This window comes from Notamacropus eugenii, chromosome 3 (genome assembly GCF_028372415.1).
Source record: "Notamacropus eugenii isolate mMacEug1 chromosome 3, mMacEug1.pri_v2, whole genome shotgun sequence".
NCBI classification, from domain to species: Eukaryota; Metazoa; Chordata; class Mammalia; order Diprotodontia; family Macropodidae; genus Notamacropus; species Notamacropus eugenii.
In genome coordinates this window covers 46,717,117-46,952,051 of record NC_092874.1, presented here as the reverse complement: position 1 = coordinate 46,952,051, position 234,935 = coordinate 46,717,117, and the positions used below count along the sequence as shown (strand labels likewise).

The 234,935-nt window shown below is 39.6% G+C and overlaps 4 protein-coding genes and 1 long non-coding RNA gene across 13 annotated transcripts; 3 read left to right on the top strand and 2 right to left on the bottom strand.

Moving 5' to 3' along the window:
- The first annotated feature begins 3,315 nt into the window (after positions 1-3,315).
- Positions 3,316-15,255, top strand: TMPPE (transmembrane protein with metallophosphoesterase domain). 2 transcript variants are annotated; one of them, XM_072651478.1, is made up of 2 exons: positions 3,316-3,447; positions 7,180-15,255. In XM_072651478.1, exon 2 carries the CDS (start codon positions 7,271-7,273, stop codon positions 8,606-8,608), a length of 1,338 nt encoding a protein of 445 aa, XP_072507579.1. In that variant the 5' UTR covers positions 3,316-3,447; positions 7,180-7,270; the 3' UTR covers positions 8,609-15,255. The 2 variants fall into 2 exon arrangements, with proteins under 2 accessions (XP_072507579.1, XP_072507578.1); XM_072651477.1 differs by lacking the exon at positions 3,316-3,447 and adding an exon at positions 3,614-3,703.
- On the top strand, positions 3,316-77,945 carry GLB1 (galactosidase beta 1). Of its 4 annotated transcripts, none has more exons than XR_011976630.1 (16): positions 3,316-3,447; positions 20,161-20,324; positions 24,186-24,336; positions 25,411-25,471; positions 28,650-28,744; positions 35,488-35,668; positions 39,248-39,306; positions 39,925-40,046; positions 40,614-40,654; positions 44,010-44,122; positions 52,666-52,740; positions 55,346-55,435; positions 61,960-62,070; positions 62,194-62,325; positions 63,751-63,947; positions 67,289-67,396. XR_011976630.1 is itself a non-coding variant. In XM_072651474.1 (16 exons), exons 1-16 carry the CDS (start codon positions 3,376-3,378, stop codon positions 77,484-77,486), a joined length of 1,914 nt encoding a protein of 637 aa, XP_072507575.1. In that variant the 5' UTR covers positions 3,316-3,375; the 3' UTR covers positions 77,487-77,945. The 4 variants fall into 4 exon arrangements, 3 of the variants coding, with proteins under 3 accessions (XP_072507575.1, XP_072507577.1, XP_072507576.1); XM_072651474.1 differs by lacking the exon at positions 63,751-63,947 and adding an exon at positions 77,268-77,945 and having other exon boundaries at positions 67,289-67,516; XM_072651475.1 differs by lacking the exons at positions 3,316-3,447; positions 63,751-63,947 and adding exons at positions 3,591-3,703; positions 77,268-77,945 and having other exon boundaries at positions 67,289-67,516.
- Positions 77,946-81,087: 3,142 nt separating this feature from the next.
- Positions 81,088-119,289, top strand: LOC140532702 (uncharacterized). 4 transcript variants are annotated; one of them, XR_011976632.1, is made up of 4 exons: positions 81,088-81,540; positions 84,474-108,518; positions 108,619-108,785; positions 114,102-119,289. It is a non-coding gene; the product is annotated as an uncharacterized lncRNA (long non-coding RNA). The 4 variants fall into 4 exon arrangements; XR_011976633.1 differs by lacking the exon at positions 81,088-81,540 and having other exon boundaries at positions 81,553-84,673; positions 108,367-108,518; XR_011976634.1 differs by lacking the exon at positions 81,088-81,540 and having other exon boundaries at positions 81,553-108,518; positions 114,102-114,461; positions 115,244-119,289.
- On the bottom strand, positions 112,195-120,919 carry CCR4 (C-C motif chemokine receptor 4). Its single transcript, XM_072651480.1, has 2 exons — positions 120,840-120,919; positions 112,195-115,009 (listed from the first exon to the last, which is right to left on the bottom strand). Exon 2 carries the CDS (start codon positions 114,987-114,989, stop codon positions 113,937-113,939), a length of 1,053 nt encoding a protein of 350 aa, XP_072507581.1. The 5' UTR covers positions 114,990-115,009; positions 120,840-120,919; the 3' UTR covers positions 112,195-113,936.
- Positions 120,920-170,449: 49,530 nt separating this feature from the next.
- Positions 170,450-187,524, bottom strand: CX3CR1 (C-X3-C motif chemokine receptor 1). 2 transcript variants are annotated; one of them, XM_072651473.1, is made up of 3 exons: positions 183,592-187,524; positions 182,125-182,334; positions 170,450-176,046 (listed from the first exon to the last, which is right to left on the bottom strand). In XM_072651473.1, exons 2-3 carry the CDS (start codon positions 182,139-182,141, stop codon positions 174,963-174,965), a joined length of 1,101 nt encoding a protein of 366 aa, XP_072507574.1. In that variant the 5' UTR covers positions 182,142-182,334; positions 183,592-187,524; the 3' UTR covers positions 170,450-174,962. The 2 variants fall into 2 exon arrangements, with proteins under 2 accessions (XP_072507574.1, XP_072507573.1); XM_072651472.1 differs by lacking the exon at positions 182,125-182,334 and having other exon boundaries at positions 183,592-187,523.
- Between the last annotated feature and the right edge of the window lie 47,411 nt (positions 187,525-234,935).

The window sequence follows — 234,935 nt, the reverse complement described above, 5'->3', positions numbered from 1 at the left end:
GAGATAAAGAAGCATGACTTAGGCAATTTTACAACATGTTGGGGGTGATACAAAATAAAATCAGTTACAGAATGGAATCTGAGTCAATTATATTTTCTCAGTACAAAAAAGCGGACGTTTATCATCTTTGGCCTTGTGACCACAATCTCATTGAGGAGACATACCTGAAAAAAGACAAATGGACAGATAATGACAACTCAAAATTATAAGCAATGATAACAGCATTTCAAGCATTTTTTGAGCTAGCATTTTAATGCGTAGCACTTTAAGCCTAAGAAAGAGCTTTTGGAAATGTCTTATATTGTCATCACAACGACCTTGGGAGATAGGTGTTATTATTATCCTCATTTTACAGATGAGGAAACTGAGGCAAGGGGTTATGTAAAGGGTCACAAAGCTAATAAATATGTGTCTGAGGCTGGATTTGAATTCAGGTCTTCCTGAGTCCAAATTTCTAGCACTTTATCCACTTTGCCACTTAGCTTCCTCAATGAGAAGGGAATGTGGTACAAGTTAATTGAGGTCTAATGCTCTTTCTGTCTATTGTACCATCTAATTGCTCAAGTGCAAGTGTCGGGATAAATAGGGTATGTATAATAGGGGAATGTAAAGATTTGAGATTAATGCCCAGAGATATAGAAAGATACTACTATAGAATGATACTCTCAACAGAAATTTCAGTTCAGCTACTTCTGTCCTGTATGACTTCATGACGACATCTGGGGTTTTCTTGACAAAGATACTGGAGTGATTTGCCATTTCCTTTTCCAGTTCCTTTTACAGATGAGGAAACTGAGGCCAACAGGGTTAAGTGACTTGTCCAGGGTCACACAACTAGTGTCTAAAGCCTGATTGAACTCAAGATGAGTTTGGCATTCTATTCACTGTGTCACCTACTTGCCCTTCTTAATAGAAATAGGGAGGTTCAAAGTATGGCTAAGTCTGAGAAGGGAGAAAAGGGGGTACATAATGATTGTGGTTTTAGAGATGTTGAGTTTGAGAGGTCTATGGAGTATTTGGTTTGATATGTCCAATAGTCAGCATGGGATGTGGACTGTAGCTTAGGAAAGACACAGACAAAAATAAAAGTCCCTGTCCTTAACTGATTTAAAAGGTAAATAACATGTATACAATGTCAATATATGGAAAATATCTAGAAAATCCAAGTAATTTCAGGGAGGGAGCACTTAGCCTGGGGGAGTGAGGGAGGGTAGAGTTTCAAGAAATGTCCTATGTAAGAAGTATAGAATGATTTAAGCACTGGAGCTGGTAAATACTTTACTGTGAGGTTCATCACACAAGCAACACATCTTAGTGTTCAGGGCCCTGAACTTGACATCCAGGGTTCAAATCTCGCTTCAGATATGTCTGGACTGTTTGGCCCTGGTGAAGTCACTTGTCTGTATTTACAAAATAAGGGAGTTGGACTTAATGGCCTCTGAAATCTCTTCCTGCTCAAAATCTGAGATTGTAGTTGCCAAAAACTGGAAGTCAAGGGGATGCCCATCAAATGGGGAATGGCTGAATAAATTATGGTATATGAATGTAATGGAGTACTATTGCACCATAAGAAATGATGAACAAGAAGACTTCAGAGGGGCCTGGAAGGACTTATATGATCTGATGCTGAGTGAAAGGAGCAGAACCAGGAGAACTTTGTGCACAGCAACAACCACAGTGTGCGAGAGTTTTTTCTGGTAGACATGGAATTTCGTAATAATGCAAGAACTTATTAAAAAAAAAATCCCAGTGGTGGATTTCTAAGGCAAAATGCCTTCCACACTCAGAGAAAGAAATATGGAAGTCACTTGCAGAAGGTAGCAGATCATGTTTGTGTGTATGAGTGTTTTTGTGTATCATGCTTTGATTTGTTATATGATTTCTTCCATTTATTTTAGTTCGACTACATAACATGACTATAGTGAAAATGTACTCAATAGGAAAGTATATGTAGAACCTATACAGAATTGTATGTGGTCGTGGGGGGGAGGGGGTAGTGGGGGGTAGGTGTGGGGGAATAAAATCTTAATTTTATGGCAGCGATTGTAAACCATTAAAAAAAATAATAATAATAACAAAAAGGAATATAATAAAAAAAATCTGAGATTGCATTAAGGAGATTGGCTGTTGAGCTTTTCATAAAAAAAAAGAGGCTTCACACAGATGCCTTACAGTAAAAGCAAGTTACCAGCTAGATAAAGTTATTTACTTGGCCAATCTGTCCAATACCGGCTTCCTCTTTAACAATTTTGGAACTACTGACTTTCCAAGCTACTAAATCAAGTTAAATCCCAGTTCTGGGATTCTTAACTTGGAATCTGTGAACTTTGAAAAAAAATTTTTTTTTATAACTTTTTCAGCTGTGTCAGACTCTTCATGAACCCACTTGGGGTTTTCTTAAGCAGAAATACTGGAGTGGTTTGTCATTTCCTTCTTAGTTCATTTTACAGATGAGAAAACTGAGGCAGACTGGGTTAAGTGACTCATTCAGGGTCACATAGCTAGTGAGTGGCTGAGTCTGCATCTGAACTGAAGTGTTTTTCATCCCAGCCCCAGTCTCGATCCACTGCGCTACCTAGGTGCCATATTTTGATGACTATTTCAATATAATTTGTTTCCTTTCAGGTCCTATGTATTTTACGCATTTAAAAAACATTCTTCTGAGAAGGTTCCATTAGACAAGGGGTCCATAATACAAAAAGGGTGAAGAACTGTGCTCTAGCTCAATTTCTCCCTCCACCTGCCCCATTTTACACACAATGCAAAATCCACACTGAAAAGATGGGCTGAAAGCTTCTGGAGAGAGTCGCTAATGCAGATGTTTTAGAGAAGGCAGACCAGAAATTTCAAATGCTGTAGTAACCCAGCAGTTTATGCGTACTAGGAAAAAGAAACTAGTTTAATTAGAGGAAGAGAAACCCAGGGATCAGTCAGTTAGGTTACATTGATTAAGGGCTAAAGACCCGGATCCAGCGGATAAGAAGCCAAGCCCGGAGATTCTCTTCTTTTGACAATTCTAGGATTTAACCTTAGGGCCGAAGGGCGGGCTCCGAGTCCCCAGGTCTTATCTAAAGGTGGGAGATTCTTGATAAACAAAGTCCGAAAGCCCCCCGGAAGGCAGAGTCGGCTTTGCAGGTCCCGGCCCTTTTCTTAGGGGAAGCTCGAGTTTAACCAAAACCCCAATCCCCGCCCCCAGCCCCCTCTGGCTGTCAGCCCCGAGGCCGGTTGGGCCGGGCCGATGATGCAAGCTCCGATAGCCCAGGCTGGGGGTATGTAAGCCGTGGCTGACAGGCCACGGGGCTACAGAAGGAGGAGGTGGAGACAGTGCCAGGAGAGGCGGGCACCGCCGGGCCAGGACTGCGCAGGGCGGCGATCATGCCTCACCGGGCGCTTCGGGGCTTCCTGCTCCTGCAGCTGCTGCTGACGGTCGCCGAGCTCCGGGTGCAGGTAGTGTGCCCGGAGGGGAGGGGGCCGGCCGGCCGATCGCCACCTCTCCTCCTCCGGGTCTCCTTCCGGGCCCCCAAGCCAGCAGTGTCGCGGCGCTCGTGCGTGGTTGGGCAGGACGCCGTGTTCTCCTGCCTGGGCGGGGGGGGCTGGGTGGTACGGGTTGTGTGGGTGCTCGGTCTCGCTGATGCTGGAGCCGGCTGCGGAGGCTGGCTCACATCTGCTGGCGGCTTCTGGACGCAGGGTGCCGGCCTCCCAGGTGAGCTGCAAGCCGGGGGCTAGGACAGGCTTCTCACTAGGAAGGCAGGCGGTCCCGGACTTCCTTCTGACCGTCCGCAGGGAGGAGGCTGTTGTTTGTCCTCCTCTCTGTCCTGCGCCAAGGGCAGCAGTCGGGGTGGGGGTGGGGAGATCGCCCAGGCTCTGGAGGTTCCTGGGCAGAGCTTCTGCCCTCTCCTCGCATTTCTTCCTTTCCCGGGGGTTCGGGTGCCCTATCCAGCCTGGAGTTGGTCCTGATCCTGTGCATATTCGCCAAGCTCCGGGCTGGCTTCTTCCCCTGCCTGGGAGAGATCGAGTCAGTTTCTGGTGGGCACCGGGCTCCCCGCTCCCAGTAAAAGGGAAAAGGAAGTGGGGGGTCCTTCCAGCATCTTAGCATTCAGAGTCGTTGCGGAGGTAGGTGGCAGGAGCTGGTGGGGGAAAGCCCTTTCTTCTAGGCTCCTGGAGTCAGTGCGTCCCAGGACGTTAGGGGGCCATCTGGGCCAACCCCTCCCTTTACAGATGGGGAAACAGGCTAGAAGCTCAGCGACTTGCCCAGGAAGTAGCCTATTTCCACCCAGGGATCGCTTTGGTTTGCTTGGGTCTCCTAGTGAGCATTTTCCCATCTTTGTCCCAGAAGTTCTCAGAGAAGTGCTTAAAAGTACTTTAATACCCACCTCCAGCTGGCCGGCTCAGTTCTTCCAACTTGTCAGCAGGCTTGCCTTGGTTTGAGCAGGAGTTTTTAGCTGGGTGACCAGATGTGGGCCAAACTCACCATCGTACACAGTCAGAGGATGCTACCATAGGGTATGAGATGCATTTCTGCTATAAAAGAAGTCAGAAGCACGAGAGGTGGGAGGTGAGGGCATACAAGTCACCTTGAAAGCACAGGCTTGTTAAACACAGTAGGGGAAGAAGCCTTGGTCACTGAGTCATCAGATGGGAGGTGAGATGCATTATTGCTTGTGGATGACTGACCTTGGCCTCCAGGAGGGTGGTTGGAGAGGAAAGCATCACTCACCCACCTTTTGGTTGGAGAATGAGTGGGTGAATCAAAACTCCCACAGCCTTTGCTTACTGTGTTTTCTGGTGGGAGAATGTGAAGGAACTCCTTAGCCTGCAAGCAATAGGACATCTTGTTTTTTATAAAGTGGAATTGAGCTGAATAAAATTTCACTCTTTGATGATAATTATTCAGGACAGCTTGCTTACCCAATTTAAAATGTTTTGTAAAAAGTACAGAACTTTGAAAGCAGAGTCAGCAGCAGTATTGTTAGGTTTTTTTTAAAAAAAAAATTTTCTTTTGTTAAATATTTCCCACTTACATGTAAAAATTTTTTAACATTCTTTTTTTATTAGAATTTTGAATTCCAATTTCTCTTCATACTCAGGTTCCTCCCCCACCTATTGAGAAAGCAGTCAATATGATACTGGTTGTACAGTCAGCAGCAGCAGTATTGTTAAGAGATTTTATTTTAAATGAAAAAAATCTGGAAGATAGCATTCAAGAATTATCTTCTGAGTTAGGGCATTCTCAATTTGTCCCTGGATAGATTTTTAGAGAGTATCCGTGTACTTGGATAAGGAAAAAAACATGTTTATTTTCTCTAACTTCTAGCAGAAATTTAACAATTCTTTTAATGATTTAAAAACATTATTCTGAGAAGGGGTCCATAGGCTTCACCAGAATGCCAAAAGGGGTCCATGACCTTGGACCAAGGGAAAGGTAATTTAAAAGCTGCATATTTGCCCAAATGAAATCAAGTGAGGTAATAGATACAAAAGCATGTGCCTGGCTTTATAAATTTACATGTATGTGTACATTTATTTATAAAAGCACATGCCTGGCACTGGAAATTTACATAAATATTTATAAAACACATGTAAATTTACATAAATACATGTACATTTATTAATAAATGCATGTTGCTGACACTGTAACTGAATGTGTATACATAGATGTCTTTGCGTATCTATTTGGTGTATGAATATGCTTATTCCCATGCCCCCATGTAGCCTCTAGCTCCTTGAAAATTCCCTGTCTGGCAGGTCAAGATCCTCCCAGGAGCTCTTAAATTCCAAGGTACCAGACCAGTAATAAGTTCCAAGGTACAAGATGGGTTTGCTATCAGCAAAGTAAAGTAAAGGTCATGTGAGTGCAGGTCATGTGAATGCTGAGAGCTGGCTTCTAACTCATGATTGTTCCTCTTTTAATCCTTTTTTTCTAGACTTTAAGATACTAAAACTAGTCTGCTACAAAACTGCCCCCTCCCCCCTTTAATGTATAATTTCCTATGATTTCAGCAAAGGAAAATTTGGGAACTGGTGTTCTAATTCTGTCTTTGGGAACACTCTAGCTTACTTTAGGGAGATCATAGGAATATAGATGAAGAGTTGGAGGGAACCTCAGAACCCATCTAATCCAAAAAAGTATTTTACAGATAAGAAAACTGAGGCATAGTCAATAAGCATTTATTAAGCACCTGCTCTGTGCCAGCAGAGAATATGTGAATTGCCCAAGGTCAGACGGGTGAGAAGGTCTGAGAACTTAAGCCAACTAGGCCATCCCTCTCAGTTTTAAAGATAAGAACCTGAGACCCAGAGGAGTTAACTGGCTTGCTGAGTGAAAGTCATAAAGCTAGTGTCTGAGATGGGATTTGAAGCCAGGTCTTCCCGATTCCAAGCCCAGCATTCTGTCCACTATACCAAATAACTGGTGACAGATTCTAGGTTTGGACTTGGGCACTCTGACTCCAAATCCGTGGCTTTTCCCCTGCACATAAGGCAAAAACATGGGTTCAAACCATTTGAAACTCTCCTTAGGCCACACTTAGTAGCTTGAGGTGCAAACAGATCATAGGAGGCAAGTGTAGAAGTCTATTTCATTTGTCACCTTTTAAGGAATTACTCCACTTTGAATTTTATTCAGTAATATTAATAGAAGGTTTTTTTTAAAGGTTTACAAATCACTCCATCACCTTGTCTTTTTTTTCCTTTCAATAACCCTGTGAGGAAGGGTCTACTGTCATCCCCATTTTGAGGAGACTGAACTGAGAGAATTTAAGGGATTTGTCCAGGGTTACATAGGCAGTAAATACCTGAGGTAGGATTTGAACCCAGGTCAATATTCTCTCTACCTCTCAGACTACTCCTGCCTCTCTCTACCAGCTATGTCTTCTAAAAGTCTTTGAGCCTACTTCTGTGTAGAAAGTGCTGCAGTACTTGGAGAGAGTCTCATCCTGAAAAATTTCATTCTGGTAGGCATCTGAGTGTCTCTCACATTCACACTGTAACTTGGACTAGCCTCTCTAGTATTTTTGGTGTGTATTTATTTTTCAATCATGAAGTCCTAACAATTGTCTGCTGCCTCTCTTTGTGGAGTTCAGGATAGGGGAGGGTAGGATTTGGGCAGATTTCCTATCATGTAGGGGAAAGGGAATACTTGGATGTTGAAAAATAGCTGACGCAGGTTCCTGGTTGCAGGCAGACCCGACCTGGACACAATCTTCCCAGCTGGCCTGCTGCCTAAAGGACCTCCTACCATTTGGACATCTCTCCCTGGGGACCAGAAACTATGATTGTCCTCAGACAGCTGTCCCTGGAAGCAAAGGCCGCCTTGGCTGCGGCTGGAGTCTTCTTCTCCATGATGGTTTCCCGGACCTACCTATCGGGGAACCTGGAGATTGGGGCCCGACGCTGGCTGTTCAGGCTACAGCTGGCCCTGTTTGCCAATGCGCTCATGCTGATCGGCTCCTTGTACATTTGGAGGAGCACGGTCACTTCCCTGTACCGCTCTCCTGCTGTTGAGTGGGGGTGCTTTTGGCCCTGGAAGGTGGTTATCTTGGTCTTCCTGGGCTTGGCCCACTCCAGCTTTTTCACCATGCTCTTTCTTGTGGCTGAGGAGCCCTACCCTTTCTCCATGGCAGCCTACTCTAGCCTTGGTGCTTATATCATTATGATTTTCTTCCTCTTTATCCTGGGCTGCATGGAGCAGGGGTACCAGCTCTTGGCCTGGAGGGGGGGCAGGGTCAGTGGAAGCCTTGACAAGGCCAGGAAGTCCATCCTGAAGCCAGTCCTGGCCGTGGCTGTGACTGCCGTGCTCAGTGTGGTTGGTCTCCTCAATGCTGCCCAGCCTCCAGCAGTAAAGACTGTGGAGGTGCCCATTCACCAGTTACCTCCGTCAATGAACAACCTGAAGGTTGTGCTCCTGTCAGACATCCACCTAGGCCCCACAGTCGGCAGGACCAAGATGGAGCTGTTTGTGCAGATGGTGGAGGCTCTCAAGCCAGACATCACAGTGATTGTGGGGGACCTGTCTGACTCTGAGGCCTCTGTCCTCAGGATGGCCGTGGAGCCCTTAGGCCAACTCTATTCTCGCCTTGGCACCTACTTCGTCACAGGGAATCATGAGTACTACACGTCCGATGTCAACAATTGGTTTGAGCTCCTCAAGTCTCTGAAAGTCCAGCCCCTCCACAATGAGAACGTGAAAATCACTGCCTCTGGGACCACATCAGGGAAGAGTGAAGAGGCCTGGATCTGCTTGGCTGGAGTGGATGACATTGAGGCAGATGTCCTGCATTACTCTGGCCATGGCATGGACCTGAGCAAGGCTTTGGATGGCTGTAGTCCTGACCGTGTCACCATCTTATTGGCTCACCAGCCCCTAGCGGCCAAGTGGGCCCTGCAGGCCCGCCCAGACATCAACCTGATCCTTTCTGGTCATACCCATGGTGGTCAGATCTTCCCCCTGAATGTGGGAGCTTACTTGCTGAACCCCTTTTTTGTTGGGCTGTACAAAGTGGGGCAGAGTACCTTTGTGTATGTTAGTCCAGGGACAGCCTATTATGGAATACCAATGAGACTGGGAAGCCGGGCAGAAATTACAGAGATCATTCTTCGCTCTTCCTGAACACACCCCTTTCCCTCATCTTCTGCCCCCCCCCCACATTGTTTCCCCATCCCTAATTCAGAGTATTTTGTCTGCCTTAACCTGTACTGATCTACCCTTTATAGCCTTGGAAATAGACTGTGGGCTACTAGCCCAGGTCGAGTTGAAATTTATAATGGAATGATGTAAAGAAATCAGATTTCTTATTTTTCTGCATAAGTGGGGAGGAGCACACTAGTTAAATATTTATGGGGGAAAGTCATCTTTTCCTATTTATTTGCAAGGCAATATAAATATAATTTATATTGAAATTTGTTAAATTTGTAGATACTGTTTGTTAGGGGCAAGGAACTGTTTGGAACAGACACACTGTAGTGCTTTATGGAGATCTCTAGATGATAGGGAATATTGAATATACAGCAATATTTTTTTTTCCTCTTAGGACTGTGCTTTCAGGATTTAGCTCAAGTAGGTTTCCAGGGATTCTTTGATTCAGAACCTTCTTTAGGAAGAGTTAATGGGAAGGCCAAAGAGGAAATAAATGGTCTGTCTTTCCAGTTCCATCCATCTTTCTATCAGCTGCTCTGAAAATGGAATTAATACAAAGATAGAAAAAAATCTTGGTTTCCTTGTTTTTCTATTAAAATCTTGACGGGTATCAAATCCTGCCATACAGACCTAGACCTGAAAGTCCTCCAAGGTACTTGATTGAAGCAATTAACCACCAGCCACTTGTCCTAGAGAGACGTAATTGACCTTTATCCTTTTCAGCTTTGGAAGAAAAAAATTCATATAACCTTGACTATTGCGATTGAAGTCTGTTAATAATAATATTATTACATTTGTATAGCACTTAAAAATTATGTAGTGGTTTGGCATACCCTTTATGGTAGGTTGGGTGAATGGTAATTCATTTAAAAATGGTACCTACCTTTCAAGATTAGTTGTTATGAGGATAAAACTCTTTGCAAACCTTAAAGCACTATACAGAGCCTAGTTTTTATTATTTTGCAGAAGAAAAGACTGAGGCTCAGAGGGGTTCAGATGACCCACTCAGGGTCACCTTGCTGGAAAATAAGAGGCAGAACTCAGGTAGATTCACTGATAGTGCTCTACGTTCTTTCCACAAACCCAAGTTGCTTTGGGAGAGCTGACTGATTCCTATGCAGTATTTGATTTTTGATTTACCAGAGCAGGGATTAAAACTTCCTTTCTTGGGACACCCTTTAAAGTTACTAGCAAATTGCTTTATTTTATCACAGGTTAAATATTCGTTGGTTCCATGGCCCAAGAATGGGAGGTAGCAGGACATCTAGTTTCTCAGGGGAATGGCAAGGGGAGGAAAGTGATAGGTTTTTGCCTTCCCTCCATCCTCAGTTTACCAATAATTACTAAGTCAAAACTTGAATATCGTTGTTAGCCACTAAGCAAAGACTCAGAAGGATTCCTAGAATCCTAGACTTGCAAATGGAAGAGACCTTAGATACCACTCAGTTCAGTTCCTTCGTTTTACAGATGAGGAAACAGGTCCAGGGAAGTTAATCATCTGAAGTGAAATTTGAACCCAGGACCTTGGACTCCAGAATCAGTGTCACACTTCTGTTCTGGGTATGACGAATTCTCCCCAAACTCCTGAAAGGTTCTCTGCCCACCCCCCTTAGCCTGTCATACCCAGTGTGTTCTCCAAATTACCTGACCCACCTTAAAAGGGTAGCAACTCTGTACCTTCCATTTGTGGGACCTTTTCCTTCAGAAATGCCCTGAGCTTGGAAGAGTCCTCTGCCAGTGATCCGGTGATTCCTACAGAGGGCATCTTCATCAATGCCTACGCATTTAGGGAACAGCAGCACTAGGTGGGCTTTGGCCCTGTATGCCTGGATGTTTGATGATCACAGATGTGCTGAGCTTGAGGCACGGGGCCACTGGGCATCTTAGTAGCAATGGAGGACAGAAAAGAGTTAGATATAGTGGGTTGAATAGACTGAGGATTTTCACCTACTCATTTGCTTCAAGAGAACTGGCCTCTTGACAGAGACCATAGGAATTTACCACTACTTGAATGTGCTTCTGAACAGAAACCCAAAGATACTTTAAAAAACCCTGTGACCTGGGATCATTCTCTGAATATCTAGGATTAGACCTCAGGGGTACATAAAGGGATTTTGGGCAGCTAATACTGGGGAGAATGTTCTTATTATGCAAGACTCTCCATGTGCTGAACAATGCTACTTATAGGTATAAAATACTTTCTGAGTTTGTTTTACTGTATGTGGTTTGATTTTTTAATATCTTTGTTGGCTGTTGCTGTCATCAAGCCTAAATCTGAAAAGCTTATTTTCTTAACAGATTTTGAGCTGAAAGGACCCTGGGAGGATATCTGGACCAACTCTTTTATTTTCAAGATGAGGACATTTAAGCTTGCCCATAGCCACCCAGATAGTTAAGTGAGAGTCTGGATTCAAACAGATTAGTTTGGAATAGAGAGAAGAGACTACTCAACTCCAGGTAGATACCACCCACAGCCTCCTAGTAATACAGTGGCAGACTGGGAACCCAGATGTTGGGTGCTCTTTGTGCATCTGTTTCTTCCTCAGATGTTACTTTTTAAAGTTGTTATAAGGGTCCTAATGGCTCTAAAATACTATGACTGGATGCTTTTCACTCCGCTGGTATAATGTACCTGACATATAGTAGCCACTTACTAAATGCTGGTTAGTTAATGGGGTGAAGACTCTTTGTGAAGAGTCAGACAGGTCTGAATAACAGTATGATTAATCGATGGGCAGTTAGGTGTTGAAATGGATAGAGCTTCTGGTCTGGAGTCAAGAAGACCCAAGTTCAAATCCAGCCTCAGAAGCTAGCTATATGTGACCCTGTGCATGTCACTTTACCCTGTTGCCTCAATTTTCTCATTTGTAAATGAGCTGCAGAAGGAAATAACAAACCACTCCAGTGTCTTTGCCAAGAAGTCCCCAAATGGGGTCACGAAGAATCAGACATGACTGAAAATGACTGAACGAAAATAACAAATTCATATGGGTTGTCATTCTTTGAAAATGTCTAGAATGATAGAATACTTGTGCTTGGCACTAAAAATGATTACATGCAGGGTAAATAATGCCATCATGTCCTTGCAGAACTTACTGTTTTAAATGGAGGTTGGATGTACATAATAAACATAAGTGATTTCAGCTATAAGTAAATATATCCATGTGAGTTTTCTTAAAGTGATGAAGATATTATTTCTCCTTCCATAGAATTCTAGTCTTAAAAAGGTCCTTTTGGGATGAACTTGTCCAGAATCTTCCACTTAACAAATGAGGAAATGAAGAGCTAAAGAGATAAAATGAGTAGTGATCACGTTGGCACCATGAAGTGTTCTTTTTCATAGACTACCCTTCATATGTTCTTTTCCAAGCATCAGTACCTTGCTCAGTCTCCTAGCAGTGCCCAGTTAATTATGCATGTCTAAACAGATTCTAGCTCCTTACATGCTCTTGAATCATAGACTTTTACACATGGGACAGACCATCCAAAGGCATCTTTTAGTCCAGTCCGTAATAGATCACGCTTCTTTACAACATATAGGACAAGAGGTCACCCTGGTTCCAATGGTCAGCCCAACATTTCTGCCCACTACTTCCTCTAAAAGAAATTTAAAAAAAATTTCTCCCTCTGTCCAGTTCCTCTTCCACCTATTGAGAAAACAAACAATATGATACCCATGATATGTGTGAAGTCATGCAAGACATTTCCATAGTGCTCACCACTTCCAAGAGCTCATTCATTCCACTCTTGCCATCTCTGGCCTCTACAAGATCACAGAAAATCAGAATTGTGAGGGCCATGTAGTCCAATCCATACTTGAAGGAGAATACCAATACATGAAAGAAATCTCACCTGACGAGTGCTTATGAGGCATTCCCTTGGAGATCTCTGGGGAGGAGAAACTCATCATCTGCCTAAGTGGCCTTTTTCAATGCTGGACAGCTCTCAGTCACACATCTCACCTAAATTAGATTTTTTTTACAACTTCCCATCATTGTTTACTGGTTCTACCTTCTGGGGCCACGCAGAAGAGGCCCTACCCCTTCAGATAACTGAAGATAATCTTCCATTTGAATACATCCAGCTGTGAATGCTCCTCCACCATTGCTGGACCTCCCTAGCCTTCCTCGTTTCATCAGAGCTAGCTTTTGTCCTATCTCCTGAGAGGAGTTGACCCATTTTTGATGTAGCTGCTTTCTGATTCTGCTGCTTCCTTGTACTCATTTTATAAGTTCCTCTAAAAATAGCATTTACCTTTTATTTTGCTCTACAGTTCTAGATTTCATCAGTTTATCACTTCTGTAGTCATTCCTATATATGTTGAAATGGGTTGTAGATGTTCATCTCAAGGGCGCCTCAGAAGACTCCCTGTGGTAGTCAGCTGAACCAGTTCTTCCTTTGTTCTGATCCTCTTAGTAACTGTCCATTCTCAGGTTCATGCCTTTGTGAAAAAAAGGCATAATGGGAGTTAGGGGGCACTCTTTGTTAGGTCTGATGGCTGTGATGGATCTGGATCTCCTTTTTTTCTTTGGTGAGTATGAGCTGGTTTCAAAGGGGCCACACTTGAGGACCTAGAGGGCCTCAAGGCCACAGGTTTTTCCCCTGCCCTGGTTTAACTGATCCTCTCCAAAGTCCCTTCCAGATCTAGATTGCTATAACTTTACCATTTGGGATTTTCTATTAAGCCACCATCTTTCTTCCTCCATAATTTTTTCCCTTTTCCTTTCTCCTTGGTTATGAGAACCAGCATGCTTCACACACTGTTTCGGAGATGACCCAGAAGTCATTGTGTCCCATAAGCCATTTTCTCCGTTAGTTCCCCTTACCTTGTACCTAGCAGATTCAGTCTGATGGAGCCTTCATTCTGACTATTGAACAGCTCATAAGAACTTGCTTTAGTAGTCATGCAGAAATGCCTCCTACCTTTCTCCTTGATCTGTGATCCAGGTAATCCTGGCACAGCCTCATTCCCTTCTGGGTCTCTGAAGTATCTGAGTTTAATTATGCCACCCTGCCTCCACCTCTCTGCCCCTGAAATTCTATTCGTCCATCTGTGCGTGACCAACTCAGATCTTGCCGTCTGTAACAAGCCTTCTTACCCACAAGTCAACGACTTCTTTCTCCTTGGTGTTCTTCTAACTTCCCCTCCCCTCTTTTTTCCTCTTAGTAGGTCCCTTAGTATAGTGTGTTGCATATAGTAGGTGCTTAATGTTTATTGACTGACATTTCATATTTTATTTTTTGGTGAACTGTTTCATCTTCTTGACTAGAAGCCTCTTGAGATCAAGGGCCATGTTTTAATCATCTTTGCATTCCCTTCAGTACTTCCCTTGGGCGCTTTTCTATATATTCCCGACGCATCTCCAAATCTTTGCTATGACGCATTAGCCTGGTAGCTAACTGCTGTTGAAGAGACTAAGGAAACCAAGTATGGAAATGAGAGATGGAGAACCAAATGGAAAAGTTCACAATCAACATGTTGGCCAGCAGGTGGCAATGTTTTGTAGTAAATGGAACTCTAGGCTTGCGAGTCTGAGGACCTGGCTTTGAATTCCACCCCCATTACTGGCTGCTTTGTGATTCCTCGTCTGTGAAATGGGAATAGCTAAAGATAATAGATTATCTCCTAGGACTATTATGAGGATTCAGGGAGATGATGGCATGCAATACCCTTTGCCACCCTCAAAAAATGCTACATATAAATGTTAACTATTATTAGGTGAGAAATTTTTGACCATACCAACCCATCAAATCTAGCTCTTTTTTGTTAGAGTAGTAGCCCAAGGTCTCTTATCAATCATCAACAAGCATTTGGTGAGTGCCTACTGTGTACTAGGTACTGTGTGTGCTAGGGGAGAGGGAAGGTCACAAAGAAAAAAAAAGATCCTGCCCCTACCCTCAAGGGGCTCCATTCTAAAGGCTATTCTGAAACCTTATAGCTGAGCAGGTTACTTACATGAGAGACTTACTGAAATCCCAAGGTCACAGGGAAGGCTTATAACCAGTACATAATTATGGAATTTGAGAATGGCATGGCATAGATTCCTCAGTTCCTCACCATAGATCTCATGGCATGAAGCCAGAGTTGCTGCTATTAACTTTTCTCACGTGCTCTAAAAAATTGCATAGTGATTGTATTGCATTGTAAATAGTTTCAGTTCCTTTCGTCCAAACCTGAATGTGCACAAAGTATAACAAGAGCTAGGTTTAGTATTGAGGGTACAAAAAAAAAAAAACCCAAAGGGAATCTTCACAGATCCCCATTATGTGAATTGAATGTTATGTGCAGTGGTTAGCGAAAAAATTCTCAGTAGCCAATGAAATGTTTCAGCTGGAGAGATAACTTTGAAAAAGACAAGAGCAGTTAAGAAGCACTTATTTTATTATGTCTATTCACTGTGAGTTTCCCATCTTTTCTGTTCCATTAAGCAATATTTGCATATATCCATGTGAGAGATGGTGATGGAGGCCATGGTATGTATGTATTTTGCTTTGCACTGAATTATTTTTGTAACTAGTGAGTTTTTCTACAGTCACATAAGTTGTAAACACTAGTATCTCAACAAAATCCATATACTGCATTCTGATGATGAAATAAAAATGTCACACTTGAATTATCATTTCAGTGCTTGTGCCAGTTAATTTATTAGGTAACTATTTGGGCAAGGGAAAACAATCTCATCATCTCCTTATCTAAACCCCTACCCCCTGTCCCTGACTTATCTCTGTTCTCTACACCATATTTTTTTTTACCAGTAACCCAGACTTGGAGCATGATAGTCATTTTTGAATGTCTCTTTTCCCTCTCTCCCATTACTGGTGGAAACTCAGGGGATGTGGTATAGTCAATACTAAACTATCCTTAGAGCTAGAAGACCTGGCTTCAAACTGTGTCTCAGATGCTATAGGACCTTAATCCTTGTAAACCTCAATTTCTTTATCCGTGATATGGGTGTGATAGCTCCTGTCTTACAAGGTTATCATGTAAACGATTTTGTGAATTGTACTTATATAAATGTGAACTATTGTATCTTTCTTTTGAGATGTATCGTTCTTTTGAGATGTTTTATATCTATCCCTCTCCCTTCCTATTTTCACCACCCTAGTCCAAGACTTTATTTTTTCTGCCTTGATTATTTTAATTACTTCATTAATCTCTTATTTCCACCCTCTGTTCACCAGATGATCAATCTTCCAAAGGCCCAGCTTTTATCATTTCTTATTCAAAAATGAATGGCTTCCCTTCATTAAGGGATAGATTCCTTTACCTGGTATTCAGAGTCTTTCCCCTGCCCCCAAACTAGCAGGACTCTCCATTCCAGTCTTTGTAGTGGGAACTCTGCTCCCTCTCCCTTCCACCTGGGAACCTCTACTCATTTCTCAAACATACTTCATTCATCTTCCCACCTGGAATTCAGTCCTTTGGGCCCTTCCAAATATTGTTCCTCTTTAGGTCCTATGCTGAAGATAATGGACGATTTTGGTAAATCTTTGTGGCTACAAAGTGCTTGATAGCTATCAGCTCAGTTGATTCTTGCAGGTAGCTGCTACAAGCATTATCCTGAGTTGTATACTTAGAGGCCACCTCCTCCAGGGAGTCCTCATAACTCTGGGCACATTTGCTAAGCCTCACCATCCTCATTTGTCAAATGTTATTATCTACTTCTAATTTGTTATCTCAAATGATGAATGTTATATCAGATTGTTAGATTAGATGGAGCCTTTTCAAAATTTGGTGAAGCCTACGAACTCCTTAGAATAATTGTATTAAATACCTAAAATATGTAGGAATATACATGAAACCAAAGATATTGAAATAGTAGTTATAAAAATATTTTGAAAAACAAGTTCATGGCTTCCTGTTTAAGAAGTGAGGTCAGATCTGGCCTCAGACACTTAGTAGCAGTGTGACCCATTTGACCCTGATCCCCTCAAAAAGAAATCGTTGATCTAGCCCAATCTCTTTATTTTATAGATAGGGAAACTGAGGCCCCGAGAAAGAAAATAGCCTGCCCAGGGTCATGTAGCTAGTAAATGGCAGAAATAGAGCTTGAACTCAGGCTTTCTGACTCATGAAATCTTTCTGATACTGCCAGTCCAAGCAATATTACTTGCTCTGTGGACTAAGTATTCATTCAGTATTTAGCAATATGTAATTTTATATGTGAAGGTTCTTTCTTCCCATTTAGAGTATCAATATCCTGAGGCCAGAGGTCACATCTTATACTATACTTTCTTGTATTTCCCTCAATAGTGTTTCTATCTCTTTGTCTCTTCCAGATTTCCAACCCCATCCATTTTTCTACTATATCAATGCTTCTTCTGGGAGAAGCACTGTATTAGTGGTGATTAGTTCTCATTTTAGCATCTCTCTCTCTCCTCCTCTCTCTGATTTTCTCTTTCTCTTTTCCTCTCTCTTCCCTATTCTCTCTTTTCCTACCCCCCCCCCCCCCCATCTCAATTGAGCACATTTAGCTTTAGTTGACTTCCTTCCTTGCCAACCAAACTTTGCTCCTCGGAGACATCCTACCTCACCCAACAACCCCTGTAGGATGTCCTAGGAATTCTAAACATCTAGAAGTGATGTTTAAATTAAGATTTAGGGAATGTAAGAAGTGGCTTTGCTCTCTCTGGGGCAGCTTTATGAGGTCTTTCAGAGTTTCCATGAGCAAAGCTGGGCTCATCAGGTTTGTGATTTCAAGGAACAGAGACAAACCCTGAGACTTACTTGCTTTGAATTTATCAGAAGCCCACCAAGGACAGTCATTCAGGAAGGACACAGGAAGACCTCTCTATTCCACCATATTGTGCCCCCATGATTTGTCTGACTCCGGGAAATAAAGCCACCTCCATCCAGACCCAGTAAGACCTCCAGGTAGCCTGGGGCTATTAGGGCAATGAGGTGGCTCTATAAGGAGGTAGAAAAAGGAACTAGCACCTTCTCTGAATACGCCAATCTGACCTTAAGCAAGCCCCAGTAGTTGTAACCCTTTGATTAAACTCATGAGTAGGTCAAATAAGGGATGAGTAGGAATCCTTTGGAGTTGGGGGCTGTGCTTAGGGGAATTTATTGATTCCTCTGGCGTTTTGGTCTTCATGTTCCCCTGCTTTCCCCTCCCAAAGGCAGATGCCCAATCTAACCAGCTCTCATTAAAAGCTAAAGGAAAAAAATGCTTATAATTATGAATTACATTGATACTTCACATTATAATGAGTTTGAAGCCAGAGCATTTTCTGGCTGAATTATGCTTATTAAAAGCCCCATAATACCTGTGTGACCTTGGACAAGTCACTCAAGCTTTATTTGAGACATCAGATGTGAGTATAATTTGTAAGTGATTTAATTGACACCCAGTCTTATGCAGCTGATACACATGCTCTGGATGTGACCAGAGGCCTGGAGAAATAAGGCCTTTTTTGAGGGGTCTGTGGAAGACCTGAAAGCATCCCAGGGATACTCCCAAATGGTAGAAGCTTCTTTTTTTAATAGCAAGAGCAGTTGAGAGAAATCATCACTGCTTTTTGACAAAGAACCTGGTGATTTCTGACTCCTTCTCTTGGTCTAATTGGCCATTCTTGGCACAAACACTGATGCGGAGACATCATCTAGTTTGTTTTTTGTGGGATATGACAGCCAAGAAAGTTGATCTGATCCAGAGTGAAGAGGTATATTTGATCCTGTTGAATTTAATATAGTTTAAATAATAAATAAATTTAACATTAAATTTAATATACCCAGTAGTTCAGTTTAATATACAAGCCTCTTTTTCTTTTTGTTGTATGGAAGTGTTGAGGTCTCTTGATATCTGAGTTCGTGATTTAAAAAGGGAGGAAATACCTAGAGAAATGTAGTTTCCAAGAATAGAAAGGTGATAATTTTCCTGAACTTTTCCTGGTGTTCTGTTTTGGGGGCTGTAATTTAGGAAGAACATGAACTGGCTTCTAGAATGGGGTTGCCAGCACGGTAAAGGGTCTCATTTTCCTGCCATATAAAAATTGAATAGAAAAACTGGACAGAAGACTGGGCAGAGGGGGACATTGTGGTAGTCTTCAATTGTCTGAAAGGCTAGGATGGCAAAAGGGGGGTCAGATCTGTTCATTTTGGCCTCAGACAGCAAAACCTAGAAACACTGGAGGGGAAATTACTGAGAGGCTTAAGGAAAGGGCAATTAAATTCCTAAGGTTCAGAGATAGCCAGCAGTGGAAGGGGCTGCTGCAGGATGACGTCTGGCCTTCTCCTGCCTTCTGAGGTCTTTGGAACAAGGGCTGGCTGACATTGGTTGGGAAGGTCACAGAGAGGATTCTCTTGTTCAGTTATGGATTAACCTAGAATTGAGAGGTTCATAACTTCCGATCCATGAACTTTTAAAAAGGAAAGAGATTTTGAGTATTTCACTAAATGAGTTTCTTATGTATTTTATGTTGTGCATTTTAAAATCATGAAGCTGATTATTGAAGGAGTCCAGAACTGAAAAAAATTTTTTTTAGAATACTTAAGGGCTCTTAATTTCTAGGTTTTTGTGATTCCTCTTTTCTCCACTAGAGGACAGTGGCGGTACCTTGGCTGTGTGTACTCTGGTTTTAGGGAAGTTAACATGATCCATCTCACTTTTCATCTTCTTCATTTTCTCTTTGGGCTATGAATATGACCCTGAAAGCTACTGAGCAAAGGTCTCACAGTGACAGGTGTATTGCCTGTGGTTTCTCTTCACATAGGTCATAGGAGCTGGAAGTGACTTTAGGAGGCCACCAGGTCCATTTTCTTCATTTTAGAGATGAAGAAAGAGAAGATTTGAGTCCATATCCTGCTCCTCCCTACCTGTAGACAGATTACTTAACCTCTGTGGGCCTCTGTTCCCCACCTGCAAAATGAAGGGGTTATATAGTAACAGATCCTACAGGTAGCACCTTGACTTAGAACACCATAGATTAACATTGTGTTCTGTTGTATTTTTATTTGTTTTGTTAAGCATTGCTCAGTTACCTTTTAATCTGGTTCCTTTCATTTGGTATCTGAGGTCCTTTCCAGCAATACATTTCTGGTCCTATGTCCTACTGTCCCTTATACAGCTGGTTAAGTGCGGGAGAGGGGATTTGAACTCATATCACCCTGACTCCAGATCTGGTACTTGATCATAGGGTGCTCTGTGTGCTGCTCATCTGCAGATATAATCTGAATTTCATGAACCCTCTTACCCTATACCACAAAGGATGAGATACCTTTTTTCACCCTTTGGCCTCATTGGACTATCTTTAGTTTTGTGTTGATGGGGTCTCTAGCTTGGGAAAAGGCTATTAGGAAAAAAAAAACATTTATCATTTAGCTAATTAAGCTTGTGGCAGATCACAGATAAATTTGATATTTTTAGATAAAGGTCCCTATATGTTCTTATTCCAAGCTCTCAATAGCTTCTACCAACTCCAGAAGGTGAGCATCAGCAGTCAGGTTCTGATTCTGATGGAATTGTGTCTTAGAATGACTGAATGTGCCAATTCACACACGTTTGTTTTGTTGTTTTATACAGGCTAGCAGAACATTTGAGATAGACTATGAGGGGAACCGGTTCCTCAAGGATGGCAAGCCATTCCGCTACATCTCTGGGAGCATCCATTACTCCCGCATACCTCGTTTCTACTGGAAAGATCGTCTTCTCAAGATGAAGATGGCAGGGCTCAATGCCATTGAAACGTGAGTCCCCTAGTACTTCCGGGAATGAAGGTTGGCCTTGAGATTCCATGGAAGTAAGCAATCCCAAAGTTACCGCATCAGTGCTTGAAAAAAAGAGTTGATTTGTCAAGAGAACGGCTTAGAAATGCAAGTAGGGATAGGGTTTTTTTGAGGGGGTATGTTTTGTTTTTTATTAACTACCTCTCCTTATCTCAATCAAACTTTAGTTACTAGATCTAGATAATATTGTCATGGCTATTATTATCTAAATATATCTAGACCTGTGATTTCATCAGTGTTGGGAACGTCCAGAGTGTAAACTCTATTCACCAGTGTATTTTTTTGCAACTCATCCTAGAAGTTGCCCACGTTCATGGTTAAGTGACTTGCCCATGGTCACACACAAGGGGAAAAGGAAGTTACAGGTCTTCCTGACTCCAAGGCTGGTTTTGGAATGTAAGCTTCTGTTTTTGTGAACATCGACAATAGTAGTTTGTTATTATTATTGTCTAGACCTGATGTGTGTCTGCCACTCTGGTTTCTCCAGGCTATTGGGAGAAGTTGCTCTTGAGGGTGAGGAAAGCACTCAGGTGATTCCCACCTCTCATTTGCCCTTATCTCCTTTCCTTCCTGTTGGTCTATAACTAACCAGGTCATCACCTCTGAGAAGACTCCAGTGGAGTTGCTGTAGATATCTCCTTCATCCCTGTTAATTATTTCTCCTCTTAGAATAGTGCGTAATAGGTCAGGAAGTGCAGCTGAAGCACCTACCCTGGCATTAGCAGTGCTGATTATCAGCATTGATGACTTTTAAAGGAAAGGCATGAAAAAAACCCAGAAGCTGGTGCTTAACTGATAATTCAATGGAGAAAGCCTTACATTTGATGAATCACCTACCTCCATGACCCTTGTACAGAGACAAGAGTGACCTCACTGTCCAAAGCCATAGGATGCTAAGTGGTTTTAGGCATTTCTTGACCAGTCATCCTTTAAAATACATGTGCTTGATACATAAATTCAGCAAAAACAGTCCTATGATGTGTACAGAAATCCTAGTGTTCTCATCCCCATATTAATAGATAGAGAAGCTATAAAAAAAAAAAGATTTATCACCTAGTCTGTTGTACAAAGCTCTTAAAAGAGATGTGATTTTAATAGTTCAATTCAATATACATTTATTTGGCACCTATGATATGCCAGGCCCTGTGCTAAGCCCTGAGAATACAGATACTAGCAGAGAGGTAGTCCCTCCCCTCAAGAATTTTCCATTCTAAGGAGAGAAGGTAATACATAAAAGGAGCTGAAAAGGTGGAGGAAGAGAAAGGTACCTGGCATGTGGGCTGGATGAAAGTTTGAGTCAGAATGAGGTAAGACAATTCCAAAGAAGCCATGATGAAAAATGCTGTCTACCTCCAGAGAGAGAACTGATGAACTCTGAGTGCAGATGGAAATGTATATATTTTTTCATTTTCTTTATTTCTCTTAGAGGAAGTTTTTGCGTGTTTTCTTTTGTGACATTGCTAATATGGAAATATGTTTTGCATGACTTCACATGTATAATCAGTATCACGTTGCTTCTCAAGGGGTAGATGAAGGATGATGAGAGAATTTGAAACTCAATTTTAAAAAATGAATGTTAAAAAAATTTTAAATGTAAATTTAATGTTTAAATGTATCCTTCCAGCATGTTCTGAGTCAGCTTATCTCTTCCCACTTCCTTCCCCCTCCACCAAAGATTTTCTTCTAAGAAAATGGTTCATCCTAATTGCTTCAAACAAAGACAAAGATTTCAGGCCTCTTTTCCTCTTCAAATTCAGAATCAAGGAGCAAAAAAATGTCCTCAGGAATTATGAAGGCAGCTGTGTGGTGCAGTAGAGAGAAAACTAGATGTGGAGCTTGAAAGACATGAGTTCAAATCCTGTCACAGACACTGTGATCTTCAGCAAGTCACTTAACCACCCCAAGTCTCAGTTTCTTTATCCATCAAATGGTTGCTATACGAGCACAACGATCATGAGGACTGAATGAAATAAGGCTTACAAACCTTAAAGTGCTGTGTAAAGACTTAACTATTATTGCTACTACCAGTAATGATAATTTCGATCTTTTTCAATCTGACTCTTCATGACCCTCTTTGGGGTTTTCTTGGCAGAGATGGTTTGCCATTTCCTTCTCCAGCTCATTTTTACAGATGAGGAAACTGAGGCAGACAGGGTTAAGTAACTTGCTCAGTCATGCAGCTAGTAAGTGTCCGAGGCTAGATTTTAACTAATAACAATAATAACAAATTATTCTCATAGTTAACACATTAACTTACACCTATGTGGAACCTTGAAAGACATTTTATTAAGGAGATTTGTTCTGTGAAGTTTGGATTCAGTCAAAAGGTCACACTTGAGGAACTAGAGGGCCACATGTGGCCTTTAGGCCACAGATCTCCCACCTTTGTGTTAAATATTTGTCCTAAAAATACCAAAATTCTTGACATTGAAAAAAAGAAAAAACCCAAAGGGGTCCTTAGTTTCTTCATTTATGTAGTAAATTGTACTTCATATTGTCTAAAGACACTTTCAGTTCTAAATCCTGTAATCCAGTGGAATGCATCTGAATTTGCAATATTCTTAGATCCTCAGCTGTAGGCAAATGCCGCAGGCACTTGTAATTTTAAAGGATTGACACTAGATGGCAGAATTTTATGTGTATGGTTAATTTCTGCAAAGACCCATCGAGTTTCATTGCTGTGGATGCTGTGAAAATAATCTTTGAAACCTTTCTTAGAGTAAATAATTGATTAAGATTGAGCGCACTTCAGATGCTTCATCTGGGTTTGCAGGCTTGTAGGCATTTATGTACTCTATTTAAGAAGCCATTTAGACATTTCAGAAGCAAGCATAAAAATAATATTATAATAATAGCTAGTATTTGTGCACCGTGTGTTTTACAAACATTGCCTAGCTTCATAGCAACCCTTAGCCCTGGAAGGTAGGGGTCATCATTATCCCCATTTTACAGATGAGGAAATTGAGGCAGACAGCAGCTGAAGGACTTGCCCAGGGTTACACAGCTAACAAGTATCTGAGGAAGATTTAAACTCAGGTCTTCTTAACTGCAGGTTCAGCACTCTACCCACTGTCCCACTTAGATTTCTTCCAGTTCTGAATGAACAATATATCTCTAGCAGGGTTTCCACTTCTAGAGCAAATTAACAACTTTTAAAAAAAAATAACTTTTAAAAAAAAAACTTTCCCTCAAACTATTTTTAAAAGAGAAATTAATAATTTTATTTTTTCTTATACTTAATATTTTTCCCAATTACACCTAAAGAAAGTTTGCAACATTCATTGTTGTAAGATTTTGAGTTCTAGATTTTTCGCCCTCCTTTCCCTCCCCAAGACAGCAATTTGATGTAGGTTACACATGTACAATCATGTTAAACATATTTCCACATTAGTCATGCTGTGAAAGAAGTATCGGAACAAAAGGGAAAAACCATGAGAAAAAAAACCAGCAAAAAGTGAAAATAACATGCTTTAATCTGCATTCAGACTCCATGGTTCTTTTTCTGTATGTGGATAGCATTTTCCATCATGAGTCTTTTGGAATTGTCTTAGTAAAATAGCTTTCTTTATAAAAGCTGAAGGATTCCAATATGGAGCAAGATTTAAAAGAAAAACAAACATCTACATATCACTTTCAGGATTTGTTTTCCTTTTAGGAAGTTTTAGGCTTCTCTTCTTGAAAATGATACTTTTCTAACTAATCTCCATTCTTTTTTTTTTAATTTAGTAATGCTTAAGAAAAATTGGTGTGAAAAGGTGGTCATTCCACTTTCCTTATTGATTTTTTCAAGTACTTTAGAAGAAAATGTTCTTGTCTTGACAGATATGTGCCCTGGAACTTCCATCAGCCGCTTCCTGAACTCTATAAGTTCTCTGGTGAACAGGATTTGGAGTATTTCCTACAGCTTGCTCATGAGATTGGACTATTAGTTATATTGAGGCCAGGACCTTACATCTGTGCGGAGTGGGACATGGTGAGTGATTCCTGCAGGTGGTTTCTGTCCTTGGGTGCTAAATTACATATTTAGTTGTGGTTTTCTTTTGCAATATGGATAATATGGAAATATCTTTCACATGACTACACATGTATAATCTGCATCAAATTGTTTGCCTTCCCAGGAGTTGGGGGAGAAGCAGGGGGGAGGAAGAGATTTGGAATTCACATTTTAAAAAAAGAACGTCAAAAAATTTTACATGGTATTGGGAAGTCTTTAACAAAATAAATAAGAATATATTAAATGAATGACATGTTTAATCCTACCTGGCAGAAGTTAAGTTTCCTGTCAGTAAATGGATGGATGTCTGTGTTGAGGATAGAATGAGGAAAGGAAACTGGGCAAAGTGAATTGATTTCTTATTATACTTCCTTTCATTTAAATTGTTGGCAAACATAAGAAATGGCCCCTTCTTTCTAACAGTTTAGGTCATTAAAGCTTCCTAGCGATTCTGGGAGGCTAGGTATTATTACAGGTATGATTGAGGGCCAGAGAATGTTAAGTGACTTGCCCAGGGTCACACAACCAACTTGTGTCAGAACAGGAATTTGCAACCCAGATCTTGCCTCTCCTAAGCTCAGGACACTGTCCACTTCACCATGCTGCCTCTGAATAAACAGACTAAAAATGACTTTAGAAAAGTGTATACTCATAAGAGTTTATCTCACTGCAAAAAGTTTTACTCTAAGTAAGTCTATTATTTTAATTTCACAAAATGGGTATTAAAATGGTTCTTCTCCAAGACACAATGATTAAATAGTGTTCATGAAAAGAATGAGAAGGGGAAACGGAATTCTGACTTATCTTGGCCCTGGAAAACAGCTCATGAAAAATAACTTTCTCTTCCCCTCTTGTCAGAGGGGTGGAGGTTTCACATTTTTGCTTGTTTTTGACTTAGCTGTTTATCTTTGTTTCTAGGGAAACATCAGTTCTTGGGGTTGTTAGGGGTAGGATAGGAGGGGTCATATCCATAAATGACTGATTTTAAAAACAAAAACCATCAATGCATCTTTTAAAAAAAAAATAATTCTCTTTTTTACCCTTCCACCCTAGGGTGGCTTACCTGCTTGGCTGTTAGAGAAAAAATCAATTGTTCTCCGTTCTTCTGATTCTGGTGAGTTGCTACCATTTGATAAACACAGGTTTGTTGATAGCCTCCCCCCCCCCAAAGTAATTTCAGTTGTTTTGCAGAGCAAGGTAGCATGAATCTTTTTAGAAACTTGGTAAATTTCAAAAGTTAGTTAACATTCAGGCTCTAAATTCTGTCTAGGTAATAGCCTCTTCACATTTTTATGTGTTGTGTCCATGGGTAATTTGGTGAAGCCTACGGACCCCTTCTCGGAGTAATGTGTCTGAATGCATAAAATAAAAACACAAGATTACAAGGAAGCCAACAGTACTGAAACACAGTTAACAAGCACTCGCAAAACAGTCTTTATAGACCCCAGTTTAAGAAACCCAACTGTAGCTAAATTGTAGAGTAAGTTTCACCAAAGACGATAATATCTACAGTATTTAGCCACATGCTGAGGAGGAAACTTCCTCTGCATTGGTAGAGGGCACCTGTGGTACTCAAGAGTCCAGGACCACACAGTCAGTATCTCTCATTCATGAGATGTGAACCCTTGGCTTCCTGACCTCAAGGCTGGGCCCACTTTCTCTCTACTACAGATTCCAGGACCTTGTTTATCTAGAAGTTACATTTACTCCTATCATGGAGTTAATAGAATCGATTCTCTGTCCCTCTCCCTCTTAATTTCCCTCTCCTTCTTCCTCTCCTTACCCCTTCCCTGCCCTTCTCTCTCTCTTCTGGCCTTTTTCTCTCTCTTCCTTTGTCCTTTGTTTCTGTCATTCATTTTCTCTCTCCTCTGTCCTTTCCCTGTCTCTCTGTCTCTTCCTCTGTCCATTCTCTGTTTTTCTGCCCTTTCTCTCTTTCTCTCTCTCTCTCTCCCTGCCTCCCTCTTTCCCCCTGTACTTTTTCTCTGTTTCTGTCTCTGTGTCTGTCTCTGGCCTTTCTCTCTCTCCCTTTTCTCTCTGTACTCCTCATTCTCTCCCTCCCTCTGTCCTTTCCATTTTTCTGTGTGTGAATGTCCGTCTATCTGTCTCTGACTCTCCTCCCTCCACAAATGCCTACTTCATTAAGAGGGAGTGCCTTTCCTAGGCATTGGCAAGATCAGGCTACTGAAGTCAATAGTGGAAACTTACCCAGTGTTGATTTCTGTGGTGGTAATAGTATCTCTTTTGAAAACTCTCAGAGTAATACTTGAGCCCATGATGTCTTCCTTCCGTCCCACTGGTGATGGTTAAATTGGTGTGCCAGATAACCAATGATCAATCCTCAGGAGTCATTTAGTTGCTTTTTCATTCTCATAATATCAATTGTGATTTTGGTATATTATTAGGGATGAGACCTAACATTTATGTGTCAGTACAAAGCCCTTTTATATGTTATCCCATTTGATCTCTGCAGCCACTTTGGGACACAGGATGCTATTCATATGCTCATTTTATAGATGAGGAAACTGAGAATGAGTACGTTTCAGTGACTTGCCCAGAGTCAATGTCGGAAATGAGATTTGAACTCGGGCTTTCCTGACTCCAAGTCCAACATTCCATTCATTGTGCCACCTAGTTACCTTTCTCTCTCTATTGTATACACACACACAATATATTTTATACACACATACATATACACACACACACACACATATATATAGACATACAAACACACATATGCAGGGGTGTGCTGGAGCCAGCTCATATTGGCTTATGAAAGCTGATTGTTAAATTTTTAGTGTGAACATTTACCTTTTAAGCTTCAGAAATCATCAAATACTATGAATCTGGGCTTGATTTATTGTTTTCTCCAGACTCAAGAAAGTGATGGAGAAAATGTTAATAAAGCAGATTGAACAAAAAAATATGCCCTGCCTACCTTTTTTTCCCCCTTGGAGAGTTGATTGTTATATCTACTAGTGCATTGCTGCTATATGTACATCTGCACATAGGTGGTGGATGGGGAGAGAAAGAGAGAGAATACTGATTGGACCTTAATGCGGATGGAGAGAGAGAAGCTGGGCAAGGGAGAGGGCTTACCATTTACCTACTTCATAGGATAAAGTTATGTTTTTTGTTGAATGGCATTGCTATTTTTGGGGATATGATTTGCTCGTATATTAAACATCTCCCAAATAACCAAGTCCTGTTGTAACATCTTTGCAGTTATCCTAGGTTCCTTTTTTAAAAACTCTTTTCTTGATTTTTCTTTCATATTCTCACTTCCCAGTAGTAACCCTCCAACCCCAGCCCACATGAGACCTTCTCCTCTACCTCTATAACAAAGAAGGATCATAAAACAAAGTATTGCAATTTGACCATGAGCCCTCTAAGCCTGTACCAAAGGGTACAGGTTCTGGCAGATGTTACCCAGATGTGGAAAGGCTTGGGAGTAGGGGCCACATGATGGACTATGTGTCTGTTTAGTTCATCACCAGATTGGCCACAGGGTGATCAATTTCATTTAAAAGATCTTGTGTTATGAATTTAATACTTGAATACTTTAATCGTGAATACTTATGAACATTTCAGGATGCAGAGAATGGAAAAGAAGATAATGTATGAAATGAAATTGTGGTTTTTGTAAAAAAAATAAAATGGTTGTAACAAAACTGCTCTGCATGTTTGTGTCTGCTTTCTGAACTTACTGCTTTTTTCTGTATTTGTTAATATCTCATAGTTGATCTTTCTTCCCTTCCTCTCCTCCTCTTCTCCACTCTCCTCCCCTCCTCACTCCGTCCTTTCTTTTTTTTTCTCATCACAAACACTACTCATCACCTCTCAATCAAAACAGATCAATACCTCGGCTGGTCCTGAAAATCTCTTAAGTTCTTCTACTGCAGAAGGGGTGATGAATTTTTCAGCCATAGCAACTCTGGATGAGTCTAAATTATAGAGGATTCCAGTTTTTTTTTGTGGAACAGCTAAGTAGTGCCATAGTTCATAAGAGTACTGGCCCTAGAGTCAGGAAGAATCATCTTCCTAAGTTCAAATCTGGCCTCAGACCCTTTCTAGCTGTGTGACCCTGGGCAAGTCACTTCACCCTGTTTTCCTCAGTTTGCTCATCTGTAAAATGAGCTGGAGAAAGAAATGGCAAAGCACTCCAGTATCTTTGCCAAGAACCCCAAATAGAGTCATAAAGAATTAAACACAACTAAACATTTTTTTTTTTTTGTGATCAGATTTTGGAAACACAAGCGATGAGCCATATGTATCTTGTTCCTTCTGTCTCTTAGATTACCTCGCAGCAGTGGAAAAGTGGTTGGGAGTTCTTCTACCTAAGATATGGCCTTACCTCTATCAAAATGGCGGGCCAATTATAACAGTCCAGGTAAGGAATCGGGGCTTCTAGCACCACCCCAACCTCAAAATGTTTTCTTTCAAGAATCTCCGAGTTGATATGATTATGCTTTCAGAACAAAATACTATCTTGCATCATCATTTTTTCCATTTTAGCTTTTTTTGTTATTAAATATTTCTTTCATTGTATTTCTTTATCATTTAGAAAAATATCATGGCATAGTGGCTAGAGAGTCCTGAACTTGTAGTAAGGAAAGTCTGGGTTCAAATTCTTTCTTTGATGCTTATTAATGGAAGGATCCTTCTCTGAGCCTCCATTTCCCCATCTGTCAATGGGTCTAATAGTATAGTGTCTACCTATCAGGGTTGTTGTGAAACTCCAATGGGACAGTGTATGTAAAGCACCATAATAATTATTATTGCTCTCTGAAAGCAAAATTCCCTTGTCTTCTATTTTCTGTAAAATTCTTGCTTCCTGTGAGAGGGTATTTGATGAATGGTATTAGTGGTAGTGACGGATCAGGCACCACTCTGTCAAAAAAACTCCCAGCCTGTATTTCGGACTGAAATCCTTTAACATTGCTGTGGGCCAGGTCATGCTTTGGTGAACATTGTTGTTGCCCCATCAGCCTAAAGGACCTAGTTTAGATGGTTAATTAAATTAAATTTTAATTTAATTTATTAAAAAAACAAGTTGAGGGACTTTTGGGGTGCTTTTCCTTAGAATCTTCTCCCTGGTCTTCCCTTCGATGTCTCTTATCCCCTCTTACTTTCTCTCAGTGTTGCGTTTTCTTTATCTGTCCTTTATCTTTAGCCCCTGTTTCTCCCTAAATCACTTTCAGTTTCTCCCCACAGCTTCCCCACCACATTGTTATTGAAACCCTAAGAGATAATAAGTCATTATGAGCTCTATAGATTCTGGTAGAGGTTTTTGGCCTCTCCTTGAAATTTCCTCCAGTGTTTATTCATCTGCAACAGATTTAGGGCGATAGGTAGAGCTCCCTCATCAGAGGAGGCTGGAGGCTATCAGATTTGACGAAGGAGATTTGAGGGGAGGATTAAGGGGATGTTCCTGATGTACAGGATGGTAGCAGATGACTGATTCCTATCTTAGACTTTCAGAAGTCTGACAGCCCATTCAGATTAGGAGACTGAGAAGGACCACACTGTCTTCACCTTGAAAGTTCAGGGCTTAAGTTGTCTTCGAGTACAAAATCCTTGTGATCAGCTTGGTGATTATAGGACCGTCTTTCATGGCAGAGCTCAGTCAGAATTGAGTCAGATCAGAAAAAGTCAGCCTGATAGGACATGGTAAACATTTAGCCCACTGACTCTGTGGTTGTCTTGTCAATTATACAGGAAGCAATTATGATTAAGCTAAATTTACTGAAATTTCACCTCTTTGGAGTTCTAATCATCATCATCATCATTGTTATTATTTTGGAAAATCCACTGACATCTTGCTAGTCAGTCAATATTGACTAGTCAGTCAAGTCAATAAACATTTATTAAAGGTCTACTTTGTATCAGTCACTGTGCTAAATTCTGGGGATACAAAAAAAGACAAAAGACAGTTCTTGCCCACAGGGACCTCCCAGTCTGATGGAGGAGAGAAGAAGCAAATATATGTACTAGCAAATTTATCTAAGATAAGATATTTTAAAATGAGAAGGAACTAGAATTAAGGGAGGAAGGCTTCTAGTAGAAGATAGGAGTTTAATTGGGACTAAAAGGAAGGCAGGGAGGTCAGTAGGTGGAGATGAAGAGAGGGGAGCATTCCAGGAATGGGGGACAGTCAGATAAAAATGCCCGGAGTTAAGAGCATCTCAATAGCTAGAAAGCCAGTGTTACTGGAACAGAATACAAGGTAATTGGAAAGGTGGTGGTGGATGGAGTAGGTTATGAAGGGTTTTGAATGCTAAAGGATTTTGTATTTGAACCTGAAGATGATAGGAAACCACTGGGATTTATTGAATCAGGGTTGGGGTGTGTGACATGATTGTATCTACAATCTAGGAAAATCACTTTGGCAGCTGAATGATGGATTGGAGTGGAGAAAGACTTGAGGCAGGCAGACACCCCCAGACTATTGCAATAGTCTAAGTTTGAGGAGATGAGGTCCTGCGCTAGAGTGGAAGCAGTGTCAGAGGAGAGAAGGGGGCATATTTGGGAGATTTTTGCAAAGGTAAAATTGACAGACCTTGCTGATATATTGGATGTGGTGAGAAAGGTCAGATAAATAGAGGATGGATGACACCTAGATTCTATTCTAGTTTCTTGAGGGATTGAGAGAATGAGATTGCCTTCAACAGTAATAGAGAAGAAAGGAGGAAGATTTATGGGAAAAGATAATCAGTTCTATTTTGCATATGTTGATTTTAAGATATCTGCTGGGCACCTAGTTTGAGATACCTGAAAGACAGCTGGAAATGTGATATGGAAGGTTAGCAGAAAGGTTAGGACAGGATAGATAAATTGAAGAATCTTCAGCATAGGGATGGTAATTAAATCCATGGTTGTTGATGAGATCATCCAATGAAATAATTTAGAAGGAGAAGAGAAGAACTCTGGGGCATACCTATAATTAGGGGTGGACAGTGTTGTCTGGATAAGGACTGAGCAAAGGAAACTGAGAAGAAGTGATCTGATAAGTAGGAGAACAAAGAGAGTGGTGTCCTGAAAGTCTAGGAGAGAAGAAAGTATTAAGGAAGAGAGAGTGAAGTATCAAGGAAGAGAGTGAATAGGCTGCAGAGAAGTCAAGGAGCATGAAGACTGAGATAAGACCATTGGATCTGGTACCTAAGCAACTTTGGAGAGAGCAGTTTCCTTGGATTGATGAGGTCAGAAACTGGATTGTTAGGGGTTAAGAGAGTATTTAAAATAGAGATGTCAATTGGAAGATTGTCCAATAAGAGATGTAAGACAATGGTAGCAAGGATGCAAGAATCAAGTGAGAATCTTTTCAGGGTGGAGATATGGGTATGTTTGTAGGCAGTGGGAAGTGATCCAGTAGAGAAGGAGGGATTGTAAATAAGTGACAGAATGGGAATGATGAAGGGGACATTGTTGGAGAAGATAGGATGGAATGATGTTGAGCAGATAGAGGACGTACTTAGCCTTGGTAAGGAGTAAGGCTACCTCATCATGTGAGACAGGGGTGAAGGAGGAAGTGGTAGAAGGCACTTGAGTGACAGGAAATGAGGAAGAAGGGAGAAGAGGGAGTTCACAGCTAATGGCCTCATTTTTTAGGGGGGGGTAAACTATGAGTCAGGGTTCTCAGCTGAGAGAGTGGAGGTGGGGAGAGGCATGGGTGATTTGAGGAGGGGTGAGAAGGTTTGGAAGAGCCACTGTGGAGAGTGGGATGGTGAGTGGATAAGGGAAGTATAGGATTGCCTAATAGCAGTGAGAGCCCTGTTGAGGTTGTATAAGATAAATTTGTAGAAGACCCAGTCAGAAAAGTTGCATGATTTTCTCCATCTTCATTCAGCAACACAATTAGGCTACTACTCCTACCTACCTCATGGTGAGTCAGTTGGCAGTTAGTCATACCAGTCCTTCCATACACCAGTGTCTCTGAAAACTCTAAGTTGTGTCCATAATAAGACTTCTAAGTTTATACTTTATTTAGATGTTGGCAAAGTGTTTGGCATCTTTCAGGCTCTTCTCATAAACAAGATGGAGAAGTATGGGCTAGTCAATAAATAGTTTGGTCAGGTGAAGTAGGAGCCAGGGGAGGGGCTAGATCCAAAGATTCATCATGAGTGATTCAATGGTCCCTTAGGAGGAAGTGTACAGTGGAGTATCCCAGAAGTCTATACTTGGCCCTGTAATGTGTGACATTTTAATTAGTGTCTTAGAAAGAGGTATAGACTGTGATTATTAAAATTGCTGATGACACAGAGCTGGGAGGAATAGATGGATGATGCTGGATGATGGGATCAGAATCCAAAAAAGATGCTAATGGGCTAGAACAATGGGACAAATCTAATAAATTATCATTGAATTAAAAAAAAATTCCTACATACAAGATGGGGGAGATATGTCCCAGGAGTAGTTCTTTTGCAGACGATCCAGGTGGGTGTTAGTGAACTGCAGGCTTAATATCAATTAACAGAATAATACAGCAGTCAAGGCTGATTTGATATTTTGTTAATTTTAAAATCAATAAAAATTTATTTTCTCCTCCTCCCTATTAAAAAAAATGAAACATTTACAACAAATGTTAATAGTCAGGTAAAACAAAGTCCTCTATTGATCATATTAAAAATTTTTATCATATTCTTCACCCTAATTTTTCCATCAATCAGTAAATAGCATAATTCACCGTCAGTCCTCTGGAATCATGCATAATTGGTCATCAGCAAAGAAATGGTGGCTAACCCTAACCCATGATATACTATAGCAAGAAGGGGAATCCTCCCTCTGGAGTCCCACTAATACTCCAGAAAAAATTTTTTAATGGGAGGAGGTTTTCCTAAGTGGATAGGTCTTTTCTTTTTAAGAAAAAACAAAATATTCCACACTTACCCACTCGTCAGATTAGGAAGAGATGATATAAAAATCTTTTAGTAGATTATAACAAATAATTTTGAAAAACATACTTTGGGCCTCTCCTTTGGCTAGTTAAAGGGTGATGGCCATGAGTTGGGGAAGGCTAGAAAAAAAAAGTGGGGGTGAAAAGCAATGAACGATACCATTAGGGAGGCAGGAAGACAGAGTTAAGTTAAGACTTAAGTCACAGTGTGTGACATGGAGTCACACACACACACACACACACACACACACACACACACACAGTAAAAGCAGCATATCAAGACCCTCCCAGAGACAATGATTTGATGAAGTGAAAAACCCAAGTTATAATTATAGGATTCTATCATAAATAATTCCAACACTGCATGCTTTCACAACTGTAAACAGAAAAAAGGGTTACCATCTCTTAAAACCTGGTATCTTTGGGTCAGATGAAATGATCTATCTTGGAGGTCCTTCACTTCTTCACAATCTCAAGAAATGGAAGGAACCCAACTCATCTAACCCATAGCAGAGCAAGAATTCCCTCCACAACCTAATGGACCTGACCAGAGGTCATTCAGTCTTTGTCCCACGGCTTTCCATGAAAATGAAGCCATATTTCCCCCTGGAAGTCCATTCCACTGTTGAGTAACTCTGAAGAGTTAAGAAATTTTTCCTAACATCAAAACTAAAACAGCCTCTTGGCAACTTCTCCTCGCTGTTTCTATTTCTACCTTCTGGGGCCAAATAAAATAATTCTAACTCCAATCAATAAGCATTTATTAGGTGCTAACTGTGCTACGGGCTGAGAATGCCAAAAGAAGTTTCCTGTCCTCAAGGAACTGATGTTTTAATGGGGGAAGATAATATATATAAATGGAACCTAAAAGTGGGAGGTTCATTCCTCTTTCCATTACAAGTCTTCAAACATTTGAAGACAGCCATCAGTTTAAACATCCCTAGTAACTTCAATCCATCCTTACACAGCTTGAGCATGAGGGTCCTTCTCTATCCCGACTGCTTTTTTTTGGATATTCTCTAGCTAAATGATATTCTTTCAAAAATATGGATCTAAGAACTAACCCTAACACTGCAGAAGCAGTCTAACCAGGGCAGACTATGGCAGGACTGTCAATTCCCAGGGTTTTTGTTTTATCAATGGACAACCTCTTTGGGCATCTGGTGAAGCTTATAGATCCCTTTCTAGAATTATGTTTTTAAATGCGTAGAATAAAATACATACAATTCCAAAGGAAACCAATTATTTTAAAATAGCTTTCAAGAGATTTTTTTCAAAATTCATGGCCCTCAGATTTTAAGAAATCCCCTCTTTAGAGACATCAATGATAAGTGAGTTCCTAGATTAGGAACAGGGATAGTCAAACAAGTGTTACTGTGGACTGTAAGAAAAGGCACTAACCTAATGCCATCCTGGCTTTGTAAGCCTCAGATATCTTCTTTTCTTAGTTCAGAAGTTACGTTTGAGAAAGTCCCATAACTTTTTGAAAAGTTATTTCATGTGGCAGTTTTTGTATTCTTAGAAGCATTGAAATAAGAAAATATGAAAGTATTTGCCCAAGGGTTCATTTCCCTAAGAAACTGATCGTTTATGAAAGTTTTGGGACTTAAGATGCAAGAAAAGAGAAGGTAATTTTTAAAAAATCGGTATTTAGTTGAACTTCAGGATTTGAGGAACTTAGACACAAATGGAATAGATTAATATGGCAGTGCATCCATGTCTTGTGCAGCCATGATCTATTTCCCATCCAAAGCCCCATCAGCCTGCCATTCTTCTAGGTAAGGGATTTCCAACTGTTCTTGGTCCCCATGCCCCTTGGCTTTCAGCAAAACCTCTCTATACCCTATATCTTATATGAAAGGAAATAAATTCTAAAGGTTACTATGCATATATATGCACATAAGAAATTAAATAGACATTACTTTTTCATTAGAAAAAACTTTTCAGATAAATACATTATTTTTAAAAGCATCAAGTTACTAAATGTTCATTTTTTCACAAACACTGCTAGTTTTAGAATGTTTCAGTAGGTTAATGTGGTTATTTGCCTGATTTATTTCCCATACTCTTGGGGTAGGGTATTTGCATATTCCACGCCTGAGTTCCCTTAATATTTCTGGATATCGATGGAAGCAGGTCATCCACTGTTTACCCCTCACAGTGTGGCTTGGAATGCCTGGGTCAACATGTTGAATTTCCAGAGAGTCATGATGGTTTTTCTCTTTGTGTGTAATTCATAGGTTGAGAACGAATATGGAAGCTACTTTTCTTGTGACTATAACTACCTTCGTTTTCTTCTAAACCTCTTCCGCCAACACCTTGGGAAAGACGTAATTCTCTTTACCACGGATGGGGCTGTCAAAGACTTCTTAAAGTGTGGGGCTCTACAGGGTCTCTATGCAACGGTAGACTTTGGAGTAGGTGAGTGGCCATGTTAACAAGCAGGACAGTCTGGGCCAGAGCTGCTGGGGTGTTTTGACTTTCCCCCAGGTCATGCACCATATGGACCATTACTTCATCTTTGGCACAGCGAAACATCTTTTCAAGAAAGAGCTAATAGAAAAATAAACAATCCCTTATCCTTCTACAGTGTTTTAGGATTTACAAAATGCTTTCAAAAAGTCACCTTAGTTAAAAATGACAATAACTGGAGTGCTGGGTCTAGGGTCAGGAAGACCTGAGTTCAAATCTGGCCTCAGACACTTACTAGCTGTGTGACTTTGGACAGGTCACTTAACTTTAACCCTGTTTGCCTCAGTTTCCTCATCTGTAAAATGAGCTGGAGAAGGAAATGGCAAAGCATTCCAATATCTTTGCCAAGAAAACCCCAAATGGGGTCATCAGGAGCCAGAAACAACTGAAAAATGACTGAACAACAGAGCTAGCATTTGTATGGTGCCTTTTAACATACCAGGCACGATATTAAATGCTGTGCAGATTCTTACCATCTCAAATGATTCTCAGAACAAACCCTGGAAGTACAGGTTATCATTATTGTACTTTTACAATTGAGGAAACTAAGGCAAATGGGCTCAGGTATCTTGCCCACAGTCACACAGCTAGTAAGTATCTGAGACCAGATTTAAATTCGGTCTCCACGCCCAGTGCTCTATCCACTCTACCACTTAGCTGAACTCACAGGCTTTCTGTGTGACCCTGGGCAAGTTACACCACCTGTGCCTACCTTAAGTTTCCTCAACTGTAAAATGATGACGATGATAACACCTTTCTCCCAGGGTTGTTGTGAGGATCAAATGAGATAACCAGTTTCTGTACATCTGGAATAAGATAATAGATCAAGTGAGATTACATATGTAAAGGGCTTTGCAAACTTAAAAGCTATGTAAGTGTTACCTATTATTCTTAGTACTCCCTTGATTTCCCGCTCTTCTTCCCATATTAGGGTCCTCAGGGCATCTGTCACCTTTTCCCCAGCCATTCTGGGGCTGTGGTCTGAATTTTTTACATTATGTGTTAATCAGCAAGCAGGCTGGAGACAAAAGCCAAAAATAAAAACAGCTGTGCCTTCAAGGAATTGATTTTTTTTTAATCAGAAACAGCATGAATACATAAAAGTAGATGTGATATGTATATATATATCAGGTAAAAGTAAGGCAGTTTCATGGGAGCTAGCAAGAGCAGCCAGCGGAGGAGGGATTGGGCTCAGCCTTTTCTAGAAGGGGGAGTTTAATTAAACAAGCTTTGAAGGAAGCCATGGATGCTGAAACTGACAAAAGCAGGAAGTTACCAGACTCCTCGATTTGACCTTAGTCATCAGATTGTCAGCTCTTTGACTTGACAGACGTCATCTTGCACTTCCTCTGTCTTCTGCCACAACATCTGGTCCTTATTTGAAAAACATTCTGTTGAGTGACCAATGAATGCTCTATTGGCCATGGACACTCCTGAAAGCAAAGTTCTATTGGTGGACCATGAACCCATAGGAGAATTTATAGGGCAGAGTTACTGGCTGTTAGTGACATGGTCTTAATTTAATTCTAAGTCATGTTACCAAAAATATACATCCATACACACATGCATACATATAATACATACACCCAGGAATGTATTTTGCTGTCTCAAAAAAGATTATCCTGATATTATCCCCCAAAGTATCCTGATATTTCACATGGAAAGCCTTTTGTATACATTTGCTTTTTTGAGCTTTTCTATGAATTTGATCTTTAAGCATTATTTTATTACAAAAAACACGTAGGAAGATAATTGATTTAGGTCATGAATCCCCACAGGTAGTCAGTTGCATAGGAAGTGGTGATGCTCATTTCCTCTCTTGCTGGAGGAGACACCTCTTTCCCCCCACAAGGAAAGGGCAAGTTCTTTTTTTCTGGGAGGGATGATTGCTCACTCTTGTCAAAAGTAGACAAGTTAAAAGTAGATACTTTTAGGCATCCTTCTTTACAGAATCAAAGAACTTCTCAGGGGAAGCAGAAGTGGATTTGAGGGTATGGCATAGTCACTTACAAAATATGCTGGAAGCAGAAGTTGACTCCCAGACACGTGGAAGATTGGAGATTGTAGGATCATTGATTTTTCAGCTGGAAGGGGTCTTAGAGATAGATCTTTCCACCTTCCCTTTCTTTACCCTTTTCCAAGTCATTTACTCTCTGTAGGTTCTGTATTCCTCATCTGCAAAATGAAGGGGCTGGATGTAGGGGCCTCTAAGGTGCCTGCCACCTCTAAAATTATAGATAATCCCCTAGTTCTGGCTCCAGGATTAGAACTTAACCCCTGCTTTCAACACTCCTACAGTCTGATTGGGTGGGCAAGACAGATGAGCATGAAAAATTCATAGTAGGATAGGGACCAGATCACTGATGTCATAGATACAGGGAGGTCTCCAGTGGAGAAACATCTTCTCTCTACCAGTACAGGTGGGTACTTTCTCTCTGACTAAGAGTCTTAGAATTGCCTCAGACCACTGAAGACTTGTGACTTGCCCAGGGTCACAAAATTAGTATGGATCAAAAGCAGCTCTTGAACTCGGATCTTTTCAGGTCCTTGGTCAGTTATCTACCCACAATGCTATACTTTTATATGATAATAATAATAATGATAGCTAAACATTTATATAGCAACTTCAAGCTTGCAAAGCACTATGTGTATGCATATATATGTATATTTTTATATTGTATGTGTATAATATTAACAGAAAGTAACATATTACATATATCATACAATATTTTATACACAGACACATAAGTGTGTATATACACATATACATAGCTGTAGTACATAGATATATTATCTAGCAATATATTATAAATAATATTGGTATAATGCAATGTAAGTTAATAAAAATATCAATATCAATATAAAATTATATAAAGTCATTTGGTACTCATGCCAACTCTGCGAAGTAGGTTCTGTTATTACCTCCATTTTGAGGTGAAGAAATTGAGAAAAGGTAAGTGACTTGCCCAGGATCACACATCTGATATCTGAGGAAGGTTTTGAACTTGGGTCTTGGATGGCAAAACCCATGAGCTATGCCACCTAGTTGCTTATATTAAGATTCAGGTAGATTATAGGTATCATAGGAGTCAAGGTGAAGTCACTTTCAACTCTTCCAGGAAGAGAAGAAATAAATACAAAGGAATTGCTATCAAAGTCCAAAATAAAGGGGGACTGCTTCTGCCTTGGGAAAAGTTTCATGGATGAACTATATGATTTCAATTTAATACAATTCTTTAAACATTAATTAAGTACCTACTGTACCTTGAAGGACAGATTGGCTATTTGAATAGACTTAGGGCATTCTGGCGGGGTGCTCAGGATGACCCTCAGTGTCCTAATTCTTTCAACATTCTCTTTTTTTCTAATTTCCCATAAATGCCCATGGTCTCTCTCTCTCTCTCTCTCTCTCTCTCTCTCTCTCTCTCTCTCTCTCTCTCTCTCTCTCTCTCTCTCTCTCTCTCTCTCTCTCTCTCCCCCCCCCCCTTCCCTCTCCCTCCTTAATCTGCTTGACCTTTCTACACACAGGTACCAACATTACAGAAGCCTTTATGTCCCAGAGAATGGCTGAGCCCAAAGGACCCTTGGTAAGGTTTGTTTGTTTCATGTCAATGCAGGGTGGCCCTGAATGGAAATGACTGTTGTAGGGTTAATAAAACATGTAGGACAAAGAATCTCAGAATTTCAACCTTTGAGGTTGTGCAGTCCAACCCATACATTCCTACTTAAAAATCTACTTGACATCTTCCCTGACTCTAGCCCTCACAAAAACTCCATAAAGCCTAATCCCTTGTGTCTCTAACATTCTTTCCTCCAACAGATCTGTTTTTTTAATTAATATCTTTATTTTTATAACATCTTAATTTCCAAACCCCTCTTCCATGCAGAGAGCCATCCCTAATAACAAAGAATTAAAAAGAAAAAGCATTTCAGCCAAACTATCCCACAGTTAAGTAAAATCTGATAATATTTGCAATGTTCTACATTCATAGTCTCTCACCTGCAAAGAGGAGAGAGTTTTGAGGCTTTCTTTAACTTTCTGTAACACCATGAGAAAATGCTATAGTAGTGTCATTCTGCAACTTTTTGCAAGGGGTACTAGGGTACTTAAAGGGTATAATATGCTACCATTCTGTAGTAGTAAATGTTACAAGTGAAGTTCTCCCTTGTTTATTTGAGACCCCTTTACCTTCTTCCTTTTGTAGGTCAATTCAGAATTCTACACTGGATGGTTAGACCACTGGGGTGAAGCCCACCAGACAGTCCACACTGAAGATCTTGTTTCCTCTCTCGTTGACATACTTTCCTGTGGTGCTAATGTGAACATGTAAGTAAACTTGGAGAAAGAATTTTTGCTTTCATTTTTTTTTTCAAGGAATACAGTTAACACTAAATTGATTTTTCATGGCTGCAAATTATCTCTAGCTCTTGTTATATTGTATTACTGATTAGAATGTGGCCCAGTTTAGGCCTTGTTCTTAATATGATATCTCTTTGAAAGGCAAAAAATACAGACAATATAAATAAATGAGAAAGAGTGTGCCTTAGTAGACAAGACTGGAAGCCCTGGGATAAAGTCCTACTAATGTGATATGTATTGGCAGTGACTGGCACATACAATAAACACTTGGTGAATTATATATTTCTTCAGTTAGGGCTATCTGATTTTTTCTGCTCAAATTTCTTAGGTTCTGAATTAAAGCAGTACTTGAAATATTTAATTTTGTTGATTACTGTTGAATCTTTTTGTTAATAGGGGGGGCAGTTGATTTTTGTCACTTTATCTTTTGCCCTTCAACTTTGACAAAATCAAAGTCAACAAAGAATCTCTCCTGAATTACTAAGCTCTCCTTTTCATCCAGCAGATCTCTGACAGTTCTCTTTTTCATTTTAGGTACATGTTTATAGGTGGGACCAATTTTGGCTTCTGGAATGGTAAGAGTTCATTTTTATCTATGAGATTTTCATCTTTAATTTTCTTTTAAAATCTTAAGTGTTGCAACAAATTATATTTACATTCTATAAATCGAGTTTCTTTTGTTGTTTTTTAATATAATTTGCCACTGTCTTTGTTTCTCCTAACTTGATTGCTTTTTCCAAAGATACCTGGTACTTTTTTATGGTTTTTTGTGGGGAGGAGGTCACCCCTCCTCTGCCCCACCCTTTCTTTCCCTTTTATTCAGGTATGGCTTCATTAATGAAGAGTTCCTTTTGATAAAATGGGGCTCAGCCTCGTAGGTCCCAGATTCGTGCCAGCCCGTTCTAAATGGCTTCAGGGCTAGTGAGGTTACTTCTGTGGTTTTTCTTATTTGTTTTGTTTTATTTCATTATGAGAGTAGAAGTATGAATCACCAACTTACTGGTTGGGTAAGGAAAGGGAGACGTTGTAAAGCTTAAATAATCCTGCACATAGACCTCTAGTAGCATGAGCATTTTAGTGTTGTTTACAGATTTGATTTATCTGTGTGCACCTTATGGTTGAAAAGGTGAACAGTGAATAGAGTGCTGGACCTAAAGCCAGGAAGACCTGAGTTTGAATCCTGACTCAGACACTTATGACCAAGGGCTGTACAAATAACTACTCTCAGCCTCAGTTTCCTCATCTGTAAAATGAACTGGGAATTATACTAGTACCTAACTTTTTTTTTTTTTTAAAAGTGAAGTATTTATTTTTGGTGGGGTTGGGAAGAAGAAAAAAGAATCTATGTAAAAATTTTACCACAACTTATTCACTCTGTGTTGTGGAGGGGAAAAGGGAGTACATTCCAGGCATGGGAGACAGCCAGTGCAAATGCATAAAGTGGAGATGAAGTGCCATGTGAGAACAGCAAGAATGTTCAGTTATGTTGACAGTAGTTTCAGGGTGACAGTTGCCTTTGATCACCACGTCCCAGTTATTAGCCCTTTCCCATTACATAGCCTGTCCTGAACCAAAGAGGTCAATGAGGACTACATTTCCCTTTTCCTTTTCTTTCAATAGCAGGGAGACTGAAATCTGCCACCGTTTTCTTTTTTTAATAATACTTTATTTTTTCCTCAATTACATGTAACAAGCAATTTTTAGCATTCTTTTTAAAGTTTTGAGTTGCAAATTCTATCCCTTCTTCCTCCCCTCCCCCTTCTCTTAGATGGTAAGCAGTCTGATCTAGGTTATATGTGTATCTGCCACCATTTTCTTGGCAGTTTGGTGGCTTTGGGTTGTAATTTGCATGGATGGAGCAAGTCTTTTGCACTAATGAAGATCATAAATCCATGGAAAGCTTCCAGAATGGGGTAATACGAAGGAGTGAGAGAGGGTCCAGGTATTTCAGTGGTCCTGTAGTCTTTTGTTTATTTGTGATACTCTTTTTAATTTCTTAATTCTGCCCTGCATTGCTTAGATCATTCCTTGTAACAAATAAGCACAATCAAGTAGAAATAAATTAATACATGATGCAGTGAATAGAATGCCAAGCCTAGAATGAGGAAGACTCACCTTTGTGAGTTCAAATCCAGCCTCTAGCTGTGTGACTTCAGGCAAGTCACTTAACCCTGTTTACCTCAGTTTCCTCATCTGTAAAATGAGCTGAACAAGGAAACAGCAAACTACTCCACTATCTTTATCAAGAAAACCCCAAATGGGGTCACAAAGAATTGGAAACAACTGAAAACATCTGATAATACAGGCCTTGTCTCCTGAGTGTTGGAATGGCCAACTGTCAGTCCTCTGAAGTCATTAATTCTTTTGTCTTCAAGTTGTTTCATGTCCTCATGTTGCTTATTATACTATGTTTTACTGAAACTTTAACTCCCTACTCTCCGAGCACCTATCTGTACACACAAGGTGCATAATAAATGTTGTCCAGTTGAGTTGTATTGGTGAATCATAAAGTAATGGGTATAGAGAGGCTTTATTTTTAGCCTCTACTTCCCATACTCAGAAGCATTTTAAAGTGTTAATGAATGAATAAATGCAACATTTTTTTATTAACTTCCAGGCACTGGGCTTGAAGTCTATGGTCCAGAATAAAAACTCTAAAAAAGGCTAATTTCCCTCTTTTGCATCTTCATTTTAAACCCCATTCAGGTGACAGAAATGTTATAACCCTTAAATTTTTAATTCAGTGTTTAGCCTCATTTAGGTTACCTAAAAAGACAAAAATTCTAGGGAAATTGTAGTTGTCCCCTTTTTGTGGGGGATAGGGAAAGTCACCTACAGTATGTATTTAGGGATACTTTTCCTTAGGGATTAGAATTATTAGGAGGACAGTGTCTCCAGGCCATAGACCTTTCAAGATGAAAGAATTCTCAGAGATTGTCCAGTCTAACCTCTTATCCCATCAAGAAGAAATACTCAAAACACCATTTCTAAATGGCAGCCATTCAGCCCATGGTTGAATAATATATGGTGATGGAAAGCTCATGAGTTTGCAGGGCAGCCAATTCTAGGTCTGGAGAGCTCTAATCATTGGAAAATTGCCCCTTTATATTAAGAAGAAATCTGCCTTCCTGTAACTTTTAACCCTTTTGTTCTAATTGTTGTCTCTGGAGTGACATAGAACATGTCTAATCCCTCATCCACCTCATTTGATACACATTCATGTCTTCTCATCAGACTTGTCATCTTCCAATTTAATGGTGGCACCTAGGTATGAACATGATACTCCAAATGCGTTCTATCCAGAATAAAGTAAAATGTGACTGGTTTTCCAATTTGTTACCTTTTTAAAAAAATGACATTAGTTTTTTTTAGTAGCTCTTTCAAGAACTTGACTTTTTTTCTTTTACATGAACTGTTCTATAGCTGCATCTCCTGTGTTCTATTGGTTTTTTGAGTCTAAAAGCATAGGACTTTACATTCGTATCTGCCCATTTTCACCTTTTCCCTACCCTTTAAAACCTTCCATTCTGATATGGGGCAGAGTAGGATGTTATATGCAGTTACTTTCTTATATTTCTCCTCTGGGGTCAAGCTTGGTCCTTACAGTTTTGGAGCCTTTAGTTTCAGTTATTTGGTTCTCTTTCTTTCCATTTATGTTGTCATTTTGGATTTCTTTTTCATGGTTCTGCCTGCTTCACTCTGTATCGGTTCGTATCGGTCTTTCCAGAGAAGAACCATCAATTCTACTTCCACTTTCAGCTAGACAGTTCTTTAAATGCTTAAAGACAGTACTCCTGGTTCCTCCAAGGCCCTTCATCTAGTAGGTGTTCAAGAATACTTGCTTGACTTAACTGTGTGCTAAAGTGATTATGTCTCATTGAACCTCTTATTGTTTACGTTATTAAAAATTTTTATACTTTTACCTCTTAGGAGCCAATATGCCTTTTTCACCTCAACCTACTAGTTATGACTACGATGCCCCATTGAGTGAAGCGGGAGACCTCACAGAGAAATATTTTTCTCTGAGGGAAGCTATTGGGAAGGTAAGTATTTTTATGTAAAGATTCAGGCCTTAAGGGTCTGCAGTAGGATGAAAGACTCATAGGATTTAGAGTCAGAAGGAGTGCTCCTAATAATAAAGATCGTGTTGAGTAAGTGAAGTGCTTTGCAAGTACTGTCTTACTGGATCCTCATGACAATGCTGGCAGGTAGGTGATAATCTCATTTTGCAAATGAGGAAACTGAGGCCTTCCTGACTATAGGTCCATCCACTCTGTCACCTAGTTGTCTTTAAAATGACTAGATGATTTTTGTGATCACTACCTATTCTAAGATCAAAACTTTTGCACATATGACTTGGTTCAGGGCTAGCAGAAATAATATTTTCCATTGATGTTCAAAACCAAGTCATCCTTGAGATTTACTCTGCATTCCTGGCCTTGGACAGATGCTAGCAGTTTACAGCTGTCCCGGCACTGATGTCTACCTCTGACAGTGTGACCTGAGCCTCTCAGGTGGGGTTTCCTGTCTCTGCTGTGGTTTTTACAAATCCGCAGTCTTTCTGCTCAGTCACTTGAGTTTGTTTTTTTTTTATTTTTTTTCTCAATTACCTGGAAACAAATTTTTAACATTTGTTTTTTAAAAAATTGAGTTCCAAATTCTCTCCCTCCTTCCTTCCCTTCCCTTCTCCTTCAGGAGGCAAACAATTTGGTACAGATTATGCATGTGTAGTCATGCAAAACATTTGCATATTACCAATGTTGAAAAAGGAAACACAGGTCAAAAAAACCCCCAAGAATAATAAAGAAATTTTAAGAAAGCATGTTTTAAACTGCATTCGGACTCTTTATCTCTGGAGGTGGAGAGCATTTTTCATCAAAAGTACCCACTTGAGTTTTGAAACAAACTTGTGGAACAAAGACTTTTAACTTGTAGATAGAGAATGCATGTGCGTGTTTTTAAAAGAAAATTGTCATGTGCAACCTTTACATTTTTTTCATCTTTTTCACTTAATTAATTTCATTTTACATTCTCGTCTGTGCTCCTCTGGAGGCCAGATATTCAGTCACTTTTTCTAAAAGTTATACAGCCTTGGACCCCCAATATTACTGTATTAATCAGTGATCCTTCTATTACCAGGATGGGGTCTATAAACTTGTTTTGAAAAATATTTTAATGACTGTATTACAATAGAATTGGTTTTATTTGCAACCCTGTTATATTGTTTTATGCGTTTTAAAACTTTCTTTTTTTTTTTTTGGCAAGGCAATCAGGGTCAAGTGACTTGCCCAGGGTCACACAGCTAGTAAGTGTCAAGTGTCTGAGGTCAGAATTGAACTCAGGTCCTCCTGACTTGAGGGTCATTCTAAGAAAGGTGTCTGGAGGCTTTACCCAATTGCTGAAAGGGGGTACACAAAAATTGAAAAAGCCATCTATCTTCCATGGACAAATATTAATAGTATTTAGGCTTTACAGTCAGATGTTCCATGGAAGATGGGACAGTTCAGATTTGGGATCTGCTGTCCTATGTAGAACATGGCCTGAATTTCTTTCCTGTCCTGCCATTTTTTAGGGGGAGTGGGATGCTGCTGGGGGTGTTTATCTCTTTCCAGAGATTCTGGTTCTTAAGTCACATGCAGGGAAGTCCTTCTCCACACCTGTCTTTGCTGTCCTGCATAGTTCCTTGGGTTCCTGTGGTCCAGGGTTCTGGTCATCACCCTTCCCCACCTTCTCTTACCACTTCAGAATCTGATAAGGTAGAGAGCCTCTCTCTCTTGTTTTTACTGAACCGCATGGGCTCTACTCTTTGCAAAGGTGAGGAAGGGGTAGGGTTAATGGTCTGCAGCTTCAAAAGCAGCTCCTTCTGGAAAGACAGAGCAAATGGGCACCCATAATAGTGAAGAACCCAATCAGGGATTCCCGTGAGTTCACAAGTTCTTTTAAAATGCAGCTGATTGGCCCAGTAGATAGAGCATCATACTTGGAAACAGAAGGGACCTGAGTTTGAATCCTGCCTTAATTCCTAGATTTGTGACTGGGCAAAAAAATCACTTTCCTGTAAAATGGGTATAATGATATTACCTATCTCCCAGGATCAAATGTGTTAACATGTAAAGCCCTTTGTTAACTTTGGAACTTAATGTCAATGCTAGTTGTTAATAGAGAGCATGAGGTAGGATAATGGATAGAATCTGGAAGACTTGAGTTCAAACGTGACCTCTGATACTGTACCAGCTGTGTGACCCTGGACAAGTCACTTAACTTCTGTTTGCCTACAGAAGAGGAAATTCTGTAAAATGGGGATGATAATAACACCTACGCCACATGGTTGTTGTGAGGATCAAATGTAAATCTCTGGCATGTAGTACATACTATGTAAACATTAGCTATAGTTCTTATTATTTGCGGGTAAAGGTAGCAATTGGGCAAAGTGAGTTGCCCAGGGTCACACCCTTAGTATGTGTCTGAGACCAGATTTGAACTGTTATTATTATTAAAATGAAAATAGCTTTAGGTAGAGAAGGTCTCCTTCACATACCCAAATTAAAAATAGAATAGAATCGGACAATCTAATCTTTTTATCAAAGCAGTCAGATTTAGCCTTTCAATCATAGATTAGACCTGGAAGAAATCTCAGAAGTCATTTAGTCCAGGAGGCCCCAAAGAAATGAATTAACTTACCCTAAATTACACAGAGAGTAAGCATCAGGTGTAAGACTGGAACACAGGGCCTCTGTCTCCCAAGCCAGTGCTTCTTTCCCTGGACCCCACTGCCCCGCCTCCAACCCTTAACATTGAAGCAGAGAAATATCTAATTTACTGTCCTCCTCTTATCAGTTATTAGTTTTTCTCTTTCCAGCCCACTCTGAAACTATTAGCTTGGAGTCAGAGACCGCCATCTTTCTTGCTAGTTTGTTTTCAGCCTCTGCATCTACTCAGCATCAAAATCTGCCTCTGTTGCTTTCTAACCTTTCTGATTAGCTATCTAAATTCTTAGTGTCTCTGGCCTCTTTCTCCATAAATGGTAAAAGAGAAAAAGGAAGAAACCTCTCCAGGGAGTCAGTCAGCATTGTTGAAATGTCTCCGTTCTCACCCCTGAGCTGGAGGAGTCTCTTTTTGGGGGTGGGGGTTGTCCCCTCTATCACTTTCCAGCAAAAGCAGCTCAACGGGGCAAAATAATTTGAATAAAGTACTTATTTATGCCTCTTAATTTATGTTAGTTACAGAGTTTCCGGAGTTATTTTGTTTTCAAGGGTTTCTGACCCTTGTGGAGAACATAGTATCCTAGAAAGGGATTTGACCTAATTTACAGAGGCCCCATTGATAAATTATTTGAGGGTGTGAGAATTGTTAATTCATTGACTCAGAAGGTCTAGAATTGGAAACATATTAGAGATGCTCTCCTCCCTACTCCCTGATAGGTGGAGAGCCTGAGACCAATTCAGGACCTCACCGCTCTTTGGGTTGACTTGCCTTCTTTCTAGTACTGTGGACTTTTAGAGTAGCCTAGTGTTTTTTTACTGTGTGTTTATTTATCTGTTCCATTCTTTGGAGATCAATGATCTCTTAATCCTCCTTTGACTGAGGAGAAAAGAAGAAAATTCAAAATCGAGTCATTTGGCCTTTCTTTCTTTCATCCATTATTTTTACCATCTCTATCCCTGGGGAGCAGTCCTATCTCCTCTTTGATCGTTCTCTTTTCCCCTCATTCTGACTCGAAACAAAGAAGTCTGTCATTCCTCCTCTGAATCTTTCTATCTTGACTTGCTTAGGAGCCAGAGCCCAGAACTGAAAATGGTACCCAGTACATTAATACTTAATAAATATTTGTTGATTGGTTGCTCTAACCAGGGCAGAATACGGTGGGTGTGTCATTTCCCTTGTTCTACATATTGTGTGTATATTAACGAAAGGTTAAGATTCTGGCCAACTGCATGACAATGGGTAAGTTACATGGTCTCTGTTTGCCTCAGTTTCCTCCTCTGTAAAGTGGGGATAATAATAGCACCTACTTCTCATTGTGAGGGACAAATGAGATAAAAACTGTGAAGCACTTAGCACATAATACATAAATCTTAGCTATTTTTAACTGTTCTTATTAGATTGTAGCCCAGATTGGCTGTGACGCACCTTGACCGGGTGACCCTGGGCAAGTGACTTAATCTCTTAGTCTCCACCCTCTCCCTCACCCTGTGCCTCCCTACCTACGTACCAATGAAACCACTAGTCCCAACCCAGAGGATGTCATAAGTATTTGGGGCTTTCAGATCACAATTATGGTGACTTAGACTGAGCTTGCTGTCCACTAAAGCCCACACCCCAAGACCTTTTCTTTTCATTTCACTTTTTTTTTTGGTTAAGTGACTTGCCCAGGGTCACCACATCTAGATCTGAAGTTAGACTTGAATTCAGGTCCTCCCGATTCCAGCTGCTACATAATCACTGTCCTTCAATTTGCAATAAGTTGTTTTTCCTGCATTTGAAAATAAATTCTGACAGTGAGGCAGAACTTTGGGAGACAGTAAGTGATTCTGTCTTCTGAGTCCTTAGCACTCCCTTTCTTCATATTCCATGTGGCCCAAAGTTTATTTCTGGTTTGGGGCAAGAATTAATTCAGTTTGATTCAACCTGCGCTTATTAAATAGCTACTATATACGAGGGTTGTTGTGAGAATCGAGTGAGTTAACAAATAAAAGGTACTTTGCAAGCCTTAAAACACTTGTTAATTTTATTAATATAATTTTTATCAATATAATCTAAATTATTATTAATTTTCCTTGGGAGAACACAAGATTTACACAGATAAACAGAAGCTATTTTTAGGAAACAAACTGATTTAGCCAGTAGAGGCAGGGAGAGGGTTTTGGGGAAATCACTGAGGAGGTGACATCTTAGCTGAGCCTGGAAGATAAGGTAGCATTGAGCAGTGGTTAGAGGGCTGGGTTCAAGTTCTTCCTCAGACATTCACTAGTTGTGTGTGCCTTTGAGCAAGTCACTCTATATCTCAATTTCTTTCTCCATAAAATGAGGGGATTAGTGTTGCTGGCCTCTAATGGCCTTTCAGGGTAGGAGAGGGAAACATTCCCAGGCTTGGGACAACTTGTGCAAATACATGGAAGTGGGAGATTGAATCATCAAAAGGCCAGTCTGGCTCCAATTTACCTGGAAGGAAGAGAGAGGTAAATGTTAAGGCTTAAAAAAAGTTAGGTTTGTGAAGTGCCTTCAATTCCACATTAGTCTCTTTTAATTCCATCAGGTGATTCCTTTTAAACCCCTCCCTCATCCCTTGCTAATTCCCTTCTCAGCTGAAATCCTGGGCTTTCTTAATACTTTGCTGAGTCATTTTAGTCGTGACTGTTGCGTCTGTCACGTCTGACTCTTGGCATGATGCCATTTGGGATTTTCTTAATGTTTTTATGTTATTATGTTATTATGAAGACTTTCTTGGTACTTTCCTATGATGGTGATACTACTGATACATTGGCCACATGGAAGAGTACCAGGGAAGGAGAATTTTAAGTATCTGGAGGAGTTGGCTGGTGCCTCTCATTTTCCCAGTCTAAAATGAGGTTAAAAAAAAAAAATTCCTGCCATCTTCCGCAGAAGCATTAGGACAGTAAAAACGCAAGTACTTTGAGGTCTTGTCTTTTAGGCAAATAGAATTTGATAACGCATTAACAGTCATATATGAAGTGTCTACAGCTTCTTCTCACCCACATCAACAGTAAATTAATTGGGGTGATCAGGAGGGCTGCCCAGAATGGAGTCCAGGAGAATTCAGACAGGCTTATGTCACTTATCAATTTTCTGTCTGTGAGAGAGATGTCAGTACCTCATGACTCGACAGGTTACTGGTACTGAAAAGTGATAGATAACTCCTGGTAGCCTAATTTGCTTGAAAATTTCAAGGTGCCACCTAGCTAGTAGCATCTGAGTTTCCTAAAGAATCCTCTTTGGTGTGGGTTAAAATCTGACTAGACATGGTTAACACTTCACTAGAGGTTCAGACTTACTCTGCATACTTCAAGAATGTTGTAAGAAACAACTTTTTTTTTTGTCAGTTTTCATTTTAATTGTAGGTAACTTTTTATTTGGGGGGTGGGTGGGTGGGTTCTCTGCAGAACTGTCTTAATTCACAAGGAATTTGGTGATGGTTATCTGCTCCTACATTTCACCAAGTTTCTGAAGACTCACTTTTGTGATTTTTCATCTTGGTTTTTGGAGTTCTGACAGTTATGAGGGACCTGAATTTCGGGTCACCTGTGTGCCACCAAACAATAGGGAATATAATTAAAAGGGCCCTATGTGCATTTAGATCTGCAAGAAACCTTACAGTATGTCTAATTCAACCCTATCATTTTATAATTGAGAGAACTCCAGGTCAGAGGGGGGGAATTGATTTAACCAAGGCCAAATAGGTAGTAAGTAGAACTCAAAACTAAGTCTGCTGCTCTTACCATTGAACCTGTCCTGTCCTCTCCCATCATTTCTGCTTGAGTAGAATGTAAACCCTCTTATTGTATGACAGTGAAGGAACGTAATACTTTACCAATGAGGAGCAGCCTGGCATAGGAGTTGATAGAGGGCTGGCATGTACTACCTTGGTTAGAGATTGTTTATTCTCCTTCTTATACCCTGCAATCTGGCCAAATCGGTCTCTTTGCCATGGCCACTGTTGAGCTTGGAAACAGGAAGATTCCAGCTCCTATCTCAGACACTTAATAGATTTTTTTTTGGGCCCTGGGCAAGTCATTTTAACCTATTAGGCTCAATTTTCTCATCTATAAAATGGAGAGAATCATAGCACTTCCCTGTGTAGTGATAATTGGATCAAATGAGATAAAATGAAAAATGCTTTGTAAACTTTGAGGTACTATATATACAGGCTATCTTTATCATCCTCATCTTGTCTCCTTCTCTTTGGCTACCTTCTCTCTTCCCCCTTCCAAAATGTACTTCCTCCTCACTTCCAGATTCCAGCAAACTTGCCTTGTAATTATTTTGCAAAAGATGTCTCAGAAACCTTAAAACTTGTTAAACTGCTTTAAAGTTTTAAATTTTGCTTAAATTGCATAAAAGTGCACTAAGACTTTTGAGACACTGTATCTACTTTGTATATACTTATGTATACATGTCTCTATAGAATGTAAGTTTTTTGAGGACAGGGCTTATTTCATTTTTACCTTTTTTAAAGTTCATTGTCTAGTACAGGGCCTGACACCTAGTAAGTACTTAATAAACGCTTATTGATTAACTAGGGGTGACTAGCACTAGTGACCCTGGGCACGTCACTTAATTTCCCAGTCCCCTAAGTTACTCTAAGACTCTCAGTCATAGATGACTTTCAGATTTGCATTGCTACAAGGTAGTTTCCACATAAGGAATTGCATATAAGGATAAAATCATAGCAGTGGATCACAGAGAGATTGAAATTTTGCTGATATGCAGCAATGTTTGTGTCCCATGGTATTAAAGTGTGCCCAGGAAGACGGAAGTACAGAAGTGACATAAAATGAGCTGGTTGAACTACATGATCTTTGGGGTATTTCCCAGCCCTAAATAGCATCCTTTGAGCCTTTGATGCTTTCTAAAAGTTTGTTTTTTTATCCATCTACTGGCCAGTGAATGAGCTAGAAGAGACCCTCACAGATCATTGAGTCAAATGCTGTCGTTCTTCAGCATTGGTGAAACTGATCTTTTCACTAGGTCATGAAGGTCATAAGTGACAGAACTAGGATGTTAGTAGCACTGAAGTGAATCAAGATCCACTTTCACTTCTGGCTCATCACATAATAATCCCTAGTTCAGACTAGGCTGAGATAATCAAAGCCATCATTGGTGCTGCTAAGCATCCTTCTTTCAAACTTTATATTTTCTCTGTCTGGTGATGGGAATGTTGGGGAAGGTGAGCAGGGAAATGAAGTCATTGTGCAGCCTCAGCTTTGGATCAGGTTCAGCTTTGAGGAGAAGAGAATTCAAATCTTTCACCACTGTATTTCTTCCATCTGCACCCTCAAACACTGAATTTAAGAGTCCCAGAATGGTAGAACTGGAAGGGACTTTTAAGACCATCTAGTACAAGCATGAGGAGCTTGCAGTTTAAAGGCCACATATGGCCCTCTAGATACTCAAGTGTGATCCTTTGACTGAATCCAAACTTCCCAGAACAAATTCCTTTAAAAGAATTTGTTCTGTAATACTTGGACTCAGCCCAAAGGTCCCACTTGAGGACCTAGAGGGCTCCATGTGTGACCTCGAGGCTGCAGGTTCCTCACCTCAATCTAATCTAACCTCTCCATTAAATATTTGAAGATCTGATAGCTTCCCCTTCTTCTTTTCTCTTGCTTTTGTGGTACCCATTTCTCCCACCATATTTCTGCTGTTTTGCTTAAAATTGTTATTAAAAAGAGGTTTGCACAGCATCTGGAACTCTGTAGAGGAAATGAGCTAGAAATAAACTTGTTTTCTACCTTCTCTTAGAGGAGTGTTTCATTTTAGTGTGTTTTCTAAAAAACACCACTGTCACTATATTTATCGTGCTGCTGCTGGGGTTTTAACGAGTTTTTTTTTCCCTTCCTGTTCATAGTTTGAAAAACTACCAGAAGGACCTATTCCTCCTTCAACCCCCAAGTTTGCCTATGGAAAAGTTGCTATGAAGCAGGTAAAAAAAAAAGCACACTGAATTTGGGCATGGTGGATAATAGCAAAAGTGTGCAAGAGTATCTCATTTAACTTGATAGGATCGATTTCTTCTAGGAGGATAATTAGTTGTATCTAAGTTTGGTTTCTGTAAAAATAGAAAAAATTAGGGGATATTTTCAAGGAGAAAGTGAGGGTGTGTGATGTAGATACTAGGAGGATGAACAAATGTTGGGAAGGTTGAAGGAGGGGGAATATTTGAGAGTGTTTCAAAATATGTCTGAGACCATCTTATTGGCAGAAGGCATTTAGCAGGTTGGTGTAGTGGAGGGACCATTGATCTTGGAGTCAGGAAGATCTGGGTTCAGGTCTTACCTCTGATGCTACTGGCTGCATGACTCTGGACAAATCACTCTCTGGGTCCTAGACAACTCTCTAAAACTATGTTACAGAGCAATAGTCCATCATATTGGTAGAGGGGGAGTTCCCTACATTTATTTGTAGGGACTGAATTTTTAAAAAATCTGAAGACACCCCTATAGTCTCTAGTATTATAAATAGTATGGTATAGGATGAAATCCTTCTTTTTACCTTACTTTTTTCAATGTTTTTTAGAGAGAAATGCTCTTTTCAGCTTTAAATTGTGTTGTTGCTCCATCTTTAAAATCATGTCCTTCTTATTTTGGATTAATCTTAATCTTTGGATGAAGATGAAGAATATGGAGAAAGACATCTAATATGAATCACAAATAATGGCCATGTCCGTTTTGAAATTTGTGTAGACAAAAAGCAATACCTGGATGACCTGTGAAACTAAGACTAGGGTCATTTCTATATCTACTGTGCCATGACTGCTCTTCATGGAAGAGCTCCCAAATTGATTAAGTCTGTAGGCTCTGTCAACCAGGACTAGGGAGATGAGGGAATAGTCCCTTGATACTCTGCCCTGACCACATATGGAGTATGATATTCCGTTCTGGGCTGCTCATTTTAGTAAGGACATTGATAAACAAAAGTGGATTCAACAGAGAAGATGGTAGATGAGAATCAAAGTGACAGCAGCTGATCTTGGTGGTGCATCTTTAGGTTTACAACTTTACATGCACGATCTCCTTTGAGCCTCACCTCGCGATAACCCAATGAGGCAAGAGATAGTATCCTCATTTTACAAACTGTGCTTTAGGGAGGTTCAGTTCCTTGTCCAGGAGTCACTTAGCTAGGAAGGAGTCACAGGAGCCCAAGTGTTTCAATATGTCCCCATCTTAAGGCTCCAAAAATGTCAAACCAAAGCCAAACTTTTCAAGCTTGTATGTTTGTTTTGCAAAATTTGAGAGCATTCCACCATCTTAAAATTGCACCATAACATATGCATGTATATGTGTGCGTGTGTGTAGTTTTAATATATATAGTATATGTATACACACACACATGTGCATGCATATTTTTACGTTAAATAACATGCCCAGTAGAATTGCATCATGTTTCCATTCATGACTCCTCGTGATTTTTAAGTATGCAGCTTGAGGTATGCTTCACTTTTTCCGTCCCTGGCTTGCATCAGATATAGGTGCTCAACATACTACAAGGAGTGTGGTTTCTGTGACTGATAAGAATCTTTTAAAAAAATTAATCTTAAATCAGTTCTGAAGGGGCTTCTCCATTTAGTTGTTTTGTGTAATTGTTAGCTTGGGAAAGGTTTTGTTTCCCTTCTTCCAGATATTTCTATTTCTATCGAGGGCATCACCCTTCTTCTAGACATTCATGTTTGAATGTTCAAGTCTCAACTCCTAACCCCATCTCACTTCACATACCTACTCAGCTGAGAAATCTCCTTTATTGCTCCATACCATCTCTGAACTCTGCCCCCATCTCTCCACTCACACAGCCACCTTCCCATGACACTCCCCATCAACTTCAGCCTGGATGCTTCAATAGCTGTTTTTCTGTTTTCCCAACTTCAAGACTCTCCCCACTCCAAACCATCCTCCATACAGATGTCAAAGTGAATTTTCTAAAGTGCAAGTCTAACTGTAAACTTCAGTGGCTCCTATAACTCATAGGATCAAATGTAAATTACCTTATCTTGTCTTTAAATCTCTCTACTCCCTGGCCCCAGCCTGCCTTGCCAGCCTTCATGAGCTCGTTGGCCTAGCCCAACTGGACTTCTAACTATCCCTCCCACATAACAGTCCACATCTGGTCTTGCCCTCTCTCCCCTTCACCTCTGCCTTTTTAGAGTCCCTAATTTCCCTCAACATTGGACCTAAATGTCAGCTTCTTGAAGCTTTTCCTAACCACCCCCTAGCTGCAAGAGCATTTCTCCCCAAATCACCTTGTATGTGTTAGAAGGCACTCTCTCCTCCCCTGCCTCCTAGAAACCTTCTCTTCCTTTACAATCCAGCCTTAGCTACACTTTCTACATGAAGCTTGTGATGGTCCTCAAACTACCTATGTTTTCTCTCCCAAACTTTGTTGTTGGTTGAATCATTTCAGTTGTGTCCGATTCCTTATGACCCTATTTGGAGTTTTCTTGACAAAGATACTGGAGTGCTTTACTGTTTCCTTCTCCAGTTCATTTAATACATGGGCATTGACTGGGCATCTCTTTCTGATTTTTTTTCCCCCAGGTAAATGCAGTGTCAGAGATTCTTGATGTTTTGTGCCCTGCTGGACCAATAAATAGCACTTACCCCTTGACATTTGTTGACGTGAAACAGGTACGTTTTCCGACACATAGAATTACTGATTAATAATACTTCAATGTATTACCATTTTGCAGAGATGTATTTCTGCATTGCTTTGTTTTTCCCATCTGAATTTGGCTGAAGTGGGGAGCCAGGGATTTAAAAAAAAGACTGTAAAATAATCATATGGATTTTATTTTCAGAATAATTTTTTATTTTTATCTTTTGTTCTTACATTGCCTAAAGTTCTCTCTATATCCATTCCCCTTCTCCCAGAGCCATCCTTTGTAACAATTTCTTTTTAAGAAAAAGAGGAAAAAGACAAAAAGCATCAGTAAAAATTGGAATCATGACTTTTTTATAGGATTTCATTTTTGGTTCACATACTGCAGAATGCGTTAGATTTTTTTTTTCCTTTGCTTATTGCAATCAGTCTCTACTGGCATCTTCTTTGGCTGGTGTCTCATTGTGATGTGTTGGTGCCCTTGGGTTCTCAAAGGCTATGCCTAACAGAATTCAGACTGGAAATGCTTTCCTATAGTGGCCTGGGGATAGGCTATGTATATGTTTTCCACAGACCAGATTGGCCAAGAGGCTCGTTCCCAAATCAGTGGCTCTCAGGTGATGATCTTTGGCCACAACTTCTCTTCCTCTTCACCCCAGTTCTTGCCATCATCTTTAATGACTTTGCTCTTCCCGTGAAGGACACTTTCTTATATTCTGACTTCTCAAGTCATTGATCTTATCAACTCCCATGACTTACATCTCCCTCCTATCACCAGCCATTGTGAAGGAGTGGTGATATATTAGAGCTCACCATCTCCTCCTTTCTTCAAGACACTGAACTTAGAGGTTCCCCTCCATTACTGTAGTCTTCTGGCCTTCTACCATTCCCAGCTCTACCCTACTCTTTTTCCTTATCATTTCCTCCAGTACTCTGATGCCTCCATGTTCTAGTCTATCATCCCATTCTGATTTCACTGCCCTCCCTTCATATGTTTGATCCTATAATTAGCCATCTTTACCATGCATCAAATCCCTTGCCCCCTTGGTCCTTATACTGTCATTTGCTTACTCCAAAGCCAATGAATACTGCTGGAGGAAGTCAGGAATCTTTGCTGACTAGATCCACTGTGAATTCATGCTAACTCAGCTCAAGTAGGTATGGCAGTCCTTCACTTATATCTCTTGGTACAATGGGAAAAGTGGCAGATTTAGAGCCACAAGAGTTGGGTTCACATTCCACCTTTGCTACTACCTGTGTGATCTTGGGCAAATGGGCCTTAGTGGGCTTATCTGTAAAATGAAGGGATTGGGCTCTATCTCTAAATCCATCATCATATGATTCCATCACACTTTTCACAATGGCAGCTCCAAGCCCCCAACTCCACCCATTATGCGGTTCTCTCTCCTTATTTGAAGCCTCTCAACCTTTTTCTCATTTTATTCATATTCCCTTCTCTTCTGGTGCCTTTCTTCCTTTCCAGATCCCCCCTCCCACTTGTCCTCTTCATTCCATCCATTCTTGCCTCTCTAGCAACTTCCCCCATTGCTTGCTCTTTTTCTCATTTTCATTCTCTCTGTGTAATGACTTCTCCATGGGTGCTTAATTAAAAAAAATTTAGATGCAAAGAAACAAAACAAAATTTCCCTTGACCCTCCTACTCCCTCCTGGTATCATTTCTGATCCCCTTCATTGGGAAGATTCTAGGTAGAGTAGTCTAGACTTGCTTCCTCCACTTTCTCACTTCCCCTTCTCAACCCCAGGAGTCTGGCCCATCGCTCTTGTGAAACCCCCTTCTCACCTTCCATTGGCCATTGGCCTTTTCTTCAGGCTGCATCCCCTGTCACTCCCTGTACCATTTCATTTTGTCTACCCCTGCTTCCTTCATTCTAGTCTCTCATTCTTTGTCTTCCATGTTCTGCCTGTTCTCTTGATTCTCCTGTTTGGTTTTGTTTGGGTATTCCTTAAGACTTGATCCTTGGCTTTCTTTTATTACATTCATTTCCCAGGTCAATCTCATCTATTCCCACAGTTTCAGCTATCTCCTATAGGTGCATGATTCCTAAAAAGTATACACAGTTCCAGTCTTTCTCCCTGATTTTGTTCCATGGTTTTCCTTTTCTTGCCAGACATCTCTGTGCTAGATGTATTAATTCCCTAAACTTGATATGTCTAAGATCAATCTCATTATCATTCTCTTAAACCTTTTTCTGCTTTTAACTTTCCTATCCTCCTCCTGAACTTCTTTTTATGGATACTGGGTCTCCCTATCTTACCTAGGTTGAAAGTACAATGTAGGCACAATCCAGTGATGGACTCTGTGTAAGACATCTTCTGCGACACTAGAAATAACTATAAGTGAACCTGTTTCTCTTCTTTTTATGTCAGTCAAATAATCAACAATCATTTATTAAGTGGTTACTATATTGAAGATACTGTGCTAGCTTTTTTTCTGGGTTGAGGCTGGAAGTACAGCAGCTACTCACAGACCCATCCCAGTAGTGATTGGCATCACATCTTCGATCTGTTCCGTATCTCATCTGGGCCCATTTGCCCCCTCCTTAGGCAAATGATGGCTTCCTGTTCCTTGGGGATTCAGCATATTGGTATCAGACTTAGTGAGGACACCTGATTGGCTTTAGTTAGTCTGCAGCTCAGAACTTCAAACTCAAGTGATCTACCTGCCTCCCCAGTAACAGGGATTTTAATAGCACTGTGTCATCTCATTCCTCTCAAAAACCCTGAGAGGTCAGTGCTGTTAATGTCCTCTTTTTACAGTTGAGGAAATTGAGGCAAATAGAGGTTAAGTGACTAGTCCCAGGGTCAAAGATCCAATTTAAACTCAAGTCTTCCTGACTTCTGAACCACCTGGCTGCCCCTATAAATACTTTACTCTGGAGCACTGGGGAAAAGTGATTGTTACACACCTGGGTTTTTCTACATGAGACAAGGCAATGAGGATGGTGGAAATTCTCTTTTTTTGCCTTCTTCCAGGAAGAGAATGAACTCTAGTAACAATAGTAAGGCCTTGGGTGTAGGTTCAGTGCTGTTGACCATGGTTGACATGGTCATTTTCCTTATCATTTTCTCCATGATTGACTTTATTTCCATGAAGACTTTGGAATAGGGAAGGTGGGCACCCTCCCTGTTGTCACTGTGTTCTAAGCCTGAGTAGCATTCTAGACCTGGATCTGCTATTTCTTGGTGGTGTGACTTAACCTCCCTGTCTGTTTCCCCATTGGTAAAAATACTTGCCCTCCTTTGTTTGATGCCCTTGTGAGGGTCAGGTGAGGTGATATGCCTGAACATACTTGGAAAAATAGAAAATAGCTTCTCATGTGAGGTACACACCATGCCAAGCCTTGGTCTTTTCCCATAAAACTGTGATACTTTTAAAATGATTAGACAAAAAAGGAAGCTCCCATGGGATGGTTTTAAGGAGACTCCACATCTATGACTTACCTAGACCCTTGTTGTTTCTGAGACCTTCTACAGGCTGAAAAGTACCTTTGATCTCAGCAGGACCCATATAGCCAAAAAGGCCAGTTCCAAGTGGACACAAAAACACAAAACTATAGGGTAGGAGGAAGTGTCTTGGTGTGGTAAAAAAGAACATTTGATCTGAAGTCAGCAGATTTGGATATAAGTTCTTATTCCCTGGATGAACCTGGGCAAATTTCTTTACCTCTCTGGGCCTCAGGTTCCACTTTTGTTCTAAATCTTTGATATTTCTTCTTTCTTATTTCCTCTGGTATCTAGCCCCGTGCCTTAAATGTAGTAGCTACATACATATATGTGTGTGTGTGTGTGTGTGCATGTGTATGCACACACACACACGCATATATACCTATAAGCACAGATACATGTGTATATATACACAAATATTATTTGTAGGATTGAGTTAAATAAGAAATGAAAAAAATTAAAAGCAGTGCTTAGCACAGTCAGTTCCTGTGCCACTTGCCGCAGACGCTGAAGGGACTTCCCCTCTCTGCCTTGGGACTTGGTTATGGCTTTGCAGGTTCTGAGGCACCTTCCTGTCTTGTGCCAGAAGTACCTCTAGACGTTGCTCTCCCTCAGTGGGGTCTGAGGATTGATGTCTCATTTTGATGAGGCTTGACATCTCATTTTGATGTCTTGTGAATATGACGAGAATTTCCTAGGGCAACGGGGGTTCTTCACCTTGGGCCCATGAAGCTCTTGTTTTGGGGGTTTTTGGAAGACTAATTATTTTTAACATTGTTTTGATTTTTAAAACATTATTTTGAGAAGAGATTCATAGATCTCACCAGACTGTCCTAGGAATCCATGCCACAAAAACAGTTAAGAACCTCTGATCTACAAGGAAATGTTTATTTGTTTTAGGAGTATTTAGGGGTCTGGGGCAGTTCATTTGGTGGTTTGTTTTCTGCCCTTTTCTGTTGAACCAGATCATGTGTAAATGCTTTTTTATATGAATATAAAATGTCCTGAAAATGCAATTTTAAACTATTAGAGTTAGCTTTCAAGGGAGAAGACTTGTTTCTTCTTTTCCTTCTTCGCTTTCTTCTTCCTTTCCCCTTCTCTCTTCTTCCCTTTTCCTACCCTTCCCTCCTTCCTTTCTTCTTTCTTCTTCCTTTTCCTCCTTCACTTCCTCCTCTCATGGTTCTGCTTTCCAGTTCATTCCTGTGTCCTCTCTTTCCATCCCATTTCCCATGCATGGAATGCTCTCCTCAGTCTCATAGAATCCCTTGCTTCCTAATTTATTATTATGAGCTTGACAAACTTCTACTAACATGCACTTTTTCTTAAGCTAAGAAAAAGAAAAACAGAATTACATGTGACATGAATCTCAGTTTTATGTACTACTAATTTAACTTGATAGTTTCACCACTGCCTACTTAACTGTGTACCTTCTTTGGAACATCCGTCTGATCTTTTCTGTATATTTTTAAAGGATATTTCTCTTTAAAAAGAATATTTCATTGCCCTGTTTTTCTTCCCTTTTGGAAGTAATGCTATCACTGCCTCCTTGTCCCTTTCAATCCATAATTCTTCTGCCCTATAAGAAAAAATCTCCTTAACAAAATATCCTTTCATCCGCCATGTCCAGAAGTATATGTCTAATATTGAACTCGAGTCAATCTTCTATCTCTACCATAAAACAAAGCAGATTCTTTCTTCAGCCATGTCCAGAAGTGATTGCCTCTCTGCCTGGAGATGAGTAACCAAATTCATTATTGGCCCTCTGGAGTCAGAGTTGTTCTTTGCATTCATTGGAGTTCTTAGTCTTTCACAGTTTTTCTTTGAAATGTTTTTGTTTACAGGGTTCTCTTGGTTCCTGTCTAGATTTTCATGAAAACATCCCTTTGATCATTTTTTAGGGCATGATAATATTCCATTCCTTTCATATACCATCATTTGACTAGTTTGTCCTTGATTGATGGGCATCCCCTTGGTTTCTCAGCTCTCTGCTGTAATAAGATGGCATGCTATGAATAGTTTGTTTACATAGGATCTCTTGGGGGCATCAGCTTAGTAGTGGTTTTGCTGGGTCAGAAGGATGCACAGTTTACTGACTTCTTGCACATAATTTCAGATTGCTTTCCTGCTATGCCATTATTGTACCTGTCATATCATATCCTTTATAGCAATGATCATTTTCCTTTTTTGGCATCTTTGCCAATCTGATGGGTATGACGTAGAACCTCAGTTATTTTTATTTGGATTTCTCTCATTCTTAGTGAGGGGCAGCTGGGTGGCCTGGAGTCAGGAAGATTCATCTTCCTGAGTTCAAATCAGGCCTCTGATACTGACTAGCTATGTGACCTGGGCAAGTCACTTCACCCGGTTTGCCTCATTTTCCTCATCTGTAAAATAAACTGGAGAAGGAAATGGCACATCACTCCAGGATCTTTGCCAAAAAAGTCCTACTGAAAAATAGTAATATTCTTAGTGATTTGGGGCATTTTTTCAGGAGTGTCAATAGCTTGGTTTTTTTTTTTTTTTGAGAATTGCTTGTTCATATGTGAGGTTGGCTTCAGGGCATCATTATCCTATGACCATTTGTCAACTGGAAATTGGTTCGTGTTCTTTTACAACAATCTAGTTCAATTTCCACCCAAGCTGTCTATCAGAACTTCTGCTATGCAGAGAATAGCCCTTTTTCTTCTCTCTTGTGTTTTTATTCCTAAACTTGCCATTTAAAGAACCTTTCATATTAAACAGGTAAACAACTGTATTCCAGATTTAGGTTGAATTGCAATGAAATATAAGTGAGACCCCAAAGCAAAAATAAAGATTTTGGTTAAACTGTTCGTCTCCCCATGACGACTGGAAATACCGCAATTTGATTTACTCATATATACCTGTCTGTGGACATGTTACATCCACTGGTAGAATGTAATCCCTTGAGAACACGAACTAACTACTCTATCTGTAAATTCAGTGCCTAGCTTATAATTAGTGCTCAGTAAATGCTTATTGACTGGTCACTTTTACAACACATATAACTCAATCTTCCCTTAAAATTAACTACAGCCTTTATTGATATTTTCCCCCCTTTTTTCTCCAGTATTTTGGCTTCGTGCTATACAGAACAACACTTCCTAAAAACTGCAGTGAACCTGTGCGTCTTTTTTCCCTCGATGGAGTCCATGACCGTGCCTATGTTTCTGTCAATGGGGTAAGAATTGACTTCTCATGAGCATGGCTTTTCCCTGTTGAGATTTATTGTTAGATTTGTTCTTTCTCAGTGGTTCCTGGTCTTTGTGGCTGAGTTCTTTCTTCTTTGATATTGAATTTGTAGATTTCTCAAGGTATTTTGGAGAGAAACAAGGTGTTCTCTATAAATATAACTGGGGAAGCTGGTGACATCCTGGATGTGCTTGTAGAAAACCTGGGTAGAATCAACTATGGAAGTGGCATCAACGACTTTAAGGTAATCTGAAAGTTGAGTTGGCTCAGTCATTGGAGGAACATAGTTGGTCATTCAAGGCATTCAGGGAACAACCATTCAGTCATCTCCGCATAGTTCCTGGTTCATATTAGGTGCTTAGTGTTTGTTGATTGACTGAATGACTATCTACAATGGGTCTTTTGTTACCCAACTCTTGTGATGGTGTCTTTGCCTGTAGAGTCTAGTATATGACAGTCAAAATCACAAAAGTCCTACAGACCTATCTACACAGTGTTAATATTCCAGGAGGTTCAAGGCTACAAGGAATCATCACTAAGATGTACTTGATAGGCAGGGACAGAGTTTTCTGGGTTGCCATGGTCAAAAGATTCATTACCTGGCAACCAGCTGTCTAGTAATGAGCCTCCTGTCTTTAGTGAGGCCGATTCTTAATGCTGGTCAGGTACTAACTGGAAACCTATGCCTCTTGGGAGAGCCATTCACAGCTGTCATAGCCTTCCCATGTGGCTGGGTCACATCTACACCAGGATGAGGATAGTAATGGGGACAGATGAGGATAAAGAGAAGACCCTGCAGATGTGTGATTTCAGTAGCATAGGAAATCATTAGAAGAGCATGTATCCTCTACTAATGTAGGTTAGTGCCTTCTCTGCAGTTTAAATCCATAGCTCAAGATCATACAGCCAATATGTGTCGGAATCCAGACTCAAACAGAAGAACCTTTTATCCATTAAGCCAAATGAATGACAAAATGGCTCCATAGACTAATATCTAACTATAATGCAATTCCTTAGGTTCTGAAAATATTTGGAAAGTGTTTTATTTAAACATAGCATTGTTTCCTTTTTAAAATTAAGAATAATATTTTCAGTGAACAAAAGTCTATTTTTTTCTCCTCACCTTCACTTTTCTTTGAAAAAAGAAAGAGAAAAGCCAAAACTCTTATGGGAAATATAGACTGTAAAAATAGCAAACATTAGCCAGGATGAAAAAAATGTGTCATTCTGCTTCCCCAGTCAGTCAACATGGCATTGTTTCCTGATTTCAGTCTAGTAAAGTGAATGTTATAGTAACTGATAGTGATATAATGGAGAAATTTTTTTTTTTTTGCTGAGATGATCATTTATTTAGAGATATAACTGTGAAAAGGCTAGTACCAGCCCCTCATTTCAATGATAAGGAAGTTGAGACCTTGAGAGGTTAAGTGACTTTCTCAATATAATGTATCAGAGGTGCGATTATCCAGGTCTTCTCTGGTTTCATGTGCATGGCTCTGTCCCCAAACCATGCTGGCCACCTTTAAGCTATAATGAATCCTTAGAGGCAGAGTTCAGAGGCATAATTAAATCCACCTCAACAGAAGTCTTAGCAGTATTCTCAGATTTATGGAATGGGCCAGAAGACAGTAGATTTATTACTTCAAGCCTGACCTCTCTCATTTTACAGAGGAGGGACCTGAAGCCCAGAGAAGGTGCCCAAAGACCTGAAGACACTAAGTGGCAAAGCTGGGATTTTGAACTCCCAGGTGCTGACTCCAAATCAGCTGTCTACATAAGACTCAAAGATTCTCTTGCATATGAGGGTTAGGCTTGCAAAATCATCTAAATGTGGGAGAGTTCCATTTTAGAACTGAAACGAGCCAGGTAAGCTAGCTTGGAGCTGAGCTTGGATTTTGCTGTAACCAAGATGACTCTCCATTTTCTCAAAGCCTGAATGACCAGATAAGCCATAATTTGGGAATAACTTCCCTTATTTCTGAGTCTCAACACCAGAAATGGGCTCTACTGGATTTCGTCCCAGTCTGAAATCCCATCCTTTTGCCCATTCCAGTTTTTGACAAAACATGATGGTCCATGCTCTACTGGATTTTGTCTCAATCTGAATTCCCCTGTCTTTATGGCCACCCAAGCTTTTGACAAAACATGGTGGTCCATATCTAGTAACTTGAGAAACTTGAAAAACTTGAGAAAAACTAACCTCAGGACATTTGATTGGTTCTCTAATGACTGGAGTTGAGGGTCATGAGGTTGGCAGAACATCCTGGCCATCCTAAGATTGCTGAGCATTAAAGAAAGAACCTGCCTTCTAAATCAGATAAACACTCCCCTTCTTTGCAGGGTTGACTTGGGAATCCTCTATTTTTGCCATCTTTAATATGTTTTGTTTCTGAAATTTTTATTTTGCCCTTGAGATGATGCACAAATTGACCACTGAGTACAGAATGCCCAATTTGTTATGGAATTAAATAGTAGGGGGGAAGGAAGGGAAGGGAGGAAGCCGGTCCGTTGTGGTTGTGCCTATACCAACTCACATTCAACCTGAAAAACATGGCTTTCCTGAACTGCTTAACAAAGTACCCTTTTCTGTTGCTCCATGAGGCACCTCTGTGTAGTGCTTAAAATGCTAGCATGTAACCAAGAAGGCTTGGGTTCAAATCCTGCCTAAGATGTTTTCTAACTGTGTGATTGTAGGCAGGTCATTCACCTTCTTTGAGATCTCATCATTTGTAAGATGAAGATGATCATAGCATCTGTCTCATACAGTGGTTTTGGGAATCAAATGAGAGGATGCATGTCAAATGCTTTGTGAACCTTTAATTATTAAAAATAATAAAACTCTTTACAAAGCTTAGTGAGCTCTGTAAAGGTGTGGGTTCCAACAGTCTGGTGAGCTGTACTCCTGGAGATGAGGCATTGTTTCATGCGTTGTATTTGTATCTCTCTCACTCTTGCCATGGGACCTGGCACATAGTAGGTGCTTGTTGAATGACAGACCACTGCTATTAACTTTAAAATACCATAGAAGTATGAGCTTGTTTTTATTACTATTTTTATCAATATAGTATATTCAGCGCACAAGGCATTTTGGGTTGGGGAAGATGAATAAGATAGTCCCTTCCCTTGAGTTTATAGATAAGACCAAAAAAGTAATTATTATTTCAAGCAGAATATGCTAGGTGCCTCATGGTGGTGAACAGAGAATTCTAAGGAGGGAGAGGTCAGAAAAAGAAGAACCAGAGCTTTTATTTTGTGTTTGTGTGTGCATGTGTGTGTGCTTGTGTGTGTGTGTGTGTGTGTGTTTTGGGGGGAGATGCATAAAACATGTATGCAGATGTGGGAGGTGAACACAAATAACTAGGGGGAATCAATCAACAAGCATTTATTAAGCATCCGGAGATCCCTATATATCCAGTCCCAGAAAGCAAGTAAGCTGGGCACCTAGGTGGTACAGTGGCTAGAGCTCAGGGTCTGAACTCGAGAAGATCTGAATTCAAATCCTGCCTCAGACACTTGTGTGATCTTGAGCAAGTCACTTAACCCTGTTTACCTCAGTTTCCTTATCTGTAAAATGAGCTGGAGAGGAAAATGGCAAACCACTTTAGTATCTCTGCTAAGAAACTAAGGGAACCTAGGGATTCCTAATTCCTAAGGGACTAAGAGGTGGAGGTGAGGAAAGGAAGAATCCCAGGGAGGGGGTGATATAGTCCAGTTTGGCTGGAACATAAGAGTTAGGCTAGTGTTCCCCAGGCTGGAATTCAGCCATCATGGTGAAAGAACATCACATAGCCTGTCACATTTCTTGTTTCTCAACCACTTCAACCTTCTTCATATTCTTTTGCATTGCACTATTACACAGCAATTCTTTGCACAGCGCACTGAAATGTTAGCTGCCTTTTTGGGGAGGGAAGAGGGGGAGGGGTCCCTGTTGGCAGTGCTTACCTCTGACCCTTTGAGAAGCGTAATCCAACTTCTTTGCAAGGATTCCTACCCTGCCATTAGGATGCCAAGGAAAAGGGGAAAGAGCACTTTGGAAGCGAAATCTCCTTCCAAAAAGACATTCCTCAAACGCTGTGCTCTACCTCCTACCTCCCTATTTTTACACTGGCTATGCCCCATGCCCTGGAATGCTCTCTCTTCTGACCCGGAATTCCCTGATTTCCCTTCAGGACTTAAATACCTAAGTTCTCTTTTCTGAACTACAGGGGACCACATCTCTTCCTTCCCAAACTCCCCTTTATTAATTTCATATATATTCATATTTGTATATGTTTTATTTCAGTTTCTATTATAATATTTAAATATAGCATATTTATGATATACTCATATTCAGAAGTATATATTATACTTAATAGAATTATATGTTTTGTTCATATGTATTTTTATTTATACATTTATTCATTGTGTATTCATTTTTGTGTGTATTTTGTTTCTATTATATTTGGAAATATAATATATTTGTATTTGTGCTGTTATTTATCATATATGACATTGTATGATATAATCTAGATAATATCCTTGTGTGTGTAAATAATTATATATTTTGTATCTGTTTTCATTTTTGTATATATTTTATCTTGTATGTATTTATATGTGTATCTGGGTGTGAACACAGACACATGTTTCCTCCATCAGAACAAAAAATTCATGAGGGTATAGACTATTTGCCTTTAGCACAGTGCCTAGTACGTTAAGGAGACACTTCACACGATGCCTGTTGGCTGACTGATGTCACATATTCCAAAACCAAACAGATGTTATGTTGAACAATCTTATTCATTCATTGATTGGCATATTTATTGAATGACTCCTGCAAGGAAGGAATGTAGTTGGCTCTAGATTCCTTAGGGGATAGAGAGTAGACCTATGAGGTCATTGGTCTGGTAGGCTTCTAGAGGAGGAGACTCCCACTCCCCACCATTATAGTTCAGTAGTCTCTGCACTGTATGGTTCTAGAAAAGTTCCCAGAAGACTGAGGTTAAGAGATTTAAAAGTCCAACAGCCAGTGTGCATCAAAAGTAAGACTTAAACTCAGGTCTTCCTGGCTTCAAGGTTGACTCTAGCCATTGCATCACACAGAGATTCCAATTTATCTCACAGGGCATTTTGCATATGGATTCAATTACGTGACTTTGAGACTTTGACTTGTCCCTTCTTATGCATCTGGTTTTTATTTTGCTTATTTTTCTTTCTCATTTTTGCTTTAGGGTCTTATTTCCAATTTAACCCTTGGGTCAGTTATACTGAAAAACTGGTTGATATTCCCGCTGGATATGGAGGAGACAGTGCAGCAGTATCTGAGCAGCAATGAGATATTCAATAGTGATCCTTCCAACTTGCCTCTCCCATCTTTTTATGTTGGTCGTTTTTCTATTCCTGCTGGAATTCCCGACTTGCCTCAGGACACCTATATCCAATTTCCCAATTGGACCAAGGTATGATCAACTTGGGGCTTGGGTGCTTTCTGTTTAAACAAAAGTCTCTGTCTATGTTAGTATTGGTTTAAAACAGATTTCTTTTAAATTAAATTTTATTTTCAGATCTGCATTGTTTTCCCTCCTATTTCCACTGAAATCCCTTGTTCCAAACATATATAGTCAAGCAAAACAAATCCCTTCTTTGGCCATGTCACATCCTTCTCTCATCCCCCATCATCCCCTCTCCCTCTAAAAAAAAATGTGTCTCAGTCTGTGCTCAGAGTCTATCACCTCTGTATTGGGAGGTAGATAATAGGTTTCACCCATAGTCCTCTGGCATTGTGGTTGGTCATTATGTTGCATTCTAAATCTTCTCAAAGTTGTTACTGTATTTCAGAATTTCAAATTTGTTTTTGAAATTTTGAACAAGATTGTTCAAATTTGTTCAAAATTCAAAATTTTAGAAGTTGTTATTGCATACATTGTTACTTCTGGCTGTGCTCACTTCACTCCACATCAGTTCATGCAAGTTTTCCTTTGTTTCTATAAAACTATTCTCTTTGTCATTCATTTCTTATAGCACAGTGCTATTCCATAACGATATAGATCGTAATTGATGAGTATCTCCTCAGAATCTCCAGTTCTTGGTCACCATAGACTGAGCTGCTATAAATATTTTTGTGCATATGGATCCTTTTCCTCATTCTCTGATCTCTTTAGGGTATAGACCTAGCAGCATTGTTGCTGGGTCAAAGGGTATGCACCTTTTAGTGACTTTTGGGCATAGTTCCAAATTGCTCTTCCAAATAGCTAGATCAATTCCCAGTTCTATCAACAGTGAATAAATATGTCTGTTTTCCCACAGCCTCTCCAGCACTAGTTACTTTTTCTGATCAGCTTTGCTGATCTCAGAGTTATTTTGAATATTATTTCTCTAGTTATTAGTGGTTTAGTGCATTTTTTCCCATATGGCTAGTGGTAGCTTGGATTTGTTCCTCCGAAAACTGCCTCTTTATATCCTTTGACCATCTGTCAACTGAGGAAGGTCTCATTCATATAAATTTAAGCCAGTTCCCTAGATATCTATCTTAGAGATGAGACCTTTATCAGAGAAACTTGATATGAAATTTTTTTCTCATTTGCCTTCATTTTTTCTAATTTTAATGATGTTTGGTTTTATTTGTACAGAAACTTTTCAATTTTATGTAATCAAAATTATCCATTTTACCCTCTGTGACCCTCCTTATCTCATTTGGTCATGATCTCTTCCTCTATCTATGGATCTGACAGATAAGTTCTTCATTGATCCTCTACTTTGTTTATAATGATATGCTTGATATCTAAGTCATGTACTCATTTGGAGTTTGTCTGAGATATGTTGGTGTCTGTTTGTCTGCGTGTATATCTATCTATCTATCTGTCTGTCTGTCTGTCTATATCTGTCTATCTGCCTATCTCTTCCTCTCTCCATCCACCCTTCCATCCATCCATCTACCTACCTGCCTATTTGTCTATTGGTCTATATCTCATTTCTGTCAGACTTTTTTCTAATTGTCCCAGACTTATGTTGAATAGTGAGTTCTTGTCCCAGTAATGGAGATTTCTTGTGTTTGCCAAACACTGACTTCTAGGCTTATTTGTTTCTGTATATTTTGTGTCTAATCTTTCCCACTGATCAGCCTATTTTTGTAACTAGGACTGAATTGTTTTAATGATTACTGAAAAGCCAGAATTTTTAACCTGATGTCCACAGTTAGATTCTGAGGGGATCCTTGAACTTAGATGGGAAAAAAAAGTCTTAATTTTTACTAAACTCATACTGAAATTTAGCACTTCCTTCAAATACGAATTTCTTTTTCTTTCTTTCTTTTTTTTTTAGAGAACATTATTCTGAGAAGAGATCCATAGATTTTACTAAATTGCTAATATGTAGCACAGTGCTTAGGTCACATAGTTAGAAATGCTTGTTGATTTGACTTTTGACCACCAGGATACAAAAAGAACCCCTGAATTAAAGAAGAAGAAATTATTTGATTGAAATATGAAATGAGAAAAGAATATGATAAAGATGTTTAATGGGAGCAGACTTTGCCTTTATCCTATGAGTATTAAGACTTAATAGTTAAGCATTTTTGAATTTGCAAAACCAAGAGGTTAGACCAAATGACCTCTGAAATCTGTTTTATTTATAAAATTCTATAACTCTGAGATGTGTCATCCTGTGGTGCATATATTTGTCAATTTATCCTCCAGACAGTAGTCAGATGAACCCAATCCTTTATTTTGGTCCATCCCTATACCACCCCACCACTCCCATCTTTGGCAGCCACTATGGTTCTATAAAAATTACTTTGATTTAATGAATGAAATAACTGATAAGGATTAGCAGTGAGATAAAAAATGAAGGCTAAGAATTACATGCATGATTAAGCTGGAAAAAAACCCCTTGTTTAGGATTAGGATTGATTAGGATTTAGGAGTTCTTGCTACTAAAATGTTTTTGGATTCACTATTTTGAAGTTGCCAGTTCTTTAGTCTTTCCTAAGATGCCCAACGGCACCATTAGTTCCCCATTAGCCTTTCTGTGCCTCTAACACTTGTGTTCGCCCTCAGTTTTCCATCACCTTGGCTGGCATTTTTGTAGGTTTAGGGCTGGAAGCGACCTCAGAGGTCCTGGAATCCAGTCTCCTTATTTCACAGATGAGAAAGTAGAGCCCTAAGTGGCTGATATAACAGCCCAAGATCCCACAGAGCGGTATTTAATGCCAGAACCCAGCCTTGAACCCAGGCCCTTTGGCTCCAGATGCAGCACTCATTCTCCAGCAGTCTCTCAGTCTAGATACTTTTTATCTGGAATGTCTATTCAACCTCCCCATTTTTGGTGAGGCAGGTGATGATCTCTGAAAGGAAGTTTGGCCAGGAAGGAGATTAAAAAAAAGTGTTACTAGCTTCTGCCCACACAATTGGTGCTTTTCCAGCTTATCTTTACAATCAGCATCTCAGATCGGGGAGATCAAGCTTGGCTTAGCAGGTGGAGGCCTTGGGAGCCCTTTTTTTGTGGGTTCTCATGCCTGGTAAAGAAATACTATCATCATAGGATGATACTTTGACTTCACTTAGGCCATATGAAGTTCACCTGTGAGCAGAACAGTGTGCAAGGCCTTGATGTAAATAGAGACCAGCCCCGAGGCCGCCATAGGATTTCCATTCTAGGAATTCCATTCCATTCCATTCCATTCCATTCCATTCCATTCCATTCCATTCCATTCTGTGTGTGGATGGTACATAGGAATTTGTGTTTTATGTGTATGAAGGAGTAGTATGTATATAAATATGAGAAATAAATATATTTGTGTGCATCTATGCACACACACAATTTACGTTTACAATAGCTCTGTAAATCTGCATACATATGGATGAATATCCACATATGTTTTGACTATGTATGTTGATATACATGTCTAGACACATAAAGTATGCAACCAAGGTATATCAATGCACACATACATATATACACATGCATGTATGTTCTTTGTGCATGTGTGCATGCATAGGCGTGAATATCTATATTTGTTTTAGATATGTGTGTGTGTACATTTAGGTTTCTGTACATGCATGTGCATGTAAAATAAACATGCTTGCATGTATGCTGTAGATGTACATAATACGTAGGTGTACACTATGTCTTTGTGTGTTGTGCATGCGTGGGTTTGTTTGCACACAGCAAGGTGTATTTAGATGGCTATACATGAGTATATATAAATATAGAAGTATACACAATATATACCCCAACCACATGGCTATTCATACATATATCCACATGTGTATATATATGTATATATATGCATACTGTATGAATACCCACATGCATTTACAGGGATATAAATAAAAAGTCTTATAGTTGGATTCAAGATGAAATTGAATAAGGATAAATGAGAAATCTTAGAGTTGGTCTCAGAAAAAATCAGCTTCTTGAGTGACACATGAGGGAGATGTGGTTAGATTTGGTGGGTTTAGTGGATTTCAAATTGAATATGAATCAATAGTGTGATTTAAAAAAAAAAAATCAGACCTGTGATTTTCATTGGTTTAAATCATTCCTGCTGAGGAAAGTACCTCTATTTTAAAATTTTTTTCAATTAACCAGTGTGTATTTTTCTCTTCCACCTCTTACTGAGAGAGAGAGAACTCTCAGTAAATATTGCTCAATCAGACAAAGCAAATCCCCCTGACTGTCCAAAAGTGTGTGTCTCATTCCGTATCTTGAGTCATCACCATGCTGGCTGGAGCATCCTTCATCTTTGAGCCTTTTAATTCCTACTTTGTTGCTGCACCAGAATTCTCCCTGAAACTCCTGGTAACAGTTTGCAGATTGGCACCCACTCTGCAGTTTATAATTGTTAGGTGACTTTTCCAGGATCGCAGGTCAGTACGTTTCAAAGATGGGACTTAGATTGAGGTCACCCTGACTCCAAGACCAGCTCTCTTTGCCCCATATCATGGGTGCCACTAATACAGCATGTCCCAAAAGTCTTAGGGTGGTTTTAAGCACTGAGACTTTGGGGAGAGCTTGTATGGTAGCCATTAAAACCAATGCAGTCTCCATGGATAGATATAGTGTCTGGGCCTAGAAAGGTGGCAATTTTTAATTTTGCCAAACTCCACACCCCACTTAGCATTCTTTTGGGATGAGGTTTACAATTCTGAGCATTGTATTTCAGGAAGGATTATTAATAGGAGTGTCCAAAGGAGGAATCTAAGATACTAAAGGACCTTGAGATCCATACCATGGGAGGGTCAGATGGAAAAACTAAGTATGTTTAGTCTGAAAGAGAGAAGCATTAGGGGAGGTGGTTCGGGTATTTAAAGGACTATGGCTTGGAAGAGGGATTTCTTCCAGGTACCAGGCAGGAGGAGAACTGGGAGGAGACCTGAGCGTAGAAATTAATTGCAGAGGCACATTCAGCTCAATGTCAGGAATACTTTTCAACATTTAGAGCAGAAGGGTGTCACTTCTGTAGGTATTGGGTACCTCTTCCTCATGAGAGCTCTTGAGACCTCTCATGGGCTCTGAGAGCCCTTGTCAGATGTGATGTTGAGGAATTCTTGTTTGGTTATGGGTGGGATTAGCTGGACTCTGAAGTCCCTTCCAAATGTCAGATTATGTGAGTTAGCAGACTTAAAAAAATATTCATCTTGTCAGCCTAGAAGCAGGTCAGATATTTCCTGGAATAAACATTCATTTGAACTGCTGAATGGTGGCTGAAGTTTATCACACCTGTTGGATAAAAAAAAAAATTATACAAATACAAGGTGTCCCAAAAGTCTTAGTGCAGGCATACGCTTTTGGGAGGGCACCCTGTATTGGAATGCCTCCTTGGGGGAAGAATCATTCAGAAAAAAATAAGAACTGCCAGTACCCTTAGATATATCACAGGCTGCCAAAGTGAGAAGGGACTTGAGAAATCATCTCATCCAATCCATTTTACCAATGAAAGAACTGAGGCACCCAGGGGTGGAGAACCTGCAATCTCAAGGCCACATGTGGCCCTCGAGGTCCTCAAGTGAGGCCCTTTGACTGAATCTAGACCTCACAAAATGATAATAAATCCTTAATAAATAAAAAATACTTAATAAAAGAATTTTTTTCTGTAAGACTTCGACTCAGTCAAAAGGCTACACTTGAGGACCTAGAGAGCCTTGAGAACCTATGAGGCCTTGAGGCCTCAGGTTCCCCACCCTTTGTTTGGCCTCAGTTCCTGACTGTAGACACAGTGCCTGGAACACAGTAAGTTCTTTATAAATGCTTTTTGAATGACTCTATGACATCTAGAGGGAAAGTGGCTGACCCAAGGTGACAGGCAAATTAGAACCCTGAGTCATGACTTGGGTATCTTACTTCTAAACCAGGGACCTGGAATGCCTGTGAATTTGTTTTTAAAATATATGTGTGTCTATGTATATATGTGTCTATACATATATATGTATATATATATATATATATATATATATATATATATACATGTACATACATATATATGTATATATAGTGTGCATGTCTCTGTTACACATGTATATATGCATATATTTTGGATAAGTGTGTTGGTTTCTTTTGTAATCCTAATCAGGGTCAGTGGACCCTTTGGATTCGTGGGTAGATTTCAGGAGATCCATGAACTAAGGTGAGAAAAAATTCCATCTTGATTTCAATATAATTAGTTTCCTTTGTAATCTTATGTATTTTATATCATGCATTCAAACACATTATTCTGAGAAGGGTTCATCAGACTGCCGGAGGGCATGTCTCCATGTATGTCTACACAGGATCTGTGGAGAGAGGCTGTTCACATCCTGACCCTCAGTTCTCATCCTGAGGCATGTCCTTCAGCTCTGAAGCTTATATGATCACAAGAGAGTACTGCTGAAAATGGAAGAGATGGGATGCCAGGCATAGACCCTTCCTTTAGCCAGCCCTGCCTATAATGATGTTGAAAACAAACTAAAAAAAAAAAAAGAAATTCCTATTTGAAGGAAATGCTAAATTTCAGTTTGAGTTTAGTAAAAATTAAGATATATTTGTTTTTCCATCTAAGTTCAAGGATCCCCTCCGAATCTAACTATGGACATCCGGTTAAGAGTCCTGGCTTTTGTAACCCAGAGAAGATGCCCCTCATTCTGGTCTCTGAGTCTCCCTTCACAGAGGTCTTTTCCTCTTGACTGAAAAAGTGGGGTGACTGTTCTTTCTCCCTTACACCTCCACCCCTACTACTGCAAAAACAAGCCACCAGAAGATGTTTTAAAGCGATAAAAGCAATCAGTATGCACACCTTTTCAGCATGGATCAAGATAGCATGCCCTCCTGCAGAAGCGAGACAAATACTTCTCAGAATCCTCAAACTGTGAAACTAAAAACCTTTTTTTTTTTCTAAATGACTGAGACCCAACAGCCAGTTTCTAATCACCAGTTTCTCAGCCCCCATTGGCATGTAAATGATATGATCATTGACTTTCCTAGGACAGGTAACCATGGTGATATTTGGTGTTTTGAGAGATGCATACCTCCCCTCCTCCCCCCCACCCCCTAGTTCCTTGCCCAGGATGCAGATGGAAACCCTTCTACACCTTCTGCTCCTGGGAGAAAAAATTCAGAATCTGGACTTTGGAGAAAACTGGGTTTGAGACCAGCCTCTGACACTAGCTACCCAATAAACTTGTATTAAGAGATTACTATGTGTAAGTTACTGGGTCTATGAACTACAGTTATATAGAGAGAGTGAGGAGCAGCTCAGGGTACTTCTAATTCTGGAGAATGCTGTGTGTAAACAGTTATGGATGCAATAATCTGAGGAATTAGAGTGCTGCTGACCAGGGGGATCAGGAAGGGCATGGTGTGGTACCTGAGTCGAGTGATGAAGGATGCCAGAGATCTAAGTAATAGAGCGGAGCAAGGAGAGCTTTTCAGGCATGGGGACAGAGATGGGAACTGGGAGAACCAAGTTGAGGAAATACCATGGTGGTCAATGGAATGCATGTTGTGTGAAGAAACAAATCTTTTAGGGGAAGTTGGAGCCAGATTGCGAAGGGCTATAATAGGGTCAGTTTGTGTTTTATTCTGGTGGCATTAGGAAGTCACTGAAGGGTTTGTTCAGGGGAGTGCCAACCAAGATGATACTTGAGCTTTAGAAAGATCATTTTATTAGCTATGCTGAGGAAATATTGGAAAGAGAGATCGGAAACCAGGAGTCTTGAGACACTTGTACAAGTCTTGGTGAGAGGTGATGAAATTCTGAGTTCAGCTATTTGGCTCTGGATGGAAAGGAGGAGGATGGGAATGGAAAATGTTCCTTTGGAGGTAATGGAATCAACAATTTTAGGAACTGATTGAATGTAGGGGGAAGGAAAGAGATTGAGAAGGATTGAGATTGCAAACGTAGGTAACTGGAAGTATGGTGGTGCCCTTAACAGACATAGGACAACATGGCAGAGAGATGTTATGGGGGAATATAAGGAATTCTGTTTTGGACATGTTTAGTCTGAGATGCCAATAAGACATCCATTTGGAGGGGTCAAACAGCTGGTTCCACAGGATTCAGGAAAGAGCCCAGGGCTGGATATATAGACGTGGGATTTATCAGCATGGAGCTGATTATTGAACCCAGGGCAGCTGATTGATGAATAGGGGTACTTACTTACCCTTTGTTGAGTCATGGACCCCTTTGGCAATTTGGTGAAGCCTGTGGACCCCTTTTCTGAGTTATGTTTTTAAATGCATAAAATACCTAGAATTACAAAGGAAACAAACTATATTGAAATAGTTATTAAAATATTATAAAAATCAAGTTCATGGAACCCAGGATAAGAATACCTGCCCTACAGAAAGGGTATATAGGGAGAAGAGAAAGTATAGGGAGATGCCTATGGCTGGAAGACAGGACAGCAAAGGAAACTGAAAATCGAATGCATTAACAAAGTGTTAATTTGCCTTCCCAGATCTTAAGAATCTGAATAAATGCTATCCTCATCATTATTTTTAAAGACCAATCACATTAGAGGATAGTTGGGAATAGGCATTATTTCACACCAGCAGGAAGGAGTAGTGTTAAATTCTTCCAGTGAGGGGTGAGAAAGGCCATTGGATGTAATCATAACAGTACAGTAGTTGGTATTTATAAAGTGCCTACTGTTTGCTAGGCACTCTGCTAAGTGCTTTGCATATTGTATCCTGTTTGATTCTCACAACTATTGTGGGAGGCAGGTGCTGGTTATTACCTGACACTCCCCCCCTCCCCCCACCCTGTTTTATAGATGAGGAAGCTGAGGCAAATGGTAATTATTAAGTGACTTGCTCAGGGTTACACAGCTAGTAATGTCTGAGGCTGAATTTGAGGTCTTCCTGGGTCTGTCGCTCTATCTACTGTGCCACCTAGTTGCCCAATTTTATCCTTAAAATTTATCATTTCAAATGTCATTGGTAACCCTGGAGAGGGCAGCTTTAGTTGAGTGATAAGGTCAGAAGCCAAAGGATTGAGATTAAGTGGAAGGAGAGAATGTGGAAGCAATGATCATAGATGAATTCTTTCTAGAAGTTTGTGGGCAAGTCACTTAACCTTACCCAGCCTCTGTTTTCCTCATCTGTAAAATGGGGATTATAATACTTCTCAGCCTTACCTCACAGGGCTATCTTGTTGCTTAAATGAGATAATTTATAAATGTATGGCCTGCTAGCTGTTTTAAGTAGAGAGAACAGGAAGTGAAAATGTCTTCTCAATCAGAAAGTTTAACTCAGTCTTCCTAGGAGGCAAGATTCTCTGGTCTCTTTGGGAATAGAAAAGCCAGGGGAATCATCTAAGTCCCTAGAAGACAGTCCCCATTTATAAGCATTTGGATGGTTTAGAGTTAGTCCCCCTGTCTGTGCCTCGTATTGACACCTGGTGGCTCCTGAGGTTAGCCATGAACCATCTTTGTTTCTCTGAAGTTGAGGTAATTTCAGGGTAACTTTTCAAATACATTCACTTCTTTTTCGGTGGTATAGCTCATGCGCTTTTGCCATCAGCAGGATGCCTTGCTCACAGCCTTATCCCCAGCCTGGCTGTGCAGCTGGAGTTCTTCATGTGGGCATGTCACACCCTAGTTGAAGTCATGTCTTTGGGTGTGCAGAGATGGCTGTGATGACTGGGTTGAGAGACCCTTATCACCAGCAGCTTCTCCTCTTCAAAAGCTGTTTACCTTCTTGTGTGGACTTTGACAATGTCTGTTTTCTCTCCTGCAGGGACAGGTATGGATCAATGGCTTTAACCTTGGCCGCTACTGGCCAGCTCGTGGCCCCCAGGTCACTCTGTATGTTCCAAGACACATCCTGGTCACATCTGTCCCAAACAACATCACTGTGCTGGAACTGGAGAATTCTCCATGTAGTTACGGGGGGAAATGTTTCGTGGAGATGGTGGACAAACCTGTGCTTGATGGACCCCTGCCAAAGACGTCCTAGAAGGTGGTCAGTTCATTGTGAAGACCAGATTGTCCATGATGCCTTCAGAAGGATCATCCTCTTGGATTCTTGACTTTATAGAAGAACGTGATGAATCTGGCCTAAGATCTAATTTTACCCTGGCTGATTGGAAAATTGTATGTGTGGTTTTGCATGCATGTATATTCATTGTTAGGGTTGGTTTTACTTGTTGCCTTGTAAATTAAAATCATAAGCTCCCTGTGGGAAAGAACCAAAACTGCCCAACAATAAAATGAACCCTGTAGTGCCTGTTGCCTCTACAAGGTCTTGCACCCTGTGGGCGCCCTATGAATGTTTAATATCTCTGATCATGGTAGTAGGACAATAAAGCACACACCCAGAGTGTTTTATTTGACCGGAAGTATTTTTTTGATTAATTTACATTGGAAATTTATAGGGAAAAATTGTGTTCCCTGAATAAAATTTATACGAATTTGAGCAATGTGTTTTTGAATTGTTTTCCTTTAATAGTTTAGGGTCTTTGTTTCTCTGTCTTCTATTTGAAGATTCACTTATTTGTTCCTGTGATTTCTTGAACCATCTAGGTAGTGCAGAGGACAGAGTCCCAAAGACTGAGTTTAAATTCTGCCTCGGACACATGTAACCCTGGGCAAGTCCTTTAACTGCTCTCTGCCTCAGTTTCCCTACCTGTAAAAGTGGGGACAATAACAGCACCTACCTTACCAGGGTTGGTTTGGGACTCCATTGAGGTAAGTTATGTTAACCACTTCACAAAGGCATTTACAAAATGATGGTGGCACGTAGATTGCTCAGTGGATAGAACACTGCATCTTGAGTCAGAGAGTCCTGAGTTCAAATCCAGCCTGAGAGAAATTACTAGTTTTGTGACCCTGGACACATAACTATGTCACTTAACTTATGTCTGCCTCAGTTTTCATTTCTGTAAAATGGGGATAATAAAAGCACCTACTGCCTAAGTTTGTTTTAAGGATTAAATAATATTTTTAAAGCATCCTGTAAACCTTAAAACCTATAATTATTGATGATAATAAAACCTTTTATAAAAACCTTTAAGACCTTAATTATTGATTTAAAAAATCCAGCATTTATGCAAACATGTAAAGAAAATCTTGTTTATAGGTTAAGGTATTCCATAAGCCTGCATAATCTTATTTCAATTGTACTTTATTTTGACATTCATTTTTAAAAATTTTGAGTTTCCAATTCTCTCCTTGCTTCCAGCCCCTCCCCCACCCCTTGAGAAGGAAAGCAGCATGATATTAATTATACATGGGAAGTCTTGCAAAATATATTTCCATATTAACCATGATGTCAAAAATTATGTAAATGCTAGACAATATTATCAATAATCATAATATTTTTTAAATTTAAATTTATTTAAGTTTTCAACATTCATTTCCACAAAATCTTGGGTTGCAAATTTTCTCCCCATTTCTCCCCTCCCCCAACCCACAATGCCAAGCATTCTAATTACCCCTATCACCAATCTGTCCTCCCTTCTAACATCCCTCCCTTCCCTTATCCCCATCTTCTCTTTTGTCCTGAAGGGCAAGATAAATTTCTATACCCCATTACCTGTATTTCTTATTTCCTAGTTGCAAGAAAACTACTCAACAGTTGTTCCTAGAACTTTGAGTTCTGACTTCTCTTCATCCCCCACTCCCCACCCATTTCCTTTGGGAAGGCAAGCAATTCAATATAGGCCATATCTGTGTAGTTTTGCAAATGACTTCCATAATAGTCAAGTTGTGTAAGACTATGTTTCTCTCCATCCTATCCTGCCCCCCATTTCTTCTGCTCTCTCTTTTGACCCTGTCCCTCCCCAAGAGTGTTGACTTCTAATTGCTCCCTCCTCCCATTACCCTCCCTTCCATAATCCCCCCCACCCTGCTTATCCCCTTCTCCCCCACTTTCCTGTATTGTAAGATAGGTTTTCATACCAAAAATGAGTGTGCATTTTATTCCTTCCTTTAGTCGAATGTGATGAGAGTAAGCTTCATGTTTTTCTCTCACCTCCCCTCTTTTTCCCTCCACTGAAGAGTCTTTTGCTTGCCTCTTTTATGAGAGATAATTTGCCCCATTCCATTTCTCCCTTTCTCCTCCCAATATATTTCTCTCTCACCACTTATTTTCATTTTTTTAAGATATGGTCCTATCCTATTCAATTCAATCTGTGCTCTCTGTCTCTCTGTCTCTGTCTCTGTCTCTCTCTCTCTCTCTCTGTGTAATTCCACCCACTACCCAGATACTGAGAAGTTTCAAGAGTTACAAATATTGTCTTTCCATGTAGGAATGTAAACAGTTCAACTTTAGTAAGTCCCTTATGACTTTTCTTTGCTGTTTACCTTTTCATGCTTCTCTTCATTCTTGTGTTTGAAAGTCAAATTTTCTTTTCAGCTCTGGTCTTTTCATCAAGAATGCTTGAAAGTCCTCTACTTCATTGAAAGACCATTTTTTCCCCTGAAGTATTATACTCAGTTTTGCTGGGTAGGTGATTCTTGGTTTTAGTCCTAGTTCCTTTGACTTCTGGAATATCCTATTCCATGCCCTTCAATCCCTTAATGTAGAAGCTGCTAGATCTTGTGTTATCCTGATTGTATTTCCCCAATACTTGAATTCTTTCTTTCTAGCTGCTTGCAATATTTTCTCCTTGATCAGGAACTCTGGAATTTGGCCACAATGTTCCTTGGAGTTTCTCTTTTTGGATCTCTTTCAGGTGGTGATCAGTGGATTCCTTGAATACTTATTTTGCCCTCTGGTTCTAGAATCTCAGGGCAGTTTTCCTTGATAATTTCATGAAAGATGATGTCTAGGCTCTTTTTTTGATCATGGCTTTCAGGTAGTCCCATAATTTTTAAATTGTCTCTCCTGGATCTATTTTCCAGGTCAGTTGTTTTTCCAATGAGATATTTCACATTATCTTCCATTTTTTCATTCTTTTGGTTTTGTCTTGTGATTTCTTGGTTTCTCCTAAAGTCATTAGCCTCCATCTGTTCCATTCTAATTTTGAAAGAACTATTTTCTTCAGTGAGCTTTTGAACCTCCTTTTCCATTTGGCTAATTCTGCTTTTGAAAGCATTCTTCTCCTCATTGGCTTTTTGAACCTCTTTTGCCAATTAAGTTAGCCTATTTTTCAAGGTGTTATTTTCTTCAGTATTTTTTTGGGTCTCCTTTAGCAAGGTGTTGACCTGCTTTTCATGCTTTTCTTACATCTCTCTCATTTCTCTTCCCAGTTTTTCCTCCACCTCTCTTACTTGATTTTCAAAATCCTTTTTGAACTCTTCCATGGCCTGAGCCCATTGGATGGGCTGGGATACAGAAGCCTTGATTTCTATGTCTTTCCCTGATGGTAAGCATTGTTCTTCCTTATCTGAAAGGAAGGGAAGAAATATCTGTTCACCAAGAAAATAACCTTCTATGGTCTTATTTTTTTCCCCTTTTCTGGGCATTTTCCCAGCCAGTGACTTGACTTCCGTGTGCCCTCTCCACACCCACTTCACCTCCAGATCCGCCCAGCCAGCGTTTGGGGTGTGAGATTCAAATGCTGCTTCCCAGCCTTGGGGCTTTGGTGGGGGTGGGGCTGCTATTCAGTGTGAGATTAAGTTCAGGTGCTTAGATGGGGGGCAGGGCCACCACAGAGGGCTCAGTTCCCTCAGGGGGTTTATGTGGAGACCTTCAACTATGGATCCAAGCTCCTGCCTGCTTTGGGAGCCCCAGTCTGCTGCCGCCTCTGCTGCTGCCTCCCGAGGGTGCCTGAGTTATGGAGACACCCCGCTCCCCTCTTGGGGAGCCAAAAAGACACTCTCACTGACCTTTGGGGCCTGTGGGTGGAGGGACCCGTGGCCAGCTGGAGATCCCATCCCTGAAGCCTGCTTGGATCTGCTCCTCTAGGTGCGGCATGGCCAAGGCAGGGATGGGCTCTGCTCCGGGTCCAGTGCTCGAGGGACCTTTTGCATTGGTTTTTCAGGTCTCTCTGGAACTGAAATCTCCCCTGCTCCGTTGTTCTGTGGCTTCTGCTGCTCCAGAATTTGTTGGGAGTTCTTCTTTACAGGTAATTTATGGGCTGTGGGTTTGGAGCTAGCATATGTGTATCTTTCTACTCCACCATCTCTTGATGCAGCTTAGTAAGATGATCATTGTGAGTTGCTAGAAAAATTCATAGGGGCAGTTAGGTGGTGCCATAGTGCACAAAGCACTGGGTCTAGAATTAGGAGGATTCATCTTCCTGAGTTCAAATCTGGCCTCAGACATTTACTAGTTACGTGACACTGGGCAAGTCACTTAACCCTATTTGCCTCAGTTTCCTCATCTGTAAAGTGAGCTGGAGAAGAAAATGGCAGACTGCTTCAGTATCTCTGCCAAGAAAACCCCAAAGGGAGTCAACAAAGAGTTGGATACAACTGAAGACCAACAAAACTAATTCTTCCGAGTTCAACCCGATGATGACAGACCTGTAGAGAGACAAAGCATTTATTAATGACAACTGTGTCCCATGACTGGTCCTCTGATGACAGGCATCATGTCCATTACCACGTCTACATGTCTTCTCTTGGTAGGATATTCCGGACTTCTACAATGCAGACCAGGACTTTGATAACCCAGGGTTACCTTTATATCACAGAGAGGTGTTAATATAGGACCTGTGTTAGGAAGACATTTATAGGCAGGAATTTGTCTTAATAGGAATTAGGATGGTGAGAAGACCAAGGGCTATAAGAGGCTCACTTGTAGGAACTGTAGATTGTTGTCAGAAAGAAGAGTGAGGCTTAGAGAGGAGGTGATGGTGTCTTGAAACATCTTGTGGACGAGGGTTTAGATGTGTTCTGTTTTGCTCCTAGAGGACAGAACCATCAGCAGTGGGTAGCAGAAGGAGATTTGGACTTGATAGGAAGATTTCTGAGTAATCAAAGCTGTCTAGAAATAGAATGTGAAACCTTGGAAAGTAGGGAGCCACCATCATTAGGGGACTTCCATGGGAATTCTGAATGACCGCTTTGTCAAGGTGTTATGGGGAGATTCTTGCTCAGGTACAGACTGGATTAGCTGGGGACCAGCTAATTCAGATTCTCTGAAGGGGCTTAAATGCTATTCAGATCATTTAATGCCAGGCTAGGTGGAGTACCTTGGCTTTGCAAGGAGGTATTTTCATGAGTGTCTGAGACAACTTTTGCCTGCCAGTTTACTACATTTGATTTAATGAACCACATGCTTTCCCCTCTTTTAGCAGATGGGTGTTTCATGTGTTAATTATGTGATGGAGGTTTTCTGTAGTTCTGTGGAATGATGTGTAGCTATGTGCACAAAATGAAAAATATAAAATTAAAAACCCTAGCTTTGGGGCAGCTAGGTGGCTCAGTGGATGGAGCATGAGCATTGGAGTCAGGAGGACCTGAGTTCAAATCTGGCCTCAGACACCTTCCACTTAGTAGCTGTGTGACCCTGGGCAAATCACTTAATCCTAATTGCCTTGGGGGGGGATCCCTAGCTTCAGTAGCAATGCTTATGTGTAAAGGTTTGTCCAGCTCCAACATTGTCTTCTATCTCTGAAGTTTGTGGTCTTGGTGTATCAAGCTATTGCCTATCGAAAACCTCAGTATTTGATCAGTTACTGTACAATCAATGAGCATTTATTATACACTTATTGTATGACAGGCAAAGAAACACAAGAAGAAAATCTTCTTTATAGCTTAAGGTATTGCATAAACAGAATAGTCTTCACTTCTTCTGTCTCTTGCTGCCAAACTCTTCTATGCTTATAAAATCACCTCTTTGTAGTTATATTAAGAAAAGAAGCCACCTTATAAGTTTTCTCTAAAGCAGCATAATCTTATGTAAATTGAAACTTTCTCAAAGATCTAGTGTATTAGTGATTTCTTCAGGACAAAACTCAAAGAAATTGTAACTACCTTGCCACTGTGATTCACTGCTGTTGACATGTTACTTATTTGTGTACTTAACAAGGGACAGAGTGGATGAGAAATACTCTGTCTGAAACCCAAGTTTCACATTGACTTGATTTCTCATAGTCTTCCCACAGTTATGTAGGTATTAACGAGCAGAGCTTGGATTAGAACCCAGGCCCTCTAGCTCCAAATTCACATTCATTCCACTGTATCCATCCTTAACAATGACCCTAATAGCATCACTGACAAATTAATTGTCTAAAATAGATAATGGAAGATAGAGGAAGCAGTTTCATGAAGGTGGTGGTAGGAATTATGCAAGACCCCATTTGTTACTTTCTAAGAAAAGGCAACCCACAGCAACCTCTAACTAGGAAGTTAGCCATGTGAATAGAGAGAAAGGGTTGGAGAAGAGAAATATGAAAGTAAAAGCTGTGAAACTTGGCCGCTAAATACATAGGATAGGGAGAGAGAAGAGTACAGGACAATCCCACGGTTTTGAATCTAGGGGACTTGAAGAATGGTGGCACGCTCAACAGAAAGAGGCAAGTTGGGAGAAGAGGTATGTGTGGAGGTTAGAGGAAGGAGGGAAGATAATAAAGTCAGTTTTGGACATGTTGAGTTTGAGGTATATATGGGGTATCTCTTTGGAGATGTCCAAAAATAGCTGGTGATACAAGACTGGAAGCTGGGAAAGATCAGGGCCTAGATACATAAAATCATAGATTTAAAGCTAGAAGAAACCCTAGGACCCAGTTAGCCTAACCACCCACCAACTGGATGGCCCTCTAGCATTCTTGACCATTTAGTGTAGAACTATCCATTTACATCATAGTAATTGTGGAATATTGTTTTTTGGTTCTACTAATTTCTCTCTGCATCAATTCACACAAATCTTCCCATAGTCCCCTCCACTGAATCTCTTGCATTCATCAGTTCTTACTACACAATAATATTCCACTATATCTTGTATATCACAGGTGATTCATCCATTCCTCTCATAGATTGACACCTACTTTTGTTTCCAGTTCTTTGCTACCAAAAATTGCTGCTATGACTCTTCTGTTGTCATGTTTTTAAGGTAAATTCATTTTGGAAGGAAGACCCTTGAACACAATCCTATGGAAAGAGACTCTGAAATCCCCTAGACCACTACTCAGAAAGTCACCATGTTGGGAGAAACAGGGTAGGACCACGTGGAGAAAGGAACCCACCCGAGAGCAAGAGTTGGGTGTCTTGTTGTCCAGTAACTTTCTACTTGCACTCATTATTTTTTGCCAGGTAGGTGCTAAAGTCAATGGTTTCCATGCTGTTGCAAGAGTGGATGTGCTACTAGCCTTCCTATGAGTTTCAATGGCTATTGCAAAACCCTAGTTCCTCCTGGTGGTTCTGCTTTTCCAAGCCATTGATGTGACTCAGGTTAAAGGATAAATGCATAGGAATAAAATTTGTTCTAAAGAGTTGTTTTTGTTCTCCCCAGCAGTAACTCAAGAAGGGAGTGGTATTCTGTATTATGTTAAGCCCATGGGAACCAAAAAAATTATAAATTCTAAATTTCAGGAATGCAGAATGAAGTAGAATATTTTCTCTTGTGTTTTGTTTTGTTTGGATTTTTCTCATGGTTTCTCATTTTAATTCTTCTATGCAACATGACTAATGTAAAAATGTGATTAATAAGAATGTATATGTAGAACCCATATAAGATTGCATACCATCTTGGGGAGGGAAGAAGGAGGGAGGAGGAGAAAATCTAAGACTTATGGAAGTGATTGTAGAAAACTGAAAACAAATACATTAATAAAAAAATTCTAAATTTCAGGAAGTCACTTTTGAGAAAAGTGATTACTGCAATAAAGATTCTATTGTTCCTGTCATACAGTCTTCCTTCCTCCATCCTTAAAAAGGATGATTCCCTTTGTTTTGCTCTTAGTAGAAATCCTGTATGTGCAGAATCATCCTCAATCTTAGTTTGGGCATTTGCCTTCAGGAGAGGGGCTGATATTCACCTTCGGGGCATCAATTTGGAGACAGTTGTGTGTTACCTTCTTTGGCTCTTCCTTTATGAGCTCTTTCCCTTTTGAAAAGAAAAACAGTCATTCTGAAAGCCCCCTTTTTTAGTCAGTATGGGGGCCTTTTCAGGTTTGTGGTACAAGAGACTGTCAGTATGAATATTCAGTAAGCACATAAACTGAGAGGAAAGCTGTTGGTTTCCAGACAATGAATGAAAACTTTGATTTTAAAATAATTCTTGGTTGAAAGCTGAGGCCCTACCTTCCCATGCCCATGATGCTTTCCCCCCTATACTGGCCTTTGCCATAATAACCTGTAGTCTTTCAAGACTTCATTGTTACTTGGATAGTATGGTGACAGGGGTTACTCATAGTTATCAGAAAATAGACCAAAAAAAGTCCAAAGACAGATTCCTGGCAATCTCTCAAACACTGAATGAAGAAGCACTTTTGAGAACTGCAAACACATAGTTTCCACATTTCACCAAGGAACTAGGGCTTTGTTTCTTGGGAGTTCTCTTCCTGAAGAGTTGAGTTGTCCCATCTTCTAAAGTTGTTATCCATGTCTTTTCCAAACCAGTATGTTGATGCCAAACAGGTGTGGCAAATAAAATTAATAAAGGTAAACTGAGGTAAAGAGTCCTGAATAAGATCAGTTTATTAACAGCGACTCCTATAACTGTTAACAAAGTGGGTCAACTGGCAACCTCAGTAAAGCTGATGACCCCAATGAGAAAGGCACCTACTTTTGAGAAGGTGGAACCCTTTTTATTGACACACAACAAAGAATGGATCTTGGTAGGTGTGAAGAAAAAGGGATAAGTTGTTAGGGTTGAGGCAAGAACATTGTGATTGGCTATACTAAGAAAGGTGGACTGGCATCTCCCCTCTCTGACAATTAAGGAATGTTCATTGTTTTATGGAGCCCATCTTCATGTTGTAATCTTTGCTAGGGGATCAAAACTACCAGACTCCTTTGTCTCCTTGGAGGAGATAAAAACTACCCTAATTACACCTTGCATTTTAACATTTACAAAGACAAGTGACAAATCTTTTCAGGATGGTTAACTTGTGGGGTTTAAAGATAACAAACACAGGTCCTGGAAGTGTCTCAAAGATTACTGTATGAAAGAAAATAACTATTCTTTTAATTATAATTTTAAACTAGCTCAGAGGGAAAGCTAAATTCCTGAGCTCAACTCAGGGACATGGAAGGGTAACTTTAGGCAGATGCAGATTCACTTTGCAAGATAAATTCAATACAATATAGAATCAGAGTAGTATTAACCTAATTTTCTTCACAGGGGAGGATACTTGTCTGGCAGCTCACAGGGTTAGGAAGCAGCAGGAGGCTCAGATTGGTACTCATACACCCTTACTTCCCTGTGGCATGTGATGTTGCCCCACTCTTAAGCTCAGAAAGCACTTGCCTAAGGAGGGGAGTAGAGAGAAGCTTGTGAGACCCCTGGAGTGTGGTGGGGCAGAGGACAAAAACTCTACGAAGTAGAGGTTCTCACAAGTGCTTCTTTGAACAATGTTTGACAGATTGCTAGGAATTTACCTTTGAACTTTTTGTTTTGGTCTATTTTCTGATAACGACAAAGTAGCCCCACCCATGATACCACTCAAATAACAATAAAGGCTTTCAAGATTGTTTTGGCAAATGCCAATACATGGGAAAAATATCATGGGTATGGGAAGGTAGGGCGTCAGTGTTTAAACAAGAATTTAAAATCAAGATATGAGTCCATATCCTCAGTCCATGGGCTTTTGTGAACTTAATTTGAAAAATATTTTGAGACCTAACTTTTAATATAATGGTCTTATTCATATCCATTCTTATCTATGTTATCCATTTATCCTATATCCATATTATCCATTATCCTTATATTATCCATTTAACAGCTTTACTTTAAGCTTCACCAGACCATCAGAGGGCTCCAAGGCATAAAAAAGATTAAGTACCTGTGTCCTACTCTCAGAAACAATAACATAACCATAGATTGCAGTCACATAACCTTTTGATGATGATCACAAAGCTCTTTGCAGACATTATTTCATTTTATCCTTACAGTTGTCCCTAATAGTGGGTAGTGTTGGCAGTATTATTCCCATTTTACCAATGAGGAAATGGAGAATGAAAGAGGTTGTAATTTGCCCAAGATGGTGGACAGCCAATAAGTTTTAGTACTAAGAATTGACAGTAAATCTTCTAACTTGAAGTACAGTGTTCTTAACTCTAATGAACAGGGATATAGATAATCAGTTGGTCCTATCCATCAAGGCCAAAAGTCCTAGAATTCAAATGCACCAGTCATCTCCTCCAGATCCTTTAATTCTCTTCTCCTTGTACTTTTCCATGAGGCTAGTTTCTCAGTAGCATCACCATCATAGGAGGAAAGATGCCAGTTATGCAGTAGTCATAAAAGGAGAAGCCCATGAGGTGGTGGGAAGAGTAATAGGTTGCAATATGGAGATTTTGATTTGAATCCCAATGATGGCACTTGTCAACTGGATGACTTAAACTCTCATGACCTCAGTTTCCTTATCTCAAAAATAGGGATAATAATGATGGTGACAAAACTAGATAGGGATGTTGAGAGGAAAGTACTTTGTAAATGTTAAAATGTAAGACAAATGTGACCTGTTATTCTTCTTGGGATCAGATATTTACAGCCAAATGAGGCCAAAGAGCTTAACAAATTTGTCCAAAGTAGTAAGAAAATTCAGAAAATTCGGCAGGATTTTGCCTGCAGTGTGATTCCTCCACTAATGTCCTGCTCGCATCCTACTGATGTGATGTTATGGACACAACCCTGGGTTCTCAAATTCTATTCCAGTCCAATCACAAGTACCAGTAGGTTCTGTCAAGCCTTCAAGCATGGCCCTGGTGATGGATTGTGCCTATTTATCTGAAGACTTTGATATGAAGTTTACAATAACATCATTGGCAGACGTGAATTTCCTGGCTATGGCAATTCATGATGATCCTTCCCTAGAGGCTTATATGGTCTGGTGAACAGAGTCCTACAACCAGGAAGACCTGTATTCAAAGTGCTGATATTAGTTATGTGACCGTGTATAAGTCCCCTAACCTCTCCAAACCTCAGTTTCCTTGACTGTAAAATGGGAATAAGCAAGTTCTGCCTCTTGAAAGGAGACTTTCCTGCTCCCTCCCCTCCTGCCTCAGCCACTACAAATGCTTGCTTTCTAAGGCCACCTTCCATGTTTTCTACACAATTATCTTGTCCATACCAATTTGTGAATGTATTTTCTACCCTATTAGAACATAAACTCCCTGAGGAGAGGGGCTGTTTTTGCTTTCTCTTTGTATCCTCAGTTTTTAACACAGTGGTTGACATATAGTGAACCCTAAATAAATGTTTCTCTTTTGATTGGTAGCTCCCACCTCAGAGGGTTATTGTGAGACCTAAAGGAAATAAGAGCTTTGCAAGCTTTAAAGTACTATACAAAGGTCTTTTCTTCTTCTTCTTGAAAGAAGTATCCAAATGAAGTCATGTGTTCTTGAAGTATTGAGCACTGGTACTAAGTTCATTATAAGTGTCCTATGTATCATTATTGTGTTCATCCTTCATTGCCGAAGAAGACCATACCATTAAAGAAATGATGACATGACTTGCACTTCACTTTGTTTTGAGTGAGGGAGGTCTGTGCAGGTCACCAGCCTCACTTCTCCTCCAGAGCCATCTGAATCCAGTGATCCGATATCCATCAGAATGACTGGAGATGACCCAGAGTGCACTGGGAGATCTTGGCCCCTTTAGGCCAAGGTCTATTTAGGTACTCACTCAGGGTGAGGTAACACCCATTCGTTGAATTGGCCTGTTTAAGAAGCAGCCAGGGGATGGCTACTAGAGCTAGTCACAATTTGAAGGAGGGAAGTGTAACAAGGGTAGTCTAGTCATTATTTGTCTGTTTGAAGGAGAAAGGATTCGTGGTTGATGAAGGAGTATATAGTATGCTATAGTGGAAGAAGCCCTCAACTGGATACAGTGATGCCAGCAGAATGTTGGTATAAAAGTTTAACCTTTGTTTCTGGAGAAAGTTGGAGTCATTGAAAGAGCTAAGCAGTTTCTTGGAAGCAAACCATCCCACTCTCCTCCTGGTCAGTTCTGGGATCAGCTCCTCCATACACGCTCTTCATGCATAGACCAACTCTATAGGTTATCCATCCAAATTCATGTCATAAGGTGGGATATATATTTATATCTATCTATCTATCTATCTATCTATCTATCTATCTATCTATCTATCTATCTATCTATCTATATCTACACATATATTCTTCATCTTTTGGTCTTTATTGTGTGGATGGTCAGGCCAAAGTCTTTGACTAGTTAGTGATCTCTTCTAGAAGGTTCTGAAATCTTCCTGGGCTTAATGCAGTCATACAATGTCTTCTGAAAACAGAAACATCTGGAAGATTTCACCATCCACAAAACATTCTTTTTCAGTTTGCCTTCTGCTTGCAATCTTCTCCATCACAGTGACTTTATTGAGCATATGTCTCCTTGTTTTATTCACTATCAGATGTTTCTGATAAAAGAGTTGTTGAACCAGATTGTTTCTACTTTTATGGCTTTTAAGGAATAATTTTGCTGTATTGATGTGAATAGGCTGCAACATATAACCAACAAGAAATATTTAAGAAAAACAGGAGTAAAACATGTCACCAGAGAAATGTATGATAAAGAGAGAAAATGGGCTGATCACATGGTGAGGGCACCATGAATGATAGATGGCTAGCTAGAGTATTCTACTGGTATTCTCGTGATGTCAGGAGGAAGGAAGCAAGGCATCCAGAAGGTTGGGTGGACCCACGTTGGTGGATTTATGGGAAGACTTGGATGATAGCTGAACATCAAGGACAAGCATGGGTAGATTGCAATCTGCGTCCTTGAAGGCAACACACAAGTACCCAAGACCACCTATAACATTCCAAGATTTTATAGTGATTAGTGAAACTTCCTGCTGTTACTCAGCGCCCACCCATCAACTTTTATTTGGTTGAATTTGTACCCAGATCTTCTGTGTAAGCTGGCTCAGTGTCACACCTCAAACTCCAGTGTCTTTGCTACTATCCAGTGAAAGCTATAGATTTGCATAATTGGCCCGTATGGTCTTCCCAGTTTAGTTCAAATCAACACTTCCTCAGGCTGTGATGCATGAGCCTTGTAGAGTGAGGCTTGTAATAGAGATCTCTGAAATAATCTGTTTGTTTGTGATGTGATAACAAGTAGACCAACATTTTTGTTAATCATCTATCACATGCTGGGCACTGTACCAGGCACCAAGGAAATAAAAGACAAAAGTGAAACTGTCCCTGCCCTCAAAGAGCTTACATTTTACAGGTGGGAAACAATATGGTTGTTTCAAATGTTTGAGAAGCACTCTTATACTTCTCAAGGAGCTCTGGGACTCAGTGATTTAGTCCAATGGTTATCAGTAATGCACTGGAATTGAACTGGTCTTTCTCTCTCAGGTCATCTGCCTCTTTGTGTATTGGGCCTTGCCCATGGCTTGTGTCTGATGTGGGTTCTTTGACAAATGGTGAATTCCCAAGGAAGTACCTTGGAAAGTTCTGTGAATGACTAGACTATCTGAAAACAACAAGTGGGAGGAAATTATATGAAACAGACTTAGAGCAGTTATGACTACCTCTCTTAGGTGGGGTCTCTACAGGGTAGGACAAGCTGTCTAGGGGACATTAGGGAAGAGAAGAACATTGAGTTCTTATGAAGTCATTACTTAAATGATTTTCAGCATTGGAAATGCCCCTTGATGCTGATAAGGACAGTATTATTTTCTCTGTGGTTAATTAGAATTTTTAAAAAAATCCTGCTGCCCTTTCTGATTTCAGAGAACTGAATACTCTAAGAGATGCTTAGTGCTAGCATAGTTTTATCTTTGATGATTCAGAAGGAAGGTTTGGGGTCATCACCATGAGTATCAGTTACTATTTCATAGCAATGTGTATTAACTGAAACCCAGTGAACTTGACCTTCTAATAACTGTATTTTCCCCCCAAACTAGCTCATCTTAAAGACTGATGTTTTTCTAAAAACATCTTCAAATTATGTCTTATGATGAATTTGGGATCATTATAAATTCATTGTAACCTCCTACATGTTTAAATCTATAGCAGTGAGTCACTAAGAATTACTCTTCTGTTCTGAGGGACTTCAGGTCCTGTATTATTCAATGATGTCTGTTGCAGTGATATTTCATTTATGATGTTCTATTTATCCAGCAGAATCAGGAATACAGAGAAAAGGAGACTCGGGAACATTTTTGAAAGGCCCTTATATGGAGGAGATGGTCAGTTCATTCCATCTGAACCTAGAGGCAGAACTATGAGAAATGGGTAGAAGTCATAGAGGCACTTAGGCTGCATGTTGGGAAAGATCTTCCTAGTAAGAACCAAATTTATACAGAAGTAAAATGGACTGTCTTGAGAGATGAGAGGTTACATACTTCCTTGAAGGTCTTCAGGTAGAAGCTGGATGACAGTTTGTTGCCTCTTTTTAGTGGGAATTGCTTTGGTGTCTGGGTTGGACTAAAAATTCCAGGGGTCAGTAAATGTTGGCCTGTGGGCCAAATTTGACTCTCCGCTTGTTTTCATAGTGTTCATGAGTTAAGAGTTTTTTGTTTCTTATTTGCATTTTTAAAATATAGTTTTATTGTTTTTTGTTTTGTTTTCAAAAATATTTGATTTTCTCCAATTACATGTAATGATCATTTTAACATTCATTTTTTAAAAAAATTTGAATTTCAAATTCTCTCCTTCCCTCCCCTCTCCCCACATTGAGAAGGCAAATAATCTGAGGTTATACATGTGCAGTCATGCAAAAGACATTTCCATATTAGTCATTTATTGTTTTTAAAAAGCAAAAACCATTCTTACTTCACCAGCTGGATGTGGTGACCTGGGCCATAGTTTGCTGACCATTGGACTAAATGGCTGCTCAAGTCCCTTTCAATTCAAAATTCTGTGATTTTGTGATTCTTTGAATTATTTTCCTGGGAAGATATATGGCAGCAGATCATGAGATGCCAAAATAATTCATCACTAATTTAAAAAAAGTTATTAAGTATGGATTATGTACCAGCACTGTTCTAGCCACTGTGGATACAAAGATACAGATGAAACATTTCCTGTCTTCAAGGGGCTTACATTCCTTTGAGGGAAATAACATAAATAAATAATATAATTTACATATAAGAAAATACTTCGGGGGTGGGATAGTAGGTCATTGGTTTCATTGAAATAGAGATTTCCAAGTGAGGAGAGGATTTACCAATACATACTGGCACCTGATATGCCTAGAGCAGGGGTGAGGCATCTGCAGCTTCAAGGTCACAAATTTTGATTCAGTCAAAGGGCCACATTTCAGGACCTAGAGGGCCACATGTGACCTCAAGGCCACAGGTTCCCTATGCCTGTCCTAGAGAATTACCTGTATATCTCAAATAAATAGGTGATTTTTTTAGATGAGGAGGGAGCCATCAGAGCAGGAGGAGAGACAGGAAAGGTGTTGTGGAGTGACATTTAAGCTGGATTTTATAGGAAGCCAGGGATCAAAGAAAGAAGAAGAGGTGGGGTGGGAGTAGAATGTTCAAGTATCAAAACTGAGGGATGGTAAATGGATTATCCAAGTGCTACGTTGGCACCCTTGAAAAAAGAACCAAGTAAGGTCCCCAGTACTTTGTGGGATCCTCTGTGGAGAATTTCAGAAGAACCTTGATGGAATTGCATACAACAAGAAGTTGCAGAAGTGAATTGATCTACACCCCTTATCTGTCAGGAAGAGAATGCCCTCCAGAATGAGGTCAGGTCTGTATAAACTAAGGTAAATTTCAAGGAATAAACTATACCACCTAAGTGAAATTTCTAGATTACTGACTCATGCCTCTTTAAATGTCAATACTTCTATGGGCAAGTAAGTTTATCAATGAGAGTACTTCATCCCAAGCAGAACACAACCCATCCATGCCTTCTCAAGCCATGTCATGCTTGTGTGCATCTTTGTAGATAGAATGCTGAACCTGGATTTAGGAAGATCATAGTTCAAATCCAGCCTCAGAAACTTCCTGACTGGGTAAGCCATTTAACCTCTTTGTGCCTTAGTCTATTTATCAGTAAAGCAGGGATAATAATACTCCTTGTGTCCCAGGATTGTTGTAAGGATAAAATGAAATATTATTTTTAAAGTGCTTTGTGAGCCTTCAAGTGTTATATAAAGTTAGCTATTATTATTACTTATATTTTCATAAGTACTCTGTAGAAGATCTGTCCCATACCCTAGAAGCATTCCTCTGATTTTTTTTTAAAAAAACACTTCATTGATTCTCATTTAACACTCAAACATTCAGTCACTTTTTCAGTTGTGTCTTTCTTTGTGACCCCATTTGAATTTTTTTAAAATATACTAAAATGATTTGCCATTTCTTTCCCCATCTCATTTTACAGATGAGGAAACTGAGACAAACAGGGTTAAGTGTCTTGCCCAGGGTCACACAGCTGGAAAGTGTCTGAGGCCAGATTTGAACTCAAGTAGATGCATCTTCCTGACTTCAGGTCCAGTAGTCTATCCATTATGCCACCTAGCTGTCATTCTTCATTTTCATAATGTAATTTACTCCCTGTCTCTTCTACTCACATGATATCCTTAAGGATGCAATTTGTTACTGCAAGTCATCACTGCTAACAGTAATAGAACTACAAAACCTTTTCCATTGCGTTTTAGTTAATTTTATTTTATTTTGAGGTTTCAGTGTTTAGTATTTTGTAGACACATGACATCTTTAGAAGAACATTGGTATTAAAAAGATGTGATTTTTGGCAGCAAGTAGTTTGAGATTATTGACTGAGCCAAACAATTTTTAAAGAGTGACTGAACTCATTGTCATTCTTTTTATTTCTTGGACCAGCTTACTGTCTATAATGCCTGTTCAGGGAAAAAGTAGTAATAAATTAACTCAATGGGCCACTCATCCAACTGCATGTCATAATCTGAGCAATGTGGATTTTTGACCTACTTTATTTTTCCAATGTATGGGCTTAACCAATCCCTTTGAAATAATCATGGATCTCATCGAAGCAGCTGTGGTAGTATTCCAGGACCAAATTCAGTCAGCACAGTGCCATCTATGAACAAAAACATTTGGAGAATGTCATCACCATTAGAGAATTTTTCTTTCATATGGAATCTATGCTGGATGTCTCCATGACACTGGAAAAGACAGTTTGTGAACTTATCTCTCATTTTGAGAATCGGTTATTGTCTTGTCCCATCTTCAGAAGCCATTTGTGCCAACACTAAATGTCCTCTGTTCTTTTACTCCTGTACTTTTTGAATTTTTATATCTGATTTCTGTTTCATTTTTTTCTGCCAGTTATAACTCCTAGATGTTATCAATTTGTCTGCCTCTTAACAGTTCTCTCTTTCCTTCAGATCTGTGATTCTTCATCTGCTGTGTGTTAGGAAACCAGATAGATAAGAAAACTTGTGAAGATTATGTCTGAAACAAGAATCAAAAGACTGTGAGAGAGGGCCTGAGGAAATGTTCTAGAGTGGGGAGGAATTCTTAACTTTTTGGATATCATGGACCCTTTGACAATCTGGTGAGGCTAATGGGTCCCTTCAGAATGATACATAAAAGAAAACACAAAGGGATCTAACTAAATTAAAATATAGTTATATGTATATATATTTTATATATAGTTATATGTATATATGTGTGTATGTATGTTTGTGTGTGTGTGTGTATATATATTTTACATATATATTTTAAACCACTTTCTTGGACTCCAGAATTCTAGAGTAAAGTCATGAATCCTATACAGGTTCCTCATACATGACATTTCATCTACTATCTCATGCCTTTGCTTGGGTTATATCCCATGTTTGGAAAGCTCTCCTTTCTCCATCTATCTCTTGTAGCCCCTATATTAAGTTTTAATGATTTAGCTCAAGTGCCACCCCTACAAGGGGCTAACTTCACCACTTTTTAATGACAATATAATGACCAAATAATAAACAATGAAATTGTTTCATTTTAAAAATGCCTTTTGTATTTACTTTTCTATGTGCATATTATTTTCCCCCATGTAAAATAAATATATTTTTGAGGACAGGGAATGTTCTGCTTGTATCTTTGTATCCTTACACATTGCCCAACGCATTTAACAAAGGCTTGTTAAATTGAATTGAACTTCTAGATTCTATTAGGCACACAGAGTTGCTGGATTCCTGCTTACTTCACTCTGCTTCAGGTCATATAATTCTTCCTATACTTCTCTGAGTTCTTCCTAGTCATTGTTTCTTATGGTGTAGTGTTATTCCATTATATTCCTATGTCAGAATGTTTAGAAAATGTTGCTGTTCTCTAATTAGAAGAGATTGGCTACTTTGTTTCTAGATCTTTGCTACCACAAAGTACTTTATTCTTTTATCCCTTTAAATGCACTAATTATTGCATTATATATTGTAGCTATGTTGTATCTTATCTGCTATTAGATTGTAAGGAAATGAGAAGTGGGTAAATCTACCATAGCGCCCAGGGGAGTGCTGTGAACACAACAGATAAACATTTCAAAATCATGATGGTGAAAGGATTATGGGTGAAGGCCTTAAATAACGTTATTGTTAAAATCCTCATTATGGTTATCTTTTGGGTCCCTGGGGGGCCTTATCAAAATCCTAAATTGCATTTTTCTTGACTTTCTGGTTTTATCTCTTTTTAGTTTTCAACATTCACTTTTATGAGATTTTGAGTTCCAAATTTTTTTCTCCTTCCCTCCCTTCCCCCCTTCCCCCCTTCCCAAGATGGCATACCATCAGATACAGGCTATGCATGTCTTTCTTGACTTTTAAAAAGCAGAATAGTAGAATTACCATTTTATCTTAAAAATCACTTTGTCAGAATCAGTGGTGTAACAGAACTCTTGCTGATTCTTAGGAAATACCAGGAGTGACTAACATCTGGGTATGATAACATGGCTCTTTGGTTTCTCACCTTCTCCTCACTATCTTGTTTTTAATAAAACCGAATCTTATTTATATTTGCATAATACCGTTTGGGAAGTAAACAGTGTGTTAGAGAGAAATATTCTTTCTAGGCGAAACCACAGTCTGAAGAACCTTCACACATTGTCACTTAAATGCCTGGTTCAAAATGTGCTGATGATCATCTGCCCAAAAAAATGTGAGGCTCAAAGGTGCTGTCTCTGTTTATGCTGGAAACAAGATGACAGGGGAAGTTTTCCTTTAGCCCCATAATTAGTTTGTGATTGCTCATTTGGATGCAAAGTAATCTAACAATCAGTATGGACTACATTCACTTCAGTGCCAGGGGAAATACATACATGGTTTCCCTGGCTACTTGCCATACAATCAATATACCAGGAGACACGTATAGAAAGCTCTTGAGAAATTTCCAGCTCATGGAGAAAGCTCTTGAGAATTCCAGGAATTCGGTGCCATCCAGTTGGTCCCAATCCTGCCATTAAAGCTGTGATCTTGACCAGGTCGATGATAATTTTGATATATGTTTCATATTTTGGGAAGGACATTGATGAGCTGGAGAGTATCCAAAGAGGGCTCCCAAGATTATAAAGGACTTTGTGATCAGGGGAGGAGAGAAATAATGTATTAATGTACTGCCTGTCTCAATTTTGCTTTGGGAAAATCTATTTTTGTCTAAGAGGTTCTGTGTTATTGCTGTTCCTGACCCCTGTGGTGTCTGATGCTCTTAAATCATCCCTAGAGATTGATAGAATGTAGTCTCAGACAAGCACCACGTCAGTGAAATTACCTAAGCTATCTCAGGGAAACCTTTATACCACAAACTTACATGCTTTTAGCCAAGAAGGTACTGGCCAGCCGCAGTTCATAAGGTCTCTGGGGCAGGAGTGGGGGAAGGAGGAAAACCACAAATATACACGTAACAGGTATACATGAGGTGTGGGGTCTGACCACACTCACTCTACTGACATCCAGCCTCAGCCTGCCACTTGATTCATGGACTCATTCAGTTTATTAGTGAGCCTTGTAATGATCTACAAGTATATCAAAAAATTAATTTCTCATGGATAAATGTGTGATTTCTTATTAACTAATTAGCTCCCACTCCAATTCATTAAATATTGATTATTCCATGAGCTAGAAAAACTTTCTTTTCTATTAATAATAACTTTTATTTGTCAGTATTTGAATAAATATTAATATCAAGTCCATAATTTATTCACAAATAACAATAACTACATAAAGACAAACACTACTTGTATATGTGTGCATACCTACATATCTCTATATGTGTAAAGGGATATATCTATATTTATTTACTGTAAAATATTTTGTTAACTAACATCACTGTCAAAATAACTACAAACCCTTAAAAATTTAAGTAATTATTCCTCTTCCTTTGTCTGGAAACATAATCCTTAATTATTCAATTCACTTCAGGAAATGATTGTCTATCAAGCATCATATTTCTCTTTAGAATTAGTTTTTTCTTTTTGTTTTCCCTTCAATAAGCACAAATAATAATCTCTCTCAAACAGACTCTTCATAAAGTTATCTTAACAAAGTTCTCTTTGTGAGGCTTCCTTATAAAGTGACACTGTAGTTGTCATAAGAAAGAAGTCTATTCTCTACTTCTTTCTTTCATTTGCATAGATTCTTTGGAGATCCTCATGGACTACATATAAACTTATAGCTTCTTCCTGACTACGTAGGGAAAATCACATTCTTTAGGCATCACAAATACACCTTCCATCCAGTTCTGAATCAACCCAACTGTATTGTTTACCCACCTTTGTCTTTCCTCTCCACAAGAATAGCATGAAAAACTTTGTCAAATACTTTACTAAAGTCAAAGCAAACTGTATCTACAACATTCTGAGCTACCAGTCTACTCTGCCAAAAAAAAAAAAAAAAAAAAGGAAATAAGGTTAGTCTGGCACAACCTGTTCTTTGAAGAACCCATGCTGGCTCTTTGTGATCACCTTTTCATCTCCTAGATCTTCAGTATCTATGCTTATACGAATATATTCTTGGATTTTTCCAGGAGGCAAGTTAAACTCACTGGATTACAGGTTTAAGACTCAGTTCTCTTCCCTTTTTTGAAAATTGAGACCTTTGCCATTTTCCAATTCTGTAGCTCCTCTCCTGCTAGACTTTGGCACATATCCTCTCTTCCACTTCTTTCAGTACCCTGAAAGTTCTTGGGAGATTTTGTTCATCTGAGTCTAGTATCTTGAACTCAGCAAGAACAAACTATTTACTCCCTTCCTCCCTATTTTGAGGAGCATCAGCTCCCTTTGGTCTGAGTCACCCTCCAGAACAGAAATAAACCTTAACACTACTATAAAGTTTTATAGTAGAATATATGTATGTGTGTATATATGTATGTATACACACGTATATATGCATAGTAGTACTATGATCAGAAAGAACTACTCTTCTTCCTCCTTCAGTCTACTCCCCCATGCCCACTCTTAGCTGTTCCTGAATTATCATAATGTCAACACAGCAAAGCTTAACCAGGAGTAACTCAGGATCCTTCCTTGCAATTGAATTGGTTCAAATTTCTGTGACTTAGTTTCATCACTTCCTCTGGCTTGGGTGTTAACATTCCATAGGGTGTGTTGCTTTGAACAGTCACATAGGGAAAACATCTGACTTTATTTATCCCACCTCAAATTCATAGGATACAAGTACCTCAGGGTTCATAGGGTCATCTTCTCTGGGATTCCCCAAGAATTTCTCTTGAGTTAACCACTCTAGCATCTATTAGGATTGGGAATCCCCTTTGAAATACAGTGACCCTAAAGGATTCCCCCTAAATAACTAAGGTTCTTCCTATTCAACATCTACAAGTGCATTACTAGGTGTAGGGTATGTTCAGGGAGGACCAGTACCTTTGGTGTGATGACTGCCGAGCTCTTTTCAGGACTCTTTCCACCTTTGATGTCCACCTATTCCTCCTAACTCTCACCTGTGGCTCCAAAAAGGTGTAGGATGCCCAGTGGCCATACCCTGGTAAACCATTTCAGCAGATGGGCCAAACCAGGCTGAGGGTAACCAAGGGCTCTCAAACCCATTGGTGAGTTGTGGGGATGTCTACCCCAAGCATGTGAAGACTTCGTCTGGTGGAATGGGTGGATGAGAACAATTTGTTCCAATGACCATGAAGGCAGATGAAGTAAGCGATGTGGAACACTTAGAGTTTGGTTAGACACCGAAGATGCCATGGTCATCCACTGCATTCTGAACCATCGCCAGCTATCTTAACTCTGTCCTGCCACTGGACTATGATGACTCAGAAGGAGAAAGTGAGGCTGACGACTTCGTGCAACTCTGCCTCACTTAAATCCCGCTTATGCATGAATCAAAAGACATCACATCACCCATACCATTTCACTATTATGCCTCAAAGTCCTGTGGCAACAGGCTAGTGATGAAGCAGCAGGTGCGGATACACCGGGAGCTGTAGTCTCAACCCTGCACATAGGCAGCCCAGGCCATAGGGTCGTTTCTCACTGGAAGCAGCAGTGGGACTCAGCAGCCCCCTGGGTGTCTGAGAAGCCTCTTAAGGATCGCACTGCTCACTTCCTGGTGTGTGGAAGGGGGCTAGAAAAGGTGCCCTAAATATTGTCTGCTTAGAAAACCCTGGCCTGTTAACTGCAGCAGGCAGGGAATCCCACTATGTGGTCGAAACACAAAAAAATGTACAAAAACATCTGCAAAGATGATTCCACTCACCATTGGCACATGGAACGTGCACACACTAATAGACAACACAAAATCCAGTAGACCTGAAAGAAGAACTTCTCTTGTTGCAAGACAACTCAACAGGTATCACATCCAAATAGCAGCCCAGAGTGAAACAAGGTTGGCAAATGAAGGCCAACTTACTGAAGGTGGAGCTGGATACAACTTTTTCTGGAATGGGTGCAGTGAAGGGGAGTGCCGTGAAGATGGCGTGGGTTTTACAATCAAAACTAATCTAACTGGCAAGCTGGTATGCCTGCCAAAAGGAGTGAATGACAGGTTCATGACAATGCAATTGACACTCACAGGAAAACGCCATGCCACTATCATCAGCACCTACGCTCCCACCATGACAAACTCTGATGAAATCAAAGTAAAAGTTTATGAAGACCTAGAGACCCTTGTCGTCAATGTGCCAAAAGAGGACAAGCTTATAATTCTGGGTGACTTTAATGCTAGAGTAGGCTCAGACTACCAGACTTGGCAGGGAGCCCTAGGGGAGGAATGGAGTTGAAAACAGCAACAGCAATGGCCATTTACTGCTGAAGACTTGTGTATTGCATGACCTTCTCATCACCAACAGTGTCTTCTGTTTACCTAAATGCAATAAAAACTTCATGGATGCACCCTCGCAGCAAACACTGGCATCTAATAGATTATGTGGTTGTAAGAAGAGACAGACAAGATGTGAGAGTGACAAAGGCAATGTGTGGTGCAAACTGCTGGACTGATCATAGACTTATCCTTTCCAAGCTAAATATTTGCATTCATCAAAAGCACTGCCCCCAAGCAAAATGACTACCAGAAGAATTAATGTCAACAAATAAGAGCTCTTCTCTGAGCATGAACAGTTTGCTGCTAACTTGGAGGGAAAGTTGAGCCAACATACAGTTGGCAACAGTGGAGCAGAAAAGGAGTGGGCAGCTCTCAGAGATTTGGTGTACAGCATTGCATTTGCTCATCTGGGTCAGAACACTTGCAAACACCAACACTGGTTTGATGAAAATGATGGGGAAATTCAGAAGCTGCTAAATGAAAAATGTGAACTCCACAGGATTTACCAGCAGGATAGTTCATCCACCTCTAAGAAGGCAGCATTTAATTCCATCAAAAGCAAAGTACAAGCAAAGCTTAGAGAGATACAGGATTCCTGGGTCAAAAAGAAGGCAGATGAAATTCAGTTTTATGCTGATAGTTAACAATCCAAAGCACTTTTATGATTCCCTGAAAGCTATTTACAGACCTTATGGTGCATCACAACTATTCAGTGCCGATGGAGCCACATTGATTAGTGATAAGGACATGATTCTAGAGAGATGGGCTGAATACTTCCATAGTGTTCTCAACAGACCCTCATCAATCAATGCTGAGGCCATTGACCATTTACCTCAGGTTGAAGTCAATCCCTCCTTAGCTGAACTTCCAAATGAAGAAGAGGTTTTGAGGGCCATTACGTTCCTTTCATGTGGACAAGCACCTGGTGCTGATTCTATTCCAGCTGAGATTTACAAGGTAGAGGGACCACTGCTCATACAAAAGCTGACTGAAATTTTCCAGGTTATATGGCAAGAGGAGATTATCCCCCAGGAGTTCAAGGATGCCTCCATTGTCCATCTCTATAAAGGTAAAAGGAATAGATTGCCCTGCAATAGTCACAGGGGGATCTCTTTCTTAGTCATTGCTGGCAAAATTCTTGCTAGAGTCCTCCTTAATAGGCTGATTCTTCACCTGGAAGATGGACATATACCTGAGAGCCAGTGTGGCTTCAGAAAGAGCTGAGAAACAGTTGATATGGTGTTTGCTGCCCAACAACTCCAGGAGAAATGTCAGGAGCAGAACAGAGGTCCGGACACAATGTTTGTGGATCTGACCAAGACCTTTGACACTGTTAGTCGTGAGGACTTATGGAAAACTACATCAAAATTTGGTTGCCTGGAGAAGTTCATCAATATTGTATGTCAATTTCATGATGGCATGTTTGCCCAGGTTCTGGATAATAGACAAAGCTCTTGTGCCTTCCCAGTCACCAATGGAGTGAAACAGGACTGAGTGCTTGCTCCCATGCTTTTTAGCATGATGTTTTCAGCCATGCTGACAAATGCTTTCAATGAGGATGAACATGGCATCAAGGTCAACTACCATACTGATGGTAAGTTCTTCAATTTGAAAGGTTACAAACCAAGACCAAAGTGGAGGAAGTGCCTCTGAAGCTGAGATGCAACAAAGTATGGATCAGTTCTCTGCTGCCTGTGCTCATATTGGCCTAATAATTGACACCAAAAAAACGCAGGTGCTCCATCAGACACCATCACACCATTCATACGTAGAACCATCAGTTACAACAAATGGAGAAGTTTTGAATGCTGTGGATAAGTTCACTTACCTTGGTAGTATACTTTCCAGGTATGTACACATTGACAATGAGGTTGATGCATGCATTGCCAGAGCTAGTTCAGTGTTTGGGAGGCTCCAAAGAAAGGTTTGGGAGAGAAGAGGTATTAGACTGACTAGCAAACTGAAGGTCTACAGAGCCATTGTGCTGACCTCATTGTTATATGCTTATGAAACATGGACAGTCTACCAGCGCCGTGCCAGGAAACTGAATCGCTTCCATTTGAACTGTCTTAGGAAGATTCTGAGGATCACCTGGCAGGATAAGGTACCAGCTGCTGAAGTCTTTACTTGAGCTTAACTGCCAAGTATTCACACCATGCTTCAGAGAGCTAACTCAGATGGGCTGGCCATGTTGTTTGAATGCCAAATGTACGCTTGCCAAAAAGACTATTTTATGAAGAACTTGCATGGAGCAGGTGATCTCATGGTGGCCAGAAGAAACAATACAAGGACACTCTCAAGAACTTTGGATTTGACTGCACAACATGGAAGACACTGGCACAGGACCGCTCAGCATGGGGTACCCACGTAAGAAAAAGCGCTGTGTTTTTTGAGCAAAGCAGAATTGAGACAGCACAAAATAAATGTAGGATGTGCAAATTTGGGATATCCACTCCAAATATTTAAATGGATTATCTGTACCCAATCTGTGGTAGAGCATTCCGAGCTCCTATTGGTCTGATCAGTCACAGTTGGACACACTGAAATTTCACTTTGTAATGGTGATGTCATTTTAGTCCTCTTCAAAGATGAAGGACAACCACCACTAGCTAGGAATGTCATGGGGGTTCACCCTGGGGGCTTGAGTTCCTGAAAGCACTTCTAGAACTAGGCATAGGTTTGTGTATGTGTTCAGGAAGTTTTTAAAAAAATTTTCAAATTTATTTATTTATTTTAAGTTTTCAACATTCATTTCCACAAAATTTTGAGTTCCACATTTTCTTCCCATCTCTCCCCTTCCCCACCCCAAAATGCTAAGCATTCTGTTTACCCTTACCACCAATCTGCCCTCCCTTCTAACATCCCTCCCTTCCCTTATCCCCATCTTCTCTTTTGTCCTGTAGGGAAAGATAAATTTCTATATCCCATTACCTGTATTTCTTGTTTCCCAGTTGTATGCAAGAACAATATTCAACAGTTGTTCCTAAAACTTTGAATTCCAACTTCTCTTCCTTCCTCCCCACCCATCCCAACTGGGAAGGTAAGCAGTTCAATATAGGCCATATATGTGTAGTTTTGCAAATGATTTCCATAATAGTCATGTTGTGTAAGACTAACTATATTTTCCTCCATCTTATCCTGGCCCGCATTATTTCTCTTCTCTTTTTTGATCTTGTCCGTCTTCAAGAGTGTTGACTTCTAATTGCTCCCTCCTCCCATTGCCCTTCCTTCCATCATCCCTCCCACCCTTCTCCCCCACTTTCCTGTATTATAAGATAGGTTTTCATACCAAAATGAGTGTGCATTTTATTCCTTCCTTGAGTCAAATGTGATAAGAGTAAGCTTCATGTTTTCCCTGTCACCATCCCCACTTTCTCCCTCCATTGAAAAGTCTTTTTCTTGCCACTTTTATGATAATTTGCCCCATTCCATTTCTCACTTTCTCCTCCCAATATAGTCTTCTCTCACTCCTTAATTTTATTTTTTTAAATATGATCCCTTCCTATTCAACTTACCCTGTGCTCTCTCTGTCTCTCTCTCTACATGTGTGTTGGTGTGTGTGTGTGTGTGTGTGTGTGTGTGTGTGTGTGTGTGTGTGTGTAATCCCACCAACTACCCAGATACTGATAAAAGTTTCAAGAGTAACAAATATTGTCTTTCCATGTAGGAATGTAAACAGTTCAACTTTAGTAAGTCCCTTATGATTTTTCTTTCCTGTTTACCTTTTCATGCTTCTCTTGATTCTTGTGTTTGAAAGTCAAATTTTCTTTTCAGCTCTGGTCTTTTCATCAAGAATGCTTGAAAGTCCTCTATTTCATTGAATGACCATTTTTCCCCTGAAGTATTATACTCAGTTTTGTTGGGTAGGTGATTCTTGGTTTTAGTCCTAGTTCCTTTGATTTTTGAAATATCATATTCACTTCAATCCTTTAATGTAGAAGCTACTAAATCTTGTGTTATCCTGATTGTATTTCCACAATACTCAAATTGTTTCTAGCTGCTTGCAATATTTTCTCCTTGACCTAGTAACTCTGGAATTTGACTATAATGTTCCTAGGAGTTTCTCTTTTTGGATCTCTTTCAGGAGGTGATCAATGAATTCTTTCAATATTTATTTTGCCCTCTGGTTCTAGAATATCAGGGCAGTTTTCCTTGATAATTTCATGAAAGATAATGTCTAGACTCTTTTTTGATCATGGCTTTCAGGTAGTCCCATAATTTTTAAATTGTCTCTCCTGGATCTATTTTCCAGGTCAGATGTTTTTTCCAATGAGATATTTCATATTATCCTCCATTTTTTCATTCTTTTGGTTTTGTTTTGTGATTTCTTGGTTTCTCATAAAGTCATTAGCCTCCATCTGTTTCTTTCTATTTTCTTCAGTGAGCTTTTGAACCTCCTTTTCCATTTGGCTAATTCTGCTTTTGAAAGCATTCTTCTCCTCATTGGCTTTTTGAACCTCTTTTGCCAAATGAGTTAGCCTATTTTTCAAGGTGTTATTTTCTTCAGTATTTTTTGGGGTCTCCTTTAGCAAGTTATTGACTCACTTTTCATGATTTTCTTGCATCTCTCTCATTTCTCTTCCCAATTTTTCCTCCACCTCTCTTACTTGATTTTCAAAATCCTTTTTGAGCTCTTCCATGGTCTGAGATCATTGAATATTTACCTTGGATGTTTGGGACACAGAAACTTTGACTTTTATGTCTTTCCCTCATGGTAAGCATTGTTATTTCTCATTCAAAAGGATGGGAGAAATTATCTGTTCACCAAGAAAGTAACCTTCTATAGTCTTATTTTTCCCCTTTTTTGGGCATTTTCCCAACCAGTTACTTGACTTTTGAGTCCTTTGTCAAGAGAAGGGTATACTGTGGGGATCTGTAAGATCTCAGTTCCTCCAAGGTGGCACAATCAAGCATGTACACTGGTCTGGGAGCAACCAGAAACTTTTGTGCCCAGAATCTGTGAGTAGTAGAGTTTCCTCTCCACAACCACCTGGCCTCCAGTTCCACCAAGCCAGCACTGGGGGCTGAGATTGAGATAAACTGCTCAATTCATCCAGGGGCTTTATGATCCAACAATGGATGCAGGCTGCTATGGGAGCTGCTGCTGTCTAATGTGGCCTCTACTGCTGCCTCCTGAGGCTGGAGCTCTGGGAAGACCCTGCTCACTTCTTGGCTACCGAAAAAACCCTCTCACTGAGCTTTGGCGCCTGTCGGTTGAGGGATCTGCAAACTGCTGCTACTGCAGCTGGGGATTCCCCTACCAAGGCCTGCTCAGGTCTTCCTCCTGGTGCCATGATGTGCAGCCAAGGCTTGGCTGGGCTCCGCTCTGCAACTGGTGAGACAGACCTTTCCCATTGGCCTTTCAGGTCATGCTGTGCTGGAAATCTCCTCCACTCTGTCGTTCTGTGGCTTCTGGTGCTCTAGAATTTGTTGAGAGTCTTTCTTTACAGGTATTTTATGGGCTGTGGGGGAAGAGCTGGTGTATGTACATCTTTCTACTCTGCCATCTTGGCTCCGCCCCCCTCAGAAAATTTTTAAAGGAGTTTCTGGAATAGATAATTGCCCCATGATGAACTTTGGCAGCTGGTGGGATTGTGGCTGATGCTAAATGATTTACTGGTAAGCATTTATTTGTACACAGTTTATTAGGGAAAGGTAATAAACATTTGTCTAATACTATATACTAGGCACTATGCTAAGTGGGTTTTTTAAACAATATTGTCTCATTTAGTCCTCATAACAACCCCAAGAGGAAGGTGCTACTATTATCCTCATTTTCCAGTTGGAGAAACTGAGGAAAACAGGTGAAGTAAATTTCCCAGGGCCACATAGCTAGTAAATGTCTAAGACCACATTTGAGCTTATTCTTCCTGACTCTAGGAATGGTGCTTCATCCATTGTGCCCCCTAGCTGCCTCATTAGAATATCTACCCTCAATTATAGCATACCCTATATTATACTATCATATCATATCTCACCAGAGAGACTAGACTTTCCTGAATATCCATACACCCCAATAGGAGAAGAGACAGAGTATGAGTACTACAGGCATCAGATAATTTTAGGGCACTTTTCTAGCACATTCTCCCTTGGCTCTTTTGAATGTGCCTATTTTTCTTTCCTAATTAGATTGTGAGCTCCTTAAGGAAAGGGACTGCATCCTTCCCTCTCTTAGTGTCCTCCATAGTGCTTTCTGTGATGCTGCCTTTGGATGTAACAGGACTGGAAACCTATTTGATACAACAGACTTAAAATGTATTGTGCTGGTAGCTTTTGTTTTTACATAGTTTCATTTTCAAATTTATCTCTCTCCCTTGACTTCCCAGAAGAAGAGAAAAAAATTAATTCAGCAAAAGTAACCAGCACTTCACCTGAGTCTGACAGCATATGCAGCATCCTACACCAGTAGTCCTCTATCCCTGCAAAGAAGGGAGGAAAGTGTATTTCTTCCTACTTTGCTTCAGGGCCATGTTTGATCATAATCACAGAGCATTGAGTTTCATTTTCTTTTGATCTTTCCAGCCATTATTATGATTATTTTGAGTGTCCATGCTCTTATTTTCTGAGTGATAAAACCAGAAACATTAAATGAGCTGCCCAAGATTACCCGGATGAAGGTTTCTCTAATCTCCAGCCAGCACTCTTTCTAAGTTCTACATTAGTTTGGTATATTAGGCATAGGCAACCAAATCATGCATAGAATGCTGGACCTGGAGTTAGGAAGACCAGAATTCAAATCCTGCCTCAGGCATTTCCAAGCTAAGTGACCTTGGGCAAGTCATGAAATGTCTGTCTGCCTCATTTTTCACATCTGTAAAATGGGGATGACAATAGCACCTACCTTGTAGAGTGGTAGCAAGGATCGAGTGAAATAACACACAAAGCACCAATATTAGCAAAAATTCATTTACACTGTTGAGTTGGTGTTTATTGTTTTCCTGCATCTGCTTACTTTGCTTTGAATCAGTTAATACAAATCTTTTCATGTCTCTCTGTAGTCTATATCATTTCCTAAAGCACAAAAATGACAGTTTGTTTAGCCATTTCCTCCTTGATGGACTTCTACTTTGCTTCCAACTCTTTTCCAACTACAAAAAGTGCTGCTCTGGATTCTGGGATGTGTGTGATCTCTGTATTTGACTTCCTTGGGTTGTCCTCCAACAATGGAATTTCTGGGCATGGACATTTTAATCCTTTTCTCAGCATGATTTCGCATTGTTTTCCAAAATGGGCAACAAACATTTCTTTAGCATCTACTCTATGAGACACACTTGGGAGGAGAAGATACACAGTTTTGATAAGACAGAGGTCCTTGTTCTCATGGCTCTTGCTGAGGGGAGGGGAAGGAGTTTCTTGGTGGGAGATGAGATGCTAATGCCAATAACTACACCATACAATTATATTTGACAAGTGTATTAAAAAAAGTCCAAAACAAAATCATGTGGGAGGTCTTTGAGAGAGGAATCACTGTTGATAGGGGAAATCAGGGAAGACCTCATGGGTGGGAATTCAATAGGAGAAGGATAAGTGAAGCAGATCATTTTAGGGTACTCTTCTAGCACCTTCTTCATACCAGAAGGTGAGCAGTGTGGTCCTTTGAAACGTTGCTCAGGTTCGGGGACAGCATGGAGGGAGCTGCCGAATCTTGCTGCTGCTTCAGTCCAGTGCGAAGATGACCCTATGGTCTGGGCTGCCTGCGTGTAGGCTTGTGACTACAACTTGCAGCGCGTTCATTTCTGCAGTGCATTGCTACGGGACTTTGAGGTAGGTAAAAATGGTAAATGATATGGGGGATATCTTTTGACTTGTACTTCAATTGGATTTAAGTGAGGCAGAGTTGCAACAGCCTCACTCTCTCTTCCAGAGACATCAGAATCCAGTGGCAAGGCAAAAGTCCAGACAACTGGAGATGGTTCAAGATGCAGTGGATGGTCTAGGTATCTTTGATATCTAACCAAGCTCTAAGAGCTCCACAGCTCCTGCTTCTGCCACTTTCACGAACTGTTGGAACATACCCGCTTGTTCTACCAGGTAAATCTTCATATGCTTGGGGTAGACACCCCTTGAACTCACTGGCAGGCCTAGGCTCCTCAGTTACCCTCAATCTGTTTTAGCCCACCTGCCAAAATGACTTACTGGGGTGTGGCTACTGTGCATGCCACAGCTTCTTGGAGCCACAGGTGAGAGGTGGGTGGCAGGTAGATGCCAAAGGGGGCTAAGCAGCCCTGAAAAGCCCTGGGCAGCCATCTCACCAGAGAAACTAGACTTTCCTGAATATCCACACACCTCAATAGGAGAAGAAACATAGGATGAGTACTACAAGCGTCAGAAATAATCAATTAGTTGTCAATTGACAAGCTTACAAATTCTGCTATAAGCCAGTAACTGTACTGGGCACTAGAGATTCAAAGAACTAAAAAATCCTACTCTCAAGGAGCTTACAGCCTAGTGGAGGAGATAATATATAGCCATATAGGTATATACAAAATATATGCAGGTTGAATGGGAGGTGGGGGAGGGAGGCACAGATAGTCAGAGGGCATCAAGAAAGGTGTGATCAAGAAAGCTGTGCTTGAGCTGAGCCTGGAAGGAAATTCTGTTCTTAAAGATGGAGGGGAGGAGAGAGAGCAATCTAGATAGGGGTGACAGCCAGGACCGAGGCACAAAGTCATGTATGAGGGAGAGGGAGAGTAAGAAGGACAGCTTTGCTGGACTAGATGTATAATATATAGTATATATTATATATATAATATAAAATATATAATTAACATTATATACAATACATATGTGTGTGCATATGTAACTATAGATAGGTGGATAGATGGTGAGAGAGAAAGATAGATAGATAGGTAGAGAGAGAGAGGGACAGAGAGAGAGAGAGAGAGAGAGAGAGAGAGAGAGAGAGAGAGAGAGGGAGAGAGAGAGAGAGAGGAGGGAGAGAGAGAGAGAGAGAGAGAGAGAGAGAGAGAGAGAGAGAGAGAGAGAGAGAGAGAGAGAGAGAGAGAGAGAGCTGATTGGAGTTAGGATTGGAAGGACTTTCAATGCCAAACAGACAAGTTTGTATTTGTGTCTAATGGTAATAAGGAGCCCCTGGAATTTATCAGATAGGGAGTGACATGGTTGGACACATACCTTAGGAATATTCATTATGGCAACTGTGTGGTGGATGGATTGGAGTGGAGAGAACTCAAGGCAGAGAGAGTGATTAAGGGGCTATTCCAACAGTCCCGGTTAGTGGTAAGAGGAGCCTGATCTGACATGGAGGCTATGTGCGTGGAGAGAAGCTAGAAATGTTATAGAGGTAGCAATGGCAAGATTTGGCCACCGAGGTTTTATATGATGTTAGGAAGAGCAAAGAGTCAAGGATGGCCCTGAAGTGGCAAAGCTGGGTGATCTGAAGGATGGTTATGTCCTCAATGGAAAAGGGGAATTTGGGGACAGTGGTAGGTTTGGAGAAAAGGAAATGAGTTCCATTTTGGACACATTGAGTTTGAAATGCCTATATCTCAGTGTGACATCCCAGTTGAAACATAGTAAGTGAATATTTGTAGATAGGGAAAACAAGGGATGTTTTGGGAGAGATAGGGTAGCACCTAATTGTGGAAACCTTTAAATCTCAGGCAAAGAGGTCTGATATTTACTTGATGAGTAATAGGGAGGCAGCTAGGTATCCCAGTGGATAGAGCACCTGGTCTGGAGTCAGAAAGACTCATCTTCCTGAGTTCAGATCTGGCCTCAAAGACTCTTAATAGCTGTATGATCCTGGGCAAGTCACTTAACCCTTTTTGCCTAATTTTATCATATATAAAATGAGCCAGAGAAGGAAATAGCAAATCATTCCAGTATCTCTGATAAGAAAACTCCAAGTGGAGTCATGCAGAGACAGATTTTTTGGCAGAGTAGTGAGCTGACCACATATATGCCTAAATATTATTCTTCTGGCAGCTGTGTGAGAGATGGATTAGATAGGGGTGGGAGCAGAGAGAGCTTGTGGAAAATGAAAGACTTATTAGGCAATAGTCCAGAAGTTAGTAATAAAGACTTGTTCTAGGACAGTAGCAGTGAGACCTGAGAGGAAGAGACAGAGAGATGTAGTATACTTTTAGGGTTTTGTGGTCCTCCCATACCCCAATGTCTGATATTTTCACCATTAGTGATTCATTTCTTTTTGGCTCTGTCCCCAAACTTCTCCCTTAAAAATACAAAAACTCATTTGTCACATCTTGTTGCCAGCAGATTAGAGGGAATAAGTTTGTTAGATTCTTTTCCTTCTTGTCAGTCAGGACTTGGGAAGAAAGGAGGCTATGAGAGTGAAGGAAAACTGCAGAAAGATGAGGCCAGGAGCTCAAAGCTACAAACCACTTCTTAATATTGCCAAGGATTAGGTGTGGTGCTTTATGAATGTTTGGGGAATGCCATTTTCTTAAAAAAAAAAAAAAAGCAAAGTACCATACTACACATATTGTATAGCAGTTGTATCTATCACTAGCACATGATAGGTTGACATTTTCATTCTATTACTTTATTAGGAACACAGGCAATCGCCCAAAATTGTGAGTTCTGTGTGGAGGAACTTTCTTTTCTCAGAGAGAATTCAAAGAATTAAAAAGCAAAGCAAGGAAACAAACCAAAAATCAGCTCCCCACAGCTTTCATTCTACATATCAGAAAACTGAAGTTCAGGGAAGTTAAATTATTTGTCCAAAGTCACACAGGTAGTGAATGTCAGAGGTGAGATGTGGACTCAGGTCCACCTGACTGGAAAACATGAATGCTCTTCCCCCTGCACCATGCTGCCTCCCTAGCTTTTTCATGCAGACCCATAATCCATTTGTGTTCATCTTCCCTCACTTCTACTGCCTGCTAATCATGCTTATTTTTACCATCCAGTCTTGGATGTGATTTTGAAGGCACTTAAGACCTAATGATATAAGAATCACAATATGAACTTCCAACCCATGACTCTCAGCTTCCTATGCTTTTCATCTTTCTCCAGATTTATTCTATCTCTTCCCATAGAAGAATCCTTCAGTGTGGCATTATATGAAATATATGCCATTCAGTGAAACAATGATTTTGAGACCAGTTTTTCCATAGTCACAAAGCAGAACAGAAATAGCAGGGAATGAGAGTACAGAATCTTTTGGGCAGGGAGCAGGGACTGAGTCATGCTGATATCTGACAATGAGATGACATGGCATGGTTTGATGATGTCTTAACAACATTATTTTGTGGCTCACCCATACTTTGTACTGTCCAGGTGCCTTGCATCATTACTCTTAGTTCTGCATCCTTTCAAAATAGGTCTCCAGACAGTAGACTATCATACCCCCACCCTTGGAAGATTTCTTATGAAATGATACACAGAAAAATAATGGGGATGAGAGCATCTAGATCTTCAGTAGCTGAATGATAGGGCTGATCAGAAAAATTCGCCTGAAAATACATACAAGTTTATTTTATTTTTGCATACAATGTAACTTGGCATTGAAGAAAGTAGTTCAAAAACCAAATTATCTTACAATCCAATGTAAAACACAATACAAAGAATCATTGTGAAAACATTAAGTAGATTTCCTCAAATGAGTATTTCCTTGGGACACTGATTTAGGTCAATAACATTTACATAGCCCAGGACTTGGATGGCATTACTGCCTGGTTCTATTCCTTTGGTTTATTGATGAGTAAGAGTTATAATTTCTCTAGAATTATATAAATTGGTTACATGATTCATACAACATATATAAGATCCAAGTAATTGAATTTCTGTATAATTGAAGAGGAGAAAATCTGGGGTATAATTTTTAGAACATATATATCTTCCCTGATGAGGGGTTTTGTTCCCAACATGAGATGATCTAATAACAGATGTTTAAGGATACAGTCTTTTAGGAGAGTGATCATAACACCAGCTGACAGCATGGGCTTTGGAAAGATTAGAGAGGCATTACCATTCCTCTTTAAGCAAATATGATGACTCAAAAATGTTTTTTTCCATCTAGGATGCAGTTAATGATGGGTTAGGGAGGTCTTATTTGTGAACAGGTTAAGAATGCCTAACACTTAGTAGTTTTAAGGTCCTATTTATATTTTTATTTAATCTTCTCGAAATTAAGTGCTCTACCTTGATTAAAGCCATTAGCAACCAAGAGTAAATGAAAACGAGTTTGACCCTCATTGTGTAAATATGGATTTTACATGACATATTTCGTTTTGGTGATCCTACCAACACATGGGGTCTTACTTAAGCTTGCACATTATTTCATTACCATGAAGTTATAAACAGCCATTATTTGTTAATTGAGCTCATCTACTAATCTAAGGCAGTAGTATATATATATATATATATTATATATAATATAAATATATATATGTAGGGAGTGGGGGGATAGTACATGCTTGATTTACATCATGTATCTCAAAACCTTGGGCATGGAGCTTCTTGCTGCATTCCCCAGGTAGACCAGAGAGCCCTTTGTTTAGATGTTTAGATGCAATTGGATCAATGAATCTCTGTGAAAAGAAATAGGGTTTTAGACAGAAGGAGTGAAGAAGAAGAATCATCAACTTAAACAAACACATAATCTGAGCTTGAGACCACCAGTCTGGAAAATGTATCATGCCCAAACAATTCAAATAAGAATGTATGTTAGCCGTTCAGAACTTAGAAAAACCAAACACAACAAAAGCAAAACCAAAATTTACTGTAGTAGGGAGAGAGCAATCAGAAACCTCTGCCTTCCATTGACTTCTTACACACAAGGCTGGAAATGAAGAACCACAGCCTGACCAATCTCAAATGTTCTGGGTCTTTCCTTTTTCTTATTGCCATCTGGATAAACTTTGGTTGTCTAGTCATCTCAGGCTACACTTTGATAGCAAACCCATCTTTGTTATCTGTCACCTTATTGATATTGTTCTCAGATAGGGTTCTTAAAATCATCACCTGAGTTGCTATTCTTGTTATGGGATACCAGCAACAAGCCAAGCTTTCTTAGCCCAGATGCACAATGACTTGATCTGGGAACTATGCACTATAAGAAGAAAAGCCTATTTGAGGGTGAGGGGCAGATTGACACCCTGGCTGAACATTTATGAACCAAAACCTGAATAGGGATCCCTAAGATTACTCAAGGAGTGTCTCAGTTCCTCAGTCCCTTGAAGGAAGGTAGTCTGCTGTCCTTTACAAAGCATCATGGATTTCGTGATCCATAGTAGACTGAGTGTGAGATGAACTAGGTGTTTCTGAAGCATAAACTTGGAGAAAACTGCAGTGTTTGCAGAATCTTAAAGGTCCCCTGCAGGTTTTGAAGAGTTGCTTGATATATTTTCGGAACTTTTCCCCTAGGAAGAAGTAGATGACCGGATTGAGGCAGCAGTGAACAAAAGCCAGAGTCTCTGTGGCCTGGAGAGCATAGTCGAGCTGCATGCCAAAGGTGCAATCCTGGAAAACCTCCAGTTCTACTAGGATCTCCAAGAAGAGCACAATATTATATGGAATCCAGAACAATAGGAACACAACCATGACTGCGAAGATCATCTTCACTGCCTTGTTCTTTTTGTCATTTTTGCAGCGGTGCAGGGTCTTGATGATCCTGGTGTAACAGAAGAGCATGATTCCAAGAGGAATCAAGAGCCCTAAGATGTTGATTTCTAGAGAGCTCATTATCTTCCAGGTGGTTGAATTCCCAGGGTACTTCTCTTTGCAGTAAGTATTGTTATTCTCCGTGTAAGATGTGCTGAATAGCAGGACAGGAAGTGAGGCTAACATGGCCACCGACCATATAACTAGACTTGTAATAACACCATAGGTCAGAGTCCTGGCTCTTAAGGCAAAAATAGCATGCACTATTGCCAGGTACCTGTCTACACTCATAAGCATGATGAAGAATATGCCACTGTAAAACCCAACCAAATACATGTAGGAGATGATTTTACAAAAGGCTGTTCCCAAAACCCACTGGTCAGCAACATAATAGACCCAGAAGGGGAGGGAAAAAACAAAGAGCAGATCAGAAATGGCGAGGTTGAACAGGTACACATCAGTCATAGACTTGAGCCGCTTGTATTTGAGTAGGACCAAAACCACCATGAAGTTGCCCAGCAGACCAAATAGGAACACCAGGGAATATAATGGTGGCAGGAAGAGTTTTCCAAAGTCCCTCACTCCCCCTTTGCTGCAAGGACTGGGGAGGTCGGAGCTGTAATAATTGCCATAGTCCAAAGTGGTTTCCATCGTCTCTAAGGTAGATCCAACTGGAAGAGGGGGAGAAAGAGAAGAATGTATTTATAGAAATGAAATCAACCAAGGCTACTCTGAGCTAAAAAAACAAACACATCATGAAAGGCAACATAGTGTAATGGATAGAAAGCAAACCGAAAGTAAGGAAGACCTGGGTTTGAGACCTGTCTCTGACCTGTTGTGTGACCATGGGCAAGTCATATAATCTCTATATGTCTTATACAACTCTCTATGACTCTATATTGCAGGACGATGCCAGTATGTATCAGTGAAAGGAGATTACACGTGAGGAGTTCTGTGCCATGGACCATTCTCCCAATACTATTTCATGTCCATCCTCATGAACATTGTCATTAGGCCTTTTTCAAGCTGGAAACTCAAATCTCCCTCATGGTCTAAGCCAGGATTTCTCAACGTAAACTATACTGTAGGCTGGCAAAATGTTGAAATTTCCCAAGAATGACTACTTGTCCCACTCAGCTTTTGGTGGCTCAGAACTTGAGAACTGGGAAAAGCAGGAAAATGGGAGAGAGAACGAGAAGCTGCATTTTTAAAAAATGCATTTTAAAGACTTTTGGTAGTGCACGTTTGGAGGACAAGTCAAAAGTTGTCACTTGGGTCAGTACGTTGAGGATGTGATTTCATGGTGGTAGGGGGTACTCTCTCTACCAGTGCAGACTGCAATCTCTCAATGACTTGGTCTTTAAGACCATCTTGAAGTACAAGTCTGATCATATCACCTCCCCTAGTCAATAAGTGCCAGTGGCTCCCTATTATCTCCAAGATCAGATATAAAATTCTGTTTGGTCTTTCATGCCCTTAATAACCTGATCCCTTCCTACCTTTCCATTCTTCTTACACTTTACTCCTCTCCATTTATTCTAGGAACTAGTGATTCTGGCCTCCTTTCTTTTCCTCACATACAATACTCGATCTCCCCACTGTGTGCCCTTTCACTAACTGTCTCTCATGCCTGGAATGCTCACCCTCCCTATCTCGGCCTTTTGACATCCTTGGATTTCTTTAGGTCTTAATTAAAGTCTTACTTCTGCAAGATGCCTTCCCTGGTTCTTCCCCCAACCTGCTAGTACCTTCTTCCAGAGACTCTCTTCACTTTATCCTGCATCTATCTTGTTTGTGCCGGGTTGTTTGCATGTTGGCTCTCCATTAGACTGTAAGCTCCTTGAGAGCAAGGGCTGTTTTTGCTTTTCTTTGTATCTCCAGCACTTAGCATAGTGCCTGACATTTAGTAAGCATTGAGGAAAAACTTGTAGATTTGACTTTAAGACCATGACTATAACCCCAGAATTCATCCCTCTGCCACCACCCTGATGATGAGTCTCAAAAATTTGCCACAGAAAACCGGGAGAGAGAAGCATAGGCTTTAGGCATTGTCTGTCTCATGATGGGTTGCTCTATCTATGCTGAAAAACCTAAGGCTGTCCTGTCAGTGGGAAGGGCTAAAAAGAATTCAAAGCCGTCCAGCTAGAGGTGTTTTTGACAGAAATATGAAGTCACCCTGAAATAGTCAAACTCATAACTCATTTGGATATTCTCAGTTTTCAGATATACTTTCCCCCACAAATCTGTGCCTCTCCTCCCATCTCTGTTTGTAGGTGCTTGCAGTGTATTGCAGTGATTCATTATAGTGTGGACACACCATCCATCTCTAAGGTCTTTCCAAGACGACGGATTTTTGCTGTGCTGGCTTAGCCTATGAGGACCCAGGAGACCCTCTGTACCACCATGAGGCATCATAGTGATAGAGGAGAGCAGAGCTATACCTAATTAGATGACTTTTTTTTCCTAAAGCTTAAGTCTTATGATGTTACCCCTCCTGCTCAATGATCCCCAGTGGTTCCCTATTACCTCCAGCATCAAATATGGATACTCTTCATGGATACTCTTCATGAGTTCAAATCTGGTCTCTAACACTTACTAATTATGTGACCCTGGGTAAGTCAGTTTGCCTCAGTTTCCTCATTTGTAAAATGAGTTGGAGAAGGAAACAGTAAACCACTTCAGTATCTTTGCCAAGACCAAATGCGGTCATGAAGAGTCAGACATAAATGAAAAATAACTCAACAACAAAGAATGAATTCTATGGTACTGCTATCCTGGACTAATTCCAGTTCTTCCAACACAAGACTCCATCCCCCATCTGTTACCATAGTAGTAACTGTTACCCTGGTAGTCCTCCACCCCTGGAGTGTTCTACCTCCTGATTTCTGCCTTTTAGTTTACTTGATTTCCTTTAAGACTCAGCTCAAATGCCACTTACTCTAAGAAGCCTTTCCCCTTACCTTACACCTACTAGTGACTTCTCTTCTTGGGGTGCCTCTCCATCTACCTTGCAGCTTTAAACTGCACTAAGATTTACGATACACCCCAAACTATATTGTTTCTATCCATTTATTTGCCATTATTATTTTGCATTAGACTGTGAAGGAAAGGGTTTTTTGCTTTTCTTTGTCTAGTGTGGAGCATTTTGCATAGCCCTTAGTATAGTGCCTGGCTTATATAATAATAATGATAAAAATAAAAATAAGGGCTTAATAAATACTAGATGACTTGGCTCAATTTCAGATAGCCCTGTGAAGCCGAGGATGATGGAGTTGAAGCTTTAGAACTAGAAGGGACCTTGGAGGTTGGTCATTTTCTCATTTTGTAGATGAAGAAACAGGCCTGAAAACTTTAGGTGACTTGTCCAGATTAGTAGGTGGTAGTAAATGGCAGACGAAGGATCTGAACCCAGATGTTCTGACTTTAGATCTGGTGCTTTTTAATTTCTTTTTGACTATCCTAAACAGTTCCTTTGGAAGCAACTGAACTAAATCAGAGGAGTTGTCAACATGAAGGAGATTGCATGGGACAAGGGTGGGAGTCCAGCCAATGGGATGATTTTAGTATTCATTATGGTGAAACTTTGGAGAGCACTCCTAGCAATGAAGTATATAATCATACACACACACACACACACACACACACACACACACACACACACACTTAGGGAGGCAGAAAGGAAGTCAAACTTGTAGATACTAAGAGCTGAAACAAATCTTGCTGCCATCTAAACCAGCCTGGACCTGAGTTATGATTTCCTTCTCCAGCCTTCCTGACAAGAGGTTGGCCAGCTTTCACTTGCAGACCTGCAAAGCCAGGCAGAAGAGCTCACTAGAATTAGGTGGTTTGGCAAATTAAAGTTTTTATCACCTGTTCTGTTTCTTAGTTATGTTTAACACCAGTCAGCTAAGGTGCAAGGAGAAATCAACCAGCTGAGGCTTTTTGCTGGACTAGTTAGGTAGAAAACCTGCAGGTTTTATCATAGTCTTCATCTGCTGCGAAGAGGGAAGGCTTGAAAGAGGAGAGGAGGCACAGGGAGCAGAAAATGGATTCCCCATTTTTATCCTCACAACCAAAACATACCTCTCTTCCTGGAAGAGAATATAAATTGAGATTTTGTAAACTGAGTCATCTGCATTGTGGGGATGCTTTTTTCCTTTGGAGTCTACATTTCCACTAATATCCCTGAGGACATCGAAGAAAACTCCCCTCTCCTCACTATTGTCCTGAATTTCTGGAACCCCTTATTTCTCTTTCTCTGTAAGGGGTAAGAGAGCTTCCCAGAATTCCATGTTCTCAGTTTGTTTAAAAGCAAGTGTGTGACATATTGTTGAGTCATTTTTCAGTAGTGTCAGAGTCTCCGTGACCCAGTTTTCCTGGAGTGGTTTGCCATTTCCTTCTCCAGCTCATTTTACAACTGAGAAAACTGAGGCAAACAGGGTTAAACTCCTTGCCCAATCACACAGCTAGTAAGTATCTGAAGCTGGATTTGAACCATGAAGATGTATGCTTCTGATTCTCAGTCCAGTGCTCTGTCCGCTGTGCCACCTAGCTGCCCAGTATGTCACACAGCGGATAGCGTGTTAGACTGGGAATTAGGAAGACTTGCCATGACAACGTGCATCAGACAGTGCCTCACTTTTCTTGTATGTAAAATGGGATAACAATAGCCCCTACCTCACAGAATTGTTGTTGTAAGGGTCAAACGTGATATCATGCATAAGGTTCTTTGTAAATTTAAAGCCCAATAGAAATATTTGATGTGGTTATTATTACTATTAGCCAAATTAACTTGCTTGCATTCCCACATTTCCTGCAGTCTCCTGGTCAAGAATTTTCACTGACATCAAAGTACATCATGCTGTCTTTAAAATGCAGTTTGATACAAGTTCCACCTGCAGAAAATTAATGCTTGTATTTAACTTTAAAACTTATGCTTTGTTCTCTCTGACACTTTGGTCAGTCTTACGTTTGTTCACTGGTTTGTTCACATGTTTTCTGAAAGAGAAATAATATGAATAACATACATGTACCATGTTAGGGTTTGCCAGATGTTCGGTTGATACAGATGTCTCCATCTTAATCAGGGGCTCCGATAACACATAGAAACAACCCTTTCAGTGTGTTTGTATGAGGGAGTGCTTATATTATGCAACCTGAGGCAATTTAAGTTCTTTGCACATAATGGCCAATGACTAGACTCTGGTATCTCCCAGCAGGCAGTGCACACTCCATAATACCTCATCATTTGCCCTCAAGAGAATTTAGATGAAGTCATAGGAAGATAGATTTATATCTAGAAGGGACTTTCAAGCTCATATCATCTAACCGGCCTTATCTTGGAGATAAGGAAACTGTGAGCCATCGACGTTAAATGCCTTGCCTCATCACACAGCTTGCAAGTGAGAGAGGTGACATTTAAACACAAGTCACGGAGGGGACCTCAGAGGTCATCAAATCCAGCCCCTCACTTCCATTTTAGAGAGGTGGAAACTAAGGCATAGAGAAATTAATTGACTTGCTCAAAGCTCCAAAGCCAGTAAGTGTCAGAGGGTAGATTCAAATCCAGGCTTTCCTGCCACTGAGTCCAATGCTCTAACCCCCATACCATGTGGCTTTTGAGCCCACTTTCCCAGCCCCATGCTGCCTCAAAGACCCTGTAATTAACAATAGTTGTGACCAGTCAGGAAATGAGACAAACATTTTAAGTCAGACTGAAGAAGAGATTACTAAGATGAAATGGTTCAGTAACCGTACGTTTCAAATTAGGTGGAAGAATAAAAACTCATTAAGTCAACAAGGGAGCAGCAACAAGGAAACTTTGGGAATGGGTGGTTTCCAGGTTGACCGTAAGTGTAAGGGGGGGCTGAGCTAGTTGACATTTTCAAGGGGAAAAATAACAGGTTGTTTGGTAAATGCATGCGTGAGTACTGTGGGTGGACAAAGAACCTGCATGTGTGTGCAAAGGTGTGCATGCATTTATGCAGAATGGATCCTGGGGCCCTGGCGGGGATGTGGGCATGCTCTGCATGTGACTGCAGATTTTTGAAAAAGGGCCCTGCAAGTAGATAGGTGGTACTAAGAATATGCATGTACCCTGTGGTGAGCCCAGAATACACTTAAGAAGTCTGGCTTGTGCCTGGGTGTGCAAGCTACCCACAGAAGGTCCCTGTGCTTACGATACATCCATAAAACTTGCACATTGTTCTATCTGAATGGGTCCATGAAAGGTGTGACAGATTGTGTGTGTGTGTGTGTGTGTGTGTGTGTGTGTGTGTGTGTGTGTGTGCGCGTGCACCTGACCATTAAAAAGAAATGAGACAATTGCGTATGTATAACCTATATGTGATTTTTTACCATCGGGAGGGAGGGTAGCAGGGGGGAGGGAAAGATAAAATTTGAACTCAAACCTTTAAATAAAAATTTTTAAAAATTAAAAAATATATAAAATTCTAAGGAGGGGGGAGGAAAAGAAATGAAAAACACTCATTTCCCACCTACCTTGTCCTTTTCACTGTGGCTCCAGGGACCAGGCTGCTTCAGGTTTCCCAGTTGATGCTAAACTTACTCAGAAAGCTGTGTGCTAAATATGACTGGATGTCTTTGAAGGTGTGTGGCGTGCTTCCTGTGATGAGCCAGTCACCTTAGTCAAAAGACTTTTATCAAGAGAGAGATCTAGGCTTAGCTAAAATAAGCTTTTTCTCTCTTTGTCAGCGAGCAAACCTACCTCAGGCAAGTGGGAGGAGGTTCCTTACAGAGTCAGTTTCATCAAATTGGGGTCTATCATGTACAAAGATGCTATAGAGAGCATGGACATCCTTGATGCTTCACATCTGCTTTTCTCCTATTCTATTTTTTAAAATTAAATTTTATTTTAAAATGAATAATATTTATTCTGTTTCCCACTCTCTCCTTGTAACATATGTACAGTCAAGAAAAATAAATTCCCACATGGATCATGTCCAGAAATATGTCTCCTTTTGCGCATTTACTCCATCACCTTTCTGTCAGAGGGTGGGTGGCATGCTTGATTATCAGTCCTTTGAAATCATGATTGATCATTACATCGATCATAGGGCTTAAGTTTTTCAAGGTTATTTGTCTTTACCATGTTGTTATCACATAATTAGATCTCTGGTTCTAGTCCCTACACTTGGCATCAGTTCCTATAAGTCTTCCCAGATTTCTCTGAAACTGTTCATTTCATTGCTTATTATAGTAGTATTCCATGATATTCATATAGTATAATTCATTCACCCATTCTCCATTGATGGGCACTGTTTCGCTTACTTAGTAAGCAAGCAAGGGAATGAATCTTATCAAAGTTAAGTCCATTTTGAACAGGCGTGCTACAGAGAGGACAGTCATCTTTGCCACTACCCACCTGTTGGATTCTGGAGAATTTTACTACAAGGCCTTAGCTGGCTTTACCTACACATCTAGTATCAAACAATATCAGGTAAATTGAATACGTTTCTTTGGTCATTTTACGCTGGCTTGGAATCTTATTTTAAGGGAGCAGGCAAAAATCTAGCTACTTTTCAAAGATAGATGTGTCTATCCAATTAAAAATCTTTCCCTTGGAAATTATTTTTTTATTTGCTAGCTCAATGAACATATGGGTGGGGAATATTATAGCTTTTCCCTAATGAGCTACTTGTCATCATCCTTCCTTCTTGTCATCATCCATTCATTGATGTGGAAAATTAAGGAATTTGCTGTTTACCAGGCAGATAGTATTTAATCTATCAGAATTAATTAAGCCATTGTGCTAAGGACTGGAAAGACAGAGACAAAAATGAAACTACCCTCCCTCAACCAACTTGCCTTCTGAGAGTAGTGTTTGTTTCACTGGAGTTAAGGAGAGAGGTAGGGAGGAGGAGTGAAGAAAAGAGAGAGACAGACACAGACATAGAGAAACAGACAAGAGACAGGATCTGAGACTGGATTTGAACTCAGATCTCTCCAAGTATAGACCTTGTCCTCTACTTGTGCCACCTAGCTGAATGAGGTATAGTTCCTGCCGTCAAAAAATTTAGAGGCTTGTTGAGGAAATAAGACAAGTGAGTTGAAAACTTAAGAAAAATTTACTTTAGGGACATTTGTTATCCTCCCATTTTAAAAACTATTCAAATAAGTTAATTAAACATAACTGAAAATCTCTTAAGAAGTTGAGTAAATGGACAGGAATCAATTTCTATATGATGGTTCACTATAACTAGTGAGGAAGTGGGAAGAAAAAACATTTTAAAGGTACTTTGATAGATACATTTTAAAATGTCTGCCCCTTAGTGTCTTGGGGGCATTTGTGTGAAACTCAAACCAAGATATAGAATGAATTAAATTCCAGTCATGAACAAAGAAATGAACTTCCAAATGACATCTTGTAATAAAAGAAAAAGTTGATCTGCTTCAAATATATTATGCTCCACATGAAAAGTTCCATCACCCAAATGCCTTGAAACATAAACAAAAAAGATTCACTTTTACTTTTCTAAGTGATCAACTTGGATTCAGTAGAGACCAACTTTAAGGATCTGACTTTAAATTTCATATATATATTCATGTGCATATCTTATACACACAGAGTAACTGAGTCTTAAAAATATAAAGAAATATAGTGGGCATGATAGATGAGAAAAAGCCCCAGGACTTGATTTTTCATGATGATTGGGGCCCAGAGAACAATATCACTTATTGAAAGAGCCCCCAAAAGCAATACTCTTTCCACTGTACCAAAATGACTTAAGATTCAAAGTTTAAGGTGGCATTTTGAGTTGCCACTGTAAAGAAGAGGGTAGATGCAGTCTAAAGCAAGCTTTGGACCCCATTTTGATGAGGCTCATTGCTACCAGCCATATGATTCAGGATCTCTGCAGTTCATGCCTTTAAGCATTAGGTTTGGTGCTTTTTGCAAGAACTGACCAGAGAAATCTTTCAAAGATTTCACTGTTGCAGTAACTGGAAGAGAACACATGCCATAGACAAATGAGGCAGCTAATAACAGTGCAAGGTTGCCATCTGAACTCAGCACTAAGTAAGCGGTGCAAACGCTAAGAGCTAATGGAGTTCAAAGAAGAGAGAGGTCTGTAGAGGAAGGCTTTTGGAAGAGGTAACTTTTATTGACTTAGAAAGAGCCACAACGCTCAGTCAATACATCCTTACCATGTGCCAGACACTTTGGTAAGTGCTAAGGATATGCAGACAGGCAAAAAGCAATCTGACCTCATGGAGCTCACATTATAAAAAACTATGTATAAATAATAAGATTATAAGGGGGAGAAAAGACAGAAATAGCTACTTGTGTACAAGATATATACAGAGTAGATGAAGCTAATCTGAAGGCTCTTTGGGGATTGGGAATGTCCCACTGCAGAAGTTGGGATTTGAGCTGATTCTTGAAAGAAGTCATGGAAACTGAGGTAGAGTTGGGGGCAGAGCTTTCCAGGTATGTAGCAGAGTTAAGGCAAAGGTTTGGAATTGGGCGATGGAGCATTATGGTCATGGAACTTCAAGTAGGTCAGCATAGCTGGATTGCAGAGCGCATGAAGGGGAGTAACATGTGAGAAGGGTAGCAAAATAGGGAGGGGCCAGGTTATGAGAGCTTTCAATGCTGAATAGAAGACTTTCTGTTTGATCTTGGCAGTAATAGGGAGCCACTGAAGATCTAAGAGCGACATAGTCAAAACTGCAGTTAGCTGTAGAAAACAAACTTACAGAAAGTTCCCCTATATGCTCCCCTCTCCTAAATTTCCCTATTATTGTTGAGGACATGACAGTTGTGTATCATATGATCCAAAAAAACTATAGCTAACTGTAGTTACAGCTGATTGGAGGATGAATTGAGTAGGGGGGAGTTGAGACTCAAGATCAAGTAGAGGCCTATTGAAGTAATCGAGGTGAGAGGTAATGAGGGCCTGTGCTAGGCTGTGTGAGTGTGGGTGCGAAGAGGATGTACGGAAGAGATGTTGTGGAGGTAAAAACTACAAGATATGACAACAAATCAGAGGTGAGTGTGTAAGTGGCAGAAAGGGGACATATAGAGGAGATTTCTTTGTTAATTATTCAGTCTTTTCAGTTGCATCTGACTCTCAGTGACCCCGTTTGGGGTTTTCTTGGCAAAGATACTGGAGTGGTTTGCCATTTCCTTCTGTACCTCATTTTACAGACTAGGAAACTTAGGCATACAGGCTGAAGTGACTTACCCAGGGTCACACAGCCAGAAAGTCTCTGGGGCCAGATTTGAACTTCAGACTTGGCACTCTCTCCACTGCACCACTTTGCTACCCCAGAAAAGATGTTGGAAATGTATAAAACATAAGATTGACAACAGATTAGATATATGAGATGAGTTCGGGGGTATGCAGAAAATATTTAATAGTCCATTCTCTGGAGAAATGTACACAGGACACATTTTAAAGTTTAGCCTGAATTATCAACATTTTATCCATTCCTTTATTAAATGTAGACAAGAAAAATAATAAATGAAGCTCAGATTTATAGTGTTTGCTGCTTTCTAAGGTGTAAACGCTCACACTGAAAATTTAACAATCAGCTTTCACATTAGTGCTCCAAGCCACCTCTTGGTGAGATCTAGTGATGAGTCAAAGCTGATGCTGAGGTTGTGAGCCTGGTGATGGGGATGATGGGCATGGCCTTCACAGTAATAGGGAAATTTAGGAGAGGGGAGGATGTAGGGGAACTACAAGTTTCTACAAAGAACTAAGAGAGATTAGTCTTCTTATGGCAACCTGAGCACAACCTTTTGGTCCATATCTGTAAAGTAAGAGGTTGAGCTAGAACAAGTTTTCTTTTGTCTTTTTGTGCCATTGGAAGACTTTGGAAGACTGGCAAAATCCATGACCCTTTCTCAGAGTGATGTTTTTCAAAGTACACAAAGAAATAGACATATGGGGCTACAAAGAAAACTGTATTGAAATATAGTTCTCAAAACACTTTTTAAAAAAGTTTTGGACTCCAGGTTAAGATCCCCTGGACAAGACAACAGTTAAACCCTGAGGTTCTTGATTATTTTCTGTACCTTCTGGTCACACCTTTATGGAAGAGGAATGATTTCAGATTAATGCAGTATGCAGTAGGAGACTGTTTATATGTAACATTTGTTGCCATATGTTCAGAGGGAAACAATATGAAAGGCAACCAAACTTTATTATTTAAGAAGGTTCATTTATTGTCTTAATTATTTAAAGAATATGAAATCCTTTTGTTAATGGTGTCAAAAATTTAAAGAGGACTGCCCCCTAGAGGGTGATTGTGATAACTACAACATCTCAACACTCAGACCTTTAGAAATCCTAGGTTCATAGGGATTTTAGAGCTGGATGGATTTGGGAAGTTAGCCCGGGAAGAAATTTCAGAGCGTCCTTTGGGCAGCCATGCCGACATCAAGTGAACTTGACCAAACCCACTCCAGCCAAATCGGGGAGTTTTATATTGTCCCTAATCTCAATCTCTGCATCTGCCCTTGGTGAGGCAGCTAAATGCAATGGCTAGAACCCCGGCTTTGAAGTCAGGAGAGACCTTGGTTCAAATCTTGTCTCAGACGTTTATGAGTTGGGTGACCCATGGAAACTCACTTAGCTTCTCAGCCTTAGTTTCATTATCTGTGAGAGGGATAGTAAAAGCACCTACCTCATGGGAATTTTGTAAGGACCAGCTTAGGTAACGTATGCTCATTGAATTCATCCAATAAATATTTATTAAGTGGTTCCTATGCATCAGGCAGTGTGCTAAGTGCTGGGGATACAGAAAGAGGCAAATGGCAATCCCTGCCCTCAAAGAGTTTAAAATTTAACAGAGGAGGCAACATACAAACAAATATATACAAAGCAAGCTATATACGGGATAAATAGGAAATAATTAACAGGGAAGGCACTGGAATTAAGAGGGGTTGGGCAAAGCTTCCTGTAGGAGGTGGGGTTTTAGTTGAAACTTAAAGGAAGCCAGGGAGGTCAGTAGTCAAAGTGGAAGAGAGAGAGTATTCCAAGTAAGGGGGACAGCTAGAGAGAATGCCAAGAGCAGAGAAATGGAGGATCTTGTCCATGGAAAAGTCAAGAAATTAGTGCAATTTGATGAAAGAGTATATGTTGAAGAGTAAGATCTAAGGAGACTGGACTTGTAGGTGGGGCTAGGTTATGTGTCAAGTACTCTGCAAATCTTAAAATACTATAAAAATCTTGTTGTATAGAAGTATGAATAGAAAGATTTTGTATCTATTTACCTATTTGTGTCTAATGATAGTCATCTCTAGGGTGGGGGGAAGGAAGAAAAAAAGAAAAAATTACAGGATAATTTTATTATGTATTTGAAAGGAAAAGCAAGTCATACATGATGGATTTGCAGCTTCATGTGCAATCATCTTTTTTGTTATACTATGCTGTGGAAATGCTTGCTTGATTCCATAAATTTATAAAGAAAAAATGCTATTGTTAACAATGCAGCTACCTACCACCTGCCTTTCTAGTTTTCTTACACTTTCTTCCTCTCCTCACAGTCTACTATCCAACTCCTTACTGGTTTTTGAGCACATGGGAATCCATCTCCCATGTCCAAATGTCTGTCCTGACTGGTCCCTCCTGTCTGGAATACTCTCCCTCCTCACTTCTGCCTCTTCATTTCTCTGAATTCCTTCAAACCTTCACCTCCCTAGGCAGCCTTCCCGTGGTCGTCCCAGCTCTTAGTGCCTTCCTCTCTGAGATTTCCTTCCATCTGCTCTGTATATATTTTGCATGTCCCTGAATTGGAATATAAACTACTTTATTTTCATATAGATCCCAAGCACATAGCACAGTGATTGGCACATTGGGAGCACCTAACAATTGCTTGTTGATTGACTATCTACATGACTTTGGGCAAGTCATATCACCTCTGTGGGACTCAGTTTCCTCAATTGTAAAGTGACGTGGTTATAGTTCTAAGTCTGATTCTCTGATTTCCAAGATACTCCCCAGCTCTAATATGCTATTATTTTGTGATTTATACAACCAGTTTTTAATTGTTGGCACCAACCAAGCAATGCTATTTATTGAGCATGGACTATTAATGTGGTACTCTGCCATCTGCTTTGAAAGATGCAGAGAAGTGTAAGATGAGGCCCATGTCCTCAAAGTGCCATTAATCTAATTGTGGAGATAGGTATGGAGATAGAATAGTCATTGTCTGAACCTGTAATTTCATTGGCATAGGAGCTACTTGGCAATGAAATTCCCTTTATCAATGTGGATCCATAAAGGTTCAGCAACTTACAGTCTTTGAGAGCTGCTTGAGGCACTAAGAGGTTAAGGGATTTGCCAAAGATCACACAACTGGTCTGATTCAAATGTAGAACTTGGACTTGGGTCATCTTGATTCTGAATCTGGTTCTCATTGTTAATAATTTGCTAATGTTTATAAAATAAAATATTATCTCATTTGATTCCCATACCAACTCCATGAGGTAAGCACTATTACCCTGCCCATTTTACAGATGAGGATACTGAACCCAACAGAGGTTAAATGATGACTAGACGTGGCTAGTCAGTATCTGAAGCTGAATTTGAACTCCCAGTTCATTGATCTATTCACTATGGCAGGCTGCCTCACAATATAATACTTACAATACTGTGCAGTTCATGAAATGTGAAATGTGAAAAATGAATTTTTGTAAATGTGACAGATTTTTAGAAGAGGAAGACTGACTGGAGGTTTCAGGGTAGGCCTCACTAAGGAAGCAGAGTTCATAATGGATCTTTAATAATAAATGTCCATAACATCTTTTCTCGTATCATCTCTGGAAATAAAGGAAGATTTACCAATCTTCTTCAGAGGCTAGCTGAAGTTTCCTCCACAATAAATGCCTCTGCTTCTTAGATGTAGCTGGTTTTCATTTAGGAGATTCTGGCAGTATTCACTATGGAAGTCCACTCAAAGAAACAAGGAGGGGAAGGGAGGGATAAGTTAGATAGGATAGATGACCTGCCTTGTTGGACACTTGGCTTATTTGGTCTCTAACTTGACCTCAGGCTATGTCTTCTGCTTGCTCTGTAGACCTTGAAGCTACCTCATTGTTCATCTAGTCTTTTGATATGTGGGCATGCCTACTGATTTAGGTCTTCTTTGTTTATACTTGGTGTTCATTACTCCAGTAAATGATCCTCCTACTTCATGCATGAGCCTCTTTCTTGCAGCTGACTGTCCTAACTGTACCTTAATCAGCACTATGGAGATCTCTCTTGGCCATGGTGTCTGGACCCCACCCAAGACTGGTAATGTGAAGCATCCAGTGGCCTCTGGTGATTTTCATGAGAATGATCTGAATTGTATTTTGTGCTACAATGTGAGTGGAGCTTTGTTTCAACAGTTTGGGGTTAGTACATTTGTCTTTCCTTTCTATTGGTGAGAATATAGTAAAATATAGTATTGCTGTTATACATGGCTATAAGGGGGCCTTTTCACTTGAAATATATTTTCCTGAAGTGAATAAATCTATGCAGATGTATTGGAATAATGGACTCCAAGGAATTCTTCCTTAGAAATTGGTGGGCAGGACCAGTGCTCTTTGAAAGAGGAAATAGGGAATCCAGGGTTTTAAAAAGTCACCTAGTATTGGAATCAGTTTTTGTCTCAAATGAGGGAAAGAATTCAAAATGCTGGGTTCCAGAGGGATCCATGCCAACACCATTACTGGGAATCAAGATGATGACTCCCTACAGCTGTTAGACCTGGAATTTCCACAATGGAAATAGGTGGGATTAGAGGGTTCCAGTTACGTATGATCATGTTAGAGGGTCCTAGAAGACAATCCTCCTTAATGTCAATAATTCAGTATTTCTGTAACTTTCCATAAGGTGATCTTTTATAGTTTTGTAACATCTTGTCATTATGAATGAACTGGAAATTCAGTTCAGCTTGGGTCTGCTATGAGGAGGTCATCTGCGTGGACAAGACATGGGCTGATGGTGGAGGAAGTGAGAGTAAGAGGAACTGTTCTCCAGGAAGGTTTTTTTTTTGGAGTGGGGGAGGGCCATCATGTTAGCATTACTAAGGCCACAGAACAGAATTCAAGTACAATGGGGTGGGAAGGATTTGGGATTTTATCATCTTCCCTTTGTTGCTTGGAAATGACAGCCTGTCTCCTCACCAAATCTTTCTTCAGTTGACTTTAGTTGGCCTTACTGCAGCCATCACAATTTTTTTTTTTTTAAAGAACTAAGTGAATACTTCCCTCTTTTCCCTTTGTATAAATAGACATCCTAGCTGACCAGACCTGTTTTGGCAATTCTGTTCTTGCAAAAACAAAACATCTGGTTGTCTGGTTTCCTTATCTTTTTGTGTCATATTTTCTTCTTCCCTGTAGAGTTGCTCACATTTTTCACACGTTCTTTGGTGGGTGATTTTAAGAACTTTAATTATAGTTTTTAAGTTCAAGAAAAATGATGGTCAGCATATGAACAGGATAAGTGGAAGGGAAAAGAAGAAAAAATATAAGCAAGATCCCCAGCCAGCTCTAACAGTCTAGAATTCCAGTCAAGTCTATCTCAGAGCATGATTTGGAAAGCATTTACCAGATTGGTGGTCAGCAAGTCTGGTTCCTTGTCCTAACTTTACATTAACTTGCTGTGTGATCTTGGACAAATTAATTTTTCTGGGTTTCAGTTCCCTCATTTGTAAAATGACAGCAGAGATGCAAGCACAGAATCAATCAAAGAGTAGTTTATTGAGTACCTACTATATTCTAGGGGCTATGCTGCACATGGAATGCAAACACAAAAAGTAAATAGTTCCTGTCCTCGAGAAGTTTATAATCTAGCCAACGGGCCATATGCCTTAGAGAAAGGGACATCAGAGGTCTAGTCTATAAAGGATTAGAAATTCCCTCTCTATCCTACCCGACCAATTCTAATTTGCTTGAAAGCATCGAGGCTTGGAGAACTCATAATCTAACTAAGCAACTCATCCCACTTTTGGCCAGCTTGTAGTCTCAGGAAGTTTTTGAGACCATCTTTACAATTTCCTCCTGTTATATCAGGGGCCAAATGAAACAAGCCTAATCCCTCTTCCACATGATGGTCCTTCAGAAAATTGGATGAAACTTCTCTTTTGGGACCAGTTTTTCCTCTCCTCCAGAATAAACTAAAACTAGTTCCTCCAGCTTTACCTCATAAGGAAAAGGTTCCGGTTTCTTCACCATCTCATCTGCCCTCCTCTGGATATGCTCCAGCCTTTTGATCAATGTCCTAAATGGAGACCATCCTAAACAGGTTATTTTTTAATTAATTAATTTAGGGAATAAAACAAGCATTTTCATAATATAGTATGATTTAAAAAGATGATGTACCTAAAACTGTAAATTTACTATGTACAATTTGCTATTCCTTTTAACTATATAATAAAATTATCATGTAATTTCCCTCCCTTTTTTCTTCCCCCCACTGCCCTAGAGACGGCTACTATTACACACACATACATGCATTATATATATATATATATAATATATATATGCAAAATTATTCTATAAATACTTCTATTTATCAGAACGTTCTCTGGATGCAGATGACTATTTTTCTTCATATGTCCTTTCTAGTTAATCTAGGTATTTATAATAGTCAAAATAACTTATTCGCTTTAAAGTCATTCTTTTTTTTTTTTTGTCATCTAAACCAGACTCCTTTCTTGGTCTCAGCCCTCTTTGTCCCCCTGAAACCACACACAACTAAGTACTTACTAAAAACTTCTTGATGAAGTTTTTTTATTAATTAAATGATTTGTTTTTGGTTTTCTACAATCACTTCTGTAAATCTTAGATTTTCTTCCTCTCTGTCCCACCTCCATCCCCCGTCACTCCCCCTTCCCTCCCCAAGAGGGTGTGCAATCTTATGTAGGTTCTACATGTACATTCTTACTAAATACATTTTCACCTTAATCATGTTGCATGGAAGAGTTAAAATGAATGGGAGAAACCATGAGAAAAAACAAAACAAAACAGCACACAAGAGAAAATAGTCTGCTTCATTCTGTAATCCAATTCCATAGTTCTTTCTCTGGATGTGGATGGCATTTTGCCTCTAGTGCATTGGGAATTTTTCAGGTCCTTGCATTGCTGCGAAGGGCTAAGTCCTCACACACTGTGGTTGTTGCTGTGTACAAAGTTCTCCTGGTTCTGTTCCTTTCATTTAGCATCAGTTCATATAAGTCCTTCCAGGCCTCTCTGAAGTCTTCCTGTTCATCATTTCTTATAACACAATAGTATTCCATTACATTCATATACCACAACTTGTTCAGCCATTCCCCAACTGTTCAGCCATTCCCTCAATTTCCAGTTCTTGGCCACCACAAAGAGAGCTGCTATAAATATTTTTGTACATGTGGGATGCTTTCCCATTTTTATGATCTCTTTGGGAAGATAGAAGTGATATTGTTGGGTCAAAGGGAATGTACATTTTTGTAGCCCTTTGGGCATAGTTTCAAATTGCTCTCCAGAATGGTTGGAGAAGTTCACAGCTCCACCAACAGTGAATTAGTATTCCAACTCTCCCACATCTTCTCCTACATTTCCCATTTTGTCATGTTAGCCAATCTGATAGGTATGATGTGGTACCTCAGAGTTGTTTTGATTTGATTTGATCACTAATCAATAGCGATTTAGAGCATTTTTTCATATGACTATAGATAGCTTAATCTCCTCCTCTGAAAACTGCCTGTTCATATCCTTTGACCCTTTATCAATTGGGAAAGCTTAAAATCATTCTTAAAACAATATTGTTATTGCTATATACAGTGTTCTCTTGGTTCTGGTCACTTTGGTCTTTATTATTTCATGCAAGTCTTTCCATATTTTTCTAAGATCATCATTTCTTATAACAGTAGTATTCTATCACATTGTTATACAACAACTTGTTCAGCCACTCCCCAGTTGACAGGCACTCCTGCAGTTTCCAGTTCTTCACTATGACAAGGTTCTAAAAATAAATGAATGCCCCTTTTGTCAATTTTTTAAACTTGAAACTCCCTTAAATGTGTTTCTAAACTTAAGGGAGCTAGGCTGAGATACAGTAAAAAGAACTCTGAGTTGGCTGATCTACTAATAAGCTGTGACACTTGGGGTAGACTATTTGCCCACATTAGACCTTGGTTTTCTCATCTATAAAATGGGCATTGGTTTGGATTACCTCCCAGATTCCTTCCACTTCTAACATAAAATGCAGCACAGTGCAGTGGAAAGAGGGCTGAATTTTGAGTAATGGGGCCTGAGTTCAAATCCTGATTTGCCGCCTGTTTGAGCTTGGACAGCTTAACCTCTTTGGACCTCAGTCTCTTCATCTGTTGGTTTAGATGGGGTCTATGGTCTTTTTCAGATCTAGTTATATGATTCTATTGTTTTTTTTTTCAAGGCCTCTCAGTTATTTATTAAGGGGGCTGATAGATTCTCTTCCTCCTCAGGAGTTATGTTGCTAGCATGACTGTTCTGCTTGCTACAAGATTGAGACTGCATTTTTTTTGTTTAAATTTTCAGGTTCTAGTGAAAATCACCTTGAACTCAGGTAGACCTAAAGAACTTATTCTGTGAATGCTTTGGGGAAACTACCAAGAGACTCTATCTGACCCCAATCGCTTAAGTGGGCCCAAAACTTGGGATATCATTTTTTCTTGATGTGTGTGTGTGTGTGTGTGTGTGTGTGTGTGTGTGTGTGAGAGAGAGAGAGAGAGAGAGAGAGAGAGAGAGAGAGAGAGAGAGAGAGAGAGAGAGAGAGAGAGAGAGAGAGAGAGAGGCTTTTGTATATAGGGGCTTTTCTTTTTCTTGGGTGTCAGAATATAATGGTCAACACATAAACAGGAAAGGTAAAAGGGAAAAGAGGATAAAACATAGGAAAAGATCCCCAGCCAGCTCTAATAGTCTATAATTCAAATCAAGTTTTTCTTGGAGTATGATATAGAAAACATCGGCTGGAATGGTGGATGACAGATCTGGGTTCTTGTCCTAACTTTATCACTAACTTTCTATGTGATCTTGGAAAATTACCCAGGGTCTCAGTTCCTTTATCTGTAAAATGAAGGTATTAGAAGAAATGCAAGCGTGCATGGAATCAGTCGAAGAGCATTTTGTCAAGTGCTATACTGTACTTGAGTACAAAGACAAAAAGTAAAATACTTCCTGTCCTTCAGAAGTTTGTAATCCAGACAAAGGATCATAACAGCAGGGAGCCAAGGAAAAGGGAACAATTCTAGGGTGTCTTTTCTGATCTTCTCTGCCTGTGGATGCTGTTGTTTATTCCCTTGAGCAAATCTGGCTTAAGGATTTCTGAGCTTCTCTGTAGTGGGGGCCAGGTAATCTGGAAACCCAATCTCCCCAACTCTCCACCAGAGGTGGCCCAATCCCCAAAGACTTCACCTCTTTAGTTTAAGGTATTGATTCCCTTGTTAAAATGAAAATTCCACCAGGGGGCATCACTTTAAGCTGTTATTGGTTGTTTCCACCTTACTATGAATATTTTAATAGGGCATAGATTATCATGAGGTAGGTGACCAAGAGGGAATGAAAAGGCTGGAACCAGTCACTTGGAAGCAAGATGAATTTTGGTCTCCTTTGGTTTTGTTTTTGGCTTACTCTACCTATAAGTTTTAAAGGTTACTTGGCTCAAGATTGGGAGTATAGCCAAGAAAAAAGAGTAAAGAAGGGGAGGCAAGTAAGAGCTTCACTAGGCTTGAGATTGAGATGGGGACAAGAGGAAGTCCAGTGTGTGATTGAGATAGCTTAAACAGAACTGATCTTAGGAAAGAGGAATTCAGGAATCAGTCATTGACAATCTAGTGTTTCTGGTGTGTCAAAGTTAATTTAATTCAAAAAATAGTTTTAGGATGTCTGCAGAATACAAGGCAAATCTGTGCTAGGTGTTGGGCATTCAGAGTACCTGTCTTCAAGTTGCTGATCCCACCACTGCTGTGGGAGGTAGTAGGGGACAGATAGGATGAATATTACACATGTATGATGAAAAGAAACCTGAAGAGGGAGAGAGAACCAACAACTAAGGGGATCAGTAAAAACTTGATGGTGCAATTGAGCTGAGCCTCAGAAAAAGAGATGGATTCTGAAAGCCATAATGAGGAGCTAGAGAATGTGAGGCATGGGTGATGGCATCTATGAAGACATTGAATAATGAGATGAAATGCTGAGATCTGGGGTTGGATAGTAGTCCAGTTTGTTTGGAGTATAGAGTAGGTAAAGAGAAATACTATGTAAGAAAGCTGAAAAGGCAGAGTTGAAGCCAGATTGTGAAATACCTTGAATATTGGGCAAAGGAGTTTGAATCTTCCCTTACATATACTTGGGAACCACTGAGGAGGTTTTGGCCATAGGAGTAAAATTGGCAAACCCTGTGCTTTAGAAGTATTATTTGGGGAGCAGTGTGCATAGAACTGTGCTAGGGACTCTGGAGACTACAAGAATGAATGAGGCAACAAACCTTGCTCTCAAAGAGTTGGGATGACAAACTCATATACTCAGAAAAAATGATAACTCAGATGGATCTGCTGTTAGACACAACCTTTGCTACAGACTGGTGCCAGGGGCAATAGCTGCAACTGACTTGGGGGAAGTTGGAAAGACGGACAATTCTCATGCGGTTTTACCAAAAAAGTCTAGGCTTGCAGGAAGCTGACAGCAGCAAATTGTACACCCTCTTTGTGAAACTAGGATCCTCACTTTCATCCACATGTCAAACTCTGTAGCTTAACCCTTCCATCGCTGCTTCCTCAGATCATAGACTGCTTTGATTGTGGTTTTTGTTGCCGTTGCTCAGTTGTTTTCCATTGTGGCTAACTCTTCTTGACCTCATATGGGGTTTTCTTTTTTTAAATTATTTTATTTGTTTTCAGTGTTCTACAATCACTTCCATATATCTTCAAGTTTTCCCCTCCCTCTCCCTCCATTTGGGGTGTTTTTGGCAAAGGTACTGGAGTGTTTACCATTTCCTTCCCCAGGTCATTTTTATAGATGAGGGAACTGAGGCAAACAGGGTTAAGTGACACAGTTAGTGTCTGAAGCTGGGTTTGAACTCAGGAAGAGGAATCTTCCTCACTAAGCCTGGCATTCTATCTACTCTACCATCTACCTGCCCTGATGCTGGCACCAATCCCTGATTCTGAGCCAGAGAAACTGCCATGTTATTAAACACCATCTTCTATGTGAAGTGTTTCCTGCACCCCACACAAGCTACTCCCCAAAATGACGTTGCATTATTTTGTATTTACTCTCAATATACTTACATGTATACATATTATCTTTTCCAGTAGGATATAACTCCGTGAGGGAAGGAATGATTTCATTTTTGTCTTTATGTTCCCAGTGCAGGGGCTGGAACGTAGTAGGCTCGGGATTAAAAAGTGTTTCTGTCTCTGGCCTCTCTCCCCAGCACTTTGTATCACCACCACTGACACTGGCTTTTGTAATGTAAACCACTATTTCTCAACAGATTCCAATGCGTACCCTTCCCCCGTTCTGCAACACTGCGCAGCCCCCCTCCCCGGCAGTCTAGGAGGGGACCTTCTGACTGAGACCTTTCCTTATTTCTTGATCTGGAAGGCTTTAACCTCTCTCATCGGAGACTCTTAGGTGCTGTCAATAACAGGTCCCACGCCTGACTCCATACAAGGGAATGAATGGGAGGAACAGACTTCTGCATGATCTAGTGCTAAAGGAACAAACTTTAAACACTTTAGTAGAGAAGGCTAGATCATCTGGAGCTGGTTTGTTTGGATGAGGTGGAACCTCAGTTGAGCCTCAAATGAAAAATCAAATTTTGGAGTGGCAGAGTCAAGGGGAGACATTTTTCCAGCCCAAGACAACTTAGGATGTCAGCAGGAGAGGTGTGTGACACTGGACCCAGGTCTAGCCTGGAGCACAGGCGGTGGTGGCACCAGTGGCAGGCTTTGGAGGCACCAGCTTCGGGAGCTCCCAGGTCAGATATGGTAAGGATGTCATACAACTGGTCAGAAAGAGATTATATGGAACCTTTTGCTGGCATTGGGTACAGCTGGCACTGATTGCTCATCCATAGTTCTGGATCCCAGTTCCAGGGTAGAGAGGAGTGCTTATGATCCATCACAAGGAAGCAAGGGCCCTAGTCACAGTTCCAGGTCAAGAGGAACATTGGTATTTACAGCTGCAGGGAAGCAGGGGCCCTTCCTGGGTAAAAGTCAGAGCAGTAACCAGGAGAGCAGTGACCATACCTCTCTCAGAATAAGATAGCCTTAGAAACCCTGAAAACTTGCTGACTCCCAGAACTAGCTCTGAAAACAGCAGCATGGAAAAGCTTGAAGCTTGGCCCAATGCCTCCCTACTCCCAAAATCCAACTTTAACATAAAGTTCAAAGTCAAGAAATAAACTAGAAAAATAAGCAAACAACAACAACAAAAAAGAACTTGACAATGAAGTTATGTCAAATATTTTTATAGCAAGTTTCTCTGCTAAAAGCCTCATTTCCCAAATATATAGCAAACTGAATCAAATATATGAAAATAAGAGCCATTCCTCAATTATCAAAATATCAAAGGATACTAACAGGAAGTATTCAGAAGAAATTAAAGTTTTCTATAGTGATATGAAAAAATGCTCTAAATCACTAATGATTAGAGAAATGCAAATGAAAACAACTCTACAATACCACTTTCACCCCCATCAGAAATGATAAATGCTAGAGGAGATGAGGGAAAATAGGTACACTAATGAACTGCTGGTGGAGTTGTGAACTGATACAACCATTCTGGAGAACAATCTCAAACTATGCCCAAAGGGTTATAAAACTGTGCATACCCTTTCACCTAGCAATACCACTACTAGATCTGTATCCCAAAGAGATCAAAGGAAAAAGGAAAAGGACTTACATATATATATATATATATATATATATATATATATATATATATATATATATATATATATATATAAAATATTGTGGTGGCAAAGAACTGGAAATTGAGAGGATGTTCATCAGCTGGCAAATGGCTGAACAAGTCATGTTATATGATTATGATGGAATACTGTTGTGCTATAGGAAATGACGAGAGGGGTGGCTTCAGCAAAACAACAACAACATGGCAACACCTATACGAACTGATGCAAAGTGAAGGGAACAGAACCAGGACATAACTGTATATAGTAACAGCAATGTTGTAATGATTAACCATGAAAGACTTGACTACTGTGGTCAATACGATGATCCAAGACAATTCTAAAGGATTCATGATGAAAGAAAAAAATGCTATCCACCTCCAGAGAAATAACTGATGAATTCTGAGTGTAAATTGAAATAATTTTCTTTTTCCTTTTTGTGATTTGGCTAATATGGAAATATGTTTGCATGATTTTGCATACATAATTGATATGTGGAGGGGGAGTAGGTGGGAGAGAGAATTTGGAAATCAAAATGTAAAAAAATGTGAAAAATAAGTGATAGTTTAAAAAATAGCTATGCACAAATAAGATAGAGAAGATAACCAGAGGGAAGGCACTCGAAATAAGGGGAATTAGGAAAGGCTTCTTGTAGGAGGAGGGATTGGGACTTGAAAGCAAGGGAAGACAGTAGAGGGAGGTGAGGAGGAAAGGAGTTCTAGGCAGAGATAGAGTACAGTCAGTGAAAACACTCAAGGTCAGGAGATGGAGGTTCTACTGAGAGGGGCAGCAAAGAGGCAAATGTCATTGGATTGTAGAGAATAGAGGAGGGAATAAGAATTAAGAAGACTGAGCATTCAGGCAGAAAGAAGTTTAACCCATGGCCTTGATGTTGATGAAGATTTGAGGGACAGGAGCTTGAGAAAAAGAGCTGAGGAGCTAAAAAATTAATATATACATTAATATAATAATATACATTAATAGTATAATATAATTCTATATTATAGTGTAATAATATAAATATTATAATGTTATATAAAAATTAATATTAATATACAAAAAATGGCATAGTGGATTGAGTGCTACACTTTCATCCACAAAGACATGAATTCAAATCCAGCCTCAGACACTTACCAGCTGTATGTTGCTAGATAAGTCATTTAAGCCTGAAAAATGAAGGTGTTGGATGTGATGACCTCCTAAGGTCCCTTCCATCCCTAAACTGAAGATTGAAGTTTATTATCCTGTGAAGATTTATATATATGTGTATGTGTGTGTATATGTGTATGTATCATGTATGTATGTGTTTCTATATGTATATATACATACACATATATGAATATGTATATATCTATACAAATTTATGTTCTATGAAATGCTCCCAAGTTACACATATGTATATATACACATATATGTGTATATATACATATGTGTATGTTTGCCCATAGCATATTTGTCAGTATACATGTATATGTATGTATATCCATTTATATACACATGTGTGGATATATACATGCAGAAAACCTGCATATACATATGCCTAAATTGTGTTGTATATGCATATGCATTATGTGCACTCATACATATACACATACATTATATGATATACATTTGAAATTGTGATGGCAAGCAAAGTAGGATCTTTATCAACCAAGAATCTTTACTAGGAGTAAAGTACAGAAACAGAAAACAGTTTCTTTAACTAGAAACAGTACATGCATTTGTATTGTTAATTATTTTAATGTGATTAAAGAAGATCTTCCCCACTCAATGGGCCTGGGAAGATCTGTAGAAAGGCCCATACCTTTTGTTAAGTTTCTAATGAGGCACTGGTTCTCGAGGGTTGTGATGTCCTCTGGCTCTAAAAAAATGTATAAATATTCTGAGGGTTAGGTTTTACTTTGGGGCTTAGTTTTTGAAAGAAACTTTGTGTGCCAGATAAGACTCTGGGAAGCTGCTAAGCAGCCCCCTGGCTTTGAAAACCCAGATGTTGGTGTTTCCCTCTCTGGTAACTATGTATGCATGCAATGTATGTATGTAATGGTCAGACAGTTGGATCTGTCTGTTGATTGATGATGTATGTACTGTTTATATCAGGTAGCTGGAAGCCCTGTCTGTTGATCTGTATTTCTTTGTATTTTCTCTGAAGTTCAGGGTGCTGACTTTTTTCCTCTAAACTAGGTGAATGATACATGTGCTTGGCTAAAGGAGATTGTTGACCTCACAAAAGTTTCTTTCCTTTTAGAAAAGCAGATCTAAGAACCTGTACACTCTATGTCAGGGTACTTACTAATACAGATATATTTTTTTTTAATTTTTTTATTTTTTTAATGTTTAACAATCACTGCCATACAATTGTGATTTTATCCCTCCCCACCCACCCCCCACTACCTCTCTCCCTCCCTACGACTGCATACAATTCTGTATAGATTCTACATATACTTTCCTATTGAGTATATTTTCACTATAATCATGCTATGTAGTCAGACTAAGATAAATGAAAGAATCCGTATAACAAATCAGAACATGATACACAAACAGATACACATACACAAACATGATCTGCTACATTATGTGAGCGACTTCCATATTTCTCTCTCTGAGTGTGGAAGGCATTTTGCCTTGAGGTCCACCATTGGGATTTTTTTTTTTTCAGAAGTTCTTGTGTTATTACAAAAATCTAAGTCTACCAGAAAAAACTCTCACACACTGTGGTTGTTGCTGTGCATAAAGTTCTCCTGGTTCTGCTCCTTTCACTCAGCATCAGGTCATATAAGTCCTTCCAGGCCTCTCTGATGTCTTCTTGTTCATCATTTCTTATGGCACAATACTAATACAGATATATACGTACACATACCAGATATACACACATGTATGTGCATAATCTATATATGTTTATCTCAAATCTACATATATGCACATACAAATACAATAATATATACATATACATACATACATACATACATAATATAGGTTATGTGGAGGGTGGGTGTGCCCTTGACGAGGGTATTTCTTTGAAACATGTTGAAGAGAATTGGGCTGTACTTCCTGCCAAGCATTATAGTTATATCAATATGTAGGTGCTGTTGCCTTCTGCTGAAAGGTGAGAAAAACACCCCTACTGGTGTGACCCCTGCCCCTCCCAGTTTGGTCGCATGTTGGTATTGTCATCAGTTTGGTAAAAAATTTTTTTTAAATGATAAGACCTTGGGAAACTATATGACCTTTCAAACAGAAATGTGGTATGTGTAAACAAAATGAAGAAACTGAAAAAACTGTTCAGGAACTTTGGGCGTAGGGTGACAGATAACAAGGGTATAGACATAGGAAGTAGAGTGAATTTGATAAACTAGAAAAGCTATTGGTGCTGGCATAAATTGTGAAGGAGGTAAATGCCAGGTAGTGGAGTAGAATATTTGTGATGCATGTCTCTGATACAAAGTGGAGGACTGATGAAGAACAAATAAGGTGGAGAAAGAGCTAGAGGGTCATAGTTGGTTAGTGATTTTGATCAAAAGTTGGCATTAGGAGTATGGCATTAAGCCTTGGAGATAGAAATGTTTCATCCTATCTCTGAACAGCAGCCTGTCAGTCCTATATTGTCAGCTACGATTCAGAAATACAAATGCCACTCTCAGACAATACTTCCCAAGTTAAATTTTCTCTTCTTCATCCATCACTTTCAATGGGCAACATGAACAAAGTACAACCTGCATCCCTAGGGTCTTCAGTTTCCTGCCAAGAATCATGTGCAATATTTTTGGTGTTCCTTCTAGAAGTATCATTTGTGTCCATATGAATCACCAGAAATGAGTAGTTGATAGATATCCATTTTGGTAAATCCTAGGAAACTTTGTGTTATATCTTGGATAGATGTCCCCAAGAAGACAACAGACATCTCTGTTATTGTTACCAGGTTGACAAAGTACCTAGGAGCAGGGAATCCTCAATTACTACTACTTTGCTACATGTGGTATTATGCACGCAGTAGAAGGTGGGGTGCTGGAGGTCAAGGGCTGTTTCAATTTTAACTCTGTATCCTCTGTATCCTAGTTCAGTGCCTGGAGCATAGTAGGGGCTTAATAAATTCTTGTTGAATGGAATTGAAATTGAATTCCTCCCTCTCACCTCTTACTCTTAGCTCAAAATTATCCCTTCCTCTTTTGTCTGGATCTCTCCTTTCTATCACATATTCCTACTTGTAGCTGGATGTTCTAGTGAATAGGGTGCTGAACTTGCAATCTGGACCTGAGTTTGAGTACAGCCTCAGATACTTACTAACTCTGTGACCCTGGGTAAGTCCCTTCACATTGGTCAGCTTCCTCAGCTATAAAACAGGAGCTAATAATAGCCTCTTACTCACAGGGTTGTGAGGATCAAAAGAGATTACAAATGTAATGTATAAACCTTACAATGCCACATAAATGGTACCATTATTATCATTAGCTTCCTTGTTGCTTCTATATAATATCCTCTGACCTTAGTAAAATGTAAACTTTCAGTCACTTTTTATCTTCAAAATCCAGCACTATTGCCTTGCACATAATAAATGCTTTATAAATGCTGAATTAGATTGAACTAAAATGATTGTAGCTTAGAAAAAGGAATGTTATCCGATAACTTGATATCTATTTGCCAATATATGAAGGATTTACATCATAAGGATACTGTCTATTTGTTTCCTATTTTTATAGGGAACTAGACAAGAGGAAGTGGTCTTAGAGAGCTTAGTTTAACCCCAGAAAGAAATTTCTTACTGTTCTGCTAGCCTTAGGGATTTTTGAATCCACCCCTGACCCTATACAAATGAGGAAACTGAGGCCCAGAGGGTTTATATTAATTAAATAAGCAACAATAATAGGTTAGATAATAATTAAATAATAGGTCTTGAGTAAATGTTGCTGTCTGGCTACAAGGTGGCTGGTTGGATCTTCCACCTCTGTGCATTTGCTTTTCTCTAACTTTAGTTCTCTCTGAAGAAGGGGAGGGAAGTGGCCTAAACAGAAAGAGACAGACCAGTTCCTTTCATGGCTGCCCCCATGATGTATGTGTCTCCTCCCCATGCCCCAGCCCCACTTCTCCCAACCAATTATTGTAGCTCCTTTTCAGGGCACACAGGTATCATGATTATGTCCTCAGTCATGTTCAGTAATTAGTGGACAGAGAAAAGAAATTTTTCCACCTTTTTTTTCCACTACTAGGTACACATGGCAGGTAAACTTACGGCCAGGATATATGAATAAAGAGAATCCATATAGAAACTTGTATATAGAGACTCACACCTTGAACCGCAACACTAGTGACTTCTGGTAATGTTACTCTGCTACTGTGAATTTGGGTTTGTATTGTCTCTCAGGACCTCAGGGCCTCTGATATCTTCTCTGCCACCACTCTTTGGTCTTTGGATTCTTCCGAGCTATTTGATCCTCTCTGCTGTAGTCTGTTGAGGTGTAATGACTAGCAAGCCTCTCTTTAGAAAGAGAAGGCTAACACTCAGTGTAGATCTGAAGCTTATCAGTCACCACACTCAGCTAGACAGTGAAAAAAAGCCTACAAAATTTCACAAGCTGAGCATTTTTTCTTTTTCTTTTTTCCTCCTGGTGTTGACTTAAGGTCCTTCACCTGTGTCAACTATCGGATTTGAGGTTGAAAAGTTCCTTTAACTCCTGTTAAATGCATGACTTATGGACTCTACAAAATTCCAGTGTAACCCCACAAGAACCACTGAAAGTTGGTGAGATGAGGTTCCCTTTGCCTTCTACGATGCTCTCTGTCTTCTTCTTGACCCTAGGTTTATATAAATGCAAAATGACCAAACAAAGCCCATGGGGCCATTGATCTCTACCCTGTTCAGCATTGCTATCTTTAAAAAAAAATTTTTAAAACATTTTTATTTAAATTTTTGAGTCCCAAATCCTATCCTTCCCTCCCTCCCTCCTCCCCTCCCCCCTCCCTGAGACACTAAGTGATCAGATATAGATTATACATGTGCAATTATGTAAAATATTTTTATATTAGTTATTTTATAGAAGAAGATGAGTAAAAGAAAAAGAAAGTGAAAAATGGCATGCTTCAGTCTGCATTCAGTCAGTATCATTAGTCCTTTGGGATCGTCTTGGATCATTGTATTGCTAAAAATAGTTAAATAATTCACAGTCTTCATCGAACAGTATTGTTGTTACTGGGTGCAATGTTCTCTTGCTTCTGTTCACCTCACTATGCATAAGTTCATGCAAATTTTTCCAGGTTTTTTCTGAAATCATCCTGTTTGTCATTTCTTATAGCACAACAATATTCCATTACAATCATACACCATAACTTGTTTAGCCATTTCTTAATTGATGGGAATCCCTTTGATTTCCAGTGCTTAGCGAAAAACTTCTTTTTATGACCTCCTCAATTCACATCTCCTTATCTCCATATTTCCTTCAATATGGTGACACTGACTTTCTTGGTGTTATTTGCACAAGACACTCCATTTCCTGACCATTTTCTCCCTCTTCATCTCAACCTGCTGGCTTCCCTTAAATCCTAGCTAAAATCTCACTTTCTGCAAGAAGCATTTCCTAAGTTCCCTTAATGCAAGTGTGTTCCCTGTGCAATTATCTCCATTTTATCCTTACCATATCTTATTTGTACATATTAACTCCACTATTAGACTGTGAGCTCTCCAGAATGGTTGGATCACTCCACAACTCCACCAACAATGCAATAGTGTCCCAGTTTTCCCACATCTCCAACATCCAACATTTTCCTTTTCTGTCTTATTAGCCAATCTGATAGGTGTGAGGTGGTATCTCAGAGTTGTTTTAATTTACATTTCCCTGATCAATAGTGATTTTAGAGCATTTTTATATGACTACAGATAGATTTGAAGACTTTGTCTGAAAACTGCCTGTTTATATCCTTTGATTATTTATCAATTAGAAAATAACTTGTATTTTTATAAATTTGACTCAATTCTCTACATATTTGAGACATGAGACATTTATCATAGATACTTGTTGTAAATTTCTCTCCCAGTTTTCTGTTTTCCTTATAATTTTGATGATGAAAATGATGTATTCTTAGAAAGGCTGAGGGTAGGAACATTATAGCCTTCACTTGGCCCTCCAAGTAGTCTCGGGTATGACTGCAAACTAGGAGATTCTTCTAGGTTCTCCAGTTTCCTTGTTCTATACTTTCTCACTCTCTCTTATTCTTATTCCCACAGGGCTCCATGCCCCCATGTCCTTTCATTCCCATTTCTCTACCAAATTCTGCTCCTAAACTTTTTATTCACACTGAGATATAAATTATTGAGTCAAGTCAGCTAAGCACCTCCTATGTGCCTGGCTCTGTGCTAAGTGCTGGGGATACAAAGAAAGGCATAAAACAGTTCCTTCTCTCAAGGAGCTCATAGTCTAATAGCGGAGACAACATGCAAGCAACTATGTACAGATAAGATATGGTCAGGATAAAATGGAGATAATTACACAGGGAATGCACTTGCATTAAGGGAACTCAGGAAATGCTTCTTGCAAAAAGTGTTGCTGGGATAGGCAAGGTTGTTCCTTGGGCAGGGGAGAAACTTCCTGGGATAGTGTTTTGAGGCTGGAGAGAAATATGATTTTTAAAGAGAAATGTGATTTTAGAACTGGGTTCCAAACACATGCACCCAAACAACCCACCATAGTCACACCAAACTTTTCTGAGTTATTTTGGATCTCACTTAGGAAGTCTGCAATGCTTTAGGGCTTGATGCAGCTTGCACAACGTCATCCCCAGTCAGGAGCATCTGGAATTCTTTTTCTCGGTGAACTCAGTGATACATCTCCTTGATGACAGCAGCTGATGCTTACGATGCTTGATGCTTTGTTTGACCTTATTGAGGGAAGTACTGTTGTGTGACAGTGGTCCCTGTTGTATCTTACACAGTTTTGACATGTCTAAGAGACATTTTATTGGGAGAAAGTCTTTAAGGTGATGATTTTATCCACTGAATCAAACATTTAAAAAAGTTATTAGTATACCAGCCTAAGAGAGGAAGCATGACAATAGTGGATAGAGAGTTGGGTCTAGATGCAAGAAGACTTGCCTGTCACATGAGTCTCTTTAATTCCTTGTTACCTCATGCAACTCTAAGGTTTGCAAATCCTTTCATCTTTGGCCTTTTCATTGCCAATCTCCCCACTCTCCCTTTGAGAAGCATTGTGTGACATATAGTTTAATAATAGCTAAACGATGTTTAGCGTTTATATGATATTATAAAGTTTTCAAGACACTTTATAAATATTATCTCATTTTATCCTCACTTCAATTCTAGGAGGTAGATGCTGTTATTAACCCCATTTAACAGATAAGGAAAAGAGATAGTTGAAGTGACTTGTCCAGGGTCACACAGCTAGTTAAGTATCTAAGGTCAGATTTTAACTCAGGTCTTCCTGACTCCAGGTCCAGCACCCCATCCACTGGGCCCTCTAACTGCCTGTTTAGACCAATCTCCCAAGGACTATGTCTCCCTGACCTCAGAACATTATGGAAATATTTCAGACTAGACTCTAGGAAAGTATCTTCTATAAGAATATATTCAGAAGTAATACAAACTCTCTGGTTGATGCTGGGGAAATTCTGCTGGTCTTTCTGAAGGTACTGCCCTGTGTAGCCTTTTGGGAACCTTACCTGCTTGCCACCTCACTGCTTAGCAAAGAGGTCCTAGTTATCCTAAATAGTGCTTGGGTGGTGCCAACCTACAGGATCAGACAAAAGTCAGGAGTCTGGAATTGGGTTCCAGGACAAGAGTTTAAATTAGGCCCACGCATATTGAGAACACTAGGTTTGAAATCATGTAAAATAAACTAGAAGGATACAGTGATGTGAGGCCTGCCCTTGTGATTACCATATGCAAAAAGCCTTAAAAAATTTTTTCTTTAAAAACATGAACTTAACAAACGCAAACATGCCCATTTCCATTTAAAAGCAAGAATAGAAGATTGTGTAAGAAGCTAAATCTATTATGTACGCTTGATTCTTTTAAAATAAAGGCTCAATTTAAATTTAACACATTAGTTACCAGCCCGGCCGATTTTTCTATGTCTCCTTTTAAATGGTTAATCTCTTCTGTGTATATTTAAATGAATCTTTTATCTTTATTATCACTATCTCACCCCCTCATGACTCTTCTTCCTTTCCTTCTCTCCCCCCCCCCCAACTCCAGGGCAAATAAGTAAAGTGAAATAAAATAATTCCCCACATTAGCAATGTCTGAAAATGCATTTGTCCATCATCTCTTGTAACTTGCAGTCTTAATGACTTTCTTGGGGGCACTCAAATATTGTGACTTGCCAGTCATTGTAGCTCATATGTCAAAGTGAGATTTGAAGTCAGGCCTTTCTGCTTCCAACACCAGCTTTCTCCATTATGCCATGCTGTCTCCCAAGGCATAAATCCTATCAGAAAATATAGAAATCATGTAGAATAATAGAAAAAATAGAAAAATCCTATTAGGAAAAGATCCTAACCAAGTCTTTGATATGGGGTACTTATCCAACCAAGGATGAAGTAGGCTACTGGCAGATGTCCAAGCAAAAGACCATTAATCAGTGCCTAGAAAGGTGGTTGAGTAATGAAGGGGAACTCTTCTTAAATTTTTTTTCAGTTACAAATCTATTTCCTCTCCCTCTCATTTCCTTCCAAAATCGAAGGGGGTGGGGAACGTACCAAACTCATACAACAAATATCCATAATCAAAATATAATGACTAGAGAGGTAAATGAATGACTAAACAAGTAGATCAATAAATGAATGACAAATATGCACAGTCAAGCAAAACAAATGCCCTCATTGTCCATGTACTAAAAATATATGTCTTGTTCGAATCTTTAGTCCCTCATGTCTCTGTTAGGAGATAGACAATACGGGTTGTTTTTAGTCCTCTGGAATTGTGGTTGGTCATTATTTTCATTAGCATTCACAAGTCTTTCAGAATTATTTGTCTATAGAATTCTTTTGTTTTTGTATACTTTGCTTTCCTGGTTCTGTTTGTATTACTCTGTATCAGTTCATATGTACCTTTTCAGGTTTCTCTGAAATTGTCCCTTTTATCATTTCTTATGGAATGATAATATTCCATTGCATTCCTTTACCATAATTTGCTCAGCCATTCCCCATCAATAGGCACTCCCTAGTTTCCAACTCTTTGCACCATATAAAGAGTTGCTATAAATATTTTTGTACTTTTTTCTTTAATCTCTTTGGAATAAAAGCCCAGGGTAGTATCCTTAGATCAAAGGATATACACCATTTAAACACTTTTTAGGCATAATTCTAAATAATTTTTTAGAATGGCTGGACCAATTCACAGGTCCATTGATACTGCATTAGTATGTCTAATTTCCACAGTTTTTCTAGCACTCGTCATTTTCCTTTTTTGTCATCTTTTCCAATCTGAGGGATATAAGGTAGAACCTCAAAGTTGTTTTAATCTTCATTTTTCTAGTTAGTGACTTGGAGCATTTTTTTTATCTTACCATTGATGGTTTGAGTTTTTTCCTTTGAAAACTGCCTATTCACATCCTTTCACTACTTATCAATTGGTAAATGGCTCTTATTCTAATGAATTTAAATTAATTATTTATATGTCTTGCAAATGAGTCCTTTATCAGAGAAACTTGCCACAGTTTCTTCCCCTCTCCCCCAATTACTTGCTTCTCTTCTAATTTTAGCTGCATTGGCTTTTACATGTACAAAAGTATATAAATTTTATGTGATCAGAATTTTCCATTTTATCTTCAATGATCCTGACAATCCTTTGTTTGGTCATGAACGCTTCTGTTATCCATAAATCAGATAGGTAATTTATTCCTTGCTCCTCTAATTAGTTTTCAATATGACAGGGAATTCTGATAGTCATTCCTGAGTCAACGTGGAAGAAATACCAGTTTTGGAGTCAGAGGACCTGAATTCAAGTGCTGACAATGGTGTTTGCTTCCTATGTGACCATGGGCAACTCACTTAACCTCTCACTGTCCCAGGTATATCTCTAGGATTATAAATTATGAATTATTCTATCTGGCCCTAGAGGGCAGAATTAGGACCAAGTGAGTAGAAATCACAGAGAGGCAGATTTGCTTCTCATCTCCTCGTTTATCAAATGAGTTGTTCATACTTGATGATCTAAAGTTTCTTCCATGTAATCCTATGAGGGCCAATGGAGTACACTGGTAAAATGAGAGATAAGAAGGAACAATAACAAGAGTTCAAAGTAGAATCCAGGGTTGTAGAACTGGATGTGACCTCAGAGATCATCTAGTCCTTTTACAGGGGGAAAAGGAAGGAAACAAACATTTATTAAGCATCGACTATGGGTCAGACAGTGGGCTAAGTACTTTACAAATATTAACTCATTTGATCTTCACAACAACTCTAGGAGGTAGGTGCTATTATCATCCCCATTTTATAGTAGAGGAAAACAGTTAGAGAGAGGTTAAGTGACTTGACCAGAGTCACACAGCTAGTAAGTATCTGAGGTGAGATTTGAACTCAGGTCTTCCTGACTCCACACCTAATGCTCCATTCACTGCACCCCTAGCTGCCCAAGGAGAAGTTGTTTCACTTGGTCTAATTATATTTCATTTCCAAACCATGTTCACTGTCTTGGTAGAAAGCTGGGGCAATAGAAATCCATTATTCCATAAACTTTTAATGAGTCTTATTTTTTTGGTGGGGGGGAGGGAGAAGGCAATTGGGGTTAAAATGACTTGTGTCACACAGCTAGTGTGTCTGAGGCCAGATTTTATTTCAGGTCCTCCTCATTCCAGGGCCAGTATTCTATTCACAGTATTCCAGGGCCACTATTCACTCTGCCACCTAGCTGCCCCGACTGAGTCTTGAAGGAAGGAAAAATTTCTTCACAATTGAGTACTATCAAGGATGTGGAATGGACTTATCACTGGAAGCCTTTGAACAAAGGTTGAATGACCATTTGGCAGGAATATTGTAGAAGCTATTGTATTCTTGCCCTACTATTGGTTGGACTAGAATAGACTGATGTAGAAATTCTTGGACTCATTCAGGGTGGGGCAAGGAGTCAGAGAGAAAAAAGCATCCATGAGAAGTCCTGGGGGTAATAGGTAGGAAATTAACTCACCAGGGGAAAAGGCAGAACCCCTGTCATTGAGTTCAGGTGGAAACACATGTCTTAGGATGACTGAAGGGTTTCAGGGATGTTGCCCTTCTTTCTTTTACCCTTTCGTGTGAGTGTGTGTGTATGTGTGTGTGTGTGTGTGTGTGTGTATGTGTGTGTGTTTCCCAATAAGACAATCTTGTAGGTTGTTTTTTGCTTTAACTTCCACGGTAAAATGATGTTGACTTGCTATAAATTTCCTCATCACTAACCACAGAAACCTTGTTTGTTAGTCCCTTTCCACACACCCCAATAAATGACACGTCATGTTCTTAGTTTAATTTAACATTTAGTCATCACCTATTAGGTGTTAGACTCTATTGAATAACATTACTCTTTGTTTTTGAGGGAAATCCCAAGGTAGGGGAAAGAGGTCTTGCCTTATAGTCAAGAAAACCTAGGGTCTGGTCTTCCCTCTGACATAGTCCAGCTCTATCATCCTGGACAAGACTCAGTGTCCAGTGAAACTCTCTGAGTTGGGAAGGAATGACCAAGCTGCCTTAGTGGAGGAAGTTTTCATAGTTGGAGTTCCTCACACTGATGAAATTACAGGTTCAGACCAAAAAACAAACAAATAAACAAAATTTGGACTTGCCTCTTCACCTCCAGAGAATGCTAACCGATCCCTACCAAAAGGGGTCAGAATTGCAGAATCATATTAATACCAGAAAGGTTAGGAGAGATCCTCACTGGGAAGCAGCATAGCACAATGGGGAGAAAGTACTAATTCACGAATCAGAGGAACCTGCTTCAAATCCCACCTCTGATATTTTTTTTTAAAAAATCTTTGTAACCTTGAGTGAATTGCTTAATATCTTTGGACCTTAGTTTATTCATCTGTAAAATGAGAGGCAGAACTGGATGGTCTCTTGTTGCCTCTTCTAACTTTGCATCTATGATCTCACCATAGGTCTGGAATTTTAGAATTTGAAGTGATTTCACCAGAGATGACTTTAATCGTTAGCAAGTTTTTCTTGATGTCAAATCTTCCCTGTAATTCTTACTCTTTGGTTCTGGCTCTGCCCTACAGGACCAAACACAATCAGATTATTCCTTCTTCCTGGTGAAAATCACCACAACACATCGAGTCAAAAGACCTAAAAAGCAGAAGACCAAGTCTGAGAGGAGTTGTATGACTCTAGGCAAGTCACTTCTCTGACCCCAAGTTTCTTCATCTGTAAAATGAAGAGATTGGTCAGATAGATTCTGAGGTCTCCTCTAGTTCTAGGACTATGACTCTATGATATGTAAAATGGGAATAGTCCTTTGAATCTCTGCCTGGTTATGAAGAACTCCCTTTGTAAGCCTCAAAGTTTTATATAAAGAATCAAGATGGCAGAAGAAAGGCAGTGACTCACCTGAGCTGTCCCCAAAACCCCTCCAAACACCTTTAAATACTGCTATAAAACAATTTCTGGAGGAGTAGAATCCACAAAAGGATGGGGTGAAATAATTTTCCAGCCAAAGATAACATAAGGTTGGCAGGAAAGGTCTGTTGCACCAGAGTGAGAGTGGAGTGCAGTGCAGAGCAGGCCATGCCAGAGCAGAATAGGCCTCAGCAAACCAGGAGCAGGCCTTGAGAATGACTGAACCAGCAGTGGCAGCAGCAGTGACTGCTTCCAGAGTTCTCAGCCTACAGAAAGTAAGGGGGTTGAACAATTGATCAGAAGGAGATTACAGGGGTCTCTTTGCTGACACTGGAGGCATTCTGTTGTTTTGCCCATACTCACATCTTGTCAAAGTACTGGATGGCAGTCCTGGGGCAAGGAGGAGCACTAGCATAGCAGAGTTTGTGGCCCCAGTGGAGGGGGGACCCTCCTCACAGTTCTAGGACAGAAAAGAATGCTTGTGTTCACTCACAGACCAGAGAACAGGCCAGGAGAATAGTAAGTACACCTCTTCTTAAGTCATACCATCTTGGAAGAATTAAAAATGTACAGGTCCCTAGAAGTGTCTCTGAAAACAGCTACACAAAACCCTTAAAGCCTGGGAAAGTATGCCCTCCACCCTGGAAGCAGAGCTTCCTTTTAACAAAGAGTTAAAGTCAAGCAACATATTGAAAAAATGAGCAAATAACAGAAAAAACTGTGACTAGAGAAAATTACTGTGGTGACAAGAAAGATCAAAACTCACATTCAGAAGAAGGCAACAAAGTCAAAGCTCCAAAATCAAAAGCCTCCAAGAAAAATATGAATTGATCTCAAGCCATGAAAGAGCTCAAAAAGGATTTTGAAAATCAAGTAAGAGAGGTAAGAGAAAAATTGGGAAGAGAAATGAGAGTGATACAAGAAAATCTTGAAAAAAGAGTCAACAGCTTGGTAAAGAAGACAAAAAAATACTGAAGAAAGTAACACCTTAAAAAACAGAATAGACCAAATGGTAAAAGAGTTACAAAAAGCCAACAAGGAGAAGAAGGCCTTGAAAAGCAGAAATGACAAATGGAAAAAGAGGCACAAAAATGCACTGGAGAAAAAAACCTCCTTAAAAAGTAGAATTCTCCAAATGGAAAAAAAGGTCCAAAAGCACACTGAAGAAAATAATTATTTAAAAATTAGGATTGAGCTAATGGAAGCTAAAAATTTTATGAGCAATCAAGAAAGTATCATGGAGCTACAGATAACACAAAATTTAGCAGTGTCTACATTAAAGGATAAAAGGGCTTGGAATATGACATTCCAGCAGGCAAAGGAACTGGGATTACAGTCAAGAATCACCTACTCAGCAAAACTGAGTGTAATACTTCAGGAGAAAAAATAATATTTAATGAAATAGAAGACTTTTAAGCATTCTTGATGAGAAGACTAAAGCTGAATAGAAAATTTGACTTGCAAATACAATATTGAAGAGAATCATAAAAAGGTAAACATAAAAGAGAAATCATAAGGGACTTAATAAGGTTAAACTGTTTACATTCCTCCATGGGAAGATGATACTTGTAACTCATAAAACCTTTCTCATTATTAGGGCAATTTGAAGGACAGGGCATAGGTGTGAGCTGAATATGAAGAGATATCTAAAAAAATTAAATTAAAGGATGAAAAAGAGGAATACACTGGAAAAGGGGGAAGGGAAATGTAGAATAGGGTAAATTAGCTCACATAAAATAGGCAAGAAAAAGTTTTTACAGTGGAGGGAAAGAAGGGGGGATGTAAGGGGAGAAGTGAACCTTACTCTCATTAGAACTGACTCAAAGAGGAAATAATGTAATATTCAATTGAATATAGAAGCCTATCTTATCCTACAGAAAGGTGGGAGGGGGAGGGGATAAGAGAAGGGAAGAGTAATAAAAGGGAGGACAAATTGTGAGAGGTGGTAGTGAGAAGTAAAATACTTTTGAGGAGGGACTGGGTGAAAGGAGAGAGACAATACAATAAATTGGGGGATAGATAGAGGGAAATACACTTAGCAAACATAACTGTGAAAAAAAATGAAGCACATTTCTCTGATAAAGGTCTCATTTCTCAAATATATAGAGAACTGAGTCAAATTTATAAAAGTAAGAGCCATTCCCCAAATGATAAATGATCAAAAGATATGATCAGTTTTCAGATGAAGTAATCAAAGCTATCTATAGCCATATGAAAAAAATGCTCTAAATTACCATTGATTGGAGAAATGCAAATTAAAGCAATTATATCTATTAGATTGACTAATAGGACAGAAAAAGAAAATGACAAGTATTGGAGGGGATATGGGAAAAACAGAACATTAATGTATCGTTGGTGGAGTTAACTGATTCAACCATTCTTTAGAGGAATTTGGAACTATGCCCAAAGAGCTATAAAACTATGCACACTTTGACCACAACTAGGTCTATATCCAAAAAGGAGATCAAAAAAGCAAAAAGGATAAGGACCTATATGTACAAAAATATTTATAGCAGCTCTTTTCTGGTGGCAAAGAATTGGAAATTGAGGGGATGCCTATCAATTGGGGAATGGCTGAACAAATTGTGGTATGTGATTCTGATGGAATGCCATTGTGCTATAAGAAATGATAAGCACAATGCTCTCAGAAAAACCTGGAAAGACTCACGTGAGCTGATGCAAAGTGAATGCACTGTGTATACAGTAACAGCAGCATTGTAAGATGATCAGCTGTGAATGACAGCTATTATCAACAATACAGTGATCCAAGACAACTAGGAAGGATTTATGATGAAAAATGCTATCCAACCCCAGACAAAGAACTGAAGGTGCCTGAATACAAACTGAAGCGTTTTATTTTACTTTGCTTTTCTTAAAGATTTTTTGGTCTATTTGCTTTCATGACACGACTTACAGAAATACGTTTTGCATGACTACACATGTATAACCTATATTGAATTGCATGCCTTCTCAATGAAGGGGTTGGGTGGGGAGGAGAGAATTTGGAACTCAAAAGTTTTAAAAATGTGTCAAAAATTGTTCTTACATGTAATTGGGGGAAAATAAAATACTGAACAAAAATAATAAAAGGAAAGTTATAGTATTAAAAGTTCTATATAAGGATGAATTAGTGTTGAACCTCAGTTTCCTCATTTATGAAATGGAGATGATAACATTGCACCACTTACCACGAAGTGCTGCTGTGAAAAAGGTACTTTGTAAAGAAAGACAGACATAGATGTTTAATAAATGTTCATTCCCCTTATTGCCTGTTCCCTGAACAAGTCATTGTACATTTCCAGTCCTTAGTTTCTCCATCTGGGCTTGGGCTAGATGGCTTCTGAAATCCCTAGATATATGATCCTATGAAGTGACTGTAAGAAAGTAAGGAAAGGTGTTCATTCCAGGAGAACCTGAAGCCATAGATCATACATGAAGGACTGAGTTACAGCCTTATCTTCTATACTTACATGCCATTGATGTCCTTGATGTAGGCACTCCCTCCAAGGTTACTGATTGCAGCCCATGCTCATTTTCTTATCTGGTGCCAACTCTCATCCGTGTCTTTGACATTAAATGTTCCCTGGAGGGAATCTTTATGGAGGGAATAGAACTCAAAAAGGCCTTCATTTAGGTCTTGGCAGCAGGATGATACTTAAGCTCCTAGTCTACTTTTTGTGGCAGTGCATTACATGCATGTCTGGCCCTTTTTCTTTATGTATCATTTATTTCCTGGATGATCACTTGGATGAGAGCAGCATGGCAGCATCACAGAGAGAGAACTGGCTCTGGAGTCAGGCTAACATGGCTTCAAATTCCATTTCTTACACTTATTGGCCCTGAGACCTTAAGCAAGAACCTTCATTTTTTTGAATTTCCTAGGCAACTCTCTAGGATTGCATTGTTGTTCAGTCATTTCAGTTGTGTCTGATGCTATAAGCCTATTTGGAGTTTTCTTTTCAAAGATACGGGAATGGTTTGCCATTTCCTTTTCCAACGCATTTTGCAGATGAGGAAAGTGGGGCACACAGGGTTAAATGACTTGCCCAAGGTCACACAGCTAGTGAGTGTTTGAGGCTGGATTTGAACTCACTAAGATGAGTCTTCCTGACTTCAGGCTCAGAGTTCCATCCACTATTCCACCTAACTCCCTTAAGATTGCAGAACAGGCACCAATCAGCCTTAGTAGAAACAATTCACTGGCATTTCCTACACAAATAGAATCAAATGTCAAGTCCAAAAAGCGCTAACAAAACAGTTTGGTAACCCCTCCCAAAATAGAAAATCACATTACTGCATGATTTCTGCCTGCTCCAGGCACCTGGCTCTTTGTGACTGCCGCTGCCTTTCCTAGATGCTCGGTAGCAATCTTCTAAATGATGTTTTCTCAAATTTTGCAAGGAAGAGATGGGGCGGAATCTGATGTTTTTCTGCACCTCCATCAATTTTGTGACTGTGAAAACGTGATTGTTGTGGCGCATTCTCTGTGAAAGCCTGCCTGCTACCATCTATTTATTTATTATAATACCCTTGATTTATAGTGACCTGTTACTCACCCAATCAACAATGAGTTAATAAATTGATGTTTATGAAGCACCTACTGTATTCCACGTGCTGTGCTGAGAGCTGGAGATACAGAGGGAGAGAGAGAGAGAGAGAGAGAGAGAGAGAGAGAGAGAGAGAGAGAGAGAGAGAGAGAGAGAGAGAGAGAGAGAGAGAGAGACCCTGCCCTCAAAGGAGTTCACAGTCTAATGATGATCATCCTTAGGAATATTTCATAAAAATAGGAAAGTAAACACATAGGTTAGCAGTTCTCCTGATTTTTTGGTTGTCGGGATTTTTAAAAAGTGATAAAAATGTCTGTGATCTCTTCCATTCTTTTAGACCCTCCCCTCTTCAAGATATCTTGAAAATTGATCCTGAATTGCTTTTGAAATTGGGTCATCTTCATCATGAACGTCTCCTTTCCATACTTGACCTGGTTCGTTTGCTTTTCCTAACTTCTTAAATGCCACTGTTACTTCCTCACATAGTATCCAATCTAAACCTTGTGGCAGATGTTCCCATGATGCAAAAGGCCCAGATTCATTTTGGGGGATTCGTCATTTCTCAGACCCATAGTCGCTGGCCAGAAAATCCTGGCAACATCGTGACCAAAAACAATTCTTATGCAGATACCAACTCTTCCTTGTCAGCATGCAGTGCACAAAATTAGAGAAGCAAAGGTTTTTTTAGTTGAAAAATTGAAAAGCAAAATAGAACCCCAAACAGAAAGTTTAGAAAAGAAAGCGACTACTTCTGAACAAGATTTTACCTGAATGGGAAACAGTCCACTCAACTCCACCATATGTAATCCAACAAAACCCTGAAGTTCACAGCAGACTGAATAATGATCAAGAAATACTGAGAAACTATAGGAAGGAACTTATTCCACCTCATACCTGCAGGAGAGGCCAGCTAGAGGCTTAAGGGTAATATAAAAAGTTGTTGTCTAGCAGCCAGAGAGAGCCCAGGAAGGTTCAGGGACACCAGAAGTCTGCAAAGCACTATGTTTGGATCCAGCAAGAGTGGAGGCCTCTCCTAAGAAAGCTGTAGAGTGGTCAGAATGTTGAAGGGTGGGGATCTTGAAAATGCCATGGATTAGCAGTGGAAACTGGCATCAACCAGCAGAGCAACACTTGGGCTGATACAACCTAGGGCTCATGGCTTCAAGGTCCCTAGCATGTTGTCCTGAGATTCCAGAAAGAACCTTGAAAATCAAAGGGCTCAACCTCAGAATTCCAGGAGAGCCCAACTCTGAGAAATAGAGGTCAGAGAAAGAATCGAAGAGGGCCAGGTGGAGAACAAGCAGGGCTGACCACCCCTACTCAAAAGTGAAGATGGGGTGAAGCCTACCCCTGGTACAAAGCCCTAATTCAGTATCTAAAGCTGGAGAGATGAGTAAATTCAAAGATAACATTGACCAGTATAAAAAAATGTTGAAAATATAGATCTCTCTCTCCCTCCCCCCCACCTCTCTCTCTCTGTCTCCTACACACCCACACCCACACAGAGGCTACCTCTGTAACAGCTACAAGAAGAAACTCGAAGGAAAACATGCCCTTTCCACAAACTACATCAATAATTAGAAGACATAAAACAAGAGGGGGAAAATGAAATAAAAGCTCTAGAGCAAAGAGTTTGAAGGAGAATAAATAGATTAGAAGAGAAAGTATCAAATGTTAGACAAGTAAAGGACTCTGTATATGCTTGCTAAGTTATTGGGAAATGACAGTAATGTTTTTTTTTTTAAAGTCTATATCTTTTAAAAGAAAATAGAGCAGGAGTGAGAACAGTAGAAGCCATCATAGAGTCTGACGTTATCTATGTCACCTCTGAGTCTTAATTTTCTCTTCTATAAAATGAGGGTGTTAGCCTTGATGGCCTCTAGGGTTCCTTCCCACTATAGACTTATTATCTTATCAATTCTATGATTAAAAGGAAGGAAATAAGCATTTATTAATACAATGTTTACTATATTCCAGAACTATAAACATCATCTCATTTGGTTTTCACAACAAATTTGAAGGTAGGTGCAATTATTATCCCTACTTAAGAGTTGAGAAAACCAAGACATTCTAAGGTTAAGTGACTTGCCCAGGGTCACATAGCTATTAAGTATCTGAGGCAGGATTTGAACTCAAGTCTTTCTGACTCCAGGCCAGGCACTCTATCCATTGTACCACCCTTGAAAATGTTGGGCCCAGAACACTTCATATTGGAAAGTTTTAAAGTGAAACATGCACAAAAACAATAACAAAAACCATCAAAAGTGGTTGAAACATTAGGGCAATGAATGAAACGTACCACTTACCAGAGTATGAACTCCTGGAGATTTTTGTGCATAATGTTCTGAGCATTTAAGAAAAAAACAAAAGCCTGTGGTTGACTAAAAATTTCATGTTTCTTTTCTCACATTTCAGAATGTAACAACTCCCAAATGACATTACTCCTTTTAGGCTAGGGTGTGTCTAGTCTTCATTTCTTTTTTAAACTTATGCAGCCTATTTTTGAAATGGTGTGAAAACTCCAGTGTGTTGCAAGACTCAAGCTGAATTGGTTGAAATTGTGGAGAAGTATAACTTAAATAGTAAGAAGTGTCAGTAACAGTACCAATGACAAATAATATCATTGGCTAGTTAGTTCCTCAAAGTATCCCTTAAGAGAATGAGAATCTATAACCAGGGAAGGATACACTTGGGTGTAGAAATGATCAGAGAAGTAACAGACTTGGGTCAAATGAATAGTAAGTGCTACACTCAGCATCTGAGCCTAGGTCATCTCACCCCAAATTCAGTACTCTCCACGATGCCATATTTTGTCAGAATATTTTTTAGTATTCAAAATAAGAGAGAACCACGGAGATGCCCACTGGGGCAATTTATTTAAAGGAGACATATGTTAAAACCACAAAAGCTAATGATTACAGGGAATTGAGAACTGCATACATTGATACACTGATGAGAAACATCACACTTAAAGGCTGAGTAAGAGTTGAGAATTATGTGGCTTTAAAAATTTTTGGTTTTTTTGCCTCCTCATTTTCTATCAATACAGTTACAAATGAGAGGGGGGAATCTTCATATCTCTCCTCTCTGTCAACACAACAAATATTTGAGTACCTCCTGTGTACAGGTTACTCTGTTAGTCGCTAACACATTACCAGGAGTACAGATAGGAATGACTCAGCAGAGAATTTTGGTTCATTACTACTCGACATACTTCCCTTCCGAACACCCAGTTCCACATACTTAACATAAGCCTGGAGATCAGAAGGTACTAAATTAAGGAAGCAGAATGAGAGAAACTTACTTTCTGATTTTAAATCAAGTGAACTCTGAGTCAATGATAAATATATCTTATATACATTTTTAGGCTCTCTTTCCCTATAGGAACTTGGAAAATACCTTCATGTGATGGTAAGGGAATCACAAGATCATAGATGACTAATAGATCTACTATGAATTTTGTCTTCATTTTTTAAAACCATTATTTTGTTTTCAGCATTCTACAATCACTTCCATATACCTTAGATATTGTCCCCTCCCTCCCCCTCTTTGTCTTCATATTTTGTAAACTCCAGCCTTTTATCACCAATCAGTTGCGTCTTGGACACTGAATGTCCCCAAACCTCTCAAACACAATATATCCAAAATAGAACTCATTATCCCACTCCCACCCCCAAACCCACCCCTCCTCCAAACTTTCCTGTTTCTTTTTTTAAATAATTATTTTATTTATTTTTAGTTTCAACATTCACTTCCATAAGATTTTGGGTTTTAAATTTTTTCCCCCCTCCTTCTCTCCCCAAGACAGCTTGCAATCTTATACAGGCTCTACTTATACATTCATATTAAACATATTTTCATATTAGTCATGACATAAAGAAGAATTACAACTAATGGGAGGAACCACAAGAAAAGAGAAATAAAACAACAAAGGAAAAGGAGAGCAAATAGTCTGCTTCCATCTGCATTCAGACTCCCAAGTTCTTTCTCTGGATGTGGATATCATTTTCTTCCATGAGTCTTTTGGAGTTGTCTTAGATCCTTGAATTGCTGAGAAGACCTGAGTCTATCAAGGTCAGTCATTGCACAATGTGGCTATATAACTGTGTACAATGTTGCCCTGGTTCTGCTCACTTCACTCAGCATCAGTTCATATAAGTCTTCTCAGGTTTATCTGAAGTTCACCTGCTCATCATTTCTTATAGAATGATAGTATTCCATTATATTCATATACCACAACTTCAAACTTCCCTACTTCTACAGAAAGTACCACCATCCTTTTAGTCTCCTATGCTCTCAACTTTGGTGTTACCCCCAATTCCTTCCTCTCTTATCCCACAAATCCAATCAGTTGCCAAATCTTGCCATTTCTTCCTTTATCACTCTCTCATAACTGACACCATCTCTTTATTCACATAGCCACCATATTAGCTTAGGTTTTAATTACTTCTTACTTAGATTATTCAGTGGCTTCTCAATTGATCTCCCTTTCCTTGTTTCTTACCACACCAAACCATCCTTCATACAACTGCCAAAATAATTCTCCTTAAAAGCAGATCTGACTGTGGCACTCCCCTACTCAACTCAACTCCCCTTAACTTCTAGGATCAAATGTAAACTCTTATTTGGTTTTTAAGTGCTTTACAACTGGGTCCCAAACTATCTTCCCATCCTCATTATACCTTATGCTTCGTTACACTCCATGAACTAGCCAAGCTAACTTTCTATGATTTACACATGACCCTCCATTTCCTATCTCCATCTCTTTGCACTGGCCATGGCCAATGTCTGAATCCATTTTCTCCCCACCTTTGTCTCAAAGAATCCCCTCCTTTCCAGACATAACTCAAGCTTTACCTTCTACGATAAGTCATTCCTGATTCTCCAAATTGCTAATGCCCTCCCACCCTAACTACCTTGTATTAATTTTATATTTATTCTGCATATACTTACATATTTACATGTTATCTCCCTGTTTCATTTGTCTATATTTGTACATATAGTGCCTAGCACAGGGCCTGGCAAATAGAATACATTTAGTGAATGCTTGATTAATTGATTGATTGGTTTACAGTGGGAAAAGGCTTTAGATTTTTATCTAGTCCAGCTTACTTATTTTATAGTTAAAGAAACTGAGACTCAGAGAAGTGAAATGAAATGTCCAAAGTCATACAACTAGGAAGTAGCAGATCAAGGATTCAGCTATAAGTCTTCTGGCTCCAAACAAAATCTGGAAATCTCTCTTGCTCTCTCCCTCCCTTGCCTACCCTCTGCATTCTCTCTCTCTCTGTCTCCCTCCTTCCCTTCCTCCTCTTCCTCCTTTCCTTTTATTTCCTTTCCCTCCAAGAACTTGTATAATAAGCAGGAATCAAACACTGATTGCCAAGTTGATTAAGAGTTCTAGTCACAGATACTAATCAGAGAAAGGAATATTAATACAATTCTGAGGTTCCAACTTATACTTGTCAGATTGTCAAAATTTATAAAAAAGGAATATCACATTTTTTGGAGAGGCTAAAGGAAAAAAGCCATAAAAATTACTAATGGATCTCCATAGTAATGGAGCTATGAACTGGTACAGTGATTCTAGAAAACAATTTGGAAAAAAGTAACTAAACTTCGGATACTCTTTGACCCCATGATACCACTACTTGGTCTGTATCCCAAAGACATCAAAGAAAGAGGAATAAATGTTCATTCTTTCTGTTATGAGTAGGAACTAGAAACCAAGAAGAGGAATTCTCATCACTTAGGGGAATGACTGAACAATTTATGAATGGAATGGAATATTATTGCACTGTTAGAAATAGCAAAAGGGGTTGTTTTAGCAAAATCAAGGAAGACTTATACGAACTGATGCAGAATGAAGTGAGCAGAACCAGAAAAACAATTTATAGAGTAACATCATCATGAAGAAAAAGATCTTTGGAAGGATGAAGAACTCTAATCACTGCAGTGACCAAACTTGATTCCAGAGGAATAATTAAGAAGCATGTTACTATCTTCCTCTTAACAGACAGGTGATAACCTCAAGATAATTAAAGATATATACATTTTTGGGATATGCCCAATGTGAGAGTTTGTTTTACTTGACTATCCATATTCGTTATAAAGGTGTTGTTCTCCACCCCCTCCCCATTTTTGGAGGAGGTGGGAGAGAGAGGAAGGGTCAACCAACAGATTGCCCCCTCCCTATCCTCTGAGAAGAAAGAAAGAAAAAGAAAAGAGATCCAGTGAAGCATTTTTTAAAATATAGAAAAAAACAGAAGACAGATCAGAAGTCACAGACAAGTTGGTCAGCTTTCTTGTGGAATTTGTTTTATAAAGGATGTTTCATTCAAGAACCTCAGTGTAGCTTTAAGCCACTAAAGCACTAAGACTTTTGTGACATTCTGTATACATACAAAGAAGAAAATCTGTATATAGAAATTTAGTGTCATGTACATTAGTATCATGTGTTCTACTACTGTTCTACTATGTACATGAAAATGCCCACTTCATTTGGTGCTTATTTAATTCAGAATAAGAAAAATAAAAATTTAAACAAAGTTCCATTCACAGAGCGAAAGTAAAAGTTTTTAGTGCTGGAGACAGGGAACAGATGGCTGAATAAAGCAGAACAAGAAGTATTTGGCTTTTTCTGCTTCCTCTTGGCATTTAAGATTGATGGCATTCATACCACATCAGTGAGAAGTAGGACCTGAGAATTAAAATAGATTTACAGACCCACAGGAAAAATGGGATAGATGGAGCCTATGTATCCCTCATTTCTATCATCAAATGGTAAGTGCATAGTATTAATTAACATTGAGGATGCACTACTCATGTTTCTATTTTTTGAAAACTTCTGACACAGAAAGATGGCATAATGTGCCTGTGCCAAGTGAGACAGATGTAGGGATAGGCAAGTAGCCACAAATAAAGATGACTGGTCCATTGCTGTGACCACGTAGCCCCAAAGCCTCCAGAATGTGTGGGAGAGAGAAGACCATGGAAACTGTGGTTAGGACCAGTACTGAGGGTAAAGTTAGCCCTTTGTTTTGCAAACAGATATCTGTTTATTTGGTATTTGGGCCAACAAGAGGGCCCGTTAAGAAATGGCCTGAGGGATAAGTTATTTGTTAATTCCTTCCCATCGCCATCCCCATCTGTCCTTTCCTATTCTACCCCCTCCCATCTCTGACCTCTTTGACTATGAAGAGGAGGGAGGATCCTCTCTGAGATGGTAGTGGTTATAGAGAAAATATCTGAGAAAGAAAGGAGAGCCAGAAAAGAGAAATAGAGCTGGGGAGAGAGAGAGAAAAGGGAACAGGGAAGTAAAAAGGTGAAAGATCATACGGTGTTATAGGTTTATATGAAATAATGTGTGGAAAGTGCTTTGCAAACTTTAAAGTGCATATAAATTAAGTCAGTAAATCAATTTATTAAATGCATGCCATGTATCAGCCACTATGCTAAACACTACAGATATAAAGGCAAAATGGTCCTTGTCCTCACGGAGCTTGCAATCTATGTGGGAGACTACATGTGAACAAGGTTATATATATGTGTATGTGTATAAATTTGCACACATATATATGTGTAATTTGTTATTGTTGTGTTTCAGCCATGCTCTACTCTTTGTGACCCCATTTTGGGTTTTCTTGGCTTGCCATACTGGACTGGCTTCCCATTTCCTTATTCAGTTCATTTTACAGGTGAGGAAACTGAGGCAAACAGGATTCAGTGACTTGTCCAGGGTCATACAATTAATAAGTGTTTGTGGCCTGATTTGAACTCAGGAAGATGAATCTTCCTGACTTTGGGCCCAGCACTCAGTGCACTGTGGCACCACCTAGCTTTATCTCTCTCTCTCTCTCTCTCTCTCTCTCTCTCTCTCTCTCTCTCTCTCTCTCTCATCTATCTCTCTGTGTGTATGTACTCCATCTCTTTGTGAATATGTCTATCTGTCTGTCTTTCTATGTCTTCTATCTATATATATAGTCTTACTAGTAGAAGGTGGAATTTTATATATGGTAAAGTACAGATAATCTCAGAGGGAAGGCAGTCCAATTAAGGGGGATAGGGATAAAGCTTCCTGTAGAGTATAGCATTTTAGCTAAGCCTTGAAAGAAGCCAGGGATGCCAAGGTCAGGAATCACTCAAAGGTTATGAGTGAAAGATAGACACAAATCCAAGGCTTCACTCACTCACCTGCTGATTCACTTATTCCCACAAAATAGTCTCCCCAGATGATGACCCAGAGGGGGAGCCCCTATCACCCAGACAGGCCTCAGAAAAAATAGTTCCTTTCATCTAACTGACAAAGAGCCAGCTCATTCTGGCCCCTAAGTCTCTCATATCCTGGACAGTCAAGGGACCTGCTGACTTGTAGTTCATAGTATCTAGACTAGGCTTCTTCCACCAGCCCCACTTGGAGTATAAAGGGGTTTCCTTCCCACAGACAGATAATCCCCAATTCCAGGTAAGTATGCCAGGATAATATTCCCCCTCACTGCCCCTGCAGTTTGAAAGCACTTCTTAAACTAAGAGTCACCACCCTGTATGGAGTCGAAAAGAATGTGACAATAGTAAAAGATGACCAAAAATTAATTCAAAATCAAATGTATAATGAGTCCAACATGTTTCTGGCAGTGCTTGCCCGTCATACGTTGTGCAACTTCCCTGCCGCCTTGGTTCTGAACACAAAGCATGCACACTTTGTAATGCACGTGAGTTCAGGCCATGCAACACCAACAAAAAAGAGGTCAGGAGTGGAAAAAGTTTAAGAAGTCCTGCAAATTGACCCTAGGGAGACAATGTACACACAAATGCACACAATCAATCGATGGACAAGCATTTATTACATCCTCATTATGTAACAAGGGATACAGAAACAAAGATGAAATAGTCTCTGCCCTCAAGGGCCTTATATTCCACTGGGGAAGATGATATGGATCTACATAATGCGAAGAATGTACATAAATATTGAGACAAGAACATGAATATACATAAGACAATGCCTATTTAGCCACTTACCTATATATCTATGTATCTCCCATTTATACACGTATCTCCCTATCTACCTCTCCATCTATTTATCATCTGTCACCTTTCTATCCATCCATCCATCCATCCATCCATCTATCTATCTATCTATCTATCTATCTATCTATCTATCTATCTATCTATCTATCTAATCTATCTGTCTGTCTGTCTGTCTGTCTGTCTATGTATCATCTATCTAGGTATCATATCTCAGTAAACTCTCCATAAGCAGGACTGGGCTTCAGGGACTAATGTATAGCTCCTGGGAATTCAAGTCTCCAAAGATAGAGCAAATCTGTACAGACAAGAGAGGGTATGGCCAGACCAGCTCCATAGGAGGTTGGAACATATGGCGCTGGAAAAATGGGAGCAGCAAGGATGGTGGAGAAGTAGCTGACAGTAGTCGAGTAGAAAAGGAGTAGCACCAGTGCTACAGGAAGAATTAATGACAGTGGGAGTTATAAAAGAGATATCCAGATTTCTCTGATTGATTGTATTGACTTGTCTATGTAGCTAAAGCTCAGCCCTCATTTAGTTGTCTTGCAGTGAATGTGGAGAAATGGGCTTGTCTTTATGCCTCTCCTCTTTCCCTTCTTTGTCTGGGAACAGCCAGGGTCCATTTTAACCTTGGTTCCTTATTCTGCTATAAATTGTTTTTAACTGACCTGGTTTTACTTCTCATAAGCATCTGTGGTTGACCTAAACCTGGGTATTTCCATGTGTGCTTCTTTATACAATTATATTATTTGGGTTGGGGGATGGTTCTGATGGGTTTCTTTTATAAATTAGAACTCTTCAGTTCTGACTGGTGGGGTGGGGTTAACATATCCCCCTGGGGACTGTTGAGCTACAGTTAAGTGGTGAGGTTTTTTTTTTGAGGCAGTTGGGGTTAAGTGACTTGCCCAGGGTCACACAGCCAGTAAAAATCCTCCTAACTCCAGGGCTGATACTCTATCCCACTATGCCACCTATATGCTCCCAGTTAAGTGTTTTTTGAATGATCCTCTGACTCCCAACAAGTGGAATTTTGAGACTTTATTTTAGGCCTCACTCAGATTTCTCTTAATGTTTCTTGACTGTGCTTTCTTTTTGCAGTATAGAACAGACAGTGTGTTCTCAGTCTTCTTAAGAAGGTCCCCAGGATTGTATTTGGGATAAAACTATGCATATACAAAGAAGAGGTGATATGTCAGATTTGTTGCCTCTATTTATCTCCTGATGGCCAAAGAGTTTCAGCTGTCTGCTGACAACTAGAAGTGTTAACAAATATGTTCAATGATGCTGTGAGCCCAAAGTGGTATATGGGAGTTCTAGTGTATGTATCTGATGGGCAGAGATGAAATAATCAAGAAAAGTGTTGGAGAAGAGTAACTAAAAAGATGAGTGGTTATCTACTGACCTCTAGGACACTCTCCTTTGCTCAGTGAAATTAGTGCCTGGCTCACAGTTTTTCTTTCCTCCTCAACTCATGTCCTCACACTATAAGACTTCAGCATATACATTGAGAAGATGGTAGCCACTTGGCTAAACTCCCTTTACATCCCCCTTGAAATAATAACTTTAAATAGGCTTCAAACCAAGTTTTGGAGTATGAGAGCCAACAAAAGGTCTGACCTAAGAAAACTCAACAGGTCAGCAGGAGAAGTGTATGGAAATACAACTTATCCAGTAGGCAATTAGAGGCACAAGAGTAGAAGAGAAAGGGGGGGATGATAAAAGGGAGGGTAAATGAAGGCATTCAGTGCTTAGAAACAAAACAGGCTTTTGAAGAGGGACAGGAGAGAAAATGGGATAGAAGGAAATACAAAATTAGAAATCATAACTGTGAAGGTGAATGGGATGAGCTCACCCATAAAATGGAAGCAGATAGTAGAATGAATTAGAAACTAGAATTCAACTATATGTTGTTAACAAGAAACGCACTTGAAACAGAAAAACACACAAAGAGTTAAAACAAAGGGCTAAAGCAAACTATTATTCTTCAGCTGAAGTGGAAAAAAAAGGCAGGGATAGCAATTATGGTCTCAGACAAAGGAGAAGCAAAACTAGACCTAATTAAAGCAGATAATCAATAAAAACTCTTTTGCTAAATGATATCATGGACAATGAAGTAATATCAATACTGTTTACAGCAAGTTTCTCTGATAAAGGCCTCATTTCTCAAATACATACTGAGCATAGAACCAAGTCATATGTGTAAAAATAAGAGGCATTTCCTAATTGTTAAATGCACAAAGTGTATGAGCAGGTAGTTTTCAGGAGGAGAAATTAAAGCTTATCTATAGGCATATGAAAAAAATCTCTAAATCACTATTGATTAGAGAAAAGCAAATTAAAACAAATCACCTCACACCTATCAGAAATGACAAATGCTGGAGGGGATGAGGGAAAAAGAGGTACACTAATGCATTATTGGTGGAGATGTGAACTCTTCCAACCATTCTGGAAAACAACCCAAAGGGTTATAAAACCATGCATATCCTTTGACCTAGCAATACCAGTATTAGGTCTAGATCCCAAAGAGATCAAAGAAGAAGGAAAATGACTTTTATGTACAAAAATATTGATAGCAACTCCTTTATGGGGAGCAAGAAAATTGAAGGGATGCTGAGCAATTGGGGAATGCTGTGTAATGTAATTGTGATAGAATATTACTGTACTAATAAGAAACAATGAGGAAGTGGCTTCAGAAAAAAAAAAACCCAACAACAGGGCAACAGCTAAATGAAGTGATGCAAAGTGAATGTATTTTTGTGCATAATAACAGAAACGTGATGATGATTGATTGTGAAAGACTTAGTTATTGTGATCAATACAATGATCCAAGACAATTCCAAAGAAACTCAAAATGAAAAAATGCTATCTACCACCAGAGACAGAGCTGATGAACTGAGTGCAAACTGAAGTATAATTTTCTCACTTTATTTTTCTTCATTTTTTTTGTGATATGGTTAATATGGAAATTTGTTTTGCGCGATTTCACATGTATGATCAATATCATGTTCGTGCTTTTTCAATAGGTGGGGAAGGGGGTGGGAGGGAGGGAGAGAATTTGGTTTAAGGTGGGGGTTGTTATTCTTTAGATAGAAAGGATACATTATACTCCACTGGCTAAGGAACAGATGAAGCTAATACTCTTTCCCTGGGAGATGATCATCATAGCAAGAGAGAAAAGGTTCACAGGATCACCATTCCCATCCATTCATACGACCAACTCTTGAGCCTTTGACTCTGACTTGAAGGCATCTAAGTTTTAGGGAGAAAGAGAGCCCCAGGCATACACACACACACACACACACACACACACACTCTCTCTCACACACACACACACACACACACACACACACTCACACACACACACACACCCCTGGACAGGCCACAGTTGGTGTCTCCATTTCCTTTTGTGTCACTCTCTTCTTAACTCCCTGAAATCTGGCTTCTGACATTATCACTAAACTGAAACTGCTCTCTCCTAAATAACTGATAACCCTTAATCACGAATCCAATGGTGTCTTACCAATCTTAGTATTCCTTGACCACTGCAATATTTGACACTGTTGACCACCCTTTCCTTCTGGGCTTCTCACCTCTCTAGATTTTACTCATACTGATCTCTCCAGTTCTCCTCCTGCCTGTCCTACTGCTCCTTCGTTTCCTTTTTAATCAATCAATGTTTATTAAATACCTAGCATGTACCAGGCACTGTGCCAAGCTCTGCAGATACAAAAAGAGGCAAAAGACAAGGCTGTTTTGGAGCCTCTGCTCTTTTCTCTCTATACTTTATACTCTCTCCCTTTTAGTAACTTCATCATCTCCTATAGGTTTAATTGGCATCTCTAAGAAGATGAATTTTATATGTGTGTGTACTTATATATATATATATATATACATAATATTATATATACATAATATATATACACATGTATGCATACATACATATATACATACACATATACATTTATATTTATGTATATTTGCCTGTGCAAATTTTGGCCTAATAATTAACACCAAGAAAACACAGGTGCTCCATCAGCCACCACCACACCATCCATCTGTGGAACCATCAGTTACAACAAATGGAGAAGTTTTGAATGCTGTGGATAAGTTCACTTATCTTGGTATGTACACAGGAATGTACACATGGACAGTGAGGTTGACACATGCATTGCCAGAGCTAGCACAGTGTTTGGGAGGCTCCAAAGAAAAGTCTGGGAGAGAAGAGGCATTAGACTAACTACCAAACTGAAGGTCTACAGAGCCGTTGTGCTGACCTCACTGTTGTATGCCTGTGAAACCTGGACAGTCTAGCAGTGCCATGCCAGGAAACGGAATGGCTTCCATCTGAACTGTCTTAGGAAGATTCTGAATATTACCTGGCAGGATGAGGTACCAGATACTGAGGTCCTTGCTCGAACTAAACTGCCAAGCATTCAAACCATGCTTCAGAGAGTGCAACTCTGATGGGTTGGCCACATTATTCGAATGCGAAGCATACGCTTGCCAAAAAGACTGTTTTACAGAGAACTAGCATGGGGCAGGCGATCACATGGTGGTCAGAAGAGGCAATACAAAGACACTCTCAAGGTCTCTCTCAAGAACTTTGGATTTGATTATGTGACATGGGAGGCACTGGTAAAGGGCCACTAAGGCTGGTGTGCTCACGTTAGAAAGGGTGCTGTGCTCTATGAGCAAAGCAGAACTGAAACAGCACAAAGGAAAAGTTGGATGTGCAAATTTGAAGTAACCATCCCAAATATTCACATGGACTATCTGCGCCCAATCTGTGATAGAGCATTCTGAGCTCGTATTGGTCTGATCAGCCATAGTCGGACGAATTGAAACTTGACTTTATCATGGTGATGTCATTTTGGTCCTCTGAGAATGAAGGACAGTAACCAACCATATGTATATACATTTATAATACACATACAAAAATACATATATGCATATATGTATACATATACATATGTATGTACATGTACACACACATATAATTAAAATCCTAATCTCTCTCCTAAAACCAGTCTCACAACATAAAGTTGTTTACTTCATGTTTCCAAGCGGATGTTTCAGAGACATCTCAAAACCAACATGTCCAAAGCACAGCTCATTTTCTTTGCCACCAAAGCCGTCCCTTTTCTGAGCTTCCCTATTACTGCAGAGGGAACTACCTTTTTTTCCAGTTGCCAGGGTTCAGACTCTAGATAATCCTTCACTTCTCACTTATTCAACCCGCATAGCTATCCTTTCAGTCAACAAATCTTGTTATCTCTCTCTCTCTCTCTCTCTCTCTCTCTCTCTCTCTCTCTCTCTCTCTCTCTCTCTCTCTCTCTGTCTCTTCCTGTCTCTGTCTCTCTGTCTTCCTGTCTCTGTCTCCCTCCGTCCCTTCCTCCCTCCAATATCACCTCTCACGTAAATCTGCTCCTTTCTGTGCACTCAGCCATCACCTTAGTTTTAACTCTTATTATCTGTCTCCCAAACCATTGTATTACTTTCCTAATTGGCCTCCCTTCCTCTCCTCTATCTACTCCAGTCTACCCTCCCTACTATTCAGATCATTTTATCCCCTGCTTCATAAAGTCCAGTGACTCTCTAGAATCAGATATCATAGCTTCTGATCAGCATCGATATCTCTTCCTGCCTTTCCATTGCTGTTACACCTTACTCCCCTCCTCCTACTCTGCAATCAAGCTTTATTTACCTCCCAGCTGTTCTACACAGTCCATCTTCCATCTCTGTGATTTTGCACCAGCTGTTCCCCGTCCCTAGAATGGCCACCCTTCTCCCCTCTGCTTCTTAGAATCCCAGGTTTCCTCCCAGACTCAGCTCAAGAGCTCCATTCTACACTTCTTTCCCTTGGTTCGCATTTGCTTCCAGTTGTTTTCACTCCGGCAGGCGTTTTTCAATCATGTCTCCCTCTTCCCCATCTCCATGTGCCCGCCACTGAATTGCTATAAATGGATGTCCCTTGGCCATGGCTCAGCCTTGATGATTAGTTCGGCTCTGTTCTCTGTGCCTCTTCACTGATTCCTCTTCCCTACAATTACAGACGGGGTCCCTGCTTCCCTGCCTTGCCCAGCAAGGTACAATAATGACTTTGGTATTCAAAGAATTCTCTCGATTCCAGAAATTTCCAGATTTTATTTACTAGACTTTACAGTAAAATTTATTGGACCAGACTTTATTTACTTTATACTCAAGAAATACAGGTGAACAAATGATTAAGAAACACACGCTCATAATTACAAAAGATTTACAAGGTATTCTTAATGGCCTACAAACATCCCACAAATATCCAAACAAATCTGTTCTAACAAGAGCTTCTTCCTTCCTATTCAATCAAATATTTTTATTTACCAATAGAAACTTCTATTCTTTATCATTTTTCTTAGTATAGAATTTCTTCCTCTCCTTAACCTCCTTTACATTTTGCAAAAGTTAAAAGTTATTAAATCTATACATCAGACTTTATCCTCCCAAGATAATTTTTTATTAGTAACCTAGTAAACAACATTAAACACATTGTGATGCAAGCAAAATTTTGGAAAAAATAAATTACATGAAAAAACATTAACTTCCATTTTTTTCTGATGTTTTTAGAAGCAAAAAATGTGTGTATTAACGGTAACAAAATAGTAAAAAAATTACCCCATTTGTTTTTAAGTTCTCTTCCACACTTTGTTTTTTGTATGTGTATTTTCCTTATTACCACTAAACATTTATTAATTGATTACTGTATTCTAGGCACTGCGCTAGATACTAAGGAAACAAAAGATAATGAATGGAAAATGGTCCCTGTCTCCAGGAGCTTTTCAGCAGAATCATATATTATCAACAGGCTGTGCTGTTTGATATTTACTAGCTAGGTACCTCCACTTAATTAAAGCTATATAAATTGAGAAATACACTGTTTTCCAATTCTACTGGGGTTGTAGCCACCCTCGGTTTTCTCACTTGTAAAATAAAGGGGTTGGACTTGATGGACTTGATAGACTCTAAAGTCTATTCTTTTCCTATATACTCATTTATCCAGTGCTTTTCCAATTCTTTAATTTCTAATCTTCTATTCCAACCCTATTCTCCCCCCCCTTTTTTTTCTGCCTTAGGCCTCTCTTTTCTCCCTCCCTATTCTCTTTTTACATATCCCTGAATAAAGTCTGATCTTTGTGGGGAAACAAACCCAGAGCAAAACTGGACTTCTTGTAGTAACTGTCATCAGAGTTTTTCTGTGACCATAGTCTATAGTCCTTGCTACTAGAGGGGCTGAGGCTAGTGGATCACCTGGGTTTGGGAGTTTTGAGCTATAGCAGAGCTAAGGCTAAGACTGTGTTCACACTAAGTCTGATAAACGATGTGTGTGTGTCTTTGTCCTTCATTGCCAAAGAAGACCAAGCCATCAGAGAAATGATGACATGACTTGCACTTGACTTTGTTTTGAGTGAGGGAGGGCTGTGCAGGTCACCAGCCTCACTTCTCCTCCAGAGCCATCTGAATCCAGTGACCAAATATTCATCAGGATGACTGGAGATGACCCATGATGAGGCAATGGGGATTAAGTGACTTGCCCAAGGTCACACAGCTAGTGAGTGTCAAGTGTCTGAGGTGAGATTTGAATTCAGGTCCTCCTGACTCCTGCACAGGTGCTCTATCTGCTGCACCACCAAGGTGCCCCCTGATAAATGATACCCCAGGGGTTGACATCCTCCAGGCTGTCTACTAATATGCAAACTGGCCCAGATTGGGAAAGCAGAAAAGGTTATAGTTCCTGTATTGGAATTAGGACCCAGTGACCACCAGACTTCTAACTTGGGTCAAATAAGGAGACCCAATCTCAAAAAATAAAAATAAAATAAAATATTAAGCAAAAATAATGTGTTGCTCTTGTTTTTATGTTGCTATCAACAGGTACCTTTTGGTATACATTTATTTTCTGTACTAAAGTTTATTGATCAGTCTTTCTTTTCCCACTCCACCCCCAAATCTAAGATACTATGGCTTGGGTCTGAATTCTATTTGTTACCTGCTGCCTGTAGGACCTTAAGGAAGTGATATCTCCTCTCTGAACCTCAGTTTTCTCATCTGTAAAAATAGGCAGCCCTAAATGAAATGTATAATGCCTTCTAGCCCCAAATCTACTGTCTTATGACCTAGGACCTGCCTTTTCTATGCTTTCTCATTCCAAATCCTGTTGGGTAGTTTGAGTTCTCTTGAATTAGTAAAATCCATAGCCTTGTCCACTGGTCATTTTCATCACCTCCAAGTCATCTAAAGGAGCTGACAATGACAAATGCATTGCCACCAAGAGTTACAGTGACAGCTGGCCATGATCATGAAATGACAGTAGTCAGTGCAAGCATGAAACCATTGACTGAAACTGTTGCCTAATAAGACACCACTCACCATACAAGGAAAATAACACTGGGGTCATATGACATCTGGGACTGACTCTCTCCCAGAGGAACTCAGGCAGGTTGAGAACAGACAGTGTCTTCTCAACTGTCTTCTCAAGGGTGGACCCACCCAGCTAAATCACAGATCCTTGGAATAGTGAAGGATTGTGTCCAATAAGCCAAAAATGAAAGTCACCTGAGAAGGTGGCTGCTATTTTCCTATTCATTGTCTATGGCACACCAGTTGGTTTTCTTGTTATTTAGCTATTTCAACACCAACCTCTTCAAAGTTTTGGCTTCTGAAGGACTTCCTTTTTTCCCCCTTCCTATTGCACCGCATTCAGCACTTTTTAAAAGTAGTTTTCCCATGGTATAAATATGACATTTTCTCTGGGAAGCAAGTGTTTGGCTCCTCTTCACCATTCATTACTTAGCAACAACAAAAGGTTGTGTTCTCACTCTTCTAGGTCTAGTTTTGAATTAGGTTCTACTCTGTGATCTCACAGTTCTGAACCAATTGCTTCAAAAGGCCGGCAGGAGTGTCTGGCAACATCATATTCAACTAATTCAATTCAACAACCATTTTACTGTGCTGAGTAAATTTGACTTTGATAAGCAGCAATTAAACAATTGCTATGTACCAGGCATTGTATCAAGAACTTAACTGTGTCACAACTCTACAATTATTCCAAGAAAAATCAGTTATAATTCCTAGTTAACTTGGAGAGTCAAGAACCCTTGACAACCCCACCAAAGAACACTTACCCTACCACACCCCCAATCATAACTTCTCAATATTCACACATATGTCAAATGTATAAAGGAAAAGTCTGACTATTAGTGGGTAATGAGAAATTGTTTATGCATTGGGTTTAATTTATACCCCAGGTCCACCACTTTTGTAGCTATGTGGTCTTAAAACCAGGTCTGCTTCTTTCTAACCATGTGGCCATTTAAAGTCTCTTGGCCTTATACTGTCTGTAACAGGAGTCACCCGAAATAGCGGTTAGAATGCTGGACTTGGGGTCAGAATAGGCTTGGGTTCATATCTCACCTCTGATACTTATTAGTCCTAGAAGAATTACACTTGCTTTCTTTGAAAAGGTCTTGGAGGGGCAGCTATGTGGTGAAGTGGATAGAGTATCTGACCCTGCAGTCCAGAGGACTTGAGTTCAAATCCAGCCTCAGATACTTAGCTGTGTGACCCTGGGCAAGTCAATTAACCCCCAAAATAAAAAGAAATGGTCTTAGAGTCAGGTTAGAAAAGCTAGATGAAAGAGTATGTGTTAATAAGTCAAGTAACAAGTCTTTACAGTGAGATTCTTTTGTACCCAAAATTGAGCTGAGCACTGGAAGGGATGGACTTGTCTTTGTCCTGAGGGAATGTACGTAGCTTGGGAGACTACACTAACATACAAGCATTAAATGCTCCAGAAGGCAAAGATTGTCATGGGCCAAAGTGGTCAAAAAAAGATCCTTTGGAAGAAGAGAATTCAGATACTGAGGGGAGCAGGAAGGACATTTTATGCATAGTATCAGTCAAAGAATGAATGTGGAAATGGACATGGTTTATAGATGGAACAATAAGAAGATATGTGACATTATATGGATATATTCATAATGATAACTTATCTAAATATTTATCTACAAGTTTACTGGTGCAATGAATATGATTTATCTCATTTGACCCTCAAAATCTGGTGTTATATAGTAGAGCTCTGATCATGCCCATTTGACAGATGGAGTGGAGGAGTTTCAGAGACTTTAAATGACTCACTCTTAATCACATAATTCAAAAGCCTTCAAAGTAAGATTCAAAGCCAGAGCTGTCTGCCTCCAAATAAGTCTAAGGCTCTACCTACTATGCCACACTGCTTCAGGCTATGTTGTTGGTGATGGAAAATTAGCTTGAGTGATGAAAGTGGGAACAGAGTTTTTGGAGGACTTGAGAGCTTGCAAAGGAGTTTGGACTTGGGTTCGATAGGCAATATGGAACCCTTAGAGTTTCTTTAGCAAGGGAGAGGCATGTGACAGTGATGTTTCATCTGGTAGTGGTGTATAGGCATGACAGAAGAGGGGAGATCCTGGCATGCTTGTACAGAATGACTAAGACTCTTCTCCCTCTGCCAGTCTACATATTCCCAAGAGTTGGAAACATTGCTCTTCTCTACACATAAGGTGGTTTCTTAGGGGGACTCCCATTCTTGTTCATCTTAGCTAAGAGAGGCGGTTTTGAGGTGCCTTTCAGAGAAGGATTGAACCATCTCCATCACTTGTAAAGCTAGTAACACTGGCACTAATGATTGTACTTTCTCGCTTGTGAGCATCAGGAGAGAGGAACTGAGTGCGGACATCATGGCTACACAGGATAGACAGGCATTTCCTATATAAGTGGTAAAGGTATTTCCTGAATTTTTCACCAGCAAAGGCGTAGATAAAGGGATTGAGGCAGCAGTGGATGAAAGCAATTGTTTCTGTCACATTCATCGCAAGCCTCAGGGCCTTCTTCAGCTCACAGTTTTCAAAGAGGTTGTAGTATTTGAGTGTTTCCAGGAAGATCATCACATTATAAGGTGTCCAGAAGAGGAAAAAGACAAACACTACTACCAGTATCAGCTTGATTGTCCTTGTTTTTTTGTGGTTTTTGCAAGAAAATATTGTCCGGATGATCCCAAAATAACAGTAGCACATGATGAGAAGGGGGACCATGAAGCCAAGGAAATTTGTTTCCACATTCCGGAGCACAGGCCAGATATCCCGAAGAATGTCAGGGTAATTACCTAGACACTCACTGTCCACTTTTTCAGTGAACATGAACTGCGGGGTCGCAACAAGGATGGCCGCTGCCCAGACGCCAAGACTGACTATGACGCCATGTTGAACTGTCCTACAGTTGAGGGAGTGGGCTGCCAAGACTATGGCCACATACCTGTCGATGCTTATGATGGTGATAAAGAAGATGCCACTAAAGTAGCCAATGAAGTAGAAGGCAGTGATAAGCTTGCATAAGGCATTGTTGAAGCCCTGCTCATTTAGCACATAATGGGTCCAGAAGGGCAGAGTCGTGACAAAGAGCAGGTCTGATAATGCCAAGTTGAGGAGGTAAATGTCTGTGATGCTTTTATGTTTGCTGCTGTTGGTGAGTGCAAGGACCACCAGCAGGTTCCCCACCAGGCCAAAAGCAAAAACAAGGGAGTAAAGAGTGGGTAAGAAGATGATCCCAAAGTTCAAGATGTTCCTCTGGTCACAGGCCATGGGATAATTGTCATAGTTGTATGTGAATGTTGTTGATTCAAGGCTTGTTTCAGCCATGGTGAAGAAGAGGTAACTGAGAAAATAAAAGAACAGTCATATTAGCTGGCAGAAAGGGCAGAATTCTGTAACTGATCAAGATCCTTCTTATGGCAAGATGTAAGGTAGGTCAAACTCCGGGTTTCCTACTTACATCCTTAAAAGTAATCGTTAAAACTACACCTAGTCAAGCAAAATCAATTCCCATGTCGGTCATTTCCAAAAAATGTATGTCTCCTTCTGCAAATTTAATCTGTTATATCCATCAAGTGGGAAGTTGTGAGGAGAGGAGGGCGAGATAACAATGCTTGTTAATGGAAAAAAATTAAAAGCAATTATGAGATCTATCCTTCTTTTCTTTTTGGATAATCAGTAAGGCATTCTATACCCCTTTCAGCTGAGTGTTCTTTCCCATTCTTCACCTTAACTGAACCCTGAATTTCTCAGAAGTGGAACTGCACCCTTAAACCTTCTGTAATGAAAATTCTATCTTGTTCTATCTCTTGGGGTATCAGGAGAAGCAAATTCCTTGATCCTTGTAGAGCCTTTGCCCCAAGCAGTGCCAGTTCATATAATTCAGGGCCAAGATGACTTCTCCCCTATCCCTCACAATATTCATTTTGACCAAGTTTAACACAATTGGCAAAACCTCACTTCCCTTTGCTTGCCTCCTGTCGTATGTAGTTTTTGACTTTTTTCTTTCATGAAAGCTTCATTTTATTTATATCTTGTATTTACAGCATCACCTTAAATTCTGTATACAAAAGCCATCCCTTTTAACAAAGATTTAAAAAGAGAGGGAGGCAAAGCACTTTGATAAAATCAATCAATATATCATCTTTTAAAAATTTTTTCAAAGAAGAAATGGAACAAGATAGAGTCTCCATTATAGAAAGTTTAAGGGGTGCAGTCCCACTTCTGAGAAAGTCAGGGTTCAGTTAAGATGAAGAATGGGAAAGAATACTCAGATGAAGGGAGTATAGAAGACCATGCTGATTACCCAAAAAGAAAAGAAGGATAGATCTCATAATTGCTCTTTATTTTAATTTTTTTGTTTAAAAAATTTTGACAGAAGGGTCCATGTACTTCATCTAACCTAGAGAATAATTTTGTGGGTCAAGTTTCTCATCATCCTTTCCTATGCAGTGATTTTTTTTTTTACAGCAAGACAAGACTGTACATAATGATTGACTTTGTCCTGAGAGAGAAACATATGGCAAGAGATACCTCTCCTTCTCTCTTAACTCTCTACTCTGTCTTTACAATCTTCCTTCCAACCTTATTATTCCAAAGAAACTGCCCTTTCCAAGGTTACCAATGATCTCTTAGTTGCCAGCTCCAATGGTCTTTTCTCAAAACTCGTTCTTCTTGACCTCTCTGCAGTCTTTGATATTATGGATCCCACTCTCCTCTCACTCCCTCAGACCATGTGTGTCCCTCAGGGTTCTATCCTGGGCTCTCTTCTCTTCTCTCTCTATACCATTTTACTTGGTGATCTCATCAGCTCCCGTTGATTTATGGTAACGATTATGATAATGATTCTTTATAATAATGATTCTCAAATCTACCTATCCTGCCCTAATCTCTCCACTGACTTCCAATCTCGAATCTCCACCTGCCTTTGCGACATTTCAAACAGGACATTCAGTAGACAACTTAAACTCAATATAAGCAAAACAGAACTCAGTATCTTCCCCCCTTAAGCCCTCCCCTCTCCTCATTCCTTCTATACTGCTGTAGAGAGCACCACCATCCTTCCAGTCTCTCAGGCTCACAATCCAGGAGCCCTCCTGGATCCCTCACTATCTCTTCCCCCCACATTCAAGCTGTTGCCAAGGCCTGATGATTTCACCTTTGTAAAATCTCTTGAAAGTGCCCCCTTCTCTCCTCTGACACTGCCACCTTTCCTAGTACAGGTCTTCACCAACTCACACTTGGACTATCAAAACAGCAGCTGGTGGGTCTAACTGCCTCAAGTCTCTCCCCACTTCAATCCATCCTTCAATCAGCCACTAAAGTGATTTTCCTAAAGTTCAGGTCCCATTATGTCATTCCCCACCCTCAGTAAACATTAGGGATTCCTTGTTACATCCAGGATCAAATATAACATGCTTTGCTTGGCATTCGAAGTCCTTCATAACCTAGCCCTCTCTTCCCTTTTCAGGCTTCTTCCACCTTAACTCCTGGTCACATTCTTTTCATTTCAGTGGCCTCCTGGCTTTTCCATGAACAAAACACTCCATATCTCAGCTCTGGGCATTTTCTCTACCTCACATGCCTGGAATGCTCTCCTTCCTCTGCTCAGACCACTGACCCTGGCTTCCTTTAAGTTCAAACTAAAATCCCATATTTCCCCAGAATCCTTCCCCAACCCTTTTAATTCCAGTGCCTTCCCTTTATTAATTATTTCCTATTTGTCATATTCATACATACATGCACACACACACATAGCTTGTTTGTATTTAGTCTTTGCTTGTTGTCTCTCCCAGTAGATTACAAGCTGCTTGAGGGCAAGAAATGTCTTATACCTCTTTCTGTATCACTAGTATTTAGCATGGTTCCTGGCACATAATAGATAGTTGATAAAGGTTTATTGATTGGCTATTGATTGATTGACACTGTCTTCTTGCATGCCTTCACTGTTCCTCAACTCACCACATGCAGCTCTACATCAGAAACCCAGGGCACAACCTAAATCTAGCACCTCCTCAGACTGCTTGGCTCCCACCCTACCCCAAAGACCTGACACTTTCTCCCATTCCCCAAATACATACACACAGGGTTGTCACTTGGTTCCCTACTAGTTGCTTTTTACACCCTGTGATTACATAAAAATTATTTAATTTTCAACTCACAGAGATAAAATTGTTTCATAGTTTCTAAAATTAGGACTGAATCTTTATATCCTGAAGAGGCCAAGGAAGGCCTAGGTCAAAACAGGGCCCACTATATTACCTTGCACTTAACAGATACTTATTTAATTGAATATGTCTAATTGAGGGGGAGCTAGGTGATACAGTGGATAGAGGGCCAGGCCGAAAGTTAGAAAGACTCATCTTCCTGAGTTCAGTCCAATCTCAGGCACTTACTAGCTGTATGACCCTGGGCAAGTCATTTAACCCTGTTTGCCTCAGTTTCTTCATCTGTAAAATGAGCTACAGAAGGAAATAGCAAGCCACCTCAGTATCTTTACCAAGAAAATCCCAAATGGAATCATGAAGAGTGGGACATGACTGAAATGACTGACCAACAACATAGTCCCACCTTCTACAGGAAGCCTTTCCCAAGTCTGCTTAATTTTAGTGGTTTCCCTCTGTTAATTATTCCCTCTTTAGTCTGTGTATATTGTTTGTATATTTTGTATGTTCTATTGGGTTGTCAGCAGGGAGTGTCTTTTACTTCCTTTTGTATCCCCAGAGCTTAGCCCAGTGCTTGGTACATAGTAGGGCCTTAATAAATGTTTATTAATTGATTGATTGAAGTATATCTTGAACTCAAGTCTTCCTATGTCTGAAATAGGTTCTTTACCTACTATGTCAACCTACCTCATTGCACATTAGGATGGTAGACTAGTCTTCTGGTGAGCTTAGAGTCAGGAAGACTCAGGCTTGTACCATGCTTCAGATACTTGTTCAATCTAACTGTTCAATCCTTGATAAATTGATCTCTTTGTGACTCAGTTTCCTCACCTGCAAAACCTGATGACCTCTAAGGCCCTTTCCAACTCTAAATCTTTGATCACATAAAATACCTTTGTCTTTGACAGGTAACATGGTGGTCATGGAAGCAACTCTGACCTTAGAGTCAGAAGACCTGGTTTGATTCCTCATCCTTTATGAGCCTCAGTTATGAAAGAGGGACAAAAATATTTGTGCTCCCTACTCCAGAAGGAGTATATAAACATAAGCCATTTCCATTATCTTGAGGGTTCAAGGAAAACAAGGTGGGAATGTTGAAGAAGGTCTGCAGGACTCTGGGTGCTGAAGACCAGAGAAAGTAGGGGGACTGGACCAGAGGAGAAGCCTTAGTGAGTAATTTAATTCATTCTTACATGCACTAGAGAAAGTGTCTATGACTCACTGTGAAAAGCAAGTTGATTGAAAAGGGAGCGCCCATTTCCAAGTTATGTAAGGAAATGATTCCAATGTAAAAGAATCAGATTCATGTCCCAGTTGGTACTTGGTAAAAGGATATTTACAGACAACCATCAAAGGAAGAAATCCAAACTATCTCCAGCTAGATGAAAAAATGTTCCACATTCATCCAAAAATGCTCCACACTAATGATTAGAGAAATGCAAATTAAAGTAATTTTGAGATTCTGCCGTATCTATTAAATTGGCAAAGCTAACAAAGATGAAAAATGACACATATTGGAGAGCTTCCCGAAAAGGATCCCTTAATGCCTTGTTAGTGGAACTGTGTATCAGTCCAGCCATTCTGGAAAGCAATTTGGAACCATGCCCAAAAGATCATTAAACTGCATTTGATTTAGTACCAAGTCTTACATTAATAAGCCTAAAATATTAGCTTGGTCTCATAATAGTTGGAAAACCATAAATGATTTGGAGTTTGCATAAGGGATACCAAGGAAAGGGTCTAGAAAGTCAACTCAGATCAGATCTGGGCATGGAAAGATTAAGTCTTAATGGGAATATCAGAGGGGTGGCATAGAGGGAGTGAGTGGACCACTTTGCCCCTGCAGTCAGAGAACAGTCACTCAAAATCAAGGCTGGTCCTGCCCCAACCAAATGTTAAGTCCCTCCATTTTTACTCTTCTGATCATCCTTTGAATCCATTCCCTATTAGCCAGTGAGACTCTAGCACAGTGGAGGGAGACATATTTAAGCAGGGTTGAGTCATTTAGGGTGTGACCTAGGGCATCTCTAATTTTCCCCTCTTTCTGTTGCTTCTCCTATCCTTTCACCCTCAGCTTCACTGTGAAGTCAAACATACTCAGGGTGGGCAGTGAAGTCAGCCAGAGAGACAAGAAGGGCCAGATTCAATGTCCTGTTCTGAAGCTTATTTTTGGTTACCTCCTGACTTGATTTTGGATGGCTTGGAAGGGATAAAGTAAGATAATATAGATAACAATAACCCACATTTCTAGCATTATATGGCTCACATGGCACTCTCTTTACAACCTTAGGAAACCACACTGACCTATTTGTTCCTCTCACATGACTCTCCATCTCTCATCTCGGTTTCCCTGTGCCTAGGATGCTCTAACCTCTTTGCTTCCCAATTCTTAGCCTCCCTGGCTTTCTTCAAGACTCCACTATAGTAATACTTAGATAGCAGGCATTATCTCATTTGGTCCCCATATCATTCATATGGGGAAAGTGGCAGTTAGGTGGTACAGTGGGGAGAGTGCCAGGCCAGGAGTCAGAAAGAACTGAATTCAAATTCAACTTAAAAGCTACATGACCCTGGGCAAGTCACACAAATTCTGTTTGCCTCAGTTTCCTCATCTGTAAAATGGGAAGATAATAGCACCTACCTCCTGAAGTTATTGTGAGCATCAAGTGAAATACTAAGTGTAAATATTACTATTTATTAATTATATTATGTTTATTTATATATTACTATTTATATCACTAATGTTAGTTTTTATTATTAGCATAGTGCCTGGCACATAGTAGGTACTTAATAAATGTTAGCTCTTGTTATGAAGGCAGATAGGTGGTACAATGGCTAGAGTGCTGAGTCAGGAAGATTCCTCTTCCTGAGTTCAAATTCAGACTCAGATATTTACTAGCTGTGTGACTCTGGGCAAGTCTCTTAACCCTGTGTGTCTCAATTTTCTCACCAGTGAAATGAGTTGAAGAAAGAAATGCAAACTACTCCAGGATCTTTGCCAAGAAAACCCCAGATGGGGTCATGAAGAGTTGGACACGACTGAACAACAAAAATTATTATGTATAAAAAGGGGATAATAACACCATCTAGTCTCCAGGGCTGTTGCGAGGATGAACTGAGATAATAATAGTGATGCACTTAGCACAGTGCCTGGCACACAGCAGTGCCATGGAAGTGTTAGTTATTTTGATTATTCCCCTTTAGCAGATGGGGAAACAGACTGAGAGAGGTTAAGTAACTAGCCAGAAGTCACATACCTGGCAGGAATCAGCATTCAGATTTCCCGACGCTGTGTCCAGTGCTTTAGCCCCCACCCCAAGCTGTGGTAAATGGCACAAAACTGGTACCCAAAATGCGGTGAGAGCCTAGAAAAGAAAGGGGCTAGGACCTGGAGCTGGGACGCAAATCAGGCACAGCTCCCCAGAGGAGGTATCATTCAAGCTGAGCCTTGAACAACAGACAGATCTCTGGGGGAAAAGAGGAGAAATTCCAAATAGGTCTCGTAAATGTCAATCCATTCTTCAGTAACTATATGTTTATACAAACTCCCTGTTCTTTCTCTACCTATTTCCTCACTGTGGTATTTACTCTTGGCTATCCTAAATGTGATATTTTTATGAGATATGATTTGGTGTCTGACGGATCCTCTGAATGTGTGGAATGATGGTTTCTTAGATGCTTTTTTATCTGCTTTGGGAATGGTCCTTCATCCTCTCCCCTCAATTTCCATCCTGGAATTTCATTTCATTCTATTTTCTCCCCCTTTCCCCTCAATTTCTGCCTTTAATTTACCATTTAAGATAGACATGTTTCAGTGACTTATTGGAATTCTGAAACTCTCCAGACCCCCTCTAGGCTCAATTCCCAGTTCACTAAGTTGGTACTGCCTAGCTTTATGGTGTGTGTGTGTGTGTGTGTGTGTGTGTGTGTGTGTGTGTGTGTGTGTGTATCAGATCTACAATCTCATTGGCATAGGGAGCTCCCAGTGAGGAACTTCATTGAGTAATACCCATCAGCACCTGTTCTACAGCCTCCAGGAGAGCATGGTATAGTGGATAGACTGTTGAATGGGGAGTCAGGAAGATAGAAGTTCAAATCCTCCCTCAGACATTTACTATACAACCCTGGTAAGTCATAAAACTGAGTCTCAGTTTCCACCATCTCTAAAATGGAGATAATCATATCCCCTACCTTTTGTTATGAGGATCAAATGAGTTACTTATTGCCTTGAAAGTACTTTGTAAATCTTAAAAGCTGTATAAATGTTAGGCAGCTATTATTATAAATTATTATGTATTATATACTGTTATTATATATACTGTATAGTACATATACCATAATGTGCTATTATATATAATACTGTGTATTGTAATACTATTAGTATTATATACTATTATTATTGTTGCCTAGGGCACTGAAAGGCAAAGTAATTTGCCTAGCATCAAACGGGTGTCAGAGGCAAGATTTGAACTCTGGTCTTTTTGCCTCCCACGGCCAGCTCTCTATCCACCACACCCCATTATTTCTTCTTGCATCCCATACACTCTAGGTGCTAAAATGAACCCCAGGCTCTTGGGGCTAGCTAGCAATGCTCCTCAGTTCTCCCCACCACCAGTTTTGGTGTTTTCTCTCTTGTTTGATGTTTAGGGTAAACCAGCATTACTCATCATCTCAAACTACTCTCCTCCACTCCTTAGTTTAGAAATGGAATCACATTCTCTTACCTTGAGGCACTTCTAAAGCAAATTGTCTTTGCTGGCAAATCAGCTCCTGCCATCAGCTCATTCTCTGTCCAGAGGAAAGTATTTCCCTTTTCTTTCAGCTATTGTAGCAGCAGTCTTTGTGAAGGTGGCCAATGGGGTGTCTGCAAGGAAACTTGTAGTTTCCTGTGAGGTACTTTGTCTCAAAGCAGCTATCATTCAAGCCTTAGGAAGGCTACAGATTCTAAGAGTGAAGTAAGGCACAAGCATGAGATGTTGGCCAGTCCAGAGGTATCCGTGAGCAAAGGTGCGGTGTGTTGCAGTAGTGTCAAACTCAAAAAGAAAAATTCTTACCTAAAAAAAAATCCTGCAAGCTGCAGATTAATTTAGAAAACATTTTAACATCATTTATGTTCTACTGTATTTTTATTTTTGTTCAATAGTTCCCAGTTACATTTTAGTCAGGTTTGGCCTCACTGGTGGGCTAAAAGTGGTCAATAAGTCCGAGTCAGAAAGACCTGGGTGTGAATCCTGCCTCACACACTTACTACCTGTGTGACTTTGGGCAAATCTTTCTGGGTCTTGCCTCTCTGAACCTCAGTTTTCTCATCTGTAAAAGAAGTGGGCTGGACTTAACGAACTGTATAATTCCTTCTAGTTCTAAATCTGTGAGTCTATGGTCCAAGAAAAGCTTGGGTATACATGCTCATCTAAAGGTAGTGTTGTTTCTCTTACTTTTCCTACACTTGCTATGACTTTTTCAGGGTATCCCTTTTCAGTTGACCCTAATCTTCCTCCATTAGGATCTTGGTGTCTGGCATCTCTCTCTTTCCTTTACAAAGGGGTGAAGCCATACTCAGCTGCCTATGCCCTCAGCCACCTATCTGCTTGCTACATTATACCCTGTCTGATCCACTAGCTCCTAGTTGCTGTCCTCCTCCCTCCACTTGCCTACTCTTCCAGGGATAGCTGGGTTACTCCAGGATGGGAAAGGCAAATCACTCAGTCTTTCTGTACCTCAGTTTTCTCATCTGTAAAATAAAGGTTGTTGGAGTAGATGGCTTCTTGGGTCCCTTCTAGCACTATGATTCTTTTAGATCATGACTAAAGAGTTTCTGATGTTTCTTTGAGGGCAGCTAGTTGGTATAGTGGATAGAGTGCTAGCCCTGGAGTCAGGAGGACCAGAGTTCAAATTTTGCCTCAGATACTTATTAGTTGTGTGATGTTGGGCCAGTCACTTCACCCTTTTTGCCTCAGTTTCCTCATCTGTCAAATGAGCTGAAGGAGGAAATGGCAAACCACTCCAGTATCTCTGTCAAGAAAACCACAAATGGGGTCACAAATAGTCAGACATGACTAATAGACCAAAAAAAAAATGTCTCTGTGACTCTTCTGCTCATCCAGTCTTGACATTTAGAAATCCTGAGCGAAGGGGTGGTTGTAACAAAATTGTGCTATTATTTTTCTATGTTTCCTTCATTCCACAATACGTACAGAGTGCAGGCTATTACCATAGATTGTGCTAAGCGATATAAAGGATTCAAACAAATAGGTTAGATTGTTGCTTTCAAGGAAATAATAATTTTGATAAGAATCTTGACCATGAAACTTCAGCATCTTCTCTCTGGGAGACCATACACACATATACACAACTAAAACCTTAAATAACACAAGCTTGTGTTTGAGAAGTTTTGGGTGAGAGGTTTCAAATTAAATTCCAAATCAAATTCAATTAACATTAATTCAGTGTCTACTGTTATCAATCAATGAGCATTTATTAAACACCTACTGTGACAGTCGTTATGCTGATTACTGGGGACACAGAGATCACAACCAAATCATCCATCTAAGGTTCTTTATGCATTGGTGAGGTCAGGGAAGCCTTCTTGAAGGATAGAAGATTAACATGTTCTTGAAGGTTGAATTGGGTTTTGGATAGAGTTGGAGTAGACATCATTTTAATAATAGCTCTCAAGTAGATAACGCTTTATGAAGTGATTTTCATCTAGCAATCCTGTAAGAAAGGTGTCTTGAATATTATTACCAAGCCCATTTTTTAAATGACCAAATGAGCTCAAAGATGTTCATTGACTTGCCCAAGTAAGTCACTATGTTAGGAAAACCAAAACTTGAACCCAAATCTCCCGACTCCAGGCTTAGTGCTCTTTCAGACTCATGCTATTACAGGGATGCAGGATACACAAAGACAAAGAGACAGGAATCAGCAAGGCATCTTTGAGGGATCTCTGAGTAGAACTGATTGAAACAGAGGGTTCTCAATAAGGAACATGGGGAGGTGAATTTAGAAATCAAGCGTTCACAGACTTAAGGACAGAGAATTCAGAGACAATAAATTCCACCCTCTTGTTTTACAGATGAGGAAGATGAGGTGTGGAGTTTAAATGATTTGCACAAGGTCATAAAGCTAACAAGTATCTGAAACAGGATTTAAACCCTACTCTTCTTGACTCCAAGTCCAGTTTGATTCACTGCTCCATCTTTCCTCCAGTTTGGTACCATATTGCTAAGAGATCTTGACCACCAATCAAAGGAGTTTGGACTTTTCTTATTGGCAGTAGGGAACCATTGAATGTTGGAGGATAAGATATGTCACTAATGAGTTGTGTGGCCATAGGCAAGACATTTAACCACCATAAGCCTCAGTCTCCTCATCTATAAAATGGGAATAATGTAAAAATAGTACCTTCGTTACACAACTATTGTGCAAGGAAACCCAATCGTGAATGCAAAATGTTTTTTTTTAAAAACATTAAAATGCTATATGTCTCCCCTTTTATTACTGACCTAGAAGACTAATATGAGAGAGGAGGAAAGAATAGATTGAATCTGAAAGCTACTGGGACAAGGAAGGAAGGAAACAAGCATTAAGCACTTACTGTATGCCAGGAACTGTGCTAATTGTTTAGCAAAAATTATCTCATATGATTTTCACAACAATCCTGGGAGGTAGATACCACTAATATTTCTATTAAACAGTTGAGGAAACTGAGGTAGACACAAGTGACTTGTGCACAATCACACGACTAGAAAACATCTAAGGTCCGATGGGAGCTCAGGTCTTCCTGACTCCAGGCCTATCCACTGTAACTGCCCCTAGAGAAATGGAGACTCCTGACTCCAGGCCTGAAAGACATTATTGGTAGATAGGAATGAGAAGACCATGTGATCTGAAATAAGTCTCTAAACTCCTCTCAACCTCAGTTTACTCATGTGTAAAAATGAATGAATTGATCTAGAGAAGAGAACATTTGAGGTTCCTTCTGGTTCTGAAATTCTGGGTGACACTCTTTGAGGTGAGTCCTGTTTCTGTATGGTGACATCATCCAGCATACTCTTGTCTCCTATCAATCAATGAACAAGTATGGGTGTCAAATAGTCATCTTTGATTCCCTCTTCACTTGAATATCCAGACTGTCATTGAGACCCATCAATCCTTCTTAAACATTATCCCTTAAATCTGTAGCATTGTAGAAAGTAGAATTTGGACATTAAACATCATCTAATCCAACTCTGCCATTTACAGATGAAGAAACTGAGACTTAGAGCAAGTGACTTCCCCAAGGTCACAAGCTAGGATTCAGAACTGACTTGAAATCCAGTGATCCTTCCACTAGACCACAGTGGTACTTCCTCATCCTGAACCTGCAAATATGGTTAATGTCACATAGGTACCTCTACTAACAATACTTCCCAGGTTCACCTCCGCCTATTAAGGGAATGTGGTGGGAAACCATATGGAGGCCATGGAGGTGTGAGGGATGAATGGCAAACATATTGAGAGTCTCCATTTCTGTCCTCAGAGTTCCTAACTGTGTAACCTTGGGCAAATCACTTAACTCAGTTTGCCTCTGTTTCCTCATCTGTAAATAATCTAGAGAAGGAAATGGCAAACCACTCTAGTGTCACTGCCAAGGAAACCCCAAATGGGGTCATAAAAAAATCAGATACAACTGAAACGACTCAGCAACAGCAACTGTCAACAACAACTGAGATACAATATGAGATTATACTAAAGTATTACTAACATTAAACTCTATCCACAAAGGGTTTTAGAGTAACTCATCATGGAAGGGGCTTTTACTTTGACTTCTATTAAATATTTCTCATAGATTTTTTTTTTGGAGTGGTTCAAAATTCATCTTAACAAATACTCATTCTCCAAAAGGAGGAGGGAGTGATTCAGGAAAACACTATTTGTACGTGATTCTTGAAAACGAGGAGGAACTAGCCTGTGTTGCAGAAATGGCACATAGCTTGAGGGGAAGGTCTATTTCTGCCTTAGACTTGTAGCAAAGTCTGATATGTTGGGTTTTGGGAGAAATTTATTTCAAAGAATTCAGAGAAGTATAGGTAAATTTCCATGGATTATAGTTGTTTAGCAAAAGTAAGCCCCACAGAAACTCTCAAAAATGAAATTTTGGAGACATAAAGAAAAACAATTCTCATAGAGAGGAAAAGGAGTTCTCTAAGTAGACATATAAATGTACGGGGAACTCATCAGCCAACCATGATTTTAAAAGGACACAGAAAAGACATAAGCAGGGGAAGTAACAGAGGATGAATAGAAGGATAGTATAAGGAACATCGAGACTCAGAATGACCTGAGGTTGGTTAGGAGTGATTAAGGACAGTGGAAAGAGGGAAATTTTAAAAGTCATACAGGAGGAAAGAAGAGAAAAGGAGCATGATGAATGTAAGGTAGACTGGCAATGATAATGTGTGACTGAGAAGGCAGAACCATGAATTCTATTTTGTTCTTGTTTTCTTGGCCAAAGAGAATGATCTTTGGACAGGAAAAGATAGAACAAAATGAACTTGAAAGTAAAAATAAATAAAGAGGTAACTTGTTGTTCAGCCACATCTGACTCTTCATGACTGTGCTTGGGGTTTTCTTGGCAGAGGTACTAGAGTGGTTTGCCATTTCCTTTTCCAGCTCATATTACAGATGAGGAAAGTGAGGCAAACAGGGCTAAGGGTCATATAGCTAGGAAGTATATGAGGTTTGAACTCATAAAGATGAGTCTTTTTGATTCCAAGTCCAGTTCTCTATCCACTATGCACCACCTAATACCATGATTCAAATGTGGAATGAATGAAAAAAAACACCCCTTCCCATGTAAATCCTATGTCAATAACTTCAAAAGCGTCCTCTTTTGAGTAGGTTAAATAGTTTGGTCTGTGCACTTTCTTATACTATGAATTTTCTTAGCCCAGAAATTATCAATGTGTGGTCCATGGGCCCCTAACCTTTTGGGGGAATTTGTGAAGTCAAAATGATCATTACAATGCTGATGTTATTTACATAATTCACACAAATAAAAGTTCTTTGGGTTTATCCATGATGTCTTGAGGCCAAAAAGTTTGAGAACTGCTGGCTTAGCCAAAGGATTGGTGACATAGTCAGCATCACCCGGGTGGGTGAAAAACGGAGCCATAGCTGGAGCTCTCTGAGGTCAAATCCAGCACTCTTTCCCTCACACCATGGTGACTGGACCCTGGGGAAACGAAGTAGCCTCGGTCATCAGGGAGGTGGTTTTTCACCTCTCTTGGAACCTGTGGATTTGTCAGCCTCTTGTCTCCTCAGTCATAAACTTTGTGCACCCCCTTTTGGAAGGGATGTTTACTGCGGCCCCAGGTCATTCCCTAAACGTTGGGTCTTGCTTGCTTTGATCAGTTGAAGAAGGATACAATGGATTTTCCCATTGGGCTTGTTTCTTCCCCTTAACCCAGGTAATTTGAGTGTCACCTGAATGTATTTCAGGATACATTATTGGTCCCAGCTGTAGGTTAGCACTCTGCAAAGCACTTTGTACCTTTCTTTTGACCCTTAGGCGCTATTTAGTTTATATTTTGGGGACACCGTGAGCCCAGTGATGTGGACTTCCTGCATCGCTACAGAAGCTGAGCGTTGTCTCACCCTGACCTTCCCATAAACCTCTCAGGGAGACACTGCCCAAATCACTGGAGGTTTCCCTGATCCTTTCAGTCATCCGTGGACAACAAGACTAGTCTGAAGTCTCTGTTGTTACTGCACATTACCATCCTCTTCGCTTGTCCAGTCGTCAATGTCCTTGGTGATATCTTTTAGGTCATTTCCTTTGTCCAAGTAATGATGATGATGATGAGGACAGCTGCCATGTATATGGTGTTTACCTTGTGCCAGGCACTATGCTAAATGCTTTTACAATTATCATCTCATTTGAATCACAATAATGCTGCAAGGGAAGTGCTATTATTATCCCCATTTTACTGATGAAACAACCAGAGATTAAGTGACTTGTCTAGGATCACACAACTCCTGTCTGCAGCTGGACTTGAACCCAGGCCTTCCTGACCCTAGGCCTGTTGCTATGTCCACAACTCATCAGTGAGGGTGCATTCTGCGTCCTGCATCTTTTCATTGCCTTTTGGGTTACATGCTTTGGACCATTGAAAGCACCCCTTAGACCCCTAAGTATGATCCAGTTGTCTCCTCCCATCTATACCATCTATCTAAAATAAATGTACAGATAGGCTGCCTCAATCCATTGTCCATCCAATTGCAGGTTATGATCTGATCAGTATGGGATCTTTATCCACATTGCTTTTACAGCTTAAGCTGATTCCATGTGACCTTGGACGTATTACTTAATTTTCAATTAAATTCAATAAATATTTGTTAGGTGCTTACTATATGCTAGGCACTGGGGATACAAGTAAGAAAAACATGGCAGGGGGAAGGGGAGGGAGAGGGGGGCCCACCCCCAGCTTTCAATGCAAGGAAGCTAGGGAAAGATGGGGGAGGGGAATTGTGTGCCTTGGAATTTACAACAAGCAGAGTTGTGGAAGGATAGTAGAGTGAGCTAGAAAAGCTTGGAGTAGAGTTTAAGTGACTTGCCCAAGGTCACACAGCTAGTGAGTGTCAAGTGTCTGAGGTGAGATTTGAACTCAGGTCCTATCCTGGTTCCTGCACTGGTGCTCTATCCACCGCACCACCTAGCTGCCCCACCCTTCAGGGTCATAATCACCAGAGAGAAGAAGCCGAGGGAGTAGGAAGGTGCTCGGTATTGAAGGTTAAGTTAACCAGCATGATGAGATTTACAGTGATTAGCTTATCCTGGGAAAAGCATCTTAATGGAGTTCAGATCAAGCTGAATTGTAGTTTCTTCCCATGTAAAATAAGAGATTTAGACTCATTGGCCTCTTAAACCCCTTCCAACTCTAAATCTAGAGGTTCTTTCATCTTCCAATCTCTTACAAATGACCATGGATCCCACTGAGGAAGCCTTGTTGTGTTCTAGGACTCAATGGCATTTCTCAATGGAACATCTAGACTGAAATCTTTCAGCTAATATGGAATCCTTCTTTGATGAGTTTTGGCCAAGATATCCTCCTTGATATTGGTGAATACATTTGGTAAGTACATATTTCCTTGTTTTTTCTGTTCCTAACAATGTTCCTACTTGGCAAATGGTTGATCAAAGTCATATCCACATTTATGTCTCTTGTGAAATCTTGGATGACTTTAATATGTATACACACACACGTATATGAGAATACCTCATTGAAGACTACATTTTGCTTTGGAAATAACTTTTTTTCTGGCAGTTCTAATGATAATATTCTATATTTTTTATGCCTCTAAGTCAATTTATGATTTGGCAGGGGAAAGGAAGGAAAAAAGCATTTATTTATATAATGCCTACCTAAGCACTTGCTATTATTATCCCAATTTTACAGTTGAGGAAACTGAGGTAAACAGAAGCTCAGTGACTTGCCCAGAGTCACACAGCTAATAAGTATCTGAGGCTAGATTTAAATTTGGGTATTCTTGACTCTAGAACCAGTTCTAACTGCTATACTATCGTAGAAAATCATCCATGAAAACCTACCTGCTCCTGTCCTATTTTTCATTAAGGAAACTCTTTATGCTTGTAGTCTGTTCTTATAAAGATTTTATAGATATGAAAAATAGATATGTTGTTTAGTTGTTTTAGTCATGTTCAAATCTTCATGACCCATTTTTGGAGTTTTCTTGTTAGAGATACTAGAGTGGTTTGCCATTTCCTTCTCCAGCTCATTTTACAGATGGGGAAACTGAGGCTGATTGAGATAGAGTGTCAGAAGAATACTAGGAAAGTCTACAACTCAGGTTTTCAGACTCCTAGCCTGATCTGCCTTTGAATAGACTCAGTTCTTTATACAATTCAAATCTTGTATTAAAAAAAAAAATTACATAGTGAGTTTTTAGAGTGGAGGGGGAAATGTTGGAACGGTTTTCCAAATGAGGTATCCAAAGTGTGGATCGTTAGTAATCCTTGCACTGTTGGTGAGAGGAAAGTCTATAGAGTTTGAGGAAGATCTGGTAATTCTGATCTCTTCTGAAGTTAAATTTAAAAAGAAAGAAAAACGCCCAGTAGATGTCACCCTTATGCCCCTCTCTTTGCGGGATAGGCAGTTTTTCTAGAATTTTTTCTCTGAACACTTCTGCTGTCTGCATCAAGTGTGTAAAATAAAACATAGAAAATGCGTATTTAATACACTTCGATAGCTGGGGAGGCCCTGAACCTTAACAAAGGATCTGGAGGGGAAATTGCACATTTCTGAAGAAACAAGGGACTTGGTCAGCTCTTTGAAGCCTCACCCTACTCACTCATTCATGACAAATCCACAGAAACCACCATCAAGTATGATCTGGAAAGGCAGGTTAGCTCTGTGGGGAAAAAATAAATTAATGGTATGAGTGAGAAGACATTGGTGTTACTGAAATGAAAATAATTTAACTTCTTTACTATTAAGAAGTGGAATTTTTGTCTTCTTTCCAGGAGAAATGCTGATGAATGCCCTTGATTCAGCTGAATTTAGATCAATTCAGTTCAACATATATTTATTTGTCCCAGGTACTTGCTAGGTACTAGGGGTACAGGCACAAAATGAGATATAATGAAGGTTAATGGCTGCCTTCAGGGATTCTACAGTCTGTTGGGTCAAGAGTCTGATCTACTAGACCAATCCAACAAATGTTTATTGTTGGTACTCTTATACCATGCTCATTCACCCTTTGCCCCCAAATGAAACCACAAAGGTAACACTTCTCTACAATTCTGGGTTTATGTGTGACTTTTCAACCAAATAGCACAAAAGAGATTTTTTAAGGTCTTATGGGATATCCTGCATGTATAGAAAAGTCTTATATTCCAAGGCCCCCTTATATTCTTTTCAGTGGCAGGGCACATGATGGCCCCATATTTGAGTCTGAGAAGACACTGCCAAGGACAAGGGTGGTCTTGGCAAAGATACTAGAGTGGTTTGCCATTTCCTTCACCAGCTCATTTTACAGAGGAGGAAACTAAGACAGACAAGGTTTAGTGACTTGCCTGGGGTCACACAGCTAGTCTAAGTCTAGATTTGAACTCAGGTCCTCCTGATGTCAAGTGCAATGCTCTAGCTACTGTACCACCTAGCTATTCCTAACTTTGTCATTTTCATAGCATTTTTGCATATAGTATCTCATTTGAATATAACTCATGGGTTGCAGAATCGATTACCTAATCCAATCCCCTCATTTTACAGATAAGAAAACTGAGGCCCTGAGAGCTTAAGACCCTTATTCAAGATCTCAGCTTGAAAGCATAGGTGTATCTGAGACTAGAACCCAGCTCTTAACCCAATACTTTCTCTAGCTCATGCTGTTAAATCTAACAAGAATATTTCTTATAAACCAATGCTTGAGTAATCTGTTTACTCTTTAAAGATCCTTTTATAAGTCCTGTGTTTTATTTATGTGAGCATATAATTTAATGATCTTTCTACATCACTGTTGGCATGAATTTATATGATATGATACAATGAAAGGCAGAGTAATCCAGGATCTACCGGACTGAGCTATCACTCTTTCACATTGGGCAAATTATTTTGCTCTGACCAAGAAAGCTTTGAACTGAAAAGGGAAGGGAAGGATGAAAACTGTCCCAAGCCAATTCTAGAGCTGTAAGGAGTACCCCCCGCCCCCCGCTCCAAGCACACCAATAAGTAGCAATGATTCCTTGGCCAGAACAGTAGCAGAAGAGAACTAGTAATGCACTCATGAAAAACAACCTGAGAAGAGGGAAAACCATAAAATTCATGGCCTTAGATATGTGTGCGCAAATGTGCAAATGATGGGAGAAAATCAAGATGAACTTAGAGATTCTAATTTTTCTGAACATCCTAGAAGAAGGGTAGCCAAGGGTGTGCTAGTAAATATAGGTAACAACGAGGTGCTCCAGAAAAGAAATATATATGCTTTTAAGTTTTTTCTATTAATATATAATTAACATTTCTAGACAGTCAATAAAACAATAAATTGAACTGTGATTTGTAGTTGAGGTATAAAAGCTGGCACTAAAGATTTAACAATCATCTCACAAGTAGGTCAGAGTGAGCTCCCGCATACCCCTTGGGGGAACACCATTGTTCTGCCAGGTATTGTGAAACCCAGTGTATCACAAGCTTGTTGAGGGCCAGTATTCATAACTTCTTTTGGTCTTGGACATTGAAAGCACGGAAGATGAACCCCATGAGCTAAAAATAAAATTTTACTACAAAGAGAGAAATATTTAATGGGCACTGTGAAGCACTGGGGAATTCCAAAATCAGTAGTAAAAATATTACCAATCAAATGAGCAATCGGAAATTTAAGTTATTCACACACAACTTGGCTTCCTTCTACCTTTTCAATCTTCTTACACGTTACTGATCTCCACACACTCAATTACCCAGGTACACTGATTTGCATATTATTCTTCAACCATGATATTCCACCTTTCATCTGTGTGCCTGGAATGCTCTCACTCTTCACCTCTACCTCTTAGTTTTTCTGTCTTTCTTCAAGACTCAGTTCGAATGCCGTCCCTTTCACAAGGTCTTCTACTCTAAGATCACCTTCTATCTATTCTCTGTGTATCTTCTACCTATTTCCTTGCATGCTATTTCCCCCATTACAATGCAAGTTCCTTGAGGGAAGGGACTATTCATGCCTTTGTTTGCCCTGTCACACTTAGCATAGTGCAATGACTGGTAGTAAGAATTTAATAAATACTTGTTGTCAGACAGATTATATAAAAATGAAAATAAAATATTTAATGATCATTCTGGAAGTATTTGTTGTTGTTGAGTCATTTCAGTTGTATCTGATTCTTTGTGATCCCATTTTGGATTTTCTTGGCAAAGATACTAGAGTAATTTGCCATTTTCTTCTTCAGCTTATTTTACAGATGAGGAAACTGAGGCAAGCAGGGTTGAGTGACTTGCCCAGGGTTACACAATTCTAGGAATATAAAGCACACAATTATTTTTACCTCTCCTAGGCTAGGGTTGGTGTATATTAGTATAAGGTTATACTGGAAAAGAGTTCAGACTTTGGAGTCATAAGACTTGGGTTCAAATTCAACCTCTGATACTTACTAAGTGTATGACTTTAGGTATTTCATTTAAGATCCTCAGGTCCCAGGTCCCAGTTTGCTCATCTGTAAGATCAGGTTGGATTAGATGCCCTCTGAGGTCCCTTCTAGCTAATCTAGAATACTGTACAGCAGTCTTATCAAACTGTATATGAGAATTCTTGTGGGCATATTGACTTAGAAAATTACATTTATATTATCTGTGTTTTATTATATTTTTATTTATTTTTGTTGAATATTTCCCAATTACATTTTGATCTGGTTCTGGCCACCCTCATGCACCCATAAGCTGCATGCATGACATTTTTGATGTACAGTATCATCCTGACTTCCCAACTCTGAGAGAGGGAGAGACAGACAGACAGGCAGGTTTCAAAGACCTCCATCACTTCTTGACTCATCTCTGTGTTAGAGCACAACTCTAATGGAGAGCAACTTTGGACCACCCTATTATTCCTCTATTGTCACCCAGAAGAGAAAAGGCCATGAAAAGTCAGGAACCACGGGGTTATCGCTCTAGTGACCAGCCAGAAAGAAGACAGTGAGAGAAGACAATGGCTCCAGAAGACTATCTGAAATCCTGTCTCTAACTCCAGGATAAATAAGGTCAAATACTTCTACTCATGTGCCTTCTTGCTAGGACCCAAGGCTCTCCCTTGGCTCTTCCTCATCTCACCAGAAAATATCACAATAACTTCTCCCCCATTAGTGGTGTGCCAGGGATAGTTTTAAGCCCTGAATCAGGGGACTAGGATCCCATTTAATGAATATTCAGCTTCAATTTAGTCTACTATTGATAAGGGGCAATGACACAGAACCAAAGTGGTCCAGTTCTATTTGCAATAGGAAGTTGTTCCCTCCATCCTTGTGATTCACCAGGCACAATTTTTGCTGACTGAAGCTGAAGCTAATATGAGAGATGATATGATCCTTCATCATCCAAACCAGCTAAGAGGGGTCAGTTGTGAATTATGATATTGCCAGAGGTGGCAGGGAATTATGAAGGACTTTTGACAAAATTCAGGAGGGTAAATTTGACTTTCTAGTCATCACTGAGACTTGGTGGATTAGGACCTATAATTAGGATTTGGCTCTAAAAGGGTATTCCTTATTTAAAAAAATAGATGTGAGATAGTGAAGTAGCAAAAATGATAATTAAGTATTTTAATTAAGTAAATAAATAAAAATTTAAAAAATAATTCTTATGCTAAGAAATCCAGAAACCTGATAGAATGCCTTATTTATATATAGCATGTATATTTATACTGATCCCATACCCAGCTCCAGCAAAACTGAGAGGTTCTGCCCTATCCCTTCTACCTATCCCCAAATCCCTACCTCCTTTACCAAATTTTTTCTAATTCCTCCAGCCCACACTGATGTCTGCCTTCTTTGAACCCCCAAAGACTAATTAGAGAAAACAGAGTAGTATAAAGAATTAGAAAGTCTTGTTTTAAATCCTACCTTTGTTACTACTTGTATAACCATTACCTGACCTCTCTCAACCTCAGAAGGTGTTATCAAGGTCAAAATGGTCCCTGGCCTTGTGACAGAGTGGTCATTGCCCAGCCTTTTATATGAACCTAAGACCTCAGATCTTGGGCAGTTTATAACACAGCCTGATGCAGAAGACTTTCCCCTAAATCTAACAGATATTGGGTTTAGGGTGAGGATTAAGTCACAGGCAATGGACAGGGGCAAAATCATCTGAGACCCACCCCTATCCTTCACAGAAGATAGGGTCATAGTGGATAGCTGATTACTAGAGTTTCAGAATGTGAATCGTACCTTCTTTGGAAAAAAAAGACTCATTAAAGAACTTTCTCAGTTTGAGTCAAAGGTTTCTCTGAGACCATTCAATTTTCCACATAGAATGACTGGTTTTCTAATACATATATATGTAAACGTGCATACGTATATATATATATATATATATATATATATATATATATATATATATATATATATATATATATATATATGTCGCTATTGATATATACTTTGCATTTCTTAAGATTTGTCAGGAGGTAGGGAAGAAGATAAATGGCTGTTTTCAAAACAGCTTAGCTAGGTCTTCTCCCAAAAAGTACATTTCTGTGAAACAGAAATATTATCAAATACCAGAGGTCATCTAATCCACCCCACACCTGAGCAGGAATTACCCTCTACCACTTTCTTACCAAAAAGTCACCCAGCCTCTAATTGATCATTTATTAAGTGCCTACTATGTGCCAGGACCTAAACTAAGCACTTTACAGATATGCTGTTTCATCTTCATAACAACCTTAGGGAGGAGATGCTATCCTCCCCATTTTATAGTTGAGGGTACGAAGGCAGACAGCAGTTAAGTGACTCGCCCAGGGTTACACAGCTAGTAATTGTCTGAGGCTAGTAATTGTCCAGGTCCAATGCTGGATCTGCCGTGCCTCTTGGCTGACCACAAGGCCTAGTGATGGAGAACATATTGCCTCACAAGGTAGGTGGACTCCTCATGTGAAGAAGCCTTCCCCTATCTTAAACCTATGGGATTTCTACACATTGCTCTTAAGTTTCCCTCTGGAGACAAGCAAAAAATTCCAAACCCTATTTCATACGTAGCATTTAAAACTCTTAAAACTATCTATCTTGTTTTCCCTAAGTTATCTCTTCTCCAGGCTTTGGGGGGTGGGGATGGGGGACAGTTCTTCAAACCTTTTATGATGTGACTCCACCAACCCAATCCTTGAACCCAAAAGAAGTAAATGACACTTATTCCTATTAAATTTAATCTTGTTCATTTAGGTCTATGTCCTATATTAAGACCTTTTTTTGTGGTGGTGGTTGGCAGCAGAGGTCTTGATTCTGTCATCCTTCCCAGAAATGTATCACTGGAAAATCTGATGCATTTGTGACAGTGACCACAGAACCAGTAGAGCACACTGCCTGTCAGAGACCACATGAAATTTGTGGAGCACAGACTCAGTAAGAACCACAAAATGATAAGAGTGGAAGACATTGGTGGGCCAACAGCATCAGAACCATGGTCTCCCTTCACACGGGTGCTCATCTACATTTCTTCCCAATGTGTATGAACTCTTCCCACTGATAGTATGTGTATTTTGAGGGAGCATTGCCGTGATGGAAATATCCCATCATCATACTATTTGATTCTTCTCATGTTATCTGACTAAATATCTTTAATTTCCATCATAGCTGATTGAACCAGGAAGAGTAAAGGTATCAGTGGAGGCTTGTGAACTATGGTCTTTTTGTCTTCAACAACCTTTTCTTGGGACCCTGTTAGGTGCTAGAACTTCCGTATTGCTCAGAGAAGCTAAGAATATTCTCTAAGCAACTGTCTGTGAGTTAGAAAAACCTCTGCTCCAACATCTCTTCAGGATGGCCATGCATCACATTCTCTAGCAAAGGTTCTATTTGGCCTACTGTACCCTTTAAAAAAAAATTACTCAGCACCCCCCTTGGAAGTCTACTTTCTTTAACCCTCTAATGATTTTTAAATAAAATTTGCATTATTTAAAAGAAATATAAAATATTTCTAAATGATGCATCTTATATTTAATGACATTATAAATTTATAGTTCTTTTCCAGCATCGGCATTTTAATGATGCTATATTGCATGATGTAACCATATAGTATCATATTATAAACAAGTCATTACATGCACATATTCCTGTTGATGCATTCTGGACTTCCTAACAACATGCAACTCACTTGCCTGCCAACACTTGCTTGTTAAGACTTGTTAGTGGACTTGACCACTGATGGGTTATAACTCATATTTTGTGTGTTTATTTGGAAAATAATGTAATACTAAGACTTTAACTCTACAAGAGATGAAACGTACAAATGATTTTCTAAAATTTTCTTCTCTTCTTTCCTTAGGCTTCCACTGCTCCCTTATTTTGATACAGGAAAACTTGATTTTTATCTCAATGCAAACAAAATCTCAAGGTAGAAGTAACTACCTTGTGGAGGTAGTGAGCTCTCCCATCACTTTGTCCTCACATTCATCTTCAAAGAGAGGTTAGAGGAGCATCTGTGTCCTGAGTGATCTAAAAGTCCAAACATACTCCATAGTAAGATCCTTCAGTGATTCTGCTTTGCCTGATACACATTTGATGAATGTGTGGCATTACTGAAAGTACACAAAATACCCTTGAGATGAGAGTTAGGAGACCTAGGTGCTCATCTTGGCTTTGCCCCTAACTTGTATGACTTTGTGCATTCATTTTACCTTTATTAGCTATAGTTCCTTTGTATGTGAAATGACAATAGAAATGCTTACAATCCTATGCATCCTATGATGGAGGCAACTTGTGGCCCAGTGTGCCCTACCAAGAATACTTAACTCAGACACCATACTTTCTATTTCTGGACAAATCAATTAACCCTTGTCTGCCTCAGTTTCCTCAACTGTAAAATTGGGCTAATAACATCATCTATCCTTGCAGGGCTTTTGTGAGGATCATATGAGATAATACTTGTTGAAAGAAAAATACTTAGCACAATGCCTGGCATATAATAGATACTTATTAAATGTTTATTCTTTTCCCATCTCTCCCTCCACTCCCAACATGAAGACCATTTAAAGGGCAACCACCTAAAGCAGGGACCAACATTTGATGGCAAATAATGGGGGATAAAGCTTGAGTGAGTCTTTATCTTGTAAAACAAAAAGGAAAATTACAAAAGTAAGTTTATTTAGTCTTATATTTAGTAATAACTAAAGTTATAATTTTCAACTATGTAGTAATTCTTAGAATGAACAAAAAACAAGCCAAGTGCTTGTAGGGCCTGGTTGGAGGCCATCATTTTTCTGACAAAATTGCATAGTAGCACATTATGTCAACCTTTAGTTCACATTGAATTTGTGAAGTCTAGTCATTATCTCAATAATATTTGAGAATTTTATCAGTTTTTCCAAGAGCTTCTCTTAGTCCTCTGGTAGTCAAAGTATTCTTTTTTGAAGCACTGATACACAATTAGTGAGAGACTGATTAATAAATACATTGACCCAATGACAATTAATGAGAGGCTGATTGATACTAATGGCAGGGTAGATGTTAGTGTTTCAAGGAAGAGAGATATTTGAGTAGTGGCTAATTTTATGAGGCATCAGCTCATTAGTGAATATTTTCATGTTATGACAATGTTTGCTTTTCTATACAACCTTGAAGGGAGGCAGCATGATAGAGTAGATGGTTAGGCCTCTTGGAGCTCAGAAGACTTGGATTCAAGTCCTGTGTCTAACTGTGTGAGCCTGGACAAGTCACTTGATGTTCTATAACCCTGGGCAGATCTCTAACATTATAAGTTATAAAGAAGTTGTTGGTTTCCACTGATAGAGCAAGTTTATTAATTGGGAGTATCTCAGACCATTGAAATCACAATTCCACACCAAAACAAATATCATTCTCATAAGCGTGAGGATTCAATAGCAAGTAGTGCATAAAAAATACCTTGTAGCCACCAAGAACTTCATAAAGTCAACTACTGTTACCACTTAGGAATATAAAATGGTTGCTCCACTTGTAGAGTTATGCCCTTTCTCTCAGCATTATGATTTGGGGAATTTCTTAGACAACATACAGTAAGGTTATTTTGCATTTGACTTTTGTCATCTGTCACGTCTTGAATGTGGTGAATTTGACATTTATCCTGAACCTAGATAAGACCTACCTAGTAAGTCTTCATCACTGTGTGCCATTTTATTTTAAAATTAAAGTGTAAACGCTATTCATAATATGAAGGTAGAACACCTTTGCTGGTTGGGTCTCCCATGAGATAACAGAATAGTTTAGTCATACCAACGTGTAGTCATCAAACTACAGATGATTAAACCAATACTCGCTGACTCAAAATTTCACAGTGCAAATTCTGTAAGAAAATCCCCATTTGAGAGGCTGTTCCATTTAAAATCCATCCAAATAAAACTTGGCAGATGTCATAGTCAAGTTGCATCATCTGGCACTGGGTGACATCCATGACAAAATGCCATGGAGTGGTTCAGTCCTTGCAGCAGTATCTACACATGGCCATAAGTGACACACAGAAGTTGCTTGGTTGTAGTATAACAATATTTTCCACATGGTTTCTCAGAAGGCCTGTCGCCAAAGTGGTGAAGGTGATACCAGGCATTATTCAGGATATGATGATCACAGAGTTGATGCTGCCTTATGACGTGGTATAAATACTGGCAAGTTGAATCTTTCTTGAAGTTTTTTCTAGATGGGACCTGGTTTTTAGCACTAAGAATTTTCCAATGAAGTTGCATTCATATGTTAAAAATCCCAACTACAGAGCCACAGAATCATTATTTGGGGCTGGAAGGGACCATAAGAATCATCTAATCCAACTCCCTCATTTAACAGATAAAGTAACTGAGGCCTAAATAGATGAAGTGACTTGTATAAGGTTGTGCAAGCAGTAAGTGGCAGAGCCATGATTAGAATCTAGGTCTTCTGAATCCAAATCCAGCATTCCTTCCATTGTGCCATGCTCTCTAAAAATTTCAGCAGATTTCCCAGAGTGTTTTACAAGAAAAAATAGAAACCCAGTGCCATTCAATCTGGATTTGGTATTTTCACTAATTCACCTGAAAGCTAGAAGTATTCCTGTTGCTTTAAGGACAAAACCCTGAAGAACTTCATCATCTAATGAAACTATTAACACATACTCAGTGAGTTATAACACTTGTGTCCCAATAAAAATTCCTGATAGTAAAGAGAATATTTGAAACTGACACAGGCAAAACATGAAATCAGTCGGAGCATGTAGTTTGATTTGAGAGATTCTTGGAGACTGACCAATCAAGCCTGTAACATATGATGTAGACTAACTCATGCTGCACTTGTTGATACTTTTCTACTGAGATTAAAATGGGGGTAGAGGGTGGCATCAGTGAAAGGGAGTTGGGCCACTTAACTCTTACCTTTGACTTGAATGGTGTGGAATCTTCCTAGTTGAACAAACTTGTTACATACTCATGAGTTGGGCATCTTGAGATGCAGAGATAACTATAATACACATTCAAACTCCCTATAAACTATTCTGTTAATATTAAACACCTGATAACCATGATGAGCCTCTGCAAAGTCTTACTCTAATGCCTCATTATGGTATGGAGGTGACTCTCAGTTCTCAACAACTACACCAGTGAAGAGCAAGTTCTACCATGTTGGAAAGTCTTCAAGTAGGGTCCCAACAACAAACTCTGTTTTCTGAGGAACAGCCTAGCTAAGTAAGGAGGGACTTTACATACCAGCAGAATGGTAATAAATGCTCATTGATTGATTGTTATTCCTAGAGGTAAATTCATAAAAATCATGAAACAAAGAAAAATGCAAAGCATTACTTCTTTACAATTCCAAAATGATAGAGACAGATTGATGGAAATGATGGGGAAAGGGTACCAAGAAAGACACTGTTTCTAAACTTACTACGAACAATAACTTAACTATCATTTCTCTAAATGTGAAATCCTTGTCCAGTGTCCAGTGAGTAGGAATACTATTGGAGGAGATTTATCATGCTGATATTGCTGTTCTCATTATAAATGAAGCCAGAAGAAAAAAAGAAGGTTTGATTAAATGGAATAAAATGGGCAGAATTGTTTGATCTTGTATTCAGAAATAACAAGAAATATCATTTCAAGGCCCATTTGGTCATTTTTTATTGCACTATTTATGCCAAGTATTTGTATAAAGACCACCATGAAAATCATTGCAGCTTACGTGTGGACATGTGACAGAAGATGAGAAGCAGAGAAATTTTGTGAAGAATTTCATAAGAACCTACAAATTAAATTAACATCTCTTTTGATGGTGACTTCAGTTCAAGAGTGAACAGAGGGAAGGATGACAAAATTATGTTAGAAAATATGGCTCAAGGGTAAGAAATAAGAGACTTGACTGATAGACTAAAAAGAAGCCTCAAGCTTCATGAATACTTACTGTCTTCCTTGAGAAATGCACCAGATATGGCAAACATCAAGTCATGGCACAAAAATGTAATTCATTATATTCTCACAGGAAACCATTGGTTGCTAATATAGGGGTCATTTATGAATTAGCTGCCAATGTATAGTCAGGCCACTGATTTGTTAGCATAAGTCCAAATTCAATATCAAACTAGAAGAAAGAAATGACACAAAAGAATATTATATGCAACTGTGGCAACTTTACCTGATCTACATAAGCAAATTGTTATTGCTGAAAATGGGAAATGGACAAAGGAACAGATAACAATACTCCCAATTTGACAACTGCAAAACAAATTACCATGATTATGAGACCAAAAGAACTTAGAACCTGTCTGGTAAAATGGCAAGATCACTGGATTTGGTGTCAGAATACCTTTGTTTAAATTCTGTCTCTGTTCCTTATTACCTCCATGCACCTGGACAAATTGTTTAACTTCACTAGGCCTTAATTTCTTAATCTATAAAATATGGGGGTCAGGCTAGATGGCCTTTCAGGTCACTAACAGCTCCAAACCTATGATCATATGATTTTTTCCCCAGCAGAGAGATATAACAGCCAAAACCAATGCCCATTTAGAATATAAATTAGTTTGTAAAATTTTATGGAGGATAGCAGTGGAAGTGGTATTGACTCTCATAAGATAATAGGAAACAATGGTGGCAAAATTGAATTAAAAGAAGCAAGGTGAGAGACCTCAATAAGGAGAATCATTTCTAGGGCAGTTGAGAGTGAAACTGGGTGGCATGTATAATAATTAGGTGAAAAATACAGATGTTCCATAAAGATTTTTATAACAAACTACTTTCACCAGCAATGACAATGGAGTGACTACATTTGAATGCAAATATCAGATACTCACATGGGCTTTTGGAGGAAGTGGAAATGGAACTGAAGAAAGCAAGATTGAGAAGGAAATCTGAACCAGAGCAAGTCTACTCAGAAGAGCATCCATGCTAAAGGTTATACAATGTTGAGGAATTAATTCACAAGTTATGTGAAAGAGGAGAGAATACCAAATGGTTTTACGGGGAAAACCAGAAAACCTTGTATCTTATTATTGTAAACCACAACGACAAACAATTGCCAACCACTGAGAGATACCTACCAATCTGTAAGGATACCAATCTCTATGAATGTTTTTGAAGATAACATATGCATGCATTGATTGCATCCTTGATGAAGGTATGCAAGAGAAACAAGCAGACTTTCCCAAGTGATATTTTGCAGCAAACCACATCTTTGTTTTTACAAATAACTAAAAGATATAGAGATTACAAGATCCCACTTGTTGCTTGGGGCTGTAAAAATAAAACAAAACAAAACTATAAACTCTAGAGTGAACATCTCTTTAAATTGTCTTCTCTAACATGGTGTCTCCCACACATATATCAAAAATTTTCAAGGTTCCTTTAAAGATATAATGACAAGCTCTTAAGGCAAAATGCCTTCCACATCCAGAAAAGAACTATGGAATTTGATTGCAGAATGAAGTAGACCATTTTCTTTTGTATTATGTTTTGTTTTATGATTTCTCCCATTCATTTTAATTCTTCTATGCAACATGACTACGGTGAAAATGTATTTAATAGGACTGTATGTGTAGAACCTATAAAAATTGTATGCTGTCTCAGGGAGGGAATAGGGAGATGGGGGAAGGAGGGAGAGGGAGAGGAAAAAAATCTAAGATATATGGAAGTGATTGTAGAACACTGAAAACAAATTAAAAAAATATAATGACAAAGAGAACTTTGTGCTGCAGCCTGTCAAATCTCCATCTTCTATTCTGATCTCTCTCCATTTCCTGCATTACCAACTTCCTATTGGACATTCCCAACTGGATGCTCCCTAGGCTTCTGAAACTCAGCACATCCACAATTGAATTCAATTTCTTTTCCTTCAAACCCAACTTTTCTCAGCTTCTCTTTTTTCTCTCTCCCAAGGGCACCACTATCTTTTTAGTCATCTAAATTTGCAACCTTGATGTCATCTTGACTCCTCACTCTCATTCATCTTCATATGATTGCCTTCATTGACAAGCAATTGCCAAATCCCATTGCTTCTAACTTTGTACTTTTACTCACATCCATCTCCTTCTCTCCATATACAAATTCACCACTAGCCGGTTAGGTTCAGGTCCTTATTACTTACCTAAACTCTTGCAGTTACCTCTTATTTAGCCTCCTGGCCTCAAGTCTCTCTCCATTCTACTCTATCTACAATGCAGCTATCAAAACAATTTTCCTAAAGCTCAGATCTGACCATATCATCCCTCTACTCAATAAAGTCCAATAGCTCCCAACCTCTGCAAGGAACAAATGTAAATTCCTCTGTTTGACATTTAATACATTTCACAACCTGACTCCAACCTACCTAGCCAAATTCAGCTTTTTCCCTATTTCTCATGCATGATGCTTCATTGGTCATATCTGTGCCTTTGCATTGACAATCCCACATGCCTAAAATATACTTTCCTCATCTCCATCTCTTAAAATTTCCAGTGTTCTTTCAAACTCTGTTAATATGAAGCATTCGCTAACTTGTCCAGATATTAGTGTTTTCCTCTCAAATTCATTTTATATTTATTTTGAGTGTGGGATGAACCCCCCCCCCCTATAATCCTCTAGAAGTGGATTTATGGGAAGATATGAACAAGAGTAGTACAGAACAGGTAGGTGTGAATCAGGTGCAGTTTGCATCTTTTGGAGGGAGTACCCACATTGATGAAATCACAGATCTATTGAGGCATTGGGTTTTTGGTACTCAAAAACATACTTTGTCAAATCTTGAAAGAACCTGGTCAGCTAGACCAATACAAATACCAATGCAAAACCCTATTCAGATAAGTTGGATGAGAAAAATTCAGATTAGTTGTCTTTTATCATGAAAGTATGCTGTCATGGATACAGCACTGGGCATGGAGTCAGGAAAACTTAGGTTTTAATCCTGCCTCAAATACTTATTAGCTTTGTGACCCTGGGCAAGTCCCTAAATCTCTCTGTGCCTCAGTTTCCTCATCTGAAAATGAAGGGCTTGGATTTGATGAGCTCCAAAGTCTTTTCTAGCTTTAAGTGTATGATTCTATGATCAGTAGTTTCTTGTATATGCTGAATAGGGTTCCAATCACCACCTCCCTGCTCACTGCATTCTGTCTCAGAGCAGGATGTAGGGTAGAACCCAAGTTTCTCAGCTTTATACTAGCTCTGGCACTCAAGGCTCACTCATTCATTCACTCACTCATGTACATGCTCACTGAAGTCCTTCCTCACTCCCTCCCTCTCTTGAACCATACTTAACTGAGTCCTCTCCTTCCATACTCACTTTCTACTCCGAGGATCAATCTTCTTTCCTTCCTTCCCAGTCTGCAGGCTGTCCTTCTTCCATGTTATAGCCAAACACCCATGTTAATGGGCACCATGCACTGTGTTAGGTGCTGGGTTTGAAAAGACACAAATAACACAACTCCTGACTTCAATGATCTTGCATTCTACTGGATGGAACTGGTAGTGGAGGAGATATGAACAAAATGGATGTGATATGTTTTCAGTTGAGTTTACTGCATGATAAGGTGAGGCCAAAGAGAGAGCAATAGAAAGTATGCTAATATGCTATATTTGCAAATATGCTAAAAATTTGCTAAGTATTAGCAAATGTGCTAATATTTGAGGAGATAATTTGCACAATGAGCCCAGGTGGCATAGGCGTAACAGAAGATAATGATTCTGAATGTGAATGAGTGTGAAAGAGAAATGGAACTTTGAGTTTGGGGAGCACCCTGGGTTTTAATGTCTTAGGAACATAAAGTAATATTATAAAAATATGCAGGAAAGATAGATCAGGGCCAGATTGTAAAGAGTCCCAGACTAAAGTAATTGCACTTTCTTCCTCGAAATACCATGGAGCCTCTGAAAGGTTTTAAGTAGTTGCTTTGGTAGCTATGAAAAGGATGAATTGGTGAGGGGGAAAATGGAGGCAAGGACACAGAACCTGGCACTGTTATAATAGTGTAGGATAGAGGTGATGTAAACAAGGTGGCAGTAATAGGAATAGAGACCTTGGCAACTATATAAATTCACATGGATTAGCAAAGATCCTTGAGAATGCTATAGAGTGGCACTTCTATTACTTGTGTAAGTCAAGAAAGTCAAATATGAAATTGGAAATTCCAGTGCTGCCTTCTCAGGAGACCATATCAATGCTGTTGGCATCCATATTACTTAAGATATGGTGCTTCACAACTCGTATTGCACCTACCCCCCAAATCAAGTCTTCCTGCGGTTGTTTGATTTCTGCCACATTCTTCTATGAAAGAAATCATTACCGAGCTACTCAACAACCTCAATTTACCAATCAAAAAGCATTTATTAAACTCCTGCTATGTGACAGGTACTGTATTGAGCGATGAGGATACAAAGACAAACTTGAGACAGTCCGTGCCCTCAAGGAGCTTATAGTCTACTGGGAGTGACAAATATGAACATATCTACACAAATACAATATATATTATATACATATTTTACATGTGTGTATACATATATGTAAAATAAGTACCATATAATTCTTGAGGGAAAATGCTCTAACAATTGTATCAATAAAAGCCTCATGGTCAAGGTGATGCTGAACTGAGTCTTGAAAAAAGCTTGAGATTCTGTTCGGTAGAGATAAGGTTGGAGTACTTTCCAAGCATGGAGGAAAGGCAATGGAAAGGGACAGAGACTAGAACTGAAATGTTGCACATCAGGAACTGTGAAGAAGACTAGTATAACTGGGCTGTAGAGTAGGATGCAATAAAGCTAGAAACACAATGTGGAGTCAGCACATAAAGAGCTTTGAACGCCAAAGAAAGGAGTTTGTACTTGATTCTGGAGGTGACAGACGACTGATGAATAATCATGGTGGTGATAACAATAATACTTAATATTTACATAGTGACTACTATGGTCAGGCACTGTGCTAGGCACTTGCCAATTATTATCTCATTTGATCCTCACAACACCCTGGGAGGCAGGTGCTACTATGCTCCTCATTTTATACTCAGGAAAATAAGACAAACGGAGGTTAAGTCACTTGCCCTGATCACACGGTTTGTAAGTATCAGAGGCCAAAGTCTTTTGGACTCCAGGTCTAATTCACTGTACCCCCAAGCTTCTGTGGAGTTTATTGAGTACAAGAGTGACCTGGTCTGGCCTGGACTTTAGGAAGATAACCTTGACAGTTGTGTAGAGAGAGGATTAGGAAGAAGGGAGGCAAGGCAATCAGTAATATTTCTTAAGCACCTACTATGTATTGGGCGCTAAAGAGACAAAGGGAGGAGGGAGAGAAATTAGGAGACTATTGCAATAGTCCATGTCAGAGGCTGATGTTTGTCCTTTGTACTTGAAGATAATTAGTGATATCACAATATCAGGGTACAGTTTGTTTGACTGTGGCTGATCAGTCCAATGTGAGCTTGGAAGGCTCTACCACAGGTCAGGCACAAGTAGTCTGAGCCACTTTCCAGGGCTGCTCCTCTATATCTTTGGTTGTCCACCTGTCACCTAACTTTCACCTGTGATTCCAAGAAGCTGTAGCATGCACAGCAATCATACCCCAGTAAAACCATCTCAGTAGATGGGCTAAATCAGATTAAGGGTAACCCATCAGTGAGTTAGGGGGATGTCTTCCCTCAAGCATGTGAAAACTTCTCCCTGGCAGAATAGGTAGATGAGAACAATTTGTTCCAATGGGTCATGAAGTTGTAGGAAGCAGGTGCTATGGAGCACTTAGAACCTGGTTAGACTCTAAAGATGCCAAGGTCATCCACTGCATCCCAGGTCATCACTAGTTATCTTGACTTTTATCTTGCCACTGGACTTTGATGACTCTGGAAGAGAGAATGAGGCCAAGACTTGGTGTGACTCCACTTAAATCCAATTTCAAGCACAAGTTAAGACATATTCATCCTCCACAATTTTACTATTTTATAGGTGAGAAGTAATGAGAACCTGAACTAAGGTTGTGGCTGTATGGGTGTAGCGAAGGGGATTATGCATGTTAAGGATATAATGGGCATAGAAATGCCAAGATTAAAAACTGATTGTACATGTGGAGTGAGAAAGAATTAGGAGGCATAGATAATACTGGGGTTGCAAAGCTATATGGAGTTGAACAATGGTGTTTTCTTGGAATGTAAAGAAGACATTGATTTCTGAATCTGAGTTAATATATTATGATGAACTTTTGAACTCCTGAAACAGAGGCCACTGGTTCTTACCATTAATGCTTCATTTATGGTGATAGAGCAGTGCTTAGCACACAATGTCAGATGGTCCTGAGATGCTGATTCCTGCTCAAGAACAATGTCATCCGTAGATGACAATAGAACTACAAACAAATGGCAAAGAATGTCCGGTTGTTATCATGGGAGCCAAGAAGTATTCCCAATAATTCCATGTCCTTAGTTCTCACACTTTTCACAAATGTCTTTCATTTTAAGGATAACCATCCTTAATAATGCTTCCATGTAGGCAATGCTTGGGTGTTTTCTTAGTCTTTAAAACTACACAACTATCTATTAACTTGGAAGAGCAATATTGAATGCTGATGACCTGAATCATCTGCCATGACAGAGTCCAAATTATGTTCAGCCATATCCAGTGGAAATATCAGTGTTAGTGAAATTTCAGACTATGCAAGTCTCAAGATGAAACTTCTGGAACTAGGGATGATGATAAAAAAGCTGCCTAAGAAATGCAAGCCATTCATGAATTACTAACATATTACGTACCCATAAATGGTGCCATTTATGGGGAGAAGGGACATGGTATTGTTTTTGCAAAAGTTGGTTGTCATATTATTATTGATAAACACTAATTTGCACATCTTGGAGTTTTGTTTGTTTGAGAGGAAAATTTAAAACTGACTTCTGATGGCCTGGAATTGAATCCGGAATTGAAAGAATTATGGAAAACCCAGAGACTGAGAACCAGAAGGATGGTTAAAGGTCACCTAGATCAAAGATTCTTAATCTTTTTTTGTCCTATGGATCCCTTTAGCATCCATAGGAGTCTATAGACTCCTTTTTAGAAAAATGTTTTTAAATACAGAAAACAAAATACATAGGATTACAAAGGAAACCTATGACATCAAAATACAGTTATCAAGGTTTTTTTCTCAACTTCACAGACCTCAGGTTAAGAGCGCCTCATCTAGACCAGCCCTTTGGTTTTATAGAAAGCTGAAGCTAAGTTAAATGATTTTTCCCAGGTCACACAGGTAGTAAAGGGAAGAGTCAACATTTGAAGTCAGGTGCTCTGACTTGAGTTCAGAGCTCTTTCCATTGAACATCATCATCTGTCAAATATAATCCTGTCAGACTACTCAATATAAACCACCAATACAACATTTTCCATGAGGGCTGAGAAATCTTGCTCAGGATTCAGTATTGATTTAGCAACACCATTCCAAGAAATTCCTGGTGAGCAGGGATATAAAGAAGGGAAGAGTGACAGTATCTGTTGTAGGTGGGTTATGAGAGGGGCTCATATCTTGTTGCCCTTGTCAGATATGGCTATCAGCAGAAAGGTTCTGACCCAGGTAAGCACTTGGGACTCAGTGAGGATGTACCTACTCTGTGTGGGTCTCTGGGGGAATTTCCCTATGCGTAAGCATTTTTCCGTGTGCCCCAAAAGTGTGCTGACCTACACAATCATGTCTATGTCTCCTCTTCTCAACAGCTGTGTGTATTCGATCAGTGTTTGGTACTCTCCCCCAAGAAAAGCGTCAGTGTACAGGAAAGGCACATGTGAGTACAAGGTAATTTTGACCACATATCTGATATGGTGAATATTCTCAGCTTTAGGCCCATTATCACAAGGCCATGTTTGAGAGACTCCAATGCAAAACTCTAACTATAGTTTAAATTGCTTATATTGTAAGCACCAGACATTCTCAAAATGGAGTTCCCAACATGGACCATGGGATTCTACCTATGATCTGGCTACAGCAGGGCAGAGTGGTACTATCAACTCTTTCATTCTTGATGTTCTGTTTCTAGGAGAGACCTATGTGGAGGGTGAGAGAGATCCTATTTTCCAAGGGTAGACAAGGGGAAATAGAAGCTAGATTCTCTGCCTACTTCGAAGTATCCATGAATCCATGACCCTCTGCTCATAGATTTGTCTGGCCTGCCTGCTGTAGATTGTGTTAACCTATGAATAAAAATTTTGAGGGTGTGAAAAAAATAGCCCTTTTAGGTCCAATACTGCTCTCTCAGTATTACTTAGTGTGTTTTTCCTAATTTGCCAGCTTGCTATTTAAACTTACCCTTAGAAATGTGCTTGAAAATAATGTTCCATTACAATTACTGTGACCCATTCTGAAAAAAAAAAGCAGCTGTGTCTGAGTTTCCAGTTATTTTTATCAAAAGTCTTCATGTTTTCTTTCATCCATGTAAATAAGTAAGCAGTTATCTGTGATAGTATACCTGAAACTTCATCTTTATTCTTTGAATTTGCCTCCTACTTTATATTAGTGAGTAGGAGCATTTTCCAAGTCCAGTGAATGTCAAATACTTTAGTGTGCTTATTATCATTCTAGCAGAACCATGTTTTAATCCTCTGGCTTAGCATCTCTGTAGTCTAATAAAGCCCTCCTTCTTATGCCTTATTATGTATGTCTATCTCTCTTACATTCTTGCAATCCACATGATGGTAATAGTATCTCCTTATAACAAAGCTAATGGTGTTATGGCAACAGAGGCCTCTCACATATGGACCTCAAGAAAGCTACTGTAGGTAAGTTGGTTTCTACTCAAAGCTATAGCTCCTCTGTCTATCCTGATGTGTTTACATAATGCTAGAACTGACTTTAAATCACTTACTGGTTGTGTGACCCTGAGCAAGTCACTTAAACTCTAACCCCCTCAGTTTCCTGATCTGTAAAATGGCTAATAATAATAGCACCTATCTCCCAGGGTTGTTGTGAAGACCAGATGAGAAAACATACATCAAATTCTCCTTAGGTAGCCTGGTGCCTCATCCTTACTCCTGGGGAGGCTCACCATATTGGTGCTGGATTTAATGTGAAGACCCAGTTGCCTTAGCCCACTGAAACGCAGAACTCCTAAGCTCAAGTGATCCACAAGCCTCAGCTTATGTCATGGATTACAAGTGTGGGCCACCATGCCTTCCCTAATCTGTATATTTCACCCCTTTTGTTTACTGTTTACTCACCTGTTTTTTGGTCCTTCAATGCCTTCTATTAAAACCCCATAGAATGCCTACATACTTAGGATCTTATCCCTATCTTAGTTATAAAGCTAGCTATGTGATGAAGGCCTAATCCACTCGTAACACTCCTCAACATTTTATTTTATTAATTATGGTGTCATCGTAAGTCCATTGTAAGTAATAGTTACATAAACTCCTCACTGTCTGCCATGGTGGTCTCTGTGGTGCATCCCAGCCTTCAGTGTTCCCTCTTTGTATTGACTACAAAGCCCAGGATTAAGATAATCCTTTCTTCAAAGTAACCCAACAAAAAAAAGAGGAAATACTGAAACCAGTGAACAATACCCAGCCCAGATGTGCCCAGGACAAATAGTAACAGTCCCCAAAGCATTGTTTTGTGGCCAGTTCTTCAATTATAATCTCTAAGTGTGAATTCTTATACCTGAGCTATTAATACTTGGACTAGAAATAAAAGGTTAATCACCTGGCCTTCCCCTCTGAGTTGTGATACATGCCCTCATAAATCATTCCCATTCTCAACTCCTTGCAGAAAAGCCAACACCCTGGAACCTAGATGCCACCTGTACAGGGTGGCCAGGGTCTAAGAAAGGAAGAGGGCATTTCTGGGCCTCTGTTTTCTATCATGGCATACCCAGGGAATCCAACCAGGAATAGTCCCTGTTCTGTTCATACTCAGCTCTCCATGCACTCTATTCAGTTCTAGAATGCACCCTCCTTCTGGGTATGGGTCCAAATTTCCCCAGCTGACTCTAGGTCCCATGAAGCTACATCTTTCCAAAGTCATCATTTGTGAAAAGGAAGTAAAGCCTCAGCCAATCTTTCCAAATATTTGTACCTCGATCAATCCATCATTAAACATTTATGTTCTTCCTATTGCAAGGAACTGTGCTAGGTATACAAAAAGAGGCAAAAATAAAACCAAAAGACAAAATCTAGTCCCTCTCCTCAAGGAGGTTATAATCCAATATGCACCATGCTGATGCCCTCCTCTTTCTCCAGGGCTGAATGAGTCCCTGGAAGCCTCAGTTTCCTTTTGTGGTTGTCATTTGCATCTGATCATTTCTTCCCAGTTTAAGAATAGAAAACCTCAAGCTCCCAACTAAGGGGAACCCTGAAAGCCAGTGTGGGACTTCACTGAGCTGACCATTTGGTCCAGGGTGAGACAAGACTGTCCATGTTGAATAATTTACATACTCTCTTCTCACAATGCTGTGCTTAAAGCGATGGGACAGCCTAGAAAAGCTATTTCTTCTCTCATTCATAAATAGTCAAAGGATATGAACAGAGAGTTTTCAGAAAAAGAAATCCAAGCTATCAATCACCATTTTAAAAAAATGCTCAAAGTTGCTAATAGAGAAATACAAAGAGAAGCAATTCTGAGATTCCCATAAGATTTGCAAAATTGACAACAAAAGAAAATGACAAATGTTGGAGGAAAACAGGTAAAATAATACACAGTGGCTGTGTATTGGTGCAGTCATTTTGGGAAACAATTTGGAACTACACCCAGAAAGCCAGGAAATTGAATACCTTTTAATCCAGCTATCCTGTTACTGGATCTATACCCCAAAGATTTTAAAGAAAGAAGGAAAGGACACGTGTGCAACAATTATAGAAACTCTTCTTGTAGTGACAAAGGAAAGTGAGGGAGTGACGATCAGTTTGGTAATGGCTGAGCACATTATGGCATGTGAATATGAAAGAAAATTATTTTGTTGTAAGAAAGAGGATTGTTTCAGAAAAACCTGGGAAGACTTGTGCGAACTGATGCAGAGTGATATGAGCAGAACGCAAACCATTTACACAACAATAATATTGTAAAGACAAACAGCCTTAAAGACTTAAGAACTCTAATCAATGCAACAACCAACTATGATTCCAGAGGAACAATGATAAGGCAGCAATCCACACTTCCTGACAGGTTATGGACCCAGGACATACATTGGCTACTGTTGTTTAGTCATGTCTGACTCTATGTGATCCCATGGACTTTTGTCCATGGGATTTTCTTGGCAAAGATATTGGAGTGGTTTACCACTTCCTTCTCCAGTGTGTCCCCATTTTAAAGATGAGGAACTGAAGTAAATAGGGGTTAAATGACTTGCCCAAGGTCACATAGCTAGTCAGTGTCTGAGACAAGATTTAAATTCAGATCTTCCTGACTCTAGGCCTAACACTCTGTCTATTGTAGTACCTAGCTGCCCTGTATAGTTTTAGATATGGCCCACTCAAAAATTTGTTTTACTTGAATATGTATATTTGTTATAAGGGTTTAGTTTTTCTATCAGGGAGGGTGGTAGGATATAGGAGGGAGAGAAAAAATGCTTGACAATTTTTAAAAAATTAAAGTAAAAGGTTTTTTTTTTTACAAAAGGAAAAACTGTAACTGGCATCCAGGTATGATTCAATAACTTGACCAAGAAATTGCCAATGCTTCTTCTGAAGTGTTTGACTTGGAGATTGTTAGCACTTTCTAACCAGTCTGGAGTCCATCAGCAGATGCACTATACCATCATGGAAGCCACACCTATTCCAACACAGGGAAGAGTAAAAGATAAACTTCCAACCCACCTAGAGTTTCAGTGCCATCCACCACTTCACATTATTGATAATACAATGCACCAACATGTAAAAAAACATTAGAGATGCCATCTAAGAAATAAATAAAACAAGATGCAGATGTGATTTGGAGTTCTTTGATGAGGGCAAAGAGCTATTGCAAAGAAGTGAGTCAAGTTTGTCACCTCAGAGTTAAAGGACTATATCACCACTATGATGAAGGACACACTAAAGAAATTCAGAGTGAATATCACTATGGATCCTACCACAGTCAGTCTCCATGTCATTGTATCTGAAGATCTAAAGAGGAAGACAATCTAGTACTCAGCTGAATATCTGTATATGCTTTGCTGTGAAAAGAAGAGAGATGGATATATCAGAAAGTACATCTTTGTCAGCATTAGTAACCAGCAGTGATTTGAGCCTGAGGAACAGCTAAAGAATGTGGAAAATCACTGAGCTTCTATTGCACAGCTCCTAATAAGGAATCAAGGTTTACTTAAAAATTGATCAGTTGAGCACCAGAAAAATCACAATCTTAAATTAGCCCTTCCTTTCATTCTTTTTATATTATGATGAATGACACTTTAAAGAATTATTAGCAGAAGATCAATAGTTGGTTGTCAATTATTCCTATTAAAACTTTTAATGGGGAAGTGGAAACTTTAAGCCATTGTTATTAGATAAACAAATAAAAGTTCTTATATATAGAAATTACTGACCGTCCTAGGCCCCTGCCACACTGTTATTTTTCTTAAAATGCTATCCAAATATTAAATATATATAAATGAAACTCTACATAAAATTTATGCAGTTATACCATTTTTAAAAATTCATATTATCTTAACTTGAACTTATAAAAAAGGAAATGTGTCCATTACTAAATTTGATCTCTATTTGGTATAAGGGCTAGCTAATGATATTATATTTTACATGTACTTGACCTGCCTTTCTTAAGAAATGCCTTTCAAAGATGTCAAAATTATCCAAAAAAAATAACTTTTAAAAAACTGATAATGTTTTGATTTTGTGCTATAGGCCATAAATTGAATATGTGTTTGTTCTTCAAGCCTACATCCTAAGAGGTGCTTTTGTTTTAGCCAGCAAAATACCATAGTTGATCCTGACATTTTGAGTAACAATTGTCCATAACTTACTGATAGTGAAGAAATGTAGAAGCTGCCTTTTCAGTACTTTCTGAAAAAGAAAACCATATAGAAGACAAGATTATTCAGTAGATTGAACTTCTATGGTAGAGTGGGAAACGGTTAGGGTTGGATTTCTGAATATATATTAATTTGGTCAGATTTGTTTTCTGGTTGATTTTAGAAATATTAATCTATCCATTACCCAGCTGTCCCAGTTGCAAGGCCAGATATAGCAAGCTAAGAATAAAGAGATTTGAAGTGGGCAAAAAAAACCCCAAAAACAAAACAAAAAAGCCAACCTCAAACTAATGTATTTATGTTAGCCTTCTTAATAGTAAAAACATTAACTTTCACCTGGTTTATAAAAAGAAAACTTTATTCTTTATAAAAGTTTATTTTTCTTATTAGATGCCAACAGAAACAAAGAAACTATAATTGTAGATCTCTTTGAATCTGCCCTTGAACTCATCTGTTCCTAGTAACTTTTGGATTTTTTATGGCCATCACACTGAAACAGATACTTGGGAGCAGTTCATTTTCTTGGATTTTATATAAACTGCAAGTGATTTGCTACCAGTCTGTGAATTTTATATATATATATATATATATATATATACATATATACATATATACACATCCCTTAAAAGTCACATGAAACTGAAAAAAATACTGCCTGGAAAATTGGAAAAATAGGGGAAGATTAGGAGGAGCCAAGATGGTGGAGTAGAAAGACTCACATACGCTTAACTCACCCCACAGCCTATAAAATACCTGTAAAGAAGAACTCTCAACAAATTCTAGAGCAGCATAAGCCACAGAACAATGGAGTGGAGGAGATTTCTGTCCCAGAGAGACCTGAAAGACCAATGGGAAACATCTGTCGTGCACAGGACGCCCAGTCCTGCCTTGGCCATGCAGCACCGAAAGGAGCAGATCCGAGCAGGCTTCAGGGACAGGATCTCCAGCAGCAGCACAGATCCCTCAACCCACAGGTGCCAAAGGTCAGTGAGAGGGTTTTTTGGCTGGCCGAGAGGGGAGTGGGGTGTCCCCATAACTCAGGCCTCCTCAGGTGGCAGCAGTAGAGGCAGCAGCAGATGGGGCTCCCAAAGCAGGCACTAGCCCACATCCATTGTTGAAGGTCTCATCAGAAAGCCCCTAAGGGAACTGAACCCTGTGTGGTGGCCCTGCCCCCACCTGAGCAGCTGATCTTAATCTCACACTGAATAGCAGCCCTGCCCCCGACAAAAGCCCTTGAGGCTTGGGAGCAGCTCATTTGAATCTCAGCCCCCAAGTGCTGGCTTGGCAGAACTGGAGGTGAGGTGGTTGTGGAGAGGAAACTCAGAAGTCAAGTAACCGGCTGGGAAAATGCTCAAAAAAGGGAAAAAAAATAAGACCATAGAAAGTTACTTTCTTGGGGAAGAGGTGTCTCCCCCCATCCTTTCAGATGAGGAAGAACAAGGCTTACTGTCAGAGGAAGTCAAGGCCTCTGCCTCCAAAGGGAACTTAAACTAGGCTCAGGCAATAGAAGACCTTAAAAAACAAGTTAGCAGCTTACTAAAGGAAAACCAAAAAAATGCTGAGAAAAATAACAGCTTTGAAAAGAGGCTAACTCAATTGGAAAAAGAGGTCTAAAAACCCAATGAGGAGAAGGAGGTTTTAAAAAGCAGAATTAGCCAAATGGAGGAGAAGGTTCAAAAGCTCACTGAACAAAACAATTCGTTGAAAGAGAGAATTGAGTTCAGGGAAATGAATGACTTTGAGTTCAACCAAGCAGTTAGTAAACAAAACCAAAAATTTGAAAAAAATAGAAGATAATGGGAAACAACTCATGGGAAAAACAACTGACCTGAAAAATAGATCCAGGAAAAATAATTTAAAAATTATAGGATTACCTGAAAGCCATGATCAAAAAAAGAACTTAGACATTATCTTCCACGAAATTATAAAGGAAAACTGCCCTGATGTTCTAGAATCAGAGGGCAAAATAAATATTGAAAGAATCCACTGATCACCTCCTGAAAAAGACCTGAATATAGAAACTCCTAGGAATATTGTGGCCAAATTTCAGAGTTCCCAGATCAAGGAGAAAATACTGCAAGCAGCTAGAAAGAAACAATTTGATTACTGTGGAAATACAATCAGGATAACACAGGATCTGGCAGCTGTAGCATTAAGGGATTGAAGGGCTTGGAATGAGATATTTCAGAAGTCAAAGGAACTGGGATTGAAACCAAGAATCACCTACCCAGCAAATCTGAGTATAATACTTCAAGGGAAAAAATGGCCATTCAGTGATATATATGGCTTTCAATCATTCATGTTGAGGAAAAGACCAGATTTGTATAGAAAAATTTGACTTCCCAAGACAAGAATCAAAAGAAGCATGTAAAGGAAAACAGGAGAGAAAAATCATAAAAGACTCTCTAAAGCTGACTGTTTACATTACTACATGGAAAGAAAATATTTTTAACTCTTGAATCTTTTCTCAGTATTTGGGTAGATGGAAAGATTGTACATACACACACACACATACATAGACACAGATACATAGAGAGTACAGGGTGTGTTATATCAGAAGAGATGATATCCACACAAAAAATAAAATAAAATAAAAAATTAAGGGGTGAAGGAGGAAAATTCCAGGAAGAGAAAGGGAGAAATGGAATGGGGCAAGCTATAACTCATAAAAGAGATAAGATACATATTATTCAATGGAGGAGATAAGGGAGAAGGGGAGAGTGGGGGGAAAATAAAGCTACTCTCTCCATATGTGGCTGAAGGAGGGAATAACATGCTAACTAAATTTGATATGAAAATTTATATCACACCACAGGAAAGTAGGAGAAGAGGTGACAAGTGGGGTGAGGGGATTGTTAGAAGGGAGGGCAAATGGGAGAAGGGAGTCACTGGAAATAAACACTTTTGAGAAGGGACAAGGTCAATTGTAGGGGAAAAAAATAAGGGGGAATAGAGTAGGACAGAGGGTAATATAATTTGTACTACACAACATGATTATTATGGAATTTTTTTGCAAAAGAACACATATTTAGCCTGTATTGAATTGCTTGCCTTCTCAGTGGGGCTGGGGAGGGAGAGAAGTTGGAATTCAAAGTATTAGAAACGAATGTTGAGAATTTTTATTGCATATAATCGGGAAATAAGAACTACAGGGAATGGGGTATAGAAATCTATCTTGCCCTACAAGAAAAGAGAGAAGATGGGGTTAAAGATGGGGAAGGGTGGGGTGTGATAGAAGGAAGGGTACATTGAGGGAAAGAGTAATAAGAATGCAAGGTATTAGGAAGCGGGGGAGGGGAGTGATGAGGAGAAAAATTGGACATGTTACAAAGTGAGGTAAAAGCAATTAGTAATAAAACAATTGACTGAATTAATTACCAAGAATAAATCAAATTTTGGGGAAAAGAATTTCAGTCTAAATTTCCCAGAGAAAGGTAGCCTTGGGTAAAATTTGGCATTGATAGAAAAGTTAAGGTTTTAATGGTAAATTTGATTTTACGATTGGTGTTTAATCAGGAACTAGAACATGTATAAAAAGGCATGTAAGCCACTTAAGACTTGCCTCAAAAGATGTTCCTTAGCCAAAGTGAAATTATAATCATGTTTGAAACCTGGTTATTGGAACTTGACATTTTTTAGATGCTATGGTACTATTAAGTGACTGTTCTTCTGAATCTAACTCCAGGTATGGGTAGCAAGAAAGGCAACCTGAGCCTCCAGCCCATGATGTCAGTAAGCTGGTGAGATGCTGGTATGAACTGCAAAAGGTGATCTCATGGGAAGGGTGGGAAAGTGACTGTTCAGCCTGGACTGAGGTAGGATTCTCCTGACTCAATATCCCCACTGACACCTGGTAGACCTTAAACCTGACTGAATGCAAGTGGATAATCTAATCCTACCTGGAACTTACATGAAGTTGGGGAGATATTGTATCCCTGCAATGTCCCTACTCCTGATGCAATTTCCTATAGTCAAAAGGTTTGCAAGCTTAATACCAGATCTATTTAGTTTTAGATTATTGGTAGGGGAGCATCCGAGGTTAAGTCTAAAATTAAGCTATTGGGCATAGGACTTTAGACCACCAACAATAAGTTAGGGTCCTTTAATTCTTAGCAAAACTGTGGAGACAATTAGGTCAAGAGTTGTGAAGTTAGCAGATTAAATATTATTGGTGTCTTAGTTGGTTAATGTTTAAAAAAAAAATTCTTTTGTGGTCCATATTGTAAATGTTTAAAAAGAAGTATCACCTGACCAAAAGTTTGAATTGTTTTATCTATTATAAACTGTTAAAAAATGAAAAATTAAAATAAAAAAAAGAAAATTGAAAAAATAAAGTAAAATATTTTTTAAAACTTAAAAATTGCTTCCTAAAATTGTTTTGAGTAGAGGAGGTGTGGTGATTTGCAAAATGTCAGGGTAACAAAGGATTGTTGTTATTCTTAATTATTTTCACCCCTAACCCCTCCCACACCTGGACTGGTTTTATTCATGAAACAAAAGTAAGCTCCAAACTATCCTGTCCTCAGGAGGCCCCCATCCCACCCAAGTTCCTGGGTCCTCTTCCCCTGCCTCAATATAGGCTCGCTCCACTACCTCTCATCCTTCAGTGTGTGACAGCAGCTACTCCAGGGCCTCCAGTTTCTCCATCTACCTCTTGGTCACATTGACATTGGTGCAGACAGTCTTTATGGCCTGCAAGGTGCTCTGGACAGCAGGATGATCAGGGTGCTTTCCCCGGAGTCCTCTTTGCCAGTTCCTAAGGCAGAGAAAAAGATTAACCAAATGACCCACAAAGCTTTCTCAAGTTACCCATTGTGAAGTAAACCCTCTGCTAGTTCCTCTGGGGGAAGGAGAGAACAATAAATCCAGTGCTCATGGAGTCTCCAGTCCAATTGAGCAAGTGATGAAAAACTACATGAATGATAGAACTAGAAATGGACACTTTTAGCAATGCAAGTGAGTGCTAGAAGGGTATTCTATGGTAGAACTTCTCTTTTAGGTCTGTGTGCTATGCTAGAAAGGTCCCTTATAGTTGTAAATCCTAGTGTCCTAGGAGGATCCATGGAATGACTCTGAACAGAGAATAGATCAGAGAAGGAGAGTGTGGTATGCTCATAAGTGTTTGAAAACTCCCATGGTTAGAAGTGGCTCAGCACACACACACAGGTGCACTCCAGATATGAGCTGATCACAAAGGAAATACCATCTAGGTCAGGGGTGGGGAACCAGAAGCCTCAAGGCCACATGTGTGGACCTTTGAGTCCAAACTTCACCCACCCCTGGTCTAGGTGAAGGAGTAAGTACTATTGTATCTTCTGGTGACCCAGAAGATAGAACACTGTGCCTGAAGACAGGAAGACCTGAGTTCAAATCTGTCCTCAGACACTTCTTAGTTGTGTGTATGTGTGTGTGTGTGTGTGTGTGTGTGTGTGTGTGTGTGTATAAATACATATATAATTTATTTATTTTCACTTCTTAACATTCACTTCCACAAGAATTTGAATTCAAAATTTTCACTCCATCTCTCCCCACCCCCACCCCAGGACAGCATACACCCCATCCCCCTCTTCCTCCAGTCTGTCCTCCCTTCTATTATCCACCCTTCTTCCATCCCCCTTCCCCTCTGTTTTCCTGTAGGGCAGAATAGATTTCTATACTCCATTGCCTGTATAGCTTAATTTTCAGTTGCATACTGAAACAATTTTTAACATTCATTCTTAAAGCTTTGAGTTCCATATTCTCTCCCTCCCTCCCCACTCACCCTCATTGAGAAAAGAAGAAATTCAGTATAGGTCATACATGTATAACAATGCAAAGCACTTCCATAATAGTTATGTTGTAAAAGACTAACCACATTTCCCCCTGTCCTATGCTGCCTTTCATTTATTCCATTCTCTCCCTTGACCTGTCCTCCCACAACAATATTTGCTTCTGATCATCCCTTTCCCCAATTTGCTGTCTTGTCTATTATCTTCCCTCTGCTATCCCCTTCCCCCTTGCCTTCCTGCAGGGTAAAATAGATTTCCATATCCAACTGAGTGTGTGTTATTCTTTCCTTAAACCAAATCCTATGAGAGTAAGGCTCAATTATTTCCTTTCATTTCCCCCTGCCTCCTTCCTCTCCATTGTAAAAGCTCTTTCTTCCCTCTTTTATGTGAGGTGATTTGCTGCATTCTACCTCTCCCTTTCTCTTATTCCTAGTACATTGCATTCAACAGTAAATTTTATTTTTTTGAGTATTCTCCCTTCATATTCAGCTCACCCTGTGCCCTCTGTATATATCTATATTTATATACATACATATACCCATGTACATATACATGCCTACACATATATAATATACACATGCGTGTGTATGTGTGTGTATATATATATATATATATATATATATATTCCCTTTAACTACCCTAATACTGAAAAAGGTTTCATGAGTTAGAGATAATATCTTTCCATGTGGGAATGTAAACACTTCAACTTTAATGAGTTTCTTAAGACTTCTCTTTCTTGTTTACTTTTTCATGTTTCTCTTGGTTCTTGTATTTGAAAATCAAATTTTCTATTCAGCTCTGGTCTTTTCAACAAGAATGCTTGGAAATCCTCTATTTCATTGAAATTCCATTTTTTTCCCTGAAGTATTATACTCAGTTTTGCTGGATAGGTGATTCTTGGTTTTAATCCTATCTCTTTTGACCCCTGGAGTATCATATTACATGCCCTTTGATTCCTTAGTGTAGAAGCTGCTAAAGTCTACGTTATCCTGATTGTAGTTCCACAATACTTGAATTGTTTCTTTCTGGCTACTTATAATATTTTCTCCTTGATCTGGGAACTCTGGAATTTGGTTACAATACTCCTAGGAGTTTTCCTTTTGCAATCTCTTTCAGGAGGTGATTGGTGAATTCTTTCTACTTCTATTTTACCATGTGGTTCTAGAATATCAGGGCAGTTTTCCTTGGTAATTTCTTGGAAGATGATGTCTAGGCTCTTTGCTTCATCATGGTTTTCAGGTAGACCAATAATTTTAAAATTATCTCTTCTGGAGCAATATAAATATAAAGATTAAGATTGACTTTTATCAAGTACCTACCATCAATGCACAAGACTCTCACTTCTCTCTTCCTACACCCACTCTGGTTTGCAGTCTCTTCCATTCCTCCTACTTCCCTTTCTTGTCTCTGTCCTGCTTCTTCTGCAAACCATGTCTAATGAAAGGATTGTTAGCAGTGAGTCAGCAGAAAAATAGCTTTCTGCAGTAAAGTGTTTGACAAAGATACCTTTGTCATCAGTGCACAGAAAGTTATAAAGAAGGGACATCTACAGAATTTGGAAGAATTAGAAAAGATCACCCTCTGAAATGGAACCTGATAAAATTTAAAATGGATAGGATTGGTCAAACACCAGAGTAAATGACCCTGAGAGACATCTCCTAGATTTATTGCTAATGAGCTTCCTGAATCTTAGCAAGGATTCTAGAGAAGCCCCCTAAAAAGAAAAGACATCTGTTTAAGTTGTGACTAATGTGATATGATGTGATGTTATATAATATATGGGGCAACTAGGAAGACTTAAGTTCAAATCTGGTCTCAAACGCTAGCTGTGTGACCCTGAGCAAGTCATTTCACCCTATTTGCCTCAGTTTCCTCATTTGTAAAATGAGTTGGAGAAGGAAATGGCAAACCATTCTAGTATCTTTGCCAAGAAAATCCCAAATGGGGTCACAAAGAGTCAGACATGACTGAAATGACTGAACAACAGAGCATAATATTACAAATATCTAGCATTTTTGTAACATTTTAAAGTTTGCAAAGCTCTTCATGCACACAGTCTCATTTGATTTTCACAGCAGCATTGCTATGGAGTTGCAACAATTACTCTCATTTAATAGATGAAAGAGTAGGTGACTTGCCCCTCCTGGAATCTTGCAGCTAGTTAAGTACCTGAGGCAGGACTAAAACTCAAGTCTTGTTGACTCTAAGTCTATCCACAGTGCCCTCCTAGTGGTCTACATAAACTACAACGCTAGACATGGTTGCATGTCTTTCTTAAGGAAGTGCTTTAATTTTGAAAGTTTTAGTGACTGATAAGTATTTGTGACAGGGGTTTTTAGTGTCCCTTCTTCCTTCCTCTCCTTGAAGAGGTAAAAGAAGTCAATGAAACCCAGGAAGCTGTGTGCAGGCATGCAAACCCTATACCTCTCCAAGTTTCTTGTAACCTTTGCCTTTGAAGAGATTCCCACCAGCCATGGTGAGCCACTTTTTCCTTGCAGATAATGGAACAGATGGCCACTTGCTGGATATTTATTGTTCATCATTGCTACTTGCTGCTGTTGTCGCTGCAGCCCAAATTGGATGCAGCAAAGAACAAGCTAAGCCATCCTAGAAAGCTGTGGTGATTGAAGACCAATACAGAAAAGCCAGTTTGAAAGTGAGAGTTGCATTGGAGAAATAGACCAGCAGTGATAGATGAGATCATTGTTCTAGAAGAGACCAGGAGACGAATGTCATGAAAACTTTACCCACTGTCTTGTGGCTGCAGTCTTCTTGTCCTGTTTCTCTGATTGCAGAAACCATCTGCTAGGCAACTCCTGCACCTTATCCTTCTCTCCATAGCCCAGGAGCCATAAGGGGGTCAGGAAGATTTGTAGGAAAGATGAATTAGGCAAAGTAGGATTTCTGCAGTTTTTTGATTGCAACAGAATTATTCACTTTGCTGTGTTTTAATAAATAGTCAAATGTCTAACTCTCTGAATGATATTGATCAGCAAGAGGTTTCCTAAATGTGGGATGAGAGAGGGTATAGACTAAGAGGATGTAGGTGAGGGCCCTCTGCTAATAAATGGGGACACTTGTAGTCATTGAGAAAGTAGACAAGCTCTGACCTTACCAACTGACTGGTCATTTGAAGTTAGTGTCACCTGATAGTCAAAATGCCTTCTACACTCCCTAAGTGATTAAATGACTGTTCTTCTTTAGGCAGCATATAGCAAGATATGAGCCAGGTATGGACCATTAGTGCACAACACTTACCAACCATATGCACCATCACTAACATGGTCATATATGGGAGGTAAAAAAAACAGCCCATTCATAGGAATCATAGAAGTAAAGGAACTTACAGAAAATCTAGGTCAAAGCAGTGTGGAGTCAAGATGGTGGAGTAGAAAGATGCTCATACTCTAGCTATTACCCCACAGTCCATAAAATACCTGTAAAGAATGACTCTCAACAAATTCTAGAGCAGCAGAAGCCACAGAATGACAGAGTGAAGGAGATTTACAGCCCAGGGTGACCTGGAAGGCCAATAGGAAAGATCTATTGTACCAAATGTGGAGTGGAGCACAGCCCAGCCTTGGCTGCACAGCACTGGGAGGAGCAGGACTGAAGCAGGCCTTGGGGGCAGAATCCCCAGCAGCAGTTGTGGTTCCACAGATTGCACAACCCACAAGCACCAAAGACAACTTCAAAAGTCAGTGAGAAGGCTTTTTCAAGTGGGTGAGAAGGGAGTAGGGTCCTCCCCTAGCCCCAGCCCCAGGCAGTGGCAGCAGAGGCAGCACCAGCAGCAGGAGAGGGCAACTGTGGTGGTGATGGCATGCAGCAGCCAGCTTCTATTGTTGGAGCCCTCAGTTTATAGCCCCTGGGGAAATTGAGCAGCCCTGAGCTTGGTCCTGGGGTAAGGAGGAGGACTGGCAAGGCAGACCTGGAGGCTGTTGTAGAAAGAGAATTCTACTACTCACAGATTCTGGGCAGAAAAGTTTCTGGTTGCTCCCAGACCAGTGTGCAGGCCAGGATTGTGCCACCTTGGAGGAAATGAGATCTTACAGGTCCGCAGAGTATTCCCTACTTTTGACAAAAGACCTAAAAGTCAAATAACTGGTTGGGAAAATGATCAAAAAAGGGGAAAAAAATAAAACTATAGAAGATTACTTTCTTGGTGAAGAGGTATTTTCTCTCATCCTTTCAGATGAGGAAGAACAATGCTTACCATCAGGGGAAGACATAAAAGTCAAGGCTTCTGCATCCCAAACATCCAAAATAAATATGCAGTGCTCTCAGGCCATGAAAGAGCTCAAAAGGGATTTTGAAAATCAAGTAAGAGAAGTGGAGGAAAAATTGGGAAGAGAAATGAGAGTGATGCAAGAAAATCATGAAAAGTGAGTCAACAGCTTGCTAAAGGAGACCCCAAAAAATGCTGAAGAAAATAACACCTTTAAAAATAGGCTAACTCAACTGGCAAAAGAGGTCCAAAAAGCCAATGAGGAGAAGAATGATTCAAAAAGCATAAGCAGCCAAATGGAAAAGGAAGTTTAAAAGCTCACTGAAGAAAATAGTTCTTTAAAAATTAGAATGGAACAGATGGAAGCTAATGACTTTATGAGAAACCAAGAAATTACAAAACAAATCCAAAACAATGAAAAAATGGAAGGTAAATATCTCATTGGAAAAACAACTGACCTAGAAAATAGATCCAGGAGAGACAACTTAAAAATTATGGGGCTACCTGAAAGCCATGATGAAAAAAAGAGCAAAGACATCATCTTTCATGAAATTATCAAGGAAAACTGCCCTGAGATTCTACAACCAGAGGGCAAAATAAGTATAGAAAGAATCCACTGAACACTTCCTGAAAGAGATCCTAAAAGAGAAATTCCTAAGAATATTGTAGCCAAATTCCAGAGTTCCCAGGTCAAGGAGAAAATATTGCAAGTAGCTAGAAAGAAACAATTTGAGTATTGTGGAAATACAACCAGGATAGCACAAGATCTAGTAGCTTCTACATTAAGGGATTGAAGGGCTTAGAATATGATATTCCAGAAGTCCAAGGAACTAGGATTAAAGCCAAGAATCACCTACCCAGCAAAACTGAGTATAATACTTCAGGGGAAAAAATGGTCATTCAATGAAATAGAATACTTTCAAGCATTCTTGATGAAAAGACCAGAGTTGAATAGAAAATTTGACTTTCAAACACAAGAATCAAGAGAAGCATGAAAAGGTAAACAGGAAGGAGAAATCACAAGGGACTTACTAAAGTTGAACTGTTTACATTCCTACATGGAAAGATAATATTTGTAACTCTTGAAACTTTTGTCAGTATCTGAGTAGTTGGAGGGATTACAACACACACACATATACATACACACACACACATATATATACATATAGAGAGAGAGAGACAGAGAGAGAGAGAGAAAAAGATAGAGAGAGAGAAAGAGAGAGAGACAGAGACAGAAAGAGACAGAGAGCACAGGGTGAGATGAATAGGAAGGGATCATATCTAAAAAAATAAAATTAAGGGATGAGAGAGGAATATATTGGGAGGAGAATGGGAGAAATGGAATGGGGCAAATTGTCTGTCATAAAAGAGGCAAGAAAAAACTTTTTCAATGGAGGGGAAAAGGGTGGAGGTGAGAGGGAAAAAGTGAAGCTTACTCTCATCACATTTGACTCAAGGAAGGAATAACATGCACACTCAATTTGGTATGAAAACTTATCTTGCACTATAGACAAGTAGGGTGAAGGGGATAAGCAGGGCTGGGGGAAGATGGAAGGGAGGGAAAATGGGAGGAGGGAGCTATTAGAAGTAAGCACTCTTGGGGAGGGACAAGGTCAAAAGAGAGAATAGAAGAAATGAGTAGCAGGATAGGATGGAAGGAAATATAGTTATTCTTACACAACATGACTATTATGGAAGTCATCTGTACAACCACACATATATAGCCTATATTGAATTGCTTGTCTTCTCAGTGGGGATGGGTGGGTGGGGGAGGGATGAAGGAAGAGAAGTTGGTTCTCAAAGTTTTAGGAATAAATGTTGAAAATTGTTTTTGCATACAACTGGGAAGTAAAAAATGCAGCTCATAGGGTATAGAAATTTATCCTGCCCTAAAGGACAAGAGAAAGATGGGGATAAGGGAAGGGAGGGTTGTTAGAAGAGAGGGTAGATTGGTGCAAGAAGTAGTCAGAATGCTTGGCATTTTGGGGTGGGGGAGAGGGGAAAGATGGGAAGAAAATTTGGAATTCAAAATTTTGTGGAAATGAATGTTGAAAACTTAAATAAATAAACAAAGAAAACAATCTAGTTCAAGTCATTCATTTTGTAGATGAAGGAAAAAACAGAGAAATGAAGTGATCAGCCCAAGACCATAAAGATAGAAAGGGAAAGAATGAGAATTTGAATAGATCCTCAGATATCAAACCCAAGACTTTTTTTCATTCAAACACTTGAATCTATTAGTGTTTATAACACTGTTCCTGAGAAATCATGGCCTGAGTCTAATGGAAGGTATTGGTTTTTAGACCAAAATATTTCTGTTTTTTCTTAATATATGATTAATTTTTCAGCTCTCCACATTCACTTCCACAAGAATTTTTTCTCCCCATCAAATTTTTCTTCAAAATTTTCTACTCATCCCTCCCCACCCTCCACCCCAGGACAGCATGCACCCTATCTACCACTTCCTTCAGTCTGTCCTTCCTTCTCTTACCTCCCCCTTCTTCCATTTCCCTCCCCTCTATTTTCCTGTAGGGCAAAATAGATAGACAAAATATTTAGAGAAAGACAATGTATCAAGTTATCCCAACAGGTTCTTACTGAACCACTGACTGAAAAGTTCTTAAATAATATCCAATTTCCACTTCTCTAATTCTTTTTGAATGAGTCCTCTGGATCTTCCAAATTCACCAGGTCACCTGATCTCTCCCACATCAGAATACTCATTTGCTAAGATCAAGAAGGAATGAACTCAGAGAAGGGATTACTCATGACCGCTTTGGTGGGAGACACAGCCACTATGACTTTCTTTCACTTGGCCTTTGGAGGTAACGCAAAGTAATCCTGTCTCTTCCTAGCAATAAAAGAGGGTGGTCCCTTTGGTATACCCATTGAATTCCAACTAACAATGCTTAAATCATTAATTCTTTTGATTTCAGTGGCCAATCATTCATATTCTCATTGTATAAACAACTGAGTCAGCATAGCTCAAAGTTAACCTAACTCATGCCTCCATGCCATCACTTACACTGAAGTCTGGCAGGAAATATCTGCACATCCTCCAAAGACTGGCCTCAATAGATGATCCATACCCATTTAATGAGTCTCAGTTGATACAGATATCAGCCTAAATAGTCTGAAAGCAGATTTATTTTTTTAAACCAGGAGATTGATGGCCACGGAAAAGTCCACTGGGAGCTTACTGATGTGAGATGCACTATCAGCTTTTGGATTTCAGGGCCTGAAACGTCTTGTCACCACAGTTTTGAGGCAATGGGTAAGGAGCACAATGGATATGGTTTACTTAGGTTTTTAGCAAATCTTGTGGTAAAATATTGAGAAATGTAAACTAGACAATTCAAAATTAGATGAACTTAGAGCTGATTGGAAGGCTAGACTCAAAGAACAGTTGTTAATACTTCAATGAAAACATGGCAGGAAGTCTCCTGGGGGATTGCCTCTGAGATCTCTGCTTGGCCCAGTAGAGTTTGCCTTTTTATCAATGATTTGAATAAAGGTACAGGCAGCATGTTCATCAGATATGCAAATAACATAAAGCTGAGAGAGACAGTTAAGCCCGGGGATGAGAAAGATAGAAACCAAAGGGATCTTGGGAGGCAAAAGCTTTGAGCTGAATCTAATTGAATGAAATGCAATAGAGATAAATGTAAAATCTTATAGTTGGATAAAAAAATTCAGTTTCCTCAGTGCAAGATAGAACAGGCATGATTCAACAGCTATTTGTCTACAAAAGATCTGGGGGCTCCAAGGCCACTGTGAATCAGTGGTTTAATGAGATAGTCGACAAAGCTAACAGGATCTTGGGTTGGATTGAAAGAATCACTGCTTCCAGGAATAAAGAGGTCCCACTATGCTCTGCCTGCTTTTGTCAATCCTTATTCAGAGTATCATGTTCAGTTTTGGGTGCTACACTTGAAGAAAGGGCATTGTAAAAGACGTGTGTGTGTGCGCGCGCGTGTGTGTGTGTTCAGTCTTCATTGCCGAAGAAGACCATGCCATCAGAGAAATAATGACATTATTTGCACTTGACTTTGTTTTGAGTGAGTGAGAGCTAAAGGGTCTTGAATTCATGACATATGTGGACTGGTAGAAGGAAAAGCAGTTGTTTAATTTGGAGAGGAAAAGATTCTAGGGAACTATGGTAGCTTTGTTCAAGTATTTTGAAGCTTTATTATGTGAAAGTGGGATTAAAAGTTATTCCTGTTTAGAGACAGCTAGATGGCTTAGTGGATAGAGCACCAGCCCTGGAGTTAGAAGGATCTGAGTTCAAATTCAGCCTCAGATATTTGCAAACTGTGGGACCTTGGGCAAATCACTTAAACTTGATTGCCTCAAAAACAAATTATTTTGTTGGTTCCCAGAGGGCAGAACCAGAAACAATGAGAGGATGTTGCAAAGAGACAGGAAAAAATTTCATAATAATTAGAACTTTCCAAGAGTGTAATGAGGAGCCTGGACTAGTGCTGGATCTCTGGGGCTCTTTGAGGAGAGACTGAATGAACACTTGCAAAGTGTGTTATAGGGGATTCCGTTTTTGTCTGAGTAGGGAGTGATTGCTGAGGTCCCTTGAACTCTCAAATTCTTTGTTTCACACTGTAGTTCAAGGTATGAGCCTGTCAAAAGAAAAAGGAAATAAGGTCAGGCTGGAATAATCTTCTCTTACTAAAATCATCCTGGCTCCCTATTTCCTTTCAAGAATCATCTCTTTAATAATCTATTCTGGCCTTCCTCCAGGAACCAAAGTAAAGGTCATTAGAGTTGCCTTTTTTGAAAATCAGAGCACATGCCCTTCCCCTGTCCTACAGTGCCCCTTCTGCTTGGGATCAACATGGAAACTTTGACCTGCTCATTTTCCTACCCTGCCCACGTGACCCCTCGTTGGGTAGTAGGGTGGTCCCCTGTTCCCTCAGGTCTCATCATATAGGGCCAGGATGTGGTGTGGATACCCCGTTCACTTTAAACTATATGATACACTACACCTTAGAACTCCCCATTCACCAGTTTCAACCCCACCAGTAGTGGGAATTGCAGGTACGTGGTACCACACTTCGTTTCATCCTCATTCTACAAAAAAAGACAACAGCCAAATGAAGTCTATGGACATTGACTGATGATTCTCCTTCAGTTAATGACAGAGTTCCCACCCTTTCCCCTGATGCCATGCATATGCCTTCTGCTTGAAGATAAAGAAAAGCCACAAGGCAACAAGAAGTTGCAGGCAAATCATTTCCATTTTTCAGGAGTATGCTCTAAGGGAGAGATAATGGGCTCAAAATGTACTAGCAGGGACAGAGTTTTCTCTGTAGCATGGCTTCATCATAGACCAATAGTGACATACTATTTGCTTGGACCTCAAGACAATTCAGGAATAAAAAACTGTAGCACATAATCCTTACACGAATGGAAGTCACCTTCCAGATTTAATCTTATGAAAGAGAGTTATCCCAGCAGAGTGCATGATAATCAGTCTATGAAAGAATATGCCCAGGGGGCTAAAACATTCTGACTACATTGCTTCCTGCCACCCCAAGATGACTGAGGTAACTGTGGAACACAGTGAATAGTATGTTGAGATTGGAATGCAGCCTCACTCACTTACCAGCTGTGTGTTCTTGGGCAAGTCACTTAACCTCTGTTTGCCTGAGTTTTCTCAATTGTAAAATGGAGATAATAATAGTACCTTCCTGCTGGGATTGTTGTAGGGATCAAATGAGGTATTATTTGTAAAGCACTTATTAGCATAGTGCCCGGCTTACCAGGTTTGTTTTTTACCACTCTTGAGTCTATAATATTATAAAAGTTTGTTTATACCTCCTTGCTTAACGATGCAAGCTCTGTATACAATCTTGGTCTTGGAAATGTCAACACATTCTTCTGGTACAGTAATGATACCTGCTTCCTCCCACTTATGTAGTTGATCTCTGCTGTTTTCCCCCTCTGCTCACACAGTTTGCACACAATGTGGCATAAATTTCATAGAAATAGGACTTTTAAAATCGAAATGCAATGCTCTTAACTGCATTTGAATCAGTGGTCACCATGTCAGCAGCAGCAAGTAACCTAAATCACAAAGGAAACCATGCACCATACTTAGATCAAATATCTAGCTTTATAATAGGCAGGAAGTGGAGTGATTTATTCATCTGGTTTTTCGGTGATGGGCAAAGCCTGTGTTTATTGTTGTAGGTAAACAATAAGTACTTTCCAAAAAATATCACCTGACTAGTAGAATGGAAAGATTTAGTGATGAAAGGAATATTAGAGATAATCTTATTCCAACCATTTCATTTTACAGGTGAAGAAAGTAGGACTCAAGAGGGATAGATTCCAGTTTTGACTCTCTCCCTCACTGGTCTTGTTATATGGTTGGGCAAATCACTTGATTGCTTTAGGTACCCATTTGCTCATCTGCAAAATGGGCAGGGGCTATTAAATCCAAGTACAAAATGCTCTTTTCAAAGATAAAGGAAGATAAATTATTTGAAAGATATTTGTTGTTCTTGACTGGGTTACTCTGATTTAATAAATTCCTAAATTTATTCACTGATTTATTGTAATGTCAATCAAATTACCCTGGAAAAACTTTCTAGAACTAGACAAAATCACAAAATGAATTTGGAAGAACAAAAAAGTCAACAATGTCAAAGGAAAGGAGCTGGGGGAAAAAAGGAATAAAGGAGATCTTGCATTACTGGATGTCAATCTATGTTATAAATCAATAATAATCAAAACTATTTGGTATAGAATAGAAAAACTGAACACAGAAAATAGAAAAATTGATTAGTAGGGAAGACTAGGTAAGCAAGAGCCAGAAGGAACCAAACATAATAGATAGATAGATAGATAGATAGATAGATAGATAGATAGATAGATAGATAGATAGAAAAATAGAAAAATAGATAATAGAACATTTATTAAATACTTATTATGTGCCAGACACTGTACTAAGCTCTAGAGATGCAGATGCTAGGAAGCAAGATAACCCTTTAGGAATTTACGTACATAGCCAGAACCTGGAAAAGGAGAGGGGAAGTGTAGATTGTTGTGGGGATGATGAGGAAGTGGCATGAAACCAGATTGAGGGGAGGAATTAAAATGAAAGCTCACTGCACAAAGCCTGATGTTTGATAAACACAAAAATACAAATGACTTAGCTAAAGATCATTTATGTGATAAGAACTACTAGAAAAATTAGAAAACAATTTGGTGAAAATTAGATTTACATACAGCTTAAATACCTTACACCATGATTAGTGTCAAAAAGATGTGTGTGTGTACATATATATAGCTTAAATTAAAATGGTCAGAAAATAGAAGGAATACATTGCACAACTCTGACAATTTTTGCTTATTCAAAATTAAAAAATGTTTACAGAAAAAAATTAATACATCTAGGATAAGAAGAAAAGCTATTGATTGGAGAAAAATTTTTGCATCAGAGATTTCTGACAAAGTTCTCATCTAAGATAAGTATATGTAGATATCTGTCAATACTAAAAAGATATGTGGTAGATATAGATATATGTTGATATATCTATACATCTATAATTTATATCTTAGCTCCCTCTGGGGTTATATGTATATCTCTCTATATGTACATATTTGTATAAGTACCTATGAATATATGCAAGCAGAACACTAAGATAAATGTATCAGAAAAATAATCATCCTTCAGTAGATAGTATAATAGATCATGGGATTTAAAAAAAATCACAAATAACTATATGAACAAATATTTTAAATCACTAAAAATGAGAGAAATATAAATTAAAACAACTATAAGGTTCTGGCTCATACTCATGAGATTGAAAAGGATAACAAAAGAAAAAAGGTAAATGTAAGAGGAGCTGTGGGAAAATAGGCACTCTAGTGCATTATTAATAGAATCGTGAATTGAAGTAATCCACTTGTAAATGGTAAAACAACTGACCTGGAAAATAGATCCAGGAGAGACAATTTAAAAATTTTAGGACTACCTGAAAGCCATGATAAAAAAAAGAGCCTAGACATCATCTTTCATGAAATTATCAAGGAAAACTGCCCTGAGATTCTAGAACCAGAGGGCAAAATAAATATTGAAAGAATCCACTGATCACCTCCTGAAAGAGATCCAAAAAGAGAAACTTCTAGGAATATTGTAGCCAAATTCCAGAGTTCCCAGGTCAAGGAGAAAATATTGCAAGTAGCTAGAAAGAAACAATTTGAGTATTGTGGAAATACAATCAGGATAACACAAGATCTAGTAGCTTCTATATTAGGGGATTGAAGGACTTAGAATATGATATTCCAGTAGTCAAAGGAACTAGGATTAAAACCAAGAATCACCTACCCAGCAAAACTGAGTATACTCCTTCAGGGGAAAAATGGTAATTCAACTAAATAGAGGACTTTCAAGCATTCTTGATGAAAAGACCAGAGCTGAAAAGAAAATTTGACTTTCAAACACAAGAATGAAGAGAAGCATGAAAAGGTAAACAGCAAAGAGAAATCATAAGGGACTTACTAAAGTAGAATTGTTTACATTCCTACATGGAAAGATAATATTTGTAACTCTTGAAACTTTTCTCAGTATCTGGGTAGTTGGAGGGATTACGCACACACACACACACACACACACACACACACACACACACACTTAGCACAGGGTGAGTTGAATAGGAAGGGATCATATCTAAAAAAATAAAATTAAGGGGTGAGAGAGGAATATATTGGGAGGAGAAAGGGAGAAATGGAATGGGGCAAATTGTCTTTCATAAAAGAGGCAAGAAAAAGCTTTTTCAATGGAGGGGAAAAGGGTGGAGGTGAGAGGGAAAAAGTGAAGCTCACTCTCATCACACTTGACTCAAGGAAGGAATAACATGCACACTCAATTTGGTATGAAAACTTATCTTACACTATAGACAAGTAGGGGAGAAGGGGATAAGCAGGGTTGGGGGAAGATGGAAGGGAGGGAAAATGGGAGGAGGGAGCCATTAGAAGTA

Excerpts from the sequence above, each read along its gene's own strand:
- GLB1 (XM_072651474.1), top strand. The coding sequence starts at position 3,376 with ATGCCTCACCGGGCGCTTCGGGGCTTCCTGCTCCTGCAGCTGCTGCTG. Across the intron at positions 40,047-40,613 it reads TGTGGTGCTAATGTGAACAT|GTACATGTTTATAGGTGGGA; the intron begins GTAAGTAAACTT and ends TTTTCATTTTAG. Across the intron at positions 62,071-62,193 it reads CCTATGTTTCTGTCAATGGG|ATTTCTCAAGGTATTTTGGA; the intron begins GTAAGAATTGAC and ends TTGAATTTGTAG.
- TMPPE (XM_072651478.1), top strand. The coding sequence starts at position 7,271 with ATGATTGTCCTCAGACAGCTGTCCCTGGAAGCAAAGGCCGCCTTGGCT.
- CCR4 (XM_072651480.1), bottom strand. The coding sequence starts at position 114,989 with ATGGAAACCACTTTGGACTATGGCAATTATTACAGCTCCGACCTCCCC.
- CX3CR1 (XM_072651472.1), bottom strand. The coding sequence starts at position 183,644 with ATGGCAGGAGCTGATTTGCCAGCAAAGACAATTTGCTTTAGAAGTGCC. Across the intron at positions 176,047-183,591 it reads TGCTTTAGAAGTGCCTCAAG|TTACCTCTTCTTCACCATGG; the intron begins GTAAGAGAATGT and ends TTATTTTCTCAG.